The sequence below is a fragment of the Schistocerca americana genome, chromosome 1 (assembly GCF_021461395.2).
Source record: "Schistocerca americana isolate TAMUIC-IGC-003095 chromosome 1, iqSchAmer2.1, whole genome shotgun sequence".
NCBI lineage: Eukaryota > Metazoa > Arthropoda > Insecta > Orthoptera > Acrididae > Schistocerca > Schistocerca americana.
In genome coordinates this window covers 594,081,926-594,370,283 of record NC_060119.1, presented here as the reverse complement: position 1 = coordinate 594,370,283, position 288,358 = coordinate 594,081,926, and the positions used below count along the sequence as shown (strand labels likewise).

The 288,358-nt window shown below is 42.8% G+C and overlaps 1 protein-coding gene across 1 annotated transcript; it reads right to left on the bottom strand.

Moving 5' to 3' along the window:
* Positions 1-65,586: 65,586 nt before the first annotated feature.
* LOC124580386 (pickpocket protein 19-like) lies at positions 65,587-217,131 on the bottom strand. The gene is made up of 7 exons (XM_047131259.1): positions 217,022-217,131; positions 190,631-190,814; positions 176,660-176,805; positions 157,716-157,854; positions 129,625-129,913; positions 72,515-72,724; positions 65,587-65,789 (listed from the first exon to the last, which is right to left on the bottom strand). Exons 1-7 carry the CDS (start codon positions 217,129-217,131, stop codon positions 65,587-65,589), a joined length of 1,281 nt encoding a protein of 426 aa, XP_046987215.1.
* Between the last annotated feature and the right edge of the window lie 71,227 nt (positions 217,132-288,358).

The following is a 288,358-nucleotide window of genomic DNA, read 5'->3' as shown; positions in this document are numbered from 1 at the left end:
TATGTCTAACTTTTGAAGCTTTTACTGTGTTTGTCTCTGATTTTGTTCCATTTGTTGCATTAGCTGTAATAACAAGTCATTAGTGTCTGGAATCTGTTCCTCTACGCTTTTCGGCAGTGCATTTGCACCGGCAACATTCACGTTTTGAAAAGCAGAAAATGTGTGAGGACGGTGAGGACGCAAAACCTGAATCTACAGTATTTGCAAAATTGTGTCCTGTCATTTCGGATTCCTGAGGCGAGCTATTGCCGACCGATCGATCGATAATGCTTCCCTGTTCACAAATTGTTTCACTGCCTACGCCATTGTTTGCCGCCCGCTCCATTTCCCCATGCACAATTACCAAATTACTATGTTGAACATTAGTTAATTCATTACACGGTGGCGCTAACACACTGCTTTCGTCTTCACTGTCATTTCTCAGTTTACTTTGGAGCCTAGTATTACATTTTTCACACGCCATTATTGTCACAATATTTCACACGACAACACAGAAAAACACAATTTGAAGAGCAAAAATAAGAGAACACATTAACATAGCACTGAAAATAATATCTAGTTAATTGCAAGCGCAGCTGCGAAATACTTGGTGCAAATTTACATGCAGGCCACAACTGTTTTAGTGTACAACAATGAAAGACTGCAACTACAAAGGAGATTCTCTCTACAATTACGCGCTAGCAATAAACAAAATCTACACTAATTACACAAACTACAAGAAAAAATCAGAAGATTCCAGTGAGGTATCCTCGGCCAAGGGTCGACATATGAAACATCCCCTTGGAACAATTATACAAGACTGTGCTTAAACTGACCCACAATATTTTAGGCGCAACGCAATCTGACTTTCAAAAATCCCTACAAAAAATTGCCCTGACTAACATTAACCTATGCGTTTCACAAATCGCTTACCTCACAAAATCTTGGTTACTCGAACTACTGCAATACAGCGAGCGCCACTACTGCCAGCTAAATAAAAGATTCAAACTACGGAAGGCACTAACTACTGATAGGCATAGTTAGCAAATGAAAGATTTTGATAGAGAACAAACAATGTATTTACCTTAATAGTGTTGAAAAATCACAATATACATAGCAGTTCATGATATCCAGTATTACAAATTTCAAAACTCCACCATCTCTCTCCCCACATCAACCACTGCTGGCGGCTCACCTCCAACTGCGCAACGCTACGCGCTGTTCACATCCAGCTGCCCTACACTACAATGTCAGACAACAATGCAAACTAGCCACAGACTGCACACAGCGCAGCCAATGATTTTCATACAGAGCGCTACGTGGCGTTACCAATAAGAAAACCTAAACAGCCTACTTACAAGCCATATCTAGGTAGATGTTTCTCGCCAACAAAGTGGCCATGCTTACGGCGAGAACGACGCCTCCCTAGTCGAAAATCTTTTTTCAGACAAGATAGATTTGGAGTCGCAGATTGGCTGCTCTCAGGGTATGCAAAGTGGAGACTTGCTCCCCCAACGTGGGAATTCCGGCGCTGTGCCTGGATTCGCAGCCAAGCCAACAGAACAGTCAAGAGGAGAGATTCTAGAGGATAGTTCCATTGGTTTGTGAAATGTAGGGACAGTTTCGTTTTTGCTAATTCGTCTCCCATACCGAGGCTTGGTGGACAGTGGATGTGATTCTTTACTTGCTTCATCCTCTGGTCCTCCCCTGGTGACGAACTTCAGGTCTTGGTGAGGCTTGTGGTCTGTGTCTTGTGGTGGACTAAGAACCAGTGGCAGTTTCTAACTGTACTGACAGTAGAACTGCATATCATCTCTGACATATTGTGTGTAACGAGGATGCCCTTATTAGTCCTCAGTCGACTATGTGACGTCTGACAATTCGTATCCATGAGTTCAAATGGGTCTGAGCACTATAGGACTTATCTTCTGAGGTCTTCAGTCCCCTAGAACTTAGAACTACTTAAACCTAACTAACCTAAGGACATCACACACATCCATGCCCGAGGCAGGATTCGAACCTGCGACCGTAGCGATCGCGCGGTTCCAGACTGTAGCGCCTAGAACCGCTCGGTCGTATCCATGAGTCAAATTGTTTTGGCCAGACCAGTGAGTGGGAGCACCTCACACTGAAATCTGCCGGGATTTCAGGGCTCTGATAGGGAAGTCTCCAGTGCTATGGAGTGTTCTGGAGTAGTTTGCAAATTTTCGTGGACGTGTTAGAAGATTATAGCTGCCGCAGGGCACCGTTCCTCACCGTTTTCCTGCTGACATCTGAATCGAGGTGAAAGGGTAAAATACTACTGCAATGGAGCGGGGTCGTTAAATGATATTCACAGCTCCTTGTTCTCATGTGAACTACAGTTTGTGGTATAGTTGGTTATAACTGATTTCCTTTGAATAGAGTTGGGCCTAACTGTGGAAACATGTAAACAAAGTCAGATTGCGTTGTGAAAGGAATTAATTCGAGGGAGAACTTGTATAGCTTCCACTTCAATGTATGCTTTGGCAATCAAACTCCATTCCTTTCGTGATTTGTGTTTGTTATTTTTGTGTAAGATTTATCAGCTAGTCGTAGTTACAAAAGGATTAATAACACTTGCCATTATTTTGTAAACTTAAATACGTCTCTGTTCTCAATCATACTCCCTCAACTATTCACTGTTTTTATTTTATAATAGTGGTACATGGGTACACCAGCAATTTAATGTTCAATCATATGAAATTAATTATTAATTGGAGTTCTGAAAGTGACTGCAGGTATAGGCAGCAAAAGTGCCATGAGTAAATTCACTAACTCATAAATAAAAATTAAGGATGTACCTCACAATTTCAGGGTTATTGAGAAGATAATACTTTTCTTTATGTAAGTAAGATTTGTCATCACTCAGGCATATATGTATGATAAAGCAAACGACGGCTCGCAATATCTAATGCCACACACCTCCACAAACCTACCAACAAACTTTCGGATCATTTATGCGCAGAATCATTGATGTACTTCGTTTCAAACACTGACAAACAATCTATTAAGCAGGTGGTCATAATGTTTTATTTCATCGGTACGTGTGAAAGTGTTGAAAATTTGTTTGTCTTTTGCAAGAATGTTGATTCCCCAAAAATTATACGAATCTCATGAACTATGTGTATACATTGCACACATAATGGCTTAAAGATGTTATTACATTCAGGAATACTATTTTTGACTGAGGATGGTAATTTCAGTTTCGAGATCACTTTCACAAAAATTGTTAGTGCAACATTTCTCGGCGTGTATAGGGAGTGATTACATACACTACTGTCCATTAAAATTGCTACACCACGGAGAAGACATGCTACAGACGCGAAATTTAACCGACAGGAAGAAGATGCTGTGATATGCAAATAATTAGCGTTTCAGAGCATTCACACAAGGTTGGCGCCGGTGGCGACACCTACAACGTGCTGACATGTGGAAAGTTTCCAACCGATTTCTCATACACAAACCGCAGTTGACCGGCGTTGCCTGGTGAAAAGTTGTTGTGATGCCTCGTCTAAGGACTTTGATAAAGGTCGGATTGTAGCCTATCGCGATTACGGTTTATCGTATCGCGACATTGCTGCTCGCGTTGGTCGAGATCCAATGACTGTTAGCAGAATATGGAATCGGTGGGTTCAGGAGGGTAACACGGAACGCCGTGCTGATCCCAACGGCCTCGCATCACTATCAGTCGAGATGACAGGCATCTTATCCGTATGGTGCAACGGATCATGCAGCTACGTCTCGATCCCTGAGTCAACATATGGGGACGTTTGCAAGACAACAACCATCTGCACGAACAGTTCGACGACGTTTGCAGCAGCATGGGCTATCAGCTCGGAGACCGTGGCTGCGATTACCCTTGACGCTGCATCACAGACAGGAGCGCCTGTGATGGAATACTCAACGACGAACCTGGGAGCACGAATGGCAGAACGTCATTTTTTCGGATGAATCCAGGTTCTGTTTACAGCATCATGATGGTCGCATCTGTGTTTGGCGACATCGCGGTGAACGCACATTGGAAGCGTGTATTCGTCATCGCCATACTGACGTATCACCCGGCGTGATGGTATGGGGTGCCATTGTTTACACGTCTGGGTCACCTCTTGGTCGCAGTGGCCGCACTTTGAACAGTGGTCGTTACATTTCAGATGTGTTACGACCCGTGGCTCTATCCTTCATTCGATCCCTGCGAAACCCTACATTTGAGCAGGATAATGCACGACCGGACGTCGAAGGTCCTGTACGGGCGTTTCTGGATACAGAAAATGTTCGACTGCTGTCCTGGCCAGCACACTCTCCAGATCTCTCACCAATTGAAAACGTCTGGTCAATGGCGGCCAAGCAACTGGCTCGTCACAATACGCGTAACTACTCTTGATGAACTGTGCAGGAAATTTAACGCTCTTTGAAACTGACATTGACAAGTTTTTGCCTAAAATGCGCTGAAAGCGAGTTACTGGGAAAAACTGCAAAAATTGACATTTCTTATCGGTTTTTTGTTTCAAGATGGCCCTTAACGCCAAGGAGTGAAGGTCTAAAACTTGGATTTTTCACGAGAGGGGTAACACATACAACTCCGGCCGATGTGGCCGAGCGGTTCTAGGCGCTTCAGTACGGAGCCGTGCTGCTGCTACGGTAGCAAGTTCGAATCCTGCCTCGGGCATGGATGTGTATGATGTCCTTAGATTAGTTAGGTTTAATTAGTTCTAAGTGACCTCGGATGTTAAGTCCCATAGTGCTTAGAGCCATTCGAACCATTTTTTTGAACACATACAACATACCTGAAAATCAAAAGTACTCTACCTTTTGCAACTAAACCTATTTTCAGAGTTATGTGTTATTGGTCCCCAATAATGGTTAACGCTCATAAATGGTAGGTATATTATATTAAGAGTGGAAGGATAAGAATAGCTTTTTCACTTTGCTTCTTTTTCAGTGCAACAAACAAGGTAAAAGTAATAAATATAAAAAATTAATAAGAAAACGGCTTAGGTACTAATGGGTTAATCTGGCCACAGTTGAGTTCCAGCGAGAATATGCTGCCGTTGGGCGATCAGGTGAGTGACCTCTTGCGGCTCCACGACTGTCGATTCTGCGGCGTCGCGCAGTGCGGGGGCCACGGCCTGCCGGAGTAACGGCGCTGCCAGCCGGCCACAATGCGCCCTGCTACGGCAGCGCCGCCAGAAATTAAGAGTGGGGTCGCGGGCTGCCGTCAAAGGCCGCACAATGGCCGCGGTCCCGTTCCGCGGTCGCATCCTCGTGGCGAATCACTCCTGCCGCCATTGTGTGCACACCGCCGTGCTCTCCGGGGTGGTCGGGCTCGTGTCACGAAGTGCACGCTTCCCTGCCGGCACCTCGCCACTTGCTCTCAGTCTTCCCAGAACTGCTTTTCCAGACTTCTATTTCCAAAGGACGCCACTAATTCAGCTCGGCATTTGAAGCCTTTTGACTCATACTAGAATGAGATGTTCTGTTTTTGTAGATACGTTCGTTACAGTAACTCGCTGCAGAACTTCGACGGTTGAGTCGCCCAATGGTGACTATAGGGAATCAGACATCTCACTAAACTTTGTGTACGAAGTTTTATTTGTGGAACAGTTTTCTGCTATTACCCTTTGATCCCTTTAAACCGTCGCTGTTTGAGGTGTATGCCAGACAATTTTCATTTTTTCTCCCCTTGTGCCTTTACATGACAAAATATAGCCATGACAAAGTAAATTTAGCCGTTGGCGTTCTGCCCTAACGTTGTTTACGTAGGCATTTCGAGGTATTCAGAACATCACTCGTGTTATAAGCACGAGAATTGATCCAGACGAAGACCAAACTCAAAAATTATCTAATATATAAGAAACTATCAGCCTCGATTGCGGTAATGAACCCAACCTTTACCTAGGTTTCAGCCCAAATAATTGAACCAAATAATGTAGTCAAATTAAATCGGGTGATGCTGAGGGAATTAGATTAGGAAATGAGACACTTAAAGTAGTAAAGGAGTTTTGCTATTTGGGGAGCAAAATAACTGATGATGGTCGAAGTAGAGAGGATATAAAATGTAGACTGGCAATGGGAAGGAAAGCGTTTCTGAAGGAGAGAAATTTGTTAACAATGAGTATTGATTTAAGTGTCAGGAAGTCGTTTCTGAAAGTACTTGTATGGAGTGTAGCCTTGTATGGAAGTGAAACATGGACGATAACTAGTTTGGACAAGAAGAGAATAGAAGCTTTCGAAATGTGGTGCTACAGAAGAATGCTGAAGATAAGGTGGGTAGATCACGTAACTAATGAGGAGGTATTGAATAGGATTGGGGAGAAGAGAAGTTTGTGGCACAACTTGCCTAGAAGAAGGGATCGGTTGGTAGGACATGTTCTGAGGCATCAAGGGATCACCAATTTAGTATCGGAGGGCAGCGTGGAGGGATAAAAATCGTAGAGGGAGACCGAGAGATGAATACACTAAACAGATTCAGAAGGATGTAGGTTGCAGTAGGTACTGGGAGATGAAGAAGCTTGCACAGGATAGAGTAGCATGGAGAGCTGCATCAAACCAGTCTCAGGACTGAAGACCACAACAACAACAACAATTGAACCTTCTTCAGAAGATATAACTGAATCTATGATTTGTCTAACAGGGCATGGTCTACAAATAAGACTAAAACAGCCTCTAGACCATGCCCTCTTAGACAAATTATAGAATCAGGTATATCTTCTGGAGAAGGCTCAATTATTTGGGCTGAAACCTAGGTAACGGTTGGTTTCATTACCGCAATCGAGGCTGATAGTTTCTTGTATATTAGATTATCACGATTGCTGACTGTACTGCAATGTTGAAAATTCAAAAATTATCAAATGGCTCTGAGCACTATGGGACTTAACTTCTGAGGTCATCTGTCCCCTAGAACTTAAACCTAACTAACCTAAGGACATCACACACATCCATGCCCGAGGCAGGATTCGAACCTGCGACCGTAGCAGTCGCGCGGTTCCAGACTGTAGCGCCTAGAACCGCTCGGCCACCAGCGCCGGCCAAAAATTATGATTTTTGATATAAATGAGTTGATTAGTTTCGAGACGTTTCTTTCTACAAAATGGTAAGGTGCTATTCGAATACAGCTGGGAAGCCTCTGCAATGCTATTCAAGTTTAGAGGAAATTTCAAGTGGGATGAGGCGTGAATGGGAATTTGCATGGAGGAGAGAGGCGTGCAAGGGTAGTCCGTGTAGTTATACAAAGGCGTTGTTGTACCAGGGTGGCGTGGTGGTGCTGCCAGTAGGCACGAGACCCAGATCTGGATTCCGGTCATGGTGCAAATCTTCATACTTCACTTCAGACTGCTTATATACATCATTGATGTTTGAGACTTGAAAGGATTCTGGAACCATATAGTTTCATTTGACCAAATTTTATAGGTGACACAAAATCTTACTATATCGCAGCGAATTGAAGATTATCGATCCTCATCTTGTCTCCCTCTTACAGCCGTCTATGTTTATGAGCTTATCGGACAAAATATTTTTACCCCTTTAAAAAGCCCACTGGTTGCTTTGGAACGTTACAGAATTGCCCCCTTGCGGTGATTTGACGCTCCACCGGTGATGTAAGCCACGACTTTGAAGTGGTGCAGTGTGTGCACGGTTGAGTGGAATAAGCGCAGTAACACGACGTAAAAACCGGAATCCTAAGAAGTTCCTTAGTGATAGAAACTGGAGACGAGTCTCATGTCTTGCGATCACTGTCGGTTTCACACCTGACAGGTATTGCTGTTGTCAGTCAACGCAGATCCATCTCGACCAGTTTCTGAATGAACATTGCGAAAACAACGAACACGAACATTGCAATCAGACCCCTCACAAAATGCCTTTGATCACAGCGGCTCATAGAACTGCGCTTCTTCAGCGGGCGAAAACACAGGAAGTTCACAGTACCTGACTTGAGGTGTCTAATGTAGTCCGACGAGTCACAATTTCGGCTCTTTTCAAATGATGCAAGTGACAGAGTGCACCGACGGTGTTTAGCCTGTAGTATGTATACGCTATAGATCAGACTGATGATGGTTTTGCGATATTTTGGGAGTATTTCCCGTACCATGACTTGGTCACCCATTCAGGTTAGCATGAACAATTGTTCTCTTCCTTATACACATTCATGATGAGTATGCCGCGGACATTCCCGCCTTCCAAGATGACAGCTGCCGTGTTCGCAGGGCTACATGCATACAGTCCCAGTTTGACGAACGCCAAGGCACAGTATCCCACCACGACGAGACCACTGTATCCTCCGTCCTTAGTACCATGGAAACTGTCTGTCCTGTTTGGAGCACCCGGTGAAACGTACCAGACATCATTCCGGCAAGCTGGCAGCTCCAGGGGATCTAATCATCAACGAGAGGAATCATCCGGATAGGTCATACCTGAAGCAACCTGTGGGCTCTCTCTCTTGTCGAACTGTAGCCATTGTGAAGACTAGTAATGGTGTCAGGAGATGTCTCCTGGGGTGATGTGCTTAATTGTGTCCTCTGATATGCTTAAGTGTGTCATTCATTCTTCCTGTCTTTGTAGTCAAGACATGAAAGGAACGTGAAACTGCCAGACTAAGAGTCATTTTTTAAAAGTATAAACTTTCAGACCATGACCACCTTCCTAAAAAAAACGCGGTCAAAGTTATGTGTAGATATCTACAGTGAAGCATCTGCACGAGCCCTACATGCCTCATTATAGGGAGTTAGTAAATTTTTGTGACATTTGATTGAACTGCAGAGATTCCTGCTCCTTTTCTAGGAGCTCTTTGCGGTGTGGGGGAGTAGCCATGTATGTGAAAAACGGTATCCCATTTGAGTCAATTGATGTTTCAAAGTGCTGCACTGAAAAGGTGTTTGAGTGTTGTGCAGGTGTGGTTAAATTTAGTGGAGCTAAATCTCTTACTGTTGTTATTTATAGATCCCCAGACTCCGATTTCACAACATTTTTGCTAAAGCTAGAGGAGGTTCTTGGTTCACTTTATAGGAAATACAAAAAGTTAGTTATATGTGGTGACTTCAATATAAATTGTATAAGTGATTGTGCAAGGAAAATGATGCTGGTAGACCTCCTTAATTCATATAATCTTATGCGAACCGTATTCTTTCCAACGAGAGTGCAAGGCAACAGTAGAACAACCATAGACAATATTTTTGTTCATTCGTCATTACTAGAAGGGTATTCTGTTAGCAAAATGGTGAATGGCCTTTCAGATCATGATGCACAAATTTTAAGTCTAAAAGATTTTTGTGCTGCAACACATGTTAAATATAGTTACCAACTTTTTAGGAAAGCTGATCCAGTTGCTGTAGAGACTTTTGTAAACCTTATCAAGGAACAAGAGTGGCAAGATGTTTATAGTGCTGATACAGTAGACGATAATAGACGATAAATATAATGCTTTCCTCAAGACTTTTCTCGTGCTCTTTGAAAGTTGCTTTCCGTTAGAACGTTCAAAACAGGGTACTAGCACAAACAGGCAGCCTGGGTGGCTGACTAAAGGTATAAGAATATCTTGTAGAACAAAGTGGCAATTATATTAAAACGTTAGAAACAGTCACAATCTAAATGCAATAGCCCATTACAAACAGTATTATAAGGTGCTAAAAAAGTTATTAGGAAGGCAAAAAGTATGTGGTATGCAGATAGAATAGCTAAGTCTCAGGATAAAATTAAAACCATATGGTCAGTCGTAAAGGAAGTGGCTGGTCTGCAGAGACAGGTCGAGGATATAGAATCAGAGCGTAGTGGGAATGGCCGTGTTACTGATAAGTCGCATGTATGTACAGTATTTAATAATCACTTTCTGAATATAGCAGGTGAACTAAATAGAAACCTAGTCCCAACAGGGAATCATATAGCGCTCTTAGAAAAAAGTGTTCCGAGACTGTTACCTGAAATGCTCCTCCATGATACTGACAAGAGTGAGATTGAGTTAATAATTAAATCACTAAAGACCAAGAACTCTCATGGATATGACGGGGTATCTAGCAGAATACTGAAGTATTGTTCGATGTATGTTAGCCCAGTACTTAGCCATATCTGTAACTTTTGCTTTTGGAGTGGTCGGTTTCCTGACGGATTAAAGTACTCGGTAGTGAAGCCACTTTATAAAAAGGGAGACAGGGATAATGTTGATGATTATAGACCTATTTCTATGCCATCGGTGTTTGCTAAAGTTATCGAGAGGGTTGTATATACAAGGTTACTGCAGCATTTAAATTCACATAATTTGCTGTCAAATGTACAGTTTGGTTTTGGAAATGGCTTAACAACTAAAAATGCTATAGTCTCTTTTCTCTGTGAGGTTTTGGACGGATTAAATAAAAGGTTGCGAACGTTAGGTGTTTTCTTTGATTTAACGAAGGCTTTTGACTGTGTTGACCACAAAATATTACTGCAGAAGTTGGAACATTATGGAGTAAGGGGAGTAGCTTACAATTGGTTCGCCTCTTACTTTAAGAACAGAAAGCAGAAGGTAATTCTCCGCAATATTGAGAGTGGTAATGATGTTCAGTCCCAATGGGGCACTGTTAAATGGGGCGTTCCCCAAGGATCGGTGCTGGGGCCACTGCTGTTTCTTATTTATATAAATGATATGCCTTCTAGTATTACAGGTGATTCAAAAATATTTCTGTTTGCTGATGACACCAGCTTGGTAGTAAAAGATCTTGTGTGTAATATTGAAACATTATCAAATAATGTAGTTCATGAAATAAGTTCGTGGCTTGTGGAAAATAATTTGATGCTAAATCACAGCAAGACTCAGTTTTTACAGTTTCTAACTCACAATTCAACAAGAACTGATATTTTAATCAGACAGAATGGGCATGTTATAAGCGAGACGGAACAGTTCAAGTTCCTAGGCATACGGATAGATAGTAAGCTGTTGTGGAAAGCCCATGTTCAGGATCTTGTTCAGAAACTAAATGCTTCTTCATTTACCATTAGAACAGTATCTGAAATAAGCGACATTTCAACACGAAAAGTAGTCTACCTCGCATATTTTCATACGATTATGTCATATGGTATTATTTTTTGGGGTAATTCTTCTGATTCAAAAAGGGTATTTTTGGCTCAAAAACGGGCTGTTCGAGCTATGTGTGGTGTAAGTTCGAAAACCTCTTGTCGACACCTATTCAATAGTCTGGGAATTTTGACATTGCCCTAACAGTATATATTTTCTTTAATGTCGTTTGTTGTTAGCAATATTAGCTTATTCCCAAGAGTTAGCAGCTTTCACTCAGTTAATACTAGGCAGAAATCAAATCTGCATGTGGAATGCACTTCCTTAACTCTTGTGCACAAAGGAGTGCAGTATTCTGCTGCATCCATTTTCAATAAGCTACCACAAGAACTCAAAAATGTTAGCAGTAGCCCAAACGCTTTTAAGTCTAAACTGAAGAGTTTCCTCATGGCTCAACCTTCTACTCTGTCGAGCAGCTCCTGGAAGAGCTAAAAAATTAAGCAAATTCCAGTGTTACATTCTTGATTTTCTTTATTTAAACTAACGACGTGTCGCCTGAATGTGTTCCTTATATTTCATTTTATCTGTTTCTACAATCTACAACTGAATATGTTTCTTATATTTCATTTTATCTGTTTCCACAATCGTGTTGTAATTTCATGTAATGACTCGTTCCATGACCATGGAGACTTCTCCTTAATGTGGTCCCACGGAACAATAAAAAAAAAACAAGATATCGAGCAAAGAATCATTATAGGTCTTCTCCCAAATATCTAGACAAGGCAATATAGTCCATCCTATCACTGAGCGTAGTTCCCGAAACGTTGTCGTAATACTCGAGGTTAGAGGTACTGTTAATTTAATCAATGGTGCATAAAGTCTGGTATGCTGACCATCTTGATTTGCACGTCCTGGAGCGAGATGATTGAGAGCCACACATCAATCTGGTTGTATTTCACAGAGTAGAGATAACAATGGTTTCACACTGTAGATATCTGACTCGTGTAACATTTGTCTCTCGACCTGATGCAAATTATTGTAGATGTACAGCGCATAGTCTAATCTGAGAGAATGGAAGGTTTTTAAGGATATGTGCTAGTTTTTTTCCTAGTATCGCCCGATGAACCATAGACGTTGCCGAGGTGGCGTGGCTTGCATATCTCAGTGATACATATAACCACAACGGAAGGCTGTCTGTGGAGTGGTTCTTGAAAAGGGGCAGCAGCCTATTCAGTTATTACAAAGGCACCAGTGTCGATGACTTAGTGATGTGGCCTTGTAATATCGACCAACAGAGCCTTGCTGTCATGGTACTGCGAATGACTGACAACAGGACAAAACTACAGCTGTTATTTTCCTTATGGGCATGCAGCTCTACTATATGGCAATCATTTGGGTAAAACTTCCGGAGATTAAACAGATCTCCATTCGGATCTAAGAGTGGGGACTGTTCAAGAGGATGTCGTCATCAGGAAAAACGAAACCGGTGTTCTGGGGGTCAGAACATGAAATGTTACATTCCTTATAGGTAGTAGATTACATTATTTAAAAAAGGAAATGTTTAGGATGAAGTTAGATATTGTGGTAACTAGGGAAGCATGGTGGGTGGAAGTAAATGATTTCTGTCCAGGAGAGCACACGGTTATAAAGAAAGAATCAAACTGGTAGTAGGTATAATAACGAATAAGAATTTAAAAAAGATGGTTAAACTGCTATGCCCATCATAGTGAACGCATTTTCATAGTCAAGGTAAACACAAAGCCAACGCTCACCATAGTAGTACAAATTTATATGCCAACTAAAGAGATTGGTGCAAATGGTTCAAACGGCTCTGAGCACTATGGGACTTAAAAAAATGGTTCAAATGGCTCTGAGCACTATGGGACTCAACTGCTATGGTCATAAGTCCCCTAGAACTTAGAACTACTTAAACCTAACTAACCTAAGGACATCACACACATCCATGCCCGAGGCAGGATTCGAACCTGCGACCGTAGCGGTCGTGCGGTTCCAGACTGTAGCGCCTTTAACCGCTCGGCCACTCCGGCCGGCCTATGGGACTTAACATCTATGGTCATCAGTCCCCTAGAACTTAGAACTACTTAAACCTAACTAACCTAAGGACAGCACACAACACCCAGTCATCACGAGGCAGAGAAAATCCCTGTCCCCGCCGGGAATCGAACCCGGGAACCCGGGCGCGGGAAGCAAGAACGCTACCGCACGACCACGAGCTGCGGACCAAAGAGATTAAAAGGATGTATGATAAGATAATAGAAGTTATTCACATAGTAAAAAGAGATGAAAATCTAGAGCACAGCCGATTTCGTTCCCCTTCCCCCATCTGCCCACAATCTCAGCTGTGCAATGTTTCTAATAACCTCATCGCCGAAGGGCACTAAATCTTATTCTATCTTTTTGGCCTACATGTAAATATCATCGACGTAAATTAATACTCTCTATAATACCAAAAAAATTTTCGACATCTGCTGAATACACCACACCGCACGCGAGGCTGGAGTCAGTACAAATTATCACGGAAGGCTACTTTATACCAAACCCGGTGCGTGTGGTGTTTTGTCATAGTGTCTAACGCATAGGACACATTTTTGAAGCAATAAGGTCTGGAATGCTCAGGGACTATAATTTCTTAACAAAAATAATTACTTTCATTTTATTGTAGGCTCTGCAAACGTCGCAAAATAGTGCTATCAAGAAACTCTCAGACTATCTACAGTTGTGTTTCCTTTACTGAAGTAGTATGAACGCCGGCATTAAAGCCTTGTTCTCGTTACACCGCTTCAGCTACAATTTCTTCTTTCCACGGCGTTGAACACAAACTATGAGTAGGCCGAAGGGTGGTAAGACATGGGAAATACAAATTCTTGCCGAACTTCTGTGGTGGAATGATTAATTATACGCTCTCGTGGACCAGAAGTTTTCATTTTGGCCACATTGATTTACATGCACTCTAAGACAAAAAAAAAAAAAAAAAAAAAAAAAAAAAAAAAGAAAGAAACTCGCACCACGAAGGAATTGTCCTAATGGGACGGAAATCGGTAATGTGGCCTACCTGTACAAAAAATCAAATGATTACAATTTTAAATTTCAGAAGAATTGGATTAATCATTCAAGAGAAAGAGCTTCACAAATTGAGCAAGTCAGTAAAGCGTTGGTCCAACATTGGCCATTGTGCAAGCAGTCATTCGGCTTGGCATTGATTGATAGAGTTGTTGGAAGTCCTGCTGAGGGATACCGTGCCAAATTCTGTCCAATTGGCGCATTAGATCATCAAAATGCCGAGACGGTTGCAGGACCCTGCCCATAATGGCCGAAACGTTCTCAGTTGGGGGAAGATCTGGCGACCTTGCCGTATCTTCTAAGATGGCTCCCCACGAAGAGCAACAAAACGAGGCGTAGAATATCGTCGACGTACTGCTGTGCTGAAGGGTGCCGCGGATGACAACTGAAGGGGTGCTGATATGAAATGAAATGGCACCCCAGACCGTCACTCCTGGTTGTCGGCTGTACAGCGGGCGACAGTCACATCGGCGTCCCACCGCTGTCTGGGACGTCCCCAGACACGTCTTCGCTGGTCATCGGGGCCTGGAATCTCCTTGACTGAAGCAGAATTATCTTCACAGACGAGGCTGGCTTCGAACTGAGCCCTGATCACCAGCGAAGACGTGTCTCGAGACTCCCCAGACAACCTGGGCCCGACAACCAGGGTGCCATTTCATTTCTTAGCAGGAGCCCTTTGGTTGTCAACCACTGCAGTCTTACAGCACAGCGTTACATCGACGATACTGTACGCCCAGTTTTGTTGCCCTTCATGGTAAGCCGTCCTGGTCTCTGTGGCGTTCGCTGTGTTATTCAGTGGTTTGGTATTTAACTAATTTGTAAATGGAAATGATAATCTTATTTTGTTACATTGAGTAATTACTAAATAATTTTTCTCCCGGCTAAAGATTTGATCAAGTTGCTAAAGAACTCCAAGTTAACGTCGTGTTAAAGTGTTGTCTGTAAGTTGGGTAAGTGTCACTAAATCACAGTTAATACAACGGATTCTATACAACTATGGATTATCATGGAAACAGTTATCTTCAGCAAAATGATCATTAAAACCACCGAATATCAGCCACGCACAACACTGACGTATGTTACCTGAAACAATATTCTTCGCAACTCGTGCGTAATTAATTTCGGCTCCATACATCAGCTAGAAAAGTTTGTTATAACGAACGTGCTATGAGCACTGTTTTTAAAGAACCTATAGGATTCGAATCATTTTCATTAAAATGAGTTCGGAACCACCGGTGCACATTTATTTTTACGCATTTGTATTACGTTCGGCATTTATGTCTGCAGAGTTGCGTAATTTGAATTTGCCGCTGAGATAATTGTGAAGATGGCGGCAGACAATTGACCAAATAAGTAAGTATCTGAAATGATTATTAAATTCTATAAACTATACATTCAGATTGTGCACTATTTAGACCTCATCAAGCAAACATTTGATTTGTTTCTAAGGAAAACACAGACAAAAAGGCGATACAAATCGCTATCATCAATGGCTGCGCTCCTTGCAGCGGAAAGAAATAATTAACACAGATAATGCTTACTGAGAGAGGAATTAAAGTTACAAATAATTATTCACTCATATTTATAATAATAATGAACTCTATTTTCAAGTAATAATTAACAAATAATTACAATTTCTTAACAGACCTCAGTTTGATATGCGTCCGCAACTTACAAAAGCCAACCAACCAAAGGTAAAAACAAAGAAAGACAAAACGCAGATCATAAAAGGAATTTACAATTATCATTGTCTTTGTATGATACACATCGATATGTCCAATTATATCATAGAATATTATATAAATAATTAATATTTATAGGTTTTCACTGTGTTTTCATACGTCGAATAGATAATGTTTATAACTGATAGAGGCATAATTTCCTCTCGTCGCACTGTAGCCAAAAATTTATTACGTGGATGTTACATCTCACATTTCCGCACACGGCGATAGTTTCTACTGTTTTTCTTCTTGCTTGGTAAACCATACCTTAACCAACAAGGACGCTACATCTCTCCCCAACTGAGAACGTTTGGAGCATTATGGGCAGGGCTTACCAACCTGCTTGGGATTTTTACCATCTAACGCGCCAATTGGACAGAATTTGGCACGTTATCCCTCAGGAGGACATCCAGCAATTCTATCAATTAATGCCAAGGCGAATAGCTCCTACTTATAAGGGCCACAGCTGGTCCAACGCGTTACTGACGTGCTCTATTTGTGAAGCTATTTCTAATGAATGAATCATCCAATTGTCTCTGCGATTGTAATCATTTATTTGTCTGTACATGTGCGTCACATCTAGCGATTTTTGTCCCATTGAGTTTATGCCTACGTGCTGTGTCGTTGCTTTTTCTCCCTTAGAGCGTATCCTCCAATATGTACAACCCTTCTTCTGATTAGTAATTTAGCTAACATTCTGTAGAGGTGCTCTTTACGTCCGTTATAATACAGTCCAGATGGCAAGAAAATGGTTCAAATGGCTCTAAGCACTATGGCACTTAACATTTGAGGTCATCAGTCCCTTAGACTTAGAACTACTTAAACCTAAGTAACCTAAGGACATCACACACATCCACGCCCGAGGCAGGATTCGAACCTGCGACCGTAGCAAAAGTGCGGTTCCCGACTGAAGCGCCTACAACCGCTCGGCCACAGCGGCCGGCTCCAGATGGCAAGACACCTTTATTAGTAGATCATCTATCGTAATTCATCGGTTTCTACCCCCTTGCACAGCTCTTGTCCATCAATATGGTTGAAGATGATTGTATGATGATCGAAAACGGTTCCTGTTAACAAACGAGCATTGATTGCTAGACCTTTTTAAATTAATTCAAATATTACATTAATGATCGCTCACTTTCTTCAGAAATATTTTCAAAAATAATGAAATCTTAAATGTTACCGAAGGACAATGAATGTAGGAGGACTGTATAATCGTTTGGATCCATTCAGATAGTGATTAATGACGACAGCTCTTAGAGCATCACTAATTACTCATGTTAAGTTAATTTTTACAAGACAATTTATACGTCTTTGCCATTTAGCGTACATGGTAAGCGGTCATGATCTTTGGAGAGTCGACCGACCGAGAGTCCCTTCATACACTGTTCTCATCCTCTCAGCGGTGAGCGTGCCATTATATCCCTTCGGACGGGTGGCCTGCTGACCATTTTCGTTCTGGTAGAGATTCCCTCAGGGAGGGCAGCACTCTCGAGTGGCTCAGTCGAATGTTGCAATTGCCATAGAGTAGGGTGGAGCTGAAAAGATACAAATGCAAGTCTCACGGACGCAGTCCTACGGCTTTAGCAGGAAAGTGGATCAGTCATGTTTTGCGATGGTATAATCTACGTACTAATGTCGGATACCACTCATCGCCGTCTGGAATAATTTGAAAATCGCCCAGAATCAGCAGAGAATCCTCCAACCTGTAGTCTAGCTCTGCAGTCAACATTTCGACGACTAGTCCGTCTTTCAAAACGATAATCCACGAATATACCTCATGAATACCTTCTTCTAGACAATATCAACCCATTAGCGTTCAGCATCTGTCGAAATGAACCCGACTGAGCATGTTTGCTATCAATTGAGACTTGGGTTCCATCGACGCAGGAATTCCCTTCAAACACAATAGCTCTTAAGAGAGCTGCTGCCGAAGGGCGTGACATGCTTTGAGGAGCAGTGAATGGAGTACCACGTACAGAGTATTACGCGACAATCTGTACCAGGCCTCAGAAAAAGATAGGAACCTCTGGATCTACACAACATGTGTAGGGAACTTGTACCAGCCAAAGGACGAATTGAATTCGAGCTCAAATCTCCCCCTCACCCCCCCCCCCCCCTCCTCCTCCTGTGATATACACTTCCCACAACGACTTTTAATACACTATAGAATATTGTATCTCTTTTCCATGACAGAAATTAGAAAGAAAGATGGAGCAAATGAGGGGAGACATGTTGTGCATCCAGAAGACATTTGCCTTCCATTACATTTCGATGACAAAAGAGCGAACGGATCCTCACAAAGAAGCACGCGCAATGCTTAGACCACATACAATCATGCAAAGTCAGTCCTTTCGACGATAATTTTTTTCTCGATTAGTTCTCCCATGTTGAGTTGCAAGGGGAGATATGTAATAATTAAGAGAAGGTAAACTTCTTAGCCAAGACGTTTGCAAACAACCCATAATATCGATTACTGATTTTCGGCAAGCATGGTTACCATCTTCGGACCTGTGAATGGATTCTTACAATGTGAAATTATACGCAGATAAAATTAAGTACACAAATGGGTGAATTGTAATAGCAAAACCGTGTTACAACAAACCTCGATAAAAGATTATTACATGTCATACTAGTTGTACAAGTACTACCTCTAAAACATTTCCAGGTTTGTGATGAAGGAGATGATTCATACATTGGCAAGTCAAGGCGAAAACCAGAGTATACAGAGTAATTCACCAGCTGCACGTGTCAGATACCACACACTACTGTGTACTTCATTGCCGCCTAAGAACCGATGGGCTGACAGGTCGTGGACGGTCCGGGCCGGAAATTTGACAGCTGCCACCAATGGGTGTCGCTAGCATATTCATGTACTTCTTACTTAAAATTATTTATGTATTTGAACTACAGCACGACTCCTGATACGTGTGGATAAAAGATTCCTAAACAGCTTTCTTAAAATTGTTGTAAAATAGTTACTACAACAGGAGCTTTAAATTGTTTTTATCATGCTCACGTGCACAAGTGCGCTTATGTAGAAGCTGCTTTACAACTTTGTGCAATTTTTACGAACTAACATACAATAAATTACTCTATGATAATTTTTTGTAATTTATAAAAATTTACAGGCATTATTGTAAAGTTATTAAAATTATAAAAATTATAAAAAATAGGAAAGAGTAAAGTCACAAGGCAGGCTTCTACTGTGTCATTTGGATCGCAATCTACGTTGCGGAAGTGTACTTAATTTTATCTGTGTAATTTCACATTGTACCAGTGCATTCACAAATCTGAAGATGGTAACCATGCTTACTGAAAGTGATTAACAGTAAAGGTTGTTACAAGCGATCTTGGCTGAGAAGTTCAGCTTCTCTTAACTCTTTCTCGATTTTATTTACATTTTTTTCCTGCAGCCATTTGACCTTGGTTTCCCCGCACTCCCTACTGATTTAATTCGTAAGTGATTTGTATTGCTATATTCCTGTCATTCCCTGAATATTTTGGTACTTCTTTCTGTCGTCGATCAAATGAAGTATCCCTTCTGTTACCCGAGGTTTCTTCGCAGTTACAATGCTAGAACCTACGTTTGTCTTTCCAACATCTGTGATTACTCTTTTTAGAGACGTCCGTTCCTCTTCAACTGAACTACCTACTGTACTACTACTTGTCGCAGTATCCACATTTTTAGGTATCTCCAAACACGTCTCATCCTTCAGCAGTACTTCAGTATTCCACTTCCTTCCACACGGATTCTTCCATTCCATTCTCTTAAATTTCTGATCTGAGTCTGTATTTTCTCCTGGGTATGCCTTACAACCTATATCTGACGTGTGAATCTCTGTCTGACAGTGATGCAGTCCAGATGAAAATTTCCCTTGTCTCTGGTCCTTTTCCACGTATATCTCTTCCTCTTGCGATTCCTGAACGGGGTATTCGTATTATTAGTTGAAATTTATTGCAGAACTCAATTTGTCTTTTTACTCTCGCATTCTTCTACTAAGCCAATATTCCCTTGTAATACTTTGTTCTTTTCCATCGCCTAAAATCGTATTGCAAACCTACATGATTATTAGATTTTCTTCTCCTTTTACGTACTGAATTTAGTCGTTCAGTATCATATTCTTTAGCTTCTGCTTGCGACGTCAGCATGTATATCTGAACTATTGCTGTCGGCGTTGGTTTGTTGTCGAACCTAAAACTACTGATCTGTTCACAATAATTAACTCTCTGCCCTACCTTCCTAACCATAACGAATCCTACTTCCGTTATATCATTTTCTACTGCTGCTGATATTGCCCTCTATTCGTCTGGCCAGAAAGCCTTGCCTTCTTTCAGCATCATTTCACGGACTCCCGATGTATCTTGATTGAACCATAGCGTTTGCGCTTTCAGATTTTCTAGCTTCTCTGAGACGTTCAGACTTCTCAGGTTCGACGACGTGATTTGTCGAACGTTAACTTTTCGTTGGTTAGTCCATATTTTCCTCATGATCACCTCCCCCTTGGCAGCTCCCTCCCGGAGGTGCGCATAACGGATTAATCCTGAATCATTTACCAATGGAGAGATTATCATGACGCTTTTCTTCAATTTCAGGACTCATGTCCTGAGAATATACCTTATGTGTCTTCGGTGCAGTGGTTTCCATTGCCTTCTGCATCCTCATGTCGTTGGTTATTGCTGATTCTTCCTCTTTTTAGGGGCATTATCCCACCCCAGGGGCAAGAGAATGCCCTGAACCTCTGTCTGCTCCTTCGGCCGCCATTGCTGATGATTTTTATTTCAAACTGAAGCAATGGCGTGGCACGATCCCGGGACCAAGGATGCTTTGATTACTAGCCGACGACGTTAACCCAAGACGAGTGTTTCCCAAGGGTTTCCTGTGGCGGAACGCTTTGAGAATCACGGTACTTTGATGGAGCACAAAGTTCATTTTGAAGGTTAATAAAATTTTTAAAAAATGAGAAAAACCTATTTTGTCCAGTGGTTACTTCAATTTTAAATCATATCTAATACCACAGAAATCATAACAAAATTAAAAAATAATTAGTGCCCTGAAAATGTCGGAAAAACCGCCATGTTCATAATAGTTTTTCATGGAGCAGTTAGTCTCTTGCTGTGGAACAATAGTGTTCTACAGAATACAATTTGGGAAACCCTGCTGTATACAACAGGGGCAATTGTATTTTACAGTGTAGGAAATACGGCAACCTGCCACAAGTTTTTTTAGAAATGAAATTATTGTAGACTCTCCTTTTCACTGCCTCCTGCAGTATGATCACAGGGGTTGGATGGGGGGCAGGATGCAATATGTGCGAATAAAACGACTAAGCCTCGTTACCAACTATGTACCTTTGATGGACACTTTAAAAATGTACCTATACAGAGACTTCGACACTCGTTCACTTGAAAGTGCTCTGCTGCTAATCCAGCAGCAGAGGGCAGACATGCAGAATGTAAGGGGCGTTGAATGGGTTGTCTGCACTCAGGCGCAGCGGCAGCAGTGAAACACCACTGGAGCGAATGGGAATCGACGTCTCTGTACAGGTAAATTTTAAAGTGCACAAAAAAGGCGCATTGTTGCATACCCCTGTGATCGCGCCACAGGAGGATACGAAAAAGGAGGGCTGAAAAGGCATAAACACTCTTTTCTGCTTCGGATCACGTTCAAATGACGGTAAATGGTTTTGAATAGTCCCAACGATTTCACCCTCTAAGCCAGAGCAAAAATTGCTGTCGCGTTACGTTTCAAAGGGGCCAGATCACGTTCAGTGGAGTTACAGCCCCAGAGTTTCCTTGCAGAAGGGTTGAACAGTCCAGAAGTGATGTACGTTGTCGAAATCGTTCTCCCGTTGCTCATCGATGTATGAAATGTTTTCGACCGCGAAATGGTTCGGAATAAACGCCTCAAGGGAATGAGTGGTTTCATTGATGCCCTTTATAACACCTCCTGATGCCTTTTCATATTTATTCTGAGCAGCGGTATCTCTGAAATGTTTCCTTCGGCCACTGATAAGGAAAACGTGTGATTTCAATTTCGGGCTTCACTGTTGTGACGTCGATAGTGGAGGCGTCAAAAGAAGGGGTGAAATGTGATCGAGAAGATGTGTGACGACCTTCCCCATCGTTAGAATGGCCACAACGACGTTCGGTAGAACTATGGTGAAATTTGGTGCCAGTCTCACATCACTAACTCTACTTACACGCCACGTGAACTTCTGAGCTCAGACTTTGTTTTCGCATGTGTCGCCACCTTGCTGTTTGAAGCTTCACGGAGCTTCACGTCGCTGGGTACCACATGTTTGCACGATAACAGAGGAAGATTATTTCCAACACATGCACTGGGAAAGCTTGAAGAGTCACTTGAAACATTTGTAAATAATGATCCTCTAATTGCGTGACGCAGTGTAGTTGTAAGAATATGACCAATTCAATAGAATACTGAGGTATACCGACGACGCACTAGCTCCGTTATCGAGAACTCAAGAGCCACAATAAAGGGACTAACAAATGAGATCTTTTATCAGATGCAGCGATGATGTGTAGGCAACAAATTAGACATAGCCCCACAGAAAACTACATACATACGCTTAAACGGTCAACTTTGATTACCACGGAGAAATCCAGCAGTTTAGCTTTTTCATCATAAGACAAACAATCAGTTTGTAGGTAGTGTTTATCAGCTGAAGCTACTGACCGCAGACAACCATTATGAGGCACATCTTCAACATTATGTATTTGGTGATGGCGCTATAATGTTCGGACGGTGTATTCCATTCAGTGGGAACCTTCCCATGCTGACAACTCTTCTTGAGGTAAAGTGACAATGTACGCAAGATGTAAGCTTGAAATGAACCTTCGAGATATGTACGAGGTGACTTCAGAAAGTGAGTTACACATGTCGTCCCACGCCAAGACCATTTCGTAATACGAGTGGTGGATTGGCAGAAGGCAGTACACGTTCTGCGTTTCCAGCATCAACATTTCTGGTGTGGTGCGGATAACGGTGCATCACAATCTGGGAGTGAAATGGTGTGGTAAATGGAAATGTTCGCCAAAGCGGAAGTACGTAGGACAGCACGGTTACTGTGGGCAAAACCTCTGAACTGTACACATATTCGCCGTTAAACACCAATGTCACTTCCAGCCTAACTGATATGTGTCAACAATTTGACCAAGGCTGCACAGGCATGGTTAATATTGGTTGTAAATGAATGCCACCGGAATTCACCACAGACGACAATATCCAGGACATAGAGGTACTGATTCGCAGCGATTGCAGATTTTCCGACGATGAAGATATTTACGCTGCGTTTCCCGAATCGCTCCATGACCAACGACTGGATTTCTATCGTCGAGAAACTGAGGATTGGAGATTCGTTCCAACCGTTGTTCAGAGAGATCTGGTGAGTACGTTGTAAAATAGCGCCAGATTTCTATGTCACTTTGAATGGTAGTGCAGCATTCAATAGAAGATACTCGACCTACCATAAGAAAGTGTGGTTTACTTCCTGAAATGCTCTCTTAGTCCTACATTGGACACAACCAGCAGTGTTCCGTTTACGATTCGAGACACAACGTGCTCTCATGAAAATCACTGAGAGCGAGTTTAGTTTATTTTACCTCTATTATAAATGTGGTACATTATCTCTCTCTTTTACGTGTAGGCGAATGTGTACGTTTATTTGTTAGTTGTTTAGTTGAACTGTATGTATCTATAACAAAGTACACGTGATGCATAAGGTCAAATGGTTTGGATAACAAGTGGTGTAACCTAATGACTTCCTACTGCGTAGCATACATTCACACAGACCACACCGTTTAATGCTGAGAAAATTATAAAGTACGAAGTAGCTGGTTGTTTCAACTCCTGAATCAATAATTCACTGTCTGGTTCTGCCAGTTACCATATTTGGCCTTGAAAGGAGATCTTCAGTATGAACTTGACTTTTAAGTGATAGCAATCACGAATAATTGCACTGAATGTCCAAAGACAAAATTATGAACTGATATAAAGATGCAATTATCGGTATTTAATTCGGAGTGAAAGAATGATTTAACTAAATAAGCCATCGATATAGCTTTAACTCTTGACCACTCACACCACATACACAGTTTTCACTTACCTGATGACGTTCAGCCACCTTTTACGTTTATCTCTGGAAGCTGCTGCGCCCGCTGAAATTCTTAAGTAAGAGAGACAGAAATTAATTTTTCGCTGTGCCGATAGGTCGCTGGCTTACCTGGGTGCAATGGTGAATTGGAGCAGAATGATGGTAATTTGAAAGTTAAGTTTTCCCATGATGACAAGAGGAATATTGCGAACGTGTAGAAATTGCAGATTCTTGCACGCAAGCAAATTAGATGCAGCATCAGTCTTAGAGTAGCAGTCGCTAATGATAACGTTTCCTGATAAGTGAACAAATAATTTTGAAGACGTGCTTTAATTTCATACATGTATTTAATAATCTTCTTCCAACTCTCTCCATACATTTTACATCATACTTTCATTTTCATTTAACTTCAAACTTGAAATTTCTCTTATGTGCCAAAGATGGCGCACGACAGTTAACAAGAAACACTCCAGTGTAGAACACGTCTACCTTCATTTACGATTAAAGCCAGTGTCGCTTCTTCTAAGTCTTATTACACTCAAGAGTTACTTAATACTAAGGATAATGAAGAAGTCTGTGAAAGTAATGCATCGATGCGTGTCTACGTAAGTATGTCGTCTGTGGCGCTTGCGGTTACACCTTTCGCATTCAGCTGCTAGGCACGCGTTAGACAAGAGCACGAAATCCACTTCTCAGCGCCGACGGATCGCACCTCGGTGCAGCGTTGTTTGCAGATGTTAGAACTTCTCACATGAAATAAAAGGAGATTGCACACTGGCTATACCTATCTGTTTCATGTGATCAAAACAGTGCAAGGTATTGCGAACAGATTCGTCCATTTCGCTTTTTCCCCTACAGGAATGAAGATATACGTTTATAAATTTTAATTTAGCCATAGGACTATGAAGCCTATATTTTCAAAAGAACTGTCCGGTTTTACAAGGAGAAATCTTTTACACGTATGCACATACTTGCTTGGAGTATTTTTCACATTTATATTTAGGACCAAAATTTTCAATTAGCTTTCATGACTAGATTTATTTCGCTCACTGCTGTTGCTATTCATTGTCATAGTTCACCCAAAGATACTAGAACAGGAGGCACATGAATTCTTTTGCAAATCCCCACAAATGGCGTACCGTGAGATCAGGCGACATGCAATGTGAGATTGGTAAGCCTGTTACAGCCGATCCATCGCTTATCGTTAAGAAATGCTCTGACTTGTAGAGGACAGGGCTGTAACCCTTTGCTCTTTTGATAAACAAAATTTTTGGCAACTGTGGAGAAAACCGGACTTACAATACATCTAGGTGCTTCATATCTGTAAGCGTATTTTCCCTAAAAATAAATGGACCTTGAATCTTTTCCAGGGAATCGACGTAGACATAACACGCTTTGGACGCCTCCCTCGTACTCGGTTCAAATGGCTCTGAGCACCATGGGATTTAACATCTGAGGTCATCAGTCCCCTAGAACTTAGAACTACTTAAACCTAACTAACCTAAGGACATCACACACATCCGTGGCCGAGGCAGTATTCGAACCTGCGACCGGAGCAGTCGTGCGGTTCCGGACTGAAGCGCCTAGAACCGCTCGGCTACACCGGCCGGCTCTTGTAATATTTCTGGCTTGTTCAGCCATCATATTACGCTCCAGGAAGCTATTCCCAGGGCAGTGGAGATGCAAGAAGCATGGGGAGATGACGCAATGTGGGATGTGGTCCCGCTGACAGATGTTGGATTCGGTACCATTCCCGTGAGAAAGACCGCCTGCATGATGCTGCCGCTCTGTGATTGGCTGCTGTGTTCGGCGGTAGGGCGCCAAAACGTTAAACTTTAGTTGCTATTATTAATTAAATCTGTCATCCAAATTACTTCATTTTTTTTAAATAAACATCTCTCAACAGCCAGCTATCAATCAGTCATTTCAAAATTATTAAAATAAAAGTATTACTAAAACAAAAGACTGACGATGTTACTGCCGATGCACTTCGGTGGCGTTCGGGTCACGCCTTGCTGGCTTGGCGCGCGAAGTGTCTCGGGCAGTCCGGCTCTCCAGTTCTAACCGTTCCAGTAGACAGACATGTTGTCTGTAATAGTAGTATTTAATTCATGTAATTTTATTCTCCAGTTCTGACGGTTCCAGTAGACAGACATGTTGTCTGTGGCAGGATGTATTTCATGTTATTTTAGTCAGATATAATGACTGTGGAAAGATATGTTGTGATCAAGAATAGATTCTCGTGTCTATGTCAATAAAAACACGAGTGGCATCCCAGATGAGTTATAGTTTATTCGTAGCAGCAGTTCCTTGCGAAGTTAATTTCAGCCTCAAGAAAAAGAATCCACGACCTGCGTGCTGTTTTCTTCGCTGGTGACATCATCATCATGAAGACAGCAGGTTAGTGAAGTGTACAAGAACTTATGTATTCCACACAGGGCAGTGGAAACAACTAGGCACCTCACGTGTACTGCATGCACAGTACAAACGTGCTCAGTGACACGTCATCTGCAGTAATGCTGAGGAGGTAAAGAAGGAAAGTATTAACACTCTCTCAAAGCCGGCCTGTGTGGCCGAGCGGTTCTAGGCGCTTCAGTCTGGAACCGCGCGAGCGCTACGGTCGCAGGTTCGAATCCTGCCTCGGGCATGGATGTGTGTGATGTCCTTAGGTTGGTTAAGTTTAAGTAGTTCTAAGTTCTAGGGGACTAATGACCTCAGATGTTGAGTCCCATAGTGCTCAGAGCCATTTGAACCACTCTCTCACATTTATCCCTTTTTTCTTGCCGTACTCTCGTACTCGACTACGGTATGTGGCTGCTGTATTTCCCACATACTTTAAGTTTTTTTTCCTTTATTGATTTTCGATTCCCCCCGAAGGGGGGCGGGCTGGCAGCAGCTTAGTACACCGCTCTTCAGCCTACAAAATTGTTAAAACAAGAAGAAGATAATAACCAATAAAAGTAGGCTATAAAACGGTGACTTAAATTGTAGAACGGCGGGAAAATGTAGAAAGTTAAAACATAAAACAGAAAGGTTGGCGATGATAATAAAATACACAGGAAGCAGACAGGCAAAAAAAGTAGACAGACAATTAAAAAACACGGCGACAGTCTGGTTTCTGTGCGCAAGACATATAAAAATCACATCCAGCGACAGTATGAATGCCGTTCGCAACACTTCGGAAAAGACCCACAACACTTAACACTCACGGGAAACACTGCACTAAAAAGTCGGCACGAAGATGCCACACCACAGCCAAGGGCAGATTGGGGGGGGGGGGAGACCTGGATAGATGAGGGGACTCTTTAAGTTGTGGCGCTTACCTTTTTCACTTAAATGGAACTTAACGTATCATTGAACACCAAACACGAATGGAAATTTTTGTCCTCCATCTCGATGCCAAGAATAAAGTCACAGAATTGTACACGTTTACGGTTATCATCGTCGTGAAGGGCGCAGAGTAACGAATTCTTTATGGTTTGAAACAGAAACGTCACAAAACACGCCAGGCAGACAGAGAGAAATGGCTCCCTCTAGGCTCGCACGACGACTGGATTTCTGTGGACTACGCGCAAAACTGTGTTGAATGCTGTCTGCGTCTTGAAAGAGAACACGGCGGCGACCCGTGGTTTTACCGTTAAATAAACGATTAATGTCTTGAACTGCTGACGCCATCGTTGTGGAATGTTTCGAGTTGAGGCGCAGTGCCGGAGCCTTGTCGAAAATCACGTGCGTTGTTGTAAATTGCAACTGTTGACAGGACAATAAATGTGTTACTTCGATCTGACCTCAGTGTCCACTGGTAACAAACGAACGAGCGAGTGAGCGAGCTATCAGTACCTAGGAAATTCTTTATTGCAACCAGATGAACCAGCAACTTACACCTGAAACCAGGTGAACGGTGTAGTCAGGCGTACGATAAAGTTCACATTTAGTTTCTATCTTCGTTCATGTAGAAACAATAACCTTGTGAAATCGGGTGACTCTTTTTGGAACATCCTGTACTGAGCACGAGTTTTTGACCAAAGAATAACAAACCACCCAAGTCACGGATACAATTTTTGTTGAGTTGTTTATCCTGTTGTCAGCAGCAAGTGCGTCGCTGATGTGCCACTTGAAGCAGTACAAAGATACCTTCTGAAATGAGGGGTGGACATTAGAACAGTACAGATACGTTCATCGAGGAAATTTATGATTCATTATGTGTTCAACATTATCCGGGCACCTGTTAGCGGATATTAATATGTGGTGTTTGCATCATTCACAATTAAGACGGTTTCAAATCTGCTGAGGTCATTTTCAGTGAGGTGTTTGAATGACTGCGGAGGAATGGGAGGCTATTCATCCTAAAAAGCCGAAACCAGAGAAGGTATTGTCGTTGGAGCCTGGGTATCTGAAGCGAAGTCGACGTCTCAAATCATCCCAATAGTATTCCGTTGATTCAAAGAATCATCTTCTCGAAACTATTATCTTCTGTGTGCAATGCACAATGCTGTAAAATGTTTTCATATCCTCCCGCATTTAGTTTTCTTAAATGCAATAAGGGGAACAATCCCTAGCCACGAAAAACACACGCATACCGTAACACCACCTCCTAAGCACCTCGTTGCTGGCACTACACACGACGGCAGGTGACGTCCCCAGGCATTCGCCTAATCCAAAACCTTCCGTCGGATTGCCACAGGTTATCGCGTAATTTATCCCCCCACATAACTCTTTGCCAACCATACACTGTCCAATAGCGTCGCTCAAACGTGTGGCTTATGAGGAGCTGCTCGGGCATTGTACTCCATTCTTGTAAATGTCTACGCACTGTCATTGTCTTGGATGGATTGCTGGTAGTACTTTGTAACTCACTAGTTGTTGCTTGCGCTGATTCCACGCGATTTTTTACAACCATCCCGCGCAGTGCTCGACGGTCCCTGTCCAACAGTTTATGAGGTCTGCCTAGTCTCGGGTTTAGCCGTAGTTGTTCCGTCGAATTTCCACCTCACAGTCCTGTCGCCAACGTCGACTTGGGTAGCTTTAGAAAGGCTGAAATGTCCCTTATGGGTTTGTGGATTTGTTTCGCAGTGCAGGTGACCTTCAGTGACCAGCCCACGTTCGAAGTCACTCAGCTCTCCCGACCGACCCATTCTTCTGTTACTTCTTCTCTACGTCTTCTGACAACACAATATTCAAATGGTTCAAATGGCTCTGAGCACTATGGGACCTAACTTCTGAGGTCATCAGTCGCTTAGAACTTAGAGCTACTTAAACCTAACTAACTTAAGGACATCACATACATCCATGCCCGAGGCAGGATTCGAACCTGCGACCGTAGTGGTCGCGCGGTTCCACACTGTAGCGCCTAGAACCACTCGGCCGCCTCGGCCGGCCAACACAAGATTCCTCGTCTTCTTTTATACTGTCGGCTAGATGACATCCAGCTGTCATTTACACATTACATTCGGGTGTCCGGATATTTTTGATCATTCAGAGCGTAGTAGTAGCTTTGCTCAAACTAATACTGTAATTTGACACCACTCAATTTATGCTACGTTGGTCACAGGAAAGCGGGATGTTAAGGTGACCTTAAGTGTTCTACTCTCGCTGACGATATAGACACAAAGGAAAAAAAAAACAACGTGACTCATACTGTAGCTGGGTGTACGAAGGGCATAAAGGCACGGAACGGCCGCAGAGGTCTGAATGGAGAGAGGCAGGCCCGCTGTGTGGTCCTGGATAAGCGCTTTACGGTGTGTCAGTCGTAAAGATGGCGGACATTTTTACAGCGGCAGGGGTTCGCTCTGGTGCCGCAGCGGGCGGAATAGAGCTGCATCCGGGACAGACACTCTCCTTGGCAAACCTCACTCTTCGCTGTGTTATCCTGCGAGACGTAGGTGCTGTTATTTCTGTGCTCTACAGTCCGTGGATCAAAAAGGGAAAACTGTAGAACTATCAATAGACGTCTCAATAAAACTCTGAGTAATATCAATGTTAATGATAGATCGACAGTTCTGAAATCGGATTTTAGTTGTATCAAAAAGAGTGATACATATTTGAAAATCGGTGCTGTTTCGAAACATGAGTTTACTGTAATTAACTTTTTGTATTTCAGGTTTACCATTGTTGATTTACACGCTAGTTTTAGCGACGACTTTTTCTGATTTTTACAAAATCATTTCAGCGTTGGAAATTACAGAAACGGTTAATTATACTACAATTATATGAGAACAGATGTGAGAGAGATAGTATCTGTAAATTAGCAGTAATATATTTTTAAAATGTTCTTCGTTGTCTCACCATGATTTTTCAAAGTGGTACTTTTTAGTTTAAATCCTAAATTATCAGTTGCGGAACAGATTAAATGTGAAAAATTGTTGTGTTGACAGAAGAGCCAACACCGCGTTCCAAGTGGAAGCCGAAATGCTTGCGTTTTAGCTCACGCGGGCTGGCGCGAGGAGGGAAGGACTCTACTGACGTGAGGTCTGGAACATGACAAGGAATTAGAATTCAGAAAGCGGACGTAATTAATTTGATACTTAACTTTAACCCATTAATGATGAACGTCGCTCTTCACGGTACATGGTTCACAATATTATCTGTTCAGAATACATTCGTAGTAACTGAATATGGCGCCTTGCTAGGTCGTAGCAAATGACGTAGCTGAGGGCTATGCTAAACTGTCGTCTCTGCAAATGAGAGCGTATGTAGTCACTGAACCATCGCTAGCAAAGTCGGCTGTACAACTGGGGCGAGTGCTAGGGAGTCTCTCTAAACTAGACCTGTCGTGTGGCGGCGCTCGGTGTGCAATCACTGATAATGGCGACACGCGGGTCCGACGTATACTAACGGACCGCGGCCGATTTAAAGGCTACCACCTAGCAAGTGTGGTGTCTGACGGTGACACCACAAAAACATTGGAAGCTGTGAGGAAAACTGTCCAACACTTACTTTTAAAACCGGGACAAATTTTTTGTTTCAGTAGAAGGACTGTGAATGCATGATCACCTATACTAGCAAATGAAATAGACATACCTCTGTTATTTTTGCACTAAAAACGAAGATACAGCTGTCTAAATGACAACACTTTAGCCATTAGACAGTTCTTTTATTGCCTTTTGGGCGTATTGCAATTTTGACACTATGGAAGAGATATTCACCTCTGCTGGAACAAAAATCACTGGTGTCGCAGGGATAGCCCTTCGACCAGGGAGTGGGGCGATTTTGTGCCAGCTGCTGAACAGGTTATATCGAAGATGCACACAATGAAAATTGAACCCACACAAAAATTTATCAAATTTGTGTCCAGTATTCCAACTCTATTTTCTAGGTCCCGACTACCTGCACCCCAGGAGTACTCACCCATCGGAAACGTTACCTGTAAGTACCTGTCTACCAAAACTCCGAAAGTCCTCGTCACACTAGCGAATAACCTCTTGGAGAAACCCTCAGTACGACTCTAGCTCTCATATACTGTTCAGTTCGTGAGCCTTGTCTTTTTGGTGCTTGTAGGTTCGATATGAAAGTGTCAACGACCATCCATATTAAGCCATGTGGCCACTATGAAGGTAATTCGTATATCATTAAGAGAGCCGAAGTAGACGGGGCTATGATTTGGCGCTGTTCAAAACAAAAGTCAACATGTTGCCGAGGAATGATTAAGACGAAACACTGTAAGATGCTTAGCTGAAACAAGCATCACTGCGGATGTCCGGATAACGCTCTATGAGAAGAAGAAAAGACTGAATCCTGTGAAGAGGAGGTCACGAGAGGAAGAGATTTTGGTTTCGAAAACTGATTACGAAAGGCGACCTTTACATAGGAGGGTGTGATTCTGTTGCAGGAATTGCAGAACATCAAGCAGTGAAGAGTACATTGTGCAACCACGGACCAAATCATACGGAAATCAGAAAGAACCAGAATTATGGCAAGCAGTTGATTTTCAAGCAAATGTACTTACTATGAAACATGGTAACAATTTTCTTTCAAGTGACGATAGTTCTGGCGACAGATCTGCAGCTTTTAGTGGAAAAGCGAAAAGGGAACCCCAGGAGAGGCAAAGCCATTAACACTAATGTAATGCCTCAGTTTGGGAATTTGTCTTATGGACCAAACTGCTGAGGTCATCGGTCCCTAAGCCTACACACTACTTAATCTAACTTAAAGTAACTTTCGCTATGGACAACACACACGCCCATGCCCGAGGGAGGACTCGAACCTCCGACGGGGGAGCCGCACGGACCGTGACAAGACGACCTAGACCGCGCGGCTACCCCGCGCGGCAATGCCTCAGTTCTGGGAGATTATACAATTTAGGTACTTCAGCATTACCGATTATGTAGACGATATGTTGCATGCAGGGTGCAATTGAATGTGAAGTGGCCAGGCACCTAAAGCATCACCTGTTTGACTGGGCAGTCTCCCACGATTTCACGAGCTGGGAGACGACATACTACGAGATACTACAGAAAAATTTAACGACGTGATTGAACATCCTGAGGATGAGGCTGTCACAGAGATCACAAGAAATGCAAATGCACAGCAAACACAAACAAAGACAACTGCACACCAGCTGTACAACAAGTACAATACGATACAACCAAATGTGGACCCCCATGTTACACAAGTTCGCTTTGTCTACGGGGGTAGCACACACAGTCACCATGAAAACCAAAACAGTTAAGTAGCTGAACCCAGAAACGTACACACAAAAGTCAGCTTTCATGAACAACCAGTCCCCAGTGGAGATCAAAAACAACAAGTCACTATCAAGGGAAATGCTCAGCGAAAACACATCAGTCTCCATACTACCAGATCCCATAAAGCAGGAAAAAGATGCTACACTACAAAATCACTTGAAATCGGAGCAAAAATCGGACAGTAAAGAACACCAATCAGACTCAATCGAGGACACCAAGCAGACTAACGTTAACCACGTAAATTATGACAACTTAGAAGCTAACGTGCGGCTTAGCAGACCAGAAAACGAGGATATATTTCATACTGCTCTTCGCTATAGAATACGAACTAAGCACGGAAACGGGGTAAAAACTACTTCCCAAACACAGAAAAACTGTCAGGATGGTCCTAAGTGCTGAAAATCTCTGAACGGAGAGCTATATAATATTTTAAGGGAGGCACGGGCGCGAAAGGGACGGAGGTGTAAACCTAGGAAAAGTGTATAAGGACTTCTTGGAGATACATAGAGGTGTCTTTCTGGACTTTAAAGAAGCAACACCCAAGTGTTTTTCCTACACTACGTACCCCATCTGAAGGTAATACAACTAAACTGCCGGGGTAGTACCCTAGTAAACATGGAACTAGGTAGGCTCTTAGATTAAACAAAAGCAGACATCACCTGCGTTCAAGAACCCTTTCTGCAAAGCGAGAAGTTTTCAGGGATTTCAGGAAATTATGACATCACCCATGGAGAGATGTACATGGATTACGCAGGTTTGTGTACACGCCCTTATCAGCTTTTGTTGTTTATTTCCCATGCACAGTACTGCTGTACAAGAGACCATTCCTTATCCTTGTTGGACATCTATGGGCGTTGTCAGTATATAGTCTCTGATAGTTCCACAGCATTGAAGCGTAGATTATTTCGGAATTTCTGTTATTATCTGTTTGCTGTGACGAGCGGCACCATTTATTTCCCAACTGCCAGAGAGTCCATTTGTGTGAAGTGCCGTGCGATGGCCACAAGTGGGAGACACCACGGACGCATGAATGCTGTGAGCATCACCATGGCCGAGTTGTTAGCAAGGATGGTCAGTCATGTGGTCACTCAGCTGCGAGAAGCGCAACCAGAGACGTCTTCCAGAGGCCAGCGCTGTCGCCTGAGTGGAAGTGGTCGACCGAGGTATCCACAACAGCAGGTTGGGACTGAAAGTGTTAGAGCGGTCACTTGCTTTACAGAGTCGTACGAACGAGTTATGGGAAGAGGCATGAGAGAAGACGTCAAGAATCCGGTGTGCTGGAATTCCATAAGCCGAACTTCACAACAGTGCGAGCGGCGCACGTCTGCTGTTATAGCTGTTGGTGTCTCGCCAGCCAGACGGACAGCTGTCCTAGTCGAAGTGGAGAAAGGGGCTTCTGTGTAGCGACAGGAGCATCACCTGAGGGAGCTTGCAGCTGACAGCTGCACGCTGGTGGTTTTATGGTTGATAAAGCGTAGGTCTTGTATACAAGGGGTGCACTGGCTGTATTCGCCAGTGGCAGCATGTTGCAGCTCTAGCAGGGTTTTGCAGGTTTTCCTTAGGCTGTAAGATGAATAACGGAGCTGTCCCCAAATTCCTCAAAATAAATTCCCAATTGGGGGAAATAATCTTCCCGCCCCCACTCCCCCCTTTTCGAGACAAAATAAACAAATAAAGAACTAAATAAAACTTCCAAGAACTCCATGGCTGACGAGGGTACATACGTTAAGGCTGAGGGCCAAGCAAGATTGGATTTAATTATTTGATTTAATGGGAGACATTTTATTGTATTGATAGTGTGGAGCCTTGTTAAAGTATCTTCACGGACTACAGGAATAATTTATTTTATTGAGAGTGTACTTCTGTTCTGTTGACGTTAAATAAAAGTGATTGTTAAACTGCACAACTCTCGTCCCAATATTCAGTCTGCCTAAATCCTATGTTACAAGGGGATATTGCACATGCGACTATGACAGCATATTATCCTAATCCATCATGGCAGAGGAGGTTAACCACAATTTAAGCTCCATCCTCAGCCTACCATCATGAAGATCATTCTGGTTGGTATAAGTCCCCTCAGTGGTTGATCTGCACCTGTAATACCACAGTACACGAAACCCATAAGCAAACAACTCCGAGCCTTATGCTTGTTTATAAGCCCAACTCACTGTTAGCAAATTTATGGTCGATTCCCCCAAACATAGATGCAGCTCCAATTTGTGACAGTTGGAAGTGGGCAAGGACCAATTTAAAATTAAACCACGAAACAGAAGTCCAGAGATATAACTGGGGAAGACGGTCAACAAACCTCAAACTGGGTGCCGAGGTCTGCTTGCGTAACTTCTAAGCATTGAGTGAAGAGGGGAGATTTAAAATAATGGGGAAGTTACTGTCCATATTTATTGGACCAGTCCTGATTCTCAGCTTTGAGGCTGCAATCACATTCCTAGCCAAGAGCCTCGAAACAGGAGAATTTTTGTGAATGTTTATCACACACCAAAAATTGAACTGTTCAGGCTTAGGGATGAAAGAGTGCGTGTAGTATGAATTCCAATTAATTTTAAAGTGAAAGATAACTGTTATTATTAATAATGTTGTTAACTCTCCTTTCAAATGATATTACGGAAGAGGTAACTTGAAGACAAAATTGGAAATTTGTGGTAAGGTCTTATGGGACCAAACTGCTGAGGTCCGGTCCCTAAGCTTACACACTACTTAATCTAATTTAAACTAACTTACGGTAAGGACAACACACAAACCCATGCCTGAGAGAGGACTCGAACCTCCGACGGGGTGAGCCGCGCGGGCCGTGACAAGACGCCTAAGACCTCGCGGCTAACCCGCGCTGCTAAATTGAAGAGGCCATCTGAACTCACTCAGACATGTGTATAAAGTATCGTCACTCTGGTAGCACTAAACGTCTACTGCCGGACGACGTGTCTGGCTTAGCAGTTATAAATTGTGTACACAAATTTTTCTCGTGAATCAGTCTATTTGTTAGAGAAAACCTTATCAAAAACCCTACTGTACGTCTGGAAATTTACCTTCATATACAGACAGAAAAACGTTGCGGGTAAATTTATTTTATAATATGTAGTGATAAGTTACCTACGTTTTTATGTCGGATTACTGCATGATTTGAGATTCGATATATGGTAACAATGTTATGGACTGTTTACCTTCTTCTTCTTCGCGGATGGATCACTTAGGACCACGCGTAATCAACATTTGTTGGCCTTCCTTTTTGCCCAGTATTCCTTCATACGCAGCGAATGGGCTAGTTTTCGTTGCACAGACCACGTATGTCTGTTAGTTTTTCTCTCTTCTTCCTCAAAACCCCGTGTCTTTGTGATTTTTCTGATTTCATTTGGAGACTAATTCTCTCAGGTCTTTTTCCGTCTGTTTGTACCAGTTCGGTCTTGTAGTTTATTCCTTTAAACATTTATGGATTTTGTGCGTTAACCTGTTCGAGTACATTCTTTCTAAATGCTCCATGAATTGGATTCTTCTCATGCGCATTGTGTCTGTTACTTTGGAGAATTTCTTTTGTATTTCTGTATTGGGTTTTGGATCATGAACATCATGTTTAGTTCTTGGGCCTAGGATTTTCCTCATTATTTCATGTTCTTTCACTTCTAATTCCCCTTTTAGTGTTCTGTGTTGAAGATTTAGTGTCTCAGACGTGTAGTGTCGTATTTTGCAGTTCCACGAGAGACTCTCTTTGTTGTAAACGTTTTTTGCTAACTGAAACGCCGTCTCCATTTTCTGGACTCTTGATCTGACAAATTTATTTTCATTACAATTTTCTGCAATCCATTTACCTAAATATTTAAATTCTTTTCTCGAGAGATGTAGTTATTACCAATTTTGAGATCAGAAGGTGCATCTTTGATGTCTCATAAATTTTGTTTTTTTTTCAAATGGAATTTCTAATCCTGTTTTTGCTGCCTGCTCTTGTAATAATTCTAGCTGTTTCTGTGCATCGGTAATGTCTTGGGCTATCAGCGCCATGTCGTCATCAAATGCTAAACAGTCCAATTCTATGTCCTTTCGTTTTGGTCCCAGTCTGTGTGCTGGTGCACCTGCTTTTCTCTATTCTCGTACAACTTTTTCAAGAGCACAATTGAAGAGCACTGGGGACAATCAATCCCCTTTCGTACTCCTGTGTCTATTTCAAATTCTGTTCTCAATACTCCCATAAATTTTACTTTGGATTTGTTCTCCGTGAGTGTTTCTTTTATGATGTTTGTTGCCTTTTGATCTAGTCCGCTTCTGCTAACATTTTAAAAAGGGATTCTCGGTCTATACTGTCATACGACTTTTAAAAGTCGACAAACATGAAGAAATAAAATGGTTCAAATGGCTCTGAGCACTATGGAACTTAACATCTGAGGTCATCAGTCCCCTAGAACTTAGAACTACTTAAACCTAACTAACCTAAGGACATCACACACATCAATGCCCGAGGCAGGATTCGAACCTGCGACCGTAGCGGTCGCACGGTTCCAGACTGAAGCGCCTAGAACCGCATGAAGACATAACTTTTGTTTGAAGTACTATGCAAATATTTCATCGAGTTTTTCAAGTTAAGGATTTGTTGTACGCATGATCAACCTTTTCTGAACCCACCTTGGTATTCGCCTAGTTTTGAATCCAGCTGAGGCTCTGCTCTGTTTAGTAGGGCTTTAGACAGAATTTTGTATGTTATTCACAATAAAGAGATTCCTCGATAGTTGCTGGGGTCTGTTTTACTTCCTTTTTTCTACAGAGGATGTATGATTGCTGTCTTCCAATCTGTGGGAATTTTTTCAGTTTTCGAGATTTCATCTATAATTTCTTTCAGTTATGCAATAAGATTTTCTCCTGTATTTTTCCATAGTTCTGCGATGATTTGGTCTTCTCCTGATGCTTTTTATTTTTCAGTGACTGAATTATCTTTTTAATCTCCTGTAAACTTGGTGGCTTTGAGTCTGGGTTTCGTTGTGTATGACGTAACTCTAATTTTTCTGCAGGCTTTCCACAATTCAGTAATTTAGAAAAGTATTTTGCAAGAATTTCACAGTTTTCGGTGTTGGTCTGGGCAATTTCCCCATGTTCATTTTTGAATTGGGTGATGGAGGAGAGTATTTTGTTAATTTTTGTTTGACTACTCTGTAGAAATTTCGGTAATTGTTTTTTAGAAATTGTCTTCTACGTCTTGCAATTTTTTGTCTTCGTGTTGTTTACGGACTGTTCGTATTGCTTTTGTGACTGTTTTCCTGGTATCTTTGAGATCTTCAAGGTTATTTTGATTTTTGTTGCACAGCAAATTTTGCCACGCCTGTTGTCTGAGATTTATCAGTTGGTCACACTCATCTGTCCACCATGGGTTTTTACGTGTTCTTGTTTGCGGTGCTACAGTTTCAGCTGCTTTTAAAAGTCCTGCTTGCAGCTGTTGCCAATTTTATTGTTTTAAATTTTGTGTTTCTTTTGTAAATTGTTCATTACCATTTATCTTTTGTACATCTTATTTACGGTGTGGAGATTTCTTAGTGAATTTTCTTTTTCTGGAATGACATCTAGGGAGAATTTTGTTGGGTAATGGTCGGAATCTTGTTTACTTCTTGTTAGCCTTCGCTAGTGCTTGCACTTTCGAAATAGAATGGCTCATTCATACCGACAATCCACTATCAAGACCAGCTTTAATAATGAATTTGCACGACCGAAGACATTTGAAGTAGAACGATTTATACGTGAAGACATTAAAATTGAACCACGAGATATGATTGGCATCCACTGCTCCATCACAAGCAGTTTGGTCTACGTCAAACTGATCAAATGGTTCAAATGGCTCTGAGCACTATGGGACTCAACATCTTAGGTCATAAGTCCCCTAGAACTTAGAACTACTTAAACCTAACTAACCTAAGGACATCACACACACCCATGCCCGAGGCAGGATTCGAACCTGCGACCGTAGCAGTCCCGCGGTTCCGGACTGCAGCGCCAGAACCGCACGGCCAGCGCGGCCGGCTCAAACTGATCAATGACACGGTGTGTGACAAGATCATACGGGACCATAGAGATAGATTTAAATTTAAATATTCTGATGGCCATGTCGGAATGGTAGCTATTGATCGTGCAGGGCTTGGATTGAGAACTGTCAGAGTATTTGGGGTACGAATTGAGGCTCCGGCTGAGATGGTGGTTAACGCGCTACAACCCTATGGTCGGGTACTTAGTCATGTAGCAGAAAAATGGACAACGTTTACCACGTACCCGGTACTTAATGGTGTGCGACAACTACGAATGGAGCTATCAAAACATGTGCCGTCTTATCTCACAACTGGAGGCTGCAGAGCGATAATAATTTACGATGGTCAACCGAAAACTTGCTCAGGTTGTGGTCAGGAAGGCCACGTTCGCTCAGCCTGTCCCCAACGAAGAATTGCACAAATAGCGATAGGTGAAGCTGTAGCAACAGCTATGGCGTCATCTCTCCCTCCCACATACGCAAATGTGTCCCTGAAGGACGCCCCACTGAACAGTTTCAGCGCCCAGCAGCTGGATAGGCCAGTCGAAAAGCTGACGGTGGCGGATGACGACACGAGCATGGTGACGGCGGCGACGCCCCCCACCGGGCAACACCGGCCGATACCACCAATAAAGAGATCGGATGTGCAAATGGTCATCGACAGTCGAATAGTGTCAACGTCTGCCTTCGTGTCAGACTGCAGTGGCGACAGAGACACTCAGCCACGTTCGGATACGCAAACGTACACGCGTAAGCAACGCTCTCCGAAGCGACGCAAGAAACGACGTCTAACCCCGTCGGACAACTCATTAAGACGTATGCAGGGCGACGGTCAAGAAACGACCGAGGAAGACGGCCTTACAGAGGGTCCCGGGACTCCTCATCCAGAACACCACCGTCGCGACAGCAGCATACGTCAAGAGCAACCTGAAAAACTTAACAACGCACGGCAACCTGCAGTCCACTGCCACTCCCTAGCATTAGAAGAGGAGCCACAGAGAGACGGGGCTGGCGAGCTCCGGCCCACAGAAAACTTGTCCCCAGGAGACTGGGCTGATGACTGTGAAGGGGACCCACCGGCAGCCGCAACAGCTGACCCGGCGGGGAGGACGGGGGTCACCTAACGCGCCAGTGCAACAGCAGACGGCGTAAGCTCCCATGGCCGCTATACGTGCGACGGAGCGAAGACAAGCATATCGGCTTGCCTCTATACGTTCGCAGATTAAGATGTCCTGCAAGCAGCGGACATTGACATCGTCCTCTTACAACAAGTATACATCGATGAATTTCCTATCATGTACGGGTACGTATACTACATATCACACGCTTCCGAAACTGGCAGCAGCATAGCAACTTCTTAAAGAAGGCATCGCGGCAGAGGATGTACTGTACCTACTGTCCGCACGGGTATTACCAGTGAAAGTATTTGACGTACAACTCGTCGATACCTATGCACCGTCGGCACAGACAAGAGCCGAGAGCGTTCCCGCTTCTTCGTAGACCGAAATTGCCCGCTCTTCCAAGGTAAACATGTCGGATTAATCCTAGGCGGCGATTTTAATTGTGTGCTTACACAGAAAGATCAGTTTCCTTGATATACCCCACGCCCACAATTACGAATGTTAGTGCAGAGTATGCATCTGGTTGACATTTGGGAGCATGTCCTCGGCCTCCGTCCTGGATACACCTATACAACGAGTCATTCCACTTGCCGTCTCGAGCTAATACATATTACATGCAATCTTAACGCTGACGTCCTGGAAGCGGAACTGTGGCCTACGGCCTATACCGACCATACAGCATTAATATGTAGAATCTCCCTCCGGCGGCAGCAAGTGTGGCGTATCCACGGTCCTTGGAAAATGAACGTCGCCCACCTGCGGCACCCAGCTTGTCGAGACGTCATTGAAGATGTTTGGAGATCTTGCAAGCGACGCCTTCGGTCGTATCCCACGACCCTAAGTTGGTGAATGGGTTGCGCCAAAGATGACACATGGTCGTGAGCAGGCAGTGTGGCGACGAAAGACGATGGACTTCTGTTTCACGGTGCTACGAGAATGCACCGAACAAATGCCTTCTCCGGAGCGGCAAGCGGCGGTACAACGAGCAAAGACCAAAATTATATCCATTATGCGACGCCACCTCGAAGGTACAGTGGTCAGGGAGCGGGCACTAGATCGGGTTGGAGGAGAACGCCCATCAATCTATCACATCTTCATCGAAAGCAAAAGACGACGAAGAGCCCTAGAGCCGACACGGATTATGGGAGACACCTAAGATCGCAACAAGAAATAGGCAATGCATTTGTAGAGCATTACACCCAACTTTACACCGCAACGGATACCGATATGGCGGCCGTTAACGAAGTTACACATACGATTTTCGGCACTAGAACCAGAGGCAGTAGCACAACTGATGGAGGAGATTACGGAGGAGGAAGTGATGGAGGCCATTCGTGAACAAATCGTCGGCACCAGATGGCCTGCCTCTGGAATTCTATAGGTTCTTTAGCTGTGTAATAGCACCACGAAGGACTACTACCTGCCGCGAATTAATGTTTCCTGACGTGCCCTTACCGCCGGCTTTTGTGGAGGGACTGATTATCCCGATACACAAACCCTAGGATGGTACACGGAAACGGGACTACCGACCGCTGATGCTCCTTAACTGCGACTTTAAAATATTCACCAGATTATTAGCAGCACGCGTCCGAAGAGTATTGCGACAAGTAGTCTCACTTGATCGAACTTCGCTCGGCGGAGGTAACAACATCCCGACGGCGCTTCTTGAATCTCGCGATTTCATCGCCCTAGCAAACACGTGCCACCTCCGTGCAGCACTAGCGTCAATAGATCATGATCAAGCCATTGATAGAGTAAGCCATGACTATCTTGCAGAAGTCCTGACACACATGCGTTTTCCACGACCATTTATCGCTGTCGTGATGCGGCTGCTCAGCAATGCCTCTTCCAAAGTGCTCGTCAATGGACATACGACAAAATCTCTCGTCGTAGCGAGATCGGTCAGACAAGGATGTCCCTTATCAACGACGTTACATGCACTGGCTCTCGGCCCGTTACTTTGCGGCCTACGTCACCGCTTGACAGGTCTGACTTTGCGAGGATACACATTTACGTGTAAGTCATATGTGGATGACCTAGTGCTGATAGTACGGAATGGAAACGGTATGAGTGTGGCTTTAGATTAGATACGCAAATATGGAACGGCCACTGGCAGCCGTATAAATATGGGCAAGTCTAGAGCGATGAATATTGGTGGCGGGCTAACGGAAGAATGTGTAGCACCCTTACGGCTAGGTATTGTTTTTACCAACGACATATGTCGCACAGCAGCATACAACTATAAGATACTACTACAGCCAGACCGGACGAGCCTTATGTTGTTGTTGTCGTCTTCAGTCCTGAGACTGGTTTGATGCAGCTCTCCATGCTACTCTATCCTGTGCAAGCTTCTTCATCTCCCAGTACCTACTGCAACCTACATCTTTCTGAATCTGCTTAGTGTATTCATCTCTTGGTCTCCCTCTACGATTTTTACCCTCCACGCTGCCCGCCAATGCTAAATTTGTGATCCCTTGATGCCTCAAAACATGTCCTACCAACCGATCCCTTCTTCTAGTCAAGTTGTGCCACAAACTTCTCTTCTCCCCAATCCTATTCAATACCTCCTCATTAGTTATGTGATCTACCCACCTTATCTTCAGCATTCTTCTGTAGCACCACATTTCGAAAGCTTCTATTCTCTTCTTGTCCAAACTTGTTATCGTCCATGTTTCACTTCCATACATGGCTACACTCCATACAAATACTTTCAGAAACGACTTCCTGACACTTAAATCTATATTCGATGTTAACAAATTTCTCTTCTTCAGAAACGATTTCCTTGCCATTGCCAGTCTGCATTTTATATCCTCTCTACTTCGACCATTATCAGTTATTTTGCTCCCTAAATAGCAAAACTCCTTTACTACTTTAAGCGTCTCATTTCCTAATCTAATCCCCTCAGCATCACCCGATTTAATTTGACTACATTCCATTATCCTCGTTTCGCTTTTGTTGATGTTCATCTTATATCCTCCTTTCAAGACACTGTCCATTCCGTTCAACTGCTCTTGCAAGTCCTTTGCTGTCTCTGACAGAATTACAATGTCATCGGCGAACCTCAAAGTTTTTATTTCCTCTCCATGGATTTTAATACCTACTCCGAATTTTTCTTTTGTTTCCTTTACTGCTTGCTCAATATACAGATTGAATAACATCGGGGAGAGGCTACAACCCTGTCTCACTCCTTTCCCAACCACTGCTTCCCTTTCATGCCCCTCGACTCTTATAACTGCCATCTGGTTTCTGTACAAATTGTAAATAGCCTTTCGCTCCCTGTATTTTACCGCTGCCACCTTCAGAATTTGAAAGAGAGTATTCCAGTTAACGTTGTCAAAAGCTTTCTCTAAGTCTACAAATGCTAGAAACGTAGGTTTGTCTTTTCTTAATCTTTCTTCTAAGATAAGTCGTAAGGTTAGTATTGCCTCACGTGTTCCAACATTTCTACGGAATCCAAACTGATCTTCCCCGAGGTCCGCTTCTTCCAGTTTTTCCATTCGTCTGTAAAGAATTTGCGTTAGTATTTTGCAGCTGTGACTTATTAAACTGACAGTTCGGTAATTTTCACATCTGTCAACACCTGCTTTCTTTGGGATTGGAATTATTATATTCTTCTTGAAGTCTGTGGGTATTTCGCCTGTCTCATACATCTTGCTCACCAGATGGTAGAGTTTTGTCATGACTGGCTCTCCCAAGGCCATCAGTAGTTCTAATGGAATGTTGCCTACTCCCGGGGCCTTGTTTCGACTCAGGTCTTTCAGTGCTCTGTCAAACTCTTCACGCAGTATCTTATCTCCCATTTCATCTTCATCTACATCCTCTTCCATTTCCATAATATTGTTCTCAAGTACATCGCCCCTGTATAAACCCTCTATATACTCCTTCCACCTTTCTGCCTTCCCTTCTATGCTTAGAACTGGGTTGCCATCTGAGCTCTTGATATTCATACAAGTGGTTCTCTTTTCTCCAAAGGTCTCTTTAATTTTCCTGTAGGCAGTATCTATCTTACCCCTAGTGAGACAAGCCTCTACATCCTTACATTTGTCCTCTAGCCATCCCTGCTTAGCCATTTTGCACTTCCTGTCGATCTCATTTTTGAGACGTTTGTATTCCTTTTTGCCTGCTTCATTTACTGCATTTTTATATTTTCTCCTTTCATCAATTAAATTCAATATTTCTTCTGTTACCCAAGGATTTCTATTAGCCCTCGTCTTTTTACCTACTTGATCCTCTGCTGCCTTCACTACTTCATCCCTCAGAGCTACCCATTCTTCTTCTACTGTATTTCTTTCCCCCATTCCTGTCAATTGTTCCCTTATGCTCTCTTTGAAACTCTGTACAACCTCTGGTTCTTTCAGTTTATCCAGGTCCCATCTCCTTAAATTCCCACCTTTTTGCTGTTTCTTCAGTTTCAATCTGCAGTTCATAACCAATAGATTGTGGTCAGAATCCACATATGCCCCTGGAAATGTCTTACAATTTAAAACCTGGTTCCTAAATCTCTGTCTTACCATTATGTAATCTATCTGATACGTTTTAGTATCTCCAGGATTCTTCCAGGTATACAACCTTCTTTCATGATTCTTGAACCAAGTGTTAGCTATGATTAAGTTATGCTCTGTGCAAAATTCTACCAGACGGCTTCCTCTTTCATTTCTTCCCCCCAATCCATATTCACCTACTATGTTTCCTTCTCTCCCTTTTCCTACTGACGAATTCCAGTCACCCATGACTATTAAATTTTCGTCTCCCTTCACTACCTGAATAATTTCTTTTATCTCGTCATACATTTAATCAATTTCTTCATCATCTGCAGAGCTAGTTGGCATATAAACTTGTACTACTGTAGTAGGCATGGGCTTTGTGTCTATCTTGGCCACAATAATGCGTTCACTATGCTGTTTGTAGTAGCTAACCCGTACTCCTATTTTTTTATTCATTATTAAACCTACTCCTGCATTACCCCTATTTGATTTTGTATTTATTACCCTGTAATCACCTGACCAAAAGTCTTGTTCCTCCTGCCACCGAACTTCACTAATTCCCACTATATCTAACTTTAACCTATCCATTTCCCTTTTTAAATTTTCTAGCCTACCTGCCCGATTAAGGGATCTGACATTCCATGCTCCGATCCGTAGAACGCCAGTTTTCTTTCTCCTGATAACGATGTCCTCTTGAGTAGTCCCCGCCCGGAGATCCGAATGGAGGACTATTTTACCTCCGGAATATTTTACCCAAGAGGACGCCATCATCATTTAATCATACAGTAAAGCTGCCTTAGAGGGAACATAACACGGACATTAGACATGATCCAGCGAATCACGTGTGTTAACACCTACCTGGCGTCACGAATTCCGCATTTTGCTCAAGTTCTCCCAAAGGCGGTGACGATAGCACGACGAATACTGGCGGCGTTCGGTTCCTTTGTTAGTGCAGGTCTACTGTTTAAAGAAGATACGGCGCCCTTACTCTCCCTCTTAGTAGGGGTGGACTTGGTCTTGTGCATGTTCGTGACCGAGTGGTGGCACTATATCTCGGCACAATGTTAAAACTGTGGAGACGACATCAGACTTGTCTGACAGGAATCTGATAGAAGACTAGCACCAGTTTCTCGAATGGCGCAAGTGGCGGTCCAGCACATTTCCCAGTCATTGCAGTAGATACGCAGTTTTTTTTAATAGAGTACAGCTGCTTTCAGACGGCTCTGCTGGAAACCAGACCCGCAACGGCGTGTAACATCTGTCGGATACTAACGACCGAACAGCACAGCAATCCTATTGAGAGGAAGCATCCACATATCAATTGGCAAGTAGTGTAGCAATCGATACGTCATGTTTCCTTAGACACAGATACACATGCAATGTGGACCTAACAGTTAATGGTAAAAATGTCACCCGATCCGATCCAGGATCATATGACAGATTCACCATTGTGCCCTCAGTGCCAAACTATGGACAACGATGAACACCGCCTCATATGCGGCCCCTCGGCAGAAATGTGGCATCTGGCGACACAAATGTTCTTTTCTTTCTTCGAATGGTACAACACAACAATGAACCAGGGATTATATTCTTCATGGACGTGACGTACTACCCACGTACCAGAACGAATGCCCTAACGTGGCTTCAATGCTCTATTTGTTCAGAGATGACCCAAAGAATGTAATAGACTTCTGGACCTTTTTACAGAAACGACATCTAAAGATCGTGAACAATCCGGACCACCGACAGTACTTCTATAACTTCCTGTGGAGTACGTTTCAAGAGCCCCGCTTAGCTGGAATGTCCAGGCTGGGAGAAATTAAATTATCGATGCGAAGAAAGAATGAATGGACGATAAGAATCGGTGGATACCATATACTTACGAGAAGACATTCCAGGTTGACAGAACAGCGGGGAGTTGGAAATACGATTCTTCATTGTGATGTGGGTTTCTTTCTATATGTGATGCGAGAGCAATGTTCAGTTTACTAGCTTTCAGGCAATACAGAAATATTATTTGTGGTATGAAAATTCAGTGGTTGTTACCGAAATTTAAATTCCTTAAATGTTATGTGTGAACCAGGATTTTTGTTTTAATTTGTGAAAGATATTTATTAAAATTTGAAGCATAGTTGGAGGTAAAAAAAAAAGAAAAATCGGTAGAGCATTTGCCTGCAAGAGGCGAAGGTGCCGAGTTCGAGTCTCGGTCCGATACGCAGCTTTAATCAGCCAGGAAGTTTCAGAAACCGGAGGCACATGATATTCTAATAAGAGACTGCTTACTATTCTTGTACGAGACTGCTTACTATTCTTCGTTAAATATACGGTCTATGGCAATACCATTAGAGTACAAGTATGGATTTGGAAGGAAATAGGACGGATCCTTTACAGAGGAACCGTCCCGGAATCTGCCTTTAACAATTTAGGGAAAGCGCGGAACTCCTATAACTGGATGGTCAGAGGAGGATTTGAAGAGCGTCTTGCGAATGAAAGCCCACTACTCCGCCACCTCGCTCGCTTAGTGTACTTGCGAGCGTGCTATGGGCAAGGTTGCCATACGTAACTACCTAGTGATCGCTTGTTTTGTGCATTTGACACACAGTATTCTTGTCGCAGATATGCAGGGGCGGCACAGGAATAAATTTGCATATAGTAGCACGGCGGTCGCAGTCAGTAGGACGTGAACGGTGAGGATAACGTCAGTCAGTCATCGCCCATTGCCTAGTCTGAACGTCTGTACTGAAGGTTAAAAGAGGGGGCAAACATTCCAGCGGTACGGGCAAGCTCGGGAACATCCCACATACCAGCGCCGGGCTCTTTATCTTGCCTTAAGTGCCCCAACATGTACAGCCGGCGCCGCATCTGTCCTGTCTAGAGACCTGGCGGCAGCCGCTAGATCACGCGTCTTCTGTGGGCAGTGTACTGTCGGCTCGAGAAGTTTGTGTGGTCAGTGACACCTAATGTGTTCACACTGAATAGTTATGAAGAATACTTTGTGCCATTGCATGTTTCTGACCATGAAATAGACCTTTTTGCTGTCGAACACGTGAAGAGAGCAGATAACCCACTTAAGAGGACTGACTTTAATACACTATTTTTGTCCAGCTGACTTGAGATCTGAAGCTCTGCAACACCTGCCTGGTTGTTGGTCGTTGAAAGAACAAGCACGTGACCCATTTCCTCTGTCACACATTTTCGAATAAGGGAAATAAAGTTCGTTGGTAGGAAATGATGTTTGTCGGTTAGCAAGTCAGAATGGAACTACCATTTAGAAAGAATTACCATTTACTTAAAAGCATAGTTGATTCCTAAAACTGTACGCAAAAAAGGCATTTATCCAACTACGGGATTTTCTGTGGCAACACCACCCCAAGGAACTTTCACAACACGGTGGAATAAAGAGCCGAATGTTAATGTAAACATCAACAAAAGTGCATCCAAACGTGAGCAGCTGTCGCACGATGAATCTGTCGGTTCGAAACAGGTAAAGGCGCTATTTGTGTAAATAAATAGCGTTATTAACAGTGGCCGCTTGCTGTTCTCTTCTCTGCAAGAGTTAACTCTTATTTTGTTCACAGGCACGGTTTCAAAACATACGTTCTCGACCAAATAGCACTGTAAGAATTATAAAAAGATTTTATTAGTTGAATATTTCTTTTTTGTATCAAACACAAATCTGTGTTTTCCTTTTCAATTGGGTAAATTTTGACATTTATAACGTTTTATCTATTTTCATGTCAAATTTTCTAAAATTTATCTGCTTGTTGGTGAGTTATTTTCACGTCTAACATAAAAGCGCCGGCCGCTGTGGTCGAGCGGTTCTAGGCGCTTCAGTCTGGAACCGCGCTGCTGCTACGGTCGCATGTTCGAATCCTGCCTGGATGTGTGTGATGTCCTTAGGTTAGTTAGGTTTAAGTAGTTCTAAGTCTAGGGGACTGATGACCTCAGATGTTGAGTCGCATAGTGCTTAGAGCCATTTGAACCATTTGAACATAAAAGCAAACAAACAGTGCCTTATGCTTAAAACGACAACATAAAATTAGACGATGTTTTGTACTTCTGTCGCACTGTTTCCAGTGGAAAGTTAAATCATTGTAAATTATAGCTTTAAAAACTCTCATCATTAAATTAAAAGAATAACAGAAATGTTCTATTGCCATTCTTTCCACTAAGTTTAATAGACAGCGCGTTTCTGCTGAACTTAGGACAGTACGCCTAGTTCGGGTTGCTTTATCTAGAAGCATGTAAAGATCTCAGGAAGTGAACAGAGTGAACTGTTTCTTCGTTTGAATGTAGCACTCGAATAAGATTTAGAAATTTATATCTGTCACAGAGGATTGTCAATATAGTAATTATTTTAAAAGTAAAAGGTCTTACCAAGATCCGAAGAAAAGGCAGCTAATACACTCCTGGAAATGGAAAAAAGAACACATTGACACCGGTGTGTCACACCCACCATACTTGCTCGGGACACTGCGAGAGGGCTGTACAAGCAATGATCACTCGCACGGCACAGCGGACACACCAGGAACCGCGGTGTTGGCCGTCGAATGGCGCTAGCTGCGCAGCATTTGTGCACCGCCGCCGTCAGTGTCAGCCAGTTTGCCGTGGCATACGGAGCTCCATCGCAGTCTTTAACACTGGTAGCATGCCGTGACAGCGTGGACGTGAACCGTATGTGCAGTTGACGGACTTTGAGCGAGGGCGTATAGTGGGCATGCGGGAGGCCGGGTGGACGTACCGCCGAATTGCTCAACACGTGGGGCGTGAGGTCTCCACAGTACATCGATGTTGTCGCCAGTGGTCGGCGGAAGGTGCACGTGCCCGTCGACCTGGGACCGGACCGCAGCGACGCACGGATGCACGCCAAGACCGTAGGATCCTACGCAGTGCCGTAGGGGACCGCACCGCCACTTCCCAACAAATTAGGGACACAGTTGCTCCTGGGGTATCGGCGAGGACCATTCGCAACCGTCTCCATGAAGCTGGGCTACGGTCCCGCACACCGTTAGGCCGTCTTCTGCTCACGCCCCAACATCGTGCAGCCCGCCTCCAGTGGTGTCGCGACAGGCGTGAATGGAGGGACGAATGGAGACGTGTCGTCTTCAGCGATGAGAGTCGCTTCTGCCTTGGTGCCAATGATGGTCGTATGCGTGTTTGGCGCCGTGCAGGTGAGCGCCACAATCATGACTGCATACGACCGAGGCACACAGGGCCAACACCCGGCATCATGGTGTGGGGAGCGATCTCCTACACTGGCCGTACACCACTGGTGATCGTCGAGGGGACACTGAATAGTGCACGGTACATCCAAACCGTCATCGAACCCATCGTTCTACCATTCCTAGACCGGCAAGGGAACTTGCTGTTCCAACAGGACAATGCACGTCCGCATGTATCCCGTGCCACCCAACGTGCTCTAGAAGGTGTAAGTCAACTACCCTGGCCAGCAAGATCTCCGGATCTGTCCCCCATTGAGCATGTTTGGGACTGGATGAAGCGTCGTCTCACGCGGTCTGCACGTCCAGCACGAACGCTGGTCCAACTGAGGTGCCAGGTGGAAATGGCATGGCAAGCCGTTCCACAGGACTACATCCAGCATCTCTACGATCGTCTCTATGGGAGAATAGCAGCCTGCATTGCTGCGAAAGGTGGATATACACTGTACTAGTGCCGACATTGTGCATGCTCTGTTGCCTGTGTCTATGTGCCTGTGGTTCTGTCAGTGTAATCATGTGATGTATCTGACCCCAGGAATGTGTCAATAAAGTTTCCCCTTCCTGGGACAATGAATTCACGGTGTTCTTATTTCAATTTCCAGGAGTGTATAAAGACTGGAGGCGGAGGAAGGGGCGCCAAATGAAGTGTCGCCTGTGTGGAAAAGTTTTCTCCAACCGGCTCCGGCAGTAATGCTGCACCCTGTCGTCAGATTTTCCACAGATATCCATTCGTCCCACTTTACAAAGCGGGTGAGCCTCCATCGCCCAAGTCTCTGATGAGGCGTGGACGCTCAGTCTTCCTTACTCGACGTTTCCCCGACCTGCAACCGATCTCCGTAGGCGGTGACGACAGCAGCTCAATAACAGGCGGCCACCTTTGCCGTCGCCGAGGTTCTCGTTCCACAACAATCTGCCTTCTGTCAGAGGCCCAATTTGAGGTCTGAATCATCGATGGAATGAGTCCTCATGTCACTGATGCCTTGAGTTTCGGCAGGCAAGACGATCTAGTACTATTCCTGTAAGTCCTGAGTCTGGCTGTCCTGATTTTGCCCATAGCTTGATCATTTGCTCCATAGGTTGCGTGCAATAATCGTTCTTCATCTGTTTGCTGCGAAGATGTTTTACGCTTGAAGTCTGGCCAACGTGTCGCGGCCGGAGATGAACGTGCTGTCCCAAGTGCTGGATGAGCACGTTTGCCAACTTGCTGCGCCTTGCCGTCTCTTCTCCGTTTATACAGGGTGTTACAAAAAGGTACGGCCAAACTATCAGGAAACATTCCTCACACACAAAGAAAGAAAATATGTTATGTGGACATGTGTCCGGAGACGCTTACTTTCAATGTTAGAGCTCATTTTATTACTTCTCTTCAAATCACATTAATCATGGAATGGAAACACACAGCAACAGAACGTACCAGCGTGACTTCAAACACTTTGTTACAGGAAATGTTCAAAATGTCCTCCGTTAGCGAGGATACATGCATCCACCCTCCGTCGCATGGAATCCCTGATGCACTGATGCAGCCCTGGAGAATGGCGTATTCTATCACAGTCATCCACAATACGAGCACGAAGAGTCTCTACATTTGGTACCGGGGTTGCGTAGACAGGAGCTTTCAAATGCCCCCATAAGTGAAAGTCAAGAGGGTTGAGGTCAGGAGAGCGTGGAGGCCATGGAATTGGTCCGCCTCTACCAATCCATCTGTCACCGAATCTGTTGTTGAGAAGCGTACGAACACTTCGACTGAAATGTGCAGGAGCTCCAGCGTGCATGAACCACATGTTGTGTCGTACTTGTACAGGCACATGTTCTAGCAGCACAGGTAGAGTATCGCGTATGAAATCATGATAACGTGCTCCATTGAGCGTAGGTGGAAGAACATGGGGCCCAATCAAGACATCACCAACAATGTCTGCCCAAACGTTCACAGAAAATCTGTGTTGATGACGTGATTGCACAATTACGTGCGGATTCTCGTCAGCCCACACATTTTGATTGTGAAAATTTACAATTTGATCACGTTGGAATGAAGCCTCATCCGTAAAGAGAACATTTGCACTGAAATGATGATTGACACACTGTTGGATGAACCATTCGCAGAAGTGTACCCGTGGAGGCCAATCAGCTGCTGATAGTGCCTGCACACGCTGTACATGGTACGGAAACAACTGGTTCTCCCGTAGCACTCTCCATACAGTGACGTGATCAACGTTACCTTGTACAGCAGCAACTTCTCTGACGCTGACATTAAAGTTACCGACAACTGCACGAAGAATTGCCTCGTCCATTGCAGGTGTCCTCGTCGTTCTAGGTCTTTCCTAGTCGCGAGTCATAAACTGGAATGTTCCGTGCTCCCTAAAACGCCGATCAATTGTTTCGAACGTCTTCCTGTCGGGACACCTTCGTTCTGGAAATCTATCTCGATACAAACGTACCGCGCCACGGCTATTGCCCCGTGCTAATCCATACATCAAATGGGCATCTGCCAACTCCGCATTTGTAAACATTGCACTGACTGCAAAAGCACGTTCGTGATGAACACTAACCTGTTGATGCTACGTACTGATGTGCTTGATGCTAGTACTGTAGAGCAATGAGTCGCATGTCAACACAAGCACCGAAGTCAACATTACCTTACTTCAGTTGGGCCAACTGGCGGTGAATCGAGGAAGTACAGTACATAGTGACGAAACTAAAATGAGCTCTAACATGGAAATTAAGCATTTCCGGACACATGTCCACATAACATCTTTTCTTTATTTGTGTGTGAGGAATGTTTCCTGAAAGTTTGGCCGTACCTTTTTGTAACACCCTGTATACTTTCCTTACCGCGTCACATGTCCGCAAAACCGCCAGGCGGCATACAGTCTTGCGGTGGGCAGTAACCATAATGTTTTGGCTCATCACTGTAAGTACGAAGTGCATGCTGTTCTTCGTCTATCTTCGGTTTGTCAGTGAAGTGATGCAACATTAAGTAAATAAAATCTAGAAGTCAACTGCAAACTGCTAGTGAATGACCAGGTCACAAAGAAAGCTTACCTCGTTTCTGATGTTGTAGTGGGCGTGTCCTCCTTCTTATTGGTATCAAACTTTCGTTAATTCTGTCGAATATATAGTGATTGTTCAGTTTTCATTTAATGGGTGTTAGTGTATCTAGCGCACCCGTGGGCTAGGGACGCCGGCACGGTAGCTCAGCGTGTTCAGTCAGAGGTTTAGCTGCCCTCTGTAATTTAAAAAAAAAAAAAACTGAGTTAATGGATCAACGATGAACTTGAACAAGTGTGATGGGCCGTCCAAACTGAACAAATAGAACGAACAATAAAGGACAAAATGAGATCGAGAAAAAAAAGGAATGGGTAGCGTCTGTGTTTAGTAGCGATAACGTCCTCGGTCCTACGTTCTAAACCCGCCAAGCTTTATATTTTGATTAATAATCAGCATTTGTCAAAGAGGGCGGAGGAGCGGACAGAGGTACAGGACACTCTCTTGTCCTAGGGGTGGGAAATTGCCCCTAAAGGCGGAAGAATCAACAAAGATCAACGGCATGAGCCTGCAGAAGACAATGAAAACCACGGCATTTAAGACACGTAACGTGTATCCACAGGACATGTGGCCTATAATTGAAAAAGTACCTTGCTGATCTCTCTACTGGCAAAGATTCCGGAATAGTCCCGCATTCGGATCTCCGGATGGGACAGCCAAGAGGGACCTGTCCATGAGAAAAAGATTGAATAATCAACGAAAGGATAACGTTCTACGAGTCGGGGCGTGGAACGTCAGAAGCTTGAACGTGGTAGGCAAACTAGAAAATCTGAAAAGGGAAATTCAAAGGCTCAGTCTAGATATACTAGGCGGTCACTGAAGTGAAATGGAGAGAAGACAAGGATTTCTGGTCAGATGAGTGTAGCGAAATATCAAAAGCAGCAGAAAATGGTATAACTGGATTATGATTCGTTATGAATTGGAAGGTAGGGCAGAGAGTGTTTTACTGTGAACAGTGCAGTGATATGGTTGTTCTTATCACAATCGACAGCAAACCAACACTGACAACGATAGTTCAGATATACATGGCGACGTCACAAGCTGAAGATGAAGAGATAGAAAAAGTGTATGAGGATATTGAAAGGGTAATAGAGTATGTAAAGAGGGATGAAAATCTAATAGTTATGGGGGACTGGAATGCAGGCGTAGGCGAAGGAGTAGAAGAAAAGGTTACAGGAGAATATGGGTTTTGCACAAGGAATGAGAGAGGGGAGAGATAAATGAGTTCTGTAATAAATTTCAGCTAGTAATAGCGAATACTCTGTTCAAGAATTACAACAGGAGGAGGCATACTTTGAAAAGACCGGGTGATATGGAAAGATTTCAGTTAGATTACATCATTCTCAGACACAGATTCGGAAATCACGTGCTGGGCAGATATACGCTCAGCTCACAATATAGTAGTGATGAAGAGGACGCTGAAGTTTAAGATATCAGTAAGGAAGAATCCATTCGCAAAGAAGTGGGATACGGAATTACTAATAAGGAATGACGAGACACGCTTGAAGTTATCTAAGGCTATAGATACAACAATAAGGAATAGATCAGTAGGCATTACAATCGAAGAGGCACGGACATGTGCAAAAAGGGCCATTACGGGAGTTGGAAAGAAAAACGTAGCTACAAAGAAGGTAACTTCGAGGAAATCATGGGTAGCAGATGAAATACTTCAGTTGATCGATAAAAGACGAAGTAGAGAAATGTCTCGGGAAACTCAGGACTCGTATAAATCGTTGAGGAATGAAATAAATAGGAAGTGCAGGGAAGCTAAGACGAAATGACGACATGAAAAATGTGAAGAAATCAAAAAAGAAATGATTGTCGGAAGGACAGACTCAGCGTACAGGAAAGTAAAAACAACCTTTGGTGACATTAAAAGCAAGGGTGGTAACATCAAGAGTGCGACGGGAATTCGACTGTTAAATGCAGACGAGAGCGCGGATATATGGAAGGAATACATTGAAAGCCCCTACGAGGGGGACGATTTGTCTGATATGATAGAAAAAGAAACAGGAGTCGATTCAGAAGAGATAGGGGATCCTGTATTAGGAAATGGTTCAAATGGTTCTAAGCACTCTGGGACCTAACATCTGAGGTCATCAGTCCCCTAGACTTAAAACTACTTAAACCTAACTAATCTAAGGACGTCACACACATCCATGCCCGAGGCAGGATTCGAACCTGCCACCGTAGTAGCAGCGCGGTTCCGGACTGAAGCGCAAAGAACCGCTCGGCCACAGCGGCCGGCCCCAGTATTAGAATCAGAACTTAAAAGAGCTTTGGAGGACTTAAGATCAAATAAGGCAGAAGGGATAGATAATATTCCATCAGAATTGCTAAAATCATTGGGAGAAGTGGCAACAAAACGACTATTGTCGTTGGTGTGTAGAATGTATGAGTCTGGCGACTCACCATCTGACTTTCGGAAAAATATCATACACACAATTCCGAAGACTGCAAGAGCTGACAAGTGCGAGAATTATCCCACAATCAGCTTAACAGCTCATGCATCCAAGTTGCTGACAAGTACAGTATATAGAAGAATGAATAAGAAAATTGACGATGCGCTAGATTACGATCAGTTTGGCTTTAGAAAAGGTGAAGGCATGAGAGAGGCAATTCTGACGTTGTGGTTGATAATGGAAGCAAGACTAAAGAAAAATCAAGACACATTCATAGGATTTGTCGACCTGGAAAAAGTGTTCGATGCAAGAAATTCTGAGAAAAATAGGGGTAAGCTATAGGGAGAGACGGGTAATATACAATATGTAAAAGAACCAATAGGGAATAATAAGAGTGGACTACCAAGAACGAAATGATCGGATCAAAAAGGGTGTAAGACAGGGATGTAGTCTTTCGCCCCTACTGTCCAATCTAGACATCGAAGAAGCAACGAAGGAAGTAAACGAAAAGTTCAGGATAGCAATTAAAATTCAACGTGAAGGGATATCAATGATACGATTCGTTGCTGACATTGCTATCCTGAGCGAAAGTGAAGAAGAATTACAAGATCTGCTGAATGGAATGAACAACCTAATGAGCAGAGAATATGGACTGAGAAGAAACCGAAGAAATACGAAAGTAATGAGAAGTAGCAGAAATGGGAATAGCGAGAAACTTAACATCAGGATTGATGGTTACTATGTAGATGAAGTGAAATAATCCGGCTACATAGTCAGTAAAATAACCAATGACGGACGGAGCAAGGAGGATATCAGAAGCAGACTCGCAATGATGAAAAGGGTATTTCTAGCCAACAGAATACTACCGGTATGAAACATACGCTTTAATCTGAGGAAGAGATTTATGAGAATGTACGTCCGGAGTACAGAATCATATGGTAGTGAAACATGGACTGTGGGAAAACCGCAAGAGAAGAGAATCGAAGCATTTGATATCTGGTGCTACAGACGAACGTTGAAAATTAGTTGGATTGATAAGGTAAGGAACGAGGAGGTTCTGAACAGAATCGGAGAGGAAAGGGATATGTGGAAAACACTGATAAGGAGCAGGGACAGGATGATAGGACATCTGTTAAGACATGAGGGAATGACTTCCATGGTACTAGAGGGAGCTGTAGAGGGCAAAACCTGCAGAGGAAGACGGAGATTAGAATACATCGATCAAATAATTGAGGACTCACGGTGCAAGTGCTACTCTGAGATGAAAAGGTTAGCACAGGAGAGAAATTCGTGGTGGGCCGCATCAAACCAATCAGAAGACTGATGAAACTCCCCCCCCCCCCCCCTCCAAAAAAAAAGTGTATCGATTTCCTTTAAAATCTGCGTATTGTCGAACAAGCACGATATGGTTGGAAACAGCTACCGATTAAAACCGATGTCAGTAGTATTTTCGATATTTGTTTGTTCTCGGTTTTAACAGGTTTTCTTTCCTTTTCTTCTAATAACTAGGTAAAATAAAACAGATATATCATTTTGTCATAGCCACAGTGCTAAATATTTTTGACGAGTAATTTTTATTCGTAAAATTTCTGTTGCTTTAAAATATTCGATTATTATATAAATTCAGAAAAGCGTTCAGTACTATTGCAATAAGTACGCGGACAGTTAGTAACCAGCAAGAAAGACATGACGAAAGAACCTCTACAGGCTTGCAGAGACAGTAATGTACCTGTTGCGTGTGGCATGGCCTAATTAGAAGGTGCGCGTACGCGTGCACGTGCAGTGTGTGTGTAAGATCTGCCCCCACTTGGTGTGTACTGTAATTTCTCGCTCTCCTCACCGAACATCAGCTGTATTGCAGAATGGTATCATCCCTAGTCTGGAAGTGTTTTATAAGGCGGTAGCAACGAATCACAATGCTCTATTTTCTTTAAACGGTTAAAAACGAAAAGAGGCACAACAAATTTCAGACATCGTGAAGGAGGACACATCCGCGACGTTCCTTGGAGTTTGATTGATACACCTATAATTTTATTGACGTGTTATTAACTCGGTGTAATATCTGAAACCTTAATTTTGTGGTCGCTTCAGTGTGAAAATTGATGCCATCCGAAATTCGATGCAAGAAAGACCTTTCGCTCTCGTTGTCGCCGCGCCCGCCTGCTTCACCTTCGCCATCTTTGCTGGACACAAAGAAACCGATTTCTGCCACAGTCTGAACCCCATATCGATCGCGATCTACTACTCCTTCACCATCACTGGAATTTTTCAGTCTTTGTTCCGAGCCTATGTTTATTACTGGAAGTAATAGCAATAACGCACCGAAAATAATTTATTTCAGAAACCGGTTATTTTGAGCGGTTTTAGCTGTCAAGTTAAACTGGAGACGAAAAGAACGGTGTAGTTGAAAAACGATTGTTTCCGTGATAATCCCCATCTCTAAGGTTCAAATGGCTTTAAGCACTGTGGGACTTAACATCTGAGGTCATCAGTTCCCTGGACTTGGTACTACTTAAACCTAACTAACCTAAGGACATCACACACATCCTTGTCCGATGCAGAATTCGAACCTGCGACCGCAGCAGCAGCGCGGTTCCGGACTGAAACGCCTAGAACCGCTCGGCCGCAGTAGGTATGGATACTACTAGCACAAATGCAACTGTTATCACGGATGCACCAACTAACTGAAATAGTTGTGGCTCTGCATATTCCCACCAAGGGCGGCTGCAAGCGGGTGACAATGGGGGCAGCTATCCTTACTGATAACTGATTCAGTTTACGTGTATGAAAATGGACCTGCAGCTGCAGCTGATCTAAAACACATGGAAAATTATCGCTAGAATGACCTAATATGTCGACAAAATGACGTAAAATTATGTGAAATTATTTAAAATGGATTATATAATGAACTAAATGAAAAAAAATTATGTGAGGTTGTAACTGAAATTACAAAAAGGATAATTGGTTTGAATTTGTTCTGTATAAAATGCATGTTTGACCATCAGCTGTTTTCATTTGAAACCCAAATAACAACCAGTTTCAGTCTTGGTCCATCTTGATGGATAAGGATGCAAATGGTTTAAGCCACCATATTACATTTGTCATTACTTAAATAATGTGTAAGCCATGTCATGAATATCAATATACGACACAAGACTTTTAGAAGCAAGCAGACGCATACTAAATGTACACATTTTTGTTTGCTGCTAAAAGCCCTGTGTCGTATATTGATTTCATGACATGCCCTATACATTTTTTAAATAATGACAAATGTAATGTGGTGGCTTAAACCATTTTACGCTTATCCGTAAAGATGGTCCAAGAGTGAAACCGGTTGATATTTGGGCTTAAAATAAAAACAACTGATGGTCAAACACGCATTTCATGTATTACTTGACAGCTGTTGATAGTCACCTTCCAAAAATGTGAAATTGTTATGGTTTTCCTTACGAAACCTCATTCTTTGAAGATATACGAAAATTGTTGTATAACCGTCTTAGAGCTATAAATGAGGGAACGTCTGTTGTAAGAAACAAGTGCTTGTGTTTAGAAAATATTTCAACATTTGTTGTACAAACTGGAGAGTACACTTTCTTGTTTTGCTTCAGTTTCAGTAACTAATCTAAAAACTTGTCACACGAATAATGATATTTTAAAATATCATAACGTTTTGTATAACATCGATACAAAAAGCAATGTTTTTACTCCAGTTACCATCCTTTTTACAAAAATAAGAGTTGCGGCAATGACAATAAGCAGATGAACCATCAATTTGTTTTCAACATGTACAAATACATTGTTGGGCAACATAGGTGCTTTTTTTCCTAGGTGCACATGCACTGACTATTTTTACCAGCATTAGAAGAATGTGTTATTGTGTCATAAATTGACGTTAAACACAAAAATGAAGCAAAATCTTAAAAATAAGATGATCAACGTTAACCACAAGATCCAGCTAAAATGCGCCAGTAATGACCCGGTCTTTCAAACACGGAAACGAACAGCTTAGTACAACAGGTTGTTCAGATTATAACTAAATGCCATTACAGCCGGCCGCGGTAGCCGAGCGGTTCCAGGCGCTTCGGTCCGAAACCGCGCGATCGCTACGGTCGCAGGTTCGAATCCTGCCTCGGGCATGGATGTGTGTGATGTCCTTAGGTTAGTTAGGTTTAAGTAGTTCTAAGGTCTAGGGGACTGATGACCTCAGATGTTAAGTCCCATAGTGCTCAGAGCCATTTGAACCATTTTGAACGAAAAAGTCACTCTCCCGGTTCTCACTTCACTAGGCTATTGGCGTAACAAAAAAGTTGCACGACAAAACACATACGACAAAAGCTCTAGTCACAGAAATTAAGCGCCATTTGACTGTGTGATATGCTTTATTATACCATCTACATTTCAGCCTGAGGCAATTTTCAAGTACTACAAATGACAAAAATCATTTGACGTTGAAATACATGTGTCTTCCATTATATAAGCCTTATATTTCACAAGTAAAAGTGAGAATATTTTTGTGGTATGTTAATTGGCTGGCGACTTGCATGAGCTATTGACAGAACAAGGCTGTGAAATAAGTCACGCAAGTCGACAGCCAACTAACGTGTCACAACAATATTCTCAGTTTAACTTACTTTACAGCCTTATATAACCTGTGGTATCGTAAGCACAGCACCCATCACCAGGCAGCACCACGGGCGTCGATAAGTCGAAGTCCACTTCATAGACGGAGTATAGCCGAGCGATTGCTGTACGAAGAAGTCGCAGCGGGGGCGACGCCAGAGCAGCGGTATGCGTCGGCGCCACAGCAGAGCGGGCAGTTCCACGTCAGCTCGACTACCGAGAAGACCGCCTTCTATTTGTGTACTTCGCGCCGCCTCGTCTACTTCTAGCAAGACCACACCAGCCTGTCTTCACTGAAGACTCTGTAGGACGAGAACTGTTTAGTATCCAGCCTTAGCTTCTGCGGTAGTAGCTGAGCTTCAGGATCTACTGCCTGAGCCGACTTGTACGAAGTTGAGCATTCGTCAACAAATGAGTGTTTTATTATCACTAATCACTATCAGTGTTGTTCTCCTGTCATAGTATTTCCCCCAGTGCGCTACAAATAGTTGAAGTACAAAAGTACAATACAACATAACCGAAGATAATTTTTGACGTTTCTGACACTTGAAAATGGTCAAGTCTAGATCGCGCAATAAAACGCACTGCACAATCAGAAGCGGTTGTACACTGAAGCACCAAAGAAACTGGTATAGCACACGTGTTCAAATACAGAGATACATAAACCGACAGAATCCGGCGCCTATATATGACAACAAAAGTCTGGCACAGTTGTTAGATCGGTCACTGCTGTTAGAATGGCGGGTTATCAAGATTTAAGAGAGTTTAAGTTGGTGTTACAGTCGGCGCGAGAGTGACGGGACACAGCATCTCCGAGGTAGTGATGACAATTTCACGAGTGTACCGTGAATATCAGGAATCCGGTAAAATATCAAACTTCCGACATCGCTGTGGCCGGAAAGACATCCTGCAACGATGACTGAACAGAATCGTTAGTCGTGACAGAAGTGCAACCCTTGCTCAAATTGCTGTAGATTTCAATGCTGAGCAATCAACGTCAGCGTGCGAACCATTCAGCGAAACATCACCTGCATGGCCTTTCGGAGCCGAAGGCCTACTCGTGTACCCTTGATGACTGCACAACACAAAGCTTTACGCCCCGCCTGGGCCCGTCAACACCGACATTGGACTGTCGATGACTGGATACATGTTATCTGGTCGGACGAGTTTCGTTTCAAATTGTATCTAGCGGATGGACGTGTACGGGTATGGAGACAACCTCATGAATCCATGGATCCTGCATGTCAGCAGTGGACTGTTCAAGCTGCTAGAGTCTCTGTAATGGTGTGGAGCGTGTGCAGTTGGATTGATATGGGACCCCTGATCCGCCTAAGAACGAATCTGACAGATGACATGTACGTAAGCATCCTGTCTGATCACCTGTATCTATTCATGTCCATTGTGCATGCCGTCTCACTTGGGGAATTACAGCAGGACAATGAGACACTCCACACGTCCAGAATTGCTACAAAGTGGCTCCAGGAACATTCTTCTAAGTTTAAACGCTTCCGCTGGCCACCAAACTCCCCAAACATGAACATTATTGAGGATATCTGGGATGCCTTGCAATGCGCTGTTCAGAAGAGATCTCCATCCCCTCGTTCTTTTACGGACTTATGGACAGCCGTGCAGGAGTCATAGTGTCAGTCCCCTCCAGCACTATTTCCGACATTAGTCGAGTCCATGCCAAGTTGTGTTGTGGCACTTCTGCGGGCTCGCTGGGGCCCTACACGACATTAGGCAGGTGTACCGTTTCTTTGGCTCTTCAGTGTATCTTTCCGTAAGTTTTATATTTCTGCCTCTCTTCACGAAGGAAAACTCATAAAAACCTCTCTCCTTTTAAACTCAAATAATGGTTAACAACTGCCAGGCGCTAATTTAAATTTGCATATTGTGTTATTTTTTTAATTTGTTGAAACCTTGATGTAATGCATGGGTGCTTATCGATGTTGTCGGTAGAAATACGAAGTCGTACTCACTGGACCTACTGCAGATCTGTGCCATCAAACAACTGGTGGGATTCACTGAGTAATTGTCGCGCAACAGCGTTCATTTAATGAATTTCATAATCAATACTGCAAATAAGCACCTCATTTGAGGGTGAACCTCTCTACGAAGCTCTGTCCTGAACCTCAACTGGCCGGTAATGCGCCGGCCGCGGTGGCCGACCGGTAAGGAGCGAGATTGTTGTCGGCAGTGAATGAAACTCTTCTCAATTTTTTCGTATTAAGCAATGAAATGTATGTGAGCGGTGGTGCGTGAATATGATTACTTAGAATTTTGTGCACTATGAGGTGTAAAAAACTTTTAAAAATTTTTGGAAAATTTTAATTTTTTTAGCTTTTTTTTTGTTATCTCACAAACGAATGAAAACCTAAAATTAATGTGAGGGAATCGAAAAGTATGCTACCTGTGATGAAATATCTCAAGAATAGGGTAAGTGAAACTGTAGTATCTCTGTTAAAAATCCCAGTAATTGTGGTGATAGGGACAACACTGACTTAGTCAGTACCTCTGCTAGTTTCAAATGCTTTTATGGAAGAAACAGTAGTCTCCTGGCAGTGTTTCTGATGTCGGAAATATGTAAAAATATGGAGACTGACGATTTCCTAACGTATAAGATTTTATTGAATCCACAGCAACCTGACAAATGTATCCACAGCAACCTGAGTAATGTTATAATGTGTTTACAATTTCAAGTATGATGTAGATGGCATAAAGAGAACATCGATTGGACTGGCTGTCATTATATCCACGGTTGGTTTCTTCTAAAACAGTTACTATCTGTCAGCTTCCCGTGGCCGTTACGGTTAAACGGTACAGTGGTGACTGAGGAATACGTATCGCACTGTGAGCGATTTCAAGATAGTTGTGTGCTATCAAGTGTTTCAGCGGTCCTCGTGAAATATTACGATAAAAGCTCAAGGCAAGCCGCCGAAGCTCCCTCACTCCTGGGCGCAATAATATTGCGGTCGATATATAAAAATGCACTTTGTAAGTTGTGTGTTCTCAATACAGCTTAAAGCCCAATCGGTACAAGGGCCAAGCAAAATCTGTAAAGTAGATGTTTTATAATTAGCAAGGACACTGATGATGGTGAAAGAATACAATAGTAGAACTACTGTTATGGAACATTTTCTGAAATTTAACTATATACTTGTGGGTTTGCTTCACATGTAGCATAAAACTTAAGGCAGTGAAACAGTGTCTTGATTAATACCTCAGCTAATAATTAGGTGATATTTTTTGTATATCTGTCCCACTTTTTCCGAAGAGAAGTGAAATGATTTGTAAACTATTTTAATTCTGTTTATTCTTTTACTGTACTAAAAAATAACAAAAGCTTTATATTTTCCTTCTCTCCAGTTAACACATTTCTATTCAAGCTAGAACAATACAATAAATCCAGTTATTTTTTATTTCACTGTTAGACTTTAGAGATCTCAGGAACTACCGCTGATCGAAATTAATTGTTTCTTCTATTAATATTTGCACAGGAATAAGAGTCAAAAATATATTTAAGCTGGTTCGTTCACCATTTTCAAAGAACTTGACGAATCTGCAAAAATAGTTATGAATTCTGAAGGCGTAAAAATGCAGTTGAAAAGCTAGGTACTTGACAAAGGAAACTAAAGAGTACAGAAGAGTTCGTCAATAAGAATGTTAAGAAATTACTATAAACTAATTATGCTAAACCGATGTTAACTGTTTTTTTGTGTTGTGTGCGTTACATGACTTGCCTTTATGAGGAAAAATAAATTCAAATCCTGTTCTTGATGATATATTGCAGTTTAGGGTTTAGTCAGATGAAGAAACATTGTGGAAGAAATTTAATATGCCCCTAAAAATGTCACCTATATCTCTCATAGAACTCAAAATGATTTAGATTCTGTAATAAACTGTACAGTCCCTGTGTTACGCATCATGCTACATGTTGTGCATAAACGGGAAGGCGATACAGCTTACACATAAATCGATTTGAAAATTGATGTGGTAGTGGTTCGACAGCGCAAAACGTGAGAAATGTTATCAGAACTGGAATGTGAAAAATAGTGTATACCCTAATTATGCCGTTCGCTTTTCTATGCTTGTTAACACTGAACAGTTACAAAAAGCAAGCTATAGAAAGCTATAGGAGAAAATGATATGCAGATAACAACATCCTCAAAATTTATGAATCATATGTATGAGACACAAATACCTGCGGGCGCCCGTCATTCCCACATAATGGTAGAGGTGTAAAGCAGCATAGCTATGAAAGCAAAAATGGTGCCTGGCTCTAAACACATCCAGAGATAGTGTAGTGCTTAGTAAAAACGAAAGGCAGCTGTGTGTTCTGATAGGTCAAAAAATACTTTGGACGTGAGGCGATTGTACTAGTTTAATCGACTCCTATTTACACCCCATGAGACTAGTGTGTCCTGAACAAAGAAGAGGTGCAGGAGCAAAGGCGTCCATAACTGGAGGCAAGGGGGGCTGCATCCCTCCAAGAGCCACCTAGCCACCACGGAAAGGAGAAAATATAGTGTAGTCAGGTGTTTTGCTTTCAAGGGAATGATTTAAAAGTAGGTATTACACAGGTATTTTGCAGAGTTGGAACCTGAAGTTTTTAAGGCTACTAATAAGTCACAGTTTGTCTTCCGAAGTACACTACTGGCCATTAAAATTTGCTACACCACGAAGATGACGTGCTACAGAAGCGAAATTTAACCGACAGGAAGAAGATGTTGTGATAGGCAACTGATTAGCTTTCCAGAGCATTCACACAAGGTTGGCGCCGGTGGCGAAAACCTACAACGTGCTGGCACGAGGAAAGTTTCCAACCGATTTCTCATACACAAACAGCAGTTGACCGGCGTTGCCTGGTGAAACGTTGTTGTGATGCGTCTTGTAAGGAGGAGAAATGCGTCCCTTCACGTTTCCGACTTTGATAAAGGTCGGATTGTAGCCTATCGCGATTGCGGTTTATTGCATCACGACATTGCTGCTCGCGTTGGTCGAGATCCAATGACTGTTTGCAGAATATGGAATCGGTGGGTTCAGGAGGGTAATACGCAACGCCGTGCTGGATCCCAACGGCCTCGTATCACTAGCAGTCGAGATGACAGGCATCTTATTCGCATGGCTGTAACGGATCGTGCAGCCACGTCTCGATCCCTGAGTCAACAGACGGGGACGTTTACAAGACAACAACCATCTGCACGAACAGTTCGACGACGTGTGCAGCAGCATGGACCATCAGTTCGGAGACCATGGCTGCGGTTACCCTTGACGCTGCATCACAGGCAAGAGCGCATGCGATGGTGTACTCAATCACGAACCTGAGTGCACGAATGGCAAAATGTCATTCTTTCCGATAAATTCAGGTTCTGTTTACAGCATCATGATGGTCGCATCCGTGTTTGGCGACATTCCGGTGAACGCACATTGGAAGCGTGTATTCGTCATCACCATACTGGCGTATCACCCGGCGTGATGGTATGGGGTGCCATTGGTTACACGTCTCGGTCACCTCTTGTTCGCATTGACGGCACTTTGAACAGTGGACGTTACATTTCAGATGTGTTACGGCCCTTGGCTCTACCCTTCATTCGATCCCTCCGAAACCCTACATTTCAGCAGGATAATGCACGACCGCATGTTGCAGATCCTGTACCGGCCTTTCTGGATACAGAAAATGTTCGTCTGCTGCCCTGGCCAGCACATTCTCCAGATCTCTCACCAACTGAAAACGTCTGGTCAATGGTGGCCGAGCAACTGGCTCGTCACAATAAGCCAGTCGCTACTCTTGAAGAACTGTGGTATCGTGTTGAAGCTGCATGGGCAGCTGTACATGTACACGCCATCCAAGCTGTGTTTGACTCAATGCCCAGGCCTATCAAGGCCGTTTCACGGCCAGAGGTGGTTATTCTGGGTACTAATTTCTCTGGATCTATACACCCAAATTGCGTGAAAATGTAATCACATGTCAGTTCCAGTATAATATATTTGTCCAATGAATACCCGTTCATCATCTGTATTTGTTCTTGGTGTAGCAATTTTAATGGCCAGTAGTGTATTAAAAATACTGCATACTCGCGGGTCTAGGCCCGCCCTCCTACAGACTACGGTACGGCCGGCCTTGTACAGGGGCCTCGAGTGGTACAGGAAGTGTCGGCAGATGGTGGAGCAGGTGAGGCTCCAGGCCAGCGGCGGCGGACAGCGGCGGCGGCAGCGGCGGCGGCGATGCGGGCCGCCCAGTAGAGGAGCTCGACAGCGCTCAGCAGGCTGACTCCCAGGAAGAGGCTCGCGATGCCGCCCAGCGACACTGCGCACCCGCACACCCGTCTCACCACCCACACAACACGTGCTTACCAGGCTAAGGCTGCAACACTGTCATGCTGTCGACAAACTGACGAAAATCGTAAAAAGAACAATTAATAAAAAATATAGCTTTATAAACACAATACTTTTCCGCTTCAGTCACATTTACTGTATCACGAAGAATCTCGGCAACCTGCTGTCATCAAGCGCATATCCATTAATTATACATCATTTTGTTCGTCGACATATGCCAATACATGTACGGCATCTACAAATGTTCCAGGATCACACGAGTTGCAGGGAGATGCGAGCAGATTCCACGGCAGCAGCTACAGAGGAGGTCGGGAATTGGCCGGTACATAAAGATACAAGGCAACTGCTGGCACGTGCCTCTTGGCAATGTCGTGTCCATCACCACAATACTGCTGTCCACATAGTCCACCCAGCAGGGAGCTCTATGCCAAAGAGATGGTCGTCATTTCAACTGAGCAAAGCCTAACATGATCTAAGCTGCATCTCAGATGAAGAAAATTTTTAACAAAAAAAATGGCTCTGAGCACTATGGGACTTAACATCTATGGTCATCAGTCCCCTAGAACTTAGAACTACTTAAACCTAACTAACCTAAGGAGATCACACAACACCCAGTCATCACGAGGCAGAGGAAATCCCTGACCCCGCCGGGAATCGAACCCGGGAACCCGGATTTTTTTTAAACAGTATTCTGTAAATAAAGTCCATGTGAAAATACTTAATTTTGTGAAGAACAAATAAAATTAACTTATTTTAAAACTAATTTTTCGTAACCATTTATTTTTCCATGTAAATTAGTGGCAGAGGTCACCATTTAGTGGTGCAGCTCGTTCCCATGCCTATTCTTCTCTCCGTCATATTTATTAAACAACAATTACAACTGGCCCGTTGAGATGCCACTAGATTATATTTTTTAAATATCTGTATATTTCATTTATTTGTCGTCTCTTTGCACGTATGTAACTTGTAAACAGTAGACACAAATAAGTAGATTTTCTCTTCTGTTGGGGATGTCATGTTAACTGCTGTTAGTCGTTGCCTTGTTATCAGCCACCATGTCCGTAACACGTCCGTTTGACCCAAAATTCGCTAGATATTAGACTTCTTAGTAACACATTACTACAACCACATTATGATTCCCAGAACAAAATTTACACTCTGCAGCAGAGTGTGCACTGATGTCAAACTTCCTCGGAGAGTAAAAAAGTGTGCTGGACCGACACTCGAACTCTGGATCTTTGCCTTTTACAGGCAAGTGCACTACCGCCTCACCTACCCAACCACGACACCACGACTCACGACCTGTCCTCACAGCTTTACTTCCACCACTACTTCATCTCCTACCTTCCAGAATTCACAGGAGGTCTCCTGCAAAACTTCCCTGAGTAGCTCAGTCACTTGAGCATTTGCTGTGAAAGGCAAAGGTCCCAAGTTCGAGTCTCGGTCCAGCACACAGCTTTAATCTGCCAGGAAGTTTCAAGTTATTATTCTAATTTTAACATCCCAGCATGGAATTATTTTTTTATGACATCTAATTATTCTTTTGTCGAATTGCGTCACAAGTTGAAACTAGTGGGCGCAGCTTCTAGAAATATACTTGTTATATACAGCTTTTTCATTATGCAACACAAGAAAATTTTGATTGATCAAGTCAGTTAAACATTAAGCCTGCAATGTGTACCCCATCTAACTCATAATTTTATGGCATTAAGTTTCTGAGGTATATTTCGATTTTGCTAATGCACTGTATTTATTTACAAATCTGAGGTATCATATTTATTCTCTGGTGATAATGCTATTGTAAATGGAACAGGCAATGTCACACCTTTCTTTCTTCAATAATCCTGATGGACAACTATTGGCGTTCGTTTACTGACGCAGTTGATTGTTTGAGTAAATTTTTGGGATGCTGTATGCTGGTGAGAAATGAGGATTACTGTCAAGAAAGTTTTTATTGTTTTTGAAAGACAGATGAAGCGATAATGTGACATTACTGTCACATATCACTACGCAACATTGATTCATTCTTGCCATCTTTTCGTAGTTAATTTAATGCAGTTTTGTTAGGTGGAAAGCTGTTGGCAGGAGGCGGTCAGTGAATCTCGTTAGGAACGGCGAAGGCCCCCTGGGAGCTGCACAGTGTTCGCAGAAGTAAGGCTGCGCCCTGCTCTGTGCTTTATTCGGTAGACCAGCACCTCATCTAGCCCTGAGCAGAAGACACCGTGCCGTTACGGCCATCTCCACAAAATAATTGAGCGTGATATTTCTGCCTACTCTGTTCTGATATCAAAGGACGAGACACTGAGGTACAGCCTGACGAGTGCTGGAAGGTCAGTTACTTTCGTTCCAAAATTTGGTGTACCCAGTCGAACAGAGTCGCCCCGCCACTGCATCTTATTTGTTAAGCTGCGTTCTGTATACCGAAAGTGGAAAATTTTCTGCAACGTTTCCCCATTTTCTCATGTAAGAAGTGATATTATTTCCATCACATTGGCAACAGCATTGTCCTCCACAACATATAGAGTTCTTTTAGAAAGTATGGTTCTGGGGAACTGTGACTTAACGACTGCAACAGCACGATCCATGTTGTAAGCAGCTTGCTAGTTGCTTACTTCGCCACGCAACATGTGGCGCTTAATTTAGTTAAAATTTCTATCATCTTGTTGTATTGTTAACTTTGATTTCGTGAACTGCACAGATGAGCAGATCTTGTTGCGCTTTCACCATACAGTCTTCCACACTTTTTGATGCCTCGCGAAAGTGTTAGTGTCATTTAGCATTTTGATTTGTGTTTTAGAGAATTTTGTCCTTTTTTAATTTGCATCGTGATTTTCGCCATTCATTAGAGAAAATAAGTATCTGTTAATCTCAATATTGACTTAGATTCCACGGTGCTATGAAATGTCCCACAACATTTCCATGGTTAGGCGACCCACTAATAATAAATATCACCTGGTACACACCTAAGGTTGTTCCCACTGTGAAGAAGTTATCGTTGCGCACAGAGGTTAAACTCAATGATGAGTTATATTAAGAATTCAGAGGAAAGAACGAGCACTACATTCGTTAGTCTTGTGTTCCCAAATATTTGTTTTATTCCCAGCATTTCACTTACGCTTCTCGACTCTGATCCAGAAGCGGGATGCAACTTTCAAGCTCTACGATTGGAAGTAGAAGTATGCGACTGTTCAAAGAGGGAAATAATTATAAGGAGACGGAGGTGAGACTTGGACAGAAGACGGAAATTAGTGTTGCCGAATGTGTGCACTGGTGGCGAGAGGAAAGCTGGAGAGCAGTAGGAACGAGTGAAGATTTTGGCAATGATGCATCACGCAGCTGATGCGAAGGTACAATATTGGAGTATTTAATGCGTGTCAGAAGAGCGTGTGGGCGTTTGTAAAATATTGAGTCATTCTATCGTAAGGAAGGGTATTGTAATAGAGAATGGAATAAGAGACTTTGGATCACAGGCTGGAGAAAGACGTGCTGCAACTTCCATACTTTTCCAGTGCTGGGGCGGGGGGCGACTGGAGGGGGAGAATGGTCTGTAAGCTTGGTGAAACTTGCTTATATTTTGCGCCATGGAAAATAGAACCAATTGATTCAAAGCAATTAAATGTTATTTGGTAGTTCTATTTCTACTGGTGTGATTCCTTCGCTGTTATTAGTCTATCGTTTAAGTGTTTTATGTGTTTTATTGCGGCTGAGTTTGGCCATACCCTGCATTTTACAGATGCAACGAACGAGTCACACATCTTCGAGATAGAGGTTGTCAGAAGGCCAAAGAAAGTTTCGTAGATTGATAGACCTTGTCTCAACCGGCTTTGAAGGTAAAGAGAGGATTGCGACTCTAATACACAATCTTTAAAATATGAAGGGAGAGAGCCAGAGGGTAGTTTCCTTGTGTAGTGAGTCCCTTGGCTGTCGCTTCAAGTGAGTGTGGTTTTCGCGAAAGAACATGAGGCACGAAAAAATAGGTACGCGTATTGAGATACTGCTCTACCTTTAAAAAAAGTAAAAGAAAAATTAAAAAGCACATGTAATTTCCACATGACAACGCCCAGTAATATGTGGTGAAGGAAGTTACATGGTCTTTACGAAATCGATGGGTAACACTGCTCACCTGACTTGCAAATTCAGCTGCAAGCCGACAAATCGAACATATGTGCAAAAGGGTAACTCAAGAACTGTTTAACATATTCTTCTTGCAACAATTATTGATGACTTGAATGCTCAAAGCTAAAGAAAATACAGAGTTTGATAATCCTAACGAGAGGAGAGGAATTCGTGGCGGTCGAATGAAACCAGCCAGAAGACTGATGACTCAAAGCAGCGTTGCGGGTTGACATGTAGCTAATCTGTGAGACGAGGTCACTTTAATCATATGCATCGTTCGTCGTGGTTTCTGCAATCGTCATATGTGCTTATATCCTGCTCTGAAAATACCAACAGTATAAAATATGAGCTGAAATAGAAGAATGTAGTATAGTCACATAAAAAGAAACTTTAATCTAGTAAATAAGGATAGACATTACTTGTCTGTTCCAACTGAGTTTTTAGTATCGTTTTTCGCCATACATGTTTCACAGCAAAAAATGGTTCAAATGGCTCTGAGCACTATGGGACTCAACTGCTGTGGTCATTAGTCCCCTAGAACTTAGAATTACTTAAACCTAACTAACCTAAGGACATCACACACATCCATGCCCGAGGCAGGATTCGAACCTGCGACCGTAGCAGTCGCACGGTTCCTGACTGCGCGCCTAGAACCGCGAGACCACCGCGGCCGGCTTCACAGCATTGTATTAATATTTTCAGTAGTCTACAAAAAGAAAGATGATTGGAAACATTTTGTTATGAATTATGTAGCATTTCTTGGCAGCACTTTTAGGTTATCAGGTTTCATTCCATAGGGGAATAGTTGTGTCCGGCGACTACTCATTTTAAGTAGTAAGGGGTACACATGTCAGTCGCAATGATTTTATTGCATATCTAGGTTTCGGTCACTTCAGTCCTAAAAACATGTGAAGAGTCTGTTACAATAAGGCAACATGCATGCCTCATTAATGCATAAGCTTTAAATTTAAGTCAGTCATAAGATACATACCAGTAAATGTAAGTTAAAACATTGAAAACACTTGTATGTGCACATAATCCAAACTGGGCTACTGTGCTCCAATCCCAAAAGATGCACTTATCTGACACTAATGTCCCAGCTATGATTACACACCTCCCAGATCGCATATGAGTTAAAAGTTTCTGGAGACATGTGTTTTGTACTTCCGACGTTATTAGATGATGTAGTCGATGGTTTATTAGTTATAAGACCAAATTGTGTAAATTATAGTGGATTTGTGTACGAAACTCATTGGAGAGAGCATTTTAAAGCACAAAGATTCGCCGCCTTTCGACATGCTGCTGATTGTACGACTCTTAGAACTACTTTTGCCTGTTCCAATTCCGTTAACTGTATTTGGTTTTAATAAAATTTTATTAACTTAGGTATTTGAACAATGTTGGCTCAAATGGCTCTGAGCACTATGGGACTTAACATCTGTGGTCATCAGTCCCCTAGAACTTAGAACTACTTAAACCTAACTAACCTAAGGACATCACACACATCCATGCCCGAGGCAGGATTTGAACCTGCGACCGTAGCAGTCGCGCGGTTCCGGACAGAGCGCCTAGAACCGCTAGACCACCGCGGCCGGCTTTGAACAATGTGTTTTGTATTTTTAAATTAAGTTCAGTTGTGAAATGTGCAGCAGTAACTGACGCCACTGGCTAGTTCACACATTTACCACCATGTAAAATTGTAAAATATTAGTCACTGCTTTGAGCTACAACCCCGTTATTTGTTTCATGTTTTTAAAAAGTATAAAATAATGAATAAAATGATAAAATGTACTTATTGTGGAGGAAAGACAAAGTTAACAGATGTTGTAAATGCATCATACATGTGAGGAGGGCGCTGTAGACTGGTATGAGGTACATTGAAGGTAGCTCTGCTGTAACTCCAAACAGCGACTTCATTGTGAACTCAACATGCGACACGAATAGTCCAGTTGGGACTATGTGCATAAACAAGTGTTTTTAATGTTTTGACTTGTATTTGCTGGTACGTATTTTATGACTGTCTTACATTTAAAGCTTATGCAACTGTACGTTTAACAAGATATGTATATCACCTTATTGTAAATCGTTCTTCAAGTGCTTTTTACCACTGAAGATAGCCACACAATGACCGAACACTGGATGTGCAATGAAATCATTACGACTGATTTCTGTACCTGTGCTACTTTCACGTTGTCTTAATTTTTACACTATTTACAAGTACGTTATTGTGGTTGAGGACGCACACAATGCCACCTCTGGGCTCGACAGATGAGTTCCCCATCAGTTGTACGTGACGATCTCGTTGTTTGCTTCGCTCGACCACGCTGCTAGGTTAACCGCGCCGTCATGGGAACTGTATTGGGTCTCAGTGGAGTGAGTTGTTGGTGAAACATGTTTGGTTAAAAATAGTTTAAAAATTCAGTGCATAAGATGGGTATTAGCTGTTCTGATCTACAAGTTAGACAGCATCGTAGTAGCAACTGAGACAGAATGGATGTAAAAATTGACAATGTAACACGTGAGGAGTACTGATGTACAGAGCAACAGGATGGAGAGATTTCTGTTGCGATGCTAGATTACCGAGCAGCTGACGCGTGTCGAAGGTGAGCACGCGACGATACTTGATGGTGTAGGGCTGCAAGAAATGGACGTCGACGTAGGCGGCGGCGGTGGCGCCGGCCGGGTTGCTGTCCCTTGCGACGGCCGGCCGCGCGCTGTACACCGCCTCCTGGCAGTCGGGCAGGCAGCGGCCGCAGCGCGGCGGCACCGCCTCCGGGAGCCGCGTCTCTCCTTAGATTAGAGATTAGATTAGTTCTTCGTTCCATAGATCCGTGCTGAGGAGATCCTCGTGGGTGTGGAACATGTCAATTTTTTTAAAGCTGAAACAACAATACTAATAGTATGAATATATACAATACATCATTTGTTTCTATTAAAAAATTCGTCAATGGAGTAGAAGGAGTTGGCCACTAGTAAGTCTTTCAGGCTTCTTTTAAACTGATCTTTATTTGTAACTACATTTTTTATGTTTGCTGGCAAATTATTGACGGTGAGTGTTCCTGAGTAGTGGAGCCCTTTTTGAGCTAAAGTAAGTGCTTTTTAAGTCCTTGTGCAGATCATATTTGTTCCTGGTATTGTATGTGTGAACTGAGCTGTTTGTTGGAAAAAGAGATATATTATTTAGGACAAATTTCATTAAGGAGTAAATATACTGAGAGGCAGTAGTTTGTATACCCAGTTCTTTGAAGAGGTTTCTACAGGACGTCCGTGAATTTACTCCACAAATAATACGTATTACAAGCTTTTGGACTCTGAAAACTTTTGTATGACTTGAAGAGTTACCCCAAAATATTATACTGTATGACATTATGAAATGAAAGTAGGCAAAGTATGCAAGCTTTTTCATTTTTATGTCGCCTATGTCAGCTAACACTTAAGTTGCAAATACAGATTTGTTAAGGCGTTTCTGCAGTTCTGTGGTGTGCTCCTCCCAACTGAATATATTATCAAGTTGTAATCCCAGGAATTTAAGACTGTCAACCTCTTCCATCTGCTCTTCTTCATACTTTATGGTTTACGCATATGCTGGGTGGAAACCTCTTACAGGTTCTGAATTGCATATAGTGAGTCATTTCGAAGTTTAATGTCAGTGAGTTGACTTTAAACCATTTATTAATATCATTAGCAGATCTTTCTAGAACTGCACTCGACATACTATTTATTGCAATACTTGTGTCATCTGCAAACAAAACGAACTCTGCTTCTGGCATTGTAACTATTGAGAGATCATTAATGTACACAAGAAAAAGCAATGGCCCTAAGATGGATCCTTGTGGGACACCAAGTCTTTCTAGAACATCTTTCTACAACTACACTCGACATACTATTTATTGCAATACTTGTGTCATCTGCAAACAAAACGAACTCTGCTTCTGGCATTGTAACTAATGAGAGATCATTAATGTACACAAGAAAAAGCAATGGCCCTAAGATGGATCCTTGTAGGACACCAAGTCGCCAACCATCTCTCTCACGCTTTGTTTCCCGACGTCACCACTTTTACTTCAGAGAATGGTTGTGCATACAGCAACTGTGAGGTAATCAGCTTTTAATTAGCTTGAAAATGAAATGGTAAGATTCATCTTAAACAACGAAGAAAATTGATTAGGAATTAAATGCCTACTAAATGAAACAAATTTATTAATATTAAACTGACTGTAACTGGAAACACGAAAATAAATTCCAACAGCGAGACCCATCTTCGAGATAGTACCAACGGATGTCTCTAGACAGCTTGTACCCTAAAAGATACTGACTGCAGTCTGTTTTTCGCACTTATTTTTACTTTTAAAATCCACAGTATATTAACAATACTAACACACGCCATGGAGACGGTACCAATAGTTGTAGCTAGATAACATGACAATCGACAGCTCCTGCGATTTCTCGAGATGTAATGTAAACTGCTACACTTGTTTGAGTCGTGCTCAAGCACGACACTAGATCAGATGTCTGAAATTAGACATCTGGAGACGCGTGGCAGATTACTTGCGCGATGTAAAAGGCCGTTTTCATGTTCTGCGGAGTTCAGAGCGAAGGTTTTTGTCAGTGCTGTTTTTGGAAATGAGTGCGGTCGTTTATAAGTCTCTTACACTTCGGCAGCGCTAGGGCTTCAGGGCTAATAGCCATCCAAAGAACGTTTTAATCAAATGAACAGACAGATGAATTTCGTAAACTTGAAATAAAATGCGGAAGATTAAGGAATTTTAAGGGATTTTTTAAATTTATTTGTTTATCTTTTGTTGCTCTTTGGCTCTCACACTATTGCTTAATATTCCTGAATTCTTCTTGCCTAAGATCTGACAGTGATGAAAAGTAACAATATTAGGTTAAGTACAGATTGGTACCGGTGTATAGATCTATGTGAGAAGCTGCTACATTGTTCTTTGTTAATGCAACCTTCGTGGACCCAATGGACGTAGAATTTTCTACTTCGTTCAATAGTAAATAGTTGGTAAATATTTGACAACTACTTCAGCACTTACACAATCGTTAAGTGGCATGTGGTGAATGCAACATGGTCGCATATATTCAGATTTCTTCGGAATCCTCAATGTAGTTTTCAATTATCGAAACAGAAAAATACTCCAACCAACAAGTTTTTCACGCTTGTGAACCGCAGGAGAAATACCACAGATAACAGATGTAAGCAGTATAGATATCGGAGTTGTATGATTTATAATTTTTGTGCCTTCAACAAAAACTAGTCTAACACGATATTTTCATCGAATAAAGATTTTTGTATTATGTTTTTCCACCCCTACCCATCTCCCTCTTCCCTTGTCTCTGGACTGTACGATAACGACTCAATATCAAAATTTCTTTTACTTATCTAGTGATAATGGAGGCATACAAATTGGTGGTTGTTTCTTCGGGTGTGGAGGGCGAGGACTCGGGGATGGTAGGGAGGGCAGTGGAGGGGTGTGAGGGGAGGGGGGGTTGGCTTCACCTCGTACATCCCCTGGCATCGTTAAGGCTACACAGCGAACGACCTGTAGTTAGACATTCTTTGCAAACACTGACTATTGTCTAATTTGAGGAAACCCGCAATCGAGGGCTGTACAACGAATTTTATTCTCCATCAAGATTGCATATATTTGTAAAATTGTGATCGGCTTCGGTTTCTTCGCACCATCTTCAGATTTGAGTAAGTCGGCTACAAGATACAAGTATAACCCACCATGTATGCATCCTACATTGTAGAACGATATTTGGCTAGTCATTCATTCAGTAATATGTATACTCTGATATACCAATGCAGCTGAGGGTACTGGAAACGGCCTGGCTAAAAAATTATGGACAAAAAAAAAAAAACTGGACAAAATAAGGGTTTTGTGGAGGTTCCATTTCGCCTTCACCAACCCTGGGTTAATTCTGCTATAAAGCGGATAAACATGGAGCTGAGGGGGGGGGGGGGAGGGAGGGGGGGGGGCGGAGCTGCAGACAGAAGCAGATTCTCATACCGGTACTGTTCCAGTAGTTGCAAAGGAATATGAAGATATACTTCCCATGACGTATACCTGAATGGGGAATGACAAGTTAGTGAACCTGAAGTGGCAGAAATCAACACACATCAGTAACAAGTCGTCAGCTGATTTGTTCGGCGGAAGCTGTCAAAAGAGTCCGAGTGCTGGCCACCAGGAGCGCTGTGACCAACTTTCTCTTTGTTGCAGAGCGACGCTCTATGACTGTTTTGTTCCAACAAAAACTTTACTCAACTTGGCTGATATACCTATCTCTGCGAACGATTGTACTTACCTCGTTTCATTATATGTCTGGATTGATCAGCATGTGCAACGATACCTGGTTTATTCTAAATGAAATGTTGTTCATGATGTAGCAGATTAATATTTCTTATATGTACCTGGCTGAGCTATGAGAATAAATAGCGATTCATCGGGATTACTATCGAATTTTCAAGAGTCAAGAATGTTCCGAAGTGGTAGACATACCCGCAGTATCAAGGCTCACTGTGTAACTACCCCCGTTTCAGCCTTGCAATCCAGCGTTATAGTTCACTAAAGTTGAGGCAAGTTTTCTCTGCGCTGGAGTAGCAGTTGACTCCACAAAATTCGCATTGTTGATCAGTCAGTTTGACCACTGTTACTCTGCAGAAGTACAAGACGTAACAACCATTGCTCCGAAGACAGAATCATACGAGCCGCTCAAGACAGAGTAAATCCGCAAAGTGTCAGCTTCACAGGAAGAGCAATTGGGGTAAGTACTTACGCAGGAAGACATCGAGAACAGAAAGCTGTCGCAATACCACCGACATCTGCTCAGCAAGGTCGGCGCGCGTACGGTACCGGATACACTGTTGCGCGCATCACTGCGGAGCACCGGTAAAGGTCGTTATAGAGTCCCGGTCGGAGATGTGGCCAGATCTGGCAAATAGAATCCAGGACGCGGAGATCGTGTCGTCCTCATGTAGTTCAGCAGCGGCGGCATGCAGCATTGCATCGATAGTGACGCGTGCAGATTACGAATACCTCGCGGACAAGGCTGAAGCGCTGAGCAGACAGATCGGCGAGCTAATTTCTGACCGAAACTACAGATGATGCTTTTGAAGGACGTCTAGAAGTCGTTCCTCTCCGAACTGTCTAGGAGCGGGTGGAACAGCACAGCATCATAGAAATTTCAGAGGCAAGGCGCACAAATGCACTTTGCCATGTGCTTTCCTAAACAGCAACAGCAGTCAGAAGCAGGCGCATCCGATTGTCAGTCGCCGTTTCTGCGCCTCTTCATAACTGATCGGAAGACAGTGTGGAATTTTCTGGGGGACACGGGATCGGATTTCTGTATTTTTCCAGCCGCTGACGTTGTTCCATCTGTCGCGGCTAATAACTCGTCCATACGGACCAAAGGCACGCAAAACACAGAATTTTTAGGTCCACATATTGAAAGTTGAACAGGAAAGACCAATTAAAATGTTTAGGCTCAGCTACTTTTGCCATAAAATAATTGCCAATATTGGGGTTCTATAAGCAATGAGTTAACATTTTGCATGCTTTTGTTCACCGATGTCTTTGGCACAATATTCTGGAGCACCTCTTCACTTATGCAAAGTATTTATTGCATAGAAGAAAATAACTAGAATTTGTGTAGGGTTCACAGATGTACATTTTTCAGGCAACTCTTTAAGCATCTGGGAATATTAATCGAAGCTTCACAATAACTTAATTACTATTTTGCAGTTTCCGTGTTTTATACAATGTCTTTCAGCAAATTTATAGCAGACCAGGAAAATTTGTGTCAGAGCAGGACTCGAACCAGGGTTTCCCACATTACACGAGTTGCAGCCTTAACCCTTTCTGGCTATCTGAACACATTTCCCGGATCAAACAAAACCTCCAAACGTCATATAGAGCACCGAAAAACACAGCCACTGCAAAATAGTATCATGTGCCTAAACAGGCTTCGACAATAATAAATAAGTCTTTCCCTGTGTAGGAACCACAGCAGTTGTGCGAGTGCAAGACGTCGACGTATGGTGACATATGGAGGTTTAGGTCAGTCTGGGAGACGTGTCAGATAGCCGAAGTGGCCAGTTTTCCTTTGGTAGTGCAGAAGTGTAGACGTGCTGTTTGCATCCTCGTCATGGAGTGAATACTCGTGTTGTTTTCCCAGTGGTTGTCCGTTTCGTAGGCGCCAGCTTAAGCATACAGATCAGCAAGGCGAATCAATACAGGAAATTGACCTCGAATTTACGTTCCCAAACGAATTTTCACTACCAGAAGCACTCAAAGTAGAACGATTTTTACGAGAACAGCTCAACATTCTGGCGGCTGACATCATCAGCATACATTTATCCATCGTGAACAGTGCAGTCTGCTTACGTAGACTGTACTGTTCACCATGGATATATGTCCTAGCATGTGAACAGATCCTTTGTGAGACGAAACAGTGCCTCTACTTCTGCCATGCTGTTGGCAATGTTAGTACTGTGGACGGCGGTCAAGCTGGTTTGGGTCTCCACACAATCGGGATATTCGAACGTTCAGCTGAACTTTCAGTGGCAGACGTTGAGTCAGTTCTTCGCCCCTAAAGCATTCTTTGCCGCTACAGCGCGCTGTATAGTCATGTCGCGGAAAGATGGACTCAATTCCGAACATATCCTGTGCTAAACGGAGTCTGACAGGTCAGAATTGAGATGTTATCTCATATCTACATATCGGAGGCTGTCGTGCCATCGTCATTTATGACGGGCAACCTCAAAACCTCTTCCAGATGTCGGAAGGACGCACACCTCTGATCCGAATCCATCCAACACTGGATCACGCAGTAACCGCCGGCGGACATGGCGCCGCCATCGCCTCTGATGCTGCTTCTAGTGAGTTATGTTTCCACCCTCACGACTGCTGCCACTTCAGCACGGCATCCGATACTGTCTGATGACCGAATCCTCCGATGTGGTGGGAAGATGAAACGGCCTTTTTCTGTGTCGTGCGCCGCCACCGTTTGCAGATGATGACGTTTATGACACTAGAGTGTCCTACGGACTCGCTGAACGTACCAGCTGTAGTCTTTGTGCCGGAGTGTCGTGAGTTGCTGCCTTCGTCCGACACAGAATGTCACGCCAAAAAGCAATGATCCCCAAGGCGCTGTAAAAGGAGGCGCAGGGGAACTTACGAATAGCTTGAGGGCCAGGCGCTGGAGTATGTGGACTCCAACCTCCAAGACGATACTCCCACAGAGGCAACCGTTGCCAGCTGCAGCGTGGGACTCTGGAAGTTTTTTTGTACATATCCCAGCTGAGTGATTGGACATTGATATGCGAGAAGGGTGCCGCCCCCACATGACGGAGATGGGGCACCCGTCCCAAGCCCTGAGAGGGTGATGGACTTGCTCTGTGTTCAACGGCTTGGGGGCAGGATGATGATGCCATGCAAGTTGCACCAGCTGGCACTTTAGGAATGGTTCCAGCTATAGCTTCAGGGATGGCTGAATGCACGACGCAAGGTGGGACTTAATCGATATTTCTGACCTAATGAATAACTCAGCATCTGCAGTTTGATATCAGGCTTATCGTTACACCACATTTCATCTCAATACGATAAGAGTAGCCGCGCTGAGTGGCCACGTGGTTTGAGGCTCCATGTCACGGATTGCTCGGCCCGTCCCCAGGAGGTTTGAGTCTTCCCTCGGGCATGGGTGCGTGTGTTGTTCTTAGCATAAGTTAGCTTAAGTAGTGCGTAAGTCTAGGGACCGATGATCTCAGCAGTTTGGTCCCTTAGGAATTCACACACATTTGAAAAGTTTATTTTTTTTTATTTTATTTTTTTATTAGAGCAATGGTGAAACTACATCTTCTGCCAGAGACGCTTTGTGTGTCGGATAGTGACTTTGCTTTACTGCAAGAGTTGTACTTAGTGTCTCTCCCAGATTTATGTGGTTATGCAACATGTATGACACTGGTTGGTCAGACTGGCAGTAGTATGGCGATACTAGTGCATGACAGCATTGAAATCGAAGAAGTGACTTACGTCCATTCAGCCAGGAGGCTGATGATCACTGCACTGGGTGCATGTATTGTTAACGTTTACCCTCCATCACGGACCGACAAAGGCCGCGAGAGATCGCAGCTCTACTCGGAGGGAGTCGTCCCACTGCTTCTTTGTTGTTACGATCAATATATCTTCGGCAACTATTAAAGCATGTACTCCACCCCAAAGACCAAATTCTACTTTTTTCTAGTTGTCAAGAGCTTCGGATATTGGGGTGAGCCCCAATTCTCATTGATACCTGGGAGACTGCCTCGAACACATATATCTTACCAGTCAGTCGGCTAGTCGTCTTGATCGCATGTGTGTCTCACATGATCTCGGCTCGCAGTGTTGGCCACCGAACCATGGCCACGTGCCTTCTCAGGCGATAGCCCCTTCATATGTACAGCAGAAACGGGCAGGCACAGCCTTGGGGTCTGGAAGATGCAAGCAGCACACCTCCAGGACCAGGAACTCCGTCAGATTATCGATGGCCCAGGGGTATCTGTAAACGACGTCTTACACGTTATCCTTCTACTTTGCATGGTGGATGGAATGTGCAAAACTGGTTTTCCAGCAGGTGCTAGTAAAACATGGATAGAACATTGCTGCATGGCATCGTCACAGTTATACTTTTATTACGTGACGCTTTGCGAACTCGCATCCCAACCGCCATTACCAGCGCAGTAGATGGCAAGCCGCCTGATTAAAGCAAAATATTGTCTCTTACGCGGCGTAAATTGGAAGGGCTCGTTGTGCGGTGGCTGCGTCAGGATCGAGCGTGCAGTGAAATCTCATCTATGCAGAACATCATGCTTGATAGAATCGAGGACAATTAATCAAGGACATCACTACAGGCGAACGGTCGATCTTTAACGAATCAGGCGCCCATTGTGAATGCTTCTGCAGAGCATTATCGACGACAATTAATCACGGACCTCACTTTTGTTGATGGTCGATTCTTGACGATCCATGTGGTCATTGTGGAAGCCTTTGTAGACCATTATGGCCGACTTTACCAGACGAGAATACAGAGGACGGGGACTACAACGACATTTTGCAGCACGTGTCGCACACACTCGAAGACATAGCAGCAATGTCATTTTTAGCAGAGATTATGCAGGATGATAATTGAGAATGCACTAGAAAAGGGTGCACTTAACAACTTACCCATACCAGATGACCGTTGCTCGAATTCTGTCGGACTTATTGCACACTGATGCTGCTATACTGGATCGCCGTATACGGAGAGCCAATGTCCCAACGTTTTTGCATGCCACCTGCCTCCATCGATGGATTACTCAACCTGATACACAAGCCTTCAACTGGTCGAGCCATTGAGGGCTATTGCCCGGTTACAATGTAAAATTCGGGTTATAGGAATTTCGCCCGGCTTCCTTCCCTAAGGAAGGTCCTGCCACTAGTACTTTCAGTGGACAAACGACACAGGCAGATCAATGTGCAAACAGCCACTCGCGAATGTAAGGGTTTGATAGCTCTCACCGCATCCTGTTGTCTATGACTGCTGTGATCTTATTGATTTCGAACGTGATTTAGACAGAGTGAAGCAGAAGTTTCTTAAGTCGGTTCTGGCTCGCATGGGCTTCCCACTTCACTTCTTTGATGTAATTTTGCGTCTTTTACACGGAGTATCATCCTGTGTATTTGTAAATGGATGTACAACAGGTTCCGTGCTCATCTGGCGTTCGCTTCGAAAGGTAAGCTCACTCTTCACGATTTTTTATGCGACCTTACTGGAACGGCTCATATGAAGGCTACAACACAGACTCTCATGGATTACGTTGAGGAGGCACACCTTCCACTGCAGAGCATATGCTGATCACCTTTTACTGCTGGCCCAATCAGGAGGTGAGGTGTGCTGCATGCTTGAAAGGATCTAACGACATGCTGTGGCAACGAGAAGCCACATGAATGCAGCAAGCCGGCGGCAACGCATGTTGGAAGGGGCCTCCAGGAGGGCTGCGTGGTATTCCTCCCAGAGGTGGATGTGATTAGATATTTCGGCATTGTATTTACATGAGACATACGTGCCACAGCTACTGCAAACTAAAGACGACTACAGCAGGGGAAACACACTGAAGTTTGCCAGATACTACTTCAATGCATGGACCTACTAAAGAGTCACCAAGTTGACACTCATGGCTCAGTTTCTCCCATTGCTGATAGTGATGACACACAGTCTGCAGCCAGCATTTGGATATTACCTTACTGCTGGATTCCTATTTAAAGTCTGCCACAACACCCTCACCTTCCCTCTACATGAAGATGGACTAGGACCAACAAACATATGAGTGAGGACTGCAGGCTTATATTTGTGCTCAAGGGTGACGGTGTGGACCCAACAACATATTTTGCTTATGGGCTGTCAACAGTAGGGAGATCGTGTTGCTAGTGTTTGACCCCTAGTTGATATGCAAATTAATTAAACTGCTCAATTAATTACCCAATACAACACCCCGAATGCCCACCCCACCCCTGCCCCCATCTACCCCATTCCCACTTCCACCCCGAGATGACATCACATGTTTTTCTTGCTAGCACATGGGTTCTGAGAGCATCTCTCGTGTTCAAATCAGTGTCTGTAAATAAACTGTCATGCATGTGTGTATTACAAATATTTCAGACATGTGAAATAAAATTACAGAATACAGCCATTACGCCATTTGCTCACATGTTGGAAAAAACACAATGTTTTATATTCGACAACAAGAAACTTATAATTGGAGAAGATGTTGCTGTTTTGTAAACTAAGGCAGGTCCTGTTTTACCAATACAATGCTATATCACACCGGTATTTACGAAATAAATCGTGAGAGCCTGTCTTGTAACAGAACGACCTATAAGGTTTTACCGCATCTCTCTCTTTCGATACATTGAAAGCAAATACCGCCTGCTTACATTTGACATTTTTGCTCCGTAATTCAAAAATGGTTCAAATGGCTCTGAACACTATGAGACTTAACATCTGAGGTCATCAGTCCCCTAGAACTTAGAACTACTTAACATCTACATCTACATCTACATTGATACTCCGCAAGCCACCCAACGGTGTGTGGCGGAGGGCACTTTACGTGCCACTGTCATTACCTCCCTTTCCTGTTCCAGTCGCGTATGGTTCGCGGGAAGAACGACTGTCTGAAAGCCTCCGTGCGCGCTCTAATCTCTCTAATTTTACATTCGTGATCTCCTCGGGAAGTATAAGTAGGGGGAAGCAATATATCCGATACCTCATCCAGAAACGCACCCTCTCGAAACCTGGCGAGCAAGCTACACCGCGATGCAGAGCGCCTCTCTTGCAGAGTCTGCCACTTGAGTTTATTAAACATCTCCGTAACGCTATCACGGTTACCAAATAACCCAGTGACGAAACGCGCCGCTCTTCTTTGGATCTTCTCTATCTCCTCCGTCAACCCGACCTGGTACGGATCCCACACTGATGAGCAATACTCAAGTATAGGTCGAACGAGCGTTTTGTAAGCCACCTCCTTTGTTGATGGACTACATTTTCTAAGCACTCTCCCAATGAATCTCAACCTGGTACCCGCCTTACCAACAATTAGTTTTATATGATCATTCCACTTCAAATCGTTCCGTACGCATACTCCCAGATATTTTACAGAAGTAACTGCTACCAGTGTTTGTTCCGCTATCATATAATCATACAATAAAGGATCCTTCTTTCTATGTATTCGCAATACATTACATTTGTCTATGTTAAGGGTCAGTTGCCACTCCCTGCACCAAGTGCCTATCCGCTGCAGATCTTCCTGTATTTCGCTACAATTTTCTAATGCAGCAACTTCTCTGTATACTACAGCATCATCCGCGAAAAGCCGCATGGAACTTCCGACACTATCTACTAAGTCATTTATATATATTGTGAAAAGCAATGGTCCCATAACACTCCCCTGTGGGACGCCAGAGGTTACTTTAACGTCTGTAGACGTCTCTCCATTGATAACAACATGCTGTGTTCTGTTTGCTAAAAACTCTTCAATCCAGCCACACAGCTGGTCTGATATTCCGTAGGCTCTTACTTTGTCTATCAGGCGACAGTGCGGAACTGTATCGAACGCCTTCCGGAAGTCAAGAAAAATAGCATCTACCTGGGAGCCTGTATCTAATATTTTCTGGGTCTCATGAACAAATAAGGCGAGTTGGGTCTCACACGATCGCTGTTTCCGGAATCCATGTTGATTCCTACATAGTAGATTCTGGGTTTCCAGAAATGACATGATACGCGAGCAAAAAACATGTTCTAAAGTTCTACAAGAGATCGACGTAAGAGATATAGGTCTATAGTTTTGCGCATCTGCTCGACGACCCTTCTTGAAGACTGGGACTATCTGTGCTCTTTTCCAATCATTTGGAACCCTCCGTTCCTCTAGAGACTTGCGGTACACGGCTGTTAGAAGGGGGGCAAGTTCTTTCGCGTACTCTGTGTAGAATCGAATTGGTATCCCGTCAGGTCCAGTGGACTTTCCTCTATTGAGTGATTCCAGTTGCTTTTCTATTCCTTGGACACTTATTTCGATGTCAGCCATTTTTTCGTTTGTGCGAGGATTTAGAGAAGGAACTGCAGTGCGGTCTTCCTCTGTGAAACAGCTTTGGAAAAAGGTGTTTAGTATTTCAGCTTTACGCGTGTCATCCTCTGTTTCAATGCCATCATCATCCCGTAGTGTCTGGATATGCTGTTTCGAGCCACTTACTGATTTAACGTAAGACCAGAACTTCCTAGGATTTTCTGTCAAGTCGGTACATAGAATTTTACTTTCGAATTCAATGAACGCTTCACGCATAGCCCTCCTTACGCTAACTTTGACATCGTTTAGCTTCTGTTTGTCTGAGAGGTTTTGGCTGCGTTTAAACTTGGAGTGGAGCTCTCTTTGCTTTCGCAGTAGTTTCCTAACTTTGTTGTTGTACCACGGTGGGTTTTTCCCGTCCCTCACAGTTTTACTCGGCACGTACCTGTCTAAAACGCATTTTACGATTGCCTTGAACTTTTTCCATAAACACTCAACATTGTCAGTGTCGGAACAGAAATTTTCGTTTTGATCTGTTAGGTAGTCTGAAATCTGCCTTCTATTACTCTTGCTAAACAGATAAACCTTCCTCCCTTTTTTTATATTCCTATTAACTTCCATATTCAGGGATGCTGCAACGGCCTTATGATCACTGATTCCCTGTTCTGTACATACAGATTCGAAAAGTTCGGGTCTGTTTGTTATCAGTAGGTCCAAGATGTTATCTCCACGAGTCGGTTCTCTGTTTAATTGCTCGAGGTAATTTTCGGATAGTGCACTCAGTATAATGTCACTCGATGCTCTGTCCCTACCACCCGTCCTAAACATCTGAGTGTCCCAGTCTATATCTGGTAAATTGAAATCTCCACCTAAGACTATAACATGCTGAGAAAATTTATGTGAAATGTATTCCAAATTTTCTCTCAGTTGTTCTGCCACTAATGCTGCTGAGTCGGGAGGTCGGTAAAAGGAGCCAATTATTAACCTAGTTCGGTTGTTTAGTGTAACCTCCACCCATAATAATTCACAGGAACTATCCACTTCTACTTCACTACAGGATAAACTACTACTAACAGCGATGAACACTCCACCACCGGTTGCATGCAATCTATCCTTTCTAAACACCGTGTGTACCTTTGTAAAAATTTCGGCAGAATTTATCTCTGGCTTAAGCCAGCTTTCTGTACCTATAACGATTTCAGCTCCGGTGCTTTCTATCAGCGCTTGAAGTTCCGGTACTTTACCAACGCAGCTTCGACAGTTTACAATTACAATACCGATTGCTGCTTGGTCCCCGCATGTCCTGACTTTGCCCCGCACCCGTTGAGGCTGTTGCCCTTTCTGTACTTGCCCAAGGCCATCTAACCTAAAAAACCGCCCAGCCCACGCCACACAACCCCTGCTACCCGTGTAGCCGCTTGTTGCGTGTAGTGGACTCCTGACCTATCCAGCGGAACCCGAAACCCCACCACCCTATGGCGCAAGTCAAGGAATCTGCAGCCCACACGGTCGCAGAACCGTCTCAGCCTCTGATTCAGACCCTCCACTCGGCTCTGTACCAAAGGTCCGCAGTCAGTCCTGTCGACGATGCTGCAGATGGTGAGCTCTGCTTTCATCCCGCTAGCGAGACTGGCAGTCTTCACCAAATCAGATAGCCGCCGGAAGCCAGAGAGGATTTCCTCCGATCCATAGCGACACACATCATTGGTGCCGACATGAGCGACCACCTGCAGATGGGTGCACCCTGTACCCTTCATGGCATCCGGAAGGACCCTTTCCACATCTGGAATGACTCCCCCCGGTATGCACACGGAGTGCACATTGGTTTTCTTCCCCTCTCTTGCTGCCATTTCCCTAAGGGGCCCCATTACGCGCCTGACGTTGGAGCTCCCAACTACCAGTAAGCCCACCCTCTGCGACTGCCCGGATCTTGCAGACTGAGGGGCAACCTCTGGAACAGGACAAGCAGCCTTGTCAGGCCGAAGATCAGTATCAGCCTGAGACAGAGCCTGAAACCGGTTCGTCAGACAAACTGGAGAGGCTTTCCGTTCAGCCCTCCGGAATGTCTTTCGCCCCCTGACTAACCTAAGGACATCACACACATCCATGCCCGAGTCAGGATTCGAACCTGCGACCGTAGCAGTCGCCCGGTTCCGGACTGAAGCGCCTAGAACCGCTCGGCCACCGCGGCCGGCGCTCCGTAATTCCCCTCTACTGACCAATCTGTAAACTTTCTATCATACAGCAGACACTCATTCGCAATGCCGGCAGACTCTTGCATACTAGTTTTGAAGCAATTTGACCATCACAGTCTGTTTCATGCAATCTACTCACATCTCACGAAAAACATTATCATTTCGAGGTCCCACAGTGAGCTATAATTAAAGTGGTATCTACCTAATGATCAGAGGTTATGAAATATGAAATAACATAAGACTTACTGTAACGCCAATTTTTAAACACACAGTCATGACTACTACAATAAAAACAGTCATAATTCCATGAGAATAGATGCAGCCGATTTGTAATAGTTTTATGAGCAAAATCGGTGTAGTTTTGAGAGAAATATATGCATCCAACGTCCAACCCCCACCCCCACCCACCCCCATCCTCACTCCCATCCACTTGTAACAGAATCTCTTACAGGATTTTATTGCGTCTCTCTTTTGTGGTATATCAAAAAGCAAATACTGTCTGTGTGTTGACATCGAGCATATTACAAATACATGTATTGCTCCATTGGAGCTGGTGCCCAGTGGTCGAAGTCACTTGCACAGACCCGTATAGTTTTGTTGAATGCACTGGATGAAGACCATATCCAACAGACTATCAACCCCAAGAGATGGTTCCTGTATTGTTCTTTCAAAAGCCGTTTAGTACATTGTATTCTCGGCTGTAACACATCCAAGGTGTGTATGATTACTGGTTTGTACACTACTATAGTCTTTGATTTTCTGCTATGACTTCATAGTCATGGTCTGTGTCGGGTGATAAACCAACATTAACATGATTCGATCCATTGGCTCTTACAGAAAGCTGAATATCACATGGCGTTAACTATGCAGCTCTCACAACACACAGGTTGATAGAAATAAAACAAACAGGCGACGTTTCTCACTGACAAAAATGTGGAAGAAATCGCAACATATGGAAACTGGAAGAATTTTCAGTGTTGCAGAACACTTCCATCAGTTATCTGAAGGTGAAGACCTATAAATCTCGTCTTCCACAGCAATGGGGTAGCAGAAATTTCAGTGTTCCATTTCAAAGAGCATTGTTTCCTCATTTTACAGTCACCCTACATGATTCCTGTTCGGGAGTCGACCATCACCGAAAGGTGCTATACGCAAAAGGCAGCAGACATAAAAAGATGTGCTGTTACCTTACTGGTGAAAGAAATATGTGTACGGCATCGCAGAATATGGAAATAGGCAGAGTCTGCAGCATTTAGGAACACTTCCAAACAACATGTTGAAGATGATGACCTCTGCAGTTAATCCCATGCTCCACAGTGTCAAATAGAAGATATCCAGTGTTCCGTTAAGGCTATCTTCATCTCAATCAAGTGGTGTCAGTCAATCATTGGTAATCAACAGCGTACTAGTGGATGGATGAGATGAGAAAGACATCACTGATATGGGACTATGTACTGTAATATGTACTGCAGTTTACCAGTTGTTCCATAATTTTAATGCCACCCAATAATACAGTAGAATGCTTCCCAATTGATGTACCATCGCTAAATCACGGCTCCACCACCTTGCAAGTACCAAATAATAGATTGCGAATGCAGATAAGTTCAGTACATCCTTTCGTCCGTATACACCAAACTATACCAGATCTCTCCAGATGCCTGCATGTCGACGAGGGTAGGATCTTTTATCGGTGTATATTAGACTTGAGAATGTTCCGATGATATAAGAAGAAATGTGTGATTTATATGTGATGCATTCCCAGATGGATGGGGTTCGAAACATTTCAAGTAAATCACTGTGCTATAACCTCTGAGGTATTATTCCACTCTCTGGGGTCAGTACCAGGAAGGTACTGGCATGAGAGAAATGATCGGAGAGCATAAACTCATATGGCTACACGGTTCTGCACATAAAAATACTATGTTGTTAAAACCATATGATTTCCAGAGTATCAGCCATGCGGAATACAACGCTCTTAATACTTTAATGCAGGATATATTTATCCAACATCAGACATACAACCACCCTGTCACTACGGTGACAATAAACTGATGAAACTATTTCCTTTTACATTATTCTCGTGTCCTAGGAAGGTATCGTCCGTGTATATTCGCTGCCCGAGCTGTTTATAAACCAACTAGTGCAAAGACAGGAGCGTGCTGTTCTGTCTCTTAGGAAATTAGTGGATTTTTAGCATCTTTTTAAGTCGGAAATGTACATACCTTCAATTACACTTCACGCGTCGTCCTGCGTATTATTAATAGTAATATCTGTTTTAGAGGAGTGCGGCTATGTCTCACCAGGAAATAAAGCGAGGAAAAACCGACATGCATATTTTCCGTAGCTGATACACTGAGATACCATCCACGCCCTGCTGCACGAAAATACACACGAAGTAGCAGCAACTTCTTACGAGGGAGTAAGCAACACAATCAGCAGCCAAAGGAGATGTAACCGTCTTATCGCTGTTTACAGTACTATCACCACGACTATGGTAGCATTCGTCTTGCACGAAGAAGTCTTGATCTGATGTTAGATAGTTTTGCTCATGTGTAGGATAATAAAGTAATTTCGTCGTAACACCACGTCTCTCAAGTACACCCTTTCACACTGTTAAAGGTGATATATGTGGCATCGGTCCGCCCTCCTGCAGAACACTCTAGGGAATGGCTTAAGTCTGAAAAACGCATTGATTCTTTTCGTTAATACCTAGGCATAACATTGTTTGTAAGAAGAAACCGTAATTCGGTAATATCTATATTCGACTTTATGTGTGAGAACACAGTTATGGATCGGGATATATATGTTTTGCCTGCTTTAATACAACGCCACTGTGTAATATTTATGTCGCCTATATAGAAATATGTGTTACGAAAACCCACATAGTTTTCAGGGCGAGGGTTAAAACTGAATTCAGGCGGGGCATGATTTTTAAACTTTTCTCGTTCTTTATTGTCTGGGTACTCCCAACCCATCTCAGCTCCCCGCATGTCATAGTACTTTTTCTTTAATTTTGGTATTCTCAGTCAATTTACGTAATTTTGAAAGCCTTTTCGCATTTTTACATATGTCTTCGTAGTTCCCTTGATTTTACTTATTCCCGATCAATTTGTCGTAATTATACCAGGTTTTCTTCAATTTTTACGGATTTTATGTAATTTTTTCATATTTCTTCCATATTTTTCCGTTCGTATATGGGCATATTCTGGCATACCCACGCGTTGTTTGATTTTGCACGACGATGTTTGCGTGTCCTGTACACCAGCCTACTAAAAAATCCTAAGTATTCCCATCCTCACGATGATCTACATGCATGCATTTTGGATCGGAAGATCATTGAAAGTATAGTAACACTCGCCTCGTACCTAGATGAAACTCAACAAGTGGTGCAGATTGGAAACTTGTAGTCTGGAAACAATTTTGTGTACTGCTACAGTGCATCAGAGACCTTGTCTGCAGACTCATGTGGCGATGCACTTGATGGAATCTCTAAGTCTGGCACAGATCTACAGGTTCACCTGACTTCCACTTTACCGTGTAGAGATCAGCAATAAGGAGTTGACATGTGTACAAAGCTGATTTCTGCTGCATCTCTGATATTTTTTCCCATAAGTTTATGCTCTTATTGTTTACCCGATGAACTTCGCTACTTTTGTTTACTCCCGTAGGTATAGCTTGAATTACCCTACACGTGACCCCTGGGTGGTGCTAAACGAGCAGCAATGTCATAGGTGGTATACAATGTGCCCGGAAACATAACTAATAACCGTCGTTTTCAGGATCATCCAACTAGAGACGAGAAACACCTAGTTCGTATTATGCAGCTTAATATTGAAGGCATAAGCTCTGCCAAATGTGAGTATCTACAGAAGCAACTACATGAACTTAACACTGATGTTGTCAGCATTTAAGAAACACATACCAAAGATGAGCAAGATCTTCAGCGTAGAGGACGAATACCTGGCTATACACTGATCGAAGCTATCCACCATCCACAAGATGGAATAGCCAGTTATGTGAAGTCAAGCCTCAACGGAGTAGATGTTATTGATTGTACAGAAGTTAACCACATATACACAATAGTAATCCTGGTAAACGACTTAAAATTGTCAACCTGTACAAGCCTCCAATTGTGAATTGGACCTCCACAGTTCTGTCGGCTTTCTATCACCGTTGTATATGCACTGGAGACTTTAACAGCCATCACACGGATTGGCGGTACGACACTGTGTATGTCAATGGGGAGTCACTAGCTCAATGGACAGAAACTACCAGCATGCACTTGGTCTTTGATGTGAAAGACAAGGGAACCTTCCATTCTGCACGCTGGAATAAGGATTACAACCCAGACTTGGTATTTGTGTCCGAAGTTAAGCTAGATCAACTACTTAACGCCACTCGTACTGTTCTGTCTAACTCCCAAACTGCCAACACCGTCTTGTTATGAGAGAAATTGGTTTAAAAATTCCCCTTGTAAACTCAATTCCCCCTGCTAACTGGGATGGATTCTCATAAGTTCTTGACTCCAACTTAGCAACGAAGAACTTACAGACAACAGCAAACAAGTACGATGAATTCGTTAGACTAGTTATCAGAGCTTCTAAGTCAAACATTCCTAGGGGTTACAGAAAGGAATATGTGCTTGGCTGGAACCAAGAAAGCGAGGCTTTATTTCGAGAATACCAAAGTTCTAGAAATCAAACAGTGGGCTCACAGCTGCTCTACTCTTTAAACAAGAACGGACGAGAGAAATGGGAAGGAACACTTAAAGAAATGAACTTTGCCAAGTCAAGTAGGAAATCATGGAGAGTCTTGAATGGGCTAACTGGCAAGCAACACCTCAAAAAGCCGTATCCTAAATTGAGTTCCGACCTCATTGCCAACCGGATTGCAGACCTCACAAGGGCAAAGAGAGACAAGAATCATACCAGAGCAGTAGAATGTAACCTCTCTAACCTCAAGTGCAGTGCCCTAAGAAAAGAGCCGCTTTCCAGACCCTTTTATATAGTGGAAGTAGAAAGTGCTGTCAAGCATCTGAAAGTCGGTAAGGCTGCTGGCCCCGACAACATCTATAATGAATTTATTAAGAACATGGGCCCACACTGAATACGCTGGCTCACTTTGCTCTTCACTTACATACTCAAAGAGAACAAACTTCCCAGACAATTCAAACTGTCGAAAGTTATAGCCACTCTCAAACATGGAAAGCCTGAAGACAGCCCTGAAAGCTACCGCCCTATAGCGCTACTCAATTGTACATTCAAACTTTTGGAATGAGTCCTCGTAATCAGCACTGTGCGTCGAGGCTGCTACCCCTCCTGAACAAGCTGTCTTCATCGACCCGACAGCCGCGTGTGACACTGTCTGGCGACAGGGACTGATCTACAAGCTACTGCAAATTGTACCAAGTCGAGAAATTGTGGATCTAATATCCAGCATGCTTAGTGTAAGGCAATTTGAAGTGTTTCTAGGCAGCTCTAAAAGCCACAAACGGAAACTAAATAATGGACTACCACAGGGATCTGTTTTAGCCCCATCACTATTCAATTTATACATTAATGATTTACCAACCACAACATCAACTAAATTCATCTATGCTGATGACATCGCACTGGTAGTACAGAGCAGTAATTTCGAAGATGGTGAACGAATTCTTACGGAGAATCTGGAGATGATGTCAGCTTTCTTTAAGACCTGGAGATTGATCCCAAGCACATCAAAAACTGAAGTCTCTTGTTTCCATCTAGTGAATCGTGCTGCAATGTACAAACCAAGAGTTCTGCTCAATGGGTAAACATTGAGGTACAATCCTTTCCCAAAATATTTCGGAATCACTCTAGGTAGAACCCTGAGCTACAAAAGCACATCACCAAGCTTTGTCATAAAGTTGCTGCAAGGAACAACATACTACATAAGCTCAGTGGTAACACCTGGGGAACCTCTGCTGATTGTCTGCGTTTAACTGGCAACAGTCTTGTGTATTCTGCTGCCGAGTACTGTGCACCTGTCTGTTTGGAAAGTGTACATGTGAAGAAGGCAGACACAAAACTGAACGACTCAATGCACAGCATTACTGGTTCCATCAAATCAACCCTATGCCACTGGTTACCTGTATTGAGTCACATCCCTCCACCTCATTTAAGGCAGAAAAAAGCTCTACTGAGGGAGGCCAAGAAAGTCTCTGCATCACCCTCTCTACCACTGCACCAGGAATTCTGTCATCCGCCGCAGCAACGATTGCGATCAAGAACACCAGCAAGTGTTACTGCAGGACAACTCATCGCGGATGGTTTTGATCTAAATGAAAGCTGGAAGCATGAATGGTCAACAAAAACGTTGGGAACAAGAGCCCATCACCTTGATCCCACAAAGAAGCCAAAAGGTTTCGGCCTACCGATGAAGCTCTGGTGCCACCTTAACAGGTTAAGGACTGGAAATGGTTGTTGTAGCTACTTCAGGTACAAATGGGGCTGGATCAGTTCACCAATGTGTGAATATAATCAAGAAGAGCAGACAAGTGAACATCTAGTCCAACGCTGTCCACTTCATTCATACCCTGGAATTCCCGACGACTTGTTCACTCTCACACCCAGTTTATTTAATTGGCTGAAAAACACAGACTTTAAGGTTTAATCTTCTCTTATATCACATGTATATTGTATAAAATCAGTTGTCTTGTATCAATTGTATATTGTATAAAATCACCATTCAATTAAATGAAAAAACTCTGATACGTACCACCACCATGCCAGGACATCTACAAACTGTATATTACGGTTATTTTTTTAACCTAGCACTAAATTATTTGTTAGTTGGCAGTGAGTCGACTGAACTTAGAATGCTGGAAAGTGAGAGTTGCCCCTGTCCGTAGCTACAAAGTGTGCACCTTCAGCAACGTAATTCATAGTCGAACAATTAAACTGTTGTGCATTCGAACCGCAACCGTCCGCCGCTACACACACACATATAGAGACCATGCATGCATATTACCTGTCGCGAAGTCTCGATTTCAGCCATTTGTACGTTATTTTCGATAGAGATTTTTTTTCACTCATCAGTCTTTTTTTGTGAGTGATCAGTCTTCCTCTCCTGTGCCAACATCTTCATCTCAGAGTAGCACTTGCAAACTACGTCCTCAATTCTCGGCTGAGTATTCCAACCTCTGTCTTCTTCTACAGTTTTGGCCCTATAGAGCTCCCGCTGGTCCCATGGATGTCATTCTCTGATGTTTTAACAGATGTCCTATCATCCTTTCCCTTCACCTTGTCAGTGTTTTCCACATATTCCTGTCCTCTCCGAATCTGTGTGGAACCTCCTCATTCCTTACCTTATCAGTCCATCTAATTTTCAACATTCGTCTGTAGCATCACATCTCAAATACTTCGATTCTCTTCTGTTCCGGTTTTCCCACAGTCCACGTCTCACTACCATATGAAGCTGTGCTCCAAACTTAATTCTTCCTCAAATTAAGACCTGTGTTCGATACTAGAAGCCTTCTCTTGACCAGGAGTGTCCTTCTTGCCAGTGCTAGTATGCTCTTGACGTCCTCCTTGCTCCGACCGTCACTGCTGCTAGGTAGTAGAAGTCCTTAATCTCATCTACTTCGTGACAATCAGTCCTGATGTTAAGTTTCCCGCTGTTCTCGTTTCTGCTATCTCTCATTACTTTCCTCTTTCTTCGACTTACAATCAGTCTACATTCTGTACTCATTAGACTGTTCTTCCGTTCAGAAGGTCATGTAATTCTTCTTCACTTCACTCAGGACAGAAATGTCTTCAGCGAATCGTATCACTGACACGCTTTCACCTTGAATATTAATTTCATTCGTGTGCCTTTCTTTATTTTCTGTCATTGCTTCTTCGATATACAGATTGAACAGTAGGAGAGACTACATCCCTGTTTTACATCATTTTTAATCTGAGTACTTCGTTCTTGGTCGTCTACTCTTATTATTCCTTCTTGGCTCTTGTACGTATTTCATGTTACCCGTCTCTCCCTATAGCTTACCTCTATTTTTCTCAGAATTTTGAACGTCTTGCACTATTTTACATTGTCGAATGTTTTTTCCAAGTCGGCAGATCCTATGAACGTGTCCTGATTTTTCTTTAGTCTTGCTTCCATTATCAACCGCACAGTCAGAATTGCCTCTCTTGTTCCCTCACCTTTTCTAAAGCCAAACTGATCGTTATCTAGCAAATCCTCATTTTCTTATCCCTTCTTCTGTATATTATACTTGTCAGAAACTTGGATGCATGAGCTGTTAAGGTGATTGTGCGATAATTCTCGCTCTTGTCAGCTCTTGCAGTCTTCGGAATTGTGTGGATATATTTTTCCGAAAGTCAGGTGGTTCGTCGCCAGACTCATACATTCTGCACACCACCGAGTATAGTCGTTTTTTGCCTCTTCCGCCAGTGATTTTAGAAATTCTGATGGTACGTTGTCTATACTTCTGCCTTGTTTGATCTCAAGTCCTGCAAAGCTCTCTTAAGTTCTGATTATAATACTGACTCCTCTATCTCTTCTAAATCGACTTCTGTTTCTTCTTCTGTCACATCAGACAAATCTTCCTCCTCATAGAGGCCTTCAATGTACGCTTTCCACCCATCTGATCTCTCCTCAGCATTTAACAGTGGAATTACCGTTGCGCTCTTAATGTTACCACCTTTGCTTCTAACTTCACGGAAGGTTGTTTTGACTTCCCTTTATGCTCAGTCAGTCCTTCCGACAATCAATTCTTTTTCGATTTCTTTACATTTTTCATACACCCATTTCGCATTAGCTTCCCTGCACTTCCTGTTTATTTCATTCCTCAGCGACTTGTATTTCTGAATTTCCTTGAATATTTTTGTACTTTCTTCTTTCATCGATCAGCTAAAGCATTTCTTCTGTTACCCATGGTTTATTCGCTGTTATATTCTTTGTACCTATGTTTTTCTTTCTAACTCCTGTGATTGCCCTTTTTAGAGATGTCCATTCCTCTTCAACTGTACTGCCTACTGAACTATTCTTTATTGCTGCATCTGTAGCCTTAGAGAAGCTCGAGCATAACTCATCATTTCTTAGTACTTCCGTTTCCCACTTCTTTGCGCACTGATTCTTCCCGACTAATCTCTTGAACTTCACCCTACTCTTCAAGACTACTACATTGTGATCTGAGTCTATATCTGCTCCTGGGTACACCTTACAATCCAGCACCTGATTTCCAAATCTGTGTCTGAGCATGATGTAATCTAACTGAAATCGTCCCCTATCACCCAGCCTTTACCAAATATACCTTCCCCTGTTGTGATTCTTGAACTGAGTATTCAATATTACTAGATGAAATTTATTACAGAACTCGATTATTCTTTCTTCTCTCTCATTCCTGGTCCCATGTCCATATTCTCCTGCAATCATTTCTTCTACTCCTTCCCGTACAACTGCATTCCAGTCCCCCATGATTCTTAGATTTTCATCTCCCTTCATGTACAGTGTTACCCTTTCTCCCTTCCTCATACACCTTCTCTATTTCTTCGTCTTCAGGTAGGTATACTTAAACTATCGTAGTCGGTGTTGGTCTGGTTTTAATTCTGATAAGAACAACCCGATCACTGAACTGTTTACAGTAACACACTCTCTGCCCTACCTTCCTATTCATAACAAATCCTACTCCTGTTATACAATGTTCTGCTGCTGTTAATATTACCCTACACTCATCTGACTATAAATCCTTGTTTTCTTTCCATTTCCCTCCACTTACTCCTACTATATCTAGGTTGAACCTTTGTATTTCCCTTGTCGCGTTTTCTAGCTTCCCTACCACGTTCAAGATGCTGACATTTCACGTCCCAACTCGTAGAACGTTGTGCTTTCTTTGGTTGTTCAGTATTTTTTCTCATGGCCACCCCCCTGTTGGCAGTCCCCTCCCGGAGATCCGAGTGGGGGACTATTCTGCTATCTTTTGCCAATGGAGAGATCATCGTGACACTTTTTCAATTACAGGTCACATGTCCCGTGGATACACGTTATGTGTCTGTAATACAATGGTTTCCATTGTCTTCTGCATTCTCATGCCGTTGAACATTGCTGATTCTTCCGCTTTTAGGGCAGTTTCCCATCCCAAGGACAAGAGAGTGTCCTGAACCTCTGCCCGCTCCTCCGCCCTCTTTGACAAGACCGTTGGCAGAATGAGACTGACTTCTTATGCCGGAAGTCTTCGGTAGCAGACGCTGATTATTTATCAAGATTTAAGCAGTGGCGGGTTTCTAACCCAAGACCGAGGACCTTATGATTACTAATCAAAGAGGTTACCCCTAGACCACGGGTACGCTCTCTCGACAGTGCTACAGACTCGCAATTAGCGATAAACTCATCGCAAAACAAATTATATTACCAATATTTTCTCTTGTAATAACAATAAACCAAGGCATGCTGCTGCTGCGCCTATCACAACTCCTTTTGTACGCTTAAAGACCCAAGGTGATGGCATATGATCATCCCAGTTCCGCTATTTTGTGTGTTAGATGTCCATTGGCTGGAGGGAGGCAGTACTTCGTGAGCCTTGTTCTGATGCACAAGATAGAACAGCACAGTAGTCGGACGGTATCGTGTAGCACTGTACTCCAATGCACCCAGTCATTCATAACCAAATATTCTACAGATGCAATGAATTTGTCCTATTTATTGTTTGTCTATGTGTTTGCTTGTGTTACAAATGGCTCTAATAAATCCAACCCAGTCCTTCCGCTGGTGGGTCCACTATGCATCGTATCTGGAATGGTGTCCTGGAAGATGATCCGTAATGCATGTCTCGCGACCCATTAGTGGGTCGCGAGATCTATTCAGGCGGGTCGCCGGACGATTTTTAAAGTAACTAACTAAAATACAGTGTCTTACCGACTGAAAATGTGAAATCTTATTTCAAAACGAAAGTTTTATAATCTGAACAGTTATATACAAAATCATTGTAAGCAAGAAAGTATTGTGTCTTAATAAAGTGCTCTGGCCGAAACGAGAACAGCGCAGGAGCAGGACTCATCGGTAACTGCGATGATGCAACACCGCTTTCCCTTCCACTTGCGACAATGCGACTCATGACTGTGAGAGCTTGTTTGTTTGTTTGTTGGTGTAATGCGTGCATGCGTGTTTATTGTTGCGGCTTGTTTAATTTTATTTCACTATGAACGCGTGGATTAAAATAGGATCGTGCCGTAAAAGACAGACTTCATGTAATACGACGAAACTTCCACATCCGGTACCAGTGCATCGTGTAATACACCTAGACTAAAGTTGACTGTTAGCGAAGTTAGTGAACTGAACTCCTTCCAGAAGAAAGCAAAATTTTGCATTCGTAAATACAATGATGATTATTTGAAATATGGGTTTGTGTTTTCTGACGTAGATCCAAGAGCCGTTTCGTCAGTGTGCTGTGTGCTTTGAAGTACTTGCTAATGAGAGTATGAAACGCTCAAAACTGGAAAGACATTTATCAAAGAAACATCCAGAATACGTAAGTAAGTCAATGGAATTTTTCCAAAACAAAAAACGAGAATTTTTAAAGTCAAAATCAGTGATGACAAAATCGACTTCTGGGAAACAAAATAAGCAAGCTACAAGCTACATATCGACTGTTATTACTGATAGCCAAAAAGGGGCAGCTCGTACCATAGGAGAGAATATTATTTTACCAGTGGCCGTAATAATATATGATGCTTTATTCAGCGAAAAGCACTCAAGACTAGTTGACCAAATACCACTATCAAACACAATGGTAAAGAGAAGGATCGATGAAATGTCAGAGTTTGTAAAACAGTCTATGATCACAGTTTTCAAGCGAAGTGACTACTTTTCACTTCAGCTTGCGAAAGCTATTCTTTTAGCTTTTGAGTTTGGTAGGAGTATAGAAGAAGAAATGCTCTTTTGTATATGTTTGCCAATGACAACAACAGGGGAAGAAATTTTTAAATGTCTTGATAGCTTTATGATAGAAAATGAAATAGAGTGGACAAAAAGTGTTGTACTGACGACTGATGGTGCCCGTGCTATATCTGGCGTTTACTCAGGTCTGATTTTCAAAGTTATTGCAGTTGCCCCTTCTGTTTAGTGGACTTACTGTAGCCTGCACCGAGAGGCCCTTGTATGTAAAGATCTGTCTGAAAGCCTAAAGAAAAGTATTAACGACGCAGTGAAAATTGTGAGTTTCATTAAATGTAGACCTAAAAATTCAAGATTGTTTGCCATACTATGCGATGAGATGGGCAGTGTGAAGTACCCTGTTTGTCAAGGGGGAATGTGTTATCAAGATCATTTGAGCTTCGAGATGAGCTGAGAATCTTCCTGCTGGAGCACAAAAGTGATGCGAAATCTGTAAGCAGTTTCTTGGACGTGTTAAATGACGAAAACTGGCTAATACGTCTTTCATATTTCGGTGACATATTTAATACTCTTAATAGCCTCAATTCATCGCTGCAAGGAAGGATGTCCACAGGCTCTATGTTAAGGCAAAATAGAAGCAACTATTAAAAAACTTGAAAGATGGTCCATAAAGTGAAAGAGAGCTGTTTTGATGCATTCCCACTCCTCAATGATTTCTTAGAAACATTTGGAATCAAAATTAACGAGGAACAGTAGATTCCACGAAGGAACATCTTGAATCACTGGTCTCTAGTTTCAGGTACTTATTCTGAAATAATTTTACTAGTAATCACTTAGATTTGAAGTATTCCTCGTTAAACATGTTTATAATATTCATATTGTTCTTCATCCAATACAGAAAAGTAACAATTAAGTTCAACCATCTCCATTTTCAAAACGATAGTTAGGCTGTCCCCACATAACGAACTCAAAAGGATCTGATAGTTTAACATTAATCCCATTCATAGTTATTTGCTTATTCAAGAGTGTTAATACTGATTTCTTCTTTCGGACATTCCGAAAGAACAAATACCATCTGAGTATATATATAGTTAAGGCTCACCGGCCACTTGACCATCTTCTTCTGTGCGAATGCACAAACAGAGCCCGAACTCTTACGGGAATCGGCAACGCGCCGCAAGTAATGAGTATAATGGGCGGGGGCACTACGATTGTAGTGCGGGACAATACGTTGAGAATGTGGGTTTCGCGGGAGGCGTGCCAGAGATAAATCGCTGCAGTCGCGCCATCCTCTGTGTCCTCGGTGGCTCAGATAGCCGGCACGGTAGCTCAGGGTGTTCATTTCATTGTTATTGATTTCTTGTTGTAGGTATTACTTTCCAATAATTCCTGATGAATTGCTATGGATAAGAAATCCGTTCGAAGAGGACAACCTTAAAGATTAAAAGTGTTGGCACCTGTGGAAGACTCCCTGACAGAGCTATCGTGTGATTCTTCTTTGAAAACTTTATTTCGAGAATTAAGCCTAATACCATATTGGATCAAATTAAGGGGAGAGTATCGAATGCTTGTAAACATAGCTTTGAAGGAACTAACGGGATTCGCAACTACTTACTTATGTGGGCGTACTCTTTCTGGCTTGGTTTTTTTAAAAAAACAAATGTAGAAACATTTGCGTGGAAAACGATTTACTACTAAAACTAACAAGCTTCAATCCAGATATAGAAAGAGTCATTAACACCAAGACAAAACAATTCCACAAATCTCATTAAGTTCACTATTTAATTTGCATGAAATAAAATTCTTATGAGAAAAATATTGTTTCTTTTCTTTAATTATGTTCCCTTCACCATTTCCAAAATTATTACCCAGCAAAGCGTTTTTTCATACAATACTAAGTTCAGTTTCATATTATGTATAATTTTTGTATTACTATTAACTAATGCATAGTGGCTGTAGGGGTAGATCATACATATGTATACACTGGGTAGCGAAAATATTTCCAGAAAAATAGTGGATAGCGCTACAAAAAAGTTTGGGAACCACTGCCCTAGAGTGTTCTGCAGGAGAGTGGAGCGATGCCACATATATCATCTTGAAGAATGTGAGGGGAGTGTTCTCAAGAGCTGTGGTGTTGGGACAAAACTGGTATATTATCCTACACATCAGCAAAATAACCTAACATCAGACGAGGACATCTTTGTGCAAGACAAATGCTGCCAGAGCCGTGGTGATGCTGCTGTAAACAGCAGTTAGACTATTATATCTCCATTGGCTACTGATTGTGGTGCTTCTTCGTGTGTATTTTCATGCAGGAGGGCGTGGGTGGTACCTCCATGTATCACCTACCAAAAATATCCATGTTGGTTTTTCCTCACTCTATTTCCTAGTGAGACATAGCCGCACCCCTCTAAAAGCGATACTACTACTACTTATAAGCATGTTGACAAGGGAAGTGTTGTAAGTAGGCTGTTCAGGTCTTTTTATTGGTAACGCCACCTCTGTACGAAAATCACTGGCTGTGCTGTGTGCAGTCTGTGGCTAGTTTGTATTGTTGTCTGCCATTGTAGTGTTGGGCAGCGGCAGCTGGATGTGAACAGCGCGTAGCGTTGCGCAGTTGGAGGTGAGCCGCCAGCACTGGTGGATGTGGGGAGAGATGGCGGAGTTTTGAAATTTGTCATGAACTGCTATATTTATATATGATGATATCAAGGTAAATACATTGTTTGTTCTCTATTAAAATCTTTCATTTGCTAACTATGCCTATCAGTAGTTAGTGCCTTCAGTAGTTTGAATCTTTTATTTAGCTGGCAGTAGTGGCGCTCGCTGTATTGCAGTAGCTTGAGTAGCGAAGATTTTTGTGAGGTAAGTGATTTGTGAAAGGTATAGTTTAATGTTAGTCAGGGCCCATTCTTTTGTAGGGATTACTGAAAGTCAGATTGTGTTGCGCTAACAAAATATTGTGTGTCAGTTTAAGCACAGTCCTGTATAAATTGTTCCTAGGGGACGTTTCATATGTCGACCCTTAGCCGAGGATACCTCACTGGAATCTTCTGATTTTTTCGTGTAGTTTGTGTAGTTAGTGTAGATTTTGTTTATTGCTAGCGTGAAATTGTAGAGAAAATCTCCTTTGTAGTTGCAGTCTTTCATTGTTGTACAGTAAAACAGTTGTGGCATGCATGTAGATTTGCAGCAAGTTTTTCGCAGCTGCGCTTGCAATTAACTAAATATTATTTTCAGTGCTATGTTAATGTGTTCCCCTATTTTTGCTCTTCAAATTGTGCTTTTCTGTGTTATCGTGTGAAATATTGTGACAATTATGGCGTGTGAAAAACGTAATACTAGGCTCCAAAGTAAACTGAGAAATGACAGTGAAGACAAAAGCAGTGTGTTAGCGCCGCAGAGTAATGAATTAACTAATGTTCAAAGTAGTAATTTGGTAATTGCGCATAGGGAAATTGAGCGGGCGGCAAACAATGGCGTAGGCAGTGAAACAATTCTTGAACAGGGAAGCATTATCGATCGATCGATCGGCAACAGCTCGCCTCAGGAATCGGGAATGACAGAACACAATATTGCAAATACTGTAGACTCAGGTTTTGGGTTCTCACCGTTTTCTCAAATGAGTCAAGAAACATTTTCTGCTTGTCAAAATGTGAATGTCGCCGGTGCAACTTTACTGCCGAAAAGCACTGAGGAACATGTTTCAGACACCAGTGCATTGTTATTACAATTAATGCAACAAATGGGACAAAAGCTTGAAAAGTTAGACACAATGGAACAACACCAGAGACAAACACAGCAAAAGTTAGACACAATGGAACAAAATCTTCAAAAGTTAGACACTACACTTGAACAAACACGTGAAGATTTAACCACTGAGTTACATAACATCGAATCGAAATGTCAAAAGGTCTGTAATGACGTAAAAACACAAATTTGTGAGCATTTCCAACCTATTTTTTCGCGTCATGAAAATGTATTACAGAATCACGAAGCAGCCATAAAAGAACTGCAAACTATTGTTCATGAAAATCATGAGACCTTGCAAGCTAAAATTGACTCAGTTGCATCTACCGATTCGGTTACGCAACTTGCAAAAACTCAGGAAAACTTAAAGGATACAGTAGATACTCTGAAACTTGGTTCAGAAAAACATACAAAGGAAATAATTTCACTATCGGATAAAGTAGCCGAACTTTCAGATCAGTTCACTAACTTATCTACAAAGGTAGATGATGATCTGAATGACACAACACCTGTAGCCTTCACTGACACTGAAGAGTATGTAGAAATTAGAAAAATCAAACAAAATCAAAATCAAATCAATACACAGTACAAAAGAGAAATCTGGGAAGTGCAAGATCAGTTGGCACAAGTAGTACAAGAATTACGTATTTCAGAGGACACTCGCGCCCCAATACAGGAAGAGGGACATAGAAATACGGAACAGCCACAAAATAATAACACAGCGCATTTCGGAAATTATGAAAGAAATTGGCAATGTGCACCGAATTTAAGATTGAACAGCCGACACGACGTAACAATGACCGACATGCGACTCGCCGACACGATGATTTTGACTATAAGCTGTTCATTACTACACGTAAATTCAAAACGTTTAAGAATTCTGGCAACGACATTCATCCACAAGCGTGGCTCCATCAATTCTCTCATTGTTTTCCTCCCAACTGGTCATTAGAGCACAGATTAGAATTTATGTGTGGCTACTTAGAGAATGAACCAGCTGTAAGAATGCGGTCGGTCATTCACGATTGCCACAGTGAAGGAGAGTTTAACCATGCCTTCCTCTCAGCATATTGGTCTCAAGCCACACAAGACCGAGTAAAACATAGCATCATAATGATGAAAAGTTTCGAACAATCTGAATTTTCCAGTCTTATGAAATATTTTGAAGACATGTTGCACAAGAATCAGTACCTGTCAAACCCATACAGCCCCTCAGAACTTATCCGCATTTGCTTAATCAAATTGCCTGAACATTTACGACACATTATTTTGGCAGGACGTTGCAAAGACGACATTGAAGCTTTTCAGGGACTGTTACAAGAATTGGAAATTGACACTGACAATCGCGGAATGCGGAAACAGGAACACAACAATTACAGGTCACATCCGTCACAATTCCTCGATAATAAATGGACGCGACCAAAACAGAGACCACCCGTACGACAACCGTTGGCAGAGTAGTAATAATTACAGAGAAAGATCGCATTTCCATAGTAATGACTATCACAGAGACAGCCATAGAAACAGACAATATGGGAACCAAAATAATTATTATCAAGGGAGACAGAATAACTTCAGACGCAACAGTTTGGCACACAGTTACGATTCAGGGAGAAATTCTCTACAACGTGACGGACAAGGAAGAAACTACGGAATCTACCGACATGACGACAGACGATATATTTGTAACGACAGACCTGAATTCCATCAGAACTGGCAGGATTTAAACAGGGCAGGGCCTTCTCGGCAAGGTGAATTTGTAGAAGTTAGGTCTCCTAATCCCAATAACGACGCACGCCAACAAAGAGATAGCAGACAATGACTCGCACCGCAGGCAGCCGCGTGCGCCGGCTGGCTCAGAGAAAAATAACATAGACGCTAACCTTGAGAAAAATTTTAGCATTCTTTACCGACGTATACCACATGATAATTGCATTAAAATTGAAACTCTGCGTACTAGGAAGAGCAAAGGTTTACACCACATTTCACATGTAAAACCGTTTATTGAAAGATAATCTGCTTTTTAAGTTTGTCTTTGGCATAAAACTTTTCACTTTACATTACTAGTATGTTTTGTCAGACTTAAGAAACTGTTAACATGCAACAATGTTTGAAGTTACATATCCAGTCAAGAACCAAGAGAACTTATTTAAACAGAAATTACGAATGCATTGTTATTGTGAACAGACAACACAGTGCTATTGTGTGTGTACATTCTTGCTCGTTAGTTGCATGATTACGTAACGACTATAGGGCTCACATACTTAGAACATTTACCAGTACTGCTAATGAGATTTTAATGCAACATTTTGGTTTACTTGAAAATATATTCTGGATTCAAAGTGCTTTCTGAGAGATACCAGATGACACAGTGGTTAGTTTATTTGACAGCTACACGACTATATCACGACGCTACTAATGAGTGACAATTTACAATGTTGTTTTTGCGGTGTATCTGTTTTATATCTGCACAGTTTTTCTGAATTCTTCTGGAAAGTAAAACAGGTTTTAGTAGTAACTTTTGTAGTATAGCTACAATGAGACAGGGTTTTCCGTAGCACAACAATACGTTACAGCACAGTACTTTCTTCATCACGGTAATAAGCGTAATAACTAAGATATCTATACGCAAAGCATTTCACTTTTGTTTATCATGAGGTAAGTACATTGACTTCTGCAGAACTTAGCTTTCGGAGGACGATAACTACGACACTTCCACAGAGATTATCTTACAGCAAGACGCACATTTAGCGCTACAGGACATGTGTTTGAGTGATTAATTTTGTACTTAAATCATTTATTTTTAAAGATATTTAAGGACAATGATACAAAGGTTTTCCGTAATACATTTCATTCCATTGTTGTAATCTGTAACACCTGAGGGTATAATTACATTAATCCTCAGGGGGGTACACACTTACTTTGTGTACCATGTGTTTGGCAAGCACAAGGAGCCCTAGCTAATATGGTATTTGCTTATACAACTTTACACTTTGGTACCATATTTCTCTAACACAGAATTACACAGCTATCTGATTATTTGACAGAGAAACAAACATTCTTTTTACTACGTCAGTGACAGATGTTTACGCAAATACAGAGTTGGATTACTTCACACTTATGAAATTGTATTTTGTCTGTACTGTGTGAACTGTTCATATTTTTTCGGACCCATTGTGATACTATGAGAGCTTTGAATGATGTATTTGGTATGAGATCATGATTTTTAAAGTACGTTTGAGGTAGGTGACACTATTTAAATGAGCAGAGAATTCTTTTTAGGTTTTGAAATTATTGGAGGAAGCTACGACGATTTTGAGATTTGACTGAGGTGTTATGATGTTATTATTACGAGAACGATGTGTATTATGCTGCTGAGGTATGTTTATGTTTAATAGGCTGATGCTATGTGAGTTATTTGATTAAGCCACGTAGCTGTTATGATGAAATATTGAAGAAGTGTCGACGAATAAGGTAAGGAATAATGAGTAGTGTTTAGGGACTCTGATTTGTGGAAAATGTTGTTGGAAACCAAGAATCGTACTTTAAGAGTTATGAAATGTGTGTATATGTGTGAATGTATCACAATGCTGGCGAAAATTTTTTGGACCCTGTTATATTTATAGGATTTTGTTTCTACAGATTTGTAACCCAAATTCTTGACCTGTGAAATATTTTTATATGAGACTGTCACTGTAGCGGAAAATGCTATTGTAAATATTTCCGTAAGAAAGTTAAGTGACCACCTGCACGTAATGTGTCGTGGGCACGCAGCTGTGTCAGACGCCGGGAGAACAAGTCATTAGTGAGTGCCTCATCAGAAGCACAGGTAGAAAAAAAGAAAGGGGAGGCCATTGTCCTCGCTATTGACATTTCCTTGTTGAAAGCATACTGTGGAGCTCGTAATTTATGATATTTACTAAAATGCCTAATGAAATGATTAGAAACATCTTACATCTATTGTCTTTGTAGTTAAGAGATTGCTCATTTTGTTTAATATCTGGTTTCCAGCTGTGTTGCAGCATTGGTTTTATAAAATAAACTTAAATGCATCTGCTAATGTGAACACTTTCTGTCAACAGATTTATTAAATAATTATTTTCTGATCCACATTCTTCGAAAAAGGAGCTCTTGGAATGGAGAGAACAATAAGAAGGGACTAATAACAGTAACTGCATCTATAATTTTCTTTTCAAGTACTTGGTAATTTCTTTTGTAGAATAATTTGTGGTGCACCACTTTAATTACATAGACATTAAGATGTGAATATACATTTCCCTTGTCTGCATTGTTGTCTTTAGTGTACTATTTTTTCTGCTTGAGCTTTGTCATGTTTAGGTATAAGATATTTCATTTTCTGTTGTTGGTTGCCAGGCATAGTGCTACTGAATTTCAATTTGTGTTACTCTGCTAAGCCAGATTTATTTTTCTTGTTTGCTGCTCATTGCCTTATATTAGTTGTAATTTATGCTGCTTGCTTCGCCATTTGTATTTTTGATCATTGCTGTGTGTGTTACTTATTTTGTGCTGCTGCATTGCCTCGTCCCTTAGTTTAGCATCTGAACTCAGTAGATTTAAGTTAGCTTAAGAGGGGGTAGCCTCTAACAGAATGAGTTGTGATGAATTGGAAGAAATGCATTGAGAAGTTATACGAAAAAAAGTACAGAAAACAGGTTTAGGTAGGATTTTCTTGGAAATAAATGTTGAGGTAAGAAATGTGTGAACATATAAATACAGAAAGCATGCTTAGATAGAATTTTTTTGGTGGAAACAAAGGATGAAATAAGAGGAAAGATATATGAAGTTTTGGGTTGGACTGCAGTGCCAAATGTTACACTGAAAACGAACGCTGTCCTTTCCTATTGGTGTTATCCCACTATGTGTTTGTGTACCCTTGTGTATTTGTTTTCTTCCTGTCTCTGTGTAGTTTCATAGAATTTTTTCTTCTTTTAATATTAAGCTACATTCACTATGATGAGGAATACTGTTATCCTCGAATATAATTGGCATTAATAATATGTTATTTACTTTGTAAAGATGTTAGACATTATTAATTCTGTTCTGTTTAATGCTCATGTGTGAAGTTGATGTTTCAAAAGTTATTGTGATCTTTTATGTATGTATTCATATCATAATTCCTGTAACATTGATGTATATGTTTATTTCTATTCTTTTGCAAAGCCTGTATTACTACAAATGTTATCTGTATTGTTATGTTCTTTAATGATGTATTTTGTACCTTTGTAATTGTATTCTTATGTTATAAAATTGTAATTGTCACCAGTTCATGATATTATTAACTTGTTAGTTACATTTCACTGCACACCTTTCTGTTGGTCATAGTATATGGACAATATGTGAGAAGTTGGGACTGTTAGTGTTTGCACGTGTGTTACTAATTCAGCAAGGGACTGGATAACAGCATTGCTGGTTCTAAGGACAATTCCAAAAACTTTGTGAGTGCACAAGTGGTGGTTTATGGACTTGCTATATTCTCCGCAAGACTCTTCGATGGTGAATGTGCACCTGCACAATCGCAACAGATGGCTGCTGGCCATCTCTACCAGGACTACAGTGGGTCTGCACCTCTGGTGGCCCACCAATACCATTATCTCTACAAGGACTACAGTGGGTCTGCATCTATGATGACCCACCAACGCCATTATTTCTACAAGGACTGCAGTGGGTCTGCACCTCTGGTGGCCCACCAATACCACAGTCTCTACCAGGACTCCAGTGGGTCTGCTCTGTGATGACCTACCTACCAATATTCTTCAAAACTTCGAATGACTCTGCTGTGGGTTTGCTCCATTGTGGCCCATTACCTGTGAGCATGTCAAGAGTCAGCACTGTCTTTCCGTTGGAAGGACAACACTACTTCTTCAAGACTGCATGGAAATCCACTACTTCTGTGTGCAATTTCTTTTACTAATGAGACTTTGTGAAAAAAAACCTGTAATTACTATTATGATGAATGATCAGGACTATCTTTATGGACTGTGAGAAAATTTTAGCTTTTGACCAACATTGTATCAATAAGTATGTGCATTTGGTTTTTTTGTTATTCTAATTATGAAAAATTTTTTCAAATCTGTATTGGCCACTGCCCAAAACCATTTGTAAAATTTTTTGTGGGGAGCATGGGGGCTATGTAAGTAGGCTGTTTAGGTCGTTTTATTGGTAACGCCACCTCTGTATGAAAATCACTGGCTGTGCTGTGTGCAGTCTGTGGCTAGTTTGCATTGTTGTCTGCCATTGTAGTGTTGGGCAGCGGCAGCTGGATGTGAACAGCGCGTAGCGTTGCGCAGTTGGAGGTGAGCCGCCAGCACTGGTGGATGTGGGGAGAGAGATGGCGGAGTTTTGAAATTTGTCATGAACTGCTATATTTATATATGATGATATCAAGGTAAATACATTGTTTGTTCTCTATTAAAATCTTTCATTTGCTAACTATGCCTATCAGTAGTTAGTGCCTTCAGTAGTTTGAATCTTTTATTTAGCTGGCAGTAGTGGCGCTCGCTGTATTGCAGTAGCTTGAGTAGCGAAGATTTTTGTGAGGTAAGTGATTTGTGAAAGGTATAGTTTAATGTTAGTCAGGGCCCATTCTTTTGTAGGGATTACTGAAAGTCAGATTGCGTTGCGCTAACAAAATATTGTGTGTCAGTTTAAGCACAGTCCTGTATAAATTGTTCCTAGGGGACGTTTCAGTGTAAGTGAGGGGATGTACGTTCCCAACTTAAAAAGACATATAAAATCCATTAATTTCCTAAGAGACAGAACAACAGTCTCCTATCTTTGTTCCAGTTAGGTCTGTGTCATGAGCAGGTGTTGAAATTACAGAACAACTGGTAAAATTGCTGAAATTGATCATGCTATCAACTGTGGTGTGTATTTCAGTACATAGTCCAATACAAACAGTGTCTTTCTCAGCCTATCCATCCACAGGTACAATTTTGGTTAACACATACTGATTGACTGACACCACTTGGTTGAGACAGAGAGAGCCTTAGCGGAACACTGGATATCTGCTGCTTGTCACTGTGGAGTATGGGATTTGATGTAGAGGTCATCGCTTTCAGACAGTTGTTTGGAAGTGTTCCTCAATCTTAAGAATCATCCTATTTCCATATGCTACGATGTCTTCCACACCTTTTTTCACCAATAAGATAATAGTACATTTTTTTATTGCTACTGACTCACACTTGTTGTGAATGGCACCTCCCAGTGACAGTCAGCACCTGAACAATAATCATGTACATGACTGCAAAATGAGGAAACACTGCTCTTCGAAATGGAACACTGAGACTTCTGGTACCCCTTCGCTGTGTAACGTGAGATTAAGTGCTTAGGTCAACACCTTTGGAATGCTGCTGGAAATGCTCTACAATGCCACGATCTCTTCTAGTTTCCATATGTTGTGATGTATTCCACAGTTTTGCCAATAAGAAACATCGCCTCTGTATTTTATTTCTGTCAATCTGTGTTTTGTGGGAGCTGCTTAGTTTATACCACGTGATGTTCAGCTTTGTGTAAGAGCCAATGGATCAAAAAAGTGTTAATGTTGGTTTAGCACACGACACAGACCTTGAAGTCGTGGTAGAAAAATGAAGTGCATGGTGGTGCACAAAGCTGAAGTCGTACACTGCTTGGATGTGCTACAGCCGAAAGTACAGTGTATTTAACTGCTTATGGAGGAATAACAGAGGAACCCTCTCTTGTGATTGATAGTTTGTTGGATACGATCTTCCTCCAGTACAGTCGACAAAATTTTACACAGGTCTGTGCAAGTGACTTCAACCATTGCCCACCAGCTCCAATAGAGCGATACATGTATATGCTTGATGTCAAGACACAGACATTATTTGTTTTTCGATATATCGGAAGAGAGATATGCAGTAAAATCTTATAAGAGGTTCTATTAAAGGAGTGGTATAACTGGTTAAAGTTTGGGTGCATATAGGTCTCTCAAAACTACACCAATTTTGATCATAAAACTAATAGAAATTGGCTGTACCTATTTTCGTGGAATCACGATTGTTTTCATTATAATCATTACGACTGCATGTTTAAAAAATGGTGTTACCACAACCGTATGTTATTTATTACTTCATAACCTCTCATTATAAAGTAGTCAACGCATGAATTATAGCTCATTGTGGAACCTCGAAAAGATAGTGTTTTCCCTGATATGTGAGCAGATTATGTGAAACAGGCAGTGAAGATCAAATTGTTTACAAAACGAGAGTGCAGTAATTTGCTGGTATTGCGAATGATTGTCTGCTGTATGACAGGAACTTTACAGAAGGTCGGTAGATAGGGATTATGGTACATAAATGTCAAATGTAATCATGTACACCTTATTTGGTTTTGATGTATCGGAAGAGAGCAATACGATAAAATCTTACAGGATGTTGTATTACAAGACAGGCTCTTACAATTTGTTTTGTGGGTGGGTTGTGTGAGGTGGGTGAGGGTGTGTAAAAGTATCAGGTGATGATAATTAAATGATTAATTTAATCAATTTGCATATCAGTTTGATATCAAAAGTGTCCTAGCATTGCCATCTCACTATTACTACCGTCTTTTAGAGGAACTGATGCTGTCAACCATCCTGCCACCTGTTATGATTATGCATACTGCTCCCTCTCTTTCTCCCTCTCTTTCCCATATTTCGGCATTCTTATGCAAAAACAGTTATGTGTGTGTTATCTCCTGACCACTCAAGCTTCGAAGGCGAGAGGCAATTTTTGTTCGCTCCTGATATCCATCCCTCACAACATGACTGAGAGTAAAACAACAGCGACACCATGGCCTACAGTGTGGAGAGTAGTCCAACATCCCTTCCTCCCTACACAAGTATGAGCAATGTGGTACCATGTTGTCAACCACAAATACATGATGAGACACAGGTTACATGCTATCAGACTGGCAAGTTCTCCCCTCTGCCCACAGTACCACCTCTGAGACACTGACGAATACTGTTTGACATGTGGATCAACGCTTAACGTATGGATGCTGGTACAGAAGATCCTCACTTGCTACCTCCACACTCTACTTCACAAGATTGTCCTCTGGCCCCTCCTAGGCCCAGAGGATACTTACTTCCTGACTTTGAGGAGTCACACTCTCACGTGATTTAAAGACATGTCCACTTACTACTTATTCTAGAACTAGAAGAAGATAGTTCTTGACTACAGCCAGTGTCTCTAAGACAATCTTAGTACACTTAAGCACACTCCTCACTACAAACAACTCTTTGCAAATTATTTCTGCAGTATATTCATAAACCCACTCTCGCAGTTAGGAAGTACTGGTCATGGGATGACCCCCGCAGTGGACCTTGACACGAGGTGAAATGGTTATCGACTTAGTACCAATGAGCACTGTCTGCAAATGGGATAGCATGCAGGATTTTATCTACTTTATTATTTTGATTTCCTTCCACTGTGTGATCTTTGTCTAAGCGATACAACTGTAGCAATTTCCATTTTCGTATTCGTTCTTGGATGTTTTGAGTTCATCTATCAATTAGAGGACAGATGCATGAAATAAATGTACTTACATTTTATTTCATATTGATGTGATTTTATGTTATTTAAGTTTTTTGCAATGTCTTCTCTGCAACAGAAACAATCTGTATTAAAATTGTATCCCCAATTTTGGAGCTGAAGGAAGGAAAAAAATAGGAGAGGGTGGTTCAGGGAAGGGGAGTGGGAAGCATCATGACCAGGCCTTGGGTTTCGACCCCTGCGCTCTCTATCTCCAAATGCCTACAGGTGCCTACTACCTTAAGGCAACACTAAAAAGACGAAAGAAGAAAATGTAGTCAAATAGATCGCACGTGTAAAGCAAGAAATCTGGGATTTGTATATTGATCTGACAAATTTTTTCATATGTTACTAATAAACTGTGCAGCTGAAGTCTAATTGACTTCGCAATTTGAAATACATTTCTTCAGTAATTTTATTCACTTGTGAAATATGCTATCACCAGTCTATCTGCGTTTGAGAGTGACGTAGATATTTACGAGTAAAAAACTTGAATTAGAAAAGATGTGAATTATCCTTTAATGAATCTAGCTTTGCACAGAAAGGGGTGAAATATGAAGGTATAAAACTCTTTGACAATCTTCTCGTGGAAATAAAATATCTGACGGACAGTAGAAGTACTTTCGAATGTAGATTTAAGGTATTTCTCCATACCAGCTCTTTCTATACCATAGAGAAATCTTTGAATATAAATAATTAATCATTTATGCAAGAAACTGTAAATGGTGACCATGAGGCAATATAAATATTTTCATTTTTTAAAATATTTGTCTTATGTTTGTTCTGTTGACATGTTCTTCACCGTAACGCTTAACATGAATGTGACTCATGGAATGCGTAACTAAGTCAGTAACGAACAGAGACTGCATGCAGACTGTGATCTCATTTCTACCAAGCAAACGCTTTGATTTTATTGCACCTTTGCACCCTTCGTACCATTCCATGTTAGTTTTAACAATGAAGGCTGTACCATTTCATCAATCATTACGCAGAGACTTCTTCTAATTCTACATTGGTCCATAACAAGAAAGGCCACATGATCAGCATCTGTCTTTAGCCATCCTGTTCCTTTCATTTCATTTTTGTTCTGAAAAAAGGTACACTACACAGTAGTACTCAATTTGTCTGGATTTTGTTCATTTAAGGTGACCACTAACTTCCTGGTAGGTGTATAGATTCAGAACATGTTACCTCGTTTTCGAGAGAGCTGATACATGCCACTTTGTGGCTTTGCTCAAAACTAAACGGTAGTAAACTGCTCATACGTTTCCACTGAGCCGTTAATTTTTGTCACAGTGCAAAGGACACAGCTCAGAAAAACTTTTACGCAAGATAACATTATAGCAAGTAAAATATTACTTACATGAGCAGCCTTTCTTATTTTGTGTACGTCCACCATGAACCTGTAATATGCAAACTGACTTGCGATGCAGTATTGAAAACTCTATTCGTAAATAGGAACAATGTACATTCATTAAAAGACGTTAAAGAAAATTTAGGAAATTACTCTGAAATTGGTATTAAATTATGAAATAAATGTTTAATTAAACATAGCACGATGATTTCCTTCTCCTAATCGAATAATTTTAACATGTGGTAACGCTTCAAAGCTGTACTATTCATGCTGATTTGCGTTGTTAGTGTCTTATATCGATCTCGTTGTCTTTCTTGTCACTGAAACATCTGCTTTGTTGGCCGGTTTAGAATGACACGTGATTTTTAAATATGAATGCTTAACTGTCCAGGAGTCACTATGTTCTGTGTTTTACCTGATCACTGTAGGCTTTCATTATAAAATTTATTTCCGTCAGTGCTCACAAAATTGTTTAGTGGCTATATCGGTTTCTACTGTATAGTGATAATCAACAGCGTATAGATACTGCTTGTCTGTTGGTAACGATTAGACTGTTCCACTGTTCCAACGCTGCCCAAGGGGTGCAGGCGCTGCCGAGTGCCCCTCAGCTTACTCGCGGTGCACCGTGTGTATATTGTAGTTAACATTAGGTATTACAGTATATGTTTGTATGAAATGTAAATGCGCGTAAATCAATGACAAGAACGCGTATCAGGGTAAATAAAGACAACTACTGGAATTTCACGCAAATCAGCATGCTAACGAAAATGCGTAATTAGTTTACAAGAAACACTGTAAATGCACTGATATCAACTATTAGACAGGTGAACTCTAGATCTGCAATGGAAACAGATTACTACGTGGCAGATTGCTTAAATATCTACCTTGTGTTCTAAATCTTTGTACAGTCGCTGAACACAACAGTTCCCCGTGGGATCCAATCTCATATATGTACGATAGCAAGAATTTTTTTTTTTTTACAGATGTTGTTTTTCCGTACAATCACTGCATTTCGTAATATCATTGCTATTGATTACGTCTACCATGCCGAAATCTTCTCTAATGAGCGTTCATGATATTCTAACACATCATCATCATTGTCTACAAATTTTTCTAAATATCTATAGGCAATGTCGATTATGTATTTGCTTTGTCGCCGAAACTCAGTTGCCCTTTTGAGAAGTATTTTTCCAGCTGTCAAAGTGCATATTGTTGCAGTTGTTTGTAAACACGACCGACATAGCACTGGAGAAATATCTCTTTCTTATTGCTTTTCCATTTTCAACTTAACAAACACTTCCTCCCAGTAAATAAATTGCACAAATAATACCACAAAATACACTTTTTTACTTCGAACCAAATTGCTGAAACTAATAAAGCAATAAACAATGAAAAACAAGGTGTGCGCCAAAATCCGCAAACCGCCTCGCTAATGACGACTAGGCAGCTACGGACGCTCAGCGTTGCCATTTTCGAATACTGCAGAGAGCGCTGCGCGAGACTAGGGCACGAGTGCCGGATCAGCACACGCCAGTACGCCTGGCTAGAAGTGAGTTTGGGCGGCACAAGAGTCGCATAGGCTCTAGTCCAGCTCTCTGACTGACCGCACCGTCTTTTATTCGCCCCCACCCACCTGTGCCTGTCGGTGGTCACACAAGATGGAACAGGCTGCATTGGAGAGAAGGGTAGAAAGAGGTATAACCACTGATCAGATATGTAAGACATTGATTCAGTAAATTTTATAGTGAAAAGTAATGTGCTCACTGGAGCTCTCAGCCAAAAACATGACAAATGCGAACAAACTGTGAACTTCAATGATGTGACGCACACGCAAGCATAGCACACCTATTGAGCCACAGAAGTTGAGCATAATTTTAAAATCATAATGGTGATTATGAAAAATATGGAATAGGAAGAAAAAAATAGTTGTTCTATGGAAATACTTACGAAATGGTTGCACTATGCACTTCATTTGCTCCACGGTGCACTCTGGCCAGGGCGCTGAAAACACACAGCCACAGGCATTGTTAGACAGGCCTTCTGCTTTGTCGTAAAAAGGTACACAAGGAATGGGGATTTAAATGAGCAATGCAGTGTTAACTGGATGCTTGTACACTGAAAAGCGCTATTTTGAAGCTTCAAAAGGAACATGAGACTGATAGTTAACTTATAAAACACACGATCTTGTAAGTATTGGAAAATAATGAGCGTTTGTGGATGTAAGTGAAAAGAGTGGAAACTACTGGAGGAAGGTTAACGGTGGCTATCCTGTCTGTGTCATCTTCGTTAGCATAGGAATGTAGCTCCGACATACGTGGTTCAATTAGGTAACTGGCTATGTCACTGCAAGTCTGAGGATAGATTGTCAGAACGGAATCTGAACATCCATCGTCCCAAAAATGCATCTAGCGTGTGAACTAAAGAGTCGCCCCGATATGACTGACAAGTCCAGTTTTAGGTATCAGCGTGTCTAGAGTGGTACGCGTGCAGACTGCTCACGCCGGGCTGGCATGTCTAACGCACTGTTACTGGGGGGGGGGGGGAGGGGGGGGGGGGCTACGAACACGAGGGTAAAACAGGCGTCAAATCTACAGCCTCAGCATACTACAGATGTCACACATCAAGCTCTGACGAGGAAACATTTCCAAATTGCAGTAAGTAGGGAAGTTAAAAAATAAAATAAATGTACTGTTTAATTAAAAATGTTAACTTTGTAATAATATGATACAAATTAGGCCGGCCGCTGTGAAACTTTGTAATAATATGATACAAATTAGGCCGGCCGCTGTGGCCGAACGGTTCTAGGCGCTTCAGTCTGGGCCCGTGAGACCGCTACGGTCGCAGGTTCGAATCCTGCCTCGGGCATGGATGTGTGTGATGTCCTTAGGTTAGTTAGATTTAAGTAGTTCTAAGTTCTAGGGGACTGATGACCTCAGATGTTATGTCCCATAGCGCTCAGAGCCATTTGAACCACTTGTACAGATTATACAAATCATCACACAGTTATTTTGAACGTTACAAGTCCAGAGATTCTCAACTTGGGTAGTAATGGATTGGCTACGGATGTGTGATTCAGTCAGAAGTGTACTTTACCAGAAATATACTAGTGTATGTTTGGAATGGCTCCAATAATAAACTGCCAAGTCAAGAGAATTTTAAATTATTTTTACGCACCGTAATTATTAGGGTAGGCCGGAAAAATGGGAACTTATTTCAAGTTACGGAGACAAAGAAGGAAAGAAAGAGTAATCAGTTAGATTAATATATTCTTGTCGTGTAAGAGCTCTAAGTTAGTGCGAACTTATAAAAATCACATTCTTACTAAGATACCCATGAACCATGGACCTTGCCGTTGGTGGGGAGGCTTGCGTGCCTCAGTGATACAGATAGCCGTATCGTGGGTGCAAACACAACGGAGGGGTATCTGTTGAGAGGCCAGACAAACATGTGGTTCCTGAAGAGGGGCAGCAGCCTTTTCAGTAGTTGCAGGGGCAACAGTCTGGATGATTGACTCATCTGGCATTGCAGCACTAACCAAAGCGGCCTTGCTGTGCTGGTACTGCGAACGGCTGAAAGCAAGGGGAAACTACAACCGTAATTTTTCCCGAGGGCATGCAGCTTTACTGTATGGTTAAATGATGATGGCGTCCTCTTGGGTAAAATCTTCCGGAGGTAAAATAGTCCCCCATTTGGATATCCGGGCGGGGACTACTCAAGGGGACGTCGTTATCAGGAGAAAGAAAACTGGAGTTCTACGGATCGGACCGTGGAATGTCAGATCCCTTAATCGGGCAGGTAGGTTAGAAAATTTAAAAAGGGAAATGGATAGGTTGAAGTTATATATCGTGGGAATTAGTGAAGTTCGGCGGCAGGAGGAACAAGACTTTTGGTCAGGTGAATACAGGGTTATAAATACAAAATCAAATAGGGGTAATGCAGGAATAGGTTTAATAATGAATAAAAAAATAGTCAAAATATCCACGGGTGTGCTGCCGGTCTATAGTGTCCAACGGGCACAATATTTCGGCGATCATACATGTCGCCATCATCAGGTGAACTGACGGACTGAGCTCCTGTGAACGTGCCGGCACGGAGATCCGTACGCTATGGCTGCTCAGAGGGAACTGGGTTCGGTCGCGGCGGCGGCCGATTTAAATACCCTCCGCCCGCGGCGCGCTCCCTCCGCCGTCCGCGCCCCGCGCCACGGTCGCGCGGTGGAACAGATTGCGACGGCGTCTGAGATGACGTCGGAGTGATGGCTCTGTCCGCCGTGGTCGTCACAACTATACGTTTGCTCGATTTACTCTTGATTAACCCGATCGCTGGTTCCCAAGCCTTGCTAAGATTATAGCCACAGTCACGGTTTATGAGGTCGTCATAGGTGCGAATTTCGATGGCCTCTCTAACAACACTGTCCCAGTATCTGTTCCACCGCGCGACCGTGGCGCGGGGCGCGGACGGCGGAGGGAGCGCGCCGCGGGCGGAGGGTATTTAAATCGGCCGCCGCCGCGACCGAACCCACTCCAACACGCCACAAATAGAATAGAGACTGCCATACATCAAGCAATACATGAAGCCATACCCACCATAGTAGTCGAAAATTGGAAACAAGCCATACCCCAGGAAGCCCTCAACCTAATACGACACAAAAAACAACTTTATAGACAAATCAGACGCGACAACAACCCAGACCTAAAAAGACAATGGAATAGATTGAATGCCAGAATTAAAAGAATCATATCCGAACACCAACAAAGACAATGGGACGACACATGCAGAAGACTTAACTACAGGGAAGGGGGGAAATTCTGGCAACGCTTTAAATCGCTCACGGGACAACGACAGACAACAAACACTACATTACTAGTGGATAATGAACCGACAACAGACAAAGCAGAACAAGCAGATGCATTTCGACAAGTACTGCAGCAAGTTTACTCCTTCCCACAAGACGCAAAATTTGACGACAACTTCAGACAACACGCCGAGCAACAGCTGACTATAATCCTAAACACCCCAACGACAGCAACAGAAGACGAAAACACGCTGACAGCAGAAATCACTAACGCAGAAATAATCAATGCCATATACTCAGGACGTAACACAGCTCCAGGACAAAATGACATAAGACGTATACACCTTCAGAAAGCCCCAGCCCACCTCCTGACACCCATCCTCTACCTCATCTACAACTATTGTCTCACAAATGAAACGCTACCCGCCACTTGGAAGACTTGCAAAACAATAATGATACCAAAACCTGACAAACCAAGGACTGACCCAAGATCTTACAGACCGATATCTCTACTCGACGTCATAGGGAAAACTTACGAAAGGATACTAACTGACCGCATAAAAACGTATGTAGAACGCAACGACATCCTCCCTCTGACACAATCAGGCTTCCGACAAAATCACTCCACTAACGACCCGTTAATCAGACCGACCAACGGAATAACACAAGGCTTCAACATAGGACACTGCACGCTTGCAGTCTTCTTAGACATAGAGCGTGCCTTCGACAAGCTCTGGCATACAGGACTGCTCTACAAACTGAGCAAATTGGGCCTCCCGACCAAGGTTATACGACTAATACGGACGTACATCACAAACAGGAAGTGCAAGGTACATGTCGGCGGAGCCTACTCCCAAGAATTCACACCCCAAGCAGGAGTGCCACAAGGAGGTATCCTATCCCCGCTGCTGTACGCGCTTTACACGGCTGACGTACCAACGACAACAACCGCCAAAGAAACTGTAGGACTGTATGCTGACGACACCGCCTACTGGTGCACAGACTTGAAGACGACAACCATACAACGAAAAACACAGTCCTACCTACAAAGATTAGAAAACTGGATGACGACATGGAGAATCCGACCAAACCCAACCAAAACCCAAATGGTTTTATTTAGACACAGACACCTGACAAAAAAACGACAACAAAACACAAATGACATACAACTGACGCTGTGGGACACACCACTAAGACTTAATGACACTGCCAGGTACCTAGGAGTGTACCTAGACAAGTACTTAAACTGGAAGACACATCTCACTTACCTGCTAAACAAGACGAGGAAAAGACAACGCCTAATCAGACAAGTACAAGGACGTTTCCATGGATGTGACGACCACACGGCGATACACACCTACAAGACGTACATCAGACCAGTGATAGAATATGCAGCAGCCTCCCTAGGAGGCTTGCACAAACCGGTAGCCGAACAACTCTACTCGACCGAAAGACGACTTTTACGCAGCATCTGTAGACTGCCAAGCCTCACACCCAGAGACGACGTATATGACATCACAGGCGTGGAGCCGCTACAAAACAGACTGACCAAACTCAGAGCGAACTACGGTAGACACATATTAACGAAACGCCCAGACATGGAAGACATTTTGACAACAAGACCGCGAATGAACAGACGACCAAAATTTAAGTATACCCAACCAGCGTGTACAGTAGCACAAAACACCAGCCAAGAATACCCAGACCTCGCCCCCACCATGGAATCACTAACACAAGGCATCCAACTTCCCCCACACCTCACCCAAAGACACAGAAACTGACCCCAGAATATACACACAAACGCGCCTGCGCGCACACGCACACACACAAAACATACACAAGAACTGTAGACCTAAGCTACATCTAAAAAGTAGCATAGAAATAACAAATTAAACATTAAAAGTAGCATACACACCAAACTACGGTACTACTATCGTATGCTACAACCTCCATACACACTAAAGTACTCCAAGAAAACAAAGAAAACAATCATAACGGAAAATACGGTATAATTTATAAAGAAATACTATATCACAACATGACTTAAAATCTTTAATACTTATCAAATACGCCGGGAGAAACTCAAGAATCACATCATACACCTTTACGGGGAGGAGATGTATCGCAGCATGAAGAAATTTGAAAAGTTGCGCCACCGTAGATGTCGTTTGCTAAGTACTCTTGCCTTTCTAAAGAGATGTCGTTCCGAGAATGTTGTTCCAAATTTTGCTAAGGTTATGCATCACATCGATTCTGCAGCAGCTAAGAGAATCAAGAAACGAGCCAGCCTCGCATTGGTACGTGAGAGAGTGCAATTCACCCGCCGGAGCCTTGAGTTTATCTCACAGGAATTACTCAAACTACATTTGCAACTGGCTAGTAAGTTTACTTCTTGTTCCTGGGATTGGATTGATGGTGTCACCTGGGTGTCAGCTGATTCCGCCCATAAGAAGGCTACAGGACGTCAAACAGCTAAGTTCTCACGTCTCCTTGACAAACCATCCCTGCAGGTTCCGTGCAAGACTGTCATCAATCTCAGTGGCATGGTGTTGAGTGATGATGCAGTCTCGGTTTTGCAGAAAGGTCTCAACTTCGCTCCCACCCCCAAGTTCACTCCAGTCGCAGAAATTGTTAGTGCTGTTGAACAGGCTGCAGCTCGACTTCCGCCAGAATCAGCCGAGGAAATACGTCGTGAAACTTGTCGTGCGTTGACGAAATCCAAGCCGATGAAGTCAAATATCAGCAGTAAAGAGAGGGCGGCCATTAGTGATCTGAGGGAGCGCTCTGAAATTGTTGTCTTACCGGCTGACAAAGGCAATGCTACAGTAGTTGTCTCCCATAAGGACTACACTGATAAGATGCAGAGCCTGCTAAATGACGATTCCTACCGGAAGATCAGCGTTGACCCTACAAAGAAGGTGGAGAACAAGACGAGGGCGCTTCTCAAGGACGCAGATTTACCGGAGGGTGACGCTAAGAAATTGTTACCCCAAGGTCCGGTACCGCCTAGACTATATGGACTACCGAAGGTTCACAAAGAGGGGATACCATTACGCCCCATTGTCAGCAACATCAGGGCACCTACATATTTGCTGGCCAAATACCTGACGGGAATATTAAGTCCTTATGTGGGTAAATGCCCTCATCACATCCGTAATTCCGTGGATTTTGTTAAACGCCTTGACAGCTTCAGGTTGGATGAGTCAGATATCATGGTGAGTTTTGACGTCGTTTCCTTGTTTACGAGGGTACCCCTGCGAGAGTCACTAGAATTGATTAGTCAGAAGTTTGACGAGAAGACCACTGAACTTTTTAGGCATGTCTTGACTTCCACGTATTTTCTTTTTAATGGAGAATACTACGAACAAACGGAGGGAGTCGCCATGGGTAGCCCACTCTCACCGGTGGTAGCGAATTTGTAGATGGAGAACTTCGAGGAGGAAGCCCTGTCGTCATCCGTATGGAAACCTACTTGCTTTTTCCGTTACGTGGACGACACGTTCGTCATCTGGCCACATGGTATGGATAAACTCCTTGACTTCCTCACACATCTAAACTCCATACACCCCAACATCAAATTCACTATGGAGACTGAAACGGAGGGTAAATTACCTTTCCTTGACGTCTTGGTCAAGAGAAGGGCTGACGGCACCCTAGGTCATGGGGTGTATCGGAAGACTACGCACACTGATCTGTATTTGCACGCAGACAGCTGCCACCACCCTTCACAGAGGAATGGGGTACTTAAAACTCTAGTACATAGGGCGCGCACTATCTCTGACGCAGAGAGTCTACCCCAGGAATTGGAACATCTGAGAACTGTATTTCGGAAAAATGGGTACTCAGAGTGGCAGATTCAACGTGCTCTCCGCCCAACCACTGCAGCACAACCTCTTGAGATGGATGAAGTCACGAGGGAGGAGGTAGGCACTGCATTTATTCCATACACAGGCGCACTCTCGGGGAAAATCGCTCGCATTCTGAAGAAACACCGGGTCGGAACTGTGTTTTGTCCTCCAAATAAAACTCGTGCACTGGTGGGGAGCGCCAAAGATGACCTCGGTTTGAGGAAGGCCGGCGTGTACCAGATTCCGTGTCAATGTGGCAAGTCGTATATTGGTCAGACGATGCGTACCGTCGAGGATCGATGCCGTGAACACCAGAGGCACACTCGCCTGATGTATCCGAGCAAGTCGGCGGTCGCTGAACATTGTTTGTCGGAAAATCACGCCATGGAATATGACCGCACGAGGATTCTGGTACAGACGTCGAGATACTGGGACAGCGTTGTTAGAGAGGCCATCGAAATTCGCACCTATGACGACCTCATAAACCGTGACTGTGGCTATAATCTTAGCAAGGCTTGGGAACCAGCGATCGGGTTAATCAAGAGTAAATCGAGCAAACGTATAGTTGTGACGACCACGGCGGACAGAGCCATCACTCCGACGTCATCTCAGACGCCGTCGCAATCTGTTCCACCGCGCGACCGTGGCGCGGGGCGCGGACGGCGGAGGGAGCGCGCCGCGGGCGGAGGGTATTTAAATCGGCCGCCGCCGCGACCGAACCCAGTTCCCTCTGAGCAGCCATAGCGTACGGATCTCCGTGCCGGCACGTTCACAGGAGCTCAGTCCGTCAGTTCACCTGATGATGGCGACATGTATGACCGCCGAAATATTGTGCCCGTTGGACACTATAGACCGGCAGCACACCCGTGGATATTTTGACTATCAAATACGCCGGGAGAAACTCAAGAATCACAATAAAAAAATAGGTGTGCGGGTAAGCTACTACCAGCAGCATAGTGAACGCATTATTGTGACCAAGATAGACGCGAAGCCCACGCCTACTACAGTAGTACAAGTTTATATGCCAACTAGCTCTGCAGATGATGAAGAAATTGATAAAATGTATGACGAGATAAAAGAAATTATTCAGGTAGTGAAGGGAGACGAAAATTTAATAGTCATGGGTGACTGGAATTCGAGAGTAGGAAACGTAGTAGGTGAATATGGATTGGGGGAGAGAAATGAAAGAGGAAGCCGTCTGGTAGAATTTTGCACAGAGCATAACTTAATCATAGCTAACACTTGGTTCAAGTATCATAAAAGAAGGTTGTATACATGGAAGAATCCTGGAGATACTAGAAGGTATCAGATAGATTATATAATGGTAAGAAAGAGATTTAGGAACCAGGTTTTAAATTGTATGACATTTCCAGAGGCAGATGTGGACTCTGACCACAATCTATTGGTTATGAATTGTAGATTAAAACTGAAGAAACTGCAAAAAGGTGGGAATTTAAGGCGATGGGACCTGTATAAACTGACTAAACCAGAGGATGTACAGAGTTTCAGGGAGAGCATAAGGGAACAATCGACAAGAATGGGGGAAAGAAATACAGTAGAAGAAGAATGGATAGCTCTGAGGGATGAAGTAGTGAAGGTAGCAGAGGATCAAGTAGGGCTAGTAGAAATCTTTGGGTAACAGAAGAAATATTGAATTTAATTGATGAAAGGAGAAAATATAAAAACGCAGTAAATGAAGCAGGCAAAAAGTAATACAAACGTCTCAAAAATGAGGTCGACAGGAAGTGCAAAATGGCTAAGCAGGGATGGCTAGAGGACAAATGTAAGGATGTAGAGGCTTATCTCACTAGGGGTAAGATAGATACTGCCTACAGGAAAATCAAAGACACCTTTGGAGAAAAGAGAGCCACTTATATGAACATCAAGAGCTCTGATGGAAACCCAGTTCTAAGCAAAGAAGGGAAAGCAGAAAGGTGGAAGGAGTATGTAGAGCGTCTATACAAGGGCGATGTACTTGAGGACAATATTATGGAAATGGAAGAGGATGTAGATGAAGATGAAATGGGAGATAAGATACTGTGTGAAGAGTTTGACAGAGCACTGAAAGACCTAAGTCGAAACAAGGCCCAGGGAGTAGACAACATTCCATTAGAACTACTGACGGCCTTGGGTGAGCTAGTCCTGACAAAACTCTACCATCTGGTGAGCAAGATGTATGAAACAGGCGAAATACCCTCAGACTTCAAGAAGAATATAATAATTCCAATCCCAAAGAAATCAGGCGTTGACAGATGTGAAAATTACCGAACTATCAGTTTAATAAGTCACAGCTGCAAAATACTAACGCGAATTCTTTACAGACGAATGGAAAAACTGGAAGAAGCCTACCTCGGGGAAGATCAGTTCGGATTCCGTAGAAATGTTGGAACACGTGAGGCAGTACTGACCTTACGACTTATCTTAGAAGAAAGATTAAGGAAAGGACCACCTACGTTTCTAGCATTTGTCAACTTAGAGAAAGCTTTTGACAATGTTGATTGGAATACTCTCTTTCAAATTCTGGAGGTGGCAGGGGTAAAATACAGGGAGCGAAAGGCTATTTACAATTTGTACAGAAACCAGATGGCAGTTATAAGAGTCGAGGGGCATGAAAGGGAAGCAGTGGTTGGGAAGGGAGTGAGACCGGGTTGTAGCCTCTCCCCGATGTTATTCAATCTGTATATTGAGCAAGCAGTAAAGGAAACAAAAGAAAAACTCGGAGTAGGTATTAAAGTTCATGGAGAAGAAATAAAAACGTTGAGGTTCGCCGATGACATTGTAATTCTGTCAGAGCAAAGGACTTGGAAGAGCTGTTGAACGGAATGGACAATGTCTTGAAAGGAGGATATAAGATGAACATCAACAAAAGCAAAACGAGGATAATGGAATGTAGTCGAATTAAGTCGGGTGATGCTCAGGGAATTAGATTAGGAAATGAGACACTTAAAGTAGTAAAGGAGTTTAGCTATTTGGGGAGCAAAATAACTGATGATGGTCGAAGTAGAGAGGATATAAAATGTAGACTGGCAATGGCAAGGAAAGCGTTTCTGAAGAAGAGAAATTTGTTAACATAGAGTATAGATTTAAGTGTCAGGAAGTCGTTTCTGAAAGTATTTGTATGGAGTGTAGCCATGTGTGGAAGTGAAACATGGACGATAAATAGTTTGGACAAGAAGAGAATAGATGCTTTCGAAATGTGGTGCTACAGAAGAATGCTGAAGATTAGATGGGTAGGTCACATAACTAATGAGGAGGTATTGAATATAATTTGGGAGAAGAGGAGTTTGTGGCAAAACTTGACAAGAAGAAGGGACCGGTTGGTAGGACATGTTCTGAGGCATCAAGGGATCACAAATTTAGCATTGGCGGGCAGCATGGAGGGTAAAAATCGTAGAGGGAGACCAAGAGATGAATACACTAAGCAGATTCAGAAGGATGTAGGTTGCAGTAAGTACTGGGATATGGAGAAACTTGCACAGGATAGAGTAGCATGGAGAGCTGCATCAAACCAGTCTCAGGACTGAAGACAACAACAACAACAATATACTAAGATAATTGTTTATATACCTGTTCGTATATCGTTTGGCAAAGTGCGGCAGCTTGTCATATAAGAAGGCAGGCCAGTTCCGGTTCTAATTGTGCGGCGGATCATCAACGAACGTGGGTGGTGCACCGACCAGTTCCCATGCTCGTTTGGGCAAACGCTGAGATGGTTCTCACTTTCAGCCTCAGTAAGTACGATACACAACCGTGTAAAATACGATCACACGCAGAACAAAGTTGGCATTATTCACAAACAGGTGGCGCGCACGAGGTCCATCCCTCATCCCTCAGCTAACAATACGAAGTGACGACTGCGGCAACACAAATGGCCTCCGGCCACAAAGTACAGCAAAATACGCCGAGGGGTCAAAAGTCATAGGATACATCCTAATATCGTGTCGGCCCTCCTTTTGCGCGTCTAAGTGCAGCAGTTCGATGTGGCACGGACTCAACAAGTCGTTGGAAGTCCCCTGCAAAAATATTGAACCACACTGTCACTTGTAGCCGTCCATAATTGTGAAACTGTTGCATGTGCAAGATTTTGCGCATGAACTGACCTCTCGGTTATGTCCCATAAATGTTCGATGGGATTCACGTCAGGCGATGAGGATGGTCAAATCATTCGCTCGAATCATTGTGTTGTGGCCCGGTGACATGGCGCATTGTCGTTCATAAAAATTCCAATGAGGAGTATGATCGATATATATATATATATATATATATATATATATATATATATATATATATATATATATAGGGGAGACTTGCAGCCTTACAAAATCGGCCACTACTGTATTTTCTCTTTTCGCCTCCAGATGGGAGACGTGTACAGCAAGCAGGAGCGAGCTTGTCTATCCAAGTGCGCTGGAATCGGATACCTTGTTCCTCTCTTCAGTGTTTTTTCTACTTTGCGTGCTTGATGGTGGTTGCTGTAGCTCTTAGCGCGGGGCTGTGGTACGCTTCTTTAGGGTAAGTGATTAATTTAGTTGCTATTTTTCGTTTATCTATGTTATGTAACGAACGATATCTAACAAACATTTCACGCTAACTTCCATAGCACAACGTGCAAGCAATATGACCAGATGCTACTGCGTGTTTGTCGTGCAGTACGAGCCACTTCATAGCTTTTCAATATCGGCCAGAAGTAATTTCAATTTTTAAATTATGTTTTCTTCGCCTTACTTCTTTTTAGACTGAAATCGCGGAAAATGAGCAAAAAATAAGAGAAAAGAATGCATGAAAATGACTGGAAGCGAGGGTATGTCTAACAAAATGACTGCGAGGGAGGTAGCTGAAGAGCTTTCAACAATTGGAAAAGAAAAAGATCGCTACCCGAGAGAAGAGATTAAAAGTAGAAAAAATAAAGTCTTAAAAGTAGTTGAACAAAGCTGAACTTAAGTCGGGTGTTTCATTACTAGAAATCATGAATCAACAGAAGAGACTGAAAAGTGCGCTATGTGTTTGGAGTTGTTTGAAGAAGGATGGGTGCTGTGTACCAAGTGCAGACGATGGGCACATATTGGTTTCGTGGATCAGGAGAATATTTTTTATTTTATTTGCGGTTTCTGTAAAACAGTGAGGTAAAAATTGGTGAATCGAGCTAAGTTCCCACGCTTATGTGTTTTATTATTATTTCATAAGTATCAGTGCAGTGTATGATTAATAACCGATATTTTCACAGAAAACACAATGGCCCATACTGCAAAACTCTATCTGCAAGCGTTTTTATTGTGATTCTTTTACTTCCGATGAAAAATAAAAATCATTACACTGTGCGACTCATACAAGTATTGAGAAAGTATATTGAATGAGTATATTAAGATTCCGATCAACCACCACAGTTAAACAGTAAAGTCAAAAAACTTAAGCAGGCCAATACTGCAAGACTCTCCCCTGTATACAAGGAAGTTACAGCACACTAATATAATTCGGGGGCTGTTGATGTTTTACCTTTCTTCAGTTAATTGTTGACGGTTACTTTTTTTTGCAGAGTGACTTTTTGTGTATGTATCTGCCTTGTTTAGTAACTAGATCAGCTTATGGATCATTTTATAGCCATACGTATTTCTTGTGTAGACAAAGGGTCTGATTGGGATCTTTAGGTGGAGACCTCAACCATGGTGACCAAGGGTTCATAATTCGAAGACGTCCTGAAAATTTATGCCTCAGAATGTTTTATGTGAAAAGTGTTAAAGCTTAGTGCAGGTGTCGCAGCAGCGTGACTGGCCTCGCATAGTCATGCTGAATGAGAGGGTGCTCCACGTGTGAACGAACGTTTTCTGCGTTAAAACCGCGTTTACAGAACGCTGTTTTTCACTCACTGACATAGTTACGTACCAGACTGCCACGTTACGCGCTACAATTCGGAGCTCTCTGGCGGCAGAGGGTTGCAACTAGTGTAAGAGTAGAAGGGGAGTGATAGAGCAATATGTGTGACATGACTGTAATACATCAGTAGATACTGAGACAGAATAAAAGGTTCGGAGGCGTTGCTTTTCAGCACACCCTCGTAGTGATTTTCTTTCATTAAAAGTTAATGAGAAATTTGTGTTCGGACGCTGTGATTTATGTTTTGCCTGAAGAGGTCTTTATGCATGTCTATAATACTACACTACTTGCCATTAAAATGGTTACGCCACGAAGATGACGTGCTACAGACGCGAAATTTAACCGACTGGAAGAAGATGCTGTGATATGCAAATGAACAGTTTTTCAGAGCATTCACACAAGGTTGGCACCGGTGGCGACACCTACAACGTGCTGGCATGAGGAGAGTTTCCAACCGATTTCTCATACACAAACAACAGTTGACGGGCGTACCCTGGTGACACGTTGTTGTGATGCCTCGTGTGAAGAGGAGAAATGCGTACCATCACGTTTCCGACTATGATAAAGGTCGGATTGTAGTCCATCGCGATTGCGGTTTATCGTATCGCGACATTGCTGCTCGCGTTGGTCGAGATCCAATTACTGTTACCAGAATATGGAATCGATGGGTTCAGGAGGGTAATACGGAACGCCGAGCTGGATCCCAACGGCCCCGTATCACTTGCAGTCGAGATGACAAGCATCTTAACCGCATGGCTGTAACGGATCTTGCAGCCACGTCTCGATCCCTGAGTCAACAGATGGGGACTTTTCCAAGACAACAACCATCTGCACGAACAGTTCGACGATGTTTGCAGCATCACGGACTATCAGCTCGGATATCATGGCTGCGGTTACCATTGACGCTGCATCACAGACAGGAGCGTCTGCGATGGTGTAGTCAACGACGAACCTGGGTGCACGAATGGCAAAACGTCATTTTTTCGGATGAATCCAGGTTCTGTTTACAGCATCATTATGGTCGCATCCGTGTTTGGCAATATCGTGGTGAACGCACATTGGAGCGTGTATTCGTCATCGCCATACTGGCGTATCACCCGGCGTGATGGTATGGGGTGCCATTGGTTACACGTCTCGGTCACCTCTTTCTCGCATTGACGGCACTTTGAACAGTGGACGTTACGTTTCAGATGTGTTACGACCCGCGGCTCTACCCTTCATTCGAACCCCGCGAAACCCTACATTTCAGCAGGATAATGCAGGACGGCATGTTGCAGGTCCTGTACCGGCCTTTGTGGATACAGAAAATGTTCGACTGCTGCCCTGGTCAGCACATTCTCCAGATCTCTCACGAATTGAAAACGGCTGATCAATGATGGCCGAGCAACTGGCTCGTCACAATACGCCAGTCACTACTCTTGATGAACTGTGGTGTGGTGTTGAAGCTGCATGGGCAGCTGTACCTTTACACGCCATCCCAGCTCTATTTGACTCAGGCGTATCAAGGCCGTTATTACGGCCAGAGTGGTTGTTCTGGGTACTGATTTCTCAGGATCTATGCACCCAAATTGCTTGAAAATGTAATCACATGTCAGTACTAGTATATTTGTCCAATGAATACCCGTTTATCATCTGCATTTCTTCTTAGTGTAGCAATTTTAATGGCCAGTAGTGTAGTAGCGGAAGTACAATGCCTTCACCGTACTGTGCACGGGCGAAAATGGACTAGCAACTCATAGGTAGTCGTTATCATAAGCAAATCTCTCTCGACACGATATGAAACTGGCGTTAGTAAACCGTGCTAAGAACTGTTTGACGACTCAGCTGCGAGTGTATTTGCTGATCAAAACGGTGAATTAGGTAGGGCAATGAAGTGGAGAGCGAGCTACCTGAGGGAGCGCGGGAGATGTAGGGCAAGCAGCCGCACTTCTTGACGTGGGCGACTTGCAGGCACTCGTGGATGCAGTTGGCGCGCGTGTAGAAGCGCGAGAAGAGCAGCGGCCGTTCGTCCGGGAAGAGGCAGAGGCGCTTGTGCAGCGGCAGGCGGCGCAGCTCTTCCTCGCTCGTGATGAGCGCCGCGTCCACCGAGTGCGCCGGGACGGTGCGCGCGCCGCCCGCCGGCCACTGCGGCGCCACCAGGCCGGCGCCAGGCGTGTCGCGCGGGCTGTGCACCGTCACCTGATAACACGTGCCTAATTACAATCGACTGTGGGAAAGCTGACCGTGAGCGAATATAATGAATTTCCTTGAGACAGAGAAGTTGCTCTCCATGCATCAGCACGGCTTTAGAAAGCATCGCTCCTGCGAAACGTAATTCGCCCTTTTTTCACATGATATCTTGCGAGCCGTGGATGAAGGGTATCAGACGGATGCCATATTCCTTGACTTCCGGAAAGCGTTTGACTCGGTGCCCCACTGCAGAATCCTAACTAAGGTACGAGCATATGGGATTGGTTCCAAAGTATGTGAGTGGCTCGAAGACTTCTTAAGTAATAGAATCCGTTGTCCTCGATAATCAGTGTTCATCGGAGGCGAGGGTATCATCTGGAGTGCCCTAGGGAAGTTTGGTAGGTCCGCTGTTGTTTTCTTTCTACATAAATGATCTTTTGCATAGGGTGGATAGCAATATGCGGCTGTTTGCTGATGATGCTGTGGTGTACGGGAAGGTGTCGTCGTTGAGTGACTGTAGGAGGATACAAGATGACTTGGACAGGATTTGTGATTGGTGTAAAGAACTCTAAATATAGATAAATATAAATCAATGCAGATGAATAGGAAAAAGAATCCCGTAATGTTTGAATACTCCATTAGTAGCGTAGCGCTTGACACAGTCACGTCGATTAAATATTTGGGCGTAACATTGCAGAGCGATATGAAGTGGGACAAGCATGTAATGGCAGTTGTGGGGGAAGGCGGATAGTCGCTTCGGTTTATTGGTAGAATTTTGGGAAGATGTGGTTCGTCTGTAAAGGAGACCGCTTATAATACGACCTATTCTTGAGTACTGCTCGAGCGTTTGGGATCCCTATCAGGTCGGATTGAGGGAGGACATAGAAGCAATTCAGAGGCGGGCTGCTAGATTTGTTACTGGTAGGTTTGATCATCTCGCGAGTGGGAGGCTCTAGAGTAAAGGAGGCTTTCTTTTCGTGAATCGCTACTGAGGAAATTTAGAGAACCAGCATTTGAGGCTGACTGCAGTACAATTTTATTGCCGCCAACTTATATTTCGCGGAAAGACCACAAAGATAAGATAAGAAAGATTAGAGCTCGTACAGAGGCATATAGGCAGTCATTTTTCCCTCGTTCTGTTTGGAACAGGGAGAGAAGATGCTAGTTGTGGTACGAGGTACCCTCCGCCACGCACCGTATGGTGGATTGCGGAGTATGTATGTAGACATAGATGTAGAGCGATGTAGGTTGGCTGCTGGGTTCAGTGGCGGGTAGATATGTTGTTGCGGGACGAGGGGACGTGATAGGGGAAGTGTTTTCTTGTTTGTCTTCCATCACTGAAATCTCATGAAGGTGTCTACCTCGTACCGATCAGCTGCTACGGTGTAAGTTGCATCGATTCGTGAGTGAGCATTAGAGAGACAGTGATCCTCAAATGGGGTACATATTTGTAGCAAGGGATATGAAATTAAATTAAAGCTGTTGCAATACAACGCAATGAGTAGAAGAAAAATGAATTTCAAAACAGTTAGGACACATTAGTGACCCATCTCAGGTAGCATAATCCATTTAAATATAAGTACACAAACTGTTATTAATCAAAATAATCATATGCTAGGATAGCACAACACCACTTTGTCAGTAAATTACAGTGTCGCAACATTCAAGTCCCTGAGGGATGGTGCAGACGATCAATACTTGGATGGCGGGGGCCATCCTATTGCGCCGTTACTTTAGCTACGCTGTCTGAGCCTCATAACAAACTGCTTCACATAGGTTAGCAATTGTTAATGGTACTGATACATTTGCGTCCCGAAGTGCCTCCGCACAATGTCAGTATTGTCTCTTGAGTAAGAAGTACTCAGCTCGTCATCTCGCGGTCGCGTTCTCTCTTCCCAAGCACGGGGTCCCGGGTTCGATTCCCAGAGGGGCCAGGGATTTTCACCTGCCTCGAGATGACTTTGTGTTGTCCCCATCATCTCATCTTCATTCATGAAAGTGGTGAGATTTGGATGAGCAATGGCTGGGAATTTGTACGGGCGCTGATAACCGCGCAGTTGAGCGCCCCCCCCCCCCCCCTCCCCAAACCAAACATCATCATCATCTTCTGGAGCAAGAAAGTTTGACGACTATTATTTTGAAGAACTTATATCAGCAGCGGTGGACAAAATATGGAAACACCGCGTGAAGTGCTTCCTTGACCATAAACGCAGAAGCTAGCCAAGCCTCCAGGATGCGCTGTTGTGTTTGACCACTTAACATGCCGTAATTCGTCATGGTCACCACAGTGTTCTGTGTAGTTACGAGTGCGTTAAGTCGGAGCTAATTTTTTTTGCTAGTACGGTGCCTGCTTCTGCAACGAAGCTAGCTGACGTGTTTGGCGTTTCAAGAGACACCGTATCGAAGATTTGTATCGCTTACAGTGGAAACGGAAAAACATTATCCGATAAGTTACAACGCGGACAAAAGTGTGTGTTGAGTGGTCGTGATGGACTGGACGATCACTGAAGAGAATTGTGACAAAAAAAAAAGAGGAAACCAGTTGCAAAAGTCGCTGCAGAAGTGAACTTCGCACTCGCGATATCTGTCAGCACAAAAAAAACAAAAAAAAAAAAAAACCAAGGGAACTCTGTAAGCTAGGAACTGCAGGGCGAGCTGGATTCCTAAAAACCGCGTATCAGTGATGCAAATGCCCGTACCAGGAAAACGTGATGCCGAACCCATAAAACTTGGACCACGAAACAATGTAAAGTAGTTATTTGGTCGGATCAATTTTGTTTCCCACCGTTTCCAACTTCTGACCGAGTTAACGGCTGGTTCCTGCCTCCTAAGTCTGCAATACAGACTGCTTGCTGTCAAGAGTGAAACGTGGTGGTGATTTGCTGATGAAATGAGCAACTATATCATGGTTCTTTGGGCCCCACGTTTACTCTGCAAGACCGCATTACTGATAAGGACTATGTGCCTCTTTTGGCTCTGTAGGTTCCATCCTCACGGTACAGTGTTTGTTCCCAAATGGTGAGGCTGTGTTCCAAGACGACAGGGCCGCTTCTGTACAGTTCGCGGCTTCCAGCACGAATTTTGTGAGTGTGAGGATGAACCCTGGAATCCTCCACCAGGTCTCAATATTTTTGGGCCTTTGTGATCTACGCTGAAGAGTGCGTGATCTCTGTCCACGTCCTTCGTCGTTTCCTGAACTTGTCTCTAGTTAGCGGGAAGAGTAAGTAAGATTGTCTTGGAAACATGACTTGTATTCATCCATTCCGAGACGACTGGAAGCTGTTTTGAATGCCAACGGTTTCCCTATACTGTATTAGGCATCTTGATGTGTTCTGTTTTGGTGTTTCAATATTTTTCTCCACCCCTTGTGTGCTGTGAAACAATAATGTCTACGAAAGAAATTTTCTTTCATTACATAGCATACAATTGGAGTTTAACAGAACGTGTGACACGTCTAACAAACATCGCTATAAAATGGCTCTTGTGGTAGGCTCGTGATAAAGACACAGAAGCTTTATTTAAAACCATTGTTTAGGCAAAGCTCAGTCCACACAGTATCACAGCTTGTGATCGACTTAAGAAGCGCTGGCCTTGCTTCTCCAGTCATGCACACTGCACACTATCTGGTTAAAAGTATCTGGACACCCATTAGTGGACGCTGATAGGCTGTGTCTACACACTTTGCCTTTGTGACAGCCTGAACTCTGCTAAGGACACATTCAACGAAATTGCTCTGGAGGAATGGCAGCCCATTCTTACTGAACGGCCAAAACCAGAGAAGGGGTGATGTCGGACGCTGAGGTCTGGAGCGAGCTTGACGTTTTGACTCTTCTCAAAAGCATTCGATTGGGTTCACATCGGTACTGTCGGCAGGGTAGTCTACTGACGAATGTTATGTGGCAAACACCACATATGCTGTGCACTGTCATGTACAGTCATCGTCTCCAAACTGTTCCTCTTCTGTATGCAGTACAAAGTGGTTTAAAGGGTTTTCACATCCTTTTACATTTAACATTTTCTCAAGCGCTATAAGAAACCATACCCTGACAACGAAAAACACCTTCATACTGCAATACCATCTCCTCTGTACTTTACTGTTTCCACTACACATTATGGTAGGTAATGTTCTCCAGGCTTTCGCCAACTGAAACCCTTCCATTGGACTGCCACAGGGTGTGCCGTGATTCGTTGCTTCATATCATTCGTTTCCAATCGTACACTGCCTAGTCACGTCACTGTTTACGCCACCTCAAGCGTCGCATAGCATTCTATCCAGAAACTTATTGCCGGCCGCGATGGTCTCGCGGTTAAGGCGCTCAGTCCGGAACCGCGCGACTGCTACGGTCGCAGGTTCGAATCCTGCCTCGGGCATGGATGTGTGTGATGTCCTTAGGTTAGTTAGGTTTAAGTAGTTCTAAGTTCTAGGGGACTGATGACCACAGATGTTAAGTCCCATAGTGCTCAGAGCCATTTTGAACCAGAAACTTATTGCTCGACCATTGTACCACACTCTTTTTAATTCCCTGTACAAAGCAAGGAGGACATAGCAAATTGAGCAGCACTAGCATTCCTAGCCAAGAGAAGTCTACCAGCATCAAATGTAGGCCTTAATTTGAGGGAAAATTTCTGAGAATGTACCTTTGGAGCACAGCATTGTACGGTAGTGAAACATGGAGGGTGAGAAAACCGGAAAAGAAGAGAGTCGAAGCATTTTAAGTGTGGTACTACAGAAAAATGTTGAAAATTAGGTGGACTGATAAGGTGAGGAATGAGGAGGTTCTACGCAGAACCGGATAGGAAAGGAATATGTGGAAAACACTGACAAGAGAAGGGATAGGATGATAAGACCTCTGTTAAGACATCAGGGAATGACTTCCATGTTGCTAGAGGGAGCTGTAGAGGGCAAAAAGTGTAGAGGAAACTGGAGAGCAAATAATTGAGGACGTAGATTGCAAGTGCTATTCTGAGGCAGAGGAGAGGTTGGCACAGGGGAGGAATTAGTGGTGGGACGCATCAAACCAGTCAGAAGACTGATGACAAAAAAAAAGAAAAAAAATTGTGCTATGTGTGCAGCTGGTAGTATTGTGGAACTCACGAGTGATTCCATCTTCTGATTTCATGCGTTTTTTTACAATCACTCTCCACAATCTCGACGATTCCTGTCCGTCAGAACATGTGGTCTGCCTCCTCTTGCTTTAGCTATAGCTCAGACTCGTCCAAACTGTGCCCCTGGGGCGCTAGCGCCTGCGATCGCCCGCAGCCAGCGCCCCGGGCGAATTCGAATGTTGTCGCAGTGGCCGAGCCGTGTCGCTCAGCTGGACGCGCGGACCGCCCGAACGCCAGCCGATAGATATATTTGTTCGCCCGTTTTCCCTTCTGGCAGAGGACGTCTCACAAGTGCTTCAACTATAGCTGATCCGCCTGAAGGACCGCTTTTTTGTGTGTAAAACTCTGGATGAGTTTTACAGCTGTCTTCCACGAGAGAAATATCCTCTTTTGCACAAGCACGCGGCCAAAGTTCTCTCAATGTTTGGTTCCACGTATATTTGTGAGCGCTTTTTCTCTCTTTTAAAGCTTGCTAAAACTAAGAACCGTTTATTCCTTGGTGATAAAAATTTGACCAGTTCTTTGAGGTTAGCAGTCACACGGAATCTTGTACCGGGCCTAGACAAAATCGTTTCCTCGACAAAAAAACATGTAAAATGTTAATTGTCTTCTTTAACAATGTAGACTGTAAGAATTAAAGAGCTTTATAACCTTAATTCTATTTTAGTTTTCAAACTTGGTCAGTTAAAATTATTACGTACAAAACAGCAAACTAAGGATCCGATTTCAAAACTCTGAAAAGGGATACAAAAAATTGTAGCACGAAGTATAACAAAAAATACTTACTTGTAACTACTAACAGTAAGAATGAGACTCTATATCCCTTACATAAAATTAATTCTAAAATAGAATATTTTGTTTACGTTAGATCTGACCGCGAGACAGTCTAGCGCAGAGCAGTGCTGTGCGGTCTCACTCGCTCCGCAGCTCTCTCCCTCCTATGGCGACACTAGCGACACACGGTCGCGGACGGGGCGCGGGCGCGCCCGCCGGCCGCAATTCTTGGATGAGCCCGTATGGCTGATCCTCCGCGTTTGCACTTTTTGCGCTTCACAGTCACATTACCAGGAGTAGACCTGGGCAGCTTTAGAAGTGTTAACGTGTCCCTGATGGATTTGTTACTCAGATGACATCCAAAAACTAGACCATCATTGAAGTCACTGAGCTCGCCCCACCTACCCGTGTTGCAGTTGTTGTCCCTCTACTCACAAAACAGCGCTCCCCACTTCCTTTCAAACATGCGCGTCTGCTTCTAGTTGGTGTCTAGTCGTCAGTTCCGCATTACCTAGGGGTGTCCTGAACTTTTATTTGGTTATGTATCAACAAATATGCGCACATACCGATGGATTTGTCATTGGGTGTATTCCTATTCGTTGCTACGTGGGCGGAAAGCAGTTTCCTATCGCTATCTGCTACACAGCAGGTGTTACAAATGTACACCGAATCCTTTTGTCTGAAAATGGAGTGCTGTGGCTTCTAAACGAAAGGCATTTAAACCGAAAAGTGATAAAGACAGCTTAGTGGGCTGAACTGAAAATAAGAAACGTATTTATTTTCCTGCGTGGAAAATAATCTCTGACGTGGCCAGTAGGAGCGATAACAGACGAAATGATATTTTGTGCCTGGGCCGTTATTAGTTATATTTTTTACAATCAGTGTTTAGGCTATTGCGCCATTCTGAACTAGCAGCTGTATTAGCATGATAAGCAATAAATGCGGATGACACAATATTTTGCTGTCCGCCTGCATAGTTGGGTGGTACGTTCTTGCCTCCCATGCACTGGGCCCGGGTTCGATTCCCGGCCGGGTTAGAGATTTTCTCGCTCGGGGACATTTCATCCTCATCATCGGCCGCAAGTCGCCCAGTGTGACGCCGACTGAAATAAGACTTTCACTTGGCGGCCGAACTCGAATGGGAGATCCCGGCCAACAATGCCATACGATCATTTCAACACTTCGCTTTCTTGAGAAGAATGAATATGCATTGGCGCACTTCACAATGAAGTGGCAGATTGTGCGTATTTTTTAAAATAATTTTTTTCTCCCAAAAGTTAATTTTCATTATGCATCGCAGTGTGCACTGATTCCAGTAATTTGCGTTTCTACAAAATTTTTGAGAACAGAATGTATCTCTAGGCTTGATTTTTCTTACAAGGGAACCTCCTCATAGCACTTCCCTCAGATTTATAAGTTGGCACAGTGGATAGGTCTTGAAAAACTGAACACAGATCAAACGAGAAAACAAAAGTTGTGTGGAACTATGAAAAAAATTAGCAAAATATACAAAATGAGTAGTCCATGCGCAAGATATGCAACATCAAGGATAGTGTGAGCTCAGGAGCGCCGTGGTCCCGTGGTTAGCGGGAGCAACTGCTGAACGAGAGGTCGTTGGTGCAAGTCTTCCCTCGAGTGAAAAGTTTAATTTTTTATTTTCAGACAATTATTATATGTCCGTACGTCCGATGCAACTGCGCCGTAGTATGGGGACGCTACACCTAAACAAACATAGAAACACACGACGTCAGTCGACTACAGCCACGGAAAGAGAGAGTATTCCTGCTAACGAGGCTCCCTGGCTGGCAGTTGACTGTTCGCTACTTTGGACGAGAGTGCATTCAATACGTGATATGTATTCCGTGGGCAATATGAATCCAGCTAATATAGCTCGCGACTTCAATAACAAGGTCAATGAATATTTTCCGAACTGTAAGGAATCGGAAAGTTCCTTAAGGGATCGAACGATTGTCGAACATTTGTATGATTATTTCCTACATTTGTTGATAAATAGCACGTGTGGTGATGACGATACCTTGCTGATTGCTGCGGGGCTGTATGTACCAGATGATGAGATTGATGACTATCCGTACAAAGACCACGAAGAGGAAATACTGCGACTTCAATGTGATGGTATTTCTTTGGGTTACATAAAGGAAATGCTCCAATACAGGTTACTGTCCAAACCAATTAAAAGATGCAAATACAGATTATGGAGTGAAGTAACAAATAAATTTAAGAAATTTAAAGGGATGGAGGAAAAAAGCACAATTAAATATTGTAAAGAAGTCGTGGTACGAGGTGGAACCCGAAGACAGAAGTTCAGTGAACTAGAAAACCATGTATACCGACAATATATTAATGCAAGAAATGAATTAAGTGCAGTGCATGATACAGTCCTACAGATTTTGGGATTGCGTTACGCTAAACAAATCGGCCTGGACTTCAATTCTTCATCTCATTGGCTTGTCACGTTCAAAAGAAAATACAAAATTACGAGCAGTAATATTACGAAGTATGTAAGCAAGAACTACGCGAATAAACTGGAAGAACTTTTAGAGTGTTCCAAGACGTTTGTTACAGAAACAAACGTCAGATTCCAACAGTATGAAGACGCATATATTATCAACACAGATCAGTTCGGTTTTAACTATGAAATGAAATCGACCCGCACGTTATCGTTAGTCGGAGAAGGCGACACGGAATGTACTGTAGACCAGCTGCATGCCACTTCACATAGTTATACCATACAATATGCTCTGAACAAAGCAGGATTTCTTTTACCTACATTTTATTTACGTTTGCAGGAAAAAATGGTGTATTTGGACCGTAAGTTCAGCAACAGGTAAATAGGGTACTTGCGCAAACACCGAATGTCATTGTGAATTGCAGTGTGTCAGGAAAAATGGAGAAAAGACTAGTGAAAGACTTTAATGAACGTGTGATTGCTCCTTACGCGGACAAAGATTTTGCCTTACTCCTTGACAGCTATACAGTACAGAAGGATCAGGCATTGTACAATTTTAGTGTGGGAGTAGACGTGATTACCACTCCTCCAGGTTGTACACCTCTTGTGCAACCGTTAGATGTGTTTGGTTTTCGGCAAGTGAAATACTTAGTGAAAAGATTCTATGATTTAGCGAAGCTGCACAGGTACACAGAGCAGTATTGTTTACGTGATCGTGTGTCAATTATCAAAGTTCAGGCACTCACACATAATCAACTTCGCTCTCCAAAATTCCAGGACATGCTCAGATTTGCTTGGACATTTGCAGTTTATGTGATAAACTCTATGTTTTCATCACTTTTTTGGGAGTGATTATCACATCCACAAGAAAACCTAAATCGGGCAAGGTAGAAGAATCTTTTTACCCATTCGCTAAGTGTACAAATTAGGTGGGTCGACTACATATTCTTGTCATGTGACGCACATGCCGTCACCAGTGTCGTATAGAATATATCAGACGTGTTTTCCTGTGGAGGAATCGGTTGAGGTATGACCTTGCCATCAAATGTTTTCGGTTCCCATTGGAGAGGCACGTCCTTTCGTCTACTAATCGCACGGTTTTGCGGTGCCGTCGCAAAACACAGACACTAAACTTATTACAGCGAACAGAGACGTCAATGAACGAACGGACAGATCATAACTTTGCGAAAATAAAGAAAGTAAACTTTTCACTCGAGGGAACACTTGAACCAAGGACCTCTCGTTCTGCAGCTGCTCACGCTAACCACGGGTCCACGGCGCTCCTGAGCTCACACTATCCTTGATGTTGCCTATCTTGCGCATGGACTACTCAGTTTGTATATTTTGCTTATTTTTTTCATAGTTCCACACAACTTTTTCCTGTTTTCTCTATGATTTTCAAGGCCTATCCACTGTGCCAACTTATAACTAAATCTGAGGGGGGTGCGATGGATAAGTTCCCTCGTTAATGATATTAGCTGGTGCAGCTATACCTGAGAATGGAACAACAGCCGAAATCCCAACTGTGTAACAGTTCAGGTGGAAGATATTTTTATTTCTAGATACTTCAGGACTGTGGACGCAACTAAAAAGAATATAATTTCTGTCGAGAGAAGTAGTAACCGTCACGATGTTCAAAGGAGATATATACGTTCTTCTCCACTTTTAGCTGGCATCGTCCTTCTGAAACACCTGCACCTGCAGTTGTCTGAAGGATACGAGAGACAGCTACCGTTAAGGTAGTTCTGAGTACGAAGGAATAGCGGTGGCACGTTGTGTCCAATGGCGCCCAAAACCAACGGAGCTGACGTCTGTATGCTGCGTCCTACAACAACACAGCTTGTCAGACGGCGAAGGTAGCGTTTAACATGTAGTAGGCCACAATTGCAGAATGGCTTGTAGAGGAACTCGTCTGAAATCACTACATCTTTTTATTCATCACGAAATAGTCGATCCACATGGATGCTCGTTTTGGCCTGACGTGGGATGTTTGTACAATGGAAGCCAACACAACGGAAGGCGGGTCAACAATGCAAACCACGGCACGCGCAGTGCAAAAGAAAAGTCCGTTTTAGTCAGGAGACCCAACGGTATGGACCATGCTGGACGGCCCATTGATACCATTATGCCATATACACATCGCTGTTGTAGCTCCACGTCCTATGGTACGAATCAAAATGTAGCGGTATTATAAATCCATTTTCTGGAGACCGTTTGAACTCACTACATGCCGATTTTGACAAGCACGCGAGCTGCGACTAATTAGAAGGAAGATTTTTTGTTCATCACACCGTAAATTTTCACTTAATAAAAGTTGGTTCTGATGGAATGTAACAGGCAGTTTCGGCAATAATAAAAAATTTCTCCAAATTATCCGTCTCTTTGAAGGTCATTAATTAGATACTCTTCATCAGCCCTCATTGTGTGTTTGAAGCTCCGCTATTGCTATTGATTTTAAAAAGTATGTCTAACATTACCAACAGTTATTGAAATCCAGGACCACCTCTTATTCGCAGTAACGTAGTAGGTTTCTTGTGGAGACGTTTCATCTACATCTACTTGGATATCTGCAAATAGCACTTAAGTGCCTGACAAAGGGTTCATCGAACCACCTTCACAACAATTCTCTATTATTCCAGTCTCGAATAGCGCTGGGAAAAAACGAACACCTATAGCTTTCTGGACGAACCCTGATTTCCCTTCTTTTATTATGATGATTTTTTCTCCCTAAGTAAGTCGGCTCGACAAAATATTTTCACTTCCCGAGAAGAAAGCTCGTGATTGAACTTTTGAGAAGATTTCGCAGCAGCGAAAAACGCCTTTGTTTTGACTATGTCCATCCCAAATCCTGTATCGTGTCAGTGACACTCTGTCTCCTATTTCTCGATAATACAACACGTGCTGCTCTTCTTTGAACTTTCTCGATGTACTCCGTTAATCCTATCTGGTAGGGACTGTTTCCTTAATAAGCATTTTGAAGCAATCGAAGCAGCTCAGTCGGTCAGTAAGGTGCGTCACCGCACAATCGGCGTTCGTTCCTGAACCTAGCCTCTCATACCAGCAGGGCTGACAGGCGAGCTAACTGGTAGTTTGTTTAAAATACCTCGACAAAGGTAACTTGTTTGGTCTGAAAGATTAATATTAATTAAAACATCGATAAAATTCGTTGATAGCTTTGGAAATACTTTGCCTTGACAAAATTCAACTTCAGTTTTGTACTTTACTGATCAAGATCAATTATTTGACATACGTATCAACAACACACTGCTCAATTTATATCTTGCCATTTATAGTGAATTTTTTGTTTCCATTTGCTCTTAGTGGTTCTGTCCTTGTCTCAGGTTAGTTTAATCACTACTTTTTAAGCATAATTCGCATGTGAACAGAGTCGGAAATCTTTCAGTGTCCACGAATTCTACAGGGTGTCCCAGCTATCTTGTCCACCCAAAATATATCTGGAACAATAACAGCTATTGGAAAAGGACTTTCACCGGTATCAATGTAGGGCTGGGGCCCATGAATATACATATTTGGAAACATTCTAAAACGAAAGCATATGTGTTTTTTAACACAAACTTATGTTTTTTTTAAATGGACCTCCTATATTTTTTCTTCAGCAATCGATAGCATGACAAAGCACATACACAATGACGTTGATTGCATCGCAATATTCCCATTACATCCCGAGATATTGAGACGCGAAGTTGACGCTTGAAACACCCGACATGCGCTGCTAGCGCACGTCCTGAGGCTCAGGCGTGAACCCCATGCTGCCCGTAATCGCGATGTGATTGACATGTGTAATCACACCTCCATACTTATCAAGAGGTCCGAAACGAATAATACGGCCTGCTGCCATCAACTCTCTTAAGCACATAATGGTTTCCCTCTTGCATGTTTTACGTATCGACGTACACAATATGAACCAGTACCGATCGGTGTACACCCGCCAGGTTGTCTTATTTATCCTGCACACCCAAAATAAGGTTTATCTAATTCGTTATAGGACCCATTGTGCCTGTCGCGCAGGGCCTGGCTCTACTTAGTCAAGTGTCCAACGTAGTTCCTACTACTGCCACAGTTACCACTTCGCCTTGTTTATGATTTTCGACCCATGCAAACTCCTGTACTCCACCACCCTCCGAGCATCCCATTTGTTGTTGCTTTGGGGTGCAGTACACCGCTCGCCAGTGTAGTCGTGCATCAGAGTAATCTAGTGACGGCACAGAGGTAGTACACATTGCGAATAAACGTTTTGTTGTGGAACTTATACTGTACAGTATAATGTACACACAGGAAGATATGGCAGAAATGCTGCTGATCTATGGAGAATGAACGTTGACGGGAAATACGTTATGAGGTTGCTTGTTTGTTGATAGTACTGTTAGCGAACATTATGATTATTAAGTTAATATGTCTGTTTTCTACCCTACTCTACATACCTGTACTGTACCCTGTTGTAGGTGGACGAAATGCTGTTCAGGCAGAACGACTGTACAGAAGACGATTCCCTGACAAGCCATCGCCTTCGCGCCGGATGTTTCGTCGTCTCACATCTCGTCTACGTGAAACGGGAAGCTTAAATCCAAGGCCTCGACATCGTCCTAGAACACGCACAAATGAACGTGCTGAAGTTGCTGTGCTCGCTACCATAGCTGTGAATCTTCAAATCAGCACACGTCAAATTGAACGTGAAGTTGGTGTGTCGAAATCAAGTGCACAGCGTATTCTTAAACGTCATAAATTTCATCCTTACCATGTTCATTTACACCAGGATCTTCATGGAAATGACTTACGCAATAGGGTAACATTTTCTCGGTGGGCTCAGCAAAAACTTCTGACTAATCCAAATTTTTTTGCAGATGTTCTCTTTACCGACGAGGCATCATTCTCCAACAAAGGAATTGTCGATATGAGGAATATGCATTATTGGTCCGTAGACAATCCAAAATGGCTCCGTCAGGTAGAGCATCAACGTCCGTGGAAAGTTAATGTTTGGTGTGGGATTATTGGAGATACCATTATCGGACCTTTATTTATAAATGGCATCCAAAATGGCTGACAATACTCCAGATTTATACGACACAATCTTCCTGTTCTCTTGGACACCGTACCTCTGAACCGGAGAATGGTCATGTGGTATCAGCATGACGGATGCCCTGCACATAACGCCTTACGAGCACGACGACTTCGGAACCGTAAGTTCCCTGGTAGGTGGATTGGACGAGGTGGCCCAGTTAGGTGGCCTGCCCGATCTCCGGACCTTACACCGCTGGATTATTTTCTTTGGGGAGCAGTGAAGGATGCTGTTTACCAACATGAACCAACAACACCAGAGGACATGAAGCAACGCATTATTGATGCTTGTACAGCTATCAAAGAGGAAACAGTAGCACGAAATAGGGCATCCTTCATCCGCAGAGTGACCCCTATGTATGCTAGCCAATGGGCATCACTTTCAGCATGAGATGTGTACGCTATGTTTAGTATCTAGTGGAAGTTTCTACAAAGGGCCATTTTACCCAGTGATGTTAAGAAACATTTGTTTGCAACAATTTGTCATTTAACGCATTAGATAAACATAACATTGATAATTATGGGATAATAAAACTAATTGGTTAAACATGTTTACATTCATCTTCTATGTCCTACCTGAACTTCCCAAATCAAAACATTTTTACCTAAACAACGGTAAAACTTTTAGTCCACTTGCTCTTTTCACTAAAACCATCAACATGAATTTTACTATTACGAGTGAATGATTAACTGTCACTTGCGCTAGATCTACAGTAAAGTAAAGTTTTAACGTTGAACGGCATTACCTTTTTAGTAACGGATTAACGATAAGCGAAGTTAACTTTGTGACTAACGTTGCGGTACACAGATATGTTACAGAACCGCATCACCACTAGCCTGTGGGATAAATACCTGCTGGAATGTACGACGTTAATGCAGGATGGCAGCAGACCGTATTATTCTTTTCTGACCTCTTGATAAGTATGAAAGTGTGATTACGCATGTCAATCACATCGCGATTACGGGCAGCATGGGGTTCACGCCTGAGCCTCAGGACGTGCGCTAGCAGCGCATGTCGGGTGTTTCAAGCGTCAACTTCGCGTCCTAATATCTCGGGATGTAATGGGAATATTGCGATGCAATCAACGCCATTGTGTATGTGCTTTGTCATGCTATGGATTGCTGAAGAAAAAATATAGGAGGCCTATTTAAAAAAACATAAATTTGTGTTAAAAAACACATATGCTTTCGTTTTAGAATGTTTCCAAATATGTACATTCATGGGCCCCAACCCTACATTGATACCGGTGAAAGTCCTTTTCCAATAGCTGTCATTGTTCCAGAGATATTTTGGGTGGACAAGATAGCTGGGACACCCTGTATATTGATGCACAAAGTGCCTTGAGCGTAATTCGAATTTGTATAAAATATAATTTAATTTGAAAAATATTAATTCAGATGTACGGCTTGGTCGACGCAATAAACACAATAAGAATGTCATCACCAGACATCAGAAATGATGCTACCTCAGCTGAGGTAGGCAGCTGTACGCAGGGTTATGGGAGCGGCAGGCGGTGGTTGCTTTGATCACTACAGCTGCGTATCACATCAGACGGTACCGAATTTTCATTTGAGTAATTGTACAGCGGAAACACTTGTGATGGCCATATTGGAGTGCACACGTTGTATGTGCTATAGGTTAGTAATAAACAAACATCAGTACTAGTAATCAAACAATGGAAGTTCCTGTTGTTAGACAGTAAACATAAGTAGATTTCAACATCGAGGAGGCTTACTGGCTCACACATTGACTCCTTTTGAAGTCTCTTGTCTAACAGTACTTAGTGCAACAGTGACCTTTACTGGTACACTGTTTCATTCGTCCTTGAGGTCTGTATTATCTCTTTTTTCTAACTGTTTCAAATGCCATGAGCGTTAGTGTATAATTTTCCAGAAAGAAGTGATAAACATTATCTTTTATGGATAAAAAGTTACTGGGCTTAATCAAGAAACACTATTTTCATGAAGACTGTCATCAGTTGACTGTATCTTAAAAAACAGAACCATACTTTACTTAAAGTCTTTCTGTACCAGCACCCGTTTTATACAAGGCTCAGTCAAATTAAAATGAGATATATGGAAAGAAAGAAAGTGAACTATTCATTATTTCAAAAGTAATTCTCGTTATTAAATACATTTGTCTCAGCGTGAAGGAAGACGGTCAATGCCTTTATGGAAAACTGTATCCAACTGCCTATGGAACGATGATTGTACCCAGCCGTGCACCTCTTCGCCCGAAGCAAATCGAGGCCACGAATGTCTTTTTTCGAGTCTCCAATAATATAGCAATCGCATAGAGAGCGATCGATACTGACGGAGGATATTTAAGGGCTTCCCAGCGAAATTTCTGCAGCGTACTCGAAACAACAGGCACGCCAGCTCAGGGAAAGTGATGATGTCATTTTTCTTTGAGTGCAAGGGCCTGACATTTGTTGTCCGCCAGTAACACGGCGCCAAAATTAACGCACAGAGGTACGACACTACGAAAAACGAAACGTGGCCCCAAGTCCAAACGCTCAGGCACGTTGACGGACAGCATCATTCTATTGCAGAATAATGCTCGCACGCATGTTGCCAAAGTTGTTTCGATTACATTGCAGAAGTTTCGCTGGGATGCCCTTACACATCTTCCGTATCTTCACGATCGCTTACCATGCGATTTCATTTTTGGAATTCTGAAGGACGACGACATTCCTGGCCCTTCGATTTGCTTCAGAGGAAGAGGTGCACTGCTGTTTACCATCGTGGTTCCATAGGGAACTGCAAACATTTTTCCATGAAGGCACTAACCATCTTGTCTCACAGTTGGATAAATGTATTAACAGCTGCGACAATTGCTCTTGAAATAATAAAAAGTCAGGCAGCATCAGCCGGCCGAGACACAAGCAGCAGCAGGGAACTAACCGATTTTGTGACTTTTATGAGTTCCAAACAAGGAGCGAATTTTATAATATCATCTGTGTGCTTAAATAATTTAGTTTCTTGAGTTACTGCGTGTTTATTTAATATCTAATAGCCACAGTTCTCGCGCTTTCGTTTGCGTCGGAAAGTAAACAGATGTTGTGACGTATTACGAGTTCCTAATCAGGGGCGAAGTTCAAATGGCTCTGAGCACTATGGGACTCAACTGCTGAGGTCATTAGTCCCCTAGAACTTAGAACTAGTTAAACCTAACTAACCTAAGGACATCACAAACATCCATGCCCGAGGCAGGATTCGAACCTGCGACCGTAGCGGTCTTGCGGTTCCAGACTGCAGCGCCTTTAACCGCACGGCCACTTCGGCCGGCTCAGGGGCGAAGTATGTAGTTTCACTTGAGTGCTTCGGTAGTTAGCTGTGCTGTGTATTAGACACAGTTCCTGCGTTTTCGTCTTGGTCTACAGCAGAGTTGCGCGGCACGTGCCGATAGTCCGTTTATGGTTCAAATGGCTCTGAATACTATGGGACTTAACATCTGTGGCCATCAGTCCCCTAGAACTTAGAACTACTTAAACCTAACTAACCTAAGGACATCACACACATCCATGCCCGAGGCAGGATTCGAACCCGCGACCATAGCGGTCACGCGGTTCCAGGCTGAAGTGCCTAGAACCGCACGGCCACACCGGCCGGCAGTCCGTTTATCTGCGTAGTTCAGCTTTCCACGGTCTTTAGTATGGACAGGGACTGCGATAGTTGTGCGCAGATGCGAGCTGAGTTGGTGACACTTAGCTCTCAACTTCAGACTGTGATGGCTTCGGTTATACAGCTTGAGGCTGCTGTGGATGGGTACCACTGTTGTGGGCCGGCCGTGGGGATCCAACTGACGTCCAGCACGTCTGAGTCCTCTGATCGGTGCTCACTGGTGGGCATCCCAGTTGCTGCTCTCACTGAGGTTGACTTCTCTGCTGTGGTCGAGTGGGAGGTCGCCCTGGGGCGTAGCAGGCGGCGAAAGAATTCCCAGGCGGCCGTACGTAAAGCCGTCGGCACACGGACCGTGCTGTCGAACGTTAACGTTGAGCGTGCCAAGTTCAACATGCTGCTGAACGCTCAGGGACGATGCGACTTGTGCATACGCTACGTGGGACCAACGTGGTATATGCGATCGCAACGCACTCCAGCGGCAGTTGAGGGATGTTTCTAGTTGGTAAATCACAGTATTTACTCAACGAGCGCGCGTAAAATTCTCACGTTACCTCTATTAAAACGCACATTTCCTCCATCGTCCATGAAAAGGAAAGTACCATGTCCAATCAATAAGGACACAGACTTACAAAAAGTTCCATTACAAACAGTGCTGTAAAAATTTGGAATACTCCTTTGCATAAGATAAACATTATTTCATCATTCCCACCTATTAGTAAAACTCCAAGGTCAGTCTTACTTGATCACTGTTCCTACCCAGTAGCAGAATATTTTCAACATGTGAATTACGCAGCGTAAAAGAAAAAGGAGCAAAATATCTTTATGCACGTAGTGCAAGCTGTCCTGTTGTAAGTAGGCTATTTAGGTTTTTATATTGGTAACGCCACGTAGCGCTCTGTATGAAAATCACTGGGTGTGCTGTGTGCAGTCTGTGGCTGGGTGGCATTGTTGTAATATTCGCTATTGTATTGTTGGGCAGCTGGATGTGAACAGCGCGTAGCGTTGCGCAGTTGGAGGTGAGCCGCCAGCAGTGGTGGATGAGGGGAGAGAGATGGCGGAATTTTGAGAGCGGATGATCTGGACGTGTGTCCATCAGAGACAGTACATTTGTAAGACTGGATGTCATGAACTGCTATATATATTATGACTTTTGAACACTATTAAGGTAAATACATTGTTTGTTCTCTATCAAAATCTTTCATTTGCTAACTATGCCTATCAGTGTGCCTTCAGTAGTTTGAATCTTTTATTTAGCTGGCAGTAGTGGCGCTCGCTGTATTGCAGTGGTTCGAGTAACGAAGATTTTTGTGAGGTAAGTGATTTGTGAAAGGTATAGTTTAATGTTAGTTAGGGCCATTCTTTTGTAGGGATTATTAAAAGTCAGATTGCGTTGCGCTAAAAATATTGTGTCAGTTTAGTATTGATCAGAATAAGTAAAGAGAGTAATGTCTGAGAACATTCAGTTTTGCTCAGCTGTTTGAAAAGCAAATAATGTATGAGATTTATCAGCACAGTAATTCAATAATTTTTCTAAGGGGACGTTTCACTGTACATTAAGCCAATCGAACAAAGTCATCCCTCAAAAAAAGGTGAACTTATATTTACATAACATCAACTATTACAGTATATACTTATATTAAACTAATAATAAAGTATCAGTCTGTCGGTTGGATTGCCTCCAGGTGATGAAGTCGTTGGTCAGGCTGCCTGTCTCACCTAAACGGGCGTTAGTGTTACAATCCCAGGCCGATATTTGGAAACTTCTGAGCGCCATTCCTTGTGTGTTATTTAGTAATTTCCCTGTTTGGATTTTAGTTATTTGGTTGATGTGTGACTTTCAGCCGAGTATCAATATCTCTTAAATTAATGTTCTTGTCTTGCCCTTAAGGCATGAGATTGTTATATTTTTATATGGCGCCTTCAGCCGAATTTTGCTGGAGAGGTTTTAAGATAAGGCCTTCTGCCTTTTGATTTAAACTTCTCTTATTGCTTAATTTGCGACCTCCAACCTAGTTCCATTAAAATTAAATTTCAAAGGCCTTCAGCAGATTTGATTGAAGATTGAGAAACTATTCTTGGGTGAAACCTCCAGAAGAACCTTGTATTTCAATTTTGCTTAAGCCTTGTGTCTTGGATTTTGAATGTGGTTTTTAGCTGATCTAAAGTTAATCAAAGCAGATTGATTAAAGTTTTGAGTGTTCAATCATTATGAATTACGGTCTATTGACACAAAGCCATCAGAGGTTTAGAAAACATCATTATTGTGAAACACAACTAGCTCTTTATTCGAATGAAGTGTTGAGTGATACTGACAATGGGTTTCAGATCGATTCCGTATTTCTGGATTTCCGGAAGGCTTTCGACACTGTACCACACAAGCGGCTTGTAGTGAAATTGCGTGCTTATGGAATATCGTCTCAGTTATGTGACTGGAGTTGTGACTTCCTGTCAGAGGGGTCACAGTTCGTAGTAACTGACGGCAAGTCGTCGAGTAAAACAGAATGATTTCTGGCGTTCCCCTAGGCATTATTATAGGCCCTTTGCTGTTCCTTATCTATATAAACGATTTGGAAGATAATCTGAGCGGCCGTCTTAGGTTGTTTGCAGATGACGCTGTCGTATATCGACTAATAAAGTCATCAGAAGATCAAAACAGATTGCAAAACAATTTAGAAAAGATATCTGAATGGTGCGAAAATGAGGTAGTCCACATGAGTGCTAAAAGAAATTCGTTGAACTTAGGTCACACAAACGAAAAAGTTCAAAGAAGGGTAGCTCCTTTTATATTATCGCGAAGTATGGGAGAGAGTGACACTGAAATGATACAGGATTTGGAAAGGCGTTTTTCGTTGCGAAGGAATCTTCTCACGAAATTCCAATCGCCAACTTTCTCCTCCGAATGCGAAAATACTTTGTTGACACCGACCTACATAGGGAGAAAAGATCACCACAATAAAATAAGGGAAATTAGAACTCGTACGAAAATACATGTGTTCGTTCTTTCCGCGCGCTAAAAGGAGATTGGAATAATAAGAGAATGGTGAAGGGGTTCGATGAACCCTGGCAGGCACTTAAATGTGATTTGCAGTGTGTCCATGTAGATGTAGATGTAAATGTATTTCTTTTCCATTTGTCTCGTTTTCGTTTGACTGCCCCTTATAAGTATAAAACATCTACATTTTTTTTAGAAGCTGTCCATGTATTTTATAAACATTTCCGGGCATACAGTGAAAATTTATGAATGCCTTCACCCTTTTATAAGGAGCAATGAAATAACAACAAAGAAGAAAGATCAAGAAACAGAATTTCAACAAGGCGATTGTTTAACATCCTCAGTTTGGTTTATTATATCTTATAACATCAGACGTGACGTACTCTGAAGAGGTCTGGACAGTCATTAACCAGACATTCCACCAGAAAATATGAAGCGACATTATGCGAGCTTACTTCTGTTCCGCAAAGCACTGACGGAGAATAGAACTCATCTCGAACGGCATGTAAGATTTTGGTTTACTTACACAGGTGTGGCCCCCTCTGTGCAAACTCGTCAGCGAAGGTGTGACTGGACACACTTATTGCTTCTATGACGCTGAATACTTAGACGCCTGCTGCTGGAGCTACACTCAAACGACCCGCCTTCGAAGCTCTCCTCGCCAGTGCCTCTCTCCAGCTTTCCAAACGTCGCAAAATGGCTCATGCATATCTAGCGGGACTAGCATTGTTAGAAGAAGTTTATCTGCGAAAGGATAAGCTTTTGGATTGGAGTTCCAGTTGTAAAACGGCAGAAAGTCTCACTTTTTAAATTATTATACAGGTGCGATCAGCACTGTGAATGACATAGTCACGGTAAATGATGATTCACTTCTACAGGGGACGGATAAAAAATGGAAATACCGAAACAGAACACATTGCCGTGCCTAATAGGGTGTAGGAAACCAGCTGGCATTCAAAACAGCTTCCAGTCGTCTAAGAATGGATAAACACAGATCCTGTGTAGTTTTCAAGTTCCTGCTAAATAGTGACATGCTGAAGTAACGATGATGGAGGTGGATAGTACTCATGCACCATTCTCTCCAAGGTAAACCAAGAACTCTCAGCAATATTGACATCTGGTGACTACAGTGGCGAGGGTAGAGGCGGATTCACTTTCGTGCTCACAAAACTAGTCTTGGATTATGCGAACTGTGTGGACAGCATCCCTGTCTTCCTGAAACACAGCAGCATCATTGAGGGACAAACAACGTTCCATGAGATGAACCTGAAATAGTTGGTTGGTTAGTTAGTTAGTTACATGTTCCATAGACCATTTGAACGATTCTATTATCGAAATGATGTGGAACGAGGTAGTTTACAGGATATATACATGACTGATGTTAACATTAATGAACACATTATTATTTTTAGTCCTCTTCATGCAACTGCTCCTAATATTCTTTTTTCTGTTATTGGCTACCAGTTTTTAAGAATAAATTCGTCAGTAGACTAGAAGGAACTTTCCAGAAGAAACGATTTTAAATTAGGTTTCAAACTTCAGGTTTTTATGTTATTGGGCAAATGATCAAAAGGTTTTGTTGCTGCATACTCAACTCCTTTCTTACCAATTGACAGCTTTAACAATGGGTAATAAAGGTCATTTTTATCTCTAGCGTTGTAGGTATAGACACGACATTCTTCAAAAAATGTTCAAATGTGTGTGAAATCTTATGAGACTTAACTGTTAAGGTCATCAGTCCCTAAGCTTACACAATACTTAACCTAAATTATCGTAAGGACAAACACACACACACCCATGCCCGAGGGAGGACTCGAACCTCCACGACATTCTTCTCAAATTGTGATACCGAGCGAGGTGGCGCAGTGGTTAGCACACTGGACTCGCATTCGGGAGGACGACGGTTCAATCCCGTCTCCGGCCATCCTGATTTAGGTTTTCCGTGATTTCCCTAAATCGCTTCAGGCAAATGCCGCGATGGTTCCTTTGAAACGGCACGGCCGATTTCCTTCCCCATCCTTCATTCATCCCGAGCTTGCGCTCCGTCTCTAATGACCTCGTTGTCGACGGGACGTTAAACACTAATCTCCTCCTCCTCCTCAAATTGTGATGGGTTACGTATGGTGAATTTCATCAGCAAATATATGCGTATATTGTTGTGGTGCAGGTTAAATGCGTAGCTCCTTGAAGAGGTACCTACATAATGTCTGTGAGTGAGGACGACACATTGTTCTTACTGCTCGCTTTTCTGGAATCAACACTTTCTTCCTAAGTGATGAATTATTCATAAAGTTATCCTGTAAGACATTGCTGAGTGCCAGGAGGTTGACTCGTTTGTTTCCAAGATTGGGAATAATATGAACGGGGGAAGTGGCTGAATTAATTTGTTTGAGAAGCTCAGTAATACGCTTCTTCCAGTTCAAGTTTTCATCGCTATGTACACCCAAAAATTTGGAGTATTGTACCCTATACACTGGGGTTTGTTCATGTGTTACATCAGTTGATGATATGACTCTATTTGTTGGCAGAATTGAATGGAGCGTGTTTTTTTTCAAAATGTAGGAAGAGTACCACTTAATGATTCTTTGTAAAATATCATTTACCAGCTGTTGTGTTTCTTTCTCTGTAATTGAATTTATCATAAGACCAGTATCGTCTGCATAAAGTGCCAGTTATGCTTATTGAATGCCAAGTGGAAGGTCATTCACACACATGAGGAATGGGAATGGAACGGGAATCACATAATCGGTGACAGTTAGGTGACCTTCCAAAGGACCTTGAGACCCGTGGAATACCATGATATGGCTCCCCAAATGATCACCCAACCACCAACATATTTCTCTCTTGGAATGTAAACTCTCCCAGAAGTTGCAAAGAGACCTATCCAACAAGTTACATTTTTCCATTGCCCCGTAGTGGAAGTCTTACAACTTGGGTGGCACGTTTTACTGTTACAGGCATTAGCATAATTCATGAGTGGTTTTGGAATTCCAACTCTCCCTGTATTTCCGTACTTCTGGAGTTCCTTTCGTGTTGTTTTGCTGCTGACTGGGTCCGCGAGAGCGATATTCAGTTCTGCAGGGACATTGGCAGCTGTCGTCTACGCACTGTTCGTCATAATCCTCTACAGTGACCGTCCGTCACTATCAGTGGATGCACACTATCGTCCACATCGTGATTAACGGACGATATTTTTCCGCTTTTTCTATATTGAATATTTTCAAAACCGTGCCCCTTGACACACCAAACATTTTGGCTAGCTGGCTACGGACGCACCCAGTATCTGAACATCAAAAATTTGCCCACGTTTGAATTCACAGACTCCTGCACACTGCGTTAAAACCTACACTTAACACTGTTCTGACCACGACACTTGCAACTAACTGAAGGCATCGCACAGCTGCCATTCGTGGGCAAATAGAGCAGCAGCACCTGCAGGCTAGGGTAGTATCTGCGTTTATATTCAAGCATGCATTTCTCGTGGAGTTTCGAAATTTTTATCTAACTCCTTGCTATCATTTTTACCTAAACGTCTTAACACATTTAAAAGCCGATTTCGTGCCTCTGTATGTGCCACTTTCAACCCTATCTATACATGTACATACACTACTGGCCATTAAAATTGCTACACCATGAAGATGACGTGCTACAGACGCGAAATTTAACCGACAGGAAGAAGATGCTGTGATACGCAAATGATTAGATTTTCAGAGCATTCACACAACGTTGGCGCCAGTGGCGACACCTACAACGTGCTGACATGAGTAAGGTTTCCAACTGATTTGTCTTACACAAACAGCAGTTGACCGGCGTTGCCTGGTGAAACGTTGTTGTGATGCCTCGTGTACGGAGGTGAAATGCGTACCATCCCGTTTCCGACTTTGATAAAGGTCGGATGTAGCCTATCGCGATTGCGGTTTCTCGTATCGCGACATTGCTCCTCGCGTTGGTCGAGATCCAATGACTGTTACCAGAATATGGAATCGGTGGGTTCAGGAGGGTAATACGGAACGCCGTGCTGGATCCCAACGGCCTCGTATCACTAGCAGTCGAGATGACAGGCATCTTATTCGCGTGGCTGTAACGGATCGTGCAGCCACGCCTCGATCCCTGAGTCAACAGATGGGGACGTTTGCAAGACAACAACCATCTGCACGAACTGTTCGACGTCGTTTGCAGCAGCATGGACAATCAGATCCGAGATCATGGCTGCGGTTACCACGCTCCTGCGATGGTGTACTCAACGACGAACCTGTATGCACGAATGGCAAAACACAATTTTTTCGGATGAATCCAGGTTATGTTTACGGCATCATGATGGTCGCATCCGTGTTTGGCGACATCGCGGTGAACTCGCATTGGAAGCGTGTATTCGTCATCGCCATACTGGCGTATCACCAGGCGTGATGGTATGGGGTGCCATTGGTTACACGTCTCAGTCACCTCTTGTTCGCACTGACGTCACTTTGAACAGTGGACGTTACCCTTGGCTCTACCCTTCATTCGATCCCTGCGAAACCCTACATTTCAGCAGGATAATGCACGGCCGCGTGTTGCAGGTCCTGTACGGGACCGTTCTGGATACAGAAAGTGTTCGACTGCTGCCCTGGGCAGCACATTCTCCACATCTCTCGCCAATTGAAAACGTCTGGTCAATGGTGGCCGAGCAACTGGCTAGTCACAATACGCCAGTCACTACTCTTGATGAACTGTGGTATCGTGTTGAAGCTGCACGGGCAGCTGTACCTGTACACGCCATCCAAGCTCTGTTTGACTCAATGGCCAGGAGTATCAACTCCGTTATTACGGCCAGAGGTGGTTGTTCTCGGTACTGATTTCTCAGGATCTATGCACCCAAATTGCGGGAAAATGTGATCACATGTCAGTTCTCAGATAATACCCGTTTATCATCCTCATTTCTTCTTGGTATAGCAATTCTAATCGCCAGTAATGTATAAAAAAAGTTGTTACCGACCGACGTCTGGAGATAGGAGATACTTAAGAAAACTTAATATGAGAGGTCTTTGTAAGTGAAATGGAAGCCAAAGCAATTACTTTTAGAATGTTTGTTTGTTTATCTGTCTGTCTACTGTCCGTATGTTTGTACCCGCATTACGCAAAAACTATTGCACAAAATTGGATATGGCTTTCACAGTTGTATTGTTGGAATCTGACATAAAATCTGGTACATGTTTCATATATATATGGCGCCTACAAGCCGAATGTTTTCTTCAGCTGGTCAGTTTGTTGTAATCTGAATAAATAGGAGATACGGGGAAACTGTCTTAGGAACCTTTAGGTGCTTTTTTGTGAAAACAATTTTGTCATAAACAAATTCTTGGTGAAGCGTGAGTTGTCCATGAAGATGAGTAAAATTGGCAAAAATTTTCTCTCAGTTTCGTGTAAGTTCATTTCACTACACTGAAAGAAACAAAATCGGGTCAGCAGATGTTTTATAAAACTTAACTAAATAAACCAGAATAGAAATTATGGTATTGGTAAAAAAACACTGTTTTGGAACGTTTTATAATAATAATAATAATAATAATAATGTTAACAGTTTAATCACTATCTACAGGCAGTCTTGAATTCACTCATGAATCGGTGTAACTATTATCGTTGATAAATTTGTCGAGTTGACATTTCTATTATCGTTGATAAGATGGTCGAGTTGACACAAAAAAATCTACTATCGTTGAATAGTTTGTCGATTTGTCGCTAAAAATCTCTTTCGTACATTTCTTCAGAGGTTTTCATCATGTCTGACCGATACAATTGTAATGATAGAATTGTTATGATTTCATTTTAGTATCTTGGTTCGATTAACTTCTTTGTTTCTAGATTTCATTCTTCTGTTGGTGTAACTATTATCGTTGGTAATTTTGTCGGGTAGTAATAACGCCTTCCCCGCGACTTTGTCCGCGTGGATCTCGAACCCTCACTATTTTGAAAAACCCTCAGCTGATTATCGGTGGGATAAAATTAATATAAAAAACTGAAGGTGAAGCTGTGAAAAACGCGCAACGACAAACAATTGTGTTTGTGAGAACAGATTCTTTAATTTTCGTAATTTCTTTAAACACAACACTAGGCTGTTCCTCTATCCAGGTCTATTGGTATTTCATACTTCAAATGTCAGTATCTGTGCTTACGAACACATCAATTCTTTAGCGTTGCGCCCTGTTGACATCTTCGCCTTCAGTTTTTTATATCCGTTTTCCTCACCGATAATAATCTTCAGGATTTTTAAAAATTCATGCGGATTCGAGATCCACGCGGACGAAGCCACAGGCAAAAGCTAGTTGGGTATAGATACACTACTGGCCATTAAAATTGCTACACCAACAAGAAATGCATATTATAAACGGGTATTCATTAGACAAATATATTATACTAGAGCGGACATTAATTTTCACGCAATTTGGGTGCATACATCCTGAGGGATCAGTACCCAGAACAACCACCTCTGGCCGTAATAACGGCCTTGATACGCCTGGGCATTGAGTCAAACAGAGCTTGGATGGCCTGTACAGGTACAGCTGCCCATGCAGCTTCAACACCATACCACAGTTCATTGCGTATTGTGACGAGTCACTTGCTCGGCCACCATTGACCAGACGTTTTCAGTTGGGGAGAGATCTGGAGAATGTGCTGGCCAGGGCAGCAGTCGAAAATTTTCTGTATCCAGAAAGGCCCGTACAGGACCTGCAACATGCGGCCGTGCATTATCCTGCTGAAATGTAGGGTTTCGCAGGGATCGAATGAAGGGTAGAGCCAAGGGTAACGTCCACTGTTCAAAGTGCCGTCAGTGCGAACAAGAGGTGACTGAGACGTGTAACCAATGGCACCCTATACCATCACGCCTGGTGATACGCCAGTATGGCGATGACGAATACAGGCTTCCAATGCGAGTTCACCGCGATGTCGCCAAACACGGATGCGACCATCATGATGCTGTAAACATAACCTGGATTCATCCGAAAAAATTACGTTTTGCCATTCGTGCACACCGGTTCGTTGTTGAGTACACCATCGCAAGCGCTCCTGTCTGTGATGCAGCGTCAAGGGTAACCGCAGCCATTGTCTCTGAGCTGATTGTCCATGCTGCTGCAAACGACGTCGAACAGTTCGTGCAGATAGTTGTTGTCTTGCAAACGTCCCCTTCTGTTGACTCAGGGATCGAGGCGTGGCTGCACGATCCGTTACAGCCACGCGAATAAGATGCCTGTCATCTCGACTGCTAGTGATACGAGGCCGTTGGGATCCAGCACGGCGTTCCGTATTACCCTCCTGAACCCACCGATTCCATATTCTGGTAACAGTCATTGGATCTCGACCAACGCGAGGAGCAATGTCGCGATACGATAAACCGCAATCGTGATAGGCTACATCCGACCTTTATCAAAGTCGGAAACGGGATGGTACGCATTTCACCTCCGTACACGAGGCATCACAACAACGTTTCACCAGGCAACGCCGGTCAACTGCTGTTTCTGTATGAGAAATCGGTTGAAAACTTTCCTCGTGTCAGCACGCTGTAGGTGTCGCCACCGGCGCCAACGTTGTGTGAATGCTCTGAAAATCTAATCATTTGCATATCACAGCATCTTCTTCCTGTCGGTTAAATTTCGCGTCTGTAGCACGTCATCTTCGCGGTGTAGCAATTTTAATGGCCAATTGTGTACATAGTTTTGGCGACGTGTTTTGAAGTCAGTGCTACTGGGTATTACTAATGAGGTCGCTGTGGCAGGCTGCAGGCGCTGGCCGCTCACCCGGGCTCCCGGCGGGTCCAGCCGGCGCACGCCGTCGGGCGTGGCGGCGTCCCGGAGCAGGAAGAGCTCGAGCCCCGTGGCGTCCCCGGAGCCAGCGCCGCGCCGCACCGCGCACTCCGGCCGCGCGTCCTTCGCGTCGCTGCGCGCAGGCAAACGTGACCACAGCCAGAGTTGCAAGCATCTAACGGCAGTGGGTCAAACTACGTTCTTCTGACAGTAAAAACTCGCCATGGCATTCCATTCAGATTTAGTGGTAAGATGGCCCAGTGCATAGCCCGTCAAGCATGAAAACGGGACGAAGGTGTACTGAACTGTGAAAAAGGAAGCAAAATAGGAAGAGTGAACGTTCCATGCTCGACATGTGCAACATGGGGCGATTTGCCAGAAGCACGGCGTCGTCGCTGTGTGCTCTGGTGTTGGACACCAAAGGGGGGGATCCGTGTTCAAACCTCCCTCGTGTCCCATTTTTTTTAATCACAAAATTGTGAACTGTCTGTCCGATCATTGAAGTGTCTGTTAGGTGTATTCAAATTTGTGTCTGCGTCGTGATGTAACGTCCGTTACCAACAGCGAAGTGTAAGAAAGGGACCCCCATAAGTATGTACCCCCTATTTGTTCTACACAAGTACTGCATGTTATGACTCTTGCGTTCCCTATTGGAAATCTTGGCTCTTGAATTCAACGTAGTTCACACCCGTTTACTTGTTGCTTTCATTTCTGTGAGAAGTCTATGTGGCATCTCGCCTGCTCTCTCTGTTCATCACATTTGCTTGTGACAGTAATATATTCTTACCACATGACTCATATTTTATGGTTCAAATGGCTCTAAGCACTATGGGACTTAACATATGAGGTCATCAGTCCCCTATACTTAGAACTAATTAAACCTAAATGATAATTAATTCAAACCCTCAGCTGCCGACAGGTGTTGTTGATATACCTCGATGGGGACAGCTGAACACCCGGGACTCGAACACCGGATCTCCTGCTTACATGGCAGACACTCTGTCCATCTGAGCCACCGAGGACACATATGAATAGCGCGACTGCAGGGACTTTTCCCTTGCACGCTTCCCGTGAGATAATTGCCCATCCACTCATTACTCGCGCCCACTAATGTGACGATTCCCATAAGAGTTCGGGCAACCTGTGCACATTCACACAGACGAAGGTCAATGGCCGGGTAGCCATTTAACTATATATGAAGATAGTAACTGTTCTCGAAAGAACAGATACCATTGAGATCCCGGGTTCGAGTCCCGGTCGGGGCACACATTTTAATCTGTCCCCATCGAGGTACATCAACAACACCTGTCGGCAGCTCAGGGTTTCAATTAATTATCATTTATTCTAGAGAAGCTGCACCGTCATCAATGGTATCTGTTCTTTGGAGAACAGTTACTATCTTCATATATAATTAAACCTAACTAACCTAAGGACATCACACACATCCATGCCCGAGGCAGGATTCGAACCTGCGACCGTAGCAGCACCGCTGTGCCGTACTGAAGCGCCTAGAATCCCTCGGCCACAGCGGCCGGCTCATATTTTATAATCAATTTATACAATGACAATTGCTAAGACTACAGAAGAACAGACACGTTAATGACCGGACACAAACTTCACACTTTTGTGGAGGAAAAAGGACACGAGGGAGTTTTGACCATGTCTCTGCTGCCCTGTAGTCCAACACCGTGACCACACAACTACGATGCTGTAATTCTTGCAGTTCGCTCTATGTTGCACATCTTGAGCTCAGACCGTTCACTGTTTCTATTTTGCTTCTTTTTCCCGGTTCACTACACCTTGTTCCTCTTTTCATGCCTGATCTGTGTTCTGTCTGCACTGGGCCATTTTACCACTAAATCTGAGGGTGGTGCGATGGGGAGTTCCTCTTTTGAACACGGTAAATGTGTGATATGCAAAACGCCTGAAACTGCAACCAACATAGCCTGCTAAGTCACTTATTTATGACATTAACAGTCATGAGGAAGGCAAATGAAGTCCCCTTGCGATAGTCATTTGTCAAGGAGTGACTAATTCAATTCTGCAATAAATTTTAGCTAGTAAGAGCGAATACTCTATACAAGAATCCCAAGACGAGTAGGTATACTTGCAAGAGGCCGGGAGATACAAGAAGATTTCAGTTTGATTACATCATGATTAGGCAGAGATTCCGAAACAGGAAGAGGAATGGACGCTGACAGAAGTTGGAAATAAAAACATAGATGCAAGGAAGTTAACTGCGAAGAAATACTTCAGTTGGTCGACAAAAGAAGTAAGTACAAAGATGTTCACGGCAATTCAGGAATACAAACATACAAGTCACTTAGGAATGAAATAAATAGGAAGTGCAAGAAAGCTAAGACGAAAAGGCTACACGGAGACTGTGAAGAAATCAATAAAGAAATGATGATCAGAAGGACTGATTCAGCTCATAGATAAGTCAAAGGAACCTGCTGTGAAATTAAAACCAATGGCGGTAGCGTTAGGACTACAGTGGCAATTACACTGTAAAATGCAGAAGAGAGAGCGGACAGGTGGAAAGAGTACACTGAAGGCCGCTATGTCGGGGAGAATTGTCTGATGACGTGTTAGAATAATAAATAACAGTCTACAGAGAAGATACGGGTATAGGGGATCCAGTATTAGAACCAGAACTTAAAAAATCTCTGGAACACTAAAGATCAAATAAGGCAGAAGGGATAGATAACATTTCATCGCAATTTCTAAAATCATAGCGGGGCATTGCAACAAAAATACTATTCACGTTGGTGTGTAGAATGTATGAGACTGACGATATAACATCAGACTTTTGGAAACAAATCATCCACACAGCTCCGAAGACTACTAGAATCAACAAGTGCGAGAAAAATCGCACAATCAGCTAAACAGCTCATGCATCCAAGTTGCTGAGGAGAATAATATCCAGAAGAATGGAAAAGAAAATTTAGAATCTGTTAGTTGACAGATCAGTTTGGCTTTAGGAAAGGTAAAGGCAGCACAGAGACAGTTCTGATGTTGCGGTTGAGAATGGAAGCAAGACTGAAGAAAAATTAAGACACGTTCACAGGAGCTATCCATCTGCAACAGGCGTACGACGATGTAAAATGGTGCAGGATGTTCGAAATCCTGAGAGAAACAGGGGTAAGCCATGTGAAAAGACGGGTAATATACAATATGTACAAGAACCAAGAGGGAACAGTAGGACTGGAAGACCAATGAGGAAGTGTCCGGACTAAAAAGGATGTAAGACAGTAATGTAGGCTTTCACCGGTACTGTTCAAGTTATACAGCAAAGAAGAATGATGGAAACAAAAGAAAGGATCAAGAGAGGGATTAAAACCCAGGGTGAAAGGATATTAGTGTTAAATTTCGCTGATGACATTACTGTCCAGAGTGACACTGAAGTAGAATTACAGGATCTTTTGAACGGAATGAGCATCTAATGAGTATAGGGTATGGATTGAGAGTAAATCGAAGAAAGAGGAAAATAGTGAGGAGTAGCAAAAATAAGGTTACCGAGGAACTTAAAAGTACTTGAGATATTGTGCTACAAACGAATGTTGTAAATAACGTGGACTGTTAAGCTAAGGAATCAGGAGGTTCCCCAAAGAATCGGAGAAGAAAGAAATATATGGAAAATACTGACAAAAATAAGGGACTGGATGACAGGATGTCTGTTAAGACGTCATGGAATAACTTCCAGGATACTAGAGGGAGACGTAAAGAGCTGAAACTGTAGAGGAAGACAGAGGTTGGACTACACCCAAAAATTAATTATTGAGGACGTAGGTTGCAAGTACTACTTTGAGATGGAAAATTTGGCGCAGGAGAAGAATTTGCAGTGTCAACAGACTGAGAAATAACAAACAACGTTTGTTGAAAGTATTTTACAAAATGGTACTTAACTTCGGTACAATTAGATGCGTGGCTCTTGATTTCCTAAACATCCTCAGTTCCTGCAGGCGGCTAGAGGAGGTGGTGAAAGCTGCTTGGCTCGCGCTCGGGATGCGAGCAATGCTCGAAGTTTGCAGCATTCTCCCTAGAGTCGATCTGGATCCTTTGGCTTGGTGCCGAGCGGAGGTTCTCATCCAAAGGCATCGTCGATTCTATGAGGGTTTAGCTGCAGATTTCTGAACCTGTCTTATCGGGTGGGGAATTGTAGCACTGGCTTTGATAGGTCAGGAGTGCACTACAGAAAGGATGCAGCTACACGGGTAACAGAATGCTTGTGGGGTGCACATGGGATTTTCTAGGCAAGGTGTTAGCCTCAGATATTCTGATAACCACTTGCCAGACGACACGCAGATAGCGAAATCATACAGCGTTCAGAGTAATGACACTTCGATTGTCAAAGGTTTATCAGTAAATTTTCGAAGTATTCGTAACGAAACTCCAGAATTTACTGCCCTCCACGAAATTTCTAGCACTCAAATTATTCTCGGGACCGAGAGCTGGCTGTAACCAGAAGTAAAAAGCTCTGAGACATTTCGCGATTCACAGGACATATATCGAAAAGACAAATTAGACTCTAGAGGAGTGGGACTGTTCATTGCAGTTGACAAAAATATTGACTTTATTGAAGGCGAATTTGAATGTGACAGTGCAGTTATCTGGTCGCGTATATAAGTTCTACGTGAAATCAAGTTAATCGTTGGATGATTTTACCTGCAACACGATTCCGCTGTGACAGTTTCAGTCTTTCATAGAGAGTCTACGGTCAGCAGCGCGTAAATATGCAGATTTGGCAATGTTAGTTGGAGATGACTTTAACCTGCTGAGTATAGACTGGGACGTCTATGGATTCATTGCATGGGGTCTGGATTCATTGCACGGGGTACAGACAGACAGCCCTGCCAACTAATTTTCAACACGTTTTCCAAAAACTGTGTTGAATAACAAGTTCGGCAGCTAAAACGCAATGGACATACTCATTTTACTAAGATTTGAAGCAATGGAAATATTTTAGGCTTCATAGCTACAAACAGTCCTGAACTTATCGACGGCGTCACCTTATAGACAGGGATTAGTGAGCATGATGTCATCATAGCGACTATGGTTACCAAAGTTAATAAATCAGTCAAGGAGAGCAGGACAGCATTTGTGCTCGAAACGGCAGATAAGCAGCTGTTAGCATCCTCCTTACGAACTGGAGTGATATCTTTCAGTTCCAGTATGATGCAGGTAAAGTGGATTAAGGACGGTAAAGACCCACAGTGGTTAAGCAATGAAGTTCGGAAAATGCTGAGGAAACAAAGGCAGTTACACCCTCGGTTCAAAAGAGAATGCGCCAATTCCGACTGGCAAGAGTTGTAGAAATTCATGCGTGAAGTATACAACTGCTTCCACCATCGTAGCTTAGCGAAAGATCTTGCCGAGAACCCGAGGAAATCCAGGTCTTAGGTAAAATCGCTAAGTGGTTCTAAGGCTTCAGTACAGGTAGTCGATTACCAGTCTGGCATGGAAGCAGAAGATAGCAAATGGAAAGCCGAAGTTTCAAATTTCGCGTTTAAGAAATAGTTCACTCAGGGGAAGCGTACAAACATACCGCCGTTTGACCATCGCACAGACTCCCATACGGAGGACATAGAAATAAGTATCTCAGGCGCAAGGAAGCAACTAAAAGATTTGAAAACAATTGAGTACGTCGCCAGATCCGGATGAAATCCCAGTTCGGTTTAACAAAGAGTTCTCTACGGCATCGGCTCCTTTTTTAGCTGGTATTTGTCGCTAATATCTCGCCCAGCGCAAAGTCTCAAGCGACTGGGAAAAAGTGCAGGTGATTCCTGTATATCAGAAGGGCAAAACAGCAGACCCAAAATATTACAGACCAGTATCCTTAACCCTCAGCTTGCTGCAGAATTATTGAGCATCTTCTGAGGTCGAACATAAAAAAAATCCTTGAGGCGGAAACGCTTCTATCCACGAATCAGCAAGGTGTTAGAAAGCATTGTTCTTGCGAAAGTCAGCTTGCCCTTCTCTCACACGAGAGCCTGCGAACCATGGATGAAGGGAAACAAGCAGATTCCGTGGGCCTAAATTTCCGAAAAGAATTTGACACGATGCCCCACTGTGGACTGTTAATGAAGGTACGAGCATACGGAATAGTTTCCCAGATATGTGACAGGCTGGAAGACTTAAAGCGAAGTAATCCACGGTTGGCAAGTTCCTTGTTGGCTGTCCTGACTATAAGAGGACTCACATAGTGCGCTGGAGGAAGTGGCGCAGAAGCAGGAAGAGGTTTGGGTTTGTGAGTGCCGCATGGAGGCTGTCCACGGGAGCTGAGAGACGCCAGCCACAGGTTGTGCCTGTGTCGTGGCGCACTCTCCAGGTATTCATCGTGTTTCTCTTGCCTGCTTACTTTTCAGAAGCCTAGAAACAATGTACTGAGCTGATTAACTTCTGACATAGTGACTGTTCATCTATGTAAAATGTATAACAAAACGATATCGACAAAATCAGAGGAACTGTTGAGGATTCCTTAACATACAAATTGAGGATAGCAACCCTTGTCTGAAAACGTTACCCATGTCAAACCTGCTAGGCCATCCCCCTTGGCAGTAAACGTGACTTTGTGTACTCTACCGTGTTTCTGTCACGTGTCTTTAGGCACTATCTAACTTCATGAATGCTGTCAGGTCGTAGCATAGCGATACAAAGGTTGTGATAACTGGCAAGTAGCTCGCTTGTCATCATCAAGGAGTTGCCACGCACAACGGGTCCTGCATGAAAGACAGCCGTCATCCTGGAAATCCTGGCCAAATGTTTCACTGGCGTTGTACCATTTTGATTAACAGCGTGTTTCAGATTTGCGCTCATTTTTTGTAATGTTATGTTTAGTAGGTAGCGTAGAATTTATTCAAATTTTTATTTCATGGTGGAGGATATTGAACTTATTTTATCCTGAGACTGGTTACTCCGAGATTCGTTGCAAGGATCAGTAGCAGTGTAGACGGTGTCAGTATATTAGTAGTTAAGAAGTGCAGTAGTGCAGTAGTTAAGTATCCTACTGCAAAGTAAAATTTTGTAACTACTGTAGCTTCGTGAAAATATGTCGGAAAACTAGGCCCCGATACCTCTTTACTATAGACAGCCACAGTTATCATTTAATTGAATATTTTGTCAGAGCTTTTAAGCAAGGCTTCACCTTAGTAGAAATGAGGATGTTGGAAACACAAGACTTTCGTCGGTCGAAAATCCAAGTACTGTTCATGAAAACGCCTTGCACTGTCACAGAACTGGTGCGGCGTATCGCCTCGTTGAATAGTGTATACTATTTTTTTCTAACTGCAGTAAACAGTGTTTTCAAATGGTTCAAATGGCTCTGAGCACTATGCGACTCAACTTCTGAGGTCATCAGTCGCCTAGAACTTAGAACTAATTAAACCTAACTAACCTAAGCACATCACACACATCCATGCCCGAGGCAGGATTCGAACCTGCGACCGTAGCGGCCACGCGGTTCCAGACGGAAGCGCCTTTAACCGCACGGCCACACCGGCCGGCAAACAGTGTTTTCTACCAAGCATCTTGATCCCCAAGTTCTTCCGATTTAAGTTCTCCAGACTTCTTCTTGTGGGGCTATCTTAAAGGACGGTTCTGTAAAAATAGGCCGCACACACTGACAGAACTAAAGATTAACGTAATAATGGAGGTCAACTTCAGTGTTAGCGAGCTCCGCGGAGTGGCCTCAAATACGGTAAAACGACTGAACGGTGCAACTATTTTGAGCAGGTGTTATAAACTATAACTTTCAGGTTACGAAATACAGTGCAAACATATTTGTTATAATGACATATTACTTTTCGATGCGCGCGAATTTTCGATCAGCCTTTCTTTGATGACTTTGAAAATTCGTTACTAAGCAGCGCAAATCATAGAGAAATGTTTAACAGCGTCTATAATTTACAGCTGATTATACTCTCCTTTCTGAGACATGCACTTGCGGTAAAGAAAGAAAGCACTTCAAGAAGCATGTGACATTTTGAGAAGTATTTTCACAGATAATATGCAAAAATAAGAAACATGAGTAAACATGAGTTACATGCGTTTTTCCTCCTGATTCCCTTCTCAGTTCCTCTAGAGTTTAATGTAATCTGCGTGAAATGCACAATGCATGGTGATTTATACGTTTGCACCAAAATTCAGACTGGAACTCTTAACGTGAAATCTTAGCGCCGTCGTGACTCTCTCAAGCTGTGACGTCACTTGAGGCAGTAGCGGGCCTACTTCCATGTACGCTTCGGTTCACCTATTCATACTCCGCAAGCCACCTAATGATCTGTGGCCGAGAGTAGTTTTGGTACCACTATCGGATCCCTCCAACCCTGTTCCACTCGTGAACGGTGCATGGAAAGACTGATTGTCGGTAAGCGTCTGTATTGGCTCTAATTTCTCGAATTTTCTCCTCGTGGTCAATACGCGAGATGTATGCGGGGGGGGGGGAAGTAATATGTTGTCTGACTCCTCCTGAAAAGTGCTGTCCCGAAATTTCAGTTGTAAATCTCTTCTTGATGCACAACGCCTTTCTTGTTACGTTTGCCAGTGGAGTTTGTTCATCATCTCCGTAACGCTTTCTCGCTAGCTAAACGATCCCGTGACGAAATGCGCCGCTCTTCGTTGGATCTTTTATATCTCCTCTATCAGTCCTACCTGACAGTGATCCCAGATAGATGAACAGTACTCAAGAATGGGGCGAACAAGCGCCTTACAAGCCACTTCTTTCGTGGATGAGTTAAATTTCCTTAAGATGCTTACGATGAATCTGAGTTTGGTGTCTGATTTTACCACTGTCTGTTTTATATGGTCACTCCACTTAAGGTCGCTGTGGGTAGTTACGCCTAGATATTTTACGGCAAAAGCTGTCTCCAGGTGTTTGTCATCGATAGTGTAGCTGTATAGCAGTGTTTTTCTATTGCTATGTATGCGCAATATGTTACATTTATTGACGTTCAGGGTCAACTGCCAGAGTCTGCACCATTCATCAATTCTTTGCAGATCGTTCTGCAAATTCTTACTATCTTCTGGTGTTGGTATAGACAACTGCATCATCTGCGAATAGCCTTAAAGAGCATCCGACGCTTTCTACTAGATCATTTATATTATTATTATTGGTGTTTTGCCCTTAAAGAGCGCATTTGGACTAAACTACATGGCCAGTTCCTTTTGCTGCCTTCCTTGCTGCCCAAACTTCCCTCATTCGCTCGCTGTGTTTCTGTTTCCGGTCCTCTGTCCATGCTTCTTGTCGGCTTTGTGTCTTCGGCTTCATCTTGATTGCCTTTTTGGTTGCCCATATTTCTTTCATCTTCTGGCTGTGATCTTGCTTGCGTTCTTCGGTCCATTTTATGCCTGTTCGTTTGTCGCATTGTATCTCATGTAGTTTACTTTTCTTAATGATGTTTCTGAACTTTATTCTGTCGATTATTGTGTCTGCTGTTATGTTGAGCTGGTTCAGGTCGTTTTCTACCTCTGCCACCCATTTGTTGTTTCTAGTGGTTACCCAGTCAAAGATCTGTTTGGTCAGGCTGTGTGATGGCATTCTGTATAGGTGTCCATAGAATTGTAGTCTGCGTTTTCTAATCTTTTCTGTGATTGTCTCCGTATGTTTGTACAGTTCCTCTGTAGGTTTCTTGATCCATATTCCATTGTTGTTAGTTGCGCCAAATATTTTCCTAAGTATTTTCCGTTCTACTTTTTCTAATTGTCTGATACGTGTATGCCCTAGGATTAGTGTGGTCTCTGCTGCATATAGTGCCTCGGGGAGCACCACCGTGTCATAATGGCGTAATTTGGCTTTTTGTGAGATAGACTTCTTGTAATGATTCCACACTACTTTGTATGCCTTGTCCAGTTTAGTCTTTCTTTCTTCGTTTGAGTCTCTGTTATGTCCACTCATTTGTAGTGTTTCACCGAGGTATTTGAAGTTTGCCGTTTTGTAAATCGTGCCATACTTTGTGTTCAGAGATGAGAGTTTCTTTGTGCTCATAAACTGTGTCTTTTCGTAAGAGATCTGTAGTCCAGTTTTGGAAGCGATTTCGTGCAGTTTTTCAATAGCGTCTTTTGTTTCCTTTATATCTTTCGTGATAATCGCCAAATCGTCTGCAAAATCCAGGCATTTAATCTGTAGGTTTCCTAAGGTTATCCCCTGTTGTGATGTTTCCCATTCTTTTATGACCTTATCTAACACCAGATTGAAAAGGAGAGGTGAGAGGCCATCGCCTTGTCGGACACCTGTGCGAATTTCAAAGGGCTCTGATAGTTCCCCACAGAACTTTACTTTGGAGGTCGTGTTGGTTAAAGTTTGCTCTATGACAGCCCGTGTTTTGTTGTCTACTTTGTATTGTGCTAGAATTTTGAAGAGAGTTTTCCGGTCGATAGAGTCGTACGCCTTTTTTAAGATCATATATATATATATATATATATATATATATATATATATATATATATATATATATATATATATATATATATTGTAAACAGCAACGGTCCTATCACACTTCCCTGTGGTACTCCGGTACATCTGTATATCCTATGCATCTGTCGATTTAGTTCCGTTAAGTGCGACGTGTTGAGTTCTGTCTACAAGAAAGTCTTGAATCCAATCGCAGGTCTGTTCCAATACTCCATAAGCTCATATTTTTTTCATTAAACGGCTATGCGGAACGGTGTCAAATGCCTTACTGAAGTCAAGGAACACGGCACCAACCTGAGCGCCGTTGTCCACTGCGCTGTGGATCTCACGGAGGAACAGAGAGAGCTGAGTTTCGTAGAATCTCTGTTTGCGGAATCCATGTTGATTTTAATAGGAGATGTTCATTTCCGAAGAACGTCATAATTCTTGAGCATAAAACATGTTCCATAATTCTACAACAGATTGACGTCAATGATATAGGTCTATAATTGTGTGGATCTGTCTTACGGCGTTTGTTAAAAACGGGAATGACCTGCGCTTTTTTCCAACCTTTTGTTGCTAAAGCGATCTACTATAAGTTGCTGCTAGAAGGGGAGCAAGCTCTTTCGCATAATCTTTATAGAATCTTATAGGTATCTCATCTCGTCCTGAAGCCTTTCCGCTACTAAGCGATTACAGCTGCTTTTCAATTCCGCGATCGGTTATCTCAATATCTGTCATTTGGATGTTCGTACGACGATTGAAAGGAGGGACAGTGTTACGATCTTCCGCGGCGAAACAACTTCGGAAGACCGAATTCAGTATTTCGGCTTTCTCTCTGTTATGTTCCGTTTCGGTGCCGGTGTGGTCGCTGAAAGAATGAATAGATGATTTCGACCCACTTACTGATTTTACATACGACCAAAATGTCTTAGGAATTTTACTCAAGTCGGTTGACAACCTCTTACTTTCAAAATCATTAGTCTCCTTACGCTCATTTTCGGTTCGTTCTGCTTTTGTTTGTCAGCTAGGTTTTTACTTCTCCATACCAAGCAGTCCCCTGCAAATAGACTCAGATCACTTGCCGAAAGGATGACTTAAAAGCGGGCGTTTACCCCTATAGTTTCGGAGTTCAGTGGCATCGTTGGATGAAGTCGAATCCCAACAAACTCCCTGCGATGCTTCTGAGTTGCTCATTATCGTTTTGTTTCATTCTGCATACACAAGATGAATCCGAAAACCCTTGACAATGTTTTCGTGGTTGTTCATGCAGGTTCTCTGTGCAGTCTGCACATACGAGAGCGTGCCGAAAAGTAAAGCCTCCGAATTTTTTATGCGAAATCTAATAAGGCTTTTTAGAGGACATAAACGTTAATAACACACGTTTATTCTTCATACCTACAAACTTATTTCTCAACATGTCACGCTTGCGACGAACACATTTCTCCCAACGATAGACCAGTTTGTTGATACCGTCACTGTAGAATGTTTGACTCTGTTGAGGGAGTCACAGTATGACCCCTGCTCGCAACGCCTCGTCACTATCAAGTTGAAGTCCTCGAAGGTGCTCTTTAAGTTTTGGAAACAATGAAAATCGGATGGGGTTGAGTGGCGACTGTTTGGAGGACGATCGATGACAGAGAACAGAAGGCGTCGGATTGTTGCAGATGTCGCAACGCTCGTCTGTTATCCGGCATTGTCATGTTGAAGGAGAGGTGCTCCACGTGTGGACAAATCTTCTAACTAGAAACTCGATTACAGTGCGCTGTTTCTCAAGCACCGACATAGTTATGTTACACATCGCTATACAATTCGGAGGGTTACAAATATGTAGACATAAAGAATAAAGATATGGAATTCAAATACGCATGAAAAGCCCGCGCGCAGAACCATGGTTTAAAGTGGGTGAGGGTGAGGAGGGAAAGGGGGGGGGGGGGGGGGGAACGCTTGGTGCTCGCTTTCTATCCGATCTAGGAACATGGGATGAAAAGTTTTTGGTTGAGCCCGAACCAGCGGCCGTTTGTATAGCATTTCGAACATCTGACTTACTGTAGCTATGTTGTAATATATTACGTAACGTTTGAACGACGAAACGGAGTTGGGGTCCAGGGAAATTGTGCGAATCAGTTAATTCCTTTTGCAAAAGATTTTAATTGGACTGAAATTACTGCTCAGGCAGTGGCACCATTTGTGTGTGTCACCCTTAAATTACTCCGGACTGGAGCCAGGCGGTGGCCTCAAATGTGGTCCACCGGTGTATCAGAGAGTGGTCTAAGATCAGTTTTTGAAAAAAAAAAAATTTTGCTTCGTTAGGATCCCACACGTTTTTCTGGGAGGTTTTTGAAGCGCTCCACTTCGACACTTTAAACATCTACGAATCGGCTTAAAGTTTGCACGAAAATAGATAAACAGATAAAGTAAAAAAAAAAAAGTCAATCCAATAACCTCTATTCGTCGTCGAGATAGGATGTTTTAAAGTCGAGCTAAATATAGTACAAAAAATTACGTGAACTGAATGCTCAGAAACGGTTTAAAACGATCCAAATAAATAAAAAGCGCATTATTATGATAAAATTGAAAACGTGCTTTCAAAAATCTAACTTCATTCTGATTTTAAGTACAAAAAACACTTTTTTGTGGCTTTTTTAACGCGCGTCACATCTACATTTCAGGCTTGTGCGAATCAATTCAAAATTTGTAAGAAGATAGACAAAAACATGTAATTAACGGTCGTCGAGCTGTTTTGTGAAAGGTTTATCCGGTGCCACAATACGAGGTCTAAAGTTGCACGTAAAATACATATAAATCCAGTTTTACGCAAATTGCACGTGCTGAAATGGTTGAAAGTGATACAGCTGATAGTAAAGAATACATTCTTACGGTAATTATAAGAAGCGTCTGCAAAAATATTTCATCGTTTGGGTCTTATGAGCGAAAAATCACGTGTATGCCCATGAAACTGTTTTTCATACAAATGCGTTGCATTTTAAGTTCTGCATTTGTATATATTTAAAGAAAACTGTTTACTACTGTTGATTATCGTTTCATTGTTTACACATTAAAGACTTTATTCACCAATGGCTTAAAACCGTAGAAAACTCTTTGGACGTTCAAGCGATGTACGTGCCAAACAGAATTATGCCCAGCCCGCTATAAGATGATATACTGTTTGATCGAGCATTTAAAGCTCTATCGATGACCACGTGTAAAGTTAAATCAACAATAAAACTGCTGTAAAAATAGTCAGAAGAAAGGTCACCTAATTTCAAACAGACAGAAAATTTTTTATTCCATTTTTTTCAAAAACTATTGTGCTATCATTTGGAAAATTTACTTTGTACAAAATGAGCTCAAGTTCGTCAATACTCGTACAGGACTGAAAAGGTCATACTATTTTGTTGCACATTAATTGTTTCGCAGTTCGTCTGCTTACTTCAGCCAGTTATACTTAATTGATTGTCCCAACATTTCACGCAGGACTTAATCAAGCGAGTTTTCCTAACGGCAGTTTATTAGTTTTCAATTTGTTATCATTGCGTACTTTAAATAAACAACGATAAGAAGTTTAAGATAAGAGATAACAACAAGATGTTCGCTTTTCAATAGCTTATTACTTGTTACACGAATTATTCTGCTCACAATATAGTAAGGTTTTAACTAAGTTTATTTATATAATATGGTTGTATCGTAAGTTTATCTACGTAATATAAACTACGTATGTGCTTACATTACTAACCTAAACTTCGCACAGTATTTAATATTTCGTTCGGTATTATATTTATAGCTGCTGTTATTTTGTCCACTCTATTAAATGTTTATGGTTTTTTCATCATGTGTTTGCGTATACGGTCTCAAGTGCACATGAATTAAATATGTCTTACTATAAAACAAAAAAACTTAAAAAAGTACAACAAATATAAAACAAAATTTTAAGAAATTAAAAAATAGAAAACACAACAATAAAAACTAAAAACTATTAAAAAATTTAAGAAATGATGAGTCTTGTGTGCCCTGAGGACATGAGGCTATACTATAGAGGTTCAACGATATCACGCGCGTAACCGTAGAGGAGCCAGGCTAGCGATGCCCAACTCAAGCAACATGATTTTGTTTTTCTGTGGGGATAAAATTTATGGGAATGGATTTGTTTCTGGTAGCACGCTAAGATAATTTTTTGATTTCTGGAAGGGGGTAGGGCTTGATTGGATTTTTTCATCGAGGGGACCATTTCTCCCCCCTCCACCAAACCCTCTTACACGAATGGTGAGGGATGCAGGGACAAATAGACATAAATTTATGTACTTTCGAAGAGTGGGATACATCTACAATAGCAAGTATCCGAGAGTGGAGGCGCATCTATAATAGGAAGTGCCTCAGAGTGGGGATGCAAGTTTAATAACACATTGTACCATATTGCGTGACATGACAAATGCCATGCTGGATGACATGATGGCATGTGTCGTGTTATATGACATTTCATCATGTATCATGTTACTTTACTTGACACAGTGCATCATATTAAATGACATGTGTAATACTCGTAATACTAACAATTGAAAAGGAGCGAATATGTCAAGATTTTTTGATTTAAATGTCACTGAAGCTGCCACGGAAGTCGGAAAGCTAGTTACCTTCCCTATTTTTATTTTTTGAACCGTGATAAGAGCATGTTTCACTCTGGTGTACACTTGCACATACTTTCCACATCTCCTCCTAAACCACTGGGTAGATTTGTACTGTACTTGCTATACATATCATTTCGTGCCTGGAAAGAACAATACTGGGGACAAAGACCATCAGACTATGAAAGGGGTGCGGATGAAGAAGAAGAGAAGATCATAACTCACAAATAGCCAGACCATATTTATCCAGTATTTGAGAATGAGAACACTTAGCAAAGTGCAGCAAACTTAACGCATAATTTTAAACGTTTACGTGACTTTTTCTGCCTCACTATGGGACCAAACTGCTGAGGACATCGGTCCCTAGGCTTACGCACTACTTAATCTAACTTAAACTAGCTTACGATAAGGACACCCATGCCTGAGGGAGGACTCGAACCTCCGACGGGGGAGCCGCGCGAACCGTGACAAGATGCCTCAAACCGCACGGCTACCCAGCGCGGAAAAAGGAATGTAGGTCATCGGTTATTTCAATTTCGCTGTTCAAGCAATAAAACTGCCGAAACAGGCATAACCTTTAAATTTGTTACTTCTTTACTAATCACTCTATTCGCAGTACATATTCACATATACCACTGAATGTACGTGTAAAACATATCATTGTACGACACATAGTCCAGAAGATATGACGTCATAGACATTGAGCTGCGTGAAAACGAAACTACAGGGCGAAATTCGCTAGAGATACAGGTGAAATATGTGTGAAATTTGTTAAATGTATGTGACACGTACATATGCAGCAACGCCGTTGGCAAAAAGCTGGTTCTTAACCCCTCGATCGATTACAACCAAACTTGGTACAAATGTTACTTACAATTTGGAAAGAAGTGCTGTAGTCGTAAGAACCGGCAAAATCCTGTTGGGATAGGGGTGAAAACGCGGACAGGGAAATGGGACGAAGAGGTGGACAGGCAAAGGGGGGAGGGGGGTGCTAATGAGTAGGTGGATACAGATATGGGGGACAAGGAGATGGACAGAGAAAGGAAACAGGTGGAGATGGACAGAGAGGGAGATGCAGGAGATGGACTAAGAATGGGGGAGGAGAGGATGGACGGAGACTTGGGGAGGACGAAGTGGACAGAGCAAGAAGAGGAGATGGACAGACAGAGGGTGGACTACGAGATGAGCAGAGAAAGGAGATGGGCAGAGAGAGCGGGAAGGAGGAGATGAACAAATAGAGCTGTAATAAATGCGAGTACATGTCTGGGCAAAGCCAGGTACTTAGCTGGTTTGTTGTAAAGGATTCGTCATCCCCTGTAGCTCTTTATAGCGTGCCGTTTCGTTTCTTATCCCGTTTATCTTTGAATCAGAAATCTACTAGAAATATCTTCACAACATTGCAAATTTCCACAGTACAGTTTGTTTGTCTGCTTTGGAAACACACATATTTCATTTATTTATGGTTTATGCTACTGACAAAAGTAATGCACACTTCATCCTTGACCCTCAACTGCACCACATTGCAGTAGTTTTGCATCTGTCTGTTGTTGACTTACTTTGCGCTCTGTGTTCTGCGTTTTGACAAAGTAATCTGTAGTAACAAACCGAAAATATCATAATTACACTACTGGCCATTAAAAGTGGCTACACCGCGAAGATGACGTGCAACAGACACGAAATTTAACCGACAGGAAGAACATGCTGTAATATGCAAATGATTAGCTTTTCAGAGCATTCACACAAGGTTGGTGCCGGTGGCGACACCTACAACGTGCTGACATCAGGAAAGTTTCCAACCGATTTCTCATACACAAACAGCAGTTGACCGGCGTTGCCTGGTGAAACGTTGTTGTGATGCCTCGTGTAAGGAGGAGAAATGCGTACCATCACGTTTCCGACTTTGATAAAGGTCGGATTGTAGGCTATCGCGATTGCGGTTTATCGTATCAAGACAGCGCTGCTCGCGTTGATCGAGATCCAATGACTGTTACCAGAATATGGAATCGGTGGGTTTTGGAGGGTAATACGCAACGCCGTGCTGGATCCCAACGGCCTCCTATCACTAGCAGTCGAGATGACAGCCCGCGCGGCTGTAACGGATCGGGCAGCCACGACTCGATCCCTGAGTCAACAGATGGGGACGTATGCAACACAACAACCATCTGCACGAATAGTTCGACGACGTTTGCAGTAGCGTGGACTATCAGCTCGGAGATCATGGCTGCGGTTACCGTTGACGCTGCATCACAGACAGGAGCTCCTGCGATGGTGTACTCAACGACGAACCTTGGTGCACGAATGGCAAAACGTAATTTTTTCGGATGAATCCAGGTTCTGTTTACAGCATCATGATGGTCGCATCTGTGTTTGGGGACATCGTGGTGAACGCACGTTGGAAGCGTGTATTCGTCATCGCCATACTGGCGTATCACCCGGCGTGATGGTATGGGGTGCCATTGCTTACACGTCTCGGTCACCTCTTGTTCGCATTGACGGCACTCTGAACAGTGGACGTTACATTTCAGATGTGTTACGACCCGTGGCTCTACCCTTAATTCGAACCATGCGAAACCCTACATTTCAGCAGGATAATGCACGACCGCATGTTGCATGTTCTGTACGGGCCTTTCTGGATACAGAAAATGTTCGACTGCTGCGCTGGCCGGCACATTCTCCAGAGCTCTCACCAATTGAAAGCGTCTGGTCAATGGTGGCCGAGCAACTGTCTCGAGCAACTGGCTCGTCGCAATACGCCAGTCACTACGCTTGATGAACTGTGGTATCGTGTTGAAGCTGCATGCGCAGCTGTACCTGTACACGCCACCCAAGCTCTGTTAATATATTTGTCCATTGAATACCCGTTTATCATCTGCATTTCTTCTGGTGTAGCCAGCCGCGGTGGCCGTGCGGTTCTAGGCGCTCCAGTCCGGAGCCGCGCTGTTGCTATGGTCGCAGGTTCGAATCCTGCCTCGGGCATGGGTGTATGTGATGTCCTTAGGCTAGTTAGGTTTAAGTAGTTCTAAGTTCTAGGGGACTGATGACCACAGCAGTTGAGTCCCATAGTGCTCAGAGCCATTTGAACCATTTCTTCTGGTGTAGCAATATTAATGGCGTATAGTGTACATAATTTTGTAATTATCTACCGGAGATAACTGGTCTGTCATACCTAAAATACTAAGATAATATTTCTGAACAATCTGCGTATTTTTGTCCGCGGGGTACGCATATATTTTGTGAGTTTTCAAGTACTAAAATAGATTAATGTGCATGTAGTATTTTTCTATAGCTTGACTGAACATTTTGATGAAGTATAAATATAATGAAAAAAAAAACAGATACCGCCTATAGAAAAAAGTGAGTCCTATGGAGAAAAGAGATGCAGCCGAATGAATATCAAAAGCTCGGATGGAATACCAGTACTAAGCAAAGAAGGGAAAACAAAGATGCAAGGAATATACAGAGTGGCTATACAAGGGAAATGAACTTGAAGGCAATATTGTGTAAAGGGAAGGGGAAAGAGAAACTGAGATGGAGATACGATACTGCGAGATGAATCTGGCAGTGCACTGAAAGACTGAAATCGAAACTCATCCCCAGGAGTGACGACATTCCCTCAGAGCTACTGGTATCCTTGTGGAAAAATAGCTTGACAAAACTATTGCCCCTCGTATGCACGAAATACCCTGACACTTCGTATCAGCGACATCTCTACGCCTGACCAAGAAACCTTCTGATCGCCTCCCTATCTAACAAAAGTGTCTGTCTTTTTTTTTTGCTACAATGTTTTTTTAGTTCTCTGCATGTGACTGTACAACAAGGCGGCACTTTAAATTTCAGACTAATTAATGATTTCGAGAACGTAACAAATGAGGTGAACGTTTTCCAACGGAATTACAGGAAAGCTGGTCTTGTGGTGTGAGCTAACAGACCAGTGCCTCCTAGCCTCAGACGTGAGCGAGTTGAAGGAGTAGCAGAAGCCGGCGGGCGCTCGCTGCAGCGACATCTCTCGGCAGCAGTTGAGCGGAGCGCCCTCGAAGAAGCACTTGTGGAACACCGCCTCGCAGCGGGGCAGCACCTGTCGACAGAGAACAGAGCGTGATTACTCACAAGGGAACCTCCCCATCGCACCCCTCTCAGATTTAGATATAAGTTGGCACAGTGGATAGGCCTTGAAAAACTGAAGACAGATCAATCGAGAAAACAAGAAGAAGTTGTATGGAACTATGAAAAAAGTAAGCAAAATATACAAACTGAGTAGTCCATGTGCACGATAGGCAACATCAAAGACAACGTGAGTGTGGGAGCGCCGTGGTCCCGTGGTTAGCGTGAGTCGCTGTAGAGCTAGAGGTCCTTGGTTCAAGTCTTCGCTCGAGTGAAAATTTTACTTTCTTTATTTTCGCAAAGTTATGATTTGTCCGTTCGTTCACTGACGTCTCTGTTCACTGCAATAAGTTTAGCGCCTGTGTTTTGCGACCGCACCGCAAAACCGTGCGATTGTTTTTGAAATCGCGAGCTATATTTGCTGGATTCATATTGCCCACGGAATACATCTCACGTATTTAATGCACTCTCGTCCAAAGTAGTGAACAGTCAACTGCCAGCCAGGGAGCCTCGTTTGCAGGAATACTCTCTCTTCCGTGCTCTGTAGTCGACTGACGTGTGTTTCGATGTTTGTTTAGGTGTGGCGTCCCCATGCTACGGCGCAGTTACCTCGTATCGGACGGACGGACGGATAATAATTGTCTGAAAATAAAAAATTAAAATTTCAGTCGATGGACGACTTGAACCAAGGACCTCTCGTTCCGCAGCCGCTCACGCTAACCACGGGACCACGGTGCTCTAGAGCTCATATTGTTCTTGATGTTACCTATGTTGCACATTGACTACTCAGTTTGTATATTTTGCTTATTTTTTCATAGTTCCATACAACTTCTTCCTGTTTTCTCGATTGATCTGGATTCAGTTTTTCAAGGCCTATCCACTGTGCCAACTTACAACTAAATCTGAGGGGGGTGCGATGGGGAGGTTCCCTTGTCAGTAGGCGCGATATAACAGCGACGTGAATCGGGGAGTCACGTTCTTTCCCACTCCTTGGATGCTTCTAGCAAGTAGCGGATGTCACAAGAAACTAAGTATGCAGAACATGAAAATATAGGAAAAGCTGGTAGCTATACTTGAATTTAGTCAGATACGTCTACACTCTTGATTACAAATTAGTAACAGAAATTACATTAAAGAGGTAATGAAACACTTCCATTGTTGAGATTATATGTTTGCTAAACCAACTAGTCTGAAAGATAAAAGACACATAATAGGAAAATTAGAATTTAATATTGCACGTATGAGAAGATGGAGCTCAATCCCAAGTTGGGGAGGGAAATCGGCATCATCCTTTGAAAAGAAACTATCATGGTTTTTGCCATAAGAGATTTAGAAACAATTCGTAAGACAATTCTCCTAACATCCTCCGAAATACCAGTCCTACCTCTTACCACTGCGCGCCAGCTCTCTTGGGTAATTTCTTGTCGACAGTGAGGAAACTACGTATGTAATTATAGTATCCAGAATGTGATGAGACCACAAACGACTCAAAAACACGCAGAAACTGGTCGACTGACCAAGGGCTGTCAACAGCAATTCGTCGAGTGGGAACAGGACAACAACTAGACAGAGATGGACACTGGAGACTATACAGCAGAATAATGGGCCCGAATTAGTATCCAGAATCAAAAACCTAATGCTTAGATAATTCTGAGACGAAAACAACGATGTGTGATGAGAACAATACAAGATTACAGTGAAATCACGACTGAAGACAAAGCTGCAGGGCTGCTAGTATTCAGGTGTGGCCAAGAACTGTAATTAGCCAACAAGATGGGTGTGGCTCTACGGACAGCATTGCAGATGTATCAGTGCCGCCTAGCGGCCGTCATTGAATTCCATGTCCTTCAGCAAGCTTTCAAAATCACTGGGCCAGGATACCAGATCATTCCTCCCTGCAATGGATGCTTAGGGCGGAAGCGATCTGGATGATGCTTTGGAAGGTGAACTTGTGGCACAGTTGTTTTCCTGGCACCTAAGGTCCCCATCTGGTTAGAGGAAATTGGTGGTCTGGCAACATGTTGGGTAGTGGCGGCTCGGGCGACATCAGCCGCGCATTTGGTGGCTGCGGTGAGAACTCTACATCCATGTTCACAGGAACAACTGTTGTTGTTCTGGAGTGCAAGTTATACCTGTTTGGTTGTGGGACCAGCAAAGATGGAATTTCCAAGTCGTCCTGAGCCACCGACGGTGACACAGTTGGTTAACTTGGATGCAGGTGGTCGATATGATTCCTCTCCAAACACTTTAGAGTGTCAACTGCCTTGAGAGTTTTTCCTAGGTGATAGCCTCTATGGCCAGCGCCCACGCGTCTTTTGCCTCGTATGAACACTACTGTGCCAGGTGGATAGTGCTCAGCATGCCAGGTCTGGGGCTCCCAAAGCTGTGGAGCAAGGAGATGGAGGTGGGTATGCAGCTGCTGCGCATGGAGGAGCATTGCTGGGTTACATTTGTGGACAGGAGTGGTCTTCTAAGCGCTCAGCGACGTAGTGAACACATTTATGGTGGTGGTCGACCCCACTACTTTTAACACTGCTGTTTCAACTTCTGCACCGTATACTCTGCTTCATCATTAGAGTACAGGTAAAACTCCAGACTAAATACATGTTTGATGCCATTTGTGGTGCAGAATTGATCGAAAGCCGTCACCTAAAATTGGAACCCGTTGTCTGACATAACCATACAGGGAATCCTTCTGATGGCAAGCATCAGGACAAACATATTAATTTTGGCCTTTGTCGCGGTGAGCACCATGCTGACGACACAGGAGTAGGTAGAGTAGGCGTCAGCCCGCATCTCGTGGTCGTGCGGTAGCGTTCTCGCTTCCCACGCCCGGGTTCCCGGGTTCGATTCCCGGCGGGGTCAGGGATTTTCTCTGCCTCGTGATGGCTGGGTGTTGTGTGCTGTCCTTAGGTTAGTTAGGTTAAAGTAGTTCTAAGTTCTAGGGGACTTATGACCACAGCAGTTGAGTCCCATAGTGCTCAGAGCCATTTTTTGAAGAGTAGGCGTCCACAACAATAAATCACATAGAGCACAGAGAGGGGCCAGGATTTGGTGGAGCAGTCGGGTGCGGGCAAATGTGGAACAGCTATACACCATAGCTTTCATGTCCATGTTCAGTTCTAGCCAGTAGGAATGTCGCTACACAAGGAATCTAATCCATGATAGCGGAACAAACACTGGTAGCAGTTACTTCTGTAAAATATCTGGGAGTATGCGTGCGGAACGATTTGAAGTGGAATGATCATATAAAATTAATTGTTGGTAAGGCGGGTACCAGGTTGAGATTCATTGGGAGAGTGCTTAGAAAATGTAGTCCATCAACAAAGGAGGTGGCTTACAAAACACTCGTTCGACCTATACTTGAGTATTGCTCATCAGTGTGGGATCCGTACCAGATGGGTTTGACGGAGGAGATAGAGAAGATCCAAAGAAGAGCGGCGCGTTTCGTCACAGGGTTATTTGGTAACCGTGATAGCGTTACGGAGATGTTTAATAAACTCAAGTGGCAGACTCTGCAAGAGAGGCGCTCTGCATCGCGGTGTAGATTGCTCGCCAGGTTTCGAGAGGGTGCGTTTCTGGATGAGGTATCGAATATATTGCTTCCCCCTACTTATACCTCCCGAGGAGATCACGAATGTAAAATTAGAGAGATCAGAGCGCGCACGGAGGCTTTCAGACAGTCGTTCTTCCCGCGAACCATACGCGACTGGAACAGGAAAGGGAGGTAATGACAGTGGCACGTAAAGTGCCCTCCGCCACACACCGTTGGGTGGCTTGCGGAGTATAAATATAGACGTAGATGTAGATGTAGACTCCAAAGACCAAGATGTAAGAATTGTAAAACTTGTATCCGCAGCACAGCAGGGGAACATCGCTGACGACCAACACATGGTGGGAGCGGCGAGCCCAGGCCAGGAACATTGGACTTGTGCCCTATGAAAAATATGTGGGCCAACCATGCAGCATATAATGCTTGACGCAACATAAGATAGAGTCATAGCACATGTCTGCAGTGATCCGAGCACCTGTAATAACAAACCCATCCAAAGTGTTGCTGTTCCATGCCTATGTGGAAACTTCAGAAGTCCTGGTGGTCGAAGGTTGGGTCTGGTCCCACAATAAGGTGAGATAGAGTGTCTGCATTTGTGTGTTGTAGTGTGGGTTTTTATTTAAAGGTTTAATTGTTTGAACTGAGGAAAAATGCCCAATGCTGAAACCATTCTGCTACCTGCTCTGAAAGATGGGAGCGTAGCCCTCAGTGCTCTAGCAGAGGTTTGTGGTTTATAATGAGTGTGAACTTGTTTCTGGACAGGTAAACATGAAAATCTTAATTGTAAAGATAATCTGCAAGTAATTCGTTTGAGCAGCTGTGTGTGTGTTTTTTTCGTGTAGGCAATTGATTGTCCACTACTGTCATCGTTCCTTAAGTCCAGCACAGCATCCGTGCCATAGGGGGAGGTAACCACAGTCAAAAACAGTGGATGAGAGGGGAAGAGGGTGTAAGGCTAGTGCCAGCATAACAGATGCTTAAAATATGCGAAAGTAGTGCACAGGCAACCTTCCAACTCTACTGAATGCCTTTCTTCCACATTTTAGCTATCGGACGCATAATATGTGAACCATGGATCTTGCCATTGGTGGGGAGGCTTGCGCAGCTCAGCGATACAGATAGCCGTACTGTAGGTGCAACCACAACGGAGGGGTATTTGTTGAGAGGCCAGACAAACGTGTGGTTCCTGAAGAGGGCAGCAGCCTTTTCAGTAGTTGCAGGAGCAACAGTTTGGATGAGTGACTGATTTGGCCTTGTAACATAAACCAAAACGGCCTTGCTGTGCTGGTACTGCGAATGGCTGAAAGCAAGGGGAAACTACAGCCGTAATTTTTTCCGAGGGCATGCAGCTTTATTGTATGGTTAAATGATGATGGCGTCCTTTTGGGTAAAATATTCCGGAGGTAAAATAGTCCCCCATTCGGATCTCCAGGCGGGGACTAGTCAGGATGACGTCGTTATCAGGAGAAAGAAAACTGGCGTTCTACGGATCGGACGTGGAATGTCAGATCCCTGGTAGGTTAGAAAACTTACAAAGGGAAATGGACAGGTTAAGGTTAGATATAATGGGAATTAGCGAACTTCTGGTCAGGTGAATACAGGGTTATAAATAGAAAATCAAATAGGGGTAATGCAGGAGTAGGTTTAATAATGAATAAAAAAATAGGAGCACGGGTCAGCTGCTACGAACAGCATAGTGAACGCATTATTGTGGCCAAGATAGACACGAAGCCCACGCCTACCACAGTAGTACAAGTTTATATGCCAACTAGCTCCACAGATGACGAAGAGATTGATGAAATGTTTGATAAGATAAAAGAAATTATTCAGATTATGAACGGAGACAAAAATTTAATAGTCATAGGGGACTGGAACTCGGTAGTGGGAAAAGAAGGAAAAGTAGTAGGTGAATATGGAATGGAGGTAACAAATGAAAGAGGAAGCCGCCTGGTAGAATTTTGCACAGAGCATAATTTAATCATAGCTAACACTTGGTTTAAGAATCATGGAAGAAGACTGTATACGTAGAAGAGGCCTGGAAACAATGGAAAGTTCCAGTCAGATTATATAATGGTAAGAAAGAGATTTAGGAACCAGGTTTTAAATTGTAAGACCTTTCTAGGGGCAGATGTAGACTCTGACCACAATCTATTGGTTATGAACTGTAGATTAAAACTAAAGAAACTGCAAAAAGGTGGGAATTTAAGGAGATGGGACATGGATAAACTTAAAGAAACAGAGGTTCTAGAGAGTTTCAGAGAGAGCATTAGGGAACGAATGACAGGAACAGGGGAAAGAAATACAGTAGAAGAAGAATGGATAGCTTTGAGAGATGAAATAGCGAAGGCAGCAGAGGATCAAGTAGGTAAAAATACGAGGGCTAGTAGAAATCCTCGGGTAACAGAAGAGATATGGAATTTAATTGATGAAAGGAGAAAATATAAAAATGCAGTAAATGAAGTACCCAAAAAGGAATACAAACGTTTCAAAAATGAGATCGACAGGAAGTGCAAAATGGCTAAGCAAGGATGGCTAGAGGACAAACGTAAGGGTGTAGAGGCTTATCTCACTAGGGGTAAGATAGATACTGCCTACAGGAAAATTAAAGAGACCTTTGGAGGAAAGAGAACCACTTGCTTGAATATCAAGAGCTCAGATGGAAAACCAATTCTAAGCAAAGAAGAGAAAGCGGAAAGGTGGAAGGGCTATATAGAGGGTCTACACAAGGTCGATGTACTTCAGGGCAATATCATGCAAATGGAAGAGGACGTAGGTGAAGATGAAATGGGAGATATGATACTGCGTGAAGAGTTTGACAAAGCACTGAAAGACCTAAGTCGAAATAAGGCCCCTGGAGTAGACAACATTGCATTAGAACTACTGACAGCCTTGGAAGAGCCAGCCCTGACAAAACTCTACCATTCAGAGAGCAAGGTGAATGAGACAGGCGAAATACCCTCAGACTTCAAGAAGAATATAATAATTCCAATCCTAAAGAAAGCAGGTGTTGCAGTAGGGAAAATTTCCGAACTAACTGCTTCATAAGTTACGGCTGCAAAATACTGACACGAATTTTTTACAGACGAATGGAAAAACTCGTAGAAGCCGACCTGGGGAAGATCAGTTCGGATTCCGTAGAAATATTGGAACACGTGATGCAATACTGACCCTATGACTTAGAAGATAGATTAGGGAAAGGCAAACTTACGTTTCTAGCATTTGTAGACTTAGAGAAAGCTTTTGACAATGCTGACTGGAATACTCTCTTTCAAATTCTGAAGGTGGCAGGGGTCAAATACATGGAGCGAAAGGCTATTTGTAATTTGTACAGAAAGCAGATGGCAGTTATAAGAGTCGTGGGACACGAAAGGGAAGCAGTGGTTGGGAAGGGAGTGAGACCGGTTGTAGCCTCTCCCCGATGTTATTCAATCTGTATATTGAGCAAGCAGTGAAGGAAACAAAAGAAAAATTCGGAGTAGGTATTAAAGTCCATGGAGAAGAAATAAAAACGTTGAGGTTCGCCGATGACATTGTAATTTTGTCAGAGACAGCAAAGGACTTGTAAGAGCAGTTGAACGGAATGGACAGTGTCTTGAAAGGAGGATATAAGATGAACATCAACAAAAGCAAAACGAGGATAATGGAATGTAGTCTAATTAAGTTGGGTGATGCTGAGGGAATTAGATTAGGAAATGAGACGCTTAAAGTAGTAAAGAAGGTTTGCTGTCTGGGGAGCAAAATAACTGATGATGGTTGAAGTAGAGAGGATATAAAATGTAGACTGGCAATGGCAAGGAAAGCGTTTCTGAAGAAGAGAAATTTGTTAACATCGAGTATAGATTGAAGTGTCAGGAAGTCATTTCTGAAAGTATTTGTATGGAGTGTAGCTATGATTGAAAGTGAAATAGTTTGGACAAGAAGAGAATAGAAGCTTTCGAAACGTGGTGCTACAGAAGAACGCTGAAGATTAGATGGGTAGATCACATAACTAATGAGGAGGCATTGAATAGAATCGGGGAGAAGAGGACTTTGTGGCACAACTTGACAAGAAGAAGGGACCGGTTGGTAGGACATGTTCTGAGGCATCAAGGGATCACCAATTTAGCATTGGAGGTCAGCGTGGCGGGTAAAAATTGTAGAGGGAGACCAAGAGATGAATATACTAAGCAGATTCAGAAGGATGCAGGTTGCAGTAGATACTGGGAGATGAAGAAGCTTGCACAGGATAGAGTAGCATGGAGAGCTGCATCAAATCAGTCTCAGGACTGAAGACGACAACATTCTATATTAGTAGACTTCTCTTGGCCAGGAATGCCCTATTTGCCAGTGCTAGTCTGCTTTTGATGTCCTCCCTGCTCCGTCCGTCACTCGTTATTTTACTGCCTAGGTACCAGAATTCCTTAACTTCATCTACTTCGTGCCCATCAATCTTGATGTTAAGTTTCTCGCTGTTCTCATTTCTACTACTTCTCATTGCCTTCGTCTTTCTTCGATTTATTCTCAGTCCATACTCTGTACTCATTAGACCGTTCATTCCATTCAGCAGATCATTTAATTCTTCTTCACTTTCACTCAAGATAACAATATCATCAACGAATCGCATCAGTGATATCTTTTCACCTTGAATTTTAATTCCACTCCTGAACCTTTCTTTTATTTCCATAATTGCTTCCTCGAGGTACAGATTGAACAGTAGGGGCGAAAGGGTACATCCTTGTCTTGCACACTTTTTAATACGTAGCACTTCGTTCTAGGTCGTCCACTCTAATTATTCCCTCTTGGCTGTTGTACATATTGTATATGACCCGTCTCTCCCTCTAGCTTACCGCTGGTTTTTTCAGAATATCGAACATCTTGCACCGTTTTACATTGTAGAACCCTTTTTCCAGGTCGACAAATCCTTTGAACGTGTCTTGATTTTTCTTTAGTCTTGCTTCCGTTATTAACTGCAACGTCAGAACTGCCTTTACCTTTCCTAAAGCCAAACTGATTGTCACCTAGCGCATCCTCAATTTTCTTTTCCATTCTTCTGTGTATTATTGTTGTAAGAAACTTGGATTCATGAGCTGTTAAGCTGATTGTGCGATATTTCTCGCACTTGTCAGCTCTTACCGTCTTCGGAATTGTGTGGATATTGCTTTTCCGAAACTCAAATGGTATGTCGCCAGACTCATACATTCTACACACCAACGTGAATAGTCGTTTTGTTGCCACTTCCCCCAATGATTTTATAAATTCTGATGGAATGTTATCTATCCCTTCTGCCTTATTTTGGCTTAAGTCCTCCAAAGCACTTTTAAATTCTGATTTTAATAATGGATCCCCGATATTTTCTAAATCGGCTCCTGTTTCTACTTCTATCATATCAGACAAATCTTCCCCCTCATAGAGGCTTTTAATGTATTCTTTTTATCCGCTCTCTCCTCTGCATTTAACAGTGGAATTCCCGTTGCACTCTTAATGTTACCACCCTTGCTTTTAATGTCACCGAAGGTTGTTTTGTGTTTCCTGTATGCCGAGTCTGTCCTTCCGACGATCATTTCTTTTTAATGTCTTCTCATTTTTTCTGCATCCATTTCGTTTTAATTTCCCTGCACTTACTGTTTATTTCATTCCTCAACGGCTTGTATTTCTGTATTCCTGAGTTTCCCGCAACATTTTTGTACTTCCTCCTTTCATCGATCAATTCAAGTATTTCTTCTGTTATCCATGGTTTCTTCGCAGTTACCTTCTTTGTACCTATGTTTTCCTTCCCAACTTCGGTGATGGCCCTTTTTAGTGATGTCCATTCCTCTTCAACTGTACTGCCTACTGAACTATTCCTTATTGCTGTACCTAAAGCCTCAGAGAACTTCAACCGTATCTCGTCATTCCTTAGTACTTTCGTATCCCAATTATTTGCTTATTGACTCTTCCTTAGTAATGTCTTAAACTTCAGCCTTCTCTTCATCACCACTATATTGTGATCTGAGTCTATACCTGCTCGTGAGTACACCTTACAATCCAGTATTTGATTTCGAAATTTCTGTCTGACCATGATGTAATCTAACTGAAATCTTCCCGTGTCACCCGGCCTTTTCCAAGTACACCTCCTCGTCTTGTGATTCTTGAGCAGAGTATTCGCTTTTAATAGCTGAAACTTCCTACAGAACTCAGTCTTTCTCCTCTCTCATTCCTTGTCCCAAGCCCACATTCTCCTGTCACCTTTTCTTCTACTCCTTCCCCTACAACTGCATTCCAGTCCCCCATGACTATTAGATTTTGATCCCTCTTTAGATACTGTGTTACCCTTTCAATATCCTCATAGACTTCCTATATCTGTTCATCTTCAGCTTGTGTCGTCGGCATGTATACCTGAACTATCGTTATCGGTGTTGGTTTGCTGTCGATTCTGATAAGAACAGCCCTGTCACTGAACTGTTCACTGTAACACACTCTACCCTAGCTTCCTATTCATAGCGAATCCTACTCCTGTTATACCATTTTCTGCTCCTGTTGATATTACCCTATACTCATCTGACCAGAAATCCTTGTCTTCTTTCCAATTCACTTCACTGACCCCTTCTGTAACTAGATTGAGCCATTGCACTCTCCTTTTCAGATTTTCTAATTTCCCTAACAAGTTCAAGCCTCTGACATTCCACGCCCCAACTCGTAAAACGTTATCCTTTCATTGATTATTAAATCTTTTTCTCATTGTAGCCTCCCCCTTGGCAGTCCGCTCCCGGAGATCTGAATGGGGGACTATTCCGGAATCTTTTGCAAATGGAGAGATCATCATGACACTTCAATTACAGGCCACATGTCCTGTGGATACACGATAAGTGTTTTTAATTCATTAGTTTCCAGTGCCTTCTGCATCCTCATGCCGTTGTTCATTGCTAACTCTTCAGCCTTTAGGGGCAGCTTCAGACCCCTAGGACAGGAGTGTGCCCTGAACCTCAGTCCGCTCCTCCGTTCTTTTTTCCACTTACTCCAGCAAAACTTGGCTTTTATGTAAGCGGTACTTTTCATTTGCGTAATGCAACGTGGTAAATATGTTGCAAAGATGGTGCAGTAGTCCCGAGGCATAATGTCCACGATAATTAGCCAATCTAGATAGTTAGTGCAAATGGGGATGGGGATGGTTAACTGTTCTAGATGTCTCTGGCAGATTGCCAGAGAGGAGGAGATCCCAAAAGCCAAAGGCTTGTAACAGTATAAGTTGAAAGAAGTATTTATTACCATGATGCTCATACACCGTAATCTGCAACTATGTGTCGGTAAGGTCTCCGTTAGCAAAATATTCAACCCCAACTAGCTTTGTGAAGAGGTCGATTGGTCGGGAAGTGGGATATGTCGCCACTTGTGCCTGGGCAACGACTGACGATTTAAAATCTCCACGTAGCTGGTGAGAGCCATTGGGTTTATTGACCACTACCATAGGTGTAGAGCAAGCGCAGGATTTAACTGGTTCAATCGCCCCCATCCACGTGAAGCCGCTAGAGTTCCTTTTTAATGGCCCTCTGTGGAGAAACGCGAATGAGTTGTATCTGGCAGGAAAAGAGCATTGTGTCGGAGCCCAAGAAATCTGTGGTGCACCACAGGCCAGGTTAGAATATTGATAAAAAAACAGCACAAAAGTCGTCGATTTTATCGAAGGGAACCATGTCAGAGACGATCTTAACCTCGTCGGTGATGGAGAATCCAAACAATGAGAAGGCATCCAAATCGAAAATGTTTCCAGCTAAGTGGCTATCGACAGCAAATAATGTTATCAGGTATGTGAAATTTTTGCAGGTAGTGGTGAATGTGAATTGGCTGTGGAGGGGAGTCAAAGTGTCATCATATGCGACCAACTTATGGGAGGACGGACGGGTCCAATTCTGGTGAACCCAGATGAGCGTACCTGAGGGAGGTACGCCGAGGAAACGGTTGTTCCTACGTCCACCTGGAAATGAACGTCTTGATTCGCAACGGTTATAAATAACTCAGTAGCACAAGGATCGCCCTGGGGGGTAACCACCTTAAGTTCATGTACCGTGCCTTGACACATGCTGGGAACTGTGACTGACGGTTCCAACACTTTATGGCAGACAGTTCGGAGATGCTCATCTTTTCCACAATGGCTGCCATGCACCCAGCGATCTGACAGTCCATCCAAAAGTATGATGAGAAGCAGTTAGGACATGGTGGTTGGCCCCGCTACCTACGCCAACGGAGTGTGCCTGGCTGTTCAGATACCATCGACACATCAGGAATCAATGAATCACGACGCCGCCACAGGAGAAAAGTGTTACAAGTATCGCCCCATCCCTCCATGGTGCGACTGAACCGCTACTACTCGTGGTCGAGCCATGAGTGTAGTGAAGAGAGGTAATAGAAAATACATATTCAACGTTGGATGCGTCGTAATTGGGACTTATTTTCATCAAAAAGGTTTCAGCTTTGATACAGAGTGATACATGTGTGCAGCTTCTTCCTGAGGTAATGAACGTAGTTAAGCATCTTATACCGACCGAAATCTTTCAGAATCGTTTTTGAGGAAATGGCCACAGTCGTTACACATGCACAGCTGGGTATCATTGCAGGTGTTGGGAGAACCTGCAGCAAGATGCTTCTTACACTGAGTCGCATTAGACATTGCAACAGATGGTCGCTCCGTTGCTGGGCTGCCACAATACGTGAGCTTTTTCGCGTGGGGGTAGCTGTGAACGCAGCAACAAATAGGAGATTGTGAGACGTGCCAGGCGTTTGCAGGTGCGAGTCACTGGCTGCTAGCAGCTGCCTTCATATGACATCACAGCTGGCATCTACCCTGCCGTAGCCTACTTGCGAAGGATATTTGATAACGAGGTCAGTAGCGCACGAGGTCGAACTGGACTAGGATGGCGACGGGTTGACTGATGTCCATACAGAATTTATACATTCGCTACTATAGATGTGCGTGTAAGAGCAGCTTACCCAATCCAGATTGACAGATGGCCAAGACACATCTCATCATCATAAACTAAAGGCTATGCCCTGTCGATTTAGCCACGACCCTCTCTCCATTGTCATCCCCTGCAATTCTTCATACGATTTTATCCCCATATCTTCTTTGATGTTATTAAAATACGTTGCTCTTGGCCTGCCTCTTGGGTTTTTCCCCAAAACTTTTCCTTCAAATACATTCTTTAGGAACTGGTTGTGTCTCATTATGTGCCCTATCATTTTTTATTTTCTTCTTCCTATAAAATTTAGCAGCGTTCTGTTCTCATTCACTTCTCTGAAGACCTGTTCATTACATTTTCTATCTACCCAGCTTGTTTCCGTCATTCTTCTCCGTATCCACATTTCCATTGCTTCCAGTCTCTTTTTCTCTGCCTTTCCTCGAGCCCACGCTTCACATCCGTATCCGTTTGATATGAAATAACTCTCAAGAAAAGACAGTGATGTTAGGTGCAATAGTTCTCCATGTTGTTGATGAGATATCGTAAGTGTTACACTGAGTTGTGGATTTTTCCTCACACGGCACTGATTTTACCGTACGATGGCACCTATTTTCGTGAGTCACAGACCTTAGACAGTGTTGTAATGACAATAGCAACGATCCGAATATCACACTGACTTTCCCTATCGAAAATAACTATATTAGAAGCCGAAAATTTCGGAGAAGAATTCCAGTTGCGCCAAGGAGATGTATTTAGAAGACTGAGATAAGTTGGCCCCTGTTCAATGAATCAGCTAACCACTGAGTGTCGACTTTTAGAATTTACCTTCGCAGTTTATCCAACGTACCTCTCAATACACAACTTCAAGGGACAACTTATAGTGTTAGCATATTCAGATGCAGTAATGTTTCGTGTCTGAAAGATTCCATATTCTCTTTTTAATAGAAGATCAAAGAAACCGCTACATTAGGTACTGTGTTCTTTTTGGGAAGGAATCGCCGCGGCATTCACCTTCAGTGTTTTGGATATGTAAAGGAAACCCAGATCTGTAAGGTGAGAAATGGATTTAAACTCTGCGAGCCCAGTGTCTGACCGCTACCATATCGCCCAGGTTTGCTCACTTTTTAATACCTGCAGCGGCGGTCACGATGGTGCTCACTCGTTACAGGCAACGTATCACAGGTTTCCTGACTCCCTGCAGGTGCCTACACATGCCGTCGTATCAGAGCTGCCAGTACAGCTGCGCTCTTTGATGGCTATCTTACTGGGGAGCTGAGCTGTCGCCGTGTGGCAGCAGACGACTCCGCACGCTTTGCCAGCTGGTCAGTACCTACCTGCAGCATGAGGCTGGTGACGTTGAGCCCGGCCAGGCGGCGCAGCAGCGGCTCTCCGGCCGCCAGCAGGTCCCTGGCTACGCCCTCGTAGCTGGGAGACCGGAACAGCGACAGCGCGCTCAGCACGTGCAGAAGCGACTCCTGTAGGCTGCCGTTCAGCGACTCGGGGTCCTCTCCTAACTCCCTGCAACACAATCACTCTCACAATCTGTACACTACAGTTATTTATTAATTTATTTCGACTTTTAATGTCGATTTATGCTTCTCTGTATTCATAGTTTACGGTCTTCCGAATCTCACTCGAGAATCCTGAAGTTCATAGATTCGTTGACATCAGTCACCCATCTTCTAGGTGGTCAATCTCTTGTATTTTTTGTCTTTACCTTCTTCGGCTGTCTACTAGGGCATGCTGAAAAGTAATGCACCCGGATTTTTTATGTGAAAACTCTTAAAGTTTTTTCAGTAACGCTTATATTATAAACATTCTACATGTTGTGAGACCTTAACTTTTCCCGGTGAATCGAATGTTCAAATAACTTACGGGTTTGCTGCCGGGTGACGTCGTCGAACACCGCCGATATTTCGACAGGAGCACACCCTGCCATTCTCAAGGCACAAATGCAAGGAAGAAAAAATGTGCGAGCAAATTTAATACCTCGGTTCACAGAGGAGAAACAAGGAAGACACCACACACAGAACAAGTGTCAACACAACCAAAGATAACCAACATCAGAAATATCGATACTTACTATTAATCAATAGGTGAGGTAGCACTAATTCTGTCCCTCTGTTTTTTGATGAGAGACAGAGCCGGATTCCAAGCAGCATTTAAACAAAATCCACCATCTCTGTTAATAAGTTTGCTTGATAGTCTGATTTCAACAGCTTCCTTTCCATAGGAATACAACAACACAGAGATTCTGGCTTGCACGTCCAGCTATTGGGATAGCGTTATTAAGGAATCTGCTCCTCTCGAAATATCGGCGGTGTTCGACGACGTCACCCGGCAGCAAACCCATAAGTTATTTGAACATTCTACATGTTTATCCCTAATGTTTACATATTTGCAGCTGTCTGCTACTACAGTGCTCCGAATTTTAGTGGTGTGCAATGTAAGTACGTTGGTACGTGAGAAACAGCGTTCTGTAATCAATTTCGAATTCGAAGAGCTCGTCCACACATGGAGCTGCCTCTCCGTCGGGACGAGAATCCCAGACAACACACGAGAGCTGCGACATCTGCAGCAGTCCGACGCCTTGGGTTTGCGGCCGTCCGTCATCTTCCCTACAGTCCAAGCTTGTCCCCATCAGATGATTTTAGTCTAAAATTTAAAGAACGCTTTCAAGTACTTCCTTTGATGACTTTGGTAATGATGAAACCGTGCAAGCATAGGTGTGGATGTGTATCCGTCAACAAAGTCAAACATTCTGTTGTGACTGTATCGACAAACTAATCTTTCGTTGCGAGAAAGGTGTTCGTCGCCAGTGTGACCATGTGGAGAAATAAAAACGTGGTCGTGAAGAATAAAGATACAGAATGTTAATAGCACTTGTTTTCTTTAAAAAATGTCTTCTAGAACTTTCACATAAAAAATTCGGAAGCATTGCATTTCAGTACGCCCTCTTATTATCATCCGTTATTTCTAAATGGAGAAGATCCATCAGGAAATAGAGAACGTCCAAAGAGGAGCAGTACGTTTCGTTACAGGGTCATGTAGTAAAGTTTTTTTAGCCATTCACAAATGTTCGATATGTGCCCCTTTAGTGATTAGGCAGACATCAAGCAGATAATCAAGTTCTTCCCACACTCGGCGCAGCATGTCCATATCAATGAGTTCGAAAGCATCGTTGATGCGAACTCGCAGTTCTGGCACGTTTCTTGGTAGAGGAGGTTTAAACACTGAATCTTTTACATAACCCCACAGAAAGAAATCGCATGAGGTTAAGTCGGGAGAGCGTGGAGGCCATGACATGAATTGCTGATCATGATCTCCACCGCGCCGAAAATTCAAAGCGTTTGACTTTGTCATCGGGTGTCAGGGCTTGTAGCAATTGTAAACGGTAAGGCTTCTGCTTTAGGCTTTTCCGTAAGATTTTCCAAAGCGTCGGCTGTGGTACGTTTAGCTCCCTGCTTGCTTTATTCGTCAACTTCCGCGGGCTACGCGTGAAATTTGCCCGCACGCGTTCAACCGTTTCTTAGCTCACTGCTGGCCGACCCGTTGATTTTCCCTTACAGAGGCATCCATAAGCTTTAAACTGCGCATACCATCGCCGAATGGAGTTAGCAGTTGGTGGATCTTTGTTGAACTTCGTCCTGAAGTGTCGTTGAACTGTTATGACTGACTGATGTGAGTGCATTTCAAGCACGACATTCGCTTTCTCGGCTCCTGTCGCCATTTTGTCTCACTGCGCTCTTGAGCACTCTGGCGGCAGAAACCTGAAGTGCGGCTTCAGCCGAACAAAACTTTATGAGTTTTTCTACGTATCTGTAGTGTGTCGTGACCATATGCCAATGAATGGAGCTACAGTGAATTTATGAAATCGCTTCAATCATTTGTAATAGCCCTGTACATGCAACTGTAAACGGCCATGCCATAGCGACATCTTCATCTCAGAAACTTCCATTATGTTCCCTTCTGCTTTCATTTATTATTTTAGCTCTTTATTTCCGATGTGGTATAATCTTGAGATTTCAGTACTTCTTCAGAAATTTTTTTCGATAGCCAGAAAGCGATATTTTTGCCCAATTTCATTTTTAGTATTGTCTACAAAAAATGGCTCTAAGCACTATCGGACTTAACGTCTGAGGTCATCACTCCCCTAGAACTTAGAACTACGTACACCTAACTAACCTAAGGACATGACACACATCCATGCCCGAGGCAGGATTCGAACCTGCGACCGTAGTGGTCGCGGGGTTCCACACTGAAGCGCCTAGAACCGCTCTGTCACACCGGCCGGCTATTGTCTACATTCTTGGTATAGTTGCACCTACGTGTTTACAATAAGAACAGCATTTAATCATAAAATTCCCATTGTCTAAATTATATTTTTTTATTACCGCCCAATTTTATATGCTCAGTTTTCTCTGTATTTATTTTTAAACCCCTCTTGTCTTATTCTACACACACTCTCTCAGCATAGAACTAAGTGGCTATCTACTACAACTATCTCCTGGTCAACAGCGAATAGGAGAAAGTAGAAAAGTATGGAAAAGGTCGCGTTTTACAATTCCTAAATGTGACGATTAGAAGAAAAGTTGATGGCATACTGGGACATAATGTCTGCCGCAGAACAACTCATACCGAGCTACATTTGCAGGCTACAAGCTGTCTTTGTGCATAAGACGGTAGTGCCTTACGGTCTCTGGTACACAGTGCACATGTGATCGCAGATACCGAAAGTCTGCCTGGCGGGTTACAACACCTAAGAACGGTGTTCCAACGGAATGGCTGTTCTGATAGACAAATTCTCTGTGCATTCCATTCGAAGCAAATTCAGTGCAAAGACGTAAATGAAGATGCGGGGGTACACACTGCGACGGCGTTGTTGCCGTATTTTGGTGGCATGTTATTAAGAATAGAAAAATCCTCAAGAGACACGGCATTGAGTGTGTTTTTCGTCCACCAGCAAAATTGAGGAATTTATTGTATTTGGTCAAAGAGGATCTTGACCTTAGGAAACATGGCGTACACAAGACTCCATGCGAATGTGGGAAATCTTACAACGTTATACTGGAAATCATGACCATACACGTCTGGGCCGAACTGATAAATCAGCCGTAGCGAAGCATTGACCGATCACGGGGCATAGCATGTTTCACGAGAAAAGTTTTGTCTTCAGAGTCATCATTCTGCGACTGTCTTTTCAAGGAGGCTATATATATCCGTACGGCGGACAGTCTTATAGAAATCTTGCAGGTTTTCAATTAAGCGCGCCTGAAGTCAAGCACTGGCATTCTCTAAATTAAAACGTGAAAAACAAGAACTTCCGATTCATGACCCCGACACACTGCATTACTGAGATTGAATTCAGCTTTCAACTACAGGGCCAACGGCCTGGTCGCAGTGGTAACACTGGTTCCCGTCAGATCACAGAAGTTAAGCGCTGTCGGGCTAGGCTAGCACTTGGATGGGAGTCCATCCGGTCTGCCGAGCGCTGTTGGCAAGCGGGGTACACTCAGCCCTTGTGAGGCAAACTGAGGAGCTACTTGATTGAGAAGTAGCGGCTCCGGTCTCGGAAACTGACATACGGTCCGGGGAGCGGTGTGCTAACCACATGCCGCTCCATATCCGCATCCGGTGACACCTCTAGGCTGAGGATGATACGGCGGCCGGTCAGTAATGTAGGGGCCTTCATGGCCTGTCCGGACGGAGTTTAATTTAGTTTTTTTCTGCTACAGGAGAGTCCGGCAGCACAGTCACAGTCATTGTCCACGGCCCACGCGTGGAAGGCCTCTCTGCGGCTCCCGGCACGGGGCACTACCAGCGCCGCATTCATCCAACTGTGAGCGCCGCCCTGCGTACGTCTGTTGCCCACTGCTGGCCTAATAAATTTCGACGCCGCCGCGCGATTATCATCAGTCGCATCTTGCAGCCTGAACAATAGTATCTACCACCGCCTGAATTGCATCAATGAAATATTCTGCATTTACATCCACACAGATACTCTGCAAGCCACCGTACAGTGCGTGGCGGAGGGCACCCTGTACCACCACTAGTCATGTCCTTTCCTCTTCTATTGTGGGATTTGCAAAATACTACCTGGTGGCAAACCCGAGAGGTTTGTTTGGAGGAGACAATATATCATATCGCACTGGCTACATTTACTTCTAGACATCCTTTAAATTTCTTCTAAATAAATTTTAAACAATCCTTTCTATTCGTTACCCATTTCTGGTGTAGATTTTGAAGAGACTCTTAAAGTAGGCAAATTAGATTTTATTTCTAATGGCATACGTTATCTAACATTATCATTATTTCGATTCCGGCCACGTTTTATAGGCTGTTTCTTCATGTTAGTTGCTTTGTCCTACATTTCACATTCATTGGAGTAAGCCGAAATATCTCTATTTTGGGAATTCCAGTACTTATATTCTGACAAACTAAATGATTTTTTGTTTTAAGAATTCATAAATAGGTATTCTCTGAAGTTTTGTGAATTTAATTACATTAGTCAAACTTGATACCATGATAGAACGTATTTCGAAACTATAGGTTACCCAAGTAGAGTTGATAATTTTATGTAATGACCCAACAGTGAAAAACGACTGATATTGGCCACTGAATTTGAAGATACAGATTTCGAAATGCAGGTGGGAAAACGCTCGTAGGAGTGACTGGCAAAAGAAGAACTCGGCGATCAGGTGCTGAGGATCGCGTGAGAGCGACTGGCCGCAGTGTCATCGTCGGTCTAAGCCGTCATGGAAGCGGTATGGAGGGGCGAGGGCTCCACACACCACTCTTCCGACCGTTGCCAGCTGTCCGAACCTCTCACTCAAGTAGCAGAACACACTTGCAGTGGTGACTTACAATGAACAGTGAGCATACGTAACGACACAGAGTTCTTGTACCCACAAGAACATATATTATGAATTTACTGCACGTGAGCTCTGCAGTCCGTTGTGTTACTGAACATATTAACTGGCAACCTTATGCAAGTAGCTTCTGTAAGAAGCTGTGAAAGAATGTGGTCGAGTTTTCACGCCAGAATGCGATTAAACAGCTGACACGTGCTTTGTGACCGTCCATAATATATATATGACTTCACCATGCCAGACGTAGACACAGAATTATTACCATATTTAAGTATTTTCATACATACAGTATCATGTAAAATTTGTAATGTATCCATGAATAGTTAATAGGAGAGCATAAGTCATGTTTTTTCTTTCTATAAAATATCTTGTCTGCTGATGTAGTAACACAGTTAACATCATGACTAAATGTGTGAAACACCTCTTCAAATCATACAGAATGGTGCAATACTGTCTGACAATATACAGTCGATAATTACGGGCCCATCAGATTGTGGCAAGCTGAATATTATGTAACTGCTTACATATCCTGATGAAGTTCGCTTGAAGCATGTCCATGCATTTTAAAAACGTCATATGAGCCTTAGTATCAGCTATTACAAGAGATGTTGTCAGGCATTGATTTCATTATATACGAGGCATTCTGTGAAGGTGGTACTGTTTCATCGCTGGAAAGCGATGCGTTTATACTTGATGAAAACTGAAAAGATGCGAAAAAATTTCTGTTTTGGTCGTCACACGTAGATAGATTTTTTATTTGAGTGAAACATGCTCGAGGACACGAAAACAGATGGTAAGGGATAACCCAAACATTACTACCACTTTCGAACAACATAACATGTATCCAAAAGAAATTTATCAAGGACACACAGGAACTAAAATGATGATCTGCTTAGGACTATATGTGGAGACTGATCATTTTAAAGATAATATTACTATAATGCTATTGAATGCCTCAGCACATAGCACAACATGGATAAATAAGGTCGTACGATACATATTCATAGTCGAATGTATGTAACCCACAGAGCGGAATTGACAAATATTTTCAGAGATATACACAAAAATATAAGTATTAAATATTTTGATACAAAGTGCAAACAAACATAGAAAATCTACGAAACATTAAAGAAAAACTTAGCAAGTTAACAGATGGAGTAATGGATCTTGAAGTTAACTAGCATATAGCTTGGGAATACAGTATATGCACTGAAGGAAGAGGTAGTTACACTGTTATACATTACACTATGAACAAAGTCGCATGTGTGTCACACATTCAGCTTCAGTAGATGTGTCTCTATCTTAACATGAGAAATGAAACGATCAGTGGAAGTTTAAGGGATGTAAATGTCCAGGTAGAAAAACATACTAGATCGTTAATGTAGAATCCGAGAGCAACATTTAATAATAGATTAACACAAAATTCTGGAGTAAAGTCAATATGTTCAACGTCGTTGAGGTCTGTAAGATTATTCAATAGAAGTTACGATTGCTAAGAGAGTGGCAGTTGGAGAGAGGCCAGCCTGTCAGAGAAACACTGAAGCCTGTTACTGAAACTCCAACTCACGCAAACGACCAGTAATGTGAATAGTGAAGAAGAATAACATACAATTGGCGATTTCATCAAATGTGACAGCAATAGCAAGGTAAATGGAACATACGGAGCGACCAGGGAAGAAATTCGTGTGTTGGGTGCGTTACCTATAAGTGTAACCAAGCAGACAATCTGGGTTTGGAAAAGAAAAGTTGAAACAACAGCTTTTCTACTGCCTCAGTAGTCTTAAAAACCTCGAAATGTGACAAATATTTAGCAAAAGAATTAAAAATGTGTGCAGAAATACTACACGCGACTAATATACATATATTGAAAAAACAATGCCCCAACAAAACGAATAAAAAGCCCACATAGTAGGAAATACAAAATTACACTGACTGAAAAAATAGCAACACAAAGGAGTTGTGCGAAAAAAACGAAAGCATTTAGGAGTGTTTCTACATCTGAAGAATGACCTCTGTTCAGATTTCGCGCCAGTCGCATAAGAGTGACGCTGGTAGCATCACTATGAAGATGCAAATCAGGATTGCTTTAAGCACACACTGTAACGGCTGTGAAAGTTAGTCATCTTTGAGATTGGGCATGGTGAATGTTAGTCAATAATGCCTTTAAGGCGACAAAACCCCATTATCAAAGCCTCACTGAGTTTGAAGAAGGTCGTGTAATAGAACTACGAGAAGCTTGATGTTCCTTCTGCGATAATTTGCAGAAACACTTGGCAGGAATGTAGTCAATGTATGTGGTTGTGCACAGCAGTGGTCGCGAGAACGTACAATCGCAAGACGGCCGGGCTCCGGTCGACCACGTGGAACTACCGAGAGAGAAGAGCACCGTGATCGGCTAAGGCAAGACACATCGTTCTGCATCTACAGCAGCAACCTGAGCAGCAGTTGGCATTACAGTGAAGCAACCAATTGTTACAAATCGATTACTTCAAAGACAGCTTTGAGCCCGACGCCCTGTGGGGTGCATTCGACTGATCCTAAACCACTGTCATTTGTGACTTGAGAGATGTCAAGAAAGTGCTCATTGGAGGGCAGGGTGGAAGTCTGTAGTGTTTTCTGATGAGAGCTGGTTCTGCCTCGGTGCCAGTGAGAGCCGTGTGTTGGTGAGAAGGAAACTGGTTGAGGGCCTGTAACCAGCCTCTCTGCCTGCTGGACACAAATGACCTACAGCTGGAGTTATGGTCTGGGGTGCAATTTCATATGACAGCAGGAGCTTTCTGCTGGTTATCCCACGCACCCTGACTGCTAATTTGTACTTCAGTTTGATGATTCGACCTGTTGCGCTGCCATTCATGAAGAGCATTCCAGGGAGTGTTTTCCAACAGGATAACGCTTGCCCACGTACCGTTGTTGCAAACCAACCTGCTATACAGAGTGTCGACACGTTGGTTTGGGCTGCTTGGTCATCAGGCCTGCTCCAATCGAGCACATATGGGACATCATTGGACGACAGTTCCAGCGTTGTCCAAAAACAGCATTAACCGCCTCTATATTGACCGACGAAGTGCTAGAGGCATGTAATTCCATCCCACAAGCTGACATCTGGCAGCTGTACAACACAACGCATGCAATTTTGCATGCTTTTATTCAACGATCTGGTGGTTATCGGTTATTAATGTACCAGAATTTCACATTTGCAATGGAGTATATCGCGGCTACATTAACCTGTGATCTTGGGACGTTTATCACTTAAATATGTAACACAGATAAATGTATTCCCGAAATTTCATTACTCTACATTAATTAGTTTTTGTTGTCGTGATATTTTTCCCGTCATTTTATTATTAAATCAGCATTAAAGGTACATGATAGTAGTTCTATTTTTGACATTCAGTATTAAAAAATGAACGATCATCTTTGTCATATACAGGGTGAGGTAGCTAAGACAGGCCAGCCCATATACATCCAGATGAAGAAATATATCGAGGTGCGGTTTTCAGTGGACAGTGGACAATGGACAGTATGGCAAATATACTAATGCTCGTAAGCAATTTTCATCGCTTATAATCGCCGAGTTACGGCACCAACTTTGCTTGTTTTCTATTGGAACTGTATACTTTTTTCTATGCATTCTAAAGAGTGACATACCATGTATGAGACTTTATCAAGTAATATGAAGATAACAGCGCTGCAAAACACTGCCCCACAATCAAAAGAAGAGGTTCTATGAATGTGTGCCCTACTACACCAAATGTAAGCAAACACGTAACTCAGGTATGGTTCTTGTGTTTACCTGTACGCTTGGATGTCATCAGTCTGTGTTCTGCTGTTGTACGAGTGAGATAACTTGCTCGGAAAGCTATTGAGACATTCGCAGTGTATGCAACTGTCGAAAAAGTGAATGCTGATTATGTAGAATGTCGGCAAACTATTAGAGCAGCGATGCAGTTGTTTGCTGAAGAGTATCCAGTGTCAGGCACTCACGATCTGCCCTTGCAAACGTTATGAAAAAAGGTCTAGAAAGTGGAAGTGACTAGAATAAAATACAAAAAGGAAAAAAAAGCACGTGATGAAAGACGCATCTTGGCACTCCATCGCATTTCATCCTCTTACATTTAGCTGCATCTATACTTTCATAGTGAAAGTGCAAAGTGATAAGGCCCATCTAAACAAAATATTATTTAAAGAAGAAACTTCGTTTACAAATATTGAGTAAGCCAATCTTCGCAATGAGCACTAATCGTCAGCTAAAAATCGATGCTGATTCAAGGAAGTGGATGATAACAACGCTCTTGGTCTATCAAGGTTTGGTGCTTATTTTTCAAGACCCACATAATGGATTCATGTTTTATTGACAGGAAACTAAATACGCTAAATTATCTCGAGTTGATGCGATATGCTGCTACCGCAGTTATTGGAAGACATACCACTGGACATAAGGTGATCAGTGTCGTGCTAACATGACGAATGTATCTCTCATTCTGCACATGTAGTGACAGACCGTCTTTAGGCAACATTTGGAGAGCACTGGAACGGTCATTCTGGAAAAGCAAAATGGCCTGCAGACTCACGAAAATTAACAGTTGTATACTTTTATCTGCGGCGAAAATTAAAACAAGACGTCTGTTGGGAGACACCAACGACTCACGAAGTCATGAAATGCCTTGCAACACGGGCCGGTGCTCTTGTTAACTCCAGGCGAAATTCAACGTACAGTATTGTGTCTCCAGAATCACCTAATAGCGTGTAGCAATGCTCAAGATCAATATTTTGAGTAATTGGTATGACAACCGTGGAAATAAACATACAAACCGTGCTCATTTTGGTATAAGAGGGCTGACGTCCGTCGAATCTCTTCTCCTGAAGGTGGGACAGTGGCTTACGGCGCTGTTAACTTAAAATTATTTGATCACATAAAATAAGTGATATGTAGATGAAATTCTCTTAGAATTTGTTTAAAATGCCGCAGACAAAAGTGTATAGTTCAATTTTTAAAATGTCGACGTCGTAAACCGGCGACTATACTTACAAATTACTTGTGAATGACAGCAAATTCGCCTTACGCCCACTGCCACTTGGATAACACTGCAATGAATTAGTGGAATGATTCAGACTGCTTACCGCATAACCCACACAGGAAACACTGGATATGTGAACGAAATCATATCATTCATTTCAGAGCTCCGTGAACGATGCATTGTCGAACAGTTGTGGAGGTGTTAACTTGAAAAATCCACAACAGCGTACAAAACATAGGTCGTGCTACAAAGCTTGTACGACTTATGCCAGGTTTTATATGTGAAGCAGTACTCATGAAATAATAAAGATTTCAAAACTGTTTTAATGGACGTTGATATATATTTCAAATTTTCTTGGATCTTACCCGTAAAAACAAAGATGGGAAAGGCAGATGCGCAGAAATTAGAGTTCTCACTGGAAGATCGTTTCTTCCGATCGCTGTTCGGGAGTGGAACAATAGAGAATTATTGTGAAGGTTGTTCGATTAACCTTCTGCCAGGCACTTAAATGTGATTTGCAGGGTATCAACGTAGATGGAGATACAAGCAATGTTGTTTTAACTTATTGTTGTTAGTGAGGTTTAAATTATTTATTAATATTGTGAAAGATTATTTTAAATAAACACGTAAGGACAAATTAAACGACGCATCATGAAGGATTTATTCAAATTAGTCACAAATTGATATTCATACAGATATCGACGGAAAATGCAAAACTGTAAACCTTGGCAGCTAATGGATGAATGTGTGACGCTGCAGCACAATTTCACTGCATAGCTCGTAAGGATTGCACACAAAGAACATGTCGAAACCAAGGTGTAAAGTATTTGAAAATTTCATTCCCTGTACATAGTTGGAAAGTAACTATGCCTCTCAGAGAGGTATGTGAACAGGCATGCATTTCAGAGAGGACATCTAGCTGTGGTCAAAAAAGTCAGTTGAAATAATTGTAGAATTGCTCGACATTTGAGAAAGTGCGATGCCACTATTCGAAGATGTTTGCAGGAATAGGTGAAACATGGCCAAACTCAGCATCAAGAAGGAAGTGATTGACCTAGAGCCCCAATAGAACATGAGGACCAAGCAATTGTCAGAGAGGCACTCAGAGATCCGGATTCATTATTATCATTGAGCCGATGTGCAAGTTATGCTTCAGTGACCAAAAGGACCATTAATAGAGAGCTCACGGAAAGGGGACTGAGCCCACGATGACCTCTGAGCCGACTACCATTGATCTTTGTACACCAACTAGACATTTTGTAGTCGTGACGGGCACGTTCGGCTTGGAATCTCATTGACTGGAGCATAATTGTCTTCAGTTGTGACTCTCGCTTAGAAATGAGCCCCAATGACCAGCGAAGACGTGTATGGAGACGTCCCAGACAGTGATGGGATACCAGCGTGACCGTTTCTCACCATACGGCACGACAACCAGGAGTGATGGTCTGGGATGCCATTTCACTTTATGGTAGGACCCTTGGGTTGTCATACGTGACACCCTTACAGCACAGCAGTACGTCAGAGATAATCTACGCCCCGGTTTGTTGTCCTTCATGGCAAGCTATCCTGGACTTACGTCGTGCGGGATAGCTGTCCGTTCTAGGGCGCCTTGCCACGGTTCGCGCCGCTCCCCCCGTCGGAGTTTTGAGTCCTCCCTCGGGCATGGGTGTGTGTGTTGTCCTTAGTCTAAGTTAGTTTAAGTTAGATTAAGTAGTGTGTAAGCCTAGCGACCGATGACATCAGCGGTTCGGTCCTATAGGAACTTACTATCACCGTCTACACTTACATTTCAGCACCATAGTGGCCATCCGCACATGGCGAGTGTTTCTACTGCTTGTCTTCGAACTTACCAACCCTAACTTGGTCAGCAACGTCGGCACATTTCTCTCCAATTGAAAATGTTGTAACACTATGTGCAGGACCATCCAACCAGCTCGAGATTTTGACGATCTAACACGCCAACTTGACAGAATACGGTACGTCATCCCCCAGGCGCATGTACAATACACCTGTCAATAAACGCTAAGCCGAATAACTGCTTCAATATGGGCCGGAGGTGGACCAACAGGTTTTTGATTTGTGAAGTTGTTTTCTTGAATAAATAATAATTCGAAATCGTAATAATCTGTTTATCTCTACATATAAATCACGTCTACCGAGTGCCGTCGTGTTCGGATAATTCCTTTTATTTATGAAAGTGTATTTCTGGGCATTAGGGAATGTAATGTGTAACCATGAGAAACTTTGAAGAGCCATCCACTTTTGAGAGCTGGTTACTGTGCGTTGGACATTCTATTTACATGTTTTGAAAGTATCACTGACTGCGCTATTTGGCCAGCTATCTGTAGAACTGCGCGTCCAGTACTGTGAACAGGTGCCGGGTTTGAATCCTACCCACACCTGATTGATTATAAAAGGAATCTAACTTGACACCCGCTGGCTTCTATAATTGCACTGTAAACTTCTGGAAAACTATTTATGTCTTGTTACTTAATGAGCACAGTGCTGGTTTATTTTAACGAAATTGTTATTGTATTGTTTATTTGATGATCTAGCCCTACCACTCCACAAGCACCTAACTCATTAGCCATTTCAATACTTCACAGTATTCAAGGTGCAGCAGACAAATGTTGGAACATAGATTCTAAAGGATAGCAAAGACAACGAAACAGCAGATAGTTTCTGCAATGAATAATTACAGAGACATATTCAGTTGGATGTGTTTCTTGAAGAGCATGTCATAAGACATTATGGGAACAAGGTGTTGGTTCTACAGCTTGGTACCTCTTCATCATTTATCAGTTGGTTAGATGTCAAAGATGTGTTACATAACAAGGCTCACAATCCCTCTGCCACATGGCAGTCCATTGCCGGACAGGCATTTCTCGCGTGCCATTCATGATTTGATTTAAAATCATTACTATCTGAACTTTATTCCCATCACTCTAGAAAACAGTTAAGGATTGTAATTATTAACGTCGATGACTGCCAGGATTAAGTCACCTTCTTCTATATTAATTCGTTCTTTTTCCTGGTGGCCACCATGTATGTAATTTCTCTGTAGTTCAGATGGGTGTGTGCTGAATCAGGCTGGATGCAGTAGGCCGGACCAGTGACCTGATGTTCGGACGTAGCTCCATTGCTGTTGCAGCCTGCCTTTTCAGAGCAAAGCACAAGGCAAAGGCAACTGCCAAGGGCGGGTTCTGGATACCGACTCTGCTTCTGGATACCGACTCTGCCTTTGTCAGTGTAGGCGCCATCCAGTCCCTGCGGTTTTCCCATAATACTATACACTCTGTGCGATGTGGGTCCAGAGCTACATTACAGAAATAGCTTGGCAGCGCGAAGACCTGCGCTCGCGGAAGGTCTCAGGTTTTACAGGCAGGGGTATCAGGGAAAAAAATTGTTTTGTGCTGAAAACTCACCTTCCGGAAAGTCTAGGTGCGGGGCAATCAGTGAGACGTAAACATCTCAGCGTTCTGTGAGGAGTTGCCAGGCTGCTTTGTGAAAAGGAATCCTTTTTTGTTTGTAAACCAATGGACCGACTTTCTGCTTGACACGAAGTGACTAACATCTGGTTTAAAAAGTTGTAAGAGAGCTCCTCATTTGTTAAATTAAACAAATAGCATAGTAAAAGAAATCGGGGCACTAAATTCTGTGAAGTGCGATGTGATTCCACTGGCTACAATATAAAGACAGAACCACATGGCCAGGTATGTAACAACTGGTCAGTGTTGTAAAACTTTTTTGTGGAAGAGAAATTGTTGTCATGTTGACAAAAATATCACTAACCATCACTTTGCAGAGCCGTTTTCATTGGCAACCGAGAATTGCGCAGTCTTGCAGATTGGAGAACGAAGACAGTCTCGGTAAAGAACTTTTGACTTCTGTTCAAAACTGAGAAAAGTACGCTCTTCAGCTGGGGATATGGTAGGGGAGACTTAGGCTCGGAATATGGAAGAGAAGATCTGACTTAGAGACTTTGGAAATCGGGTGGATAGCTGGTATGTCACAATCTACAGAACATCATGGTGCCCACTATGCTCCATGCATCTGACAGTGAGTGTTGATTTTGCGGAGAAATCGCAACTTGGGCGAACAAGATGAGAGAATTATTGTGCGTTTTTCAGGTATGGTGTTAAGATTATCCACATTGAGGACTTCAGCACTTTTCACGAGTGATTAAAGGCTCATTAGAATTCAACCGGAAATGTTAGTTACATGTGTAGTTTTTCTATCTTTTGCCGCATTAAGGCAATTTCTATGCGACCAGCACAGTCTTTATTCTCCCATAATTCATGTGTAGATTACAATCCTGTCCGATACCACTAAATCATCCAATCTTTGCTGAGATTTTCAATTGTTAGAGTAGCCAATGTTAACTATTAGTAATGTTCTTGTTCTCTGGATCTCTTGTGATAAAACAGACCCTTTAATAATTTGTTATTCATGTATGCTAGAAAGAAACTTTTTAATAAACAGGGAATATGTGGCCCACTGTTTTATTTCAAAGTTAGATGAACATACTGTTTATTATCTTTTGTATTAGGGCCACGTTGTTCTATTAGTTTTCTCTTTTTCATTACATGCATGTGATTCAATGGGGAGTGACTTAACTATTCTCGGGCCACCAATGCGATTCATTCTGACATCCGCAGATGTATGTGAAAAGCCGACCTGTAACCTCACACCTCGATCCAGACATAGTATAGCACTTATAGCAGAAGTCATAGTACATGATAGTCGCAGTATTCTCAATAATTTATTTGTAGAGATATATATTCTTACATACTGCAGGTTGGGAACGAAGATGGAAGAATAACTGGAAGATGGTGATAAAGAAATTAATCTAGTGGATGAAGCTTGCAGAGAACATGATACCACATATGCCACAAATAAAGATCAAACAAAATGTATTCCTGTAGATCGAATTTCAACTGGCAAAGCTAATCAGATATATGTAAAAACAGACAAAGGTATAGGATAATATACTTCTTCATTTACTTTTAATAAAACACTGCAGCCCAACTTAAATTGGGTTCCAGGATAAATTTTTGGCAAGTGATGAACATCACACATTGACCATTAAAAAAACCCAAGAGGGTTTAAAAATACGCTCAGTCAAATATCTAAATGTTACATGAAGAAGAAAAGAATATTAAAAATAAGACTGATTAAAACGCCAATTGCCGGCCGCGGTGCCCGAGCGGTTCTAGGCGCTTCGGTCTGGAACCGCGCGACTGCTACGGTCGCAGGTTCGAATCCTGCCTCGGGCATGGATGTGTGTGACGTCCTTAGGCTAGTTAGGTTTAACTACTTCTAAGTTCTAGGGGGCTGATGACCTCAGACGTTAAGTCCCATAGTACTCACAGGCATTTGAACCATTTGAACCCAAAACGCCAATACTTCAGACATCATCAAGTGGAATTCTTACATTCGTAAGTCCTGCACTATCATGACTTTCAGCTATTGTGTCATTGGTTGGAGGAGCACCAACCATCACAGTGAAAAGTGCAAAAAGCGCTCAACAACAGCTTGGTGAGGCAAAACGGCACAACAGTTTAGTGGTATCTATGGCTATTGGAAAAGGTCTATGCTTAAAATGATACTGGCATTGACTGGGATTGTGCAAAAATAGCTTCTATCTGGAATACCCAACAGACCACTTACAAATATCGATCAGCTAAAATTCATCAATAAGTTTCACATTGCAACATTTCAAGTAGTGTTTATGCAAAAAAAAAAAAAAGTTGCCTAAGACTACGTGAAAGTCGAAAGAACGTGAAAATGTACATTTAGATGTTGTGGGAGGACCAAGAATTCTCGGTGGCATATATTAAGCAAAAGGTTTGGACATGTATGACAGCATTCCTAATATAACACAGTCAAACTGAAAACTAAGTCTAGAAGATGTTAAATTTGTGTGGATACCCAGTGGTGCACATGATGCTAGTGACTGAAATACATTTTCTAAAATAGTTTGCGTAGTGGTTTGCGGTATGTGCAAATATCAATAACAAAGGAGACAATAGGTTTTGTACAGAAAAGTTCTTTACGATCCCTATGTTTCTCATAGGCACAAAGTTTGCAACCGAATCTTGACAGATTTTACGAGTTTGCTTAAATGGTAGAGATACTGCTGAATAACACAACTGACATTAAGTTCAACATTGTAACATTGATTCACACAATGTACAGTTAGTCAAGGATACAAAATCGTTGAGATACCAGCCAATGCCATATACTTTCCAGTGGCTATCGATACATTAGACAATCTCGAGTTGAATATTAAAAAACGAGGACATATTATTAACTTCCATGGTGAAGAACTCATAAGGCATTTACAACAGAAGCAGTATGTGGGTAGGGTATAAAACCGATACACATACTCATCAGTGTACCAATTCACCATGGAAACAATATGCTAAAACGGGAGAGTTACAGCCTCCTTAAATTACTAGGCTTTAAACAACTCAATAGATTGGTCCTATTGAACCGTAATGAATTGCTCATACGACGAGAATACTTGTCACAGAAGACTTTGTTTCAGCTATGTTGAATAACAATGATCAGACTAGTATTCTCAGTCAGCACCAGGTAGGTTTAACAATTCCAAGCATCAGTTTTCTATACTTCGAAGGAAAATTTAATAAAATGGATGGAGGCCCTGCAACAATATCCCATCTTACACGTAATGCCTTCACATTTGTGTTTCAGGAAATAAGTTACGAACTGAATAATTCTGAAGGTGGTAATACAAGAAATTTACAGACCGCATCAACTCTTAAACTATATGTTTCCACATTGAAACAGGACCTGAATGGCGTAGAAAATGCAGGATGGTTCACAAAAAAGAAGATACAACATTAACAAATGAATTCAGTGTGTTTACATCATGCTGATGATGAGATTTTTGAAGAATGAAATGTATTCTCAACTATGTAAAACAAATACTCATTCTAGTACGAAGTGCTACAGATAGCAATGCTTACATCAAGGAACAGGTGTGATCGAAGAGAGCAAATTTGTGATTGATAGACTTGTATAGAAGATGCCTCATGTTTGAGTAATCAATGAGGAATGCTTAAAATATTTACTGATATATGATGCGCTATTTGAATACCACATAATACTGAATTCCTCCACACAAACATGGCCTATTAAAAGAGAAATTCAACTGTAAATACCTTGAATCATCACACTCACACTGCTGAGTGACAGGAAGACAAATACAGTAAGTGATTTGACTGAATTCGAAAGTAGTAAACTGTTCTACCCACATGAAAATCTGCATAATGGTTGGAGCAATATCGCTTAGAGCTTCCTATTTGGTACATACTCAAGCTTTCCTCCATCTTACTGTCAGGGACTGAAAGAAAAATCTCATGCATATTCAGTCCGTATAAATATCAAAAGTTAGCGCCCATTACAATAATAGACAACTCCAAACAGAATGAATCTGTAAAATTGGCACCCATCAATGTTTTTGTAGAATTCGAAGCTTCAGAAAATTTTACATCATATAGAACAGCTAATGCATTTATACTACACATGCAAGTGTGTGGTAAATTATAATCACCCAAAGAAATTGTATAAAGGCCACATAAATGCATAACTGTATCAGCACTTCTAAACCTTTCCATCAGTTTCAAAGTACAGATATTTTCGCTAATGTTCATGGTTTCTATGATGAATGTAGACAGTTCGTATTCAAAGATATAGCATTCATTGCATACACAAATAGTGGACGTATTATTACAATAGCCTCCACAAAAATTGCATCACAGAAACCTTTCAGAGATGTGAAATGCAGCATGATGCGGAAAACAGCACTGTGGTAAACATGTAATTATCACGGAATACATTGTAACAATCGGTTGATGACCTATACAGATAAGATGACAAAGCCCAGGACTTTCGACTATATGGTTACAAATGTATATGTGATTGGTTGTGAGGAAACTTCATGTGTATGCACTATTTAAAAACATGGTGCAATACAATACTCTGAGGAGTATGGATGTCTTTCACTCCACCTTCTGAAGAAGAAGAAGAAGAAGAATGGTAATGATGAAATTTTCTAGGGTTATCTGTCGAGTCAAGACATCGTTCTACAGCAAAGTTACAACAAGTTTCCCACTCGTCATCTTCAGGCCTGAAGATAACAAGTAGGACACTTGTTGAAACGTTGCCGCAGAACGACACCTTGACTCGGCTGATAACCCGTGGAGACTTCATCATCCAGATTCGCTGAGAAATTTTCAATAATGATAGTGTTAACTTTATGTATGTGCTGTTGATAACGTAAAATTGCTATAAGCTGGATGACAAACTATTTTTTTAAAAAGTCTTGTATTACTCCGCCGCAATAGGAGCGTGTGATGCAAGTTTGGCAGAAATTTAATACCTATAACTTAGGGGAACATGCAAGGTTTTGCATGGACTCAGATGTATTCGAACAATTCTAGTGCGGATACGTGGCAACATATAATCTCGATCCTCTCTACTACTAAACCACGCATGAGTTATTGTGGACACAATGTATAAAAACATTTGTGAAACTCGAGCTTTTATCTGATGGTACTATCTTATTATTCTTTGAGTACAGGAGTCGTGGAGCATTTTGCTGCCTAATTCATGGACATACCATGGCAAACCACCCATGAAAGGGTGAAAGCTCAACAGAACTATCAATTCAAGTTACATTCTTAACAATTTATATGGGTTCGCCATGCAACATTTTCTATCTACTGGGGGATCATATTGAAATTCATCGAATAAACTTTTAGCTGTGGCAGATGATTCTGATGAAGGATAAGTCGTGCAGGTAGACTAAGCGTATTCCAGTAGCTTGCATGTCAATCACAGCAATTTGCCACTGCATTCAGAGCACCAAGTTCCATAATATTGCTCCTTCCCAAGCTGTAGGGCAAAAGAATATATAATACACGTTATAGAAACCTCCAGAAATGCCTCAATTTGGGTATAGAACTGTTTAATCACCTTCATTACCTAGTTCTACTAGAAACGGTGGCTGAAGGAGTACATAGTTTTAAAAACCCATAAAAAATCGTCTGTGGTGAGTGGAATTGAGAAAGATTTTTTATAAATCGATGAAGGAGACAATTTTTAGCAAGACAATTGAAAATATTCGAATACTCCATGACATTAAATTAATCAGTTGTTGGGATGAGGATGGTTGTGGAGTGTGGGTAGACAATTTATAGCCAAGCCTGATTTTAAGTGGACTGCCATCTTACATATAGAGTTTGTGGCTATTGAGATGGCGAAGACTGCAGTACAGTTCCTGTAACCCGTTTATGTTGTAATGTGTATATGGGACCTATCAGCCTCCACATGTACTGGTTTCATTATAACATTGTGAAAACATTTTGAAGACCCAAAGTTTGCCTTATGTTTATCGACAGATTCATTTACTGGGTGAAGGAATGTATTCCATATGAGGTGACAAAGTGCCATCCCAATACGTTCGAAATGTCTGGATATAAAACCAATAATCCATATAGCATAAAGCCAGTGCACAATAGGGTTTTTGGTTTGATGAAAGACGTGAGTGGGTGACAAATCAAGGACTTTGGAGTTTGTTGGGCTATAATCTAAAATATACACAGACCGGATAGAATCATGTGCCTCTTATGGTTGATGATTACCTGACATTCTGTTATGGTGGTCCAGACGATGATCCACATGTGGTACATCAGTTCATGTCCAAGGGACATATGGTTCATGCTATAGGCCAAATGAAAATCGATCTGTTTTGTCATGATAAGTGGGTCATGTGCTGTAGTAGAATTGAATTACGACTCCACTTCCACTATTCATTGGGATGAGAGAAAGATGTAGAGAGAGAGAGAGAGAGAGAGAGAGAGAGAGAGAGAGAAAGGGTGAGTAATAATTTGACCAGTATATCATACTGTTAAGTGTGAGTGTGTGTGTGTTTTTTTTTGTATGTTCTTATTTGGAGAATACAGATTTCAGCTTAAAGGTTGTAAATGAACTTCAATATCATCTGTTAATAAGCTTAAAAGAAAATGATATATATAGTGAGATGCTATATAGATTGCACATACAAGTTAATTCTCCATTGGGCCACCGAGCTTACGGTTTTCTATGGTTTCCCTAAATCGCTCCATCCTTTCATAATCTGAGCTTGTGCTCTGCCTCTACGACTGCACTGTTGATGGGACATTAAACTTTTGCTTTTTTTGTACAGGAGAAAGATGTATTGTACACATGGTATTAACAGTATTAATTTTGCATGCAAAACAAAACATCTAGGTAAAGAGAGTTCATGCCCTGCGATGATAGATATTCTACTGAAAGGTTTGTAATGCATGTACACGTTACATACATTAAGTTTTTTTCCTGCTGCTAGCCTTGATAGACTGTCTAACACAGACTATGTATAAATCATTTAATGAGTGAACAAAATAATTGATTACCATGCATCCTTTTTTATTTACAAAGCATGCCCTGAATCCCAAGCCCTGTCACAATAACTCATTGATTTAAATAAACTGGAAATGCGTGGTTAGACGTTTACATGAAAGCTCATACTACATTTCCACCACACACACCACACACACACACACACACACACACACACACACACACACACATATATATGTAGAATAGATATGCTTCCTGCAACCTGGTGTGAGGAATGGTGATGCTGGAGATGTAGAAACTTGTGAGGCACTTGTTTAAACCAGTCTGTAGATCTGTATATCCTTCGACATGCACTTTGTGGGTCGATGCTGTCTGCTCCAGCACTCATGACGCTGCCAGCTCCAGAGTAATTGCACATTAATAAATAGTAAAATGCATGAGGTAGAACCACCATCACCGATCTTTAGACTATCATTTTAACTTAGGACAGATGTGCTAGATCCATCATCTTAAATTTGTAGGGGGAGAAGGAGAAGTGGAATGAGGGAATGGGTGAGGGGAGGGGTATCACTAAGAGGGAGGGGGAAGGGAGGGGGAGGCAAGAGAGGGGGATGAGGTGAACTTGAGCTTATATTTGTCCTTTCCCCTGATGACAGTGATATAAATGGAATCCTATTGTCTGTGCCAAAAAGTGCCTCTGTCCATTACTCATCTCAGGAGAATATGAGAGGTGAAGTAAAATCTGAGAGCATGTTTGTGTCCCACACAGAATGACCTGGGGTGGTATAATGTAGCAAAAGTACCCCTGTTGGACAACTTTCTATGATGCTTTGTCTTTGCAGGCTCCAGTCACCTCATTCGATTTCGGTAATACTTTTGTGTGACAGTGTTCTCCTTATGGGGATAATTTACGCTAGTTCTGGTACCCTGCATCATCTAACTTGACGACGGTTGGTTCCACAGTCTAATATAACAGTCGTGACACTCCATCTTGTTTTTGTTGCCTCCAGCGACTGCAGTGCCCCAAGTGACCAGTTATGCTAAGAGCAGCAAACACACACCCATGCCCGAAGGAGGACTCGAACCTCCACCGGGAGTGGTTGCGCAGTCCGTACATGGCGTCTCTAACCGCACGGCCACTCCGCACGGCAAGCGACAATTCGGAATACGATATCGGATGAATACGAATTCTAACGTTTATACTGATTTGTAACAGTTTTTACAACAAGCATTGTATGTAGCGCCGTGAAAATCGACAATCACTAAGAAAGTACACCACATTTGCGATTATTTAGCTTCCTAGGAATCGTGGGAGACACAAAACGGTGCATTACAGGACAGTTTATTTACGATTCTCTTGTAACGTACAGACATTTACTGAGTAATGTCGCTTACGTTTACTAAAGAAAAGTTGCTTGTAAACATCAGAACACTTAACCTTTTACAGAAAGACGTCATGTATCTATCCAGCAAAGCAGAGTTTTATTCGCTACACTTTCAGTCAAATCAGTGAATGTGGAACGTAGGAAACGAATATGGAAACTAATACTCACTTTACCTAATGTATCAAATAAGCCGCTACAACTGTAGCTTAAGTGGAAACCTCACAGACGTAATAATATATCGTCAAAAGCAATAAAACTGTTTTCCAACACAGGAAAAATCAATTCCACAACTGTTGCTAAATCTGAGCCACAAATGGCAAGAATCTTCAAAACATTCGCTTTTGAAGAAAAGGTAATTATATTTACAAAAATATTCATGTTTTAATAAGTTAAACGAAGTAGAAGAAAGGACGAATTATAATTAAAAATTTAACGTGTCCAGGGAAGTGTCTATGATAAGAACAACAGCCAACAACAGAAATACTTGTTTTTCATGCATGATATGTGTTTGTATGCTTTTGCTTTCAGGGGAATAACTTGCAAATATTGACATATACAAAAGTATTTCGTCATGAATGAGTTGTAGCTTATGTCACTGAAGCAGTGTGCTTTGGCTGTTTATACATTTTGTTCACGATATTTCATGTCTCTTGGTAACATACCAATGTATGGAAAGCAAAAATATAACAACTACTTGGTTAATTAAGTAGAAAATAATTAAAAGCAAACATTGTCCTTACGACGCATGTGACTGTCGGCTTTCTGACCGTTTGGAGTGCTAGTTCACCTCTAACTGTCAAACGGTAACAACTTTTGCACCAGAGAGTGTCGTCCGTAGCTCGCGGTCTAGTAGCCAGCGTTGCTGCCGCTGGATCAGTGTGTCGGATTCGATTCCCGGCCGGGTTGGGGATTTTCTCTGACCGGGGACTGGGTGTTTGTGTTGTCCTGATTATTTCATCATCACTATTCGTGACAGTGGCTAGATTGGATTGTGTAAAAATTGGGATTATGTACGGGCGCTGATGACCGTACAGTTGAGTGCCCCACAAACCAAACATCATCATCCCAGAAAGTGTCGTGATTGTATTTATCAAACTGTGATTGATTATTCGTCTTTTTTGACGGACACTGTTTCCATTGCTGATCCAGGATCAGTCAGTGTGATACTCCAAGGCACTCATCCACTGTGATTAGGCGGCTGAAGAGGTCATCTGGATTGGGCCGACACAGTTGTAGCTACCTCTGTTCGACAGGCTTTTTGAACGGGTGTGACCTGTAGCGGAAATCAGCTGGCGTAGATCTGTGTCACGTTCAAAATGTCGTGGAAGATGCTGGAAACTGATCTGTGTCTGATTTTCACTAGTTCCAACATCACCTAGATTATGTTATGCTTGTGTTCGCTCTATTTTCAGGACATGGTCTGCCACGTAATTCTTCGCGGTGCAGGCTTGTTTGACCACGCTGGATGCGTCTAAGGCACCCACCCGCTGCGCCATACAATAGTGGTGCATTGTTGCTTTACACTTCTAATAACTCAGCAGGGACTGTTGCGGCGTTGTTCCTCTTCAAACGTAGAAAAGGAATTACTAGACGACATCATTTGAGTGAGGGATTTTGGCTCTTGTAGCCGCGTGATATGGTACTGTGATGGGAGAATTTCAAAGCGTATCAAGCCTCGTGACGTACTGGGTGGTTCAGGAGGAATGTCACATAATTTTTTAGGTAACTCTACATGTGAAGCTAAACCGAAAAAGTGCCATGAACATGTGTCCAGCTTTCGATTGTTACAGAACTGGAGTGGGCTGAAGACGACACACACCCATGAATAATTATGAAGACAAGTGTGAATATTACTTACCAAAATGCTGCGCAGGGGCTGTGGTAGGCGGAATGTGGATGGGACTGATGACTGGTTTATTCTGCAAGAGGTGTGCGGGTTTTCCAGCAGTGAGGCCGTGTGCATGTCGTGCTTCAGTGTTGGATAAAAGAGCAAGTCCATTGTGTCCGTGAATACCGACATAATGCATATGTTCATCCATGCAGAATACATAGACATGTTGTTTGTGTACAGGTACTGTAATGGCAGTGCCCATGTGGCAGTGACAGAGTGCCAAACGTTACCCTGATCGATGAACACTTCGTGCCAGGGTATTTCCAAGAGTTTTCAAACATTACGTGAATCTGCAACACTACCCAATGTACATGTAACAGAAGAACCTGAGGCCATCCAGTCAGTTGAGGAAAGGGGAGACGTATTGCAGTGGCACAACGGAGTCCCACCGCCAGAACACGGATCGTTAGGCGTCAGCTTGATATTCCACAAACGCGAGTGTGGCATACGTTAGATTCCGATGGCTTTTATCCATTCCATGCAACATCTTTATCCAGATGACTCAGTAAGCAGATAAGAGTTTTGTTACACTACTGACCATTAAAATTGCTACACCAAAAGGAATGCAGATAATAAACGGGTATTCATTGCACAAATATATTATACTAGAACTGACATGTGATTACATTTTCACGCAATTTGGGTGCACAGATCCTGAGAAATCAGTACCCAGAACAACCACCTCTGGCCTTAATAACGGCCTTGATACGCCTGGGCATTGAGTCAAACAGAGCTTGGATGGCGTGTACAGGTACAGCTGCCCATACAGCTCCAACACAATACCACAGTTCATCAAGAGTAGTGACTGGCGTATTGTGACGAGCCAGTTGCTCGGCCACCATTGACCAGACATTTTCAATTGGTGAGAGATCTGGAGAATGTGCTGGCCACGGCAGCAGTCGAACATTTTTTGTATCCAGAAAGGCCCGTACAGTACCTGCAACATGAGGTCGTGCATTATCCTGCTGAAATGTAGGGTTTCGCAGGAATCGAATGAAGGGTAGAGCCACGGATCGTAACACATCTGAAATGTAACGTCCACTGTTCAAAGTGCCGTCAATGCGAACAAGAGGTGACCGAGACGTGTAACCAATGGCACCCCATACCATCACACCGGGTGATACGCCAGAATGGCGATGACGAATACGCGCTTCCAATGTGCGTTCACCGCGATGTCGCCAAACACGGATGCGACCATCATGATGCTGTAAACAGAACCTGGATTCATCCGAAAAAATGACGTTTTGCCATTCGTGCACCCAGGTTCGTCGTTTCGCAGGCGCTCCTGTCTGTGATGCAGCGTCAATGGTAACCGCAGCCATGGTGTCCGAACTGATAGTCCACGCTGCTGCAAACGTCGTCGAACTGTTCGTGCAGGTGGTTGTTGTCTTGCAAACATCCCCATCTGTTGACTCAGGAATCGAGACGTGTCTGCACGATCCGTTACAGTCATGCGGAGAAGATGCCTGTCATCTCGACTGTTAGTGATAACAGGCCGTTGGGATCCAGCACGGCGTTCCGTATTACCCTCCTAAAACCCACCGATTCCATATTCTGCGAACAGTCATTGTATCTCGACCAACGTGAGCAGCAATGTCGCGATACGATAAACCGCAATCGCGAGAGGCTACAATCCGACCTTTATCACAGTCGGAAACGTGATGGTACGCATTTCTCCTCCTTACACGAGGCATCACAACGCCGGTGAACTGCTGTTTGTGTACGAGAAATCGGTTGGAAACTTTCCTCATATCAGCACGTTGTAGATGTCGCCACCGGCGCCAACCTTGTGTGAATGCTCTGAAAAACTAATCATTTGCGTATCACAGCATCTTCTTCTTGTCGGTTAAATTTCGCGTCTGTAGCACGTCATCTTCGTGCTGTAGCAATTTTAATGGCCAGTAGAGTAGAATTTCGGTAAGTAATATCCACACTTAGGCCTATCTTCAAAATTATTTACGGATCTGTGTAGTCTTCAATCCGCTCCAGTTCGTAAAGATCGAAAATCGGAAGCACGTTCGTAGGACTTTTCCGCTTAGTTTCACATGTAGAATCACCTCACAAATTATGCAATATTCCTCCTGAATCACCCTGTAATTACGTAATTTAACAGTGAATACTTTACGACTGGAATTCGTGTGGAGTGGCTGACCTGGCGAGCAGCGGCAGCGCGAGGCGGGCGACGACGCGCCGGCCGGGGCAGACGGTGACGGCGGGGAAGGGCAGCGCGCGCAGCGGCCAGTGCGTGCTCTCCACCTGCATGGCGGCCGGCGCCCGCGCGTAGCCCCGCCACGCCTCCGCCCCCACCAGGGCCGCCAGCAGCGCGCTGCCGCACACCGCCGCCGCCCACGCCAGCCTGCGCACAGCCTCTGCTCACTTCACGGCCGACACATTCCGAGCCTCTGCAGTCTGCATGCGCATCCGCAGTTACAAATATTAATACTGTAAAGGCAAGTACACACTTGGATACAAAATCGAGCGACTGTCTGTGGATTGCTGAAGGACTGTCTGTAGACATCTTACTAGACAATGTATATACACTGTCTAGGTACTTTGTATCGTGTACACACTCGAATGCCTTATGCCTCGATATTTGCTACTTACGGTTGACCTAGTTGGGATTGCGGCTTGTGGGTAGTGAAAAAAAATAGAAAGAGGAAACGTTGGTGGAAACGCGATCTGCTTGTGGAAGGGCCTCGTTTCGACTATAATTTACTTTCGACTTTTTTTTCACAATCACTGATATTGAATAAACAAAAACAAACATAACAAAAAACCGTCCCACCTTTTCCCACACTGCCTAGATAATAACAGGAGACAATGGCTACCAGCGTACCCACACCATGAAATGTTGTGGCGGGAGTCAGAAATTATTGCGATTTTGTCGCAAAAGCATGTGTATAACCAAGAAATATCTCTCAGCTGTCGATATACAAAATCGCTCGATTGTCTACAGATACTATCTAGGTACAAAAATCGCTCGACTTTGTGTACTAGCGAGCAAGACCTTTTAATTATTGTAATCTAATTTAAGCCATATCATTGAGCATCGATACCACCTCACCAAAGGCTGGAGCCCTTGTTACATCACACTAAATGTGACTCGATCGTCTAAAGAAAAAGTAAAGAGTGAGTATCATCAGACGTCTGCCTCCTAGAAGATCCTACTGAATGGTTACGACTCTAGAGATCATTTTGACAGAATAAGTCCTGAACATAATATACTGGTAATGGCTGCAGCTGTGACCTTCATCTGTCATGAATGGCTGTGGATGATCCCTACGTATTGCTGCACAACAGGCGGATTGGTGGTCGGGGGGCGGAGGGGGGGGGGGGAGAGGGGGCAATTTACTATACTGTACATCATCACTTTCGATAAATGTGGGCAGTAACTGAGAGCCACGTGTTACTTAAGCAGACACTCATCAAAAGTTTAAGCTTATAATTCACTGATAAACCGCTGCAACTACATAACACAATTTAGCCACATCATAAACTTATTTCCTCGCAATAATTAGCAAAGGTAATTGGCCTACTACGAGAAGACGCGGCACAACAAGACACAGGATAAATCTTCGAGACTGTCCACTTTCTGGTCGTGAAGAGGCGTGGACTGAGAATCACTGATCACAAGACAACATGAAAAGCAATCGCAATGTTTATACTCTCGTCTCAAATGAAGGATAAGTTGAAAGAAGCTCAATGATTATCATAACAATACACAATTTTTACCAGGCTTCGACCCACGTGGCGCAGTTGGCAGCGTGCTATCCCCACGTCGTGGCAGCAAGAGTGCACTTATACAAGAATCTGCACCTGTCGCGCTCTCTGCGGAAGCTGATATTATGTCAGTGCCCACCACTCCAGACGAAGCGGGAAACAAATGCGTTCAACATATGTATCAGGATCATAGATATTCCTGACTCAAACAGCTCGATAGGGAAAGGAACAAAGATGGCCTTATATGCTCGCATCGAAATGCATAAGCCGAAGCAGTAACCACGTGAAGTATCTATATACATGCTGCCAATCTTTTATTTTAGAGGTTGTGAACGCACAGCCACCTTTTCACATATCGCACTATATGACCTCGTAGTTGCCTATTTGTACAGCCATGCTCAAAAGTATCCGAACGACCTGAATTGCATTTCGCCTGATTCGCATACAACCCTCATAACGCAGCTGTCTAGCAGGTCCTCTAATCGCACCTCAGTACAGTCGTTTGACTATTAAAAATGGTTCCAGCAGATCACCACTAGAAAACACCACTCTGTACCGCAATAACTCAAGATGTAAAGTAATACCACGATACTACAAATATCAGGGAACACCTTATCACAGATAAGACTGTCTTTAAGGCTCGTAAGCTCACATTTATTACAACAAATGACATTCCTGAAATGTTACCACTCTCACTATTATGTCAGATAGGTACTGCACGAAGTAAGTTCATCGTATTCACGATTTCCTCTTCAAAGTAACATACCGTACTTATTATTTAACACCAAATGACATTAAAAATTTAAGCTTTTCACGAGCTAATAGTTGAGAATATGCATGAACTTCAAATGACACGACGAACCGTCTCGTTCTGCATATGGATTCAAACCCAGGTCATGCAGACTAAGCAAAAATTTCGTGACTGACGGAAACTAACAGTCATTCCTGACTAGGCGTACAGAGAGTGATGTACCTCGATTTTAGACAGTATCAGTTAGGAAATATAAACTTTAAATTACATAACGTAAACATTTTTAACGGACGCGAATTCCTACAGAACATCTATTGTCCCTGTTAGCGAACTACGAGACATATTAAATATTGCTTCTTCACAAGTAACTTACTTGAAATGCCATGAGACAAAGCTTTGTGTTGGACAGGGATTCGAAGCCAGAACCTAATCGGATTGTTATCGAAGCACAATCAACTGTGACACATTCCGATATTTCTCGGCAGTAGCAAGATGTTCTAACTGAAATGACGAGACGAAACATTAATTTTTTCCTTCCGAGGACTCCAACCCGGCACCTATCGCTGTTATATTCTAGAGAAAACGAACGTTAAATATGGGTTTGTTGAACCAGCAGCGACATGTGAGCATGTTTGAAATAGAAATAATATGAAACTTCCTGGCAGACTAAAACTGTGTGCGCGACCGAGACTCGAGCTCGGGACCTTTGCCTTTCGCGGGCAAGTGCTCTACCATCTGAGCTACCGAAGCACGGTAGAAATAATATGACGAAGAGTTCAGTGCTGACTGGTAATCGAACCCCACACGTATCGTTGTTGACTACACACAAAGAAACGTCAGCTACCGAATTTTTCTCCACCAGCAGCTCGGAATAGCATCCTTGAACTTACAGTGATCTCGCAAATAGTTCTGTGTCTCACTGGAAGTCAAAAACGTCAGATGCGTTAGTGCTCACAACGAATGAAAATACATTAAAAATCAAAATTATTATGCACTAGGAGATAGGTATTCTCCTGCTAGAGCTTGATAATATATAATGAAACTTTAGTACCGGGCCAGGAGTCGAACCCATTCAAGCGCAACATGTGGAGATGTTGAAGAATCTGCAGTTTTGAACAAACAACAAATTGCAATCGAGCTGTATTGTCACGAAGGGATCAAATTCCGCGTTAAGGGTGGTCTGAGTTGCATTCCCAGTTCAGACCCAATTTTATCGACATACAGAAGCTCAAATAAAAGATGGAATATGTGTCCTGTGACCCCACATAGCGTTAGTTTCGTCACTATAAATAAATAACTAGTATAAGAAAGGTTACTGGTGATAGAGTTTCTACATGTCGCCACTCATGACTTTATTGTGGTTCAACCTAATGTCTACTTGGTAGAGAAGGAATATCATGTTTAACGTGAATTTCAGACCACAGTGCCATTATACCTTCTTCACTTGGCGTAGCCAGAAGAGAACAGAATCTGTCTCTCCCTATCAAAAATCTTTGATAGAAGCTGGAATCGAACCCAGACCATCAGTATACAAATCTACCAGCAATCCAACAACCCACCAAATGATCTTTGCTGGGACTCATTTTTCTATTGTAACGCCGTTGCGCCACACTGGTTGAGAATTCTGACACACAGGCTCCCTGTAGTGGTTTCAGTACATTCATTTACTTGGTTGACCGAATCGCCATGAACTAGCTGCTAGCTGCCTCGGCTACCCAGTGCATACATTCGGCTCTATTTTGTAATCACCGAAATAAAATCACGTAACTGCCACCTTCACAGAACTGCCAACAGTGTAGGATGCAGAAATTTAAATAGGAAGTTTTACTTTCCACTTGAGCTACTCTATTGCGCTATCTGTCTGTTTAAAACGTCGTGTAGTGCAAAAGAAAAGCTGTAACTGTCTGTCTCTCAGAAGTCTACTTCCGGCCTTATGCATTATCTCATAACACCACGGAATGCGAAAGTTCTGGAAGAATTATTATTGACTTCGCAAGTTGGTGTAGCTACGGTTCAGCTCGCAGTGTAACGGTAAGTGCAGTGCACTGTAGACAAAACGTCGCGAGTTCAAATATATTCACTGTTACAGTTTTTAAACGCGATTCTGCTGTTTGCTGACGTTATCAATCTAATGGAACTTAGAACATAATTCCATTCACTACTCAACCCAAAATAGTCACTTGTGAAGAAACGACCAACTACTGTGACATTTTGTTCTTTTCACATTTAATAGACAGCCAGGCAGCAGATGCATCTCGTAACATTTGTATTACGTATGGGGAGATCGCATCGAGCCAAAATACGTCAGAAAAATATTTTCTACATTAGCTGTCGTGTGGTAGTGGCATTTTATTCTTCTTTAAACCTTGTTTGACAGCTTTAACTCGGACCAAGTTTTCTACATGTAATGTGCATTATCAGACTGTTATAGATAACATCAGAGAATTCGCATATATAGTTGATGATTAATTTCTCTCTTATGTTTACTATTGTTTAAACAACACTAAAAGAAACCCTACGAAAATTGTGCACTGTATTATGAGAAATGAAATAAAACTACCCACGATAACCTTATGACGGAAGTCTGTTTTAATAAATGTGAGTATCTGTACACAAGCGTTCCTCTGTCGAACCGAATTAGTAAACTACTACTCACTTAGATTTCGATTGGGTTTGTGTTTAATTGGTATGCTGTGTCATACTCAAGAGGTATGCAAATATAGCATTTCATAAATAAAGTTGTGTATTCCTAGAAACCCAAAATTTGCTTGTCAGCAACGGAAAGAGGCATTACCTGTTGTGCAGCATTGTATGATTTTGACCGTTGCACTATGAGCTGAAAGTATTTTCTTACGACTTCCTTATCGATGTTTGATCTGACTGCTTGCAGCTATTTCACAGAAGGGATAAAAACGTTACAGTCAGCGATACTGGAACTGCGAACCAGAACAGACGCTTCTTCACAGGTCAGCATGTTTGCACGGAGCTAGTGAAGAGGTATGTGTCTGGGAATTCTACTGCGAGGCCAATAGTGACTGCAACTCGTAAATCGCTATTTAAAGGACAAGATTAGTTGGGATTTCCACGTGCAACGAATTTCCTGGGCTGAAAACCGTAAATTTACAATCTTTTGTTACACCTCAAGCGATAACAACTCAGATTATTCAATGGAAATGACAGGAAAAATCAAGTGAACTTTGAGGCTTTATTCCGTGCACACCAGGAAGTAACTCGTCGATCACAGAGTTGCCAAACATACGGTGCCTTGTTGCCAAATCTCAGCTACAGTACCAGCAGGAAGAAGACGAACCAACGTGTTCCTACAGAGGGCTGGGAAGTGACAATAGCTGGTATCTCAAAGACGCGGCTGGCACAGCCTGGAACACGTAATGCGTCTGATTCGCATTTCTGTAACTACGTTTAGGGACTGGAGCGTAGTTACTAATAACACTCAGAGCTGACTGTAAACTAAGCATCATAAATCAGCGACACTCATAGTTGGTTTTGTATTTCTTTCGTAAGTGTATTCAAAACTAAGAAACTTATTCATGGACGTTTTCGTGCCTGGCTGATACACAATCACAATAGACTAATAAAAATAAAAATCAATGTTTGTGTGCGTGTGCGTGTGTGTGTGTGTGTGTGTGTGTGAGAGAGAGAGGTACAGAAAAATATAAAAAAGAATGTGTGAGTAAATAATTGTTGTAAAGAAATTGCTTCATGGTATGTAAAGAAATCTTTCATTAAAATGACATGTTCCGCATCATTACGAAATGTCGTATTCATGATCTACAGAACAAATATTAATCGGATCAAATCTAACCTAACCTAATCTAACCATATTGCTGACTAGCCATGAAGAGTCATGAATTACCGAAATTTTCGCCAATCGATACTTAAGCTATATTCATGGATGATAAAGAAGGACGGTAGGTGTGCGGTTTGATTGTCGCTCAGGCACAAAAATTTATATCCTTATTTTAGATTCAAACACCTAGCAGCTGGTAAGAAAAATCGATACATAACAGTTGACTTTACTTAGTTAACAATCCGATTTCGTGTTGGGTTCGTACCTCCATCACAGAACTTCACATCATGTGCTTCATCTTTAAATGCATACACACTTTGTCACTTCTAAATGGAGGTATATCAGACGTCTTTCGTGGTTAGTTAACAGAGACGAAAGGGTCTTGTTAGGAGTCCCGGTTTATTACAAAAACTGTGGTCTTTTATTTTCAAGTTTCGATTTGGTTACTGATATTGGCGAAAATTTCGGTAATTCATGACTCTTCATGGCTAGTCAGCAATATGGTTAGATTAGGTTAGGTTAGATTTGATCCGATTAATATTTGTTCTGTAGATCATGAATACGACATTTCGTAATGATGCGGAACGTGTCATTTTAATGAAAGATTTCTTTACATACCATGAAGCAATTTCTTTACAACAATTATTTACTCACACATTCTTTTTTATATTTTTCTGTACCTCTCTCTCTCTCTCTCTCTCTCTCTCACACACACACACATACACACACGCACACGCACACAAACATTGATTTTTATTTTTATTAGTTTATTGTGATTGTGTATCAGCCAGGCACGAAAACGTCCATGAATAAGTTTCTTAGTTTTGAATACACTTACGAAAGAAATACAAAACCAACTATGAGTGTCGCTGATTTATGATGCTTAGTTTACAGTCAGCTCTGAGTGTTATTAGTAACTACGCTCCAGTCCCTAAACGTAGTTACAGAAATGCGAATCAGACGCATTACGTGTTCCAGGCTGTGCCAGCCGCGTCTTTGAGATACCAGCTATTGTCACTTCCCAGCCCTCTGTAGGAACACGTTGGTTCGTCTTCTTCCTGCTGGTACTGTAGCTGAGATTTGGCAACAAGGCACCGTATGTTTGGCAACTCTGTGATCGACGAGTTACTTCCTGGTGTGCACGGAATAAAGCCTCAAAGTTCACTTGATTTTTCCTGTCATTTCCATTGAATAATCTGAGTTGTTATCGCTTGAGGTGTAACAAAAGATTGTAAATTTACGGTTTTCAGCCCAGGAAATTCGTTGCACGTGGAAATCCCAACTAATCTTGTCCTTTAAATAGCGATTTACGAGTTGCAGTCACTATTGGCCTCGCAGTAGAATTCCCAGACACATACCTCTTCACTAGCTCCGTGCAAACATGCTGACCTGTGAAGAAGCGTCTGTTCTGGTTCGCAGTTCCAGTATCGCTGACTGTAACGTTTTTATCCCTTCTGTGAAATAGCTGCAAGCAGTCAGATCAAACATCGATAAGGAAGTCGTAAGAAAATACTTTCAGCTCATAGTGCAACGGTCAAAATCATACAATGCTGCACAACAGGTAATGCCTCTTTCCGTTGCTGACAAGCAAATTTTGGGTTTCTAGGAATACACAACTTTATTTATGAAATGCTATATTTGCATACCTCTTGAGTATGACACAGCATACCAATTAAACACAAACCCAATCGAAATCTAAGTGAGTAGTAGTTTACTAATTCGGTTCGACAGAGGAACGCTTGTGTACAGATACTCACATTTATTAAAACAGACTTCCGTCATAAGGTTATCGTGGGTAGTTTTATTTCATTTCTCATAATACAGTGCACAATTTTCGTAGGGTTTCTTTAAGTGTTGTTTAAACAATAGTAAACATAAGAGAGAAATTAATCATCAACGATATATGCGAATTCTCTGATGTTATCTATAATAGTCTGACAATGCACATTACATGTAGAAAACTTGGTCCGAGTTAAAGCTGTCAAACAAGGTTTAAAGAAGAATAAAATGCCACTACCACACGACAGCTAATGTAGAAAATATTTTTCTGACGTATTTTGGCTCGATGCGATCTCCCCATACGTAATACAAATGTTACGAGATGCATCTGCTGCCTGGCTGTCTATTAAATGAGAAAAGAACAAAATGTCACAGTAGTTGGCCGTTTCTCCACAAGCGACTATTTTGGGTTGAGCAGTGAATGGAATTATGTTCTAATTTCCATTAGACTGAAAACGTCAGCAAACAGCAGAATCGCGTTTAAAAACTGTAACAATGAATATATTTGAACTCGCGACGTTTTGTCTACAGTGCACTGCACTTACCGTTACACTGCGAGCTGAACCGTAGCTACACCAACTTGCGAAGTCAATAATAATTCTTCCAGAACTTTCGCATTCCGTGGTGTTATGAGATAATGCATAAGGCCGGAAGTAGACTTCTGAGAGACAGACAGTTACAGCTTTTCTTTTGCACTACACGACGTTTTAAACAGACAGATAGCGCAATAGAGTAGCTCAAGTGGAAAGTAAAACTTCCTATTTAAATTTCTGCATCCTACACTGTTGGCAGTTCTGTGAAGGTGGCAGTTACGTGGTTTTATTTCGGTGATTACAAAATAGAGCCGAATGTATGCACTGGGTAGCCGAGGCAGCTAGCAGCTAGTTCATGGCGATTCGGTCAACCAAGTAAATGAATGTACTGAAACCACTACAGGGAGCCTGTGTGTCAGAATTCTCAACCAGTGTGGCGCAACGGCGTTACAATAGAAAAATGAGTCCCAGCAAAGATCATTTGGTGGGTTGTTGGATTGCTGGTAGATTTGTATACTGATGGTCTGGGTTCGATTCCAGCTTCTATCAAAGATTTTTGATAGGGAGAGACAGATTCTGTTCTCTTCTGGCTACGCCAAGTGAAGAAGGTATAATGGCACTGTGGTCTGAAATTCACGTTAAACATGATATTCCTTCTCTACCAAGTAGACATTAGGTTGAACCACAATAAAGTCATGAGTGGCGACATGTAGAAACTCTATCACCAGTAACCTTTCTTATACTAGTTATTTATTTATAGTGAGAAAACTAACGCTATGTGGGGTCACAGGACACTTATTCCATCTTTTATTTGAGCTTCTGTATGTCGATAAAATTGGTTCTGAACTGGGAATGCAACTCAGACCACCCTTAACGCGGAATTTGATCCCTTCGTGACAATACAGCTCGATTGCAATTTGTTGTTTGTTCAAAACTGCAGATTCTTCAACATCTCCACATGTTGCGCTTGAATGGGTTCGACTCCTGGCCCGGTACTAAAGTTTCATTATATACACTCCTGGAAATTGAAATAAGAACACCGTGAATTCATTGTCCCAGGAAGGGGAAACTTTATTGACACATTCCTGGGGTCAGATACATCACATGATCACACTGACAGAACCACAGGCACATAGACACAGGCAACAGAGCATGCACAATGTCGGCAGTAGTACAGTGTATATCCACCTTTCGCAGCAATGCAGGCTGCTATTCTCCCATGGAGACGATTATAGAGATGCTGGATGTAGTCCTGTGGGACGGCTTGCCATGCCATTTCCACCTGGCACCTCAGTTGGACCAGCGTTCGTGCTGGACGTGCAGACCGCGTGAGACGACGCTTCATCCAGTCCCAAACATGGTCAATGGGGGACAGATCCGGAGATCTTGCTGGCCAGGGTAGTTGACTTACACCTTCTAGAGCACGTTGGGTGGCACGGGATACATGCGGACGTGCATTGTCCTGTTGGAACAGCAAGTTCCCTTGCCGGTCTAGGAATGGTAGAACGATGGGTTCGATGACGGTTTGGATGTACCGTGCACTATTCAGTGTCCCCTCGACGATCACCAGTGGTGTACGGCCAGTGTAGGAGATCGCTCCCCACACCATGATGCCGGGTGTTGGCCCTGTGTGCCTCGGTCGTATGCAGTCCTGATTGTGGCGCTCACCTGCACGGCGCCAAACACGCATACGACCATCACTGGCACCAAGGCAGAAGCGACTCTCATCGCTGAAGACGACACGTCTCCATTCGTCCCTCCATTCACGCCTGTCGCGACACCACTGGAGGCGGGCTGCACGATGTTGGGGCGTGAGCGGAAGACGGCCTAACGGTGTGCGGGACCGTAGCCCAGCTTCATGGAGACGGTTGCGAATGGTCCTCGCCGATACCCCAGGAGCAACAGTGTCCCTAATTTGCTGGGAAGTGGCGGTGCGGTCCCCTACGACACTGCGTAGGATCCTACGGTCTTGGCGTGCATCCGTGCGTCGCTGCGGTCCGGTCCCAGGTAGACGGGCACGTGCACCTTCCGCCGACCACTGGCGACAACATCGATGTACTGTGGAGACCTCACGCCCCACGTGTTGAGCAATTCGGCGGTACGTCCACCCGGCCTCCCGCATGCCCACTATACGCCCTCGCTCAAAGTCCGTCAACTGCACATACGGTTCACGTCCACGCTGTCGCGGCATGCTACCAGTGTTAAAGACTGCGATGGAGCTCCGTATGCCACGGCAAACTGGCTGACACTGACGGCGGCGGTGCACAAATTCTGCGCAGCTAGCGCCATTCGACGGCCAACACCGCGGTTCCTGGTGTGTCCGCTGTGCCGTGCGTGTGATCATTGCTTGTACAGCCCTCTCGCAGTGTCCGGAGCAAGTATGGTGGGTCTGACACACCGGTGTCAATGTGTTCTTTTTTCCATTTCCAGGAGTGTATTATCAAGCTCTAGCAGGAGAATACCTATCTCCTAGTGCATAATAATTTTGATTTTTAATGTATTTTCATTCGTTGTCAGCACTAACGTATCTGACGTTTTTGACTCCCAGTGAGTCACAGAACTATTTGCGAGATCACTGTAAGTTCAAGGATACTATTCTGAGCTGCTGGTGGAGAAAAATTCTGTAGCTGACGTTTCTTTGTGTGTAGTCAACAACGATACGTGTGGGGTTCGATTACCAGTCAGCACTGAACTCTTCGTCAAATTATTTCTAGTTCAAACATGCTCACATGTCGCTGCTGGTGTAACAAACCCATATTTAACGTTCGTTTTGTCTAGAATACAACAGCGATAGGTGCCGGGTTGGAGTCCTTGGAAGGAAAAAATTAATGTTTCGTCTCGTCATTTCAGTTAGAACATCTTGCTACTGCCGAGAAATATCGGAATATGTCACAGTTGATTGTGCTTCGATAACAAACCGATTAGGTTCTGGGCTCGAATCCCTGTCCAACACAAAGCTTTACCTCATGGCATTTCAAGTAAGTTACTTGTGAAGAAGCAATATTTAATATGTCTCGTAGTTCGCTAACAGGGACAATAGATGTTCTGCAAGGATTCGCGTCCGTTAAAAATGTTTACGTTATGTAATTTAAAGTTAATATATCTTAACTGATGCTGTCTAAAATCGAGGTACATCACTCTCCGTACGCCTAGTCAGGAATGACTGTTAGTTTCCGTCAGTCACGAAATTTTTGCTTAGTCTGCATGACCTGGGTTTGAATCCATATGCAGAACGAGACGGTTCGTCGTGTCATTTGAAAAAAATGGTTCAAATGGCTCTGAGCACTATGGGACTCAACTGCTGAGGTCATTAGTCCCCTAGAACTTAGAACTAGTTAAACCTAACTAACCTAAGAACATCACAAACATCCATGCCCGAGGCAGGATTCGAACCTGCGACCGTAGCGGTCTTGCGGTTCCAGACTGCAGCGCCTTTAACCGCACGGCCACTTCGGCCGGCGTGTCATTTGAAGTTCATGCATATTCTCAACTAGCAGTTCGTGAAAAACTTAAATTTTTAATGTCATTTGGTGTTAAATAATAAGTACGGTACGTTACTTTGAAGAGGAAATCATGAATACGACGAACTTACTACGTGCATTACCTATCTGACATAATAGTGAGAGTGGTAACATTTCAGGAATGTCATTTGTTGTAATAAATGTGAGCTTACGAGCCTTAAAGACAGTCTTATCTGTGATAAGGTGTTCCCTGATATTTGTAGTATCGTGGTATTACTTTACATCTTGAGTTATTGCGGTACAGAGTAGTGTTTTCTAGTGGTGATCTGCTGGAACCATTTTTAGTAGTCAAACGACTGTACTGAGGTGCGATTAGAGGACCTGCTAGACAGCTGCGTTATGAGGGTTGTATGCGAATCAGGCGAAATGCAATTCAGGTCGTTCGGTTACTTTTGAGCACGAATGTACATGGAAGTCGCAACAATAATCTTCATAATTTTGACAGAAGCATGTCACTCTTCTTGAAGCGTCCTCCATACAGACAAATATAACGATTTGAAAAAATACACATTGGGACCTGTATTTCTCGGATAATTAATTCGCGTGAAGCTTGTTTCTGGTTAAATGGTTCGAATGGCTCTGAGCACTATGGGATTTAACTGCTGAGGTCATAGTCCCCTAGAACTTAGAACTACTTAAACCGATCTAACCTAAGGACATCACACACATCCATGCCCGAAGGATTCGAACCTGCGACTGTACCTTTCGCGCGGTTCCAGACTGTAGCGCCTAGAACCGCTCGGCCACTCCGACCGGCTTTCTGGTTAAATGGCTCAGTTATTTCATTGACCTGCACCAGGCTGGTTTCTACAAGGTAATTGTATTATTCACTCACATTTATGTGATAGCCGGTGGAAAGCCTGAGTAACAAGTCTTTCGCAGCACAGACCACTGCGAGACGTGAAGGAGGAGCCAGTGAGGCTCTGGTAGATACCGACAGGGATGTGGAGCTATGCCGGCTCTAGTGCCATGGTCAGCTGTCATAGGTTTCTCGGCAGAGGATCCATGGCGCGAACAGCCCGATGTAGGTGGTTCAAAGGATTCTCGATTGGGTTTAATTCCAGGGCGTTTGAGGGCCAGGGGAGTGCGGTAAACTCATACTGGTGCTCTTCGAAGCATTCATATGCGAGCCGTGTGACATATGGCGTTATCCTGCTGGTAAATGACATCGTGTTGAGGAAAAATACACTGCCTGTAGGAGTGGACATGGTCGCCAAGGACAGATGCATGCTTGTGTTGACCCATTGTTCCTTCCAGAATGAAGAGATGACCCAGGGAATGCCACGAAAATATTATCGAGAACATAACGCTGTCTCCTCCGGCCTGGACCCTTCCAAAGATCCAACGGCCATATATGATGGAGCACAAAACGCGATTCATCTGGAAAGATCACTTCCCGCCACTCAATGGACGTCCGGTTGCGGCACGGGCGTGAAAATTCCAGACTTCATCGCCGATGAACAGCAGTCAGCATGGGTGCATGAACTAACCACATACTGCGAAGGCCCATATGCAGCAACGTTTGCTGAACTGTCGTTGAGGAGACACTGCTGATAACCCATTGGTTGACCTGGGCGGCCAGTCGTTCAGCAGTTGCACGTCTATTCGCCTGTACACATGTTTGCAGCCGTCATTTTTCCCTGTCATGTATGGCTTGTGTTGCATCACAGTTGCCTCGGAGCCGATTTTAGATAGCGCCATTTTGCCATGCACGGCACATTTTAACCACGACGACACACGAACAGTTTACAAACTTTGCCGTTTCGGAAATGTTTCCATCCTTGGGCCGAAGGCCAATTATCGTGCCCTTCTGGATGTCAGTTAAACCACTATGTTTCCTCAGTACAACAGGGTCTGCATAGTTTCCGTATCCCACAGTGTATATACCCCCCACTGCTGGTGTTGGCATCTGCCGTCTGTGAGTGGTTATTGGATGTTGATGTCGGACATTGGCGGTGATCACGTTGATGTCACTGGACCAGGTAAAACATGCGGCACCGTGCATACACTCTTGAAAGACAAAACGTTATTCAGAAGTAGGCCCATCATACAATGAAACATAAATGTTATAGTATTGAACCATAGGAAATAACAACATAATAAATCCTTACATGTAATTCCTGTGAGAAAAAGTAACAAATACTGATAAATTTTAAACGTGGCTGAAGCAACAACTGTTGAAAATCTTCACGGTAAATGATAACAGCCAAACAGTTGCAGGATAAAGATTTATTGAAATCCTTTACCACGGTTTCGGTATATCTAAATATACCTTCATCAGAAGCAAAAATACACCTGAATAGGGAGCCACCTTCATTAGCAGAAAACTTAGCAACATAAATGAGATAAAAGAAAAAACAAACACTTATAGCTTTAAGTACCGCTTACTAAAATCACATTCTGCAGTGGAGGCACGATTGTTTTATGCACCTCCACTGCACTATGTGATTTTAGTAAGTGACTAAAAGTTTTTGTGCTTGTAATACTTTGGTAATTTTTATGGTACTTAAAGCTATAAGTGTTTGTTTTTCCTTTTATCTCAGTTATGTTGCTAAGTTTTCTCCTAATGAAGGTGTCTCCCTATTCAGGTGTACTTTTGCTTCTGATGAAAGTATATTTAGATATACCGTAACCGTGGTCAAGGATTTTAATAAATCTTTATCCTGCAACTGTTTGGCTGTTATCATTTACCGTGAATATCAAATATTGACTTCTTGGTCAATGAGAAAAATTCTCCCAGGGTTTTCAGCGTGGCTGAGATACGGAGACACATGCTATAAAATTTGATGCCTAACCCTAACAGCAAAGAAAGCAGGCAGCGAACCTCTAACTGCAGACACTTAGTTGCTGTGCAAGGTGGCTGGCCAACATGCCACGAAACTTTATGTGAACATAGGGCTTTAGGTCTAAAATACACATAAAATGGATGACACAAAATGAAACAAGTAATAAACATTTATTAACTTTAACTACTAAAGTAATACTCAGCATTGAGTGCCGACAGGTTCGTGCCTTCTTATTCAAAGTCCAGCACGCTGACTATCTTAACACCTTGAAGATAACCATGTAATTTAAAACCGTTTAGCCAGACAACTGTTTGTGACTTACCCTGCTCAGTCGCTGACTAATAATGGCACCAGACATATGTCATTAAACACTCTGACGATTACTGGTAAGTAGCAGCTTGCTATTACAGTGCCAATTGAAAACAGTGTCGGCTGATGGCACTATAGAACTGGAGGCGCTCTGACGTGAGATGCAACTGGTCGGACTGTCCCGACGTGAACTGTGCTGAGAATGGCCCCGAGTAGCTGTTTGTCCTGAGATCGTCGGAGTAAAGTTGTATCTGGGAAGAGGAAAGTAGCGCCGTCTGTGGCAGCTAATATCACTATCGGCGGATGAATGTGAGGCTTTGCAGTCTTGTAGCAGAAGCAGAAATCGGTTTCATATTACTTGGATGGCAAAAGACTGGAGCTCGATGTGGAGCCACAGCGGGAATAATTGGACGGTGGCGCACTCTCGTGTAAGGCTGTGTACCAGAGACTACGTTCATATCACACATAAGTACAACTCCTAGTCTACAGCGGGACAAAAGTAATGAAAACGGGCAGAAATACCACCTCTCAGATTCGTCAACGGCCCGCTATGCTGATGCAGATAGCGATGAGCCCACACTCAGCCCGTGAGCCTCGCACCCTCCAGTAGGTGGGTTGGATCTTCTATCACTGAGATGGAATACCTGAGACGCAGTCACCAGCAATATGTGGAGCAGGTGGCAAAGGCAGACAGCGACAGAGCTACCTTCTGAAAGTGGCAGAGCCTAGAGAGTCATCTGACTCCACCAAGAGCTCAACACAACAGATTTGTACAGCCATGTGTTCTTCTCCAGGACTGCAACTGAACAAAGTCACCAACAATTTGTTCTCGTCTCTTACTCTTCATTGTCCCAACGATTACTTGCAATGGATAGTCTGTGATACATTTTCCAACCAGTAGGATTGCCATTAAAAGTCGTGGCTTGCATAAGGTCTTCTTGGTGCCAAATAGCACCAAACGAATTTCCTTAGAAACTTGTTTCGATTGGAATCTCCTTGCTTCACTGTCAACTTTTTCTCGCCATGGGTCAAGTTCCATTTGATTTGTCATTTCTTAATGGCATCTATGGCGAATGTGTGTGGTCTGTCACACTTAATCTGTAGAGACCGATTAAGTTGGATGGTCTGGGGTTTAAAGAGGTGCTACAAGAAGCATACCAATATCCAGATAATGGACCGTTCCCAAGAAGATTTTTTCTTGTGGTAGCAATATGCTATTCTTTTCTACAACCAGTTGTTGAAGAACTGAATCATACACAGTGCTAACATAAGTGACTGGAATCACGTCACACGCAAATAGAACCACCTACACCTACGTTCCTCATCAGATAAAGCATTTCTGCTGCAGGAACACAGACTTCTACAAAACATAACATCTATCGTTTCGCATTTCAAAAGAATTACGCAATATTTCTGAAGATGTAGTAATGTATCAGACTAATCAAGTAGGTGAGAGGCAAGAAGAGCTGAGCATGGGATGGTATATGATGTTGTCAGCTCCATTGCAAAGTATGGCTACGACGCCTACAGATGTGCTGTTCTAAACAGAATACTTTCACACATGCTCCCCATTAACGTGCAGTACTTAGTTTCTTTGTAACAGCTTTGTCATTTTTAGGAACTCAATTATGTGGATAGCATGATATATTTTCACTTATTTGTATTTATCAGCTACAGCCCGATTTGAACAAGCCTCAGAAGGCCCAGCGATACCGGCGGATTGCCATGTCAGCCTCAGCTGATAGGCGTCAATGGATGAAGATATGGAGGGCCATGTGTTCAGCACACCAGTCTACAGACTGTTGTTAGATTTCACTTCCTCAATTGGTCTTGGCCTCACAAGGGCTGAGTGCACCCCCCCCCCCCCCCTTGCCAACAGCTCTCAGTAGACCTGGGTGGTCACCCATCGAAGTGCTAACCAAGCCCAACAGCACTTAACTTCGACGACCTAACAGGAACTGGTGTTATCACTGCCTTTGGCCGGCATGAAAATACCTTCTGCAAATTTAATGTGACTCATTTTGAGTGTTGTATTCAGTACAGAAGCAATACTCAAATGGATGTAGGTCTTTAGTTTGAAGTCAACGTATAATGATATTGAAATAAGACAAGTTGCATCAAGTAGTAACCATTTGCAACAGAATACATGTAACAAGACATACATGTGTGGAATGGTATTCCTTAGGAACTACCAAGTCTTTAGTTTGAAGCCAACATATAATTATATTGAAATAAGACAACTTGAACCAAGTAGTTACCATTTACAACAAAATGTCTGTAGCAAGTCATACATACATAGAACGGTATTCCTTAGCAACTACCTCGGTGTTATGGAGACACAGCAGAAATCACTCACTATATAGGTTTCCTATCGTCATTCCTTGAGTAGTGGGGCAAGGCCCACATCAGGACAATTTGTTAGTGTGGGTTGCCCACACTCAGGGGTAAGTATACATTCAGAAGCAAACCTGTTGTTCTCTTTCGATTGTCAGGTCCATAACCTGTTGTTCTGCTAAGTTGATTATGACTACCTGGAGATAATCCGTCCTTCTGTGAAACCAACCCTCCTCCTCCAACACACTAATACAGGTACACTTTCAGGCCTGATTTATTAGAATACCACCCTCCCACTATATCAATTTGATTGATTAATTAATCAAATTAATCAATTAATTAACCACTCCCTCTGGTAAATCCCCAGCCCTCCCCTCTTCTCCATTTGTCCCCTCCCTCCCACCTGGAAACTGGCGGTTCTGTGCTGCAGACGAAGGATCTCACGACAGGAAACTCAATCATGTAGCAGATGGTATATTATTTATTTATAAACAATTCAATTTTTAGGGGCTGAATCTCTCATGCTAATCATTCTCTGCTTTTTGGGAAGATGCAAGTTTTATAAAATACATGGAAAAGAAGTAATTACTTCCATCGCCTTTTTTTATTCCGACCACGCAAGGAATACCATCATGGAACACTCATCACAATAATTTCACTATTAAAAATCTTGAGATGGTAAATCAAGTGCCATCCGCCATCTGCTGGCCGGCACACAGTGACAGCTTGCACCACCACATCAGCCATCAGACTGTGCCATATGCTGGTGTCCAAGAGATCACATTATACCTGCTTGGGTCCCACAACTGACAGACAGCATGTCGTCCTGATCCCCCCAAAAAAGTGTTAGGTGGCAACAACCTTTTGATATTCTACATCTACATCTACGTACATACTCCGCAATCCACCATACGGTGAGTGGCGGAGGGTATCTCGTACCACAACTAGCATCTTCTCTCCCTGTTCCACTCCCAAACAGAACGAGGGAAAAATGACTGCCTATATGCCTCTGTACGAGCCCTAATCTCTCTTATCTTGTCTTTGTGGTCTTTCCGCGAAATATAAGTTGGCACCAGTAAAATTGTACTGCAGTCAGCCTCAAGTGCTGGTTCTCTAAATTTCCTCACAAGAAATTCACGAAAAGAACGCCTCCTTTCCTCCAGAGACTCCCACCCGAGTTCCTGAAGCATTTCCGTAACACTCACGTGATGATCAAACCTACCAGTAACGAATTTAGCAGCCCGCCTCTGAATTTTTTGTATGTCCTCCTTCAATACGACCTGATAGGGATCGCAAACGCTCGAGCAGTACTCAACAATATGTCGTATTAGCGTTTTATAAGCGGTCTCCTTTACAGATGAACCACATCTTCCCAAAATTCTACCAATGAACCGCAAAACGACTGTCCGCCTTCCCCACAACTGTCATTACATGCTTGTCCCACTTCATATCGCTCTGCAATGTTACGCCCAAATATTTAATCGACGTGACTGTGTCAAGCGCTACACTACTAATGGCGTATTCAAACATTATGGGATTCCTTTTCCTATTCATCTGCATTAATTTAAATTTATCTATATTTAGAGTTAGCTGCCATTCTTTACACCAATCACAAATCCTGTCCAAGTCATCTTGTATCCTCCTACAGTCACTCAATGACGACACCTTCCCGTACACCACAGCATCATCAGCAAACAGCCGCATATTGCTATTCACCCTATCCAAAGGATCATTTATGTAGACAGAAAACAACAGTGGGCCTACCACACTTCCCTGGGGCACTCCAGATGATACCCTCACCTCCGATGAACACTCACCATCGAGGACAACGTACTGGGTTATATTACTTAAGAATTCTTCGAGCCACTCACATATTTGGGAACCAATCCCATATGCTTTTACCTTAGTTAGGATTCTGCAGTGGGGCACCGAGTCAAACGCTTTCCAGAAGTCAAGGAAAATCGCAGCCGTCTGATACCCTTCATCCATGGTTCGCAAGATATCATGTGAAAAAAGAGCGAGTTGCGTTTCGCAGGAGTGATGATTTCTAAAGCCGTGCTGATGCATGGAGAGCAACTTCTCTGTCTCAAGGAAATTCATTATATTCGTACTGAGAATATGTTCGATAATCCTGCAACAAACCGATGTTAAGGATATTGGTCTGTAGTTTTGAGGATCCGTCCTTCTACCCTTCTTATATACAGGCGTCACCTGCGCTTCTTTCCAGTCGCTCGGGACTTTACGTTGGGCAAGAGATTCGCGATAAATGCAAGCCAGGTAAGGAACCAATGCAGTAGAGTACTCTCTGTGAAACCGAACTGGAATCCCATCAGGACCTGGCGATTTATTTATTTTCAACTCATTCAGCTGTTTCACAACCCCAGGGATGTCTATCAGTATGTCCTCCATACGGGAATCTGTACGAGCCTCAAACGGCGGTATGTTTGTACGATCCTCCTGCGTGAAAGATTTCTCAAATGCTAAATTTAAAATTTCAGCTTTCGTTTTGCTGTCTTCCGTTGCCAGGCCAGACTGATCAGTGAGTGACTGGATGGAAGCCTTCGACCCGCTTACCGATTTTAAGTAAGACCAGAATTTCCTTGGGTTTTCAGCAAGATCTTTTGCTAAGGTATGACGGTGGTAGTGGTTGTATGCTTCGCGAATCGCTCTTTTTACAGCAACACGAATCTCTAGCCGGCCGGTGTGGCCGAGCGGTTCTAGGCATTACAGTCTGGAATTGCGCGACCGCTACGGTCGCAGGTTCGAATCCTGCCTCGGGCATGGATGTGTGTGGTGTCCTTAGGTTAGTTAGGTTTAAGTAGTTCTAAGTTCTAGGGGACTGATGACCTCAGAAGTTAAGTCCCATAGTGCTCAGAGCCATTTGAACCATTTTTGAACGAATCTCTACTAACTTTTGCCTGTCCTCATTCTCCTGATCTTTCTTGTACCGCGAGTGCAACTGTCTTTGCTTCCTGAGCATTCTCCGAATTGCGCTGTTAAACCACGGTGGGTCTTTTCCGTCCGTAACCCACTTTTTCGGCACTTACTTGTCCAATGCGTGATTTACAATGTGTTTAAAATTTGCCCATAATTCTTCCACATCCATCGTACCGGAAGAAAATGAAGTCGATTCGTTTACTAAGTGGGATGCTAACAACCGCTTATCTGCTCTTTCTAGTAAGAATACTCTCCTAGCCCTCTTGACCGACTTTTTAACGTTCGTATCCGTAGTCGCAATGACAACATCATGATCACTAATCCCTGTCTCAACACTGACACCGTCGATGAGGTCTGGTCTGTTCGTGGCTACCAGGTCTAAAATCTTTCCATTACGCGTTGGCAGTCGATTTAGCTGCTCTAGACAGTTTTAGGATAATGTGCAAAAATAATTCACACGACTGCTTGTCTGTACCACCTGTAATGAATCCATAGACATCTCAGTCGCCTCCGACTAATATAGCATGATCCGGGTACTTCTGCAATACAGAGTGTAGACTCCCTTTGAATGATTCTAGAGCTGTCATGGTGGAACCTGGTGGCCGGTAATAACACCCAACAATTAACTTTATTTGTATTGACACTTGAGAAATTCCTGTCAAAACACATCCTCTCTCTCAAGGGCCACATTCTGTCTCTTGCCACCACTGGGTGTGCACATACCAAAAATATCGGTCATGGTCAGATCGAACTGCTGAAAAACCAGCGTTTACCTGGTAAACCCTCAGCTGTGGATGTCTTGGAAATATTGCCTCATTCTATCAGACTGATTGAATAATTAAGTAAATCAAAACCCCTTGTGTGGGATAGTTTTTCCTTGCTTTGTATTGGTGGATATAAAGACTGGAAAATTTCGAGGGATTCGATATTACAGTCGCCTTGTTTCTAGGCCCTTCTGGATTCTCTTGTCTCATATCGGTGGATACTGCATAGTTAGGTCATTTGGTAGAAGTCCATCATGTTGGGTGTAAATGAAAATTTCAAATTTCAGCTCAGCTGCATGCTGCATGTCCTTAAGCAATATGCAGGAGGGACTGCACAGATGTGTGTTCACAATACAACTATTGGAAGCAATAAAATGATCAATCGGGAATTTGACTTTGTGACTGGTTTTTGAAAGCACTGTAGAATTCCTAAATTCTTCCTCTCTGCTACATTCAGAATGGAGGAAGGGTCTACCAAGTGATGGGGTAGAAACAACAAGAAATACCTCTGCAAGACAGCGTTCACTGCAATCTACTGAGAAGCACTAAACGCAACATAATTAAACCACGATCCAGAGCGTAACAATAAACGGTCATGGCTAGATGTCAGAGATCGCTATCAATCGGGAATTTGACCTCAATATTGGCTTTTTAAAGCACTATAGGATTCCTAATTTGGTTCTCTCCACGACATTCAGAAGAAGGAATGGCCTACTGCGTGACAGGATGGAGAAAACAGCAAATATCACTGAAAGACAGAGTCCACTGTGATGTATTGAGAAGCACTAAACACAACACACTAAAACAATTATCCAGCCCATAGCAAATGTCATGGCTGGATATGGATGACTGTTGAAACACTCACACATCCCATGTGCTCATGTCGTGATGTCAATACACAGTGCTCCAATTCCCCCATACGCTGTCGTTGCCAATGCTCAGAGGTTGGTGAAACTACCACTACAGCTGCAGCAACAGTTGTGGATGTGCGTGTAGGCCAGAGTGCACCACTCTCCACCATGGGGGCATCCGGAGATGATTGGAGTGGACAAAATTCGGATGCTATCAATATGTCCAGTGCAGACACCTGTCATTTTGAATATTTTCACACAACACACACATCCACTTCTATCGCCGCTCACCCAGCACATTGGTCATATCGCACCAATGTTGCAGCGAGATCAGACAGGTTGGAACATTCTTTGCACCTAATCGCCCGTCAAAGGCTCAGCTAATCCATTACTTCCAGTCGATGACTCCTCGTGACCATTCCTGCCATCAGCCATAATGCACTGCGAGACAAACAGCTGCGACTTGGATGTATACAGTAGTTCTAACAAATTCCAGTCCAACGCAGACACACCAGTTTTAAAAGTCCACTTTGCCTAATCCGAGACAGCGATATGTTGATCATACACCCGAATTTCTCAAGTGAGATGTAGATTTCTCTTTTTTAGACAAGTTGTTTTCGAAGGAAAGAAATCAAGGCAAACACGCTTTTTCACATCACATACTTCAGTGATGTGAAAAAGCGTGTTTGCCTTGATTTCTTTCCTTCGAAAACAACTTGTCTAAAAAAGAGAAATCTACATCTCACTTGAGAAATTCGGGTGTATGACCAACATATCGCTGTTTCGGATTAGGCAAAGTGGACTTTTAAAACTGGTGTGTCTGCGTTGGACTGGAATATGTTATATCGCACCAATGTTGCAGCGAGATCAGACAGGTTGGAGCATTCTTTGCACCTAATCGCCCGTCAAAGGCTCAGCTAATCCATTACTTCCAGTCAATGACTCCTCGTGACCATTCCTGCCATCAGCCATAATGCACTGCGAGACAAACAGCTGCGACTTGGATGTATACAGTAGTTCTAACATATTCCAGTCCAACGCAAACACACCAGTTTTAAAAGTCCACTTTGCCTAATCCGAGACAGCGATATGTTGATCATACACCCGAATTTCTCAAGTGAGATGTAGATTTCTCTTTTTTAGACAAGTTGTTTTCGAAGGAAAGAAATCAAGGCAAACACGCTTTTTCACATCACTAAAGTATGTTTACTTGTTGTGAAAATACTGTAGCAGTAGGGCATAGGCTACAGTTCCTCTAAGTACTTTCTCATTAGATAGAAAAAAAAATGTGTTCTCATCACCTTAGTATTTGTTATGTCTTGGGTCACTGGACTAGATTATTAAACCCATTTTTGGTTCATAACGGAATGCTAAGATCTACCTCTGTCACAGGACGCCTCCTCACTTTCGACCACCCTTAAAATAACAATATGTCTCGCCACATACGAAGTCTCTTAAGGTAACAGCACAGAGAAATTGTAAATATCAGGTTTATACTATGTATCTCTCCCTGTTTAGGTAAGAGACTGAAATTTCGTTAAAATGTATCACAACAACGAAAAAAGTGCCTGATTACCGCTCTACTGAAGAATCATATCAGTGGTATCCTAGCCACCGCTTCAACCAGCCGCGCGGGATTAGCCGAGCGGTCTTAGGCGCTGCAGTCATGGACTGTGCGGCTAGTCCCGGCGGAGGTTCGAGTCCTCCCTCGGGCATGGGTGTGTGTGTGTGTGTTTGTCCTTAGGATAATTTAGGTTAAGTAGTGTGTAAGCTTAGGGACTGATGACCTTAGCAGTTAAGTCCCACAAGATTTCACAAACATATGAACTATTTGAGTATTTTTGAGCATTGATATCAAATTGATAAGTTAATTAATTAAATTGATCATGAGAGTCACTTTGCATGGCGAGTAATTTTTTTTTCTTTCAGCAGTCAGATTCCACTCAGCAGGTAGCTCAAATGGGAATCCATAGATGGAAGACGATGCTATTTTCGAGGAACACTATTGAGCAACGACATTTAAAGCTGACCGCAGAAGAATTCTATCGCTGACAACATATATTTTGTGTAAAGACTGCGCTATCAAAAAAATTATCACAATGGCTATTGTAATGTCACCCTGCATAAAAAACTGTCTTGGTTCTCCAGGCACACACAAGAGTCGCTGATAGTATTGTACTTTCTGGCAGAAATGCTGTCTGCGATTTGGAATCAAGTCTCTCCATTCAACCACACACTTGCGTTGGATCCTGTGGAGACGTCTTTTAATAATTACTGCCACTGGTGAATCAAATTCGTCCCACTCTCATATCTCGAAACGAGTCACCTTTCCGAACCTGTCTTTTAAGGATCCCATACAGCAAAAATCTAGTGCTGTTTTTAGACAGTCCCTGTGCATCTTGCAACTGTTTCTCAGTCTCTGCCCCACCCTCCCTGCAGCTTTGTTCATGTGATCATGCCAATCTAATTGGGAACCAAACAGAAGTCAGAGGCCGCTATATCTACCACCTTCTGCACATCATGGAGAAACAGAATGAGCTGAGCTAACATGACAAAACCTTGGTTTGACTACCCAGTAAAAATTGGAACATGTTTTCATAGCTCTGCCAACTGTGGACAATATGCAAGGCCAGCACGAATCGAAGCTTTCTCCTGCAACATAAGGTAGTAGAGAAGACAGCATGAGCAGCTACAGGAACTGGGAGAAGGGCGACGATTTTGTTACTGCATTGTGATACATCTCCAAACTATATACGAGTACTGCTGTCTGAAGGAGATCTGCGTCTCTCAGGGTGCATTCATGCCAGTCACCCAAAAATTCTCTCTGTCATCATCTTTTGTACCATCCAATAGGGAAAAAGTACAAACTATAAAAAAACTCCACTAACGTCACCTGATAGATAATAAGATTTTACCATACCTCTCTCTTCTGATATATTGGGAAACAGGTACTGTCTGTGTGTTGACATTGACCGTATGTGGTGATCCCATTAAAAATACATGCATTGGTGCACTGGAGCAGGTGGTCAGTGATCGAAGTTGCTTGTACAGAACAGTGTAAAGTTCCACATTTTTATCAGTAATAAATGCTGCCTTGGTCTTTTATTTCAACGATCCTGAGTGTTGTGGGAGGAGCAGCATAGTTTACTCCATGCGATGTCCAGTTTTGTGTGAGAGCCAGTGGATCGAGATGTGTTAATGCCAGTTTAACATTGGATGGAGACCTCAGAGTCATGATGGAAAAACAAAATATATGGCGGTGTACAAAGTAGTAGTCATACACTGCTTGGGTTTGTTATGACAGAAAAAAACATTGTATGAGAAAACATCACAGGGACCCCGTCTTGCGAATGATAGTCTATGGGATATGGTTCTCCTACAGTACAGGCAATGAAACTTTACACTGGTCTATGCAAGCGACTTTGATCATTGGCCACCTGCTCCAGTTTACCAATACATGTATATTTAAATGGTTCACCACATATGGTCAACATCAACAATCAGACAGTATTTGTTTCCTGATTTATTGGAAGAGAGGCATGTAGCAAAAGCCTATTGAGTTCTCTATCGGATGACTTTAGCAGAGTTTTTTGTAGTTCATAGTTATTCTCTGTTGGATGATACAAAATAACGATGCTAGGGAGGTTGTTTGGGTGACAGAAATGAATGCACCCTGAAGGACACAGATCTCCTTCAGACTGCAGTGTTTGTATGTAGTTTGGAAACTAATTTAGGAACTTTGTACTGCTTTAAAAACCCATTCATGATGTCAAATTCCTGGTTGATAGTGATCTCTGATATCTATCCATGACAACTTATTACTACAGATTGGGTCACGGTTTAAATGTGTCGTGTTTAATGCTTCTCAATGTCTCTCTTGCAGAGGTATTTGTTGTTATTTTTACTATCCCACCACTCCTCCTTCCGAATGTAATGGAGAGGAATAATTTAGGAATTCTATAGTGCTTGTAAAATCCAATCACAACATCAAATCCCCATTGATAAATTTATTGTTTCTGATAGTTGTGTTACGAGCACACATCTGTCCAACCCATCCTGCAAATTATTTAAGGACATAGCATGCAATTGTGCTGAAATTGGAATATTTTGGCTACCTCCAACGTGATGGACTTCCTACCAAATTGCTTAATTGTGCTTGTATCCACTGATAGGAGGCAAAGGGAAAAAATGTAGTAGGGTTTGGAAAACAGATGGTTGCAGGATCAAATTCCGCCTAATATCCCATTGCTAGTATCTGCCAATAGGAAGCAAGGAAAAAGTATCCCACACAAAGGTTACTGAATTTCTTAATTAGGCAATCAATCTGATATAATGAGGCAATATATCCAAGACATCTATAGCTAGAGATTTACCACATAAGTGCTGATTTGTCTAAAATTCAATCCAACCGTGACTGATAGCGCATACAGGCTTTGCAGTTGCATGTGACAGGAGACAGGACATGGCCATTGAAAGAGAGAGAGAGAGAGAGAGAGAGAGAGAGAGAGAGAGAGCATGTTTTTCGACAGGAGTTTCTAAGGTATCAATATCAAAGAGTTGCTGCCACCTGACCCTTTTGTTCGGGGATCAGCGCTACATCCATTCTGTCAGTTGCGGGGCCTGAGCAAGCAAATTGCAATCTCTTGGACACTGGCATACGGCGCAGCCTGGCGGCTGCTGCGTTAGTGCGAGTCGGCACTGGGTACAGGCCAGCAGATGGCAGATGATCTAACGATTTTTAACAGTGTAATTACGTGTGATGTTTCATGACGGTATTCCTTGTGTGATAGGAATAAAAACAAACGATCGAAATAATTTCTTCTGTTCTATGTATTTTACAAGACCTGCATATTTTCAAACGACGCAGAATAATTAGCAAGAGAGATCCAGCCCCAGAAAACTGAATTTCTTATAAATAAACAATATACCCTCTGCTATATAATTGAATTTCCTGTCGTGAGGTCCTTCCTCTTCAGGACAGAGCCTCCTGTTTCAGGGTGGGAGAGGAGGGGAGGGGGAAGTGGTGGAGGGGAGAGCTGGGAATTTACCAAAGGGAGTTGGTTAATTAATTGACTAATGTAATTAATTAGTCAATCTAATTGACAGAATCGGAGGGTGGTATTCGAATAACTCAGGCCTGAAAATGCACCCGTATCAGCGAGTTGAAGGGGGAGGGTTGGAGGTTTCCAGATTGGTTGGGAGGGGTACAGCAATGTGTCTGAGAAGGACAGCAGAACAATAGGGTAGAGATCTGTCAATCAAAAGAGAACAGTAGGTTTCCCCTGAATGTATACTTGACACTGAATGTAAGCAACCGACACTAACAAACTGTCCTGATGCCAGCCTTGCCCCACTCCTTCCTTGAAATATTGACTATAAACTCATGAATTATTTTTTTATGAATTGTGTTTCCTTTCCTGCCACCTTGATGTGAAACCCAATGAAGTTCCAACGTGTAGCTCAATAAATTTTGTACGGTACCTACAAGAACAGCAGACACTGTATAACCATCCCTTAGATGAAGTAACATCTCTCACAACACCTACCAACATCTGCTCTACGCTGTTAAGCATAAAAAATTGGGTTTTACTTGAGTGGAAAGTAACCAGAAACCCAGTGAAGAAGCCTCTGCTGAATCGCCTACGATACGGTGTTTAAGCCACTGTAGATGAGCTCAGAAATGAGAAGTGGGCTGCCAAAAGCTCCATGCTCCGTCTACACCAATGTGAGGCGATGAAGATTATTTCCATCGACACCAAAAGATATTACCGCTTCAAGTTGGAGGAAATTTCGTGAACGAGCCTGATGGCAAGATCGACGTTCTTGCAGATTCCATTCTCGACAACAAGCGTGTGGAAGCAGCGCACATAGTGCTGGCCAATGAGCTATCATCACATTTTCTGGCTGGCAAGACGCCGACGACGTGATCAGTACAGTCCTCAGACGCTTGTGCGATATCGTTAGCAGCATTCGTAAATAGAGAAATAAATGTTACTTCATTAGAAGTCCGTCAAAATAAGTTTTCAGTATGCCTGCACGAACCCAATTCTATCATGTATTGATGTTTACAATTTCGTTATGAGTATCTTATACAATATTTTTAAGTTCTGATTTTGTTTGAAATGATATGGCAATCAAATACCAAAGACAATCTGTGGAAGTTACATGATTAGTTGTCATGTCTTGACTGACTGCTATTGAACTTGAAGTTTTTTTGCGTAGTGGTGGCTGCCTGCCATGACTGAACTCCAAAGAGCTTTCAGTTATTAGGTCATGGGTTGCAATCAACACATCGATTTTATTAATCACTTTGTCAATTACAGTAGTGTTAAAAAGGCTCGTCATATTATTTTCCACATATACACAGATTGTTATCATGAACACTCAAACAACAACAACTTTCTGACAGAAGCTAGACAGAGACTCGAATCTCGACATTCGCCTTTGGCAGACAACATGTTTATAGTCTGAGCTATACAGACAGTAAAGTGTTGGCTGTTGCAAAACTTTCTAACATGTTAAAAATATAGATTAATCTAAAAGCAGATTTCAAAAAAAAAAAAAAGCATTCTCCGATGCAGGCCCGGATCTAGCTGCCCCAGGCGGCAATTTCAGGGGCGCCAAATTCTTATTCTTGAAGAAAAAACCTTGTTTCACAAAGATCCTAATATCGAGCGCACTTTTGTCTTTAGATTCTTCATACTCTTCCCTGTTGGTTTTTCATTATTTTTGAACACATTGTAAGTTGATATCTGAACGAATCATAAGTTGGCTTTCGAATATGTGCGTGGTCTTCATGATGTGTCTGCCAGGGGAATTCCCGCCGCATAAAGAAATAAAAAACTTCCCCACCGACAAAAGAGGACGAGGCTATACGAGCTGAGCCGAATAAACTCGAGTGGATCAATATCAATCACTGTTTGTTTATGTGGTTGATAGGGTGTGCGAAAGATAAGCGTTGTTATCATTACTAGCGAAATACATAGATTCAGACTACCAGAGTGTAAATAAACGACTAACAGGAATAACAGGTAAGAAAGATAACATATTATCTTCTCGGTATATCCAAGAAAATAAAATTTTGACAGAAAATTTTTGCCAGGTCGCTAAACTACTAAGAGCCAGTTATACAGTCCCTGGTTAGCAAACGCTTAATTCTATTCTTGAAGTAGCGCGGAAAACGAGTTGTACGAACAAGAAATGACGCCTGATCGGAGAATAAACGCGTGATAACTGAACCAGTGACTCTAACAAGGTTAACTGGTGAATAAGTTTTGACAGTGGCTGGAATAGTGACAGAATTAGTGATGACAAGATTGTTAGAACGAGAAAGGAGAAGAAACGGGGACATCGCACATATTGTAGGGAGCAAAATGTCATTGTCTAATACTGAAGAAGCTGTTAATACGAATAGTACCCAAGACTGGCGTGGTTTCTCGATTTCTTTACGCCTATTTTGTCACTGTCTCCGAAATAAAATGAAATAGGCCTTTCTAATATTGCGTCAACTGTGGCACACACCAAATAACCGAGATGTTTTGGAACAAATGGTCATTTTTATCTACCTCATTTACATAAATAACACAACAGAATATAATTCACGAAGAAACGGGGACATCATGCAAATTGTAAGGAAGAATATTTCGTAATACTGCTTTTCGATCTCATGCTAGAGCAACTGGAGCATATGAATGAAATGTGAATCTATTTCCTAACATAAAACTTTTTGTTTGCAGTAGGGATTTGATATTGGTACTTCTTCAATTATATTCCGTCGTGCTATTTATGTAAGTGAGGTTAACAAAAATGACCACTTGTGCCATAAAAGTCTCTCTTATTTGACGTGTGTTACAAGTGCCGCAATATTAGAAAGGCCCATTTCGTTTCACCTAGCAGACAGTGACAAAACAGGCGTAATCAAGTCGAGAAACCACACCAGTCTTGGGTACAATTCGTATTAACGGCTTTTTCAGTATTAGGTAGCAAAATCTGGTGTTTTCATGTAGCAAAACGTTTAACGAATTTTGATGAGGTGATAGATTTTTTCGCAGAAAGGAAAGCATGCCGTGTAAAGCTGTGTGGAGAGGAAAAAATGCTAGGACCTAAGGATTGAAGAATCATGTACTGTCTTACTTGTCTCTTTTCTTTACTGCTTTTATGTTTCCTATGTTTTATGTCACACAAAGGAGAAGGTAATAGCTAATAGGCAATAAAGAGTGAAAATTTCCTGAAGACTTCTTATTCTCCCTGTTACCAATAATCCCACATACACTCCTGGAAATTCAAATAAGAACACCGTGAATTCATTGTCCCAGGAAGGGGAAACTTTATTGACACATTCCTGGGGTCAGATACATCACATGATCACACTGACAGAACCACAGGCACATAGACACAGGCAACAGAGCATGCACAATGTCGGCACTAGTACAGTGTATATCCACCTTTCGCAGCAATGCAGGCTACTATTCTCCCATGGAGACGATCGTAGAGATGCTGGATGTAGTCCTGTGGAACGGCTTGCCATGCCATTTCCACCTGGCGCCTCAGTTGGACCAGCGTTCCTGCTGGACGTGCAGACAGCGTGAGACGACGCTTCATCCAGTCCCAAACATGCTCAATAGGGGACAGATCCGGAGATCTTGCTGGCCAGGGTAGTTGACTTACACCTTCTAGAGCACGTTGGGTGGCACGGGATACTTGCGGACGTGCATTGTCCTGTTGGAACAGCAAGTTCCCTTGCCGGTCTAGGAATGGTAGAACGATGGGTTCGATGACGGTTTGGATGTACCGTGCACTATTCAGTGCCCCCTCGACGATCACCAGTGGTGTACGGCCAGTGTAGGAGATCGCTCCCCACACCATGATGCCGGGTGTTGGCCCTGTGTGCCTCGGTCGTATGCAGTCCTGATTGTGGCGCTCACCTGCACGGCGCCAAACACGCATACGACCATCATTGGCACCAAGGCAGAAGCGACTCTCATCGCTGAAGACGACACGTCTCCATTCGTCCCTCCATTCACGCCTGTCGCGACACCACTGGAGGCGGGCTGCACGATGTTGGGGCGTGAGCGGAAGACGGCCTAACGGTGTGCGGGACCGTAGCCCAGCTTCATGGAGACGGTTGCGAATGGTCCTCGCCGATACCCCAAGAGCAACAGTGTCCCTAATTTGCTGGGAAGTGGCGGTGCGGTCCCCTACGGCACTGCGTAGGATCCTACGGTCTTGGTGTGCATCCGTGCGTCGCTGCGGTCCGGTCCCAAGTCGACGGGCACGTGCACCTTCCGCCGACCACTGGCGACAACATCGATGTACTGTGGAGACCTCACGCCCCACGTGTTGAGCAATTCGGCGGTACGTCCACCCGGCCTCCCGCATGCCCACTATACGCCCTCGCTCAAAGTCCGTCAACTGCACATACGGTTCACGTCCACGCTGTCGCGGCATGCTACCATTGTTAAAGACTGCGATGGAGCTCCGTATGCCACGGCAAACTGGCTGACACTGACGGCGGCGGTGAACAAATGCTGCGCAGCTAGCGCCATTCGACGGCCAACACCGCGGTTCCTGGTGTGTCCGCTGTGCCGTGCGTGTGATCATTGCTTGTACAGCCCTCTCGCAGTGTCCGGAGCAAGTATGGTGGGTCTGACACACCGGTGTCAATGTGTTCTTTTTTCCATTTCCAGGAGTGTAGTTGTACATTTCGAGTATATTTGACTACTGTGATTGAAACAACAATTGATGTGTTGCGTCAATTATGATTACATGTTTAATTATGCAAGCGATGCGTCATTTAATTAAGACAATATAGCAATTACGTATGAGACAATTTTTATTAATATTTTATAACCCCCCCCCCCCCCCCTCCCGCCCGCCCGGCCACTGGCTTATTGCACCATTCACAGCAGGAAATTTTCAGTACACCCCTAGTAAAATCAGTTATAGCGACTTTCTAGAGACTTTTGATGTTGAACATTAATACGCCCTGTGACTCCACTTGAGAGATGATGCCAAGTACAGCCGTCATAAATGTGCTGATACAAAAAAGATACCATTGCAGAAGACAGGTGATATTACACTGAGGTGACAAAATTCGTGTGAAACCTCCTAATATCGTGTCGGACCTCCTTTCCCGCGGCACAGTGCAGAAACACGGCGTGGCATCCAATCAATAAATCGTTGAAAGCCCCCTGCAGAAATGCTGACTCATGCTACCTCTGTAGCCGTCAATGATTGCGAAAACGTTGTCGGTGCAGAGTTTTGTGTACGAACTGACGTCTCTATTACGTGCCATAAATGTTTGGTGGGATTAATGTCGGGCGATTTGGATGGCCAAATCATTCGCTCGAATGTTCTTCAAACCAACCTCGAACAAATGTGGTTCGGTGAATTGGCGCATTGTGTTCCATAAAAATTTCATCGTTGTTTGGAAACATGAAGTCCATGAACGGCTGAAAATAGTCTCCAAGTAGCCGAACGTCCAGAGGACCCAGTCCATTCCATGTAAATACAGCCCACCCCATTATGGAGTCATACCAGCTTTCACTGTGCCTTCTAGACAACTTTGGTCGATAGTTTCGTGCGGTCTGCGCCACACTCGAACCCTACCGTCAGACCTTACCAACTGAAATCGGGGCTCATCTGACCAGGTCACGATTTTCCAGTCCTCTAGGGTTCAACAGATACGACCACGGGCCCAGGAGAGGCGCTGCAGACGTTGTCGTGGTATTAACAAAGGCGCTACGCCGGTCGTCTGCTGCCACAGCCCATTAATGCCAAATGTCACCGCTCTGTCCTAACGGGTATATTCATCGAACGTCCCACATTGATTTCTTTAGTTATTTCGCTCAGTACTGCTTGTCTGTTAGCACTGACAACTCTACGCAAACACTGTTGCTCTTTGTCCTTAAGTAAAGGCCATCGGCCACTGAATTGTCCGTGGTGAGAGGTAATGCCTGAAGTTTGGTATTGTCGGCACTTTCTTGACACTGTGGATCCCGGAATACTGAATTCCGTAACGATTTCAGAAACGGAATGTCCCATGCCTCAAGCTCCAACTACCATTTCGCGTTCAAAGTCTTTTAATTCCCGTCGTGCGGCCATAAGCATTTCGGAATCCTTTTCATATGATTCACCCGAGTACAAATGACAGCTGCGGCTATGCACTGCCCTTTTATGGTTGGTTGATTCCTGGGAGGGGACCAAACAGCGACGTCATCGGTCCTGCCGGATTAGGGAAGGAATAGGAAGGAAATCGGCCGTGCCCTTTCAAAGGGACCATCCAGGCATTTGCCTGAAGTGGTTTAGGGAAATCACGGAAAACCTAAATCAGGATGGCCGGACGCGGGTTCAAACCGTCGTCCTCCCGAATACGAGCCCAGTGTGCTAACCACTGCGCCACCGCACTCGGTCCTTTTATACTTTGTGTACGCGACACTACCGCCATCTGTTTATCTGCATATCACTATTCCACGACTTCTGTCACCTCAGTCTGATAAGCAGTAGACAGAATGCCAGACAATTAATGTAGAGGCTCGATTCCGCATCAGCACTTGTGATTCTGCAGGGACATGATTTCGAGCACACTTGTGACGCTACAGCTTGAACCAGTCTTGTCCCGTGTCGAACGCGTAGCTACTCCTGTGGGTGCATAGATCCTGAGAAATCAGTACGCAGAACAACCACCTCTGGCCGTAATAACGGCCTTGATACGCCTGGGAATTGAGTCAAACAGAGCTTGGATGGCGTGTACAGGTACAGCTGTCCAGGCAGCTTCGACACGATACCACAGTTCATCAAGAGTAGTGGCTGGCGTATTGTGACGAGCCAGTTGCTCGGCCGCCATTGACCAGACGTTTTCAATTAGTGAGAGATCTGGAGAATGTGCTGACCAGGACAGCAATCCAACATTTTCTGTATCCACAAAGGCCAGTACAGGACCTGCAACATGCGGTCGTGCATTATCCTGCTGAAATGTGGGGTTTCGCAGGGATTGAATGAAGGTTAGAGCCACGGGTCGTAACACATCTGAAATGTAACGTCCACTGTTCAAAATGCCGTCGATACGAACAAGAGGTGACCGAGACGTGTAACCAATGGCACCCCATACCATCACGCCGGGTGATACTCCAGGATGGCGATGACGAATACAGGCTTCCAATGTGCGTTCACCGCGATGTCGCCAGACACGGAGGCGACCATCATGATGCTGTAAACAGAACCTGGTTTCAAAATGGCTCTAAGCACTAGAACTTAGAACTACTTAAACGTAACTAACCTAAGGACATCATACACATCCATGCCCGAGGCAGGATTCTAACCTGCAACCGTAGCAGTCGCGCTGCTCCGGACTGAAGCGCCTAGAACCGCTCGGCCACAGGGGCCGGCACAGAACCTGGATTCATTCGAAAAAACGACGTTTTGCCATTCTTACACCCAGGTTCGTCGTTGAGTACACTATCGCAGGCGCTCTTGTCTGTGATGCAGCGTCAAGGATAACCGCAGCCATGGTCTCCGAGCTGATAGTCCATGCTGCTGCTAACGTGGTCGAACTGTTTGTACAGATGGTTGTTGTGTTGCAAACGTCCCCATCTGCTGACTCAAGGATCGAGACGTGGCTGCACGATCCGTAACAGCCATGAGGATAAGATGCCTGTCATCTCGACCACTAGTGATACGAGGCCGTTGGGATCCAGCACAGCGTTCCGTATTACCCTCCTGTACCCAGCGATTCCATATTCTGCTAACAGTCATTGGATCTCGACCAACGCGAGCAACAATGTCGTGATACGATAAACCGCAATCGCGATAGGCTACAATCCGACCTTTATCAAAGTCGGAGACGTGATGGTACGCATTTCTCCTCCTTACACAACAACGTTTGACCAGGCAACGCCGGTCAACTGCTGTTTATGTACGAGAAATCGGTTGGAAACTTTCCTCATGTCAGCACGTTGTAGGTGTCGCCACCGGCGCCAACCTTGTGTGAATTCTCTGAATAGCTAATCATTTGCATCTCACAGCACCTTCTTCCCGTCGGTGAAATTTCGCGTCTATAGCACGTCATCTTCGTGGTGTAGCAATTTTCATGGCCAGTAGTGTACATTCCCTGCTGTTGCTACACGGTGTTGCGGCTCTCCCGGGGGTGTTGGAATTAGAGGCATGTGTAAGAAGTCTTTCACGAATATCCACATTACGTGAACTTAGGAGACGATGAATACTGTGAAACTGCTGGTGCCATCGTTAGATGCTTTGAGGAGCCGCCGTCCTGTATCCTCAACCAATATCACGCCGAATAATAGCAAATGAATTGAATTTGTTGTAACAGAAGACGCAAAGTGCCTTTTATTTCTGTGTTACCGCCATTTCAACTCGACGCACATGAATTGATAATGAACGAAGAGGCTTGCTATCTGCGTGAGGGAGACCCGTCGCAGCAAACACATGGACCGTTAACGTACAATTGGCGCCAAAGTAAAATTTTAGTTTCGATGCGTAAGTTAAAATTCACCCCTGGTTTCTGCAGCATTCACGCAGGAGACACAGTTTCGTGACATTAGATGAATAATTTTGTAACGCAATAGATGTACAGCAAATAATTCACACATTAGAATATCAACTACAATGTAAGACCTACACTGCATTCCATAGTATGACTCAGCGACGAACAATTTCTCATATATTGTGACCCAGAGCATACTTCTGTAAGGTGTTATAAATTAATGTAACAAGTCGTTACGCTCATAAAATAGCTTCCATTGGTTTTTATAAGCACATGTGTTAGTTACAGCATTGAAGTTCAGTAGACGAGCTGTTCTATAGCAGGTACTCCTCATCTGATAGTCTGCATAACGCGTTTGATCAAGCAAAATGATGCTCCAGATAGGGCTGAGTTTGGTTACTGTTGACGACATGATGACTGTGATTACCGCAACAGTGGGGATTCACACCTGAGGAAACACGATAGAAATGTATAGAAGTAGGTAACAAAGAACGTCGACATCATGCAAAACAGTGGTTCTTTTCCGCCTTCCTTTGACCTACGGTACAGCAGTGAGCTCAGTACGGTAATATGGAAGGGAACATGACTCTCATACATAAACAACCTACCCTCCATAACTGAGTGTCTAGTGTTACTCTTTCTCACCATTTGCTGAGAGAGAAGATGATGTTCTTCTCGCTATAAATTTATACTTCTGTAAATGAAACCCATCTTTTTTAAATTCGCTGTTTTTTAAAATGTTTCTTAAATATGTTAGATGGTCATTGTGCAGTCCAGGTAACCACTGCCTCTGCCCCATCCCTTCTCTCACTTGTACCGTACTACACCGTCACGGTCCCCACTTGTCTTCCTTTCGCGGGGCAAAGCCTGGCGGAGTGCGGCGAAGTGTTAAGCAGTAGAATTCCGGCTGGCATGTGTACTGCTAGGTCTTCGAAGCCAGAAAGATCATTTCACAGTGCACCGGAGCAGCTCCGGCTCTATATTTCCGAACCAGAACAAAAACTTGATAGCGGCACCCTTCCCCCTCGAGCATTTGAGATAGGACGTCAAAATATTTTTAAAAAATCGATTTTTCAATAATACGTGCATTTTGTAGCGCCAATTTTTATGAAGAGTTTGATACATAAAACATATATGTTCGAGGAAATGTAAGACATATTATTTGGTCTTAAATGTACCAAAGTACAGTGCTACGTCTCTTCACACAGCATTTTTCTGTCGCACGTCACTGTATTTTGCTCTTTGGAACTGAAACGATTATATTTTGTAGTGGAAGCTATTAAACCTACATTCAGAGCAGTGGAAATTAAAATGTCCTGTGATGCCTCTCTTGCTCCCAGTCGGCCGGTTTGACAGCCTGTCCCCCTTAAAAAAACTCACAGTTGATACTACACTCCTGGAAATGGAAAAAAGAACACATTGACACCGGTGTGTCAGACCCACCATACTTGCTCCGGACACTGCGAGAGGGCTGTACAAGCAATGATCACACGCACGGCACAGCGGACACACCAGGAACCGCGGTGTTGGCCGTCGAATGGCGCTAGCTGCGCAGCATTTGTGCACCGCCGCCGTCAGTGTCAGCCAGTTTGCCGTGGCATACGGAGCTCCATCGCAGTCTTTAACAATGGTAGCATGCCGCGACAGCGTGGACGTGAACCGTATGTGCAGTTGACGGACTTTGAGCGAGGGCGTATAGTGGGCATGCGGGAGGCCGGGTGGATGTACCGCCGAATTGCTCAACACGTGGGGCGTGAGGTCTCCACAGTACATCGATGTTGTCGCCAGTGGTCGGCGGAAGGTGCACGTGCCCGTCGACCTGGGACCGGACCGCAGCGACGCACGGATGCACGCCAAGACCGTAGGATCCTACGCAGTGCCGTAGGGGACCGCACCGCCACTTCCCAGCAAATTAGGGACACTGTTGCTCCTGGGGTATCGGCGAGGACCATTCGCAACCGTCTCCATGAAGCTGGGCTACGGTCCCGCACACCGTTAGGCCGTCTTCCGCTCACGCCCCAACATCGTGCAGCCCGCCTCCAGTGGTGTCGCGACAGGCGTGAATGGAGGGACGAATGGAGACGTGTCGTCTTCAGCGATGAGAGTCGCTTCTGCCTTGGTGCCAATGATGGTCGTATGCGTGTTTGGCGCCGTGCAGGTGAGCGCCACAATCAGGACTGCATACGACCGAGGCACACAGGGCCAACACCCGGCATCATGGTGTGAGGAGCGATCTCCTACACTGGCCGTACGCCACTGGTGATCGTCGAGGGGACACTGAATAGTGCACGGTACATCCAAACCGTCATCGAACCCATCGTTCTACCATTCCTAGACCGGCAAGGGAACTTGCTGTTCCAACAGGACAATGCACGTCCGCATGTATCCCGTGCCACCCAACGTGCTCTAGAAGGTGTAAGTCAACTACCCTGGCCAGCAAGATCTCCGGATCTGTCCCCCATTGAGCATGTTTGGGACTGGATGAAGCGTCGTCTCACGCTGTCTGCACGTCCAGCACGAACGCTGGTCCAACTGAGGCGCCAGGTGGAAATGGCATGGCAAGCCGTTCCACAGGACTACATCCAGCATCTCTACGATCGTCTCCATGGGAGAATAGCAGCCTGCATTGCTGGGAAAGGTGGATATACACTGTACTAGTGCCGACATTGTGCATGCTCTGTTGCCTGTGTCTATGTGCCTGTGGTTCTGTCAGTGTGATCATGTGATGTATCTGACCCCAGGAATGTGTCAATAAAGTTTCCCCTTCCTGGGACAATGAATTCACGGTGTTCTTATTTCAATTTCCAGGAGTGTATATTTGTAACAAAAGAAAGTAAGAACTCAAATTAGGTTACAAAATATATACATACCGGTAGTCATCGTCGTCACTCAGAAGATCGTATAACTCTTCTGTTTCATGCTGTGACACAACTATAGTTGATGTAGAGGGTTGAACGTCGCTCAAAAGATGATGTTGCAGTTAGACTGGTTTTGTCGCAAAGGAGTAACTTTTGTTCGTTCCAATAAGCTCCAATACGTCTTACGGTATGTCAAAAGATGCACAATCTTTATTTTGTTTCTTCAGCTGGTCTCTCAATATGATCAAAGCATTAATTGTCTTTAACGATAATCTGTTACGTTGTTTAGTTTTTATAATGTTCATAGAACTGAATATTCTTTCCACTTCTGCATTTGAATGCGGTAGGCATAGAACAGTCATTGCTAGCTGTGAAATCAAAGAAAAAGAATTCTCCCCTGCGGCATTTTTATACTGCAAAACCTCACTTCAATATCGAACAGTGTTAGTAATGTTATTCCACCTAATGAACTTGATATTATGCCATTCTTGCAGTATACCGTCTATGAAATCGCCACTAAAACCCAATTCTTTGGCTACATCCGCTACAGCATTATTTTTATTCACTTTTAGTGTTTCTTCAACATTCAGCATTGACATTTTTTTCAGGATCGTAACGTTACTTGGCATTCTTCGTTGAATTTATTTTATCAGTTTCAGACTAAACTGAATGCATCTCTTCTTCAAATAAACTTTATTTTCTTCAGACAACTTTGACTGTTCAAACATAAAGCCAAGGTTCGGATTTGCGTACGTACATTCGTTTGGAACAGGTGTTGTCAACAAATCAAAAGTTGGAAAAACTATGATTTGTCAGAGTGACTGCATGAGAAATGCAAGTGTATCTAGTAATTTAGTGGGGTCATTGTCTTCTCCTTCAAAAGCTTTTATTGCTAATACGTCTTTTAAAAAATGTGTAAGGTAAAATATGTAAAGATGATTTGAGTCTTCACAATACATCTTGTACAAAGATCGGCAGTGTAAGAATTGTCTTGAACCATGGCAAGTGAAAAATGTAGCTTAAGTTCTTCCCACTGCTCCAGAATTCTTCGTATTGCTGGTTCAATTGAAAGCCAACGTGTTGCACAGACCTTCAAAATTTTTAGTGGCTGTTTTCCAAAATTTATTGTCTCATAAACCTTTTTATATTCCTCTTGTCTTTTGGGTGAAATGGAGAACCAATTGTAGGTTTCCCGTACAAGAAACTATATGTTTCTAGGTATGATATTCACTGAGGCGCGCGAAACTGCAAGCTGAAGAGAGTGACAAATGCAACGGATCAATACCAAATACTTCAAACCATATTCTCTCTTGAGTTGTTCGATTGTTTATTCCAACCACTGCTGAAGCATTATCTGTGCCAATTCCTACCATATTAGCGAATGGAAGTTTGAGATCTTTCAAAGAATTCACAAGCACAGCAGCCAGATTTCTTGCATCTGCATTTTCTACTACAGCGAGTTTGAGTAACGCTGATCTAATGGTTTGGATGTTTACACTATAGCACCGTATAACGCTACCTAGCATTTTAGATATTGATACATCTGTGGATTCATCTATTAGTACACTGTATTTTCGGTTACCTATATCTTCAACCAATGATTGTGTAAAATATGGAACCAAAACTTCAGTTATAATGTTAGTGCACTTTGTACGATGTAATTGCATGTTTTTAACGCCCTCATCACCGGAAAACAGCCTCTAGCACAGTATTCCTAAATGATATATAGCTAAAATAGAACAATGTTCAGCAATAAATTAAAAAAAAAGCGCCTTCCGCTCTGTTTGCTATTCTAACTGTAGTTGTCGGAACAATTTTCACAGGTAAGGTGGTTTGTGTTTTTTTAAATCAATTTTTTGTTTATGCTTAATAGTTTTCGAATGCTTTCTAATATCACACAATTTAGCATAAAACTCTGTTGCACATACTTGACATCTTGCCCTGGATAAGTCTCCAACGACTGGTTTCAGCCACCCACTGAATTCAGGTTCTGCTTCCCACGCATCCCGATATTTTTGAGCGTACTGCTTCTTCTTCTGCGGTAAATCCGTTATGTAAGCCACCACAACCTAAGTTTGACCAGTTTATAATCACTGAAAATACATTAAAACTCAGGCGAATTAGAGGTCATGAAACAATCTACTCACTCGGTAACTCTATATCAGTCCTATTGTTCATTGTTTAAAAGGTAATAATGTCTGAGATACCCCCGCTGAATTATTCTTGCGTTACCACTGTGCATGTGGTAATAATTTGACTGCGAGTTAAAACTTCGAAAAGTTAGAGGTTGCTGGACAGAAATGTATTTTACTATACTTAATATTACGTATGTTTTTTGTCAATTCGAAAAATAAAGGGAGTTCAGAAGTTGAAGAATTATAGATCGATACGCTATCGACGATAACAGGCTAGTGGATAATGAATAATAAATTGTTCTGTAGTCAAGGTTTTCTTACTCTGCAGGCAATTCCCACATTCAGGTTTACCAAATGCTGAACAATGCTACATGATCTGCTAAGAACTTAATTTAACCTAGTAAATCTAGAACAAAGTCAGTGTAGTACCTATTCTATAGTTAAAATCTTAGTTTTGTTAATGAAAATACTGATCCAAAATAGTTTTGATTTGTACTTCAAAAGTCAGTCGTCAGTACTCCAAAAGTGGCCAGATAAGTCGCTAAATATATTTTGTCGCATAAAAGTTTTTTTTTGTTTTTGTCGCTAAGACGAAGGCAAAAGTCGCCATTTCTAGCTACAAAGTCGCTACATTGGCAACACTGGTAGCAGGTACTTTTTGACTCAACGAAACGTGCCCTGACTCACGAGGCCCCACTTGCCTGGCTGCCGGCGAGGCGCCCGCGTGGGGAGCGAGGTAGCGCACGCCGTGCACGGAGCAGCCGCGGGCCGCCTCGGCGAGCAGCGGGCGCAGGCTGGCCGCTCGCCGGCCGCCACACCTCCGCACCGCCGCTGCAGCCGCAGCCGGAGCCACGGCGCGCCGACCAAACTTGCGGGCTGCCATCCGCGTCCTCTTCCGGCCGAGGTAGAAGCACAGCGTATTCTGAAACCATAGGTGCAAACCTGATGCTAAAGATTCCTCTATTAGGTCGTTTTCGTGTTTTTCGACATACTGCGTTCAATGTTCCACTGCCAGAGTGATCTGCAGTAAAAAGTTTTCGGATTGTGACAACACTTTTACGCGAAATGTAATCCAGTATTTTAGCTTGCGACAATATTTTGGAAGCCGCACAAATAACTGGTACTGTAGCTCACGTATCTATGAAAATCAGCAGAACAGATGAAATGTCATTTCAGGAAGAAATATTATGGGTCTTGTAGGAAGAGAGGAAATTCCACTCCCGAAGTGACGAAAAGATCTACAAAATACCAACCCGGGGTGTCACAATGTCCTCAATGTGCTCATATGTCCTTATACATCAGTAACTTTAATTTAATTCAAGAGACATGTTTGTGCACATTAATGAGTGAAGTATCAATTGTTACATATCAACTGTAGGTGTAAATCATTCGGTAGAAGGATAAACAAATTTTTTGCTGTCGGGTGCCAAGTGGGAAATTGTCGGTTACTTCTATAGAGTGAGAAGACCAGAAGCTGAGATTTTTTCTAGCAGTGTGGGTCAGCTTTGTGTAAATGGGCCTCTCTTAGTCTCTCAAAGCCAATATGAGGAAACTGAAGAGAATCAGTTTGTATGTGGACGTTACACTCAGGTGAGCCGTTCTTCTTCCGAGCTTTAACTTACGCATCTAACCATCACAAAATATAGCATGACATGGAGGTAATATTTGCTCCTGTGGGTGTTTGAGTCTCTCTGCCCGAGAGAAGAGAACCTTCTCCAATACTGAGTAAGTGGCAGTAAGTTATAATCTACCAGTAAAGAAGGAAGAATAAGTTCTAACGTTCCGCCGACGAAATGATAGTTCGAAACAAAGCATAAGCTGCAGATGGGGAAGGAAATCCTGCGTGTCCGTTTCAAAGGAACAGTCTTGGAATTTGCCTTAATCGTGGAAAGCCTCAATCTGGACATCCTACACTCATGCTCATAAACTAAGGATAATTGCAGAATGTGGTGCCACACAACGTGGCACTAATAGCATAGGCACATAGGGAACACACACGACACAGATGTGTAAGTCCACAGTATTGGTAATAAGTTGAGAAAACCGTCCCGAAACACATGTGCTACAAAACGCAACTGTTTCCTGAGAATGTACCCCGACATTAATATGGGTTATAATCGCCATGCGCACGTACATAGGCCGCACAATGGGTTGGCATACTCCGGATCAGGTGGTCGAGCAGCTGCTGGGGTATAGCCTCCCATTCTTGCACCAGTGCCTGTCGGAGCTCCTGAAGTGTCGTAGGGGTTTGAAGACGTGCAGCGATATATTGACCGAGAGCATCCCACACGTGCTCCGGGGGTTTAGGTCTGGAGAACAGGCAGGCCACTCCATTCGCCTGATATCTTCTGTTTGAAGGTAGTCCTCCACGATGCCAGCTCGGTGGGGCCGTCTGTCATCATCCATCAGGAGGAAGGTGGAAACCACTGCACCCCTGAAAAGGCGAACATACTGTTGCAAAATGATGTCCCGATACACCTGACCTGTTACAGTTCCCCTGTCAAAGACATGCAGGGGTGTACGTGTACCTGTCATAATCCCACCCCACACCATCAAACCACGACCTCCATACAGGTCCCTTTCAAGGACATTGAGGGGTTGGTATCTGGTTCCTGGTTCACGCCACATGAAAACCCGGCGAGAATCACTGTTCAGACTATACCTGGACTCGTCCGTGAACATAACCTGGGACCACTGTTCCAATGACCATGTACTGTGTTCTTGACACCAGGCTTTACGGGCTCTCCTGTGATTAGGGGTCAGTGGAATGCACCTCGCAGGTCTCCGGGCGAATAAACCATGTCTGTTCAGTCGTCTGTAGACTGTGCGTCTGCAGACAACTGTTCCAGTGGCTGCGGTAACGACCCGAGCAAGGCTACCTGCAGTACTCCATGGCCGTCTGCGGGCACTGATGGTGAGATATCGGTCTTCTTGTGGTGTTTTACACTGTGGACGTTCCGTATTGTAGCGCCTGGACACGTTTCCTGTCTGCTGGAATCGTTGCCATAATCTTGAGATCACACTTTGTGCAACACTGAGGGCCCGTGCTACGACCTGTTGTGTTTGACCAGTCTCCAGTCGCCCTAGTATTCTACCCCTCATAACGTCATCAATATGAGTTCTTTGAGCCATTTTCAGCACATAGTCACCATTGGCACGTGTGAAAACGTCTGCACACTTACTCGCTGCACCGTACTCTGACAAGCCCCAACACACCTCTGCGTGTGTGGACTGTTGCCAGTGCCACCGTGAGACGACCGCAGGTCAAATGCACCACATGGTCATACCCCGAGGTGACTTAAACCCGCAAACCGCCCACCAGAGCGTTGTTTCACCATGTATCCGCATTATCCTTAATTTATGAGCATGAGTGTAGACTGGTATTTGAACCGCCATCTTCCCAAATACGTGTCCAATCTCCAATCAATGCGTCTCCTGGCACAAACCTAGTAGAAAAATTAATATTAATAGTTGTTATTGTTGAACTGTTTCTGATTGCAATTAAAAGAGGTAAAATCTCACACGCTTATGTGCAAACCGTTTGTACCAGAAGCATTTATTTTTTTGCAAGAACAAGTAAACACAAAAATACGGCTGTGGATTAAAGGCTGTTACAAGTGGAGAGTTGTAGTTGGTAGATCAGTAAGACTGAACTGAATGACGAACTTACTGTGACGGGACGGGCCGCTTTGAGGGACGAGGCGGTCACCGCGACAATAAGCGCCGTACTCTTGTGCCGCGCAGCACACACACACACACACACACACAGCTCAGCTCGACGCAAGGCGCAGCCGTTGGGCAGCTGGCAGTTCACACGTCCCGGCCCTCACCTTTCGGGCGCCAAGCACTTGCACGCGCCTAATGAATCGCCACTGCTGCCCGTTTGTATTCACCAAAAGAAGCAACAGACTTTCTGCTTATTTGCTTTGGAATACGTGCTGTCCAGCATGCTTCACCATTCAATTCCGCACGTGTTTGTTGGTTTAGTGTGTGTCTGTGAAAGGCTGAGTCCACATACCACAGAGCGAAGATTTGAATATTCTGTATGTGATCCACGACTCTATATTTTCTTTATTGATTTACACTTATTATCGCACGAGTTAAAAGGAAAAGTGAGTATCGATATACAGAAACGCATTCTTAGAAATAGCAATACATTGAATTTGCACTGTGGGGATCCTTAAAACTCGAAACGATAGCATCATCTTCTGCTTTGTTTCCTATTGATAAATGGCAAAATTGTGGATACATCCATAAGTTATACAGGTCTTCGCGAGTATTCTTGTGACAGCTCTAAAATGGTTCAAATGGCTCTGAATACTATGGGACTTAACAGCTGAGGTCATCAGTCCCCTAGAACTTAGAACTACTTAAACCTAACCAACCTAAGGACATGACACACACCCATGCCCGAGGCAGGATTCGAACCTGCGGCAGTGGCGGTCGCGCATTTACAGACTGAACAGCCTAGAATAGCTTTTTTTTAAATCTCATTTTGTTCGTTATAGTTCCTTGTAATTGTTCGTGGCGGACGTCCCCTGACACCCGTTCTGGTTCTGTGTTGATCCGTTCACTCAGTTTTTTATTACATAGAGCAGCTAACCCTCTGACCGAGCACGCTGAGCTACCGTGCCGGCAATAATTATATTAATACCGTCAGCAGCGCACGAGCGTTGATGTAGATCAACGGGGACAGGTGAAAATGTGTGCCCCGATCGGGACTCGAACCCGGGATCTCCTGCTTACAGTCGGCTACAGCGGCCGGCGTGACAGCTCTACCTAATAGCAGTACTCTATATACAGGTTGCTATCAAGTGGAACAATAGAGAAACACTGACACGATGAGAAATTTATGATATGTACTGCCAAGCTTAGAAGTATCTGAACTAACAACACTGCTTTTAGCTGATTTGCGTGCAGCCTACATAACTTAACTTTCTTGCATGTCTTCAAATCTCCCAATCGTCTGGCTGTACAAAATGGTTACTGCAAGTGAGCACTAGAAACCACTGCTCCTTGTGGCAATGAGTGCATATGCAAACTAATACCACAATATTGCAAATATCAGGAAACACGTTATTACACAAGATGCATCCCTTAACGCTTGTAAATTCAAATTTATTATAATAACTGGCATTTCAAAAATTTTATTACTCTCGTTAGTATCTGAGGCAAATATGTCTGAAACTCTATCACACGAGAATTCGCTAATCCGCTGTTAAAACTTATTTTTTGTGACTAATTGATTTTTAAGAATACCAGGACGCCTAAAGTTCTACGATGATTCTAAATGTTCCTGCTCTCTCAAAGATTTGTACCTACCTATTAACCGTCGTTCGCTCACCACGTGGTAACATAGACAAATGTAATGTATTGCGAGTACATAGAAAGAAGGATCCTTTATTGTATGATTTGAAAGGTCTCTGTTGGATTCCTTTCATGTTTGATTTCTTAAATCTGTTGTCATTTATGGAGTAAATTCCTCTCCTAAATTTACTGTGGCGTTTCTGACTATCTGGGAGGAGACTGAGTAGTGGAACGTGTTACTTTTACACATAAACAAGAACGATCTGTCACACTACTACACTTTAAAACACAGTTTATATGTAATTCATGTCACACAGTCTCATACGGAACCTACATCCGCTTTCTTTTATATACTGTATATGATAAGATACTGTCATCCCCCTTCCCTTCTGTGTGAGAGTATGAATGAGCAAATGTATTTGTAGTTGCATGCTTGAGGGTAGCAGACAAGCCTGTCTGCTAGAGAACAGTAGGACCAACATCGGAACAGGTAGCTACGCTTCCTAAAAGCAAAGAGGTTTCTATCCTTAGTATGGTTCTGTCCGTCCGTTGTCATGTTGGTATAGGAAGCTGCCCCTCTGGCCACTTCCGTTTGTCTTTGTGAGCCACCCTCAGGAAGCACGCTCGGCAGTAGGCAGTTGCAGTCTGGCGGTGGCGAACGTCTGAAGTGGTAAGATCTCCAGCTAAGCGCGTGTCTGCTAAGTCCATAGGACAATGGATTTGTTAAGTTCAGCCTAACTGAAAATTTAATCATGTTTATTTCGGGTTTAGCTCTAAAATATCTAAGGTTATCTTAAATTGCAGCGTAGTGTAATTCTCGTGTGAAGTTCAGATTATTTTGCGGTAGTTGCTTTGTCATTACTTTGTGAGTAAAGTGGAACCACGTGTTGATCAGTAACTCTAACTAAGATCAATCTTAAATGCGAATGCTTGTGTGATTATAACGTCTCGTCTTGACAATATTTTACAATATAGCAACTTTTCTTTATGCTTTTCTTTATGTTCAACCCACGTGGAGTGTACTTTGCGAGACCACTACCACGTGCTTATATAACTGTTTGACCCATCAGGTTAATAGTAAGACGTTAGTAACCAGTTCAAGGTTTTGCTTTTGTCAATTGCTTTTCGATCTAATGTATTTTAATTATCAAAATTATTGTGGAGTTGTACGCTTTGTGTAAACCAAGTTGACCACGTGGAGCATGTGGTGTAATCATCAAAGTAGCCCTCAGCTATTCTTTTTGCGAAGACTTCACAAAGAGTTAATATGAATTTAGTATACCAGTGTGTGGTAATTACATGACGGACAGGATTGTGTTACGAACGTAATTTCTTTGGGTGAAAACTGAATCTGTTGGTTGTGGTTAATTTTTTCTTGCTTATGTTTCAACGTTCTTTGCGTGTTGTTTTGTGAATGCAGGGTTGTATGCAGTCTCCCAATCTTGGCTCCATATTTGATGTGTTCCGTAAGATTAAAATCTCACATTTTTACAATCCTTAAACAAGGCACCAGCTCAGTTATAACTCACGTATAATATGCTGAAATTTCAATGAACAATCTTAAAATAAATTTCCAAATATAAACTGATTTCTTTCTTTTTATTTAAATTCTCCTTTTTTATATATAGATATATTACCGGTTGTTGTATGACTGTAAAAGATTATAATCAATGTTAGTCTGATTGGTAATGTGGTAAACCTAGACTAGTTACCTGGTGAAACAGTTGCGCAGTAATGCACGGTTAACTTCTCCCCAGACAGCTCACAGCTTGTAACCCGGTTTTTTTATCAGTCAGTACCGCTTTCATCATAGCAAAATTAATGTAGCAATATTACAGATTATATGATAGCAGAACAAACACTGGTAGCAGTTACGTCTGTAAAATATCTGGGAGTACGCGTACGGAACGATTTGAAGTTGAATGCTCATATAAAATTAACTGTTGGTAAGGCGGGTGCCAGGTTGAGATTAATTGGGAGAGTCCTTAGAAAATGTAGTCCATCAACAAATGAGGTGGCTTACAAAACACTCGTTCGACCTATACTTGAGTATTGCTCATCAGTGTGGGATCCGTACCAGGTCGGGTTGACAGAGGAGAGGGATAAGATCCAAAGAATGGCGGCGCGTTTCGTCACAGGGTTATTTGGTAAGCGTGATAGCGTTACGGAGATGTGGCATACTCTGCAACAGACGCGCTCTGCATCGCGGTGTAGCTTGCTGTCAAGGTTTCGAGAGGGTGCGTTTCTGGATGAGGTATCGAATATATTGCTTTCCCCTACTTATACCTCCCGAGGAGATCACGAGTGTAAAATTAGAGAGATTCGAGTGCGCACGGAGGCTTTCCGGCAGTCGTTTTTCCCGTGAACCATACACGACTGGAACAGGAAAGGGAGGTAATGACAGCGGCACGTAAAGTGCCCTCCGCCACACACCCTTGGGTGGCTTGCGGAGTATAAATGTAGATGTAGATGTAGGTGTTCTATGAACTGGGTAACGAGCTGTAACGAACTAACCAGTTGGAACGACCACAACCAACAGCTTCAAGCGATCTGTGGAAACCACGGATGTAAGTAGCGTTTCATTAGTAATTTCGCTGTGCACATAATGGCACGTCGATCTGTGTGGAGTTAGAATGTCACCATTTGCCTTTAGCATCTTAATATGGTACCTACGACCAGCTAATTGTGGTCTTATTTGAACTTTAAATGAGACGATCCACCGTTTATAAAATTACTTGGTAGTATATTCGTCTTTCCCCTGTAGCACCGCTACTTCTCAACTACTTAGCGAAAGATGTTTGGCATCTCTATTCAACCTGGGAAATAACACACGCTACATCATGGGCTTCGCTTTCATTAATTAACAAGTTTATTTTTATCGTAACCCAATGAAATAACGAACAGCTCCTAACAATTAACAGCACTTTAATTATCATTTAACCAGTAACTATCATACGATCTCATCAGTCCAGTTTTCTTCATAACAATGTTTCAGAGCAGTCAGGAAAAGCAACCTTACAATCTGACATTGGGAAGAGATGTCATAAGTCAGTGGCCGATCATTTAACCAGTTCATTATTAAGATCCTTTCTTACACTACTTACACATAATAATGCTCTAGTGTACACTTATTCATTCGTAGCATTGTCCATATATTCGCCCACTAATCGAAGTTCATGTGACAACAACAGTAAATATAGTTGTTCTAAAAACAATGGTAGAAAAGAGAACAACACAAGACAATCAGTAGTTCTTGCACATACGTGTCCAGTTATTCACGATAGACTGATGTTGGTATACTGGCTTAATTTGGTGTGTAATGCAATGCACTAGCCATGGATTTTCATCAAGATGTTGACAGGCTGCACACGTTAGCAGTTGTAGCAGGGCACAGCCATTTCTGGCCAAAAACGCTGCCACAGAATACGTCATCACTTTCAACAACCACGAAATGATGCAATTGTGCATGTCATAGACTGACAGAAAAAAAATCGCAGCACCGAGAGGGAGTTGTGCGACGTAAACGAAAGGTGGTAGGCGAGTTTCAACATCTGAAAGAGGGCGTCAATAATAGGGCAAAGAGGGTATCAGCGCAGTTTGTAAGTGCGGGTTGCCAACATTCAGAGCCAAGCATACATTCAGGGACAAAACTATTATTCTCTTTTGATTGATAAGTCGTTAATTTATTGTTCTGCTACTACAACCTGCCTGGGGATAATCCTTTCTTTTGATTGAGAGGTCCTGTTCCCCCAACTATCCTCCCCTCCCTTCTCCCCCTCCGACTCTTCTCCCCTATCCTTCTGGGAGCTCCCCTCAGTGATACAAGAACATTTGATATACATTTTATTGGCTAATTAATAAAATCGATCAATTAATTAATGCTTCCTCTGGGAAACCCCCCAGCCCTCGCCCTTACCAACCCCCACCCCGAAACTGGCGGGAGAAAGACTCAATTCATTGGCCATTTGGAGGGAAATCGATAGCAGTGTATGGAATATTGTTTAAACAATTAAGACAGTATGTGTAAAACATTATTTATTTAAACACTTTATTGGATAAAAGGTGATGTATGGAATATTTAAACCACTGTGATGCTTCTACATTCCGATCACGTAAGGAAACACTTATTTACGCTGTCGCAGACATCTTAAACATATCTGAAAAACTTTCTCGTTTCTCGCCAGGCACACCAGAGGGATTTTGAGAAAACCAACGGACTCGCCGCACCACTGTCGGCTGTCGGTTGCCGTCTCAAGTGGTCTGTATGCATGAACCAATCTGTCACATACCAGCACTTGCAAGAGACGCATTCCTTCCAAAGCAAATACCCGATTCGGAATCGATCTTGAGATACTGCTGAAGTTGATAAATAATTAATTTCCGGTCACATGATCATGATGTAGGGAACATAAGCAAGACATGGTATCAGTTTCACACACACACGAGCTGACGATGTCACAAAAGTAGTAGCAAAAAAATGGTTCAAATGGCTCTGAGCACTATGAGACTTATCTTCTGAGGTCATCAGTCACCTAGAACCTAAAACTAATTAAATCTAACTAACCTAAGGACATCACACGCATCCATGCCCGAGGCAGGATTCGAACCTGCGACCGTAGCGGTCGCCCGATTCCAGACTGTAGCGCCTAGAACCGCATGGCCACTCCGGCCGGCAAAGCAGTAGCAGGCTGATTCGAAGTACACTCTAAAAAAAGATCGTTGCATACAAAGAGGGACAGAGAGAGAGCTGTAGTTTGCTTTGCAGATGACGTAGGAACTAGCATGGGACATTTCATACCACCATGTGTTCAAAACTGCCTCGGCCTTTTTGGTACACTTCCTTGTGTTGCATTTCATGAATTGCTTCAGGAGCTATTAAATCTAGTGCGGAATATCGCATCTTGAAGATCTCACAGATATTGCTTCAGAAGGTGTGCCTCAGAGAAAATTAATTAAACTGTTAATATAGAGTTTAAACAAACTGTTTCAAACAGTTTAAAACTAGTCGAAATAAAAACGATGGACACTGCACAGCATAAACAGTGTTATATTTTTGAAAGAAATGTAATTAAACAATCCTAACCTATTATAATTTTACGTCATGATTGGATACGATGATGTTCTGTGTACTGACTTGGCAGAAAATCCAAAGAAATTTTGGTCTTATGCCCAAGCGGTAGGTGGATCAAAACAAAACGTCCAGACATTCAGTGACCAAAAAGGTACTGAAACAGAGGATAAAGGTCGAAATACTAAATGTCTTTTTCCAAAGCTGTTTTACAGAGGAAGACTGCACTGTAGTTCCTTCTCTAGATTGTCACACAGATGACAAAATGGTAGATATCGAAATAGATGACAGAAGGATAGAAAAACAATTAAAATTGCTCAAAAGAGGAAAGGCCACTGGACCTGATGGGATAACAGTTCGATTTTACACAGAGTACGCGGAGGAACCTGCCCCCCTTCTTGCAGCGGTGTACCGTAGGTGTCTAGAAGAGCGTAGCCTTCCTAAAGAGTGGAAAAGGGCACATCCCCGTTTTCAAGAAGCGACGTCGAACAGATGTGCAGAACTATAGACCTATATCTCTAACGTCGATCAGTTGTAGAATTTTGGAACACGTATTATGTTCGATATAATGACTTTTCTGGAGACTAGAAATCTACTTTTTAGGAATCAGCATGGGTTTCGAAAAAGACGATCGTGTGAAACCCAGCTCGTGATATTCGTCCACGAGACTCAGAGGGTCATAGACACGGGTTTCCAGGTAGATGCCGTGTTTCTTGACTTCCGCAAGGCGTTCGATTCAGTTCTTCACAGTCGTTCAATGAACAAATTAGGAGCATATGGACTATCAGACCAATTGTGTGACCGGATTGAAGAGTTCCTAGATAACAGAACGCAGCATGTCATTCTCAATGCAGAGAAGTCTTCCGAAGTAAGAGTGATTTCAGGTGTGCCGCAGGGGAGTGTCGTAGGACCGTTGCTATTCACAATATATATATATAAATGACCTTGTGGATAACATCGGAAGTTCACTGAGACCATTTGCGGATGATGGTTCAAATGGTTCAAATGGCTCTGAGCACTATGGGACTCAACATCTGTGGTCATCAGTCCCCTAGAACTCAGAACTAATTAAACCTAACTAACCTAAGGACATCACACACATCCATGCCCGAGGCAGGATTCGAACCTGCGACCGTAGCGGCCACGCGGTTCCAGACTGAAACGCCTCTAACCGCACGGCCACACCGGCCGGCTTTGCGGATGATGCTGTAGTATATCGAGAGGACGTAACGATGGAAAACTGTACTGAAATGCAGGAGGATCTGCAACGAATTGACGCATGGTGCAGGGAATGGCAATTGAACTTCATTGTAGACAAGTGTAAAGTGCTGCGAATACATAGAAAGAAAGATCATTTATCATTTAGCTACAATATAGCAGGTCAGCAACTGGAAGCAGTTAATTCCAAAAATTATCTGGGAGTAGGCATTAGGAGTGATTTAAAATGGAATGACCAAATAAAATTAATCGTCGGTAAAGCAGATGCCAGACTGAGATTCATTGGAAGAATCCTAAGAAAATGCAGTCCGAAAACAAAGGAAGTAGGTTACAGTACAGTTGTTCGCTCACTACTTGAATACTTTTCACCGGTGTGGGATCCGTACCAGATAGGGTTGATAGAAGAGATAGAGAAGATCCAACGGAGAGCAGCGCGCTTCGTTACAGGATCATTTAGTAATCGCGAAAGCGTTTCGGAGGTGATAGATAAACTCCAGTGGAAGACTCTGCATGAGAGACGCTCAGTAGCTCGGTACGGGCTTTTGTTGAAGTTTCGAGAACATACCTCCATCTAGGAGTCAAGCAGTAGGGCCTATATTGCTTCCTCCTGCTTATATCTCGCGAAGAGACCATGAGGATAAAATCAGGGAGATTAGAGCCCACACAGAGGCATACCGATAATCTTTCTTTCTCTCTTTCCACGAACAATACGAGACTGGAATAGAAGGGAGAACCCATAGAGGTACTCAACGTACCATCCGCCACACACCGTCAGGTGGCTTGCGGAGTATGGATGTAGATGTAGATGTATGTAATGATAGTTCAAATTGCAAATTTCGACATGACTTTACAATGTCACAGTTGGAGAGTTCCTGATCATTACAGTTCTGCTAAGTGTATTTTCTTCTTTAAAGTGCTATAGAATTCCTAAGTTGCCGGTTCTCTCTGCTACACCAGGATGAAGAAGGAGGGTGGAAAGGGCCTACCACACGATGGAATAGCAGCAACAAAAACAACAAATACCTATGCAAGACAGAGTTCACTGCAATGTATTGAGAAGCACTAAACACGACACACTTAAACCACGATCCTCTCCTTAGCAGTAGCTGTCATGGCTGATTGTTGGAGAGTGCTGAGACACTCGCCCACCCCGTGCACTCATGTCCTGATGTGCACACAAATGCCCCACCGGCGCCAGCGCTTAGGGCTCTGTGAAAACTACCACCGTGGCCGCAGGCGCAGCCTTGGATGTGCGTGTAGACCAGAGTGCACCACCCCTGGCCATGGAGGGTAGGTATCTGGGGATGACTGGAAGGGTAGGAATTCTGATGTCATCAATGAGTCCAGCGCAAACGATGTCCATATTTAATCTCCTCTCACGCAACACACATGTCCACTTCTGTCATGCTCACCTGGCACACTTTTTACTTCCCCAGCCCTCGCTGGCTTTGGGCGTGATCGGACAGGTCGGCGCATTCTCTGTACCCATCAGAGGCTGAGCTAATCCTCAACGCCTGGTCGCCGAAGCCTTATGAGTACCCTGGCACCCAGCCACAGTTCACTGCAAAACAAGCAGCTTCAGCTTGGAAATGCACAGTAGTTCTAAACAATTCCACTGCGACATAGACCCACCAGTTTAAAAAATCTACATTACCCAATCAAAGGCAGGGATGTTGTTGATCATACACATCGAATTTCTCATGTGAAATGGAGATTTCTCCCTTTTGTACGAGTTATTTTCAAAGGCAGAAGAAATCGGGGCATACGCGCGTTCTCACATCGCTCAAGTATCGTTACTTGTGAAAATCCTGTAACAGTGTGACATGGGCTACAATTCCTCCAAGTACTTTCTCATCAGATAGGAAAAAATCTTTTCGTTATCTGTTACGTCATGCATCACAGAATTAGAGTGTAAAACTCATTTTTGGCTGACGGTAGAGTGCTAAGATCATAGGACGCTTACTCACTTTCGAAACCCTTTAGCCGGCCGAAGTGGCCGTGCGGTTCTGGGCGCTGCAGTCTGGAACCGAGCTGCCGCTACGGTCGCAGGTTCGAATCCTGCCTCGGGCATGGATGTGTGTGGTGTCCTTAGGTTAGTTAGGTTTTATTAGTTCTAAGTCCTAGGCGAATGATGACCTCAGAAGATAAGTCGCATAGTGCTCAGAGCCATTTGAACCATTTGAACCCCTTTAATGTAACGAAATGCCTCGCCACATACAAAGTCTCTTAAGTTAACAGCACAGTGTAGCTGTAAATATCAGGTTTACACTATATACTAGTTTATAAATTCGGTAATACATCTGATTTAATTACGGTGGTCGTCTCTCGCTATGTAGGAGCCAGATCGAAATATAGCTAAAACATATCGCTGGAACAAAAAATTCCTGTTTACCGCTGCAAGTCAAGAATTATGTCTGCTGTACCCTAGCCATCGCTTCCGCACACCAGACAGCACGTCATTGATAGCAGATTGATTGTCTAATTAATTAACTTAATCATGAGAGTAACTTTGTATGGCGAGTAATTTTTAGCGAGCAATGGGATTACACTCAGCAGGTAGCTCAAATGGGAATCCCAGGGGGGAGGGGGGGGGGGGGGGGGGAAGACGATGTTCTTTTCGAGGAACACTATTGAGAACCGACATTTGAAGCTGACCACAGAAGGATTCTACTGCCAGCAACATACATTTCGTTTAAGAACCGCGCCATTAAAAACTAGATCACAATGGCAATGTTACTGTCACCCTGCATAAAAAGCGGTCTGGTTCTACAGGCACACACAAGAGCCGCTGATAGTGTTACGCTTCCCGGTACAAATGCTGTCTCTGATTTGGAATCAAGTCTATTCATTCCACAACGTACTAGCATTGGATCCAACAGAGACGTCTTTTAATGATTACAGTCACTAGTGAATCGTATTTGTAACACACTCACGTCTCAAAACTAATCACCTTTCTTCGAACCTATCTGCTACAGCCAAACGGCTGTGCGATTTTTTAGACAGTCGCTCAGCATCTCGTAACTGTTCCCCAGTCTCTGCCCCGCCCTCCCTGTAGCTGTGTGCATGTGTTCGTCCCAATTTAAGTCGGAGCTGAGCAGACGTTGGAAGGCGCTTTATCTACCACCTTATGCAATGCGTGGAGAAACAGGGTGAGCTGAGTTAATGCGACAGGACCGTGTTTTGACAACTCAGTGGAAATGTGAATATGCTGTCGCAGCTCTGCCAACCATGTAAGGCCAGCGCCAAACGGAGCTTTCTCCTGCAATACAAGGCAATAGAAAAAACAGTACAAATAGATACAGCAGTGTTTCTTTTCGAGAAAGTTAGGAAGACGCTACATCATACAGGAACTGGATGAAGGATGAGTATTTTGCTACTGCATTGCAATGCGCCTCCAAACTACATGCAGGCACTGAAGTCCGAAGGAGATCTGCGTCCTTCAGGGTGTATTCATGTCTGTCACCCAAGCGTTTATCTGTCATTGTTATTTAATACCATCCAACAGAGACCAACTACGAACTACAAAACTCCACTAACGTCATCCGATAGAGAACTCAGTAAGATATTACTGCGTCCCTCTCTTCAGATATATCGAAAACAAATACTGCATACTGGCATCAAGTGTATGTGGCGATCGTATTAAATATACAGGTACTGGTTCTCTGGAGCAGGTGGCCAGTGCTCAAAGTCGCTTCCACATACCAGTGTAAAGTTTTGTCACTTGTGCTGTAGGAGGACCATATCCTACAGATTATCAATCACAAGAAAGGGTTCCTGTGTTGTTGTTTGATATATTGTTCTTTTTCTGCTGTAACACATCGAAGCAGTGTATGCCTACAGCTACATACACCGCCATAATTTTGTTTTTTGACCTTAACTTCAAGGTCTGTGTCAGGTGCTAAACCAACACTAACACATGTAGATTTATTGGTCTTCACAGAAAACTGGACATTGCAAGATCTAAATTATGCTGCAGCTGCTTCCAGAATACACAGGATGACCAAAATAAGAGACAGGGGCAGCGTATATTACTTAAAAAGAAAAAAAGCGGACACTGGAGGTTTTGTGGCATTGTGGGATGTTTCCAAACAGTGGTCCATGTGTGATAGATGCCCTCTACATTTAAAGTTATCTTTCACTGTGATGTTGCAGCAGCTGTTTTGGTGTCCCATTTCGATTAATCCCTCATTGACGACCTCTACATTTAAATACATCTTTCACTGTAACATGGTAGCAGATGTCTAGGTGTCCCATTTTGATTGATCCCACATATTGCAGTCATGTATGCGATGACTGTTTCGGTGATTGCTATCTCCGGAGGGTGTTGCTCCGACTAAGTCTCATTGTCCATCTCAAACAAGTGATGTCAATCACTATACAGCAATCAGACAGAACCAGTGGATGGATTGGATCGAAAAGACAACGTTGATGTATTGTAATAAGCATCGTACTTGATAGTGTGATCAGTTCTGGAATTTTACCAGTTTTTTCCATAATGAATGCTGACTAATGATATGGCAGCAGGCTTCCCAATTTCTGTATCATCGCTAAACCACCCCTCCCCTACTCTGTGAGCATCATATACTAGATTGGGAATGTAGATAGATGACTGTGCAATATGTCCATTCATTGTTAATTGTTGAACATACGTATACCAAAGAATACCAGACAGTGTCCTATACCTATATACATATTTCTAGCACTTTGATCATAGTGCGTAATTTACGACTGCGACTGCCCATCTTTCGCTGTATGGATGAGAGTCACACATCATTCTCGCATTCTTAGGATAAAGTTAGAGACTGAAAGATCTTCCTGCATTGTCTCTGGCCAACCTCTCCTGCAACACTGTCACTCGTTTAATTTGCAACTGACCTGAAATAGGAAGCTACATTTCACGTCTTGTGAAGTAACAAAGTGAGCCGAGTCCGTAACCACTATTCTATACCAATCTTATTCATGGCGCCCATCCAAGTGCACAAGATTTCCCCAGATGCTCGCATGTCGAGGAGGTTGGCAACCCTTATCAGTGTATAGTAAACGTGAAAGTATTGTGATGATATAACAGACAGTTAAGAAGAAGACAGGTGTGGTTTTTGTGTCTGATGGAGCTCCAGACGGACACAGTTTGAAGCATTTTACGTAAATCAACTACACTGGTGTCTGAGGCCAGTATCAAAAAGGTATTGGCAAGAGAAAAATGTTAGTGCAACATAAACACATACATTCCTAAGGCTACACGGTTTTGTACTTCAAACATGCTATAATGCTAGAATGGTGTGGCTTCCGACCTATTAGTCGTGAGGAATGCAACGTTATTAATATTCCAATGTAAGAAATATATTACCAGCACATGGCGTACATTCTTATTGCAAGTTTCTCTACGACAGACTATGATGTCAAACTGTAAAGTGAGAAAACTGCTATTTTCAACAGCAAAAAATCATCTATTCTTTATAACGCAAATACTTGAGAGGTTTCCAGAGATCTATGACGCCTGTAGTTTACGAAGTTCAAGACTGATGACGATTCGGAAATAATGATATGTTCACAAAAGCCCTATAAAATGACTGGGGAAGCCTAAAATGTATACAAAAAAACAGTGACATCTTACTAGGAAATAAACACCAATATCAGCAACCAGAGGAGATGTAAAAGTTTTACTGCAGTTTACCACAGCCCCTGGCAACCCTCCTCTTACATGCAGAAGTCACCGCCCGATGTTAGGTTGTATTGCTCATGTGCAGAATAATACAGCTGTTCCTCCTTGATGCCTTCTATCTACACAATTGGGGTGTGTACATGTAGCATCAGTATACTGTCCTCCTCCAGAAGACACAATTTTATTGATGTTCCTCAGTACGCTTTTCAAGGTATTTTTCTCTAATTTTATGTATTCTCAGTCAATTTCTGTAATTTTACATACGTGATTTTTAAATATTTCTTGGTATTTCCCTCAATTTTTAAGCATCTCATTTTTTACGTATCTCACATCAATGTTTCGTGATTATACAAGATTTTCCTCGAATGTTACCGATTTTATGTCATTTTCCATGTTTTTTCGACAGTTCTCTGTACGTATGTGATAATATTGCTGACATACTCATGTGCTGTTTGATTTTATATGAGAAAGTTTGAGCATCTTATACACTAACCTACTAAAAAATCCTAAGACTTGCCTCCTCCCCGATGATCCACTTACATGCGTTTGGGATAGGACAAACATGCAAAGAATGGTAACAACCGGCTTGTACCTATATGAAACTGAAGGGCAGAGAAACGGACGAATTCACGTACATCTTCGTTCATCCAGAGGAGGGTACTGGAACAGGTTTTCTACCGAAGGACGTGTTTCACCATACATGAGTTGGAAGTCCTCTGATGATTTTGTTATGGCGAGGTTTTCTGTTAACGATCGCAGGTATGTAGTGCTCTAACTCACACACGGAACATGTAAATGTATATGAGTCGCTCGCAGGTTATACCACACAACTCACACACCCCAAGAGAATAACGGTAAAAACGTTAAATGCGTGATAAATGACCTCCAGCAACATATCCCTCTCTCCCTTTCAACCGATCGTTCCATCTACCGTCTATAGTCATTTAACACGGGTCCATGTCACTTTAGAGGTAGATGACTCCCTTTTCCAGGAAACCATGAAAGACAGCAGTCAACTTGCATGTCTCATTATTATTGTTTATAGTGAAATATTTCAATAAAATTTTCATTAATCGGTTTAGCTTCGTTGTGTGTTCCAGTGGCCGCTTGAATTTTTCGTTTTAGCTAAGAAGTTGTGTGAAGTTTTGGTGGTATTGGTATTGTATTGTATGTTAACCGCGGGCCTAGAAACGACGGAGAGGCTCTGTCCCCACCACAACCGCAGTGGTCCACAACCCCACGACGACTACCACAGTCCACTTAACCCCTCCGCCGCCCCACACCGAACTCAGGGTTATTGTGCGGCCCCCAGTGGACGCCCCCCCCTCCCCCCTTCCCCCCCTCCCTCCCCCCCCCCCCCCCCCCTCCACGGGAACGTCTCACACCAGACGAGTGTAACCCCTATGTTTGCGTGATAGAGTAATGGTGGTGTACGCGTACGTGGAGAACTTGTTTGCACAGCAATCGCCGACTTAGTGTAGCTGAGGCGGAATAAGGGGAACCAGCCCGTATTCGCCGAGGCAGTTGGAAAACCGCCTAAAAACCATCCCCAGACTGGCCGGTTCACCCGACCACGACACAAGTCCGCCGGGTGGATTCGTGCTGGGGACCATGCGCTCCTTACCGCCTGGAAAGCCGTGCGTTAGACCGCAAGGCCAACCGGGCAAGGGTATGGGTATTAGTTGTTGTTTAGTAGTATAAATAACGGTTGTTGCTTTCTAAGAAGAGAGAGGATTTCGAGACTACTGTTGTTAGTTTTATAAATAATTCTACTGGTGTAACTGAATTACGGTATCATAGACGTTTAGTTTTTTTCAGTAACTGTGAAATTTTACCACAAATGGGAAGTGTGGGGTTAGTCGTAGGTTTGTGAATAGTTGGTTACAGTGTGGGAATTGTCAAAAGTATTTTCACTGAGGGGAATGCAGTGGGGAAGCCAGTGGGCATTCTAGCGAGATCTTCTCCAGGAAATGCAGAATCTGTAGCAGAAATAGGTTGATATAGGTGCAGGAGCGTAAGACCTGTGCCCTGCAGGTGCAGCTACAATACGCAAAGGAGGAATTAGATTGGCTGAGAAGGGTGAAGGGTGCTGGGGAATGGGAACTGGCTGTTGAAAAGAAGGCAGCTAGGAGGAGGAGATACTTAGACAGTTGTACTCTGCGTATATGCAATAGATTTCCAACCGACAGAGCTGAATAAAGAGGAGCCTCTTGTAGCTGTAGATGAAGGAAACATGCAACAGTCATCAGCAGTTAGGAAGCATAAGTCAGTTTCAAAGTCTAACAGAAAGAAGGTTCTGCTGTTAGGTAGTTCATACGGTAGCGGTGTGGGACAGCAGTTGCAGGGAATGTTGGGGAATGAGTACCAGGTCACAGGCATTGTGAATCCTAGTGCACAGTTGGCTCAGGTGACTGACAACACAGGGGATTTATGTACGAATTTTATAAAAGAGGATGAGGTAGTGATTGTGGGTGGAGCAGGGAACAGCCTTGATCAGGATTGGGAATATGATGTAGATGATAAACTGGTAAATATACTACTCAAACTGGTGGCACTAAAGTGCAGTTCGTGCAACTGTTTCAGCGTCATGATCGCCCTCATCTTAATGTCGCTGTTATGCATGTTAACATGGGGTTGGAGACGACACTTATAGCAGAGTTACACCGCATTGCAGTGGTGTCAGTTGAGTCTATTAATAGATCAGGTTTCACCAAGCATGGCCTGCACCTCATTAGGTAAGGGAAAGGGTGGCTGGCAAAGCTTACAGGTGTCAGTGTAGTGGGTGGTGGTGGGATCACTCATGCAAAAAGTCCTATAGTAGTTGGTGTTAGAGTTGCACGTTTTCTAGATTGAAGTCAGCTGATAGAAATACCTGCTTAAAGGAAGTTCCTCTAACAACGGAATCACCTTCAAAGGCGGTCAGGTACGCAAGTAGAGAAGGAATTAGCATATTTCATCCAAATGCAAGATGTATTAGAGATGAAGTTAGTGAACTGCTTACAGATGTTGACTCTAACCATTATTGGTATATCAGAGTATCACTTAAATAATTTGACAATTCAGAGGCTTCCTTTACCAGGATACAGGTTACCTGGCTGTTTCTCAAGGAGTGGGGGAGTGGCCATGTATATATTCCATGTGAGTCTGTAGATGTATCATGGCACTGCAATGAACAGGTATTTGAATGTTGTGCAGGGGAAGCTGAATTTAGTGAAACCAAACTTCTAATTGTTGTTATTTATAGACCGCCGAACTCTTACTTCAGAGCATTTCTGCTCAAGCTAGACAGGCTTCTTGGTTCACTCTATAAGAACACCAAAATTAGTTATATGTGGTAACTTCAGTATTAATTTTGTATATGACTGTGCAAGAAAAAAGATGTTGGTAGATCTCCCAAACTCTTATGATATGATACAAACTGCGCAGAGGAATAGTAGCACAGCTATAGACAATATTTTTATTCATTCTTCATTGCTAGATCGGAATGCTGTTAGGAAAAGGGTGAATGGCCTTTCAGGCCATGAAGCACAAATTTTAACACTAAAAGGCTTTTATATTCAAACAAATGCCACATATAATTACAAACTATATAGGAAAGCTAATCCGATGGCAGTAGAGAGTTTTTTAAACTTCGTTAAGGAACAAGAATGGCTGGATGTTTATATTGCCGATAACACAGACGACAAATATAATGCTTTCCTTAATACATTTCTCATGCTCTTTGAGATTCGCTTTCCATTAGAATGTTCTGAACTGGGTACCAGCAGTAAAAGGCAGCCTGAGTGGCTGACTATTGGTATAAGGATATCATGTAGAACAATGTGGGGATTACATCAAAATGTTACAAGTAGTCCCAATCAAGCTTCAATAGCCCATTACAAACAGGAGTGTGGCGTGTTTAAAATATTATTAGGAAGGCACAGAGTATGTGATACGCAAGTAGAACAGTTAATTCACAGGACAAAATTAAAACCATATGGTCAGGTGTGAAGGAATTGTCTGGTCGGCAGCACACGGTTGATGGTATAAAGTCAGTTCGCAGTAAAAATATTTCTGTTACTGGTAAGTCTGATGTATGTACAGTATTCAACAATCATTTTCTGAGCATTGCTGGTGAATTAAATAAAAATTCAGTTTCTACAGGGAATCATATAACACTCTTGGCAAATGCCTTCCCTTGATTGATGTCTGAAATACTCCTCTGTGATACAGACAAGGGGCAGAATGAGTCAATAATTAAATCACTGAAGACTAAGGACTCTCATAGACATGACGGAAGTGCCTAGCAAGATATTAAAGTACTGTGCTGCACATATTATCCCTGTACTTAACCATATTTGTAACTTTTCCTTTAAGAATGGTCAGTTTCCTGAATGATTAAGTACTCAGTAGTGAAGCCACTTCACAAAAAGTGGCGGAGGGATTATGTAGGAAATTTTAGACCTATTTCTATGCCATCAGTGTTTGCTACAGTTATTGAAAAAGCTGTGTATGTAAGGATAACTGATGTTTTTATATCACATACTTTGCTGTCAAATGCACAATTCGGCTTTGGAAGTCGTTTCACAGCTGAAAATGCTATATTCTCTTTTCTCTGTGAGATACTGGATGGATTAAACAAAAGGTTTCGAAGGCTAGGCACATTTTTTGATTTAACTAAGGTGTTTCATTGTGTTGATCACAAAATATTGCTCCAGAGGTTGGACCATTATGGAATATGCGGAGTAGCTCACAATTGGTTCACCTCTTCTTTTAACAACATGCGGCAGAAGGTCATTATTCACATTATTAAAAATGGCTGTGACGTGGGGTCTGAGTGGGGTATGATCAAGTGGGAGGTGCTCCAGGGATCAGTGTTGGGGCGTCTCCTGTTCTTCATTTATATAAATGATATGGTCTCTAGTATTACAGGTAATTCTAAGATTTTCTGTTTGCTGGTAACACTAGCTTGATAGTAAAAGATGTTGTATGTAACATTGGCACTGTTTCAAATATTCCAGTTCATGACCTAAGTTCATGGCTTGTAGAAAATAAACTAACGCTAAATCACAGTAACACTGAAGACTCAGTCTTTACGGTTCCTAACACACAATTAAACAAAACCCGACATTTTAATTTCACATAATGGGCATATGATTAGTGAAAGGGTACAGTTAAAATTACTAGATGTTCAGATGGATAGTAAACTGTCATTGAAAGCCCACATTCAGGATCTTGTTCAAAGACTTAATGCTTCCAATTTTACTATTCAAACGGTATCTGAAGTAAATGGTTGTTCAACATGAAAATTAATCTGCTTTGATTATTTTCCTCCGCTTATGTCACATGATATTATATTTTGGGGGAACTCTCCTCATTTTCAAAGGATATTTTTAGTTCAGAAATGGGAAGTCTGGGCAATAAATGGTTTGAGTTCACAAACGTCTTGTCTACCCCTGCTCACTAGTTTGGGTATTCTAACATTGGCCTCTCAATACATATATTCTTTACTATCGTTTCTTGTTAACAATATCAGCTTATTCCCAAGAGTTACCAGCTTCACTCAGTTAATACTCGGCAGAAATCCAGTCTGCATTGGATTCGCACTTCCTTAACTCTTGTGCGGAAAGGTGTGCAGTATACTGCTGCATCCATTTACATTACGCTACCCCAAGAATTCAAAAAACTTAGCAGTAACTCACGCGCTTTCAAATCGAAACTGAAGAGTTTCCTCATGGATCACTCCTTCTAATCTGGTGAGGAGTTCTTTGAAACATTAAGCTGATTCCTATATTGTTGATTGAGTTTAATTAAACTCATGGCTTCACTTTTTTGAGTTCATAAACACTTTATTTCATCTGTTATTACTTCTATGTTGTAATTTCATGTACTGTGTAATATTAGTAATTTTCGCCTAACAAACATTAATAAACGCTCAATAGTACACGCCTGATGGCCTAAAGTTATCGAACAATTGTAAAGTAAAAGAAATGAACCATCGCACAGCAGCGACAGAAGCTGTTATTCTTTATCTTTGCCGTTTTTGCGAGGTGCCTGTAAATCTCTATGTACCTGTATCGATTAATGACATAAAAAAGCATTCTGTTGTTTCAAGACAAATGAGGCATTGGGCGCCTCACCTTTTACTGTTTGTGTTCCATGAAAGGCGGAAGCGGACTTGCTGCGTTCCGCAACGGTATTTTATATTTTATGTGAAAATATTGAGTGAATATGCTAATTGTTATTTTTCCAATCAGTTTCTTGTAACCAGTTTCTTGTAACTGATTACGAACAGACAGCATCAAGAGGACATTTTGACTGTTATGTATAAAGTATTTAACCACAATGGTCATGTATTGTAATTTAATTATGAAAAGGTACGTAGCATTAAAAAAAACGTGTGTTAAAGATAAGTGTGCTTATTTTAGTAAAGTAACCGTGATGATTTCCATCTCCTTATTTACTTGAACGATAATTATTTTGTGTTAGTTCACCACCAGAAATTATGATCACGCTGATGGGCCGAACGCAGCATGAGGCAGAAGGAACATTATCGTTTTCCTATTATTTCTGAATCAATTCTTTTTTAATTGTGTAGTGTTGCATTTCTTTTAAAGTCTATAAAACTTCTGGTCCATTAGTGTTGTTCAGGGTATGACTACATCGCGACTATAAAATTGCACAGAAATGAAAATGTTTCTTCCGAACGATCTCAAATATATCAATATGCTGCTCTTATTCAGGTATTTAATGCTCAACGTAAGCTATTACAATAGTGTAATCAGTTCCTGATTCTGTTGCCAAGTGGCCCACCAAAATATGAAGACAGCCAATAGTAAGTGAAATTATCATACGCAGTAGCCAAGCTTTTGTAGTGACGTAGCATCTTTCGAGTTGATCAGAACGTAAACCTGTCTCTCCTTGCCTTGAAACAGCTTTATTTCAATTTGTCCATAGTCCGTTCTTATGTTGTTAAATTCAGTGAAAGTGTACCACTGTTGTCAGTGCATCAAAAAAATTTTGACAATATGGCGGATAATTTCGCTCAAAACTGGTAAAACCTGTGATATTTCATTTGTTTGTAACTAGCAGGAACCATCTTGTCTTCTTGGCGTACGTGAACGTCAGTTGTTACCCAGAGTTAAAATTTCGTATTAGGTCCTAGGAAGCCATAGCACTACGTTACCGGCAAACTACTGACGGCAGTGACAAATAATATCTGTAGCATTTTGACGTTTGATAAACAATTCATGAACATGGCTGACGGTAAACAGCGGACACAAGTAAAAGCAGATGACAGCGGTGATGCGAATGGACCTCAGCATCCATTACGATCATGCATGATAGGTACACGAGCGGAGGCAGAAACAGCCCCGACCGAAGCTTTAGAAGCCGGTCCTAGTGTGCAAACTATTCCCGCATTTGAAAAAATGACTTAGCCACAAATACTGAGGCAATAATGGAAAGTAAGTTCGAAAGTCGAAAACAGGAAAAATTAGACGAAGAAGAAAAGGCCGAAAGACGGCGTAATAAGGACCAGAGCCTTGCAAATCTTAATGAAAACATAAATGCAGTAAAAACAGACATTAATTCAGTAAAAACAGATCTGCAAACTGAGTTAAATGACCTAAATACACGGTTAAATTCGGTAAAGGCCGAATTAAAGCCAGACATAACAGCTGATTTAAACACCCTGTTGGGCAATGTCCAGAACAAAATCAGTAGTCAGATCACAACCATGAGGTTAGAAATTGACACACAAGTAGAGTAAAAAATAGAGGATATCTCAAAACGGTTACATGAAAAAATGGAAGCAGTCGAAGCAGCCAAGGGAGAGATAAATTCAAAAGTGATGGAATATCATCAACAAGCTGCGACCTTAAGAGAAGATTATAATGTAATCTCTGATGAGGCTAAGGGAGTTAAAACCGCAGTAGACACAATCGCAAATGTTGTTGAAGATCTTTCCAAACAGATTGAGACTCTTAATGTAGAGGATCAAATAAAGAATACTGTTAAGGCACATGCTGAAGCATTGTCCGACCACTACCAAGAGTGGATTAAAAACAAAGACGGATTCATAGAAAACAAGGTCAAGAACTAACTCAGGGAAACTGTCAAATACTGGCAGCCTCTGGAAAAGCAGGAGACACGGTCATGTCAGAATTAGGCCAGATAAGACGAACGTTAGCTCAAGATTTACCTGAATGGCGTCAACAGATAGTTGATGAAGTTCGTGCACTAAAATGTCAAGTTGAAAATTCCCCACATCTCGTGTCACGAGAGTGGAATAATTCACCACCATGTGATGAACAACAGCAGGTACATTACCGTTCACCACTTGATAACGTTCAAACTCATAGTTCTATAGAAGCACAATTTAATCAGAGTACCAGCCCACCCACTTTTGTCAGTTTAATGTAGGAGGAAAGCGTAATCAAACATCGTGCTTCTCCGGCCTTTCACTCACAGAAAAAAGAAATTCATCCTATAGTATTACTCCGAAATTTTTCAGGAATTTTTCCGAATAGCTGGAGTGACCGCCAGCGAATTCAATTCGTTAGTCGCCGGTCGGAGTGGCCGAGCGGTTCTACGCGCTACAGTCTGGAACCGCGCGACCGTTACGGTCGCAGGTTCGAATCCTGCCTCGGGCATGGATGTGTGTGATGTCCTTAGGTTAGTTAGGTTTAAGTAGTTCTAAGTTCTAGGGGACTAATGACCTCCGATGTTAAGTCCCATAGTGCTCAGAGCCAACAATTCGTTACTCGATTTATCGTAGGCGATGCTACCTTATGGGGAAACGAAATTGTCGACTCTTGTAAAAGTTACAAAGAGTCTGAGCAGATGTTTTTAGCTAAATTCTGGAGTTCTGGCGTGCAGCAGCGCCTGAGAAAAGAGGTTTACAACGCCGAAGTGTTTAACAGTAAGCGCGGTAGTCTGAGGAGATATTTTGAAAACTATTTAGCGAAAAACAAGATCTGGGATTCGCCGATCAAAGACGTTATTATGATTCTAAAAACAAAGCTACCGATTGCGATCAGAGAATAGTTAGTAAGCGTGTCTGAGGACGATACGGACGCATTCCTACCTGTGTTAGACTCATTAGATCTGATTTGCGAGGACACTAGAGTTGATGTTGGCAATGCCTACTTCAGTGCAGGCCCCAGCACAATACGGGGTACGCAGGCAACATTGGTGGCCGAGCGAAAGCGCGTCACAGCGACGGGCAGTACCAACCCCACAACGGTATCAAAAATAAACACACTACGTGCTCCAACAGTAAATACAAAAATAAGTACAATAACGGCAAGAGATACAATCCAATATATAATTCATCACCACATCAGTACAGAAATGCCCATTATAATTCACAGCCCCAGCTATATGGATACACGCAACCGACCAACGGTAATGATCAAAACGATCAGTCTTACGATTCAAATCGTCAGTGGAAAGGAAATAAACGGCATAATCAAGGTGGAGACCAACGTACACCTTTCAGTAACGGTTACAATCAACACAATCTACAGCAAAATACTTTTCAGCCACAAAATATACACTTCACGCAACAAGCGAACGGACCTTCGGGAAGTCTGAAGCCTAAACGCCCGCATAATAGGCAAATTTATTATGCGCAAGCGAATACGCCAGGACAAGAAGATCCATTTCCACCCGAGTTCGTACCACAAAACAAACACCAGTTCGAGACGGAATAAACTTTAAGAAATATAAATCAGCAGGAAAGTAAGCGTCGAGCGGAAAATTAAAAGCAGCACCTTTGAACCTCCTAGAGGATGCTGCAGGTTTGAATGGGGGCACCCTGTCTATTAGTCCACACGAAATTAAAGCAATTAGGCATCACAAAGAGACAAACTTACGGGATGACCTAGTAGCAGACACTGAGACGAATGACAATGATGACGCGTGGGTCGAACAAGTTCAAGCTTGCATAAGAGTATCAAATGCCAACATACCAGTAACAGCCATTTTAGATACAGGAGCTAATATAAATGTCTTATCTTTATGTTTATTTAAGCAAATATCCTCTGTACGCAAAGTTTTATCACTTCCAATTCAAGGTTGCACCGTTTCGGGAGCAATTGCTCCACTAACACAACGTGTAAATCTCCAGACTCAGCTTCAAATCCAGATAAGAGTCTATTTCACTAACATGCATTTTTCTTATTGTTAAAAGCCTATCAGTGCCATGTTTCCTGAGTGTGGAATTCTTGAGACAGACGAAAGCTAAAATTGACATCGAGTGTGGAATCTGTCCTTTAGTAGCAGGTCAGCAACAACAGTAAATTTGTTAAGAAGTTAAGAAGTAAGGCAAACTCTGGTGTCCTTCAAATAGCATTATGGCCATGGACTAAAAGACAACAGTACAGTCAGACAGGAGACATGACAGATCTTGAAAGTGTTAATGACGGTGAGTATAAAAGCCTGGTTCCCGGTCAGAATGAATTATACGCTACAGCTAGTGAGTCCACTGAATTATCCAAACAACAGCAGAATGAGCTTTACAATTTGTTAACAGATTACGTTCAAGTATTTTCTAAGAAACCTGGACTAATAAACGGCTTTGAATATCGAATGGGTGTCCTGCCCCATTCAATCTACTGTAGAACAAGCTATTCCATTCCATATGCGAGACGCGAAGCTCTCAAGTGCGAGATCAGGAAAATGTTACGCTGGAATGTGATAGTAGTATCTCATTCACCTTATTTGAGTCCTTTATTGTCTGTACTAAAATCAGATGGTAGCGTAAGGCTAGTCTTAGATGCAAGATTATCTCATATCATTGACAACGTATGCTAACCTCCGAAAAAAAAAGGCATTTGATAAGGTAAACAGAGTCATTGATTTCAAAGAAGGAGAAAAGGTATTAGTCAGGACTCACTTTAAACCATCCCTGTTGTTAAAGAAGAATCGTATAAGTGGTAACACATTTATGAAGGTCCCTTTGTGATAATGAGGAAACCACACACTGGTAGCTATTTGTTATCTGACCCTGCCACGAATAAAATCAAAGGATTGTTCCACCATCATGGTTTAAGAAAATTTTATAACGCCAGGAATTAATTTAATTTAAGCTGTAAGAAAATTCTAAGGTTTTGGAGATCAAGATTAACAAATGAGTGCCAAGAACTGAACTGAACTGACTACGGAAGTTAACCGGTGCGAAAAGGAAACCTTATGTATTAACGTGTCTGGAAAATAAAATACAGAATAAGTTGTAGACAAGTATTTATATGAATAATCTTTATGTAAACAGGCGGACATGTTCTAGAGGCGATTTCCGATTTTAGTTATAAGTTAGTATGTAAGAAAAATGATGTACTCGAGAGGTATTAATTAGCCCCGAGGTACTAAAATGAGGAGAGGAAGGAGCGAATAATGCACTTCTCTCGCTAAATAGTAATATGAAAATGAGGAGGAAGGAGCGAATAATGCACTTCTCTCGCTAAGTAGTAAATACAAAAATGATGATTATATGCTCTTAGTATTAGTAAGTGAAATTTAGTCGAGGACAAATTAATGACCTGTTTTGAAAGAAAATACTTAACGTCCAGACAAAGGAGGAAAGTAGTGTGAAAAGATTCGATTCCATGAGGTTATTCCCTAATTTCAAATGTGAAGTAGTCGGTAGATTTAACTTGTCAGTTCCAGCACAGAGCCGTGCCAGCGATAAAATAACATCTCTTTGAAGTAAACAGATACCTAGGATTAAGCATGAACAGATTGATATCGCAGCACAATTGTTCTAAAAAGACCTGACGTTAACCTTAAGTAAAAGTCTGATGGAATAAAAAGGAAGTTAATTATATAACGCAAATTAAGATGAGTCCATACTATAAACAAGCTGAGTAAAAGAACGTATGAGTAACATGATTTATTATGGCAACTTCACGGTACTATAGAGCATTAGCGATACTGCAAATTCAGAAGCTGGCAGCAAATAGAATAATAATCTCGCCGAACCTTCACAGATCGCCACAGCAGCAAACAGCAACACTCTAGAGAGAGGTTTATGTATACAAATGATAATTAATACCCCAATGCATAAACTTGACTTAGTCTACGAAATGAACAAAGAACAGTAAGAAAGCTGCATCAAGATACATATTAGATATACATGCTTGAAGTTATAGATTTTATTTTAAGTGAGCACTGCAACATTTATTGTTTTCTCTGTGATTATGTGAATACTGAATCCCTTCCCTAAGTGCAAATCCTTTAAGATCCTTGATCCTATCCACACCCCAGGATCAACTTGTAAAGATGCACGTGCGCTTGGGAAGTGAGGCACTACGTATAAAAATGAGTAGGTTCGCGACGCGCAAATTGCTTTTGTATTACGCAATGTAAATTAAATTTTCGACCTCGTTGAGGAGTAATTTAAACTCTGTCGACGATCCGCGAGTAGGGCCGCTTTGCCCACTTTTCTTTTTCGACTGTTTGTATTTCTACACGAAATCCAGAAGCGGATTTGCTATTTTCAAATCTGTCCTCGATTTTTTTTTTAAAGACAAGCACTTACGAGAGAAACTTTGACATAAATGAAGCACCACTCACAAGTCACTAAATAAGATGAGCATTAAAAAATGTATTGGGCCTAAAAAATGAATAAGCAAGCGTGATAAACATTACTATGAATGAAATTAATTTGTAAACGAGATTGGAATGAATTTGGTCAAAGAAAAAGGACTTTTAATAGCTTACCTGTGACTGTAGGCATAAATGGCAAAAGAAAAGACTAATTAAGAAACAATTGTTGTGATTCAAAGTGGTCAATTAAATTATTTCTCGACTTAAATGAACTCTTGTAAATATTAGTATGTAAATCAATTTGTAAACACAGTGTGATATTATGAAGTGAAAATTTCATCGAATACAGCGCTCACCACAGTGCCAGTGAAGTTTTAAAGTTCGACGGTTTCCAGTAGCAGTATTCTACTGCACCACAGTGTGAAAAATTCATTGATGTGTGCAGTGTGTCATAATCAGTGTCATTCCACACATGCAGTTGCAGCGGTAGCTACCTCTTACCTGTGAATCCGTAAGTGGATAGTGGACAGTAAGTGATGTGAGGCAGTTTTGGTGGCAGAAGCTCCCTCCAGCAATCTAAAAAGCACAAAGCCACAATCCGACGAACAAAAGCGACGCAAGTCACCTCAAACGCGAAATCAACGCTCTACAAGTAAGCTCCGGTCACGTGCACGCACAGACTGAATTTCAAGACTTCCCGCAACACTGGAGGCGGACAGCCACAATGTGACGAAATAATGCAAACGTTCAACCGCCAACAGCAGTTGCTGTGCGCTACATTCTGTAGCAAAAACATTGACACTCTGTACTGAAAACATTTTTGTATGTATCATAAACCTTCTGAGAGACTCTAAGATAGAGAAGTTAGTGTAATAAGTATAACGACTGATTATACACAGAGATAAGCCACAAGGTCACCTCTGAACACTGTTTAAATGTAAACTTTACGAGAGGTCACAATGCGAATGAAAATAAGCACACGAAAATACGTCAAAGGATCCGATCCTTCCTATATCCCATCCCACACGAACATAAAATTAGTTTTGTTAGCTATTCTAATATAAGATATTTTATCTGTTTCATATGTGAAATAATGCGGAGAGCCGCTCTTGAACGCTG

Excerpts from the sequence above, each read along its gene's own strand:
- LOC124580386 (XM_047131259.1), bottom strand. The coding sequence starts at position 217,131 with ATGCAGGTGGAGAGCACGCACTGGCCGCTGCGCGCGCTGCCCTTCCCC. Across the intron at positions 157,855-176,659 it reads TCTGAGGCTAGGAGGCACTG|CGACGCGAAGGACGCGCGGC; the intron begins GTCTGTTAGCTC and ends GCCTGCGCGCAG. Across the intron at positions 65,790-72,514 it reads CGACACGCGTCAGCTGCTCG|TGTCGCTGGGCGGCATCGCG; the intron begins GTAATCTAGCAT and ends GCGGGTGCGCAG.